The sequence below is a fragment of the Canis lupus genome, chromosome 32 (genome assembly GCF_011100685.1).
Source record: "Canis lupus familiaris isolate Mischka breed German Shepherd chromosome 32, alternate assembly UU_Cfam_GSD_1.0, whole genome shotgun sequence".
Lineage (NCBI taxonomy): Eukaryota > Metazoa > Chordata > Mammalia > Carnivora > Canidae > Canis > Canis lupus.
The window spans coordinates 27,225,076-27,513,433 of NC_049253.1; the positions used below are offsets into that span (position 1 = coordinate 27,225,076).

Here is a 288,358-nt window from a genome sequence, read left to right on the forward strand (position 1 = left end):
ACATTCTAGAAATCATTTTTACTGTGTTCCAAAAACTATATAAATGTTAGTATCCTTTGATGCAATAATCTCACTCCAGGGAATATTCCTAAGGATTATCTAAAAGAAAGAATATCTATACTCATAGCAGAATTATTTATTCCAGACCAAAAAAAAATCCTAAATATTTAGCAATATGAAATGATTTTTTAAAAAGATTTTATTTATTTGAGAGAGAATGAGCAAGAGCACAACAGGGAGAGGGGCACAGGGAGAAGCAGGTGCCACACCAAGCAGGGAGCCCTATATTGGGGCTCGATCCCAGGACCCCAGGATCATGACCTGAGCCAAAGGCAGATGCTTAACCAACTGAGCCACCCAGAAACTCAGCACTACAAAATGATTAAATTTTGGCCTATTAACTTGATAGAAGAGTATTGGGCAATATTTAAAATATGTATGAGAATTCTTAGCAACATATGATAAATATTAAGTGAAAACAGCTGTCAAAAAACTGCATAGCTGTAGAAAATAAAAAGATACGTGGAAAAAGAAAAAAATAATCAGAAATAGAAATTTGCTAATTCTATACCTAGCTTTTATTCATAGTTTGTTGTAGCTTATTTGGGGAGAAAACTAGTAAAGATTGCTTGGGTTTATTTTGGATTCAGTAATTTCAAGTTAAATATAAGCTCTTCTAACTAAACTTGCATTGCATTATTTATTTCCAAAACAGTATATTTCCATTATGTATGTACTTCAAAATTATATTGAATAAAATATTTGGTCAGTGCACATGGGTGTTGACAGAATGGTTTACTGAGCTAATGGACAATATTAGGATACAAGAACAAGGCTGAGGTCTAGTGCAGGTCAAAGATAGCAAAAAAAGACAATAAAGACAGAACTGTTCTAATCAGAAATCATCTCAAAGTACTTAGGAGAAATTGAAACTGATATCAAACTTTTCTCCATATCCTCTATAATTTTACCTCAATAATTTTATCCTATATAATAACTTTTATATTTTTTTCTGTGTGATTATATGTGCAAATTGCTGTATGAATTCATTAGAATGCAAGCTCAAACAGCCTGCATAGATCCTTTGGTGGTTTTCATAAAGTCCTAAGTTAATGATTTGTCTAAATATTATACATAAATATCCAAACCAAATATTAGAGCAAGGGTCAAATACTCAAAGCCTGGTTTATAGATTTATGTTTGGGTGGCCAAAGCACTGGCCAAAGTTTGAACTGGAATGTCTTATGGTAGAGCAACCAGTTTGGACCAATTCACATATTTTTGTTATCTTCCTGGTTCCAGGGACACTTGAGCTAACACATTTGACACTTATTTTAGAGTTTTAGGACTCAGAACTAGTGGGAAAATGACTGTGATCTAAGAGGTCTGGGGGCACCTGGGTGGCTCCATCAGTTGAGCCTGCAACTCTTGATTTCGGCTCAGGTCATGAGTCGTGGGTCATTAGATCCAGCTCTGCATGGAGCCTGCTTAGGATTCTCTCCCTCTCCTTCTGCCCCTCCCTACCCTCTCTAAATTAACTGATTGATTGATTGATTGATTGATTGATTAAAAAGCCTTGTGAATAGGTCCATCAGAGGAATCATTCAGGGCCACCTAATTCATTGATAGCTCAATTTTTCCCGTGGCTGTGGCTGCTGAGTATGATTTCCTCAAAACAAAGTGGTTGCTAAGGTTGAGGAGGTGGGCTAGCCTTGCCCCTGCTTTTCTTTGCTTAGCCCAAAGGGCTGAGATATTTTGCAGTTGTCTTGGGATCAAACCATTAGTGCAAGGTTGGAATTGGTCAGCCTTTGCTAAGCTGAGAAAGCAGTTGTGAGGCCCTCACCCTCTTTCTCTGCCTCCAACTGAGAGAGGCAGCTCTGCAATCCTTAATTGACTATTAGGCAGTAATATTCAAATATGATGGTGCTGTCATTATTGATAGTATATGGAGAGTCCTCTGCCCCTGCTTAAAAGAAAAATATAGTAATTTGGCACATATTGCAATAAGGCATACATTTCATTTAATATCTTTCACCTGAGAATCTCAGAGGTTTATAGAATTACTAGTTAATTTTCTATTCTTAGACTCTGCAGACCAGATATAAACATTATAAATGGAAATTCAAGATGTGACAGAAAAGGGTAGAATAATAAAAAGAAATAAAATACATTATCCTTTAAGGAAAAAGAAATAAAACACATTGTCCTTTCATAGGCTTTAAATCTGCTCAATAGTAGGAAACATTGCATTTAATAGATAAAGGCATCAGGGGGAAAGGTTTATGACAAAGGTTTTCTTCCTCTAACAGTTTTTTCACTAGATCAAATAATAATTATGTCTGTGTACTAAGAGTGGCTGTTACTCAGGCATCTTTAACTTTTTGGTGACATCTACTGTCCAAAATGGGAAATGCTATGAAATCATTCTACACCCAAAGAGTATCTAGAATTTATTTCATTTTATTTTTGTATTTACAATGCTACAACTTCTTTGACACTTCCATATAAGTAGACCTCATTAAAAGATTTAAGGGATATTTAAATAATTTCCATATGCACTGCATCAGGGAACCATAAAAATAATGGTCTGTGCTGGCAAATCCTAATTTTTGGTATATAGTTTAAAGATGCCAATTCAATTTAAAGACTTTACTAAACCACTGTTCAAATGCTAGAAAAAATATTAAAATGGATACTTAAATGCATTTTCTTATATTTAAAGAAAACTACTTCTGAGCACTGATTACAATGTTCTTAATAATATTACTATAGTAATATTTACAGAGGAATTCCAATTTTAAAAGAAATCAAAGTTTCTAATTGTTTTTCAACTTGACTTTCTACTTATTCTAGTTATAAAAAATAAGCTGAGTTATTTGTTATGCAGGAGGAAATAAGCATCATTTATACTCCTTATTAAGCTCCATCTGTTTCACAGTTGATGGTTTGCAAAGACCTAAACACTTAATTTAATAACTCATGATTATAACTAGAAAATCTTTTCAGAGGCATTTGGTAATGCAACAAGGTAACAATTTTTTTTATTGAGTATCTATTATATATAGGCATTTTGCTAGATGCTTTCACCAGTGTCACAGGTGATAAAATGGTATAAGCTCCCCAAGAAAAACCTAAAAATAGGAGAGCCTCAGGTTCTATAGCATAACCTATATCCTCCTCACTCCAGTAAGGGAGGCGATATTTCCATCATTGACCATGGTTTTCCCATTCATAGAAAAAAAATACCCTGCTTTTTTTTTTTTTTTAACTTCTATTGTAATCTAGTGGACAGATAACCATTTCAAGTTTACTACATGGTAAAACCAGATACGGTCGAAGTAAACCCAGAGTCTCCTGTAACATTACATAAACAAGTTTAAACTATTAAGTAATTCCTTCTCCACTATAATTTGCATTCCAGTCCTCAGTATCTTTTTTAGATTTGTGACCCCAAGACCCAGTGATCTGCTTGGAAAAGTATGAAAACCATGTCAATTAATTAATTAGCCATTATTTTTATAATTACAATAATTTAATAATTATGTATATAATAATTAGTTTATAAATATTTATTGGCAATGTTGGCTCTTCCTGTGCATAATAAAATGCATGCGATTTGCAAGGGTTTACAGCCTAGAAAAGGTAGGCATCAACAGTTCCAATCAAAATAGAATGCCCTAAGAGATGAATGCAATATACAGTAGTAAAATTCGGACTCAGAAAAGAGGCAAGAGTACTTCTGGCTGAGGGAATCAACATGGCAAGACTAATGAGTTTGATCGAATAGGAGGAGTGTGTGTATCTTCAAAGTGGTGATGTGGGTAGTTTTAGGGAAGGAGGAATATGAGAACCCAGTTAGTTATTATGGAGGTGGAAAGGCCCGGACACATGCCTGACATCAAGCAGTCCAGAGTGTCTGCTTATTGGGAACAAGTAGGAAACAAACAGAGGCTGAGACATCTCACAAAGGGCCCTTGACTTGCAAACTAGAGTTTGGACATTTTTAGCAAGGCAGTTCCCTACTCCAGATACTTAGATCATAGAAGGGGAGTATCTTCAAATCTGAGTTTCAAGTCAACGTCCTTTTAACTAACTTCATCTCAAAAGTATTGCTCTGGGTGGGGTTTTTCTTAGCTTTGTTCAATCCATAATTTTGATTTCTTCCTGGCCTTAGACTAAGGTTTCTGACAGGCTATTATCTCCAGATCTTTCATATCTGATCAGTTTGCCCTTTTGATTTTAAAAACTCCTTGTTTCTCCAACTTCCTCTAAAAATTACAAATTACAAACAACCAGCATTTTGCACTGGAAGATTGTTTTTCATGCTTCACTAGCCATTTTTAAATGGCTAAATACTTGTGATTTCCCTCTCCAAATATATTTTATTGTGTTCAGCCCTTGAATTTGCCTTAGTACTTTTGGTAAGTGAAGGAGTGTTCTGGAAACATATTCATCTCTCCTGATGACAGAAGGTAGGACAGTAACAGGAAAGAGAAAGGTAAATACAGGACAGAGCTTCACCCAACTTACTTGCTCTCACCCACCTTCCAAAAGACCCTCTGTTCAGTTTCTGTTAAAGTTCAAAATAATCCTTTCTGCAACCTGTCAATAAAATACATAAACAGCATATTTGAGATGCCTAATATATAAGTTCAAAAATATTCAGAGCTAATTACATTCCACCGACGGCTGAAAATCATAAATATATGCACATTATTTGAAATTCTGCCTAGAATTTAATTTTCACCCTAATTCTAGAAATAACTAAATATTTTTCTACTAGATCAAGTTGAGGGTCTTCAGTTCTATCCTAAGCAAGTACAATTTTGAGTTCCAGTCTATGGGTTTATAATTCTTTTTAATCATTTATCATTATTCTTCTACAACCTTAGCATATTGGTAAAATGAAATCACCATATATTCTTCTCCACTCATAGCTTCAGCCTAACTTCACACAACCTGTAGAAGAAAAATAGGACAAGTGCAACTGAGAGGAAAAAAATTATAACGGTATTTCACATTTCTATGCTAATTTTTTAAATATCTACATGAAACAGCTTAATTTCAGCTCTGTATGAATGATAGGTGGATGGAATGGCTAGAAATTAGCCACAGTTCTCTCCATAATCCCATTATAAACCCCTTCCCTCTCTTTCTCTCCATCCTTCTCTCATTCACAAGTGTGTGCTCTCTCTCTCCCTACGCTAAACTTGGTTTTCCTCAGAAGTGTGACTCTCCCTTAGACGTTGTCAGGACTGCCACCTACTGACAGAGCAGGTTACGTCTAAAAGAAATGACTTAAGAAGAACGATCATGTTATTTGTTGTCCAACTAAGGACATTTTTGAGAGTGGAAATAATTTTTTTACATCGTTCTCAGAAGTGTATAATATTTTTTCTAAGATTAAAAGTCAAATATCTGTATAACTAAGAAATTGTAAAACTTTATATTTGCTTTCTTCACATTAAAAGAAAACAAGCAAAATAAATATTCTTAGTACATATTCACATTTTTAAGTGGATTTCTTAGTGGTATCTGTCTCTAATACAATATTTTTTGAAATTTTCTGAAAAGTATATTTTAATATACTTTTCATATATTTTAATATTTTAATACAATTAAAGTATATTTTAATATACTTTTCATATATTTTAATATTTTAATACAATATTTTAATATTTTAATACAATTTTATTATTTTTATATTTTAAAATTACCAATGTTTTGCTGAAATCTTTTTAAATATTTTATGGTTAATAAAGCTGAAATTGTTGATATATTCACTCACCTCTTCTTTGTAGGCTATAATTAAGAAAATGTTTTCTGTGCACATGCTGAGCTACTTAAGAATTTTCAGAATAAATTCTGCTAAATGGCAACATTGTCATATGGTCTTATATTGTTCCCAGTAGATTTCTCCTCAAGATAATAATAAATGCAACAGTAGCTAATAATGGCAAAGCTATAAGTCTCATGTGGAACACTGTTAAACCAAACTTGCAATTTGTGAAGTAGATAGCTCTGATAACATTTTAGACTGAATGTCTCACAAACTAATGGTATTATCAGATTAAGGCAGTGGAAGTTTAGAGTCCATCCAGATAGGACCTTTCTTAGTGTTTTTAAGAAAAATATGAAGTGTTTCCAGAGAGAGGACCTAAAAGATGGAATCAGTGTTCCAGGTAATAAAACCAAGAAAATTGAGCTTCCTGAAGCATGGTTCCACAATCACAAGTCCTCATTTTTTATTTTAAGGGACACAAAAACTGTCCCTAATATTGCTTTAATTTAAAATGTCTGAAGACATCCTATCCTATAATCAACCTGAGTGTCCTACAACAGTATTGCATTATAATGGTATTCACTGTTTGTTCAAAATAAGTTGGAAATTTTTAATTGAAATATTTAATAGAGATTTTAAAAAACTTCAACTTTTAAAACTTTTCGAGAATTATACTAAATGTTACAGAGCTTACAAACAGGAAGACACTGAAATGTATCTCTGCAAATGCAAAGGACAGATCAAATACAATAAATGATGGGAATTCCACTGGCAAAAAAATTAATTCTGAAATTTTATGATTGCATCTCAATGTATCTTAGCTGGTGAAGAAAATGTATAATGAAACTAAATTGGGAGAAATATTTAAAGTATTTGCTGAAGAAAGATACCCTGAAAGGGAGGCAAAGAGTATTTACCTGTGAATAGATTTAGGTAGAAATATTTACACATTTCAAGATTAATAAAATTAGAATTCAGAGGACCCTTCATGGAACAGGATTTGTTCTTAAACTCACCAATTTCACAATTCTGTGTATTACACTATCCAGGTCTGCCATGCAGTAGCCATGTGACTTTGAATGTTACCTCTAAAATCCATGCTTCCCCTTCTGTAGAATAGGCATAGTAATAGTACTTACTTTACAGGTCTTTGTGAGGCATGAATAACATTATGGACATAAGTACACTTATTGCAGCACCCAGCATAAAATATGTGCTCAATAAATGCCAGCCACTGTTGTCTTGTTACTATCATCATCGCCATTGGCATCGTTTCCTTTCCTTAACTCCAAAGAAGAAGAAGGGATGGATCAAGTTCTAGACTTACAGTTAAACAGCATATATGTCTTAATGCCACAAAGAATAAATGTAGGTAAGAACCACTTACTGATCAGATTATAATTTAAAGCTATGTAAAGCAGAGATAAGTTTTGATTCTCCTATTCAAATTAAACTCTTAACTATGTCAAACTCTTTTTGAAATACCAGATGTGTATCCTCTTACTATAGAGGATAAAGAGATGACTGGTCTTCTCTACATTTAAGACAAGATTTAGCCTCAATAGATACTATTTCTGCCATCTAACTACTTCAGAAACAGTAGCTAAAGATGAATTGCTCTAGAACTCAATGCAGAAATTTTGGAAGACATCTTTCTGAATGTGTTTGACTTACAATCAACAACTGTATGTAGCAAAAATATCCACTTCTTTATATGTATGTGTATTTTGCTAACTTTATCCTAGAAGGTCCATCAGGAAGCTATATTGTTTAAAATCAACTATTCCAGAGTGAAATTAGAGATTTCCACAGTCAAATGGGCAATTGAAGATATCTGCTCTAGGAACCATTCTTTATAGTGCAAAAAGAGATCTTTGTTGTTGTGGGTAAAACAAAGTTAGACACTAATTTTGTACCCATTTTTGCAGTTGTCACCAGCAAGCTTAGATCTGAAAGTGAGGCCTATCATTAATAATTAGAAAAAAAAAAAGATGAGTTGTGAAGAGGATGTGGAGAAAAGGGAACCCTACCTAGTACACTGTTGGAAATGTTCATTGGTGCAGTCATTATGGAAACTCCTCAAAAAACTAAAAACATTACTACCATATGCACTTTCATTCCTTTTAAAAAAGATTTTATTTATCTATTTATTTGACAGAGAGGGAGAGACAGCATATATGCATGCAAGAGCATGGGAAGAGCAGAGGGAGAGAGGCAGAGAATCTCAAGCAGACTCTGAGATGAGCATGGACCCCAGTGCTGGGCTCGATCTCACAACCCTGAGATCTCGACCTGAGCCAAAACCAAGAGTCATATACTTAATCAACTGAGACACCCAGACACCCCACACTCCCACTTCTGGGTACATATTGAAGCCAGGATCTTGAAAAGATATCTAAATCCACATGTTCATTCACAATAGCCAAGATATGTAAACAACTTAAGTGTCCATTAACAAATGAGTGGATAAAGAAAATGTGGTATATACATACAATGGAATATTATTCAACTTTCAAAAAGAAAGTAATCCTGCCATTTGCAACCACTTGGGATAGACCTGGACATTATGCCAAGTGAAATAAGCCAAAAACAGAAAGATAAATATTGCATGATCTCATTTACGTGCAGAATCTAAAATAGTCACACTCATAGAAGTAGAGAATAGGAAGATAGTTGCCAGTGTCTGGGGGCAAGGAGAAATTAGAAGACATTGGCCAAAAGATACAAAATTTCAGTTATGCAGGATAATTAAGTTCTGGAGACTTACTATGCAGCGTAATACCTACAGTTAATAATACTTATTGTATATTTAATTTTTTCTAAGAGAGTAGATCTATAATAAGTGTCCTTACCACCATCATCACCATCACCACCACCACTACAATAAATTAATAATAATAATAATAATAATAATAATAATAATAATGGAGGTGAGAGGAAATCTTTTTTTTTTTTTAAAGTAGGCTCCATGCCTAAAGTGGAGCCCAACACAGGGCTTGAACTCATGACCCTGAGCCACCCCAAAGAAGTAAATTTTTTGAGATGATGGATATGTCTATGGTTTTTATGGTTGTGAATGGTTTCATGGGTATATATTTATCTCCAGACTCATTGAGTTTCATACATTAAATATATATGGCTTTTTATATGTCAGGCAAAAATCTGGATGATCTAGGGATATGTGTTATTAGTCCATGACAATAAAGAAATAGCTTCTGCAGAAAGGAATAATTTGATAAGTGAGTCAGGGAGTATAATTATATTAAAGTAAATTGAAAATGGAATCATATTTTTTACTCTGTTTGCATTTAGGCATTTAATTCTTTTTCTAGCAGGTGACTAACAACTGGAATTATTTTTCTTAAAAGACAAACACAAATAATATCATCATTTGTTAATAAAGACTCCACAGCTATCCTTAATCTAAAAAATAAATATATCCATACATTCTTCCATAAAAAAATAAGATAATAAGTGTACATATTGTCATTGTTGTTTGATTTTACCTTTAATTTTATGTATTTGAATATATAGTACAAATATAAATACAGTACAATTTTGAATGGTCCAAAATTCTAAAGAAATAAAAATGTACATATGAAAAGTTGTCCTTACTCCTCTTTCAGCTACTTACCAACCTCCTACTCTTGCCAAATGAGTTTTTTTTTTAATTCTTCAAGATATCTTTAAAGAATGTACAATCATGTACATATACTATTTTCTTTCTTTCTCTCTCTTTTTTCTTTTTGGCAGAAAAGGAGCAAGTCATACACATGATTTTATCCTTTGCTATTTTCTTTTAACTACATATATATATATATATGACATAGTTCCATATCACTACATACAGATCTTCTACATTCTTATTATAGCTACTTATTATTATATTCTTTGATATAAAAAACAACTACCTTATTTAACTCAACTTGTACTAATAAGATTAGGATTGTTTTCAATCTTCCACCATTTCGAACATTACTATAATGAACAGACTTTTAAGTATATTTTTTCACAATATAAATATTTGAAATTTTCAAGGATTTTCCAAAAATTTTATGTAAGTATTATAAATTTATATTCCCACCAGCATGCTATTTTTTTTGCATGTGCCAATATGATTGGTAAAGAACAATGTCATAGTGATACTACTGTCTTATTGTGAGTAAAATTGGGCATCTTTTATGATTAAGATTCATTTATATTTTCTGTTGTCTTTTTATATAACTGGCCCTTTTTCTTATTGGATTGACGATCCTTTCCTTACTGATTTTTTAAATTTCTTTTTATATTAAGAAAACTAGACCTCTGAATGTAATGGATCACAAATATTTCTTCTAGTTGGTCATTTCTCTTCAGGGTGTTTACTGAAAGACATTTTATTATTGTTGTTGTTTTATGCACTTAAATTTGTCAATCTTTTATTTTATATATTCTAAGTTTTGTATCATACTTGGATAGACTATTGATTATAGCCCTGCTATTGAGTCTTCACTGATTATGGGATACTTTCCAACTATTTTTGAGTCTGGGATTTTACTTGTCAACTCGTTTTATTGAAGAAGAAATTTGTGTTAACTTTCTTCTTACTATTGCCTTCTTGAGATTTTTTTTACAGGAGAAGGGGAAAATACTGACAGTATGTTTCATTTTTCAATTTTAAAGGACTGAAAGTCCTTTTTTTAATCTTATTTTACTCAATGTATTTCTATAAGTCAAGTCAAATTCTTTGTACAATGTCATTATAAACACATAAACACAATTATTTTGATACACAATTAGTGAAGTTTCTTGTTGTTGTTTACCACGATTTCCTTTGACTGAAATACATGTTATTTTTCTAATTGTCTTGTTTTAAGATACTGTCTTTATAAGATTAAATTGTAGGACAACAATTTGTAAACTTATGCACAAACTTTTGTATACAATTAATTTCAGTAGTTTCAGAGAGCTCTTCAGAACTCTTAATGCCTATTATAACCTATTTTGAGAATCAGAGATAAGCTGAATGTGAGAGTCTCCAACTCAAAATACACAACCATTTATGATAAAAGAGAAAAACGTTCCTTTGTTGTTACCACTAAAATGTAGAAATTAACTTGCCAAACAAGATGGGACTTACTATAACAATCCATTACAAATATTATAAATATGTTTACTTATTTTAAAATGATCATGGAATATATGATTCAATGTAAAATCTCACCCGTTCTAAACACGAATGTGAATGAACTTAGTAAGTATATACTCAACACAGTTTTATACAAATAATTGATTTTTCTCTGAAATCTTTGGTTAAGTAGCAAATCTATTGGCAACTAAATTCCTTTATGGAAAAAGTCTAGTCAGATTGTTGAGAATATAAATTAGTTAATGTTGTAGAAAATAAAATTTAGATACAAAATGTAACAGAATGTTGAAAGGGAACTTCATCTGCTTCAATTTTAGGTCAGGGCCAAAAGCAAAACAGAACCATTAATGTTACTTACTCTCCATTTTGAGGTAGCTTGCTAAATCCTCTATGCAGAACTTGCAAAGTAAGCAGTCAAGAAATATTTTTGCATTTGTTGGCTTATTACTTAAGTTAGGGATATGTAAGAAGTTAAAGAAATCTAATAAAAGAAAGAGAATTTCTTTAGGTTATCTAAAAACAATGGCATTTTACCTATACTTCCCCCGCCACACACACATACTCCTTGGATGGGGAAGAAATAATTCTCCCCCACCCCAAGGCTACTGAATGGAATGACTTAGCCACTGCTAGAGAATCAAATGTTTGCCTATTAAAGTGTGGAAAGCATAAATATTTGGTGTTTGTCTCCCACCTGAGAAATTCCAAAGTGAAAGTCTGGACCTGGGTCTACAGAGTGAAAAGACTGATTGTTCTGTTAGCGGTAGGTCAGAAAAACATGATTCTTTCCTATGCTTAATTGTAGGTCTTGGAGGAAATTGCCACAGGGAATGACCTATGGTAAGTACATGTATTTCTCACTTCAATCCATCCAGTAAGAGGTACCAGGAGAAAGCAATGAACTTGGTTTCCAAATATCATTGCTTAATAAAAGGAAAATTGTCTTATTCCAGGGCTTAGCAGGGAAAACACAAGATGATCCTGGAACAATTTTTGATACCAGAAAGTAAGGAAGTGATTAAAAATAAGTAATAAAAGATCAAGACATACTGAGGGCAGCCCCCGTGACTCAGCGGTTTGGCGCTGCCTTCAGCCCAGGGTGTGATCTCAGAGTCCCAGGATCGAGTCCCATGTCAGGCACCCTACATGGAGCCTGCTTCTCCCTCTGCTTGTGTCTCTGCCTCTCTCTCTCTCTCTGTGTCTCTCATGAATAAATAAATAAAATCTTTTAAAAAAATAAAAATATATAAAAAATAAAATTAATGGATAAAATTTAAGTAGAAATAGGATTTTGCATAATAACAAGTTATCTCTCCCTAAATATTTAGTAATTACAAAGGGAAAAACAGCAACTTCACAGTGGACAAACCCCGCAGATGGCAAGTGATTAAGGTTAACATCACCAATAATAAGAAATATCAACACTATTTATCCCTGATATGATGCATTAATAAGACACATCACCTTTGAGATATTCTTCTCAATAATTCATATTCTCAATATGACCGAGAAAAAAATCTGACAAATCAAATGGAGAAAAACACTACAAAATAATTCACCTGTATTCTCCAATAGTGTCAACTTTGTAAAAAGAAACAACAAAAATAAAAAAAAGGGAAGATTGAGAAATTATCTTAGACCAGAACAGACTGAAGACACGTGGCAGCTATATGCAATGTGGAATCCTGGATTGGATTCTGGAACAAAGAAGTAGAGTGGTGGACAATTAAAAAAAAAAAACTGGTAGAACTCAAATAAATTCTATAGTTTCATTAATATCATCATACTGAGCTTAATTTCCTAGGTTTGATTTTTTTTTTCTTGTCATGTAAAATATTGGCATAATGGTAAGCTGGGTAAAAAGTACATGGGAACTCTTTGTAGTATTTTTGCAAATCTTCTAAGAGTCTAAAATTATCTCAAAATTTAAGGCTAAAAATGTATTCATTGAATTCTAACTATATGCTAAATTATAGGATTAAGTTCTAGGATTATTAAAACCCTATCACACTGGTTTATAAATGCCTTATATAATTGAAATTGTACTTAAGACAGTACCTTAAAGGTAGGATAATTTCTTTTTTAAGATTTATTTATTTATTTGAGAGAGCGAGAGAAAGAGTAAGAGCAGGGGGAGGGGCAGGGGGGACAGAGAATCTCAAGCAGACTCACCACTGAGCACAGAGCCCAGTGTCGGGACTCAATCTCATGATCCTGAGAATCAAGAGTCAGACACTCAACCAACTGAGCCACCTAGGCATTCCAGGTAATACAATTTCTAAGCGTAATCCACTTGTCACTATGCAGTTAGGGTAAAAGGAAGACATATGATTCCTTTAGGGTCCAGTTCTATAGCAGTCATATAGATAGCATAATAGCCTGCCTCCCCTAGTATTTTGTGGCAGAAGGCTCAGGCCTCTGTGAGAAGCCCAGAATTTGACTAACAGCCAACTTAGCACAGAACCAGTAACAACAATAATGCAGGGATGTCTGAGCTAGGTAAGTATAAATACAAACCATAGGTCTCTATGTGCTGTGCATATGGATAGAGAAGTGTCCACACAATCCGAGATACAGAGTCCTGAGAGGACCAATAAGCCAACAAAGGCCTGGAGGTCATGGCTCAAATACTCCAGGATTTCAACACTGCAGGTAAACGATGGGAACCATTGACCTCAGAGTAGGTGTCAGCATCAGTCAGGGGCTAGATAAGACACCACACTTTGCAGAAAATCAGTAAGAATTCATGTAACAATATGCCTGCAACCTCCAACCTCTCCATCTCTTTTATCCTTATAAGGTCACTTAAGTTTCCTTAAAACCCAGAAATTATCTGGAATTAGAGCAGGGAAAAGAAAAGGAAATTTTAAATACTGAAAACTAACACCAAAAAGCCTAAAACAAGCCAAAGAGATTATTTGTACTGGAAGAGATTGAAAGACCATTACTTTATATTCTAAAGGGTGATATTTTATAAAAAAGAAGTCACATTTTTTTTTGCCCATGTGAGAAGCAATTACTAAATTAGTGAACTTACCATATCTGTTTATTTTTATGTATTAGTAGAACAAAAGCTCTATGGAAACTGGAACTGCATCTTTCTTTTTTAATCATTTTGTCATATATTATTTTTTATATTGTATCATATATGCCTAGCATGATAATAGGCATTTGATAAATATCTGTCATATGAATGAATGAATGAATGAATGAATGAAATCATTGCTCTGGAGCTCAAAATGTGGAAAGGCAAGTAGACATGTAAATAGACATGTAAAATAACCTTAATAGAAGATACAATACTAATCAACTATCTCTGCCTGTGATGAGGGAAAAAGACTTCTGAGTGTAAGGATATATGGATCTTGAAGAATTCACAGGAGTTTGATAATGATCTTCTGAACTTCAAAGAAACTTAGAAACTTTCTTGAGGTTAAAACCATTGATTTTGTACTTAATATTTTCTCTGCACCCCAGCACAATAACAGGCATTCAGTAAATGTATTGATTTGGCTTGAGTTTCAGTTTACAATCCATTAGGTAAAAGAAATTGCCATTGCCTGAAACATATTTCCAATTGACAACGTTAGATGGAATGCTTTTTTTTCAGCTGAATTGATCACTACAGGGTCTTGTGTAGTTTATGAGGATTATTTATGAAATTACCTACCATGAGATCAAATCAAATAATGATCATGAATAAGCTAAAAATATGTTGACTCTCACCAGAATCTGACCATGCTGGTACCCTGATCACATACATATGTAGCCTCCAGAGCACTTATAAATTTCTGTTATTTATAACCCACCCAATCTATGGTATTTGTACTAGTGCAGTCCAAACTGACTAAGACAGTTGGATTATTTGCCTTTTATTATTGAATTGTAAAGTTCTTTATATATTCTGGATACCAGACCCTTATCAGATATACAATTTGCTAATATTTTCTCCGATAATGTGGGAGAATTTCACCTTCTTGACTGTATCCTTTGAAACATAAAAATGTTCAATTTTGATGACATCTGTTTATCTTTTATTTTTTGGTTACTTGTGCTTTTGATGTTATATCTAAGAAACCATTGCCTAACTCAAGGTCACAAAGATTTATTCCTACATTTACTTCAAAGAATTTTGTAGTTTTAGCTCTATGATGCAATTTTGAGTTTTGTTTTTTTTGTTTTGTTTTGTTTTGTTTTGTTTTGTATATAGTGTGAGGTAGGAGCCCAACATAATCCTTTTGCATGTGGCTATCCATTTGTCCCATTTGTTGAAAAGACTATTCTTCCCCTATCAAGATGTCTCGGCATTCTGGTTGAAAAGTAATTTACCATAAATGCAAGAATTTATTTTGTACTCTTAATTCTATTCCATTGATCTAGAGTTGAATTTATAATAATACTTCTGCTAGTATCTGACCTCACTATACTTATTTTCTTACCAAACTAATGTAAAATTAAAATCAGTCCTCAAAATCAGCAGAGATTGCTTCTTTCCCTGTTTTAAGCACTAGAGCCCAGGGATATTATTGAGCCAGTTCAAAGAGGCTCATTGTGGCCTTTTCTCTTTTCTTCACTTCTCTTTGGACATATAGCCATCTAAAGCCAAAATTGCTTTATCCAGTGGTCAAACTAGTTATAGTTGCTTTCTTTGTTTTCTTGACTTCTTTCTACTCTTCTCCTTCCCTTCCCTCTCATCTTCTCCTCTCACCTCCTCCACTTCTCTCTCCTCCTCCTTTTCCCTCTCCTCCTCCTTTTCCTTCTTTTTCTACCTTTGTTCATGTGACTTCTTCATGTGACTTCATCAACTCAATTAGATGAAAGCCAACAATATTTTAAAAATTGGTTATTTGATATTGTGGGCTAACTCAATTTATAATGTATAAAGAAATAGAATTATTTTCATAGAAATAGTACACTTTAATACTTTCAATTCCAATCTAAATCTAACAAATAAGAGATAGGTGTTTGTGAAACTCTGATCAGAACAAATACAGGTTAATTTTATCAATGTGACTGCATAAATGCCCAGGCTGTTGAAGTACCAATGTTTTTATTTTAGGTTTAAGATTATTGTTGTTGTTGTTGTTGTTAAAAAAAAGTTCTTTACTAAAAAAAAAAAAAAAATAGCTCTTTACTTAGTCTCCTTTATGATACGTGGATTCCAAACTGTTCAAGGTTACTTAGTCTCCTTTATGATACGTGGATTCCAAACTGTTCAAGGTGACAGACTTGAAAACCCATAGTCCCTGCTTATAGTTACCTAGTAAATATCAGCTTTTGCAAATCTGTCTGTATTCATTTCTTTTGGTATCACTAAATATATACCAATAGTTTAAAGAGAAGGGGGAAAAAGCAAGAATGGCTGTGAAAGATTTAAATTTTAAATTGAACATAATCAGAAGACAGCTGAAAAGGCTTGAATACTTACTATTATTGTGATTATTGTTATAATGACAATCAGCGAAGAATACTTAATGTCCCATTATCATTTTTTAAAGACTTCAGATTCTAATGGATTCCAAAGCTCCTTAAAAAATTATGACTTTATTCATTAGCACAACAAATATTTAATGAGTACCTCCTATATAGCCCTTATGGGGTTGAGTATATGGGAATTATAAAGATAAATGAGGTCCAGTACCTCTTATGAAATAGCAGATAGTCTGGTAGAAAAGAAAAATTCACACTTAAAAAATATAATAAAAGTGATCTAGATTATTTAAAAGCCACAATAAGAATTTAAGGCAATTGAGACACAGTAGAATTGAGATTGAAGTGAGAAACTATAGGAAACAATTCATGGAAGAAGATAATATAATATGAAAACTTAATCTAGAATTCATTCCACCTCCCTCTAAAATATCACACCTGTAAGTCAAAGGAGCTCTTCTCCCTTATTCCAACATTTCTCCTTTCTTCTCTATTTTACTCTCCCTCTGTCTCTTCCATCCTTTTTTTCTTTCACTTCTTTCATGTTTCTTATTTGCCAGGAACCAATTTGGAGCAGAGGAGAGCAACAGGATACAGGCATTGGATTCAGCTGACTGAATATTTATAGTAAAAGTGATATCTCCATGTTGGTATGAGTATCATCAGCCATTATTACTTCAGCATCACAGTACTTCATTGAAGACTGATGATTTTTAAAGTATCAATTATCCAAACTGAAAAAAACCTCATAAGTTGAATTTTTATAGCTCTCTTAAATCTTTCATCCTAATGGAACTTTTGAAACATGAACTATTAAAAGGTTGGCAGAAACATATGAATTAAACCTCAAATTACACAGGATATTTTTAATTTGCAGAAAACATGGTAATTGCTAAATTATAATATTGACCTATAACTTTAGACATTGAATAAGCCTAAAATGGAACTAGATTAATTAATTCATACTTTAAGGATAAGGAAAGCAAATATATAGTTATAAAATTTTAAAAATACTTAGGTAGTATGTCTAAACAAATAAAAAGGAAATTATTTATATACATAATGTTGACAACTGGACAACATACTTAATATCTTTAAATTTTTCAATCTAGAAAAAGGTAAGGGATCCCTGGGTGGCGCAGCGGTTTAGCGCCTGCCTTTGGCCCAGGGCGCGATCCTGGAGACCCCGGATCGAATCCCACGTCGGGCTCCCTGCATGGAGTCTGCTTCTCCCTCTGCCTGTGTCTCTGCCTCTCTCTCTCTCTCTCTCTCTCTCTCTGTGACTATCATGAATAAATAAATAAAATCTTTTAAAAAAAAAAGAAAAAGGTAAAAACCTGCCTCTTATCTACAAGAAACTTATTGATAATATTCATTCCAAATATTCTATATGTTCTTCTTTATAAAATTGAGGTATGGAGAAATTAAAAAACAGTAAATTATTTATTCTGTCATATGTTATTAGAGTACAACATTTGGAATTGGCCACACTAAGGAAGAGGAATAAGATACTGTGTCATGCTTGCCATTAAATCCTAAAGGATTCTTTTAAGCTACAGGGACTAGTTCCATATACATTAATTGTAGCAACTTACTTAGGGATGTGTGTGTGTGTGTGTGTGCATGTGTGTACAGGCTAATTATAAGTAAAAAGAAAGATAAATATCTGTATTGAAAGTAATGTATTTAATATGGTAAGTTGATTGTCTAAAGGTTCACTTATCCAAAGAATCATTTTTTTAAAGATTTTATTTGTTAAAAAAATAGATTTTATTTGTTATTCATGAGAGACACAGAGAGAAAGAATAAAAAATAGATTTTATTTGTTATTCATGAGAGACACAAAGAGAAAGTAGGCTTCTCACAGGGAGCCCAATGCGGGACTTGATCCCAGGACCCCGGAATCACGCCCTGAGCCGAAGGCAGATGCCCAACTGCTGAGCCACCCAGGCGTCCCCCAAAGAATCATTTTATATTGCTTTTATACAACAGCCAAATATTTTTAAATTTCAACTAGAAATATTTTATTTGTCAAAATTTCTTGCCCAAATCTATGAAGAACATCCTTTTTGTTTGTTTGTTTGTTTGTTTAACAGCTTATTCTTTACAATGAACATGGCACCTTCACAAATTATGTTTGCAGTGTTTTGAAGAAAAATTCAAGTATTATAACTATGTTATTAAACTCCAAAATCCCTTGTAAATCAGATGGGAGCCGTGGATTAACAATGCATTGTAGACTGCCTTGGCATTTATTTCCTTGAAATGGGTACTTCAAGGAACCAATAGAGACTCCTGTACTCTTGCTTCCTGTCTCTTACCTCTCCTGGTACCTTGCTTTATCACTTAATTGTGTTGTATCATATGCATTCTTCCCCTCTAACTACAAAAACACAAAGTCTCTCCCATCCTAAAAATTCCTATTTTCTCAAATTTATTCAACATTCTTCTGTATATCTCTACCAAGTGTTTCAGAAAGTATAGTGTATTTTCCTTTTTTATGATACCCATTGAAACAGAGACTTTTAGCTGCCCATTCTGTATCTACATTGTTGTTCTACCTAACTGGATCCTGATCAATATGCCTACCTAAAATACTTTATTTCCTAAGATTTCCTGGCAGCTGGTGTTATCCAGTGGATTCTCGGCAGAAATTAGGTGAACTTCAAAAGAAAAAATCTTAATGGAATGTTAATATTTAGAATATTGACATCATCCTTCTTGTCTTTAGTCCTTTCTCTTTCCTCCTGTCTAGAATATATGAGGGGTGTCTGGAGTTCTGGCCACCACTTGCAACAATGAAAAAAACCTCAGGAATCCATGGCTATGTGGTAGAGTAGAAATATAAAACAGCCTATGAAACAGGTAATTGGAGTTTCATACTATCTCTGGGATATGCTTCCTGACTTCTTTCAGGAAAAAAAGAAATGTATATTTAACTTTTTGTTTTGTTGTTTTATCATTTTGTTTTGTTTTCAGTTACCAGTTCTTTTTTTAAATTATAGCTTCTTTTATTTATTCATGCAGCATTAAATGCATATATTTTAACATTCATATATGTAGTAAACTATAACAGTTTAGATGAAAATATTTAAACCAGTACTTTACAAATAATATTTTAACATATAGTACAGTCTCTATACTATATTGATCTTAGTTTTTATTAAATACATACATTTATATAGATGTAAGAATATAAGTTAAATACTCATATGAGGGCTCAGTTTTTCTGATTTTTATGAACCAGCTTAGGAATCATTTTTTGTATAAACAAAAATTATTCACTAATTATTTTTAAGGTCTCAAAATCAAATAAAAATGATGGAAATTAATCCCAATTTAGCATTAAAGGAGAATACAATCACCCTTGATACTTAAAATTCATCTTAAAATTCATATTTAAAATACCATATTTAAAATTCTTATTTTTTATTTTATTTAAATTCAATAGATTAATATACAATGTATTATTGGTTTCAGAGGTAGAGGTCAGTGATTCATCAGTCTTATATTATACCCAGTGCCCTCCTTAATGTCCATCACCCAGTTACCTCATCCTTTACTCTCTCCCCTCCAGCAATCCTCAGATATAAATTGTTTTTAGAGCCAAACTTAGTCTTAATTGACACCCTTGTGTAACTCTAAACCTCTGAATATTTTTCTCATCTCTTTTGCCTAACACAACTCCTCTCATAAAGGTAGCTAGATAATTCAAGTTGCCAAATCTAATATTTAAATGCTAAATTGAGTAGCCTCATGTCATTTGTCTTCCACTTTTACAACATGTACCAAAATCTTCTTATAATTTCTTTTTCTTTATTATTCACTGTCGGATTTTCCCCTACTTCTCAGATCAGTCTCTCTTTTTCATTGATTTCTCTCTTCTAGCTCCCTATCTAGCTCAGTCATTTCTTGCTATCTCATACAATGCCCAAACTTGCTCTTACTAATATGACAGTGCTAGCAAAATGTGTATCTCAAAACTTAACATATCCCTTGAGCTCTACACTCCGGTTTCAGAACACGTGCCATACCACAAGAATATCTGGTAAACAATTTAAATGGATGTAACCCTTACTATCACTCCTTCAGAATCAATCACCTTTCAGACTCTGCTCTGCTCCACAGTCCAGGCAGAAACACCAGAAATAGTACCACAAGATCCTCCCCAAGAAGTGAGAAGATAAAAATATTGTGCATATGAGGAAAAGTTCTTCCCATTTCAAGTAAGAAAATTCCAGATCTATTCAGTTTAAGGAAATAAGGGAACATATTGGCTCATATATTTCTAGAATAAACTAGCTGCCAGCATGTTTCAATACAGTTGTATAATCATAATCTTCAAGAACATATTTTCCCTTTTCTCTCTTGATCATTTAGTTTTTGTTTTCAATTTTGCTGGCTTATTTCTCAATCATATTCATGCCGGTGGTAGCAAATATAGGCAACAAAATCTAAAAGCTTATATTATATAAAGCTTAAGAACCTTGAATGGGAAGGAAATCTCTTCTCTAATAATTCAAGCAAAAGCCAAAGAATGATTCTCATTGGTTTGGGTTAGACTACATGTCCCTAAAAGGACATTAAAATTCTCACTACCTGTCTTAGATCCTAGTAAGTGCAAACTCTGATCTGCGCCTCACATCTCAGTTCTCCTCTCTCAACTCCTCAGATCCCACCACGTTAGAGTACCTTCTTCAAAGTTTTTATAGTCACCTTCTGGTGACTAAAATCAGCCAGAATCCACAATGTTATCCAAGCAAGTCACCCAGAGCCTAGACTAACACCTGCATGGGTCAGATTTCTTAGAAGTGCTCTTTGATTCTGTATATCATTCATTGAGGTCAACCAGATGCCTGAAGAGCTCCAAGAATCATACCTATTGGGTTGTCCTAAGGCCCTGAAGTGAGGTTCTAGTGCCAGGCCTTGGTTCCAAGAGGGTAGTATCACCCTTACCGAAGAGCACAGGATTTCTTTCATGGTGTCACATAAGATTTTGCCCATAAGAATGGTGCAGACACACTGATTTGGGGTGACTCTTACATACATCACAGACAAAATCTTTGGACTATGACTTGTAAGACTCTTTTACATTGTTTTCTGTGTTTTCCATACATTTTTTCACTCATTGCTTTAGTTTCCATAGTTTTTAAGTAGCCTATCTTTCAGTTCACTAATCCTCTGCACAGTGAAATCTGCTAAAACCCCAAATATTAAGTTCTTAATTTTAATTATTATAATGTTCTGTTTGAGAATTTGTTTCTTCTTTATAGATTCTAGTTCTTTGATGAAGTCTTCATCGTGCCATCTATTTTCCTAAAAATACTTATTTAAAATCTGATAACTCCAATACATGGATATCTTTAGATATATTAAATATATTTCTCTTGCTTGTTTTTTCTCTTCTTTGCATTACCTAGGATTCCCAGTATGATGTTAAAAAGGAGTCATAAGAGAGGACATCCTTGACTCTTTCCTAATTTTAGTGGAAAAGCTTCTAGCTTTCACCATTAAGGATGATGCAAGCTGTAGCGTTCTGTAGATGATTTTTATTAAGCTGAAGATGTTCCTTTTATTCATAATTTAATGAGAGTTTTTATCATGAATGAGTGTTAGATTTTTGTCAGATGCCTTTCTGCATCTATTGAAATAACCATGTGATTTTTATCCTCTAGCTTGTTGATGTGATGGATTATAGTTATTGCTATTTGGATGCTATAATAGCTTTGCATACCTGGGATAAATGCTGCTTGGCCATGTTGCATAATTCCTTTTGTATATTCTTGGATTCAATTTGCTAAAATTTTGTTGAAAACTTTGTATCTATGTTCATGAGAAATATTAGTCTATAGAGGTTTTCTTTTTCTAGTAATGTTTTTGTCTGGTTTTGATATTTAGGGAAATTCTGGCCTGAAAGAATGCATTAGAAAGTATTCTCTCTGCTTCTATATCCTGGAAGAGATTGTAGAGAACTGGCACAAATTCTTTCTTAAATGTTTATTAGTCCACTAGTGTACCCATCTGGGCCTTGTGTTTTCTGTTTTAGAAGAATGTTAAATATTGAGTTGATTTTTTAATGGACATAGAACGATTCAGATTTACTATTTCTTTTTGAGTTTTGGCATATTGTGTCTCTCAAGGAATTGGTCCATTTCATCTAGGTTATCCAATTTGTGGGCACTGAGTTATTCATAGTATTCCTTTTAAAATTCTTGTAATATCCATGGAACCTATAGCGATATCCCCCCCTTTCATTTCTGATATTAGCAGTTTGTGGCTCCCTGATTTTTGAAACATACTATCCACTTTGAACACTAATCTCAGGGATGTCCTTCTATCTCAAACCAAGCTAATGCTTACTTGGAACTTCCTTATCTCGCTGCACTCTAAAATTTAGAGTGGAGGTCCTCTTGGAGGTCCTCTTGGAGGTCCTCTTACCACTTATCTTTGATCTACATTTATCCTCAATATAACATCTTTTAGTCTTAATTTTTAAATATCATGTATTTGCAGATGACTCCAACATGCATACCTCTGGCCCTGAACCTTTAAATAAATTCCAGATTTTTATATCTGACTTTACTAGACTCTACTGCTTGATTGTCTAATGAGTTTCTCAAACTCAATATTTTCTAAAGGGATTTCTTTATTTAAGTGGAAGCAGTAGCCCATCCCCTCTTCTCATAAAACGGTTTTTCTCCTTGTGGTGTATGGCAATTCTATTTCCTACTCTTTATAGTTTCTTAGGCCAAAACACTGCAGTAATTCTTCATACTTCTCTTCTTCCCACCCCATATTAGCAAATTCTGTTGGCAGTATCTTCTAAATAAACCCAGTTCTCAGACACTCATCAAGCATCTCTACCACTTTTGTGTAGTCACAAGTATTGATCATTAGAACTACTGCAAGAGGTACCTAATGAAGCTCCCTTCCACTATTCTTTCTCTCCTGTATTCTATTTTCAACTTAACAGCTAGAGTGATCATCCCAAACATAAGCCAGATCACGTTGCTAGTCTGCTTATATCATAAAAAGCCATTATAGTTTATTCAGAGAAACATCCAAGACCTACACAATAGTGTCCTATTTGCACAACACCCTGCCCAAACCACTAACCCATTGCCCCTCTAGCCTGGTCCCCCATTGTCCACCTTCTTTTTATTTTTTGTCAAGTCAAAATTCAAACTTCTGACCACTGTCTGTCCACATGTCCTCTGAGTTCATCTCCTAATGTTCTCTTTGCTGGATTCCCTTATTTGGCTTGCCATATTGGTCTTCTTGTTCTTTCTCAAACAGTAAAGGAAAGCTACACAATACTCATTAAGTATTCCTTCCTTTTTTTCTTCCCACTTCACATATCTCTCTCTTCCCCTTCTCTCACCCTTTACTCATGGATGCTACTATGTCCCAAATGATGCATTTATATATAAACAAAATTGAGAAATGGAAGTATTTCATTTTGAAAAAAAATCTCTCCAAATATGGAATTTAAAAAAATCATAATTCTTTGGTATGAGATAGTTAACAGAATGGCCAGCTTCCCACCCTACCTGGACTGCTCTTTCACTCCTTAGCTGCAAGTCTTATTCTAATCCCTTCAAGATGCCACTCAAATACTGCTTGATCAACAAGGCCTTTTTTGATCATCCTGTGCAAAATAACAACCCCGTTGTCACTCTTTATATTTCTCTATAGCAATTTATACCCTCTGAATGTGTGTTTGTTTATTTCCTGTCCCTTGTTTATCCCCTACCATAGGTCTGAGGGGTCAGGGAAAGCTTTCCTGAGAATGTGATTGCTTTACTTGAGACATGAGTAGGAATAGGCAGCAAATAATGGGAAGAAGCAAAAGGCAAAAGGGCCAAAAAGTATAAGGCCCTGGATCTAGAAAAGTCAGAGGCAGGAAATGTCTGTGTTGTACAAGAAGCATGTCAGTCATAGGAGGATTTTGCATTTTATCTCAAGTATAATGAAAGATTTAAGAAGTAGGGATGATATGATTAGAATTTTAGTTTGAGAAGATACTTTTAGCTGGTTGGAAGAGGAGATGGACTCAAGGGAGGCTCAGCAGGTGTAGGAAAGCCAGTGAGTGGCTCTCACAATGTTGGTGTAAGCATGCCATGTGACAGCTCGTGAGATTTGTCTTCTAGAGTATTAACTGTGAATATCTTACAGCCTCTGGGGCAAAATTTCTCCTTCTACTAATTTTGAGATAGTCATTTTTTCCCTTGGTTTGATAGTAGCCATATAAAATATCTTAAGTACAGAATTAATGCTTCAGTGAATATATATGCTTTTTATTCCTCTGTAAGTATACAAACACTAAAACTGGTAAAATAATTTTTTTTCAATCAACTGAGATTTTGGATATGGGGTGCAGGAAGGAAACTTGTCCCAGAATCCTCTTAAGAACATGACCTGCTATTGTGAAGGAAGATCAGTACAAACAGAAAGGGAAAATATAGGATAGATTTCAAATTGCATGCATTTTGCTATGAATATGTTCATGTCTGCAATCCCACAAAGGGAATAGTTTTGTCTTACAGGATAATGATGTCCATGAGATGGAGCTGTAATGGGATATATCTGTGATGAAATAAATATTTGTAAATGTTTCCATTCATTTTTTCTACAAATGAAAGTGACAAAATAATGTCACTTGATAATTCATGTCCTTGATAATTCCATCTCTAGTGCTTTAACTGGCAGCTACCATAATATGCACAGATTCTATCTGCTGTTTTCAACTTCATATATGCCTCTTTCAGCTATCCAAATTTGATCTTAGTCTGTCATGTTTTAAAACCATAAAATGGCCTACAGAACATCTACGAGGGACTACTTGATAATAATTGAACCAGTAACTACTCATCTAGTAAATGATTCCATATGATTAGGACCTTAGCATGTGATCCTAAGTTAAGGTTGTTTTGATTTAGTAGGAGTCTAGTTGAATTTTTGCCTTATCCCTTGTCTATGTTTACATGTTAAAATTATTGCTACACACAAAAGGCCCATTATACATAACAGCTAAGGCATGAAAAATTCTGAGAAATAAAGTGTTTTGCTTTACTGAGTCTATGTGTGTTTGGAATTTCTTTGGCAGGTATAGATAGTCTTTGATTCCATGCTTAAGAATGAAACTTAAACTTCATATAGTCATGGAAAAGTTAACTATGGGCTTAAACTCAGTGTATGTATTACCAATCTGTCAAAAGTCAGAATACAACATAATTGAATTAACTGTCAAAACTACACTGACCAGAATGTAGTCTTTTTGAAAATATAAAATAGATGATACATTTTAAAATTATGCTATATGTTATCCCAAAGGAGATGAAAAGGGTTCCTACTCCCTCAACTGCCCATCCAGATCTATTTATCCAACAGTTACCTGCTTTGTTATAGTGGCTTTCAGGTAAAATTTCCTTGAAGAAGGCATTCTACAGATTTAAATAATCCAGAGTTATTTGGAAGATTAAATGAGACAATACTAAGTAAATGTTAACTCTCTCTCTTCCTTCCTTTTTTCTTCTCACACTATGTCCCTCTCTGTTCCCTTTCTCTCATCCTTTACTCACGGATACTACCATGTCCCAAATAACAAATTTCATATAAACAAAGTAGAGAAATAGAAATATTTGAAATTGAAAAACTCCCTAAACAAGTCAGAAATCCTGTGATATGAGAGTTTACAGACTATAGTCTCCATAAATTAAATACAGAAAAGATTTCTAATCACTTGATCTTTCTAATTGTTTGTCTTATAAAAATCAGTGATTACTATAGCAGGCTTCCATGTCAAAATAGCACAGTAGAATAGTGAATATGTAATCTTGACCTTGAACTTTCTTTTAATCATGAAAAATATTTATTGACAAGGGATACCAGTGATGATAAATTACTCAAGACAGGCAGGATATAAATTGTGAATATGTGTCAGTTCTTTTGATCTCTCAGCATTCATTTTCCTCAATATTATTCTCGTTACATTATGATTTGTGGTGTCCACCAACTATTATGGAAGATGAGAGAACCCAGACCTTCTCTATCTTCTTATATGGGTCAGGGATAGACACATAATCTAAGCTAAACCACTAAACACTAATCCTGGCACTTAGACTTTGGGTGTGTGATATAAGAACATGTCATGGAAAAAAAAAAAAAAAAAGAACATGTCATGATGGTTGAATTTCAGGGCAACTCAGCAACTATGATGTGGAGCCAGCAAGGTTGGTGATGATGCCTGGACCTGATCCATCCTGTAGTGTAACCATGGCAATTCTTGCTGATTCATCTTCATCTTCCTTGGATCCTGTTCATTCATGCTGTCTTGTCCCTCAGATTCCAAGTGAATCTGCAGGGTCCCATGTCATTCTAATAAACCTTCCTTCTTTTTCACACTTTTTTACCCCCAGTAGGATAACCATACTTGGTTTCCGTTGTTTGGCACTAAGACCTTTGACACAGAAATTGGGACTAAGAGTAGGGTTAACTTTAAGACACTCTAGGGGCAGCCAAGGTGGCTCAGCGGTTTAGCACCACCTTCAGCCCAGGGCGTGATCCTGGGGTCCCGGGATCCAGTCCCACGTCAGGCTCCCTGCATGGAGCCTGCTTCTCCCTCTGCCTGTGTCTCTGCCTCTTTCTCTCTCCTTTCTGTGTATTCTCATGAATAAATAAATAAAATCTTAAAAAAGAAAAAAGACACGCTAAAATATGGTCTTAGCTAAACCAAAGGGGTTGAGTGGAAGCCAATGTGACACCTTTAGTCAGTGGCTATATAAGATTGTTGTTTTTGTCATATGGTAGTGAAAGTAATAATCATTTTTGTCCTTCTATACTCTGAGAACAAGATCCTGTACATATTCAGACGTTAGCATTAAAAGACTTTGGAGGAAAAAAAAATTAGGATATTAGAATGTGATGGGATGCCTGGATGGCACAGTGGTTTAGCATCTGCCTTCAGCTCAGAGTGTGATCCTGGAGTCCCGGGATTGAGTGCCACATCGGGCTCCCCACAGGAAGCCTACTTCTCCCTCTGCCTATATCCCTGCCTTTTTCTCTGTGTCTCTCATGAATAAATAAATAAAAAATCTTTAAAACTAATGTGTTAACTACTTTCTATAGCTTCAATACATTCCTACATAAAAGAGATAAGATGTTTTGATAACTGGCATCTGAAAGCAGAGAGAAGAAAATAAGACCTTGCTTAGAGAAATATGACCTCTGATATATATTCAGTTGCCTGAAAGTCTAGTATGTGAAACCTGGAAATACTGGAAAAGCAGTTGTCTATTGCAAGTCAGAGTGCCAGCAGCAGGAAGCAGGGAACAATCTAGGATGCAAGTGTGGTTCAGGAGAATGCTTTTGCTTCCTGTCCCTTGTGCAGGCCTCTGCTATTCAAATTGCCCAAAAATGACAGAGAGGGAGAGAGAGAGAGAAAGACAGAAAGAAAAAAAGAAAGAAAGAAAGAAAAAAGAAAGAAAGAAAGAAGAAAGAAAGAGAGAGAGAGAAAGAAAGAAAGAAAGAAAGAAAGAAAGAAAGAAAGAAAGAAAGAAAGAAAGAAAGAAAGAAGAAAGAAGAAAGAATCACCTTGGGGGCTTATTTTACCAGAGATCAGTTGCTGGGCCCAGCCTCCAGAGTTTCTGAATAAGTCCAAGAAATGAGCAAAGCAAGAAAATGGAGGCTTATTACCCAATAAACTCTGAAGGTAGAACTGGACTTCAAGATTACAACTTATCTTTGGCTGCTGGCCTGTGAAACAAGCAACCTAGAAGAATCCAAACTTTTAAATATTTTTTTAATTTTTTTTATTTATTTATGATAAATAATAAGTCACAGAGAGAGAGAGGCAGAGACACAGGCAGAGGGAGAAGCAGGCTCCATGCACCGGGAGCCCAACGTGGGATTTGATCCCAGGTCTCCAGGATCGCACCCTGGGCCAAAGGTAGGTGCCAAACCGCTGCGCCACCCAGGGATCCCGAATCCAAACTTTAATAGAGCTTTATTGCCAAATAAATTCCAAGCCTGTGGTTTCCTAGGCCTTAAATATAATCCCTAAACTCCTTAACTCACAGCAATGGGAACTGAGCCTCTAAGCAGCATAGGGAGAGGGACGATTTACTCAACAGTAAATTACCAGTTTATTACCTTCTCAGGAACTTCCTGGGTATTATCAGAAATGGTCCCCCATGCATGGACAGCAGGGAGAGAACAAAGGAAGAGGAATTCCACAACAGGTGAGTTTTAAACGAAGAGAACTCACATACACAAGACTTGTTTTGGCCAGGAGCAAGACAAGTGGATCCCTGTAGCCACCCATCAAATCTTAATAGTTTATATAGAGGCTTTAGTTAGGTTCACTCACATACACTATGCGGGTGTTCTCAACACCACAATCTCTATCATCAGATCAAGGCCATGTCCTTAAAGCAGCCTTAGGGGTGGGACAAGCAAGCAGAACTCACATTTCAAGGATGGGGGTGGGTAATAACCTCTGATCATGTTTATTGCTTACCACAGTAAAGGAAAAGATTTCCTTGATGGAATATCAGTGGCATTTCCGAATAACAAGGTCAAAGGCAAGGCAATTTTGAGGTATTGGTTCTTGTTTACTGTACCTGAAAATAGTTCAGTGTGAGCACCATATGTGGACTGAGTCAAGTTTGTTATTAATAGTTTAGGATTAGCAGATCTAGCAAGGGGAAAGTTTTGAGACAAGCCTTGAAGAGTGAAAAGTCACCACAGTTGAGTGATCTATTGAGACACCCTGGGGAAAGGAAGCTGAGAAAAGTCTTTTGCCACTTCATCTTCTAGTCAAGACTCTCTTGGAATAATGCAGATAGTCAGTCAAATATAAGTCAGATGAATGTAGATGGTAAGCTGTGTAATATGTAGGGTTTTGAGTCCTACCAAAGTTCCTAGAATTTTGATCAGTAACTAGAACAGCGTGGGTTATATTTTTTGAGATGAGATGTATGCATTCCATGTCAACTTGAGCACGCTTAAAGCCATGTGTCAAGAGTATGTATGTAAGTATATATGTAGCCTATGGAGTAGACTAAGGTGGGCATTTGTACCTTTTCCAGAATCTATTCCCCTTTTGCCAATAGTGCCTGAGTTCTGTCTGGGATCCATGTAGTTATAAGGAAGTTGATTCCTCTCCTGGAATCCAGTGGAGGATATGACAATAACTAAGTGATTAATGCATTTTCTTTCCCTTTCGGTGTCAGATGGATCATGAATATTGGTTTAGATGTGTGACCTAAACCTCTCTCATCAGAACCTCTCATCATCAGATCTTGGAACACTTGTGGAGGATGCTCCAACAAAGGCATTCTCTCTCTGGGTCTGGATGGTGTGATGATAGGATATCATAGGATATCAGCTCTGACAACAGCTTCGGCCATTTTGCTGGCCTGAGAGAAGCCAGTGTAAAGACAACTCTGAGAAAAGGACAGGCAGAGGGAAACTCAGAGGAATATTAAGCAAGCCTTTGACTCCTAGATTTTCCCCCAAATTCTCTGTGCTTTAGATCCTCTTCTTGACATTACCAAAGACAAAGCAACAACATCCAAATCAGATTTTTTTGCTTTGCTTTCTCTTCCTTGCCTTCCTTTGGTTCCCTCCTCTAGCATGAGAAGGACTTTGTACTTCTTCCTGTCTGATGGGAGCTGCTCTGACATCAAAACCTACCTTCAATATACTGAATCTCTTATAGCAAAATGTTATGATATGCGTCATATGTAGGTGTCTTGATATGTGAAAGGAAAGTATTAGAAATCAAAAAAAAATTCTTTCTCTGCAAATTCTTGCATTCAAGGCATTTTACCAGGTACTCAAAAATACCTAATTTGACATTCAAAACTGAGTAATGATTTCTTTACATTAGGTGCAGTTTACTCTCACCCTGAAACAACTGAAGCCTAAATCAATGGAGGGATACTCAGTACAATATAACTTATGGGGAATAAAACTAGATTTTTTCATATCGAAACTATCCCTATTATGGACAGAAACCAAAGTCACACTAACATGATCAGGAAATTTAAATCTTCCCCTTCCCAGTTGTGACAAGCAAAAATGTCTCCAGACATTGTCGAAACTGCCCTATAGAGAATCAGAACCACTATTCTCAGGTCTCAGGTTAAATGCCACATCCTCAGGGAATCCTCTCTTGGTACCCTGACCTTCACTCATATATTTGTGTTATTCTGTCATAGCATCATCCCAATTTGTAACAAAAATTATTTGAGTTAATTATTTGTTTACTCTCAGTTATTACCTCTAGACCATAAATTCCCTGACAGCAGAGACTGAGTTTTCCTTTCTTTTTCAAATTGCTGTTTCCTAAGTAACCCTCTCTATAACAATAATTATGTGTTATATTTATTAGCAAACATAAGCTTACTAAATGAATCAATTAAGAGGTGGCTAATAAAAAAACACAAAGGCATTATATGTCTGGTAGTTTCAAACCTGACCTCTCTCCCTTTTTCTATTTTGAGAACAATGTGTAATTATTAAGAGACAGAGAGGAAAGGGGAAAGGAAAGGAAATAAGGAAAGGAAGAAGAAAGGGAGAAATAGACAAAAACAAAAGCATTAGTGAAGGTCATGGGCTCATAGAACTCAGTGTTGCTAGAATAAATAATGTTATTGAAAAGATAGACTGCTATGATCTATATGCATAGTAGTCCTATATGCAGAAATGAATATGGTTGCATATTGAGACAAATATTTACTTCAAGAGTCTGACTTTCCTAAGGTTAGAAATTTGTTGAATCACATGCAAAACTTTCTCCAGTTTCTCCTGCCTTCTTGTTCCTGGTATTTGAAGCTATTTTCTGTGAAGTTTTGATCCCCATCAATAGTTACCTTAGCATTTCCTACTGTTCTGTAACTTTGACACCGTCACACTGTTCCAGACAGTATGTATCGTTGCCTGGCATTGCATGTAGATCAGCTCTGGACAGTTCTCAGAATATCAAGAGATGCTACAGAACCTGGCCACAAAGACACAATAGCTTCTGTCAGCCATGCTACAGTTTCTAGTCAATAAGGGAAATTGAACTTTTTTTTTTTAATTTTTACTTATTTATGATAGTCACACAGAGAGGGGGGGGCAGAGACATAGGCAGAGGGAGAAGCAGGCTCCATGCACCGGGAGCCCGATGTGGGATTCGATCCCGGGTCTCCAGGATCCCGCCCTGGGCCAAAGGCAGGCGCTCAACCGCTGCGCCACCCAGGGATCCCAAAATTGAACTTTTTAAAATAACATTTAGAAAATGACAAATGTGGCGGCATCACATTTCCTGATTTCAAAATTACAAAGCTACAATAATCAAAACAGTACAGTACTGGCATAAAAACAGGCACATAGATCAATGCAACAGAATTGAGAACCCAGAAAGAAATCCACACATATATGGTCAACTAATCTTTCACAAGGGCACCAAAGCACACAACGGAGAGAGGACAGTCTCTTCAATAAATGGTTTTGGGAAAACTAGATATCCACACGCAAATAAATGAAATTGGACCCATATACTGCACACAAAAATTAACTCAAAATAGAGTATGGACTTAAACATAGAGCCTACATCATTAAATTCCTAAAAGAAAACATAGGGGGAAACTCCTTGACATTGGTCTTGGCAATGGATTTTTTTGTATATGACAACAAAAATATGGGCAACAAAAGTGAAAGTAAGCAAGTGGGACTACATCAAATTAAAAAGCTTCTGTACAGCAAAAGAACCAATCAACAAAGTGGAAAGGCAATCTACAGAATGGAAGAAAATATTTGCAAATCATATGTCTAATAAGGGGTTAACATCCATCCAAAATATATAAGGAACTCACACAACTCAAGAACAAAAACCAAATAACCTAATTTTAAAAACAGGCAAAGGACCTGAATAGATATTTATTCAAAGAGGGTATACAAATGGTTAATTGGCATATGAAGAGGTACTCAACACCACTGAACAACAGGGAAATACAAATCAAAACACAATAAGATAACACCTTACACCTGTTAGGATGGCTCAAAAAGACAAGTCATAACAAGTGATGGAGCGGGTGTGGAGGAAAGGGAACACTTATACACCGATGGCAGGAAATGTAAATTGGGACAGCCAAAATGAAAATGGAACTGAAATGCCTCAAAAATTTTAAAATAGAAGTACCATATGATCCAGCAATCCCACAAATTTTACAGTGGGTGAATACACAAAGGAAATGAAATCAATCAGTATCTAAAGAGATACTGATACCTACAACCCCATGTTCATTGACACATTCACAATGCAACAACATGGGTGAACCCAGAATACATTATGCTAAGTGAAATAAGCCAGATACAAAAGGTAAAGACTGTATTATCTCACTTATGTGTGAAATCTAAAGAAGTTGAATTCTTAGTAAAATGGTGGTTATAGGGCATGAGGAACAAGAGAGACATTGGTTAAAGGGTGCAAATTTTCAGTTATAAGATGATTAAGTTCTGGGGTCTAATGTATAGCATGGTGATGATAACTAATAAAACTATATTGTATGCTTGAAATTTATTAAGAAAGTAGATCTTAAGTGTTCTCACCATGAAATAAAAAGTAACTGCATAAGGTGATGAATGAGTTAATTAGTTTGATTGTGGTAATCATTTCACAATGTATATATATATCAAGTCATATGGCACACTTTAAATATATACAATTTTTATTTTGGCAATTATACTTCAGTAAAGCTCGGGGGACAAAAGAAAAAAATGACAAAAGTATGCAGAAAGCAGAGAACTTTGGGTATGCATACAATACAAGAAAAGCAGAATAAAACTATCTCAAAAAAAAATTCAGAGATAACCTCTTCTTTGTCTGCATGACTATACTTTTAAGATATTTTTTTATAAATGTCTAAATGTTACTTGAAAAAAAAATTTACTTGCTTTCAGACTACTTCTTATATTTCTATCAAATTCAAATCTTTGTTGTTATTTAAATATAGAATGATGACTGATGACTAAATCTCAAATAGATCAGAGCCAATAAGGAATGTAAATATTGTACATGGTACCTTTAAAAAGTCCACAGAAAAATTAAGACATTTTTAATAATGTGATTCTCAAACACAGTGGTATTGAATTGAACATCAAAAAGGAGTCAGAATCAAACAAGAAACTCCAAAGAACTGAGCATCTTTCAATTCTGCTAACTTACTTTTAAATTTAATGATGGGTTTGCACATCTATACTCCCACATCCAGTAGTCCCTTTCTCACACTGCTCCGTTGCCAGCTGCATAATCCCCATAAATAATTCTTTTAAAATGGATTATTTTCTTTCACCTACTGAAGGCACGGTTCATTGTTGGTAAAATCTGTTGTAATGGAAAACCTGGATCTTCCAAGATACTTTTCCTGATTCACAAACTGGAGATTTTTGAGTTTAAGTAATGGACACTTTTTTTGATTGTTATTAACTTGAGGATAACTCAACTTCATCTCCATTAGAAAACATCAGTTTCATAAAAGAATCACAGTTCATATCGATGAATAATTCTTCCTTGAAATTACTCAAAATAATTTGGCATTAGGACATTATTATTAATTTTTAAGATTGAAATAGTTTGTTACCCTTCTTTTACAGTTCTATATTTTTATTTATTTATTTTTAAAAAACCCTGTTGCTGTTGTTTTTAAATCCACTCTTTTCATCATATTTGAGACTTCTGCAACCAAAGGCTTATTTGGTTATGTTTCTTTTCTCTTCTCTGTATTTGAAAATGAATACGTACTTTTGGACATGAAATTTCATGGACAAGTAATTATTCGCCTCCTATTTTATTGTTGTTGTTAGGTTTAATCATAATTAAGAGTACTGGCTCCATTTTCCATAAGCCATTCACTCTAAGTAGTTAATTACGAAAGTAAACTCATAACACAATAGCATTAAATTCTATTGATAAGAAACCTGAACTCATCAAAGATTAGGTACATACAACAGGATCTTTGTATAGCAATGTTTTTATCTGTTCATTCTTTTGTGAATATATGTACTTTAGCCATCTTCGGTTAAATTTTGTTCTCAGCCATTAGATGTCTGAATTTTCTTTTCGGCCACTAGAGGTCTACCATAACTATCTTGAGAACAAGCTGGCCTTTGTCAGTTATTCTGTTTGTTTTGGGACCTGCCTGAATGCATTTTATCATTTAGCCATCTTTTAATTCACTGATTCATTAAATTTCTTGGCATGTATTTATGACTGCTCTGTGCAGTCATGGTGCTACTTTCAAAGGAGGAGGGAGTTGTGAGTTTCTTTTATCTGCCTCTTTCCCTATCTTCCCTTGTATGCAAGGCTCTCTACCTCCTGCCTCCCTGGTGCCTTTGTTCTATCAGACACTTTTTATCTTCTCTGCCTTTAACCTTTGCCTGTCTCCCATGTTCTCATCCGTTAGCATTTCAATTTGGAATGAACCTCCCATTCTCAAATCTTTTTTCACTCTGGTTTCCCTCTGTCTACTTCTCTAGGTTTCACCGCCCATTCACGGATGAGTTCTCATGGGTCACCTGCCTTCCTATATCACCTCCAATTCTCTTGCTGTGGTTGGGCCTATCAAAGCTGCCCCAACAAACCAATGACATCCTTGATGCTTCCTTTTTCTCTCCACATAGAGACTCCTGAGGTCCTATCGCTGTAATAGTTCCAGCCTTTATCATTTCTGATCTAAACTACCCCCACAACCTCTAACTGGCCTCAAGGCATTAGTTGTGTTCCTTCCAAATTCTCCACCATCCTGCCAGAGTAATCTCACTAAAGCACATCAAATAGTGTCACCACCCTGCCAAGACCCTTCTACCGGTCACAGAACCTTCAGGAGAAGCCCAAATCCCTGAGTACAAAAGTGGCCTGTCTCAGTCTACTCTTCCCTCTTCCCTGTTGGTGCCTCCTTTGGTTACTACAGATTTTTGAACTCATCTTTTCTTCTCTGTTGAATTTCATCCTTTAGGAAACTTTCTTCAAGAGCTCATGGTAATAAACACTTGGTCTTTGTATATCTTGAAGTGGTTTTAATTCATCTTCATTTTCAGTGGTAACTTCTCTGAGAACACAATTCTGGCTGCTTATTTTTCCACAGTCCTTTAAAGGTAAGATTCTAATGTTTTCTTGCATATATTGTTGCTAATGAGAACTCTGTTGCTATCCAGTTGTTGTTCCTCGGTAAATAACTTCTTTTTCTTTACTACTTGTTTTTTCAGTTTTCAATTTTTACTTATCACTTGGCAGTTTCACTCTCATGCACCTGTGTGATTTGCTGATGAGAACACAGTACAGTTTTCACAGCTGAGGGCTTCAATTACTTTATTCTGGAAACATCTGAGCTTTTATATTTCCCCCATTCTTTCTATTTTTTTCCTCCTTTCAGTCTATCTAAACATATGTAGAAGTTGATCCTTTATCCTCCCATCTCTTACTTTCTCGTGCTGCATTTTTATCTCTTCATCATTAGCTCCATTGTATTCTGAGCAAGCATCTCAAATCTGTCTTCCAACTCACTTTTTTCCTCTGCTATTTCTATATTATTGCTTAAACTCAGCTCTTCAAGAAGTCTTCTTGAAGCCTAAACATGAATTGTTTTCTTTCTCTGAGTACCATGGCTCCATGTACAGGTCAAGACATAGTATACTTTACTCTGTATTTTAATTATCTGCGATTTTTATCTCTCCCATTTCAAACTCTATTTTTTTTTTCAGGCAGGACTATGTCTTATCTTTATATGCCCTAAACTTGATATTGTGCCTGAAGCATAAAAGGTATTTTAAAGATATTTTTAATTTAAATTCAATTTACCAACATATAGTATAATACCCAGTGTTCATCCTATTAAGTGCCTCCTTAGTGCCCATCACCCAGTTACCCCATCCCCCACCCACCTCCCTTTCCACAATCCTTTGTTGGTTTCCCAGAGTTAGGATTCTCTCATAGTTTGTCTCCCTGTCTAAGTTTTTCCCCACTCAGTTTCCCTCCTCTCCTGCATAAGGGACATTTTGTAAACATTGATTGAACATTTCCTGCATTTAGCTTCAATATACATATGTGTCTGGGGCTACTAATATTCTATTTTCACTCTCCATCTACTTAAACGTCTTCCCCACCAGATTCTGTAAGGGCAGGGCTATATTTATTTTGTTCACTATTGTATACCCAGCATATAACAAACACCCAATATGTGTACTTTCTTCATGATGTGCCTCTCATTACCTTGAAGAAAACCCAAAGGAGCAGTCTATGATTTGAAAACATTTGCAACACGACTAGAGTTGAGGGGCTATTGAAGGATCTCTATTTTAAAAGCATAGCCTTCTCTTAACGTTTCCCTGATAGCTAATGAGTTAGGTCCAGTTTTATATTTTGAACAATTCTTTCTATTCCAAGCATGTTGACTGGCTTTTCATTACTGTGTGTTTGCTGAAGGGAAAATTAACAATTTCAAATATCTGAGACATATTATTTTTAACCAAAAAAACCCACCTTTTTTTCAACAAAGGAATAATATAAATATCATCAAGAGACAATGCTTCTTTCCCATTCCTAATGTTTTCTTCTATATGTATTAGAGTAACTCTACAACCTCTCCCCATTCTTTCACCATTCCTCAGCTGCTCCACCTCCCATTCACCACGGAGAAGGAAAACAGGTCATTTGGGAATTTGGTAGGAGAAACTTCATGGATAGCTGGCTCCTACATCTTTTCTTATCTTAGAGAGTGGGGATTCTTCTATGCTTCTCTGGGAATTCATTCTGCTTCTGTTGGGGGAGATTGGCTATGGTCCTAGTACTGCTTTGTGTCAACATGTCTAATTTGGAGATGCAGTAGTAGACCAGTGACTTGCTTACAGACATGAACATATTCTTTCAGTAGTCCTTTTAGCAATATGGCAATATTTTGTCCTTTGCTGAAACTTAGTTTATCAACTTGTTTAGACCTAGACCAGACAGGGGACCTATTTATTGGTGCCTCAAAGATACCAGCACATTTCAGCACAAGGTAGTTGTGCCCGATATTATAAGCAAAAGCACTCTTTCTCTCACTGCCAGAAAATAGCAATGTATTCATTCGTTCAATTACTTAACAAATATCTATTGGACATCTATAATGTGCTAGGCCCTGAGAATAAATCAGTGAACATAACAGCCAAAATCCCTATTGTCATGGGGCACCTGGGTGGCTCAGTGTTTTAGTGTCTGCCTTTGGCTCGGGTGGTGATCCCAAGGTCCTGTGATCGAGTCCCACATCAGGCTCCCCAATGAATAATTAAAACCTTAAAAAAAATCCCTATTGACCTTGCAGATGCCCCCTTGCTGTCCAGCCATGGTCAACTCCACCGTGTTCTTTGACATCGCAGTGGACGGCGAGCCCTTGGGCCGCGTCTCCTTCCAGCCGTTTGCAGACAAAGTTCCAAAGACAGCAGAGAACTTTCGTGCTCTGAGTACTGGGGAGAAAGGATTTGGTTACAAAGATTCCTTCTTTCACAGGATTATTCTGGGATTTATGTGCCAGGGTGGGGACTTCAGGCGCCACAATAGCACTGGAGGCAAGTCCATCTACGGGGAGAAGTTTGATGATAACTTCATCCTAAAGCACCCGGGCCTGGCATCTTGTCCATGGCCAACGCTGGACCCAACACAAACAGCTCCCGGTTTTTCATCTGCACCGCCAAGACTGAGTGGTTGGATGCCAAGCATGTGGTCTTTGGCAAGGTCAAGGAGGGCATGAACGTCGTGGAAGCCATGGAGCGCTTCGGGTCCAGGAACGGCAAGACGAGCAAGAAGATCACCATTGCCTGACTGTGGACAGATCTGATGAATCTAACTCGTTTTTTATCTGAACTTCCAGACTATTCCTTTAGCTCAGGAGAGCACCCCTCCACCCCCACCTGCTTGAAATAGCCCAGAGTCTCCGCACTCTCGCTGCGGTTCTGCGGGCTCCGTGGTTCCTTCCCCCAGGTCTAGCTGGATTGTAGAGTTCAGTTTATGATGATGAAATAAAACCGAAACAAGAATTAATAATAATAATTAAAAAATAGTAATAAATAATCCCTATTGTCATGAAGTTTACATCCTAGTGGAGGAGGTAGGGAGAAATAAAAATAATAAGTAAATGCTACTGGGGAAAAAAAAGATTAAAGGGACTGGGAGTGTCTAGTGGGAGTGTGGGTAAGATAGGGAAATAAAGAGCAGCCTCTTTGAGAACATAACATCTGAAACATTCTCACAAAGAGTCAAAAAAAAGTGAGAGTAACTCATGGAGATATGTGGGGGAAGAGGAAATAGCTCAAGGCAGAAAGAGTGAGGAGGCCGGTGGAGCTGGAGAAGAATTGGAGGGAAGGACAGGGAGTTCATGGGATAAGTGTCAAAGAGGTGATGGAGAAAGGGCATCAGGTCATATAGAGCAGTAGAGGCTGGAGTAAGGGAGCTTTCATACAGAGCAACGTGGGCTGCCATTTCTGGATTTCAGCAGAGGAGTGACCTTATCTGACTTACATCTCAGAGGACTGCTCTTGTGGCTGTGTTGATAATGAATCCGGTGTGCGTGTTGCAGAGGGAGCAGTACAGAAGCAGGGAAACTAGTTAGGACATTATGGCAACAGTCTAAGTGAGAGGCAACTGTCCTTTGTAAAGGGGAAAGAAGTGGTAACAAGATGTCAGAGTCTGGATATATTTTTCAGGTTGAGCCTAGCAGAATTCCTGATGCGTTGGCAATTGGTCATGACAGCCTGTGCTATTAACTGGTTTCCAGGGTAACTGCCTTTTAGGAAATACTGAATAAGCCTAATAAAGTCCATCAGTGACCTCTGTCTCTGTGGGGACTATATTTCAATAATTCGAAATGGAGCTTTGGCAGTTCAAGTTACTCCCAATGTTAGCAGGAAGTGAAGTCTGGTCCAGAAGGACTCATCTCAACTTATAGCTTTGTAGAGAAATTAAATTAAAATCCTTGCTCTCCAGTTTCAATAAATGCTTTTTAGATTATGTCATGTGTATATATAAAACATATAGTTTTAATAAGAAAATGTATCGATAAGTCAATATCCAGCCTCATATCCAGAGTAACTGCTAAAAGAAGAGCTCCCACACTTGGAATCCACTAAAAGGAGACAATGCCTCTGACATTTTATGAAACTCTGCTTAATTTTGATTTTTATATGTTGTTCAATAGTACCAGGAAAATGCATCATTCCCCTCTTTTTTTTTAATAGCCTTTGACATAAAAAGCAAAACGAGGATCCAGACACTAAATGAGAACATATTAGTGGCATGTGAGTGGCTCAGATGGTTAAGCATCTGCCTTTGGCTCAAGTCATGATCACGGGGTTCTGGGATCGAGTCCCATGTCAAGCTCCAGGCTCAGTGGGGAATCTGCTTCTCTTTTCTCTTCCTCTCTCCCTGCTCATATACTCTCTCCTCTCTCTCTGTATCCCTCTGTCTCAAATGAATAAATAAAATCTTAAAAAGTAAAATAAAGATAAATAAATAAGAACATATTTAAAAATCATTTTTTTAAAAAATTATAGGCTGTTTAAGTCAAACATGACTTGGTAAATTGAACCACAAACAACATCCCAACAAGACTATGAAATAAAACTTCCGTGGACCTTTCTTGAAAGACTATCAACTTACTCATACTCTGCTATCTAAGGTAAAGTCGTAAAAAAGTCAATTTACCAAGGTAAGTAATAAAATATTTGACTGGGCTTCTATATTTTTCTTAATTATTACTCAGATGTAACAAGGTAACAAAGCAAAAAGCAGCATTGTCTTCACAGCAATATCATGGACTTTTGTTGAAAACAAAATGAAAATGCCGATTTTACCCATTTGTATAAACTTATCATAGAACATGAAAAATAAGCTAAAGTCACAATGTGTACAAATACTGTGATCTCTCCTCCCATGGACACTGCCACCTGTGCCAACTCAACATGTCATTTCCTTTTATCTGCTACCAATCTGTGTTTGAAGAAATATACAAGCATCAAGGCATAAAGAACCTTTACTCTTTCCTCCAGAGGCAAAGATAACAGTGGATGTCAGCATCTTCCTAGTCAAACAGGAAGAATGTCAAGGACCCACTTTTACAACAATCTGGGGATTTTTTCATTCAGAGATTCTATTGTTTTTTCCACTGCCATCTGTAACAAAACAGGGAAATGAGGTTTTAAAAAATCAATGTTAAATGTAAACAAGTCATTTGTGCTCCACTTGGCTCCATAGTGTTTTATGTTTACTTTGTAGATGTAACCTTTCCAGGCATTGGCCAATTTCAGTGTGATAAATAAAATTATCTTTAAAATTGGAGTATGACGTCACCACAAACATGGTATGATGGAAACAAAGATAGAGTCAGTGTCCAACTGTCCAAAATGACAGGAAAATGGATAATTGAATGGTCACATTAGGTAAGAATTACTGTACACAAATTACTAATTTTCCAAGAAATAGAGTAAAAATAGAATATATTTAAACTATCATAGTACAAGTGAATCCAGTTGCTTCACAAAAATAACTATGCCATGCTAATAATCACAAATATTAGGTTAGGCTGTTAGATTCTGGGTTGAATCACTGTTTTCTATTTAACCTGAAAGTTGTTAATTCCAACAAATTCTCGCCATATGATTACATTGTTATTATTTGTCTTTCTCATAAGAGATATACAAATGTACATTTTTACAATCCCTTTAATTTGAACTTTTAAAATATTTTTCTTCAGAGAAAGGGGGAGGAAGGACAGACAACCTCTATAATGATAAGCCTCATACAGGAATAATAGAGAAAAAGGCAATTCTTTTCATATTACTTGTAATTACTAATCATATAATTACTAATCAAATAAAAATAATGGTTTAAAATATTTACAAATTCTGGTTGAAGTTGCAAAAAATAGTTTAAGTTGTATATCCTTGTCCTACATTTGTCTTTGTATTGTAACAAGAATAAGCTTTCTCATCAGAAAGATTGAATTTGGAGCATAATAAATCTAAATACAAAATATACTGGAAATATTTTATCCTACTTGTGGATATTGATATCAAATCCAAAGCTCAATCTTTCCTTTCTTTGGTGCATATTAAAGTTTTAAGCTCTGTATTCAATATGGTATGGTGTTTTAATAAGAACCAAAAGCTCCCTGCTCATCTGGGATTTTACCAGTCTCCTAAACAGCAAGAACATCCTCAGTTTTTTCTCATTCTTGAAGGGTCTATAGCTGTTTTGGGGACAACAAAACCCAGCTAGCTCTAGCAGGAAGAAAAGACTGAGAAGTTTCTGGCACCTGAAACATCCCTGCCCAGTAGGCACCACAGGCATGAACATGGGGAAGCTTCAGTGTGTGTCTGAAGTAGACAGCATATCTCCTCAGTTTCAGATTCCTTCTGACCCTCTTTCCCAGCAACCACCGTCTTCTGACTGCTGTGCTGCTACAGCTAAACCTATGTCTTTCAGGGGCTCACCTTCCTATATACTGAGTTACCTTGCCTGAAAGTGTCTGGTAGGTAGGTCCCCCGTCACCCACATCACCAGGTCTACCTGTAGCTGGTAACTGATTCCTAGGAAGATACATAAGCACAGTTCCTTTGCCTCTAGACAATATCTAAAATGTACTCCCCATGGGATCAGATTGTGTCTGGAGCTACACCTGAAGTCATGCTACTGCTTGGCTTCTTTCCCTCTTTCCTTTCACTTGCTTCTCCAGGGAGCGCTCCTTTATAAATCACTTGCACCTGTTCTTTAACTAACATTGTACCTCAGAGACAGCTTGATCTACAACAGATGCAAAGCTCAGTGTCCAAGAATCACAACCACAGTATCTCAGTTTAGGCAAATAGGTGTCCAAGATAGAAAGCAGATGCAGAAATAGGAGATTTGGGCCAGGTGCCATTCGGAATGCAGATCTGGAACTGAAAGGCAGCATCAGAGAATTCTAATGGTCACTATCAAAAAGGATTGCTATTCAAGGGCAGAACTCAATTCTGGGGAAAGATGGGACTTTGGCAAGTTATAAGAATAGAGATATGGGAAGAGGAACCAATATAGAGGTCTAGTTACAAAAAGTGTGGCAAACTTTTAAATTCTTTCATGCCATTTTTGTACTTTCACCTGGAATATCTGCTCCCAATCTCCCCATATCACTTTCTGTTTAATCTAAAAGCACAGTTCCAGTGTCTCCCCCTATATTAAGCTTTCCCAGTGCCCTCAACACAGGCATAATCACTCTTTCCTTTCTGCCACCTCTATAATGGATACATAACTCTATTATTGTAATTATCACCCAATCTTATTTTTAACATTTCACCTTTTCTCTCTTTATAGACTGTGACAAGGCAGGGTATGTCTTTTTTATAATTTTATCCCTAAAATCTGTTATGATGTTAAAAGCACCTATCATGAGTTGACAGGAACAGATCCTGGAACAGTACAGAATCCCAATTACCTGACAAGGGTAAAGATCAAAAGAAGATTAGAGCTGCTCAAATAGATCCCCATCAAAGCTAAGCTGGCAAATAGGATCAAGACTAGTAGTTGAGGAACTAAGAAGCACACCAATAAGATGGAAGAAGGTGGTAACTCTCATGGAGCAAAGAACCAGACAGGGTTGGAAAAGCATTTATTTCTAGGTTCTTTTCATAGCCCCCAATTGAGGAAATATATAAATATCTGGTTTTGTTCTTCTACACAAGAAAGATCAGATATATATGTGTAAATATGTATATGAATTTTACATATGATACTGTACATAATTTTATGATACTATATACTATTAGGATCCAACCAAGTAAATAGTTATCTTTTTTCCTTTGCTTTCTGCAACTTGGTGTTACTATGTTTGTTTGATGGTTAAAGAAATAAAGTTTAAATCCTATTGGCTACCCAGTTCCACTGAAGAATTTATTAAAGAAATAAATTATAATTACCAATTTAAATAATGATTACAAATTATTTGTACATTCTCTTTGGGACATTTTTTCCCCATAACTTTAGGAAATATATTGTTGTTTGTATTAAGAATCCTATATGTGTTTTGGTATCTTGATTCATAAGATTATAACCAGTTTATCAACATACTAAGAAAGTAGGCCCCATTGAATTGCACTTAGTCTACATCCTGGTTCAACAAGTGTGAAAACAAAAATGATTATAGTTGCCTCAGACTTTTGTCTTACAAACTCACTACATTTAGAAAGGATGGTATGATAAGACCTTAACTGTTAATTTTGTGGTATAATTGTCCATTCAAAAGATAGACCATGAGACAGACTTAGTTTCTTCTCACTGTCATGATTTCCATTCTTAGCATTGTAACTTCTCAATGTTAAAAGGTATAGTACAAACAAGTAATATATAATACATAGACTCTCAGCCCCATGACTCCAAAATGACTATCTTGGAGTACTTGAAGTTTGAAATGCATTCTGAAAGAACAACTGTATCCAATCTGTGCTTTAACCATTTGCCCATATTTCTCCCAGCCAAAAGGGAGAATCTTATTTCATCCTGAATAGATTCCACCTTTTCTTTCATATTTGGAAAGTGCTAATGAATTGGAATATTCCAATGGTGTTACCTTTGGCTTACCTCTAACAGTCAAACTATGTCCAAATTTGTTGGTCCTTCTCTTCTCAAGGTCCTGGTATTTGGTCTTCTTCTCCTCTATCATAATGGACGTGCTACTACAGTGTTTCATTGTCTTTCTTGGAGTTATTTCCATAGCTTTCTTAGCATATTTCTTGTTGACAATGTACTCTTGATACAGCCACCAAACTTAACTTCCTAAAATACGAGTTTTATCATGTTATATTCACTGAAAAACTTCCAGTGCTTCTCCATTGCTTTTTTGTCAGAATAAGTATGGTGCCACCTTTCTTAGTAGTTCAAATTATTGCTTTCCCTGAATGCTGCCCTCATAGGAGACCACTTGCCCAGTCTCTAAGACAGCAAACATTTCTAACCCTCTTCAGCTTTATTTACTCCCACAACTCTCTACCAATCATATTCCTATTCATCCCTCAGTGCCCTTTTCAAATGCCATCTTCTGCATTAAATATTTCCCTTTGAGTTTTCTAATCAGAATTCATTACACATTTCATGGGCATCCTAAATCATAATAATCTCAAATGTCAGGACAGTATCTTATTCAATCCTGTCTTGATTATCCAATACTTTAGACAATCTGGCTATTAAACATTTTGGTTAATATTTCTTTGAGTTAAAGAGTGTTCTAAGTCTTCATCTTGGTAAATTATAAGATCCAACTGAGAGTTTCCAGTCTCATCTTCTTTAAATATAGACTTCAGACTACTATTAGAATGACTTATCTAAGAGTTACATTACTTTATCATTCCAGTTATTCAAATGTTTTAACAACCCTCTGTCATTCATTCAAGTCATCCAACAAATAATCCTGGAAGGATCTAGTATATGATAGGGCACTGGGAATAAAGGAGTAAACCAAATGGACATCATCCCTGTCTTCATAGAGATTACAGTCTAGTGCAAGGTCCAATTAAAACATACACACTTATACACACAAAGTACAAATTAGCCTAAGTACTTGGAAGCAAGTACAAGAGTTAAAAGAGAGAACAAAAAAGAAAAGATCTAAACTTGCCATATTTATTTTTTTAATATTCAGTGTCTGTAAAATCACCAGTTACTGCCAAAACTATTACAAGCATATTGAATGAAACAGAATTTATCCTGTTTGGCTGTTACACAGCAACAAACAAATGTGGGTAAAACTGTCAAGTGGCCTATTTGTCTTACTCAATTTCTCTTTTTAGTCCATCAGAGGTAAAAAAAAATTTAGCACTGCTCTTATGGGTGTAAGATTTTCTATGCTTCGTGTAAATTTCTAATTTTAAATATATGTGGAAAGTGAAAAAAAGGTAAAACAGATAAATGACAAGAGAAGATCAAGAATAATAAAAATGAGTCAGGAAAAATATAAGCAAACTATAAAGAAAAGAATAAAATTAGAGTAGACATACAGGAAAGTTTCTTCTGCTTATCGCCACACATATTAAAATCCTTACTCAGGAGTTAGAATTCTTTCATGTTCCCCTGCCAATGCTGAAGAAATAAATCGAATTTCATGTTACAAAATTTTTATAACAGAGGTGATTTTTATCATTTGGGTTTTTTAGTTTGTTGGTTGCTTTTTGTTTTGTTTTGTTTTGTTTTGTTTTTTGGAGGGGTTTTTTTGTTTTGCTTTTTGGTTTCTTGGTTTTTTTGGTTATAGATACCATAACCATGTCTTCAAGTTTGTTTTTCTTTAAAGATCAGATAAAGGCAGCCCAGGTGGCTTAGCGGTTTAGTGCCGCCTTCGCCCAGGGCTTGATCCTGGGGCCCTGGATGGAGTCCCACGTCGGGCTCTCTGCATGGAGCCTGCTTCTCTCTCTGCTTATGTCTCTGCCTCTCTCTCTGTGTCTCTCATGAATAAATAATAAAATCTTTTTTAAAAAATTAAAGATCAGATAAATATTTAAGTGTTCTACCAAAATTTTCTGTGAACCATATAGTCACTAATGAAAATATTCAAGTCCACTGTGTAGTGTGAAAAAAAGTCATAGACTACATACATAAACAAATGGGTGTATCTGTGTTCCAATAAAACTTTATTTGCAAAATTAGTCATCTAACCTGTGGTTGTAATTGACCACTCCTATCTTAGAGTAAAATGTGCTGCTGAATACACACACACACATACACACACACTTCTATGCAAAAGGCTACATGTATATTTGGGTTACATATAATGTAACTTTTATATGAATAAGGGTATATATTACTGTAGGGTTTAGTCTGTTAAATTATGCATAAAATATGATACATATTTTAATTATATTGTATTCTTCATCTTTCCCTTTTTCTGAGACATTATCTGATTTTTTTTTTTAAATTTTTTTTTATTTATTTATGATAGGCACACAGTGAGAGAGAGAGAGGCAGAGACACAGGCAGAGGGAGAAGCAGGCTCCATGCACCGGAGCCCGATGTGGGATTCGATCCCAGGTCTCCAGGATCGCGCCCTGGGCCAAAGGCAGGCGCCAAACCGCTGCGCCACCCAGGGATCCCCATTATCTGATTCATAGAGATACACTAATCTTTGTTTATGATCCCCAAATTTTCATAGTCTATGATTTTTAAATTATTTTTTGCAATAATATGGCCTCAATACAAAGAGTAAGTTTGATATATTTGTGTGCGCATGTATATTATTCAAACTAATCACTTCCTCCCACTATAACTCTATAACTTCAACTGTTAATATTATTTTGTAGAAACACTTCCAGCCACTTAATCCTTTAAATTTATTGTTCTCTTCATTGGGAATTATGCCCAAAAGATAGACCAAGAGCAATCTTTTTCCTGGGGTAGAAATGTACTGCGGAGTGGTTATTGATGTCACCTTTCTGAGAAACAATGCAGACATTTCCAGGAGAGTTACTTTAATAGGAATTGTGTTTAATGCCTTCTTTTTAAAAATATTTTATTTATTTATTCATGAGAGACACGGAGAGAGAGGCAGAGACATAGAGGCAGAAGCAGGCTCCCACAGGGAGCCCAACACAGGACTCCATCCCTGAACCCGGACCTGGGGTCACGCCCTGAGCAGAAGGCAGATGCTCAACTGCTGAGCCACCCAGGCATCCCTATGCCTTTTTTCCAGATAGAAAATTTTAAGAGAAAATATGCATCTAATAGTCTGAAAAAGGGTAACGTCTGACCCATTGTCTTAGGCTTTATCAGTTTTCCCAATTAGTCACAACTCAGTAGATGATCACCTCACATTCTTTATCCTCAGCTCAGTATGTAGTGTCCATGGGTTAGTTACCCTTCCGCTGGTTTACTGGGCAAGACTAGAAGCTAAACAAAGAAACCTTAATGGTAAGAAAGATGACTGGATATTTATAGAATGAAAGCCAAAATTGTGCTCTGCAGAAAAAAAGAAAGGGAGTTCTGTTTTCCCATTTTCAGAAACAGGCACAAAGCCAAATTAATTTCTTCTAAAATTGAAGTTTGTGTTACATGGTCATTAAGTCTGAACTCGCAGAAATGAAGTTGACAGCTAAATTATAGGCAAAAGTCACTGTTAAGTACTGATCTCATAGCCTTTACTGACCAGTCTATGTAGGAGGCTATTTCTGTGTTTGATGTGTTAATCTGATCCTGCCGGTTCTACCCAGGTGGAACTCCAGATGAAGACTGAGAAATCAATGGAGGAATTGTACACACACAGGAAAGTAGGAAAGCAGGGTGGGGCTCAGGGCCCCTGGAAAGACAGCAGGTTTGAATTGGGCCTTTGATATTACATCAATTAAGCCTGACTAGCATGACAGCCAACAACATTCTTGTCTTGAATTTGTAGATTGAGCTATGTCTCCTCTAACCACAAAATGAAGGAGCACAGGCAGCCTTTTCTTCGGTCATGGCAAATAACTGATTGGTCAAGTTGAATTTTCTCTCTCTCTCTCTCCCTCATTATATATATAATGAATAGCATAGCCTGGTAATCTCTAAATTTAGCAATCATACTAAGCATATTACTATTATTTCAGTTTTTAAATCTCCTTTCTGCTTGCCTTCTTAGCAAGAATACCAGACTTAGCAATGTCAGCTAAATTTGAATTTTAGATAAATAATGAATATACTCCCTGCAATAGTTGGGACATAGTTGGACTAAGAAATTATTCATTTTTTGTTTGAAATTTAAATTTAACTGGGCATCTTGCATTTTATCTGGCTGCTCTAATTCTTAGTAAAGCATGGAAGATAGAAAGGGGTGAAATTTCATATTGCGATAGATATTATTGGATGGAATAGTTGGCACTAAAATCTTCCATGCTATGGTCAATTATAGATTGAATGAAATCAGTTTATTGTCTCTTACACAGACATGCATAAATGATTCAGAATTATTGGGAAGTCCAGTATGAAATAGTAAAATATTTTAAAGTAAATGATACAATCTAAGGAAAGGAATCTAACAGACTCTAATCAATCGACCAGGAACTCAAAAATATTTACTCAAAGAATTATGCGACAAATTTTCCATTATCATACAGTTGGCATGGCTGTTAATTAATTCCAATTAAGGCTAATAGAGTACTGACTTTATTCCCTTGAAGTAAATGGATAATTGTCATTGAAAGCCCTTTGAGGATTGGACCACAGCATAGAAAGTAAGAAATAATAACAAGTGATTGGACAAAGATCAGAAGAAAAAATTCGTCTTGAAATTAACACAAGATAATAATAATAATAGCTAACATTTTATTGAATGCATTATTGAATGCAATAGTGAATTTGCATTTTATTGAATGCATTATCGAAGCATTGAATATTGCTATTCAATGAATAGCAATAGCATTATTGAATGCTAACTATTGCTCACATATTTTGCCAAGCATTTTATATACATCATCTCTTTTTGTCTTTTAATCCTCACAGTATTCCTATGAGAAAGGTACTCCTACTGTTTCTGTTTCATAGATAAGGGAAATTGGGGCTTAAGACTAATTACAATTCACACAGAGGCAGGAGAGTCCTTAATCCACATTTCACTGATAGCATAAAATTCCATGCTACTAGCCATTAAGTAATATCAAAACCCTTACAAACAAAAGACCAATCTGATGTATATTTGAAAATAGAATAAGTTAGAATAAAATAATAAATAACACAAGGTTGAAAGATTCAGAAATCAAGCATTAAAAAAAAAATAAAAAGATAAATTCAGAATCTGTCAGTCTGTTTTCTGAACTATTAGAAATTACCCTGACCATAAGGTATCTTGTGCTACGGAAGGGAAGGATGCTTCCATGCATTTCATAAAGCTCCAAAAGTGAATCAGATACTCCCTCCTAGTGAAGACCATTGGTTTGAACAGATGCATCCTATAATAGATACAAGTGATTCATTAGCCCACCATATGTTGGGAATATTAATTGAGACATAGGGTTGAATGTGATAGGGATGGCACTGTTGTCATTAATTACCATTATGAAAATTGGCTTCCAATTTGGGTGGCTACCAAATACTCATTGGGCATGGATATAGCACATGTTAGGAAAACATCCTTTTGCAAAAATAGAACACTTTATTAAAGTTGCTAATGGCTTAGTCAGCCATACATATAAGGAGGAAATAATAAAAGTTTAATTATACTAAAGGATCAAGACAGCAAAGAAATAAATATCTAAATTTAACAGCATACCTTTCATAAAGTGTTCAATTGCTTTTAAATTAAAATTTTAGTGCCTTGTATGATTTTTAGCTCCCAAGATTTAGGAAGTCACAAAATAACACCCTTCCTTTCCATTCCCGGGTTTAAAACCAACTGAGAGAAAGATACAGAGATCATAGAGATAGATACTAAAAATATAGTATATCATTGCTCCAGGGATAAGGTCACTGAAAAAATTGTACCTGATGGACCTGCATCTGTCCACTATGAGATGAAAGAGAAGATTCTTGGAAGGCAAGAAGTAGCTTTTCTTGAGACTGATATATTCATTACATATTAATAATAGGATGTTTGAGATAAATCAGGTAGAGGTTTGTGTATTCTTACTTAAATTTCTGAGTCCCAGTCTTCCCTAAGTAAGTTGACTATTAAATGCCAGACTTATAATTCCAAACTAACTTAGGTGATGGAGGAGGATGGATGGTTGGAGGTGAAGGTAATTGTAAAACATACTTCTAAATATGTTTTATAAAAAATAAATATAAATATAAAACATAATTTTAAAACAACTGTTCTACCTCCATTGTATAGTAGTTCATGAATCTGCTTTCTGCTATTTTATAGTAGATTAATAATTAATAAGACTTTTTAAAGAATCCAAGTGGCATTGATTAAATCTTGAAAATACTTTCCAAATGAAAAAAATCAGCTTATTCATTATTATTGTTTTGTGTTCCAATTATCTATTACTGTATAAAACCCCCAAAAATTAGCAACTTAAAATGACTTATTTTGTTCCTAAATAAGCAATTTGGGCAAGTCTCGGTGGTGTCATCTTGACTCTACTCTACTCAGCTTCAACCAGAATGGCTCCAAGGCTGGGATCAAAAGTCATCTAAAAATTTGGTCACTCTTATGTTTGTCAGTCAGTGCAGGCTGTTGACTGAAACCTTAGCTGGAACTGTCTACTAGAACATCTTTTTTTTTTCTTTTTTTTCAAATTTTTATTTAAATTCTACTTAGCTAACATATAGTACAATATTGGTTTCAGGAGTAGAATTCAGTGATTCGTACCAGAGCATCTACAAATGGCCTTTCCATGTGGCCTGAGCTTCCTCCCAACATGGTGGCTAGATTCTTTGGGCAAGTATCCTGAGAGAAAGACAGAGCCAGGGAGAAGCTGTATCACTTTTTATGACTGAGCCTCTGAAGCCTCACTTCTACCACATTGCATCCATTGGGGCAGTTACAAAGATCCACTCAAGCCAAGTCCCAGGGAGAAGAGAAGTAGACACACTGAGTCTCTTGTGCCACATTCTCTTCACCTGGGTAGTCACAGAGGGCTGTCAAGTTTCAAAGGGAAGGGAAACAGACCACTTCTTGATGGGATAATGGCAAACTGCTAGAACATCTGGTCCTGGGCATATTGCTTTGGCAATTTTTGGAAAAGTTTGCCACATTTAGCAAACTTCTTTTCAAAAATCATGAAGTATGAAAAGTAAGATTTGATTTCATTTAGTTACAGAGAAAAGAAAATCTAAAGGCTTTTTCAAGGGGAAACAAAGAAATATGAATGGTTACCCTTCTGCAAACCACAGATTTCCTGAGGTTTTGTGTCAGTGGGGATTTTATTCTAGCAGTCAAAGGTATAGTTTGACCCTAGAACTTTATGAGCGCATCTCAGAGCAGTAGCTGAGGATATAAGTAAAATGCTCATCTGCTTGAGGCTTATTTTAGAAATAAGTCACAGATGAATCACTAAATAGCTTATGGTTATGTTTTTATTGATTTATGACTCACCATGTGCTCCTATCTTTCAGGCAAAAATAATGTCTTTCCATGTAGGTGATTTGCTCTATTAGACCTCATGGGGGAAAAAGAGTTCTTTGCTTTATGTTTTACTCTGACAAGGTAATGGCTCTTGTCCTGCTCTTGAGAAGTGACTAAGATGCTCAGTAGGGGAAACGCATGAACTTTTCAAGCTATATAAATTCCATTTATAAAATTACATCTATTCAAGCATTATTATCTGAAAGAGTTAATGCTCCTTTTGAGCAGACAAAATTTATTCCTAAGACCTAGGCCTCACAATATACACAGGCTTCCTCCCACAAAAAAAGGAGATCATAGATCCAGTCTGGGAAATTGTGCTACAGGTCAGGGAAAATGGGTCAGATGACCTCTACAGTGCTTAAGTAGTTTTTGTCCACTGTCAAAAGCACAGGATAACCTCCTCTGTTTCATGGATTTGTACTTTTATTCACACCATTTTCTCCCACCTGAGAGAGCTCTACTTCCAGCTCAACCATCATCACCTCCAGGAACCCACCAAAAGCCTCTCTGTGCTTCTCCAACATTCTAATTACTACAAGTCTATCAACATCAACCCAATGTCAGATGTAATTACTCATTTTTAATTCAATATCATATTTTATACATTATATCTCTCTTTTGTATTTTTTGGCACTTTATTCAATATGTTGAGCTCTTTTTTTTTGGTTGGAAGAATATTTTAAAAGGTTAGATTCACAGTTACGATGCTTTATAATCTGCTGACAAAAGAACTTTTCATTCATAATACTTTCACATGTGATTTTGGCAATGGTTGTAGGTTTTTTTTTATGTCAACAGCATTGTCACAGGGGAATCATAAAATTGTAATACAAAAGAAAATTTGGTAGTTGTCTTGAATTATTCTCTATTTCCTCACCCATTGAAGACATTGTAATTCTTGTTCCTTTGGTATCCAAAATAAGATCTGTCAGATAGAACTGGGATTTCCAATATTAGCTAGCCTCATGTTAGAATCCTCATGGGCACTTTTTAAAAATGCTGCCCCCTAGATCTTATCCCATACCAATTAAATCAGAATCTCTGGGGAAGAATTCAGGTATCAGGGTATTAAGATTTTTTAAAAAGTTTTCTTGCATCATGCAGTGGTCGGCCAAGATGGGGAACCACCAACATGGAGGATATCCAATGATGTTTTTCTCGATGAAGTTTGTCTATTGAGTACTGACTTCCCATTATAGGTCCTTGAAGTATCTGCATTCTACAAAAATGTAAGTACTTTTCTTCTTCCTCAGCTAGCATAAGTAGGAATTTCATATACAAATGCACTTAAAGCCACACAAATGCATTTAAACCCTATACAAATTTTCTACAAAAATTATTTATAAAGTAAAAAAAAAAAATTAGGTAATAATATAACCCAAAACAGAAGAAACTAAAGATATTCCAGATGTTATCATGGCCAACATGATTTGGCTAATTATAAGACAGAATAATCCAGGCCATAGTTTTTGGATGGTGTTCAGGGGAAATGTTTAAGCCAAATTCCATGTTTGGTATATTTTTCTATAACTCAATATACCATAACCACAACTTAATGTATTGGTGATAACAAACACACTAAGATAAATTGGTAGTTAAAATTAGTTTTGTGGTGCTCCTGCTATACCTATGCGTGTAACACACACACACACACACACACACACACACACACTTTCCTGGAAATCAGACCTGCCCAGATCTGCTCACGTAAAGCTATACAAGAGAGTTTATTACTAAAGCATATGTGTGATATTCTCAACCATATGCTGGCAAGATTTAGAAATACTGGCTTTGGAAATGTACTTCTCCTAGCAAAATATATATATATACATCAGTCGCAAAATAAGTGAATGATAATATATCACATTACAATAATATAATGTCATCAGTAATTTAATACTTCCCCCGCCATCGTCGGGTCTGCCCTGGGCTGATTGGTGGTGAGTGATCCCTGCGGCGTCCGACACAGGGGCCGAGGGAGACCAGCAGGCGGAGGGAGAACATGGTAAGAAGTGGTGCTCACTTTCTCCATTCCCCCAGCGTGATTCAACCAGGCTACAAAGGACAGCCCGAAAACCATTGTTTGCAGCGACTGAGTTTATGTGGGACACTCGGCCAGACCCCTGAACCACAGAGCTCAAGCCAAGATCATTGCTTTACTTTGTATTTACTACTGTGTGAGTCAATTGGTTCCACTTCAGGTCTCTGCTTAAATTCCTGGCATAAATGGAAGTGTGTTTGGTTTAAAAAAAAAAATTTTTTTTTAGGTGCTCCTTTTCAGACTTTCGCATTTATTATACGGAATAGAAGCATTATTAAATATTACTTTAACACAACTATGCCCAAATATTGTTCTTTCAAGCTTCCATGTCAGTTTGATGAAGAAGTATCTGATATTTTAAAGTGGTTTGTTGTTTGTAACAATGATCATTTACCCTTTTACAACTACTTATTTTTATGACTCCATTATATGAAACGAAAAATGTATTAAGTAAATTGTATGTTGATTCTGATAAAGTGTAGCAGTTCTCATCTGTAACCATAGATTCTACTAGCAAATGTGTCTTAATAAATGAGCTATATTTTGGTAATTGAGCTTATAAGTAAATGCATATGTGAGCTTATGTATTACCACTTATTAACAAAATAAAATTTATAGAAGTATTTCAGATTAATTTTCTCAGGGAGGTGGAAAATAAAAGTGTTTTAAGAGAAAAAAAAACTTGAAAGCCCACTGATGTAAGAGACTGGAATTAAATGTCTATCGAATTTTTCCTTTCCTTCCATTTTCATTATGCAAACTTTACTTCTGATAAGTAACTTTTGTTACTTCATCGTTCATCTAAGCTATTCCAGTAATCCCTTAAATGCTCACCTTGTCTCCAGTATAACCATCAGAATTCCTGTTCCCCATTGCCAATTGAGGAATCTTTCTAAAACCTTGATGTGATCATGTCAGTCTACTGATTAAAAACCTTCAGTGTTTCCCCATTGCTTATACATCAGGTCTGAACTCAGGAGGTTATACAAGACCCTTCAAGTCTCCTTTTCTAGACTGCCCCCACCCCCCACCTCGACATCCATCCAGTAACTGCTTCCCGCCTCCCCCCACCCCCCTATCGGCTGGCCTTCGTTCCCTAGGACTCCTCTACCACATTACCATGATTGACACAGGCTGTTCCTCTACCTGGAATGTTCTTATCCCTTCTCCTTCCTTCGAAAGAAATGCAAATTCATTCTTCAAAACCCTAATTAACTGCCACTTCCTCTGTGAGGCTTTCCTTGCTCTCCTCTCAAATTCTTTATTTGTATGAGTCTGTTTCTTTTGCTAGACATGAGCTCCTTAGGAGCTGAGACTAGACTATAAATAAGTCAATTTAGCATAGCAACCACAGCAAATTACACAATGCTTAATATACAATAGGTACTTAGTATCCGTTAAAGCATGCCACATCACAATTCTTGAGAGTCTCTACTACCAAACCCCTGGCTATTTAAAAATCAATTTTCAGTATAAAGTAGGTCTAAATTTCTGTAATGGTACTCAACGCAATTACAAGTCTAATATCACTGGATACTACCTCGGGTTCCCAAGAAACTAGACTCAGTATCCAAGTGAGAAGTAACTGCTTACTACTTTTCAAATACACATGGTTATTACAATGAAAAATCTGTATGGTAAGTAGATCCTGCTAGGAGAATCAAATTACCAGATTGAGACTCTAAATATTCATTTGGTATCTCAATGAAGTTCTATAGTTGTCTAAACCTATGTGTTCCCAGAAAACCAAACATCCTCCTTAGGAAGATATCTTTTTTTTTTTTTCCAGATAAATCTCAGGGGGGTTGAGAAAAGCCAATGATGCATATAACAGCTCAAAAATCATGTTTAAGCTACTTGAGATTCCCTCAAGTCTATTATATTGCAAGCAAAATGTTTGTCAGTTGCACATTTTGTAATCAGTAGACCTCAGAACCTTGGATTTGGGGGGTGGGTAGTGGGGCTAGCAGAAGCTATTCTTTGCTTGGTCATATTCTCCTTGAGGTATATTTTCTTAGATTGTCAATTTTTAGAGATTCTAGTTCATAATTAATGAACCCCTAATGAAATAGGCTAATTGGGAAAGATAACAATAATAGCATGTTAATGGTTTACAGCTACATCAACTAATTCAATCAGGATTTCTGTCCTTTCAGGAGGCAGGAATGGGAGTGGCAGAGAAGCTGAAATAGGCATTCCTCGGGATCCATTAGGACTAGGGTTTGACATCAAAATGTCTCCAGTTTGGCTTGACTCTTAAGAGCTATTAGATTTAGATGTTTTTTTCCTGGGATCTGGGCAGCTTTGTAGTTCAGCATGGGAGACTACTGTATAAGGCTCCTGAAAGCATCATTGGCAAGTTTAGAAAATGAAGATGGTGTTTACCATATCTGTCTCAAGATGGAGGAGTAGATATAATAAAAGGAATGCTTCAGAAAGCCCCATGGGATAATTGGTGAAGGAACCCGGTCCTCCTCCCAAAAAAGAGCATGCTGAAATAATACGATTTTAGAGGTAGGGTGGGGCAAAAGAGCTTCAGGGTTTCATTTTGGTTCCCGCCTCCCAGGGGACTTCTCTGCGCTTTGCTGGAGCAAACTGGGAGCACCACCAGAGGCATCCCTGCCCTGCAGGGCCACATGGCTACGTAGAAGGAAATGGTGCTGAGCCTTCATTGCCTTTACTCTCTTATCTGAAAAGAGCAGAACATTCTGCATAGATATGTTGAGAGGGTTAAGTGAATTACTATGCATAAAATATGTACAACAGAGTCTGGCACAAGTAAGAGTTCAATTAATTACAGTGACTTAAAACATTTTCAAGAATACTATTTCAAACTAGTGCCAAATTAATCTCTAGCCAGGAATGCCCACACGCCCCTATGTTCACCTAGCATTGTCTATGGGATTTTGCCATTGCCACTTCTATTATATTTTACATCTTTTAGACCTGAAGAACAGGGTAACTATAAATAAATTGCATAGACCGCAAATCTAGAAATAAAATTAAATGCATAACTTTTCTTGGAGAAAGTCAGCTAATTATGGTTAGAAACATGACAAAAGGATTTCTTCTTGAGAATACATTCCTCCCCCTCAACTTTTTTTTTTTTTTTTTCTGGAAAACACAGTCCTAAAGGACTTATTGAATTCTGAGGTACCTATTTGAAAATCTCAACTTATTCTTTTAATTCTTCCAGCAGAACCTTTATTATACACATGCCCCTTTATGACAGCAACCTGAGCCTAGCTCCGTAGGGTGGGCAGTAGGCATCTCTCACTTTAGGGATCTATGTCTTTGGTTTCTCAGTAACTCAGAAGACACACAACACAAATGTATTCTCCATTTAGAGCATTATAACAGCAAAGCCATGGTGACTATAGAGTTATCCAGTGATGTAAATGGAAAAATACAAGAAGGCTCTTTGGAAAGTAAGATAAACCAGTCTTAGCAGTAACTTTGCAAAAGTTGAAAATACATCTACAAAACAAGATTATCTGTTTCTTGCTTTACAAAATGTAGTATATTTTTCTTTCCATTATTTAGAAGGATCATCAAAATCAAGATGAAGTAGATATTTGGGATCTAGTTGGATATTTTATTTAAAAATAAGAATAAAACCACTATGGCCTGCTAGGCATTGAGTTATATGCTGAACAGCTTAGGGAACAAAATAGATGTGAACCCTAATTTCATGGAAATTAATTTAAGCCTGCATTTCAGATTTAGTGTGCATAACAACTATCTAGAAAGTTTATTTAAAATGTAAGTTCTCAAAAAAAATAAAAAATAAAATAAAATGTAAGTTCTCAGGACTTGGATTCTGATTTGGGTAATCTGGGGGAAGCTCAGAAATCCATATTTTTCACAGATGATGCTGATGTAAATTATCCATAACCACATGCTGAAAACATTGGAATAGTTAATAATCCAGGCAAACCTTGTAAGAGTTTATTATTAACATTTTCCATAGCAGTGATTTATAATGAAGAGACACAGAAGGTAAATACAAGCCTTCCATATCACGTTGCAGGAATAGACAAAGTATATCTGTAAATGGAGGAAAGGATTCTCCTTCCCAGAGACTTTGCATCAGATGCAAGCTGTGTGGTTATATGGGCTCTTCCAGGCACTCGATCTTCCAGCTGTGACCAAGTCTCTCAGGACTCCACAGTATGTGTTCAGCCTCTTTCCCAAGCCCCTCTGCTTCTCATCCAGCTGTGCAGAGAACAAGCCAACTGAGTCAACACGAGCTATATTTACCCCAAGCAAAAGACTGTCACTAGCAGCAGGGGATTCTGACATCTGGTAGCACCAGATGATTAAGAAGGGCATTTGGCAAATCAAAGTAGGTGAAGCTTAGGAAAGACAGCTGCTTTGTGAGATCAGGATTAAACCAAGCTGGTTAGAAGGAGAAGTGTCTCAAATAATAGCAGACTTGCCTGACAGTTTGCAAAACTGCTCCTTCATTCCCCAACAGGTTCATCCTTAACAGATAACTGCACAAAGCAACTTGTATGACTGGATACTATTTTATATAAAATGAGTATCATGTAAAATGGAATATCCCTTCATAGATTATTTTTCTCTGCCTGAATATTAGGAAAAAACATTTCTTAGCAATACTGAGGAATTCTGAATAGCTTGCATCAGTAAGTTTTCTCGTGAGAATTTTGATTTATTTGTCCTATTGGGGCAGCTACAGAAACAGATACTATGCGCGACAGTGTTGTGATTTTTTTTAGTAAGGCAAGGAAAGTAGCTTCTCAATTTTTTTATAAAGACAGGCTGCTCAAGCACATCTTTCTAAATGACCCTTGCAGGAAACATAGAAATCCCTATATAATTCTCCACCTTGGGTTAATATCTTGATGTCTCTGAGATGCTGATGGTTCCTTCTATATCTGGGAGCTCAAGCAGCACAAAATAGGGATAAGGTCTAGAGTGAAAGATTAGGAAAAAAGAAAGCCTGTGTCAAGAAGACAGACAATTTGCATCACAGAAGTCATTAAGCAGGTTTCTGAAACCCAGCTGGTAGAGTGGAGATTAAAGGAGTGGGAAAGAAAAAAAAGAAAAGAAAAGAAAAAGAAAAAGGAAAAAAAAAGAAAAAAAAAAAAACGGAGTGGGAAATTCAACCCCTGGCGATGGGCAAAGAGGGAAAGGGTAGGAGAGGGAGAAGGGGTGGATAGGGGTTCAGTGTTTCCTGGCATGACCTTAGGCTCTTTGCCATTAGGATTTGCCTATACATCATTCTTGCATTTATTCATTTCATTCTGCTAGCAGATATTTCACTGAAATGCCCACAATGTGCTCTGTCCGGTGCTTGGTACTGGGTATATCAAAGTGAGCAAAACAATGAACTCCCACACCTGCCCTGCTTTGCATACATTCCTCAAGATGAACAGACTGTGCTGGATGATTCACAACTTAGGAGCGTGAGGAAAGTATGACTGTTGCTACAGTCCTTGAAATCTTCTGACTTGTTCACGTAGCTTACCTTTTGTCCTTGTGCTAATTAGCAAGCATCCACTTTTGTCAGTTGCACTAAAATACAGCCAAAAAAAAAAAAAAAGGCAGATTAGAGCCATTAAATAATTATGAAACAATTTAATACAGCTTCAAGTGCTTTAACTAAGGATGTTTAATACCCTCAAAGATAGTTGCAATCTGAGTTTTCCCATTATCCAAATCATCTCCTGACTGTTAGCTGGTAGTGAAGAATATGAAACCTTCTAATGCCATAATGTGGCAATAATGTCGAATTAATACATTATAAAACATTCTGAAGTGTCAGTACTAAATAATTTTTAAATGTATGCTATCCAAGAGTGCTTATTAATTTTAAAGTTTGTCTCATCAGTGATGCTTCTTAACCAATGTAAAGAGTTCAGATATTCTTTCTTCGGTCTTGTTTACTTACTTTCATTACTGCCTTCTAGACTCTCTGTAAGAAATATTCTCAAGGCTATGTCAATAAAAGGGATGGAGAGAGATCCAGAAAGGCATCTATATTTGATCTCCGTGCACATTGTCTAGCTTCCCTACTATCCCGATTCTCAGATATTAATAATAACAATTACTATTTGCTAAGTGACAAAAACTTGTCAGGCATTGTGCTAGATCTTGCACTAGCATTTACTCAAGTAATATATGTTATATACAGCAGTATGTCAAGTAGGCTTAGAGAGGTGGGGTCTACATAGCTAGTGAGCAAAAGTGAGAGATCCAAGTCAGGGGACTAGATTCCTAGATTTATTGCCTCCACTTCACCCCCATCCCACCCTACCAACACCTTATTAAAGTTTCCTACTATTTCTCAAGGACATAAGTAGCTTTTCTAAGTGTCCCAAAACTATAAGGAAAAAAAGATCATGTATTCTCTGTCTACCATGCATAGAAATACACATGGATGTGAGTGATCAGTTTGTTAATTATAGTATTCAAATCTTTATATGTGATAGGATTAAAATATGGCATGTTGGCATATTGAATATTTTAAACTGAAGGAATTGGAGAAAAGAGCAGAAACAAGCAGGAACCTCACCCTAAACTTCTCTCCCAAATCTCCCACCCTTCTGCTCTGAAATAGGTCATTAAGCCTTCATATGAGAGATGCCCCCTCTATATTTGGAGGAAAACAATGTCCTTATCTCCAGAAACAAAGGAACCCTGAAAAGTATCCAAACAGGCTTTGCTAAGTTCCACCAATTGATCATACTTGCTCACCTTCCTTAACCTATCATATCCTCTATTACCACCCACTTTCCATCAAACCTCGCATAAAAATACCCAGATCTGTTTCTTTAGGCCTTAGTTTCCTTATGAAGGCTCCTTTGTCACATAAAATTTACATTAAATATATGTGTATACTTTTCTTGTTACTGTTTGTCAGTTTCATTTTCAGACTCAGCCAGGAACCAAAAGAGAGTAGAGAAAAACTTCTTCCTCCCCAAATATGTTTCCTTAATCTTTGGCTAATTGGTCTGTCAAATTCCCTCAGAAGATAAAAATGCTTGTTAAGTTCATTTGATTTAAAAATATAAAACTTTTCAGCGCAGAATTTTTTTCTTCCTGTTGCTTTATGAGTTATTGCTTCTCCTCTACCTGTTCTTTTTCTCTTTTTAAATTGACTATGATTTGCATATTAAGCTCCTGGATCTGGCTGCCTTATCTCCTTATCTTTTAAGTCATGACTCCCATTTATGATGTTTTTATTCCATACTGTGTGATTGTACATCAATTTGATTTTACAGATTATTAAACTAACTCAGCAAGATCCGCTCTCTTTTCATTTCATTTGTTCTTGTTTTTTTAATTACATAGTCATTCAAACAACAGCTATGGAGCATCTATAGTGTCCTCGGCACTGGTCTAGGCTCTTGGAGCCTATGAATGATTAAAACAGATAACTATCCCTACCTATACAAAACTTAAAATTTAGTGTGGAAATACAGATATTAACAATAAACATAATAATTAATTACATAACATCTTAGAAAATAATAAATACTATAGAAGAGAAGAAAAAAATGAAGTAGGGTAAGGAACATTAAAAATTCAGGAAGGGGGGATCCCTGGGTGGCTCAGCAGTTTAGCGCCGCCTTTGGCCCAGGGCCTGATCCTGGAGTCCCAGGATCAAGTCCCACATCGAGTTCCCTGCATGGAGCCTGCTTCTCCCTCTGCCTGCGTCTCTGCTTCTCTCTCTGTGTCTCTCATAAATAAATAAATAAAATCTTTAATAAATAAATAAATAATAAAAATAAAAATTCAGGAAGGTAGGAACAAGATGTCTGTATTAATAGATGGAGTAGGCCTCAGTGAGAAAATGAGATTTGGGTGATGACATGAAGGAGGTAGAGAGTAGGATATACTGCTAACTGCGGAGAGGCAGAAAGAACAAGTGAACTGACCTTGACCTTAAAGTGGAAGAATATCTGCTTTGGGTACCAGTATGGCTGGAGCACAGTGAGTGATGGGCAGTGTAATAGGAAATAAGGTCAGAAATAATGGGGAAGAGTGGAATAGATCATATAAGACCTTACAGTTCCCTCAAATAGTTTCTATTCTCAGTGAAATGGAGAGATATTGAGGATTTTGAGCAGAGGAGTCATATAACATGACAAGTCTTTTAAATGGGCTCACTCTGTCTACTCTGCTGAAAAGAAACTCCGGGAGTCAAGTATTAAAGAGGGAGACTCACAGGAAGGGTATTCCAGAAATTTAAGTGAAAAATGATGATAGCTGGGACCAGAGAATTGATATTGGTGAGAGGGAGACATGAATATATTCTGTAGAACTCACACAAATCCCTGGCAGACAAACAATGGAATATACCAGAGAAAGAGAGGAATCAAGCATGACTCCAAGGTTTTGGGCCTGAACAATTAGAAAAATGAAGTTATCATTAACTGAGATGTAGAAGTCTGCAGGTATTTGGAGGAAGAACAAGAATTCAATTTTGTATATGCTAACTTTAAAGTATCTATTAAATATCTACATGGAGACATCAGGTTGGCAGTTGAATATTAATGTTACTTTTCTATTGCTGTTGTATCAAATTATCATAAACTCAGTCATTTTAAACACTTATTATATTACAATTCTGTGGTTGAGAAGTTCAACATGGGTCTTATTGGTCTAACATCAAGGTATTGGCAGGGGTGCATTTCTTACCATAGGCTCATGGCAAGAATCAGTTTCTTGCTAATCTGTTCTTGGCAGAATTCAGTTCCTTGCAGTTGCAGGACTGAGATCCCTGTTTGCCGCTGGTTGTCATTGGAGGGTCAATCCCAGTTTCTAGAGGCCATTCACATTCCTTAGTAGTTCTCCCTTCCTCCATCTTCAAAGTCAGCAAGGGTAAGTTGAGTTCTTCTCACTCTTCAAATCATTTCTCCCTCTTCTTTCTCCCCATGTCTCTGACTCACTTTCTTTGCCTTCCTCTTCAACTTTTAAGGACTCATGTGGTTATATTGGGCCCACCTAGAAAATTCAGGACACTCTCCTCATCTTAAGGTCCTTAACCTTAATCATATTCACAAACTCCCTGTTGCTATGTAAGCCAAGATATTCACAGGTTTGCAGATTAAAGCATGAACATCTTTAGGCAACCAATATTCTGCCTATAGAATATTTCTGCTTACTTACATATCTACAGATAAATAAACCTGAAATTCTTTTTTTTAATTTTTATATTTTTTTATTGAAGTTCAATTTGCCAACATATAACACCCAGTGCTCATCCTGTCAAGTGCTCCCCTCAGTGCCCATCACCCAGTCACCCCATCCCCCCGCCCACCTCCCCTTCCCTACCCCTTATTCATTTCCCAGTTAGGAGTCTCTCATGTTTTGTCACCCTCTCTGATTTTTCCCACTCATTTTCTCTCCTTTCCCCTATCCCTTTCACTATTTCTTATATTCCCCTGTATGAGTGAAACCATATAATGATTGACCTTCTCTGATTGAGTTACTTCACTCAGCATGATACCCTCCAGTTCCATCCATGTCAAAGCAAATGGTGGGTATTCGTCATTTCTAATGGCTGAGTAATATTCCATTGTATACATGGACAAGATCTTCTTTATCCATTCATCTTTCGTTGGACACTGAAGCTCCTTCCACAGTTTGGCTATTGTGGAAGGCAAGGGAAACAAAAGCAAAAACGAACTATTGGGACTTGATCAAGATAAAAAAGCTTTGGCACAGCAAAAGAAACAGTCAACAAAACTAAAAGACAACCTTGGGAGAATGAGAGAAGATATTTGCAAATGACATATCAGATAAAGAGCTAGTATCCAAGATCTATGAAGAACTTCTTAAACTCAACAACAAAGAAACAAACAATCCAATCATGAAACTGACAAGACATGAACAGAAATTTCACCAAAGAAGACATACACGTGGCCAAAAGCACATGAGAAAATGTTCTGCATCACTTGCCATCAGGGAAATACAAATCAAAACCACAATGTGATACTACCTCACACCAGTGAGAATGGTAAAAATTAACAAGACAGGAAACAACAAATGTTGGAGAGGATGTAGAGAAAGGAGAACCCTCTTGCACTTTTGGTGGGAATGTGAACTGGTGCAGCCACTCTGGAAAACTCTGTGGAGGTTCCTCAAAGAATTAAAAATGGAGCTATCCTACAACCCAGCATTTGCACTACTGGGGACTTACCCCAAAGATACAGATGCTGTGAAAGGCCAAGACACCTGCCCCCCAATGTTTATAGTAGCAATGTTCACAATAAATCTAGAATTCAAGAGAGAGGTTTAAGCTGAGGATATAAATTTGGATTAGAAGGCATGCAGATGAGTCAGAGTGGAGTTAATTTAGATAAACAAGACAAAGGTTTGAACTCTGAATGAAGAGAGGAATCCATCAAAAGAGGCTAAAAAGAAAGAAGAAGGAGGAAAGAAAAAAAGGAAGGAAGGAAGAAAGAAAGAGTTAATGAGGTAAAAGGATAAACAAGAGAGTGTGGTTTTCTGGAAGTGAAGTGAATACATTATGTTTTTTTGATTTTGGGAAGTTCTTTTGGTCTTCTCTCCGTCACCTTATCTCCTTTAGAATTTTCATTCCTTTAGCATAGTGTGCTTCTGTTACTACTATTTTGTTTTAGTTGCAGCTCTCTCTTTTTATGGTTTAGTGTTCCTGAGCTCCTTAAAAACTCCCTGCTGTTTCTTTGCCTCCTTGTTTCAGGGCACATGGTTACCTCAGAAACTGTGTGGGCCAATCCAGAAATGGATTTCAAATAATTCAGTTAAAACAGAAAATTCTTTTCCAGTGGGAAGCCAAACAGGCAAACTGAAGTCTCTCTTGAGATAGGAAATTGATCTTCATGATAACTTGGCTGTGAAAGAATAGTAGAATGAGTTCTCATATAACCCAATGAAATGGCATCAGTTTAACTCAATGATACGAATGCCTCCCTAAAGCTGCCAGCATTTCTGAGATTATCAGACCTTCCCCAGGGACAATTATATTAGAATAATAATTCTGTTCTGGGTTGGGAAGTGAATTAAGTCACCCATTTGCTAGGTATCTGTTCTGGAAAATTAGTCACCCTTGCCTCAATTCTGCTGGAAAGGCAAACCTCCTCCAAAGTTCATGGACTCCCAATATCTCCCTCATGTCATAAACAATTTAGCAGGGATTTGAAAAGGATAAGAGATCATAGATAAGAAGGCAGGTTGCCATTCAGTCTACAGTTTAAAATAACACCTTTTCTGCTCTCATTAAAAAGCTTCATGCTCCCACATAAAAATCTTATTATGCCTGAAAAAAAAATGTAGGGATTTTTTTTACTATGGTCCTCAGACCAGTCTCAGAATTCAAACCACATAGGAGTGAATTGAGGACACAGGCTTTCAGGGACATCTAGTTCTGGTCAAATACCTGGGATACCTGAGAATGGACTTCCCAGTCCCCGAGGTCCAGAAGGAGCTCTCAGCTATGCCCCAGGTTTTTCTCTGTACTTGAACCTGGCTAACAGGCAGACACTTTAGAGTCGCTGGAAACAATGAATTGGGACTGAAAATGGCAAAGTAGTCTTCTCAGAGGAAGAAGAAAGATTATTCCTTCTTCCCTGCTGAAATTGGCTGAGACTCCTGTAATACAAATAACAAAAGGAAAACAAACAGAAATTTATTAACATGTGTATCTCATGTATACATGGGAGATACCCCGGAAGAATGAGTAACTAGCCAAGGTGGCTTAGAACTCCAACTAAATACCATCTCCAACTAAAGACGATAGAAAAAAGGTATTGGGTAAGGCAGCAATAGAGAGGTTACCAGGAAAAGCAACTGGTACATAAGAGTAAAGTTTGTCATGCAAATTTAAGTTGGTGTCTATTATAAGATTTTTATGTGATTTAGTCATCCTTCTCTTCCTGGTACAGAGAAGGAGACACTGTCACAAATGGAGATTCACTTTGTGAATGTAAATTTCCTTATAAAATACTAACTTCTACTCTGTTTTCAGAGCTTTTGACGTGAATGCTGTTCCTCAAAATAATCCTCATGGTAAAGAGACACATATTCTGGGGTAGCATAGTCTGCTGCCTGGCATGTCTTCACCATGCATCAGCAAGCTATGTCCCAAATGAAGACCCTGAGAAAGCCTGCAAAGCTGCTTTCCACTGAGAAGGAAGTTATTCTTTCTGTATTCTTTCCATTAAAACAAACAAAAAACTACTTTATTTCCTCTAATTGTATGTGTTAGATTCTTTCTGTCAAATCCAATCTCACTGAGATTTCCAGAAAACTGGGAAGATCCTGATTTTGTGAGGTTTGAAGCTAATACAATGAGGGGAGGAATTGGGTTCTTTAAGAAACAGAATACAGGGGTGCCTGGGTGGCTCAGTCAGTTAAGCATGTGACTCTTGATTTCAGCTCAGGTCATGATCTCAGAGTTGGGATTGAGCCCCATGTTGGACTCTGTACTTAGCATGGAGTCTGCTTGCCCCTCACACCCTGTTCCTCTCCCTGTTCTCTCAAATAAATAAATAGAATCTTAAAAAAGAAAAAGAAAAAGAATACAAATTTATAAATACAAAATCAAGGTAAAAGTTAATATTTATTTAGAGTTAAAATATATAGGGGCACCTGGGTGGCTCAGTGGTTGAGCATCTGCCTTCGGCTCAGATCATGATCCCAGGGTCCTGGGATTGAGTCCCACATCAGGCTCCCCACAGGGAGCCTGCTTCTCCCTCTGCCTGTGTGTCTGCCTCTCCATGTCTCTCATGAATATATAAATAATTTTTTTAAAAAATAATAAAAATATATAACATAAATTACTAGGAGCATGAAGATTCAGACTCTTCTAAAATCTCTTTAAGGCAGAATGCCTGGGTGGCTCAGTTGGTTAAGGATCTGCCTTCAGCTCAGGTCATGATCCCAGGGTCCTGGGATTGAGCCCCACATCCTTGCTCAACAAGGAGCTGCTTCTTCCTCTCCCTGATTCTATAATTCCAAGCACCAGCAGCACTCAAAAGTTTAAATTCCACCTTAAATTCTCCTTTAAAATTTGTGATTGCTTCTGTCCCAATCTACCTCATCATGCTTTGTATGGAGAAGCCATTTTCTACCTTGGGGTTACCATTGCTAGAAAGGTAATCCTATAGAACTGATTTAAGTTATTTTAAGTTATTTGTTCTTGATTTTTGGCATTATTAATATTATTTATTAATACTCAGTTGACAGAACATATGGAATTAAACATCTCATAGCATTATAATTTTCAATATTTTGTGTGTGCATGTGGGGTTACTCACTTACTACCCATATAAGCAACTTAAGGGCAGTTTGTCTTATTTATCTCTTAATTTCCAGAACCAAAAAAAGTACCTGGAATATATGTTAAATAGGGTTTTTTTGAATAATCAATAAAAGAACTGATCATTCAATATGTATTTCTTGTTGCCTTACATAATTATAAAATCCCAGAGAACAGGGATCCCTGGGTGGCACAGCGGTTTGGCGCCTGCCTTTGGCCCAGGGCGCGATCCTGGAGACCCGGGATCGAATCCCACATCGGGCTCCCGGTGCATGGAGCCTGCTTCTCCCTCTGCCTGTGTCTCTGCGCCTCTCTCTCTCTCTCTGTGACTATCATAAATAAATAAAAATTAAAAAAAAAAAAAAAAAAAAAAACAGGCCCACTGTAAAAAAAAAAAAAAAAAAAAAATCCCAGAGAACTGAAATGATAGAACAGACACACAATTCAGAATTGTCTGCTGAAATTCCAGTTAACAGAAATGAGTAGTAAAACATTGCAGATTTTTTTCAGCATAAAGTGAAAAGTTAAAATAACTTCTTCCTAAAGTTTCCCTGTTATTAAAATTAGCATCTTCATATGATTTTTACTTGATGCTTTTGATTTTTCAGCAAACAGAAAATAAATTGGTATCCTTTTCAACCTCTTCATTTTAGTTTCTTGTACCAGTGATTTCTTTGACTAGAAGGTACAGCCATCATACTTGGATCATTATACTGTCATTTTGCTTTTCATATATTAACATCTTATATATGCTTCCACAATATAGCAAAATATTACCGAAGTCTGGTATTCTCCTGCTGATCAGCACTGCCTAACTCTCCCATCCCAGCAGGCACCCCTCCAAACCACCTCTTGTCCTGGGGGTGGGGGAAAGCCCCACCCACCAGCATGCCTACAATAATGACCACCCAGACACAACAGGAACCACATGCAGCCCACATGAGGGACACACCTGGACGAGCTGGTTCTGGGGACCAGGTGGGATAGCACTTCTAGGCCCCACAGGATACTCTCTACAAAAGGCCACTCCTCAACATCAGGAGGCATAGCTGATCCACTTACCATATAGAAACAAACACAGAAAGTTGGGCAAAATAAGAAGACAGAGGAATATGTCCCAAATGAAAGAACAAGACAAGACCTCAGAAAAAGAACTAAACAGAATAGAGATAAGCAATTTACTTGATAAAGGGCTCAAAGCATGGTCATAAAAATGATCACTGAACTTGAAAGAAAAATGGATAAACACTGTGAAAACTTCAACAAAGAGATAGGAAATATAAAAAAGAACCAATTAGAGCTGAAGAATATAATAGCTGAAATGAAAAATACACTAGAAGAAATTAACAGCAGATTAGGGGATTCAGAAAAATGGGTCAGTGATCTGGAAGACAGTGCTGTGGAGACATCTGGGTGTCCCAGTCAGTTGAATGTCTGACTCTTGATTTTGGCTCAGGTCATGATCTCAGGATTGTGAGATTGAGCCCTGTGTAGGGTTCTGCACTGGGCATGGAATCTGCTTAAGATTCTCTCTCTCACACACACCCTGCCCCTCTCCCTCTGCCCTTCCCCTGTGCTCCCTCTCTCTCTCTTAACGTCTCTTTCTCTCTCTCTCTCTCTCTCTCAAAAAAAAAAAAAAAAAAAAAGGCAAGGTAATGTAAATCATCCAAGTTGAACAATAAAAAGAAAAAAAGATTTTTAAAAAAATGAAGATAGCTTAAGGAACATCTGGAATAACATTAAGTGTATTAACATTCTCATGATAGTGGTCCCAGAAGGAGGAGAGAGAGAAAAAAAGAGCAGAAAACCTATTTGAAGGAATAATGACTATAAATCGTCCTGACCTGGCAAATGAAGAAGACATCCTGGTGCAGGAATCATAGAGAGCCTCAAATATGATGAACCCAAACTCATCCACATCAAAACACATAATTAAAATGTCAAAAATTAAAAATATAGAGAGAATCTTAAAAGCAACAGGAGGAAAGTAACTAGTTATGTACAAGGAAACAGCCAAAATCTTATCAGCTTATTTTATGGCAGAAATTTTGCAGGCCAGAAGAGAATGGAATGATATATTCAAGGTGCTGAAAAGAAAAAATGTACAACCAAGAATACCCTACCTGGCTACGTAGGTATTCAGAATTACGTAATTCAGAATTAAAAGAGAAATAAAGAGTTTCCCACACAAACAAAAGTTAAAAGAGCTCATCGCCACGGAACCAGGCTTACAAGAAATGTTAAAAGCACTTCTTTAAACAGAAAAGAAAAGGTCATAACTAGTAAGAAAAGAAAATTAGTAAGATGTGGGAAAATCATGAAAGAAAAATTCTCACTGGTAGATACAAACCTACAGTAAAACTTACAAAATTAATATGAAGTTTAAAAGACAAGAGCAGTAAAGATAATTATATCACAATAATTAGTTAAGAAATACACAAAAAATGTAAAATATGGCATTAAATACATACAAATGGAGGGAATGTAAAAGTGTAGTGCTTTTCGAATGTGTTCAACATTAAGCAACCATCAACTTTAATAAACTGCTATATACGTGAACCTCATGGTACCCACAAACCAAAATTTTATGATAGATCACAAAAAATAAAGAGAAAGTAATCTACGTATCACACAAAAGAAAGTCATCTCATTACAGAGTAAGTGAGCAAGAGAAGAAGAAAGGAACAGAGAGAAACTACAAAAACAACCAAAAATGTTTAAGGAACAGAGAGAAAGGAACAGAGAGAAACTACAAAAACAACCAAAATGCCAATAGTACATCCCTATCAGTAATTACTTTAAATATACAGGGACTAACTGCCCCAAACAAAAAACATAGGATGGCTGAATGGATAAAAAATTAAATTAAATAAAAGGACCTATCTATATGTTGCCTATTAGAGATTCAATTCAGATCAAAAGACAGACACTGCAAGTGAAGGGATGAAAAAAGACATTCCATGCAATGAAAATGAAAAGAAAGCTAGGGTAGCAATGCATGCATATATCATACAAAATAGACCTTAAAAGAAACACTATAACAATAGACAAAGATGTATCATATCACAAATAATGAATAAAGATCAATCCAACCTTTGGATTAGGAGAATCTAAATACATAAAGCAAATATTAATAGATATAGAGGGAGATATTGACAGTAATACAATAATAGTAAGGAACTTTAACACCCCACTTGAATCAATGGATAGCTCATCCAGACAGAAAATGTTTTGTCTTGTTCTGTATCTCTGTCCTGTTTTTCTTGTTCATTTGTTTTGTTTTTTAGATTCCATAAATAAGTGAAATCATATGGTATTTGTCTTTTTCTGTCTAACTTATTTCACTTAGCATAATACCCTTGAGGCCCCTTCTTGTTGTTCCAAACGGCAAGATTTCATTCTTTTTTGTAGCTAAGTAATATTCCATTCTATATATACCACATCTTCTTTATCTATTCATCCATTGGTGGACACTTAGGTTGCTTCCATATCTTGGCTACTACGAATAATGCTGCAGTGAACTTAGTGTTGTATATATCTATTCAATATCCTGTTATCATTTTCTTTGGATATATACTCAGAAGTGGGATTTCTGGATCATGTGGAAATTGCTGGATCATGCTTTTTTTTTGTCCTTTAATGTTCTAGTTCATTTTAGTTTGATTGTAGTTCAATTTAACACACCCTCCCCCGCAAAAAAATCTGCAAACCAAAGGAAATACATCAGTGGATTTAAGCTGACCACAGCTACCAGTTTGTGATATCCAGTTTAACAACTGCAGTATTCTTATTCTTAGAGGAAATTTAAAATTCATTTTGTTTTACTTTCCTGAAAGAAATTTTTAAAAATAATCCTATTCTTTGGGAGTTCAGGGTCCTATGAATAACAATGGAATTATCTCAGGATATGAGAGTATAGAGATTGAAATTTGAAGGATTTAAAGGGAAAAATGGGCACAAACCCAGAAAGGAATAGTTTCCCTAGACTGAGAGATATGGGGGAGGCAGATTTCCTATTATCTCTATAGTCATGTTATTTCCAGGAGATGACTGAGTTGGCTGCATGGATAGATGGATGTCCATGACATGAACACCAAAAAAGTAGAGCAACCAAAATTCAGATGGACTGTATAAAACTTAACCACAACCATCTCAGTGGTTACCATTACAGGCTTCAAACTAGAGGCCTGTTCCTAATTTTCATTGATTATAAAAGTGGCAGGGACTTACAGTTATTTTCTCTTTCCCCCTTACTTTCATGGTGGTAGATTTTGAGTGAGGCGTATGGCCACTCAACCAGTAACTACATTCCCAAGTTCCCCTGCAACTAGATGTGGCCATTTGACCACTTTCTATTGAAGTAGAAATATGTATAACCTTAAAGTCATGCCCACAAATGATGACCTGACCTCTTCTCTTTCTTTCTCTTAGCTGGTATCTGAGCATTAAACTATCTTGGATAAAGAATTGAAAACCTTGGGTTGACAAAAGCTAATCAACAATATAGAAGGCAATCCCACTAACCTCTGGCCACCTACCCAGAATTTTATGTGAAAAAGAAATGTTTTTAACTTGTATAAGACACTAAATTTATTGCTGCCTTTGTTACTTATACATTAATGAATTCAAGAGCCCTGGAATTTTTTTAAGAATCCCAAAGGTTACCTTAACCCTTATACAATTAAAAAAAAAAGAAAAAAAGGAGGGCAGCCCAGGTGGCTCAGCGGTTTAGTGCCACCTTCAGCCCAGAGCCTGATCCTGGAGACCCTGGATTGAGTCCCATGTCAGGCTCCCTGCATGGAGCCTGCTTCTCCTTCTGCCTGTGTTCTGCCTCTCTTTCTCTCTGTGTCTCTCATGAATAAATAAATAAAATCTTAAAAAAAAAAAAAAAAGGAAAGAATGAAAAAGAAAGTCAATACATAGGAAACTCCAGGTCAGTATCAGATTTATTTTTTTTTTTGTAGAAAAATATATTTACATACCCAAATGTTATAGAATAATTCATACTGACTACCTGGTTTTGCCACTGAAAGAAGAAATAAAACTAGTCTTGAAGCATTTTCTTCTCTATCCACCTGGGCTAAGATCTGAGTACTTTGAGATGTTGCCTATGAGGATATTGGAATTTTTCCATAATGGATCTATTCCTACACTCAAATAAAGTATCATATATTTATTTATAGTATCTTGTTTTGATGACTAGTACTGACTATGATTTGTGCTTTGATTACTTTGGACAGGGGCCTGAAATTTTTCTTACAACAAACCTTTAAAAGAAAATAATTTACTGTCTCTCAACAGTAAATTTAGGCACATGAATTTTTTTTATCCATCCACTTCATCATACTTGAAGGTTTTTATTCTTCTTTTCAAAATAATACTCAAAAAATATTTTATTTAATAGATTGAGGAAGTAAGAAAATAGGTAGAAACTCTATTTACCTAGGAAAAGAGGTAAAAGAACTTGTTAAGGTATGAGATCATCTATATTTATGACAGCTTCAGCTTATTACTAGATGTATTATTTGTGATAACAAGCCTCAAAGGTACAATTAACCCAAACATAATATTAGAATGAACATCAACAATCCCTTTAAAATATTATATAACCCTTAACAGAGCCAAAAATATTGCAGGGAGTTTTGTTGTTGTTGCTCTAAGGGCTAGCGAACATTACCTTTTATGGAAAAATAAAATACAAGGTCTATTTCCTTCTTTGAGAGATCTCTTAGCCTGCATAGAGATATATTAAAAAATCAGGCAGTTCCTATATTTTAACAAATATATTAATGAATGCTCAAAGTTATCTGCTGAAAATGATTAAATGTTATAAGTAATCTATATTAAAACATTTTCATCAATTGACAGTGTGTCCTGAATTCCTTGGACTTCTTCCATCCCTGTGGTCTGGAACAGTCTTACATAACAGGCATCTTCCCCAGGAAGCCCTCTTTCACATCTATGGAATAAGTGAATGAGTGAAGGGAGGAATAAATTTCCACTACGTCGAAATATAGGCTATCTACATATAACAACTTACCTTGGTTGAACTATTTTGTTTACCTACGTTCTTAATAAAGTTTCCTTGAAAATGTAGAGGCCACTTGTAGAATTGCCAGGGTAAGTGTAGCTATTTCTACAACTTGGTTCATAAAGATATGTAAGTGGGCATAACTGCGCATTTCCTAAATTGGAAAATACCACGGAAAGCTGAAATATGTACTGAGAGAGAAAAGCATGGAATATATTGTGTATATAATACATAACTGGGCATTTCCTGAACTGGAAAATACCTGGAAAGCTGGAATATATCATGGGACATACCCCTGGAGGGATAGAGTTTGGGGCAATACACACCAACACAGTTCAATAGTGATGCAAGTCACAAATGCAAATTACATATGTCATTTTAAATTGTCTAGTAGCCACACTAAAATAAAGGAAAAAGAAATAAGTGAAATTAATTGTAATGATATATTTTACGTAGCTGAATTGTTACACTCCACTATATAATCAATAATGAACTTCTTGAAATATTTTATAGTTCCACAAATTACATCTTCGAAATCTAGAGTGTATTTTACGCTTAAACCACAATTCAATTGGGGCTAGGCATACATGAAATGCTGCAGAGACTCATGAAGCCAGTGGCTATCATATAGAGCAGCATAGGTAGACTTTTGGCACTTTTCCTTTTACTCTGAATGATCTGTTTTTCAGACAGTGAATGAGAAACATAATCCTCATTTTTGCATCTTTCTTTTATTAAAAGTATTGTTAATATCTAAAATACTAGACACCAAGTACTCCAAAGTAGAATAGAAATTATTTGGAAGTTTTGCATATGTTAATGCAGCATGACTTTTTTTTTTTTTTTTTTTTTTTGCAGCATGACTCTTAAAATCAAAACCCAAAGGAAGTAAAACTCCATTAAACTAACAAAGTGCAGATTTACAAATTGCTGTGGTTTATATTTGCAGAATTGCCTCACACTTAATCTCATGTTTCTTTCTTTTTTTTTTTTAATCCCATGTTTCTTAATTTCATTAACTGAAGATATGTTCTGTTTTTTGTTTGTTTTGTTTTGTTTTTAAGATTTTATTCATTTATTCATGAGAGACAGAGAGAGAGGCAGAGACACAGGCAGAGGGAGAAGCAGGCTCCATGCAGGGAGCCCGACATGGGACTGGATCCCGGGTGTTCAGGATCAGGCCCTGGGCTGAAGGCGGTGCTAAACCGCTGAGCCACCTGGGCTGCCCTATGTTCTGGTCTTTACTTGAATCTGTGACTCTGAGCTTTCTGCAGAATTATACAGGAGAATGAACATGCTTTTGAAGCTAAATAGACTTATACTTGACTAATGCCTCCACCTCATCTTTTGTAAGATGGAAGTAGTAACACCTAGGTGAGAGTATCTTCCTATTAACCATTTCATCTTAATATATTATTTCAATCAATAATTTAGGTAAATTGTTTCTTTTCCACAATCTACTGCAGTCTGTTCTTGCTGCCTTTCATTTGCTCACCATGAATTAACTGCTATCATCCATTACCAATCCTAAGTCCCCTTCTTATGCATTTGTATCCTTCCAGACAGTTCTCAGTGCTATATGAAGGGTTCCTCTGGTTACCTGCAGACTCGGTCCTACACTGTGCAACCACTACGCCCCTCACCACACAGGGTTATTTCCTCCAGCTCTCCAGGATAATGGACAGGACAAAATTCATATTAAGGGGCAATTATCCAATTTCTACCTTAGCTATACCTTTCCTTATTTTTCTTATTCCTGCTGCTTATTCTGTCATTATTTCGCTTCCCATAAGCACCTATCTCACTGTGGAGCATGGAATGAAAAGTAGTGGACATGAATCAGTCTGTTTTAGATAGTAACAGGATCATTTTAAAATAGTATAAAGAATGCTTTAACTGTCAAAAAAAGTAATTGCATTAGAGCAGTGGTCCAGAAAAGTGCCACATGGGTGGGGACGGAAGGCGGAAGGCAGAGAAATAACTTATAAGAAGAGGCTGAGCAGGGAGCCTAGCCATGTCTTCCATCCAGCAGAGGAGTCCTATTACCACAGGCCTCTGAAGGGAATCAGCAGAAGAAAGTCTGAGTGTCACAAAGGACACAATGCTCACCTCCTCAATCATCCCAATTAAGGTTTCAGACATTCTGCACGACAAAAATTTGTGTTCAGTGTGTGTGTGTGTTTTAAAGTTGGGGTGAGGGGGTCACCTGGGTGGCTCAGTGGTTGAGCATCTGCCTTCAGCTCAGGTGGTGATCCCGGGGTCCTGGGATCGAGTTCCACATCAGGCTCCCTATGGGGAGCCTGCTTCTCCCTCTGCCTATGTCTCTGCCTCTCTCTCTGTGTCTCTCATGAATAAATAAAGAAAAATTTTAAAAATAAACAAATAAAATTTGGATAGGGAGAGAATTTGTCAGTTTTATATAGCATTCTATGAGCAAATGGTAAATGTGCCGCTTTAAATTAAACATAATATAAATCTGAGGTTAAAAAGTACTGTAAATTTCCAATATTTCTAGGATTTCACAATAGGTAAGCCTATCATATTCCAGGGGGGAAAAATACATTGGCCATTAACATTGTTAATAAATAAGGGACTAAGAAAAGTTCAGTTTAAGCCTGTGATGTATTTAAAGAAGTGTTTACTGAATACAGGAAGATTAAACAGGGCCTACCGTGGAAAAGCCTAGAGTCAATCTAGGGGGACCAAATCTCACTCATATAGAACAATCTACAGGCAATAACATGAAGTTTTAAAAAGAAAGCAAAAATTGAGTAGAACTTAGACAAAATTTTCCTAGCCTGCATGAAGCTTAGCTTGAGAAAACCAATTACTAGCTACTTTACATAGCATCTCAGAGCCCACTTTCTATGTTGCACAAAGTGGGAGATTACGCTTTCTCTCTTCTCAGTTCCTATCAACTGGGACCTTCTGAAATTCCAATTCTATTTACCAAAATGGTATTCTATGTCTTACATAAAAAAGAATACACAGGAGAACAGCAAAAACAAAAAAAAATTAAAAAGAAATATTTGATACGGTATAAAATTCCAGAATGGGGACCAGAGACCTTAGTTTATTAGAGAATAGAAATATTAAGCATCAGAATCTTCAAATTTCTTTTTGAAGCCAGAGGAAACACCAAAAGAAAATGTGTAATAGGTTCCATTGTATAACAAGAGGCAGTTTCTCCTTAACATGGAAAACCTCAAAAAAACATTTTGTATAACATACTTTTATTACAAAGACACCATTCTCAGTGAACTCAACATCAGCACTATAGAAAATGCAATTACTTCTCACTATTGTCATGTTTATATGAAATCTCTATATAAGTTCAGAGGAACTATTCATAACTATCCATCTGACTTTTGGGTTATTAGTCCAGAAATAGAGATTATGGTTTGGGTTTTTGCAAACAACAGAATAAGGAAAATAACTTGACTATTAGTACTTATTATATGAAGAAACAACTCTTGTCACATTTTCATTTCTCAAGTTTCTTTTCTTCTAAAAAGCTTCTTGAGTTAACTTGACTTAAAAAATAATCAAAGAACCCCCTCTACTTTTTTAGTTCGAATTGGTAGTAGCTCCTAATGGTTTCAGTTTTTCTGGAATATATGGCATGGATAACAGATTGGTTATATTATAGTTCCCTCATGCTCTATAAATAGCCATGGAGGACATAAGAGAGGGAAGCTATTTATACGTTGAGAATAGAGGACCTCTTGGTTGCCATGACTGTCCTCTCTCAGGATATGTCAACCCTTATGCTAAAAAAGCATTTGGTTTCAGTTTAGTCTGTACAAAAATGTTGTCCTCTGACAAAAGAATCTGAATCAAGATAGGTCTGAGAAGGAAAGTAACTACAATACTGGAGTATTTGATACTGCCAGGGCTTATGATATGAACTTGTCTTTTTATTTTTTGGCTTCATGCCTATTCTAATTTTATTATCAATATGAGAATATAAGGATGAGACAAAAACCCAAACTCAGTGTTCGTGAGTCTTTTCAGTTGAACAGATTTTCTATTCCTATTCTGAACACAGAGAGAGAATGAGCGAGCACCAAAAGAATATCTAAGAGTTGGGAGAAGGCCAGATCAGGTGTAATTGAATGGCTGATGAGGAGTTTGGGTTGTAGGCCAAAAATACAAAATGAAAAGTGCTTCTCATGCTTCTAAAAGGTCTGACAATCCAAAATGCATTGACATCCTAAATTATGTCTTCTTCTGGATCATTCAAAATTTCACCAACTACAGTTTACTCTTCTCTGCCCAGTTAACTTATCTCTGGATGTCCTATTTTCCAGTATTGATATGAAAGAGAACACACTATGTCTTTAGATGTTTTGTTTCAATATTATGCAGTAAAGAGATGAAAAAATGCAATCACTTCTGTTTTGTTTTGTTTTTCCAGCAATCCTATTTAACAACCCTCCTAGACTATTTTTCTACCTCATTGAAGCCCCCAGTTCATAGATTCTACTGCTTTTCCCTATTACACCCATCACGAGCTTACTCCCCTCTTAGCTGTAGCTAAGATTTCATGGTGTATCATTAAAATAATTTATTGCTAGAATCTTAACTATGTCTCCTATTTCTCTCAGCAACATAGTATCTTGGCAAAATCCAAGTCCTAATTACATTCAACTAATACACTTAGTCTCAGCCTGCAACCAAACTATCTCTCTTGTGGAAAAACATGCACTCTTACTAACTTTGAAGGCATTGTGTGGTCACATTACTCAAAGGGGCTTACAACACTGCTCAGAAATGCGGTTTATTGTATGAATCTTCAAAATGGCTATTTTATGCATTGCTATCTTCAATCCTCCTCTATCTGTCTCCTCTAGCCTTCTCTCAGTTGGCAACCTTGCCTCATAATTAGCCAAAAATTAGAATGATCAGGCAACATCCCATGAATCTTTACAACATGAAATAACTAGTCTACTCATATCTGGACCCTCTTATAAATATTCATGAAGCGTCACTTGGGCTATCCAAGGCCAGCTTCTGCACTTGCACTCCAGAGCTCTCTCCTTGTGCTTTCAAGAACTCTGTTACTGCAATTATTTCCTCTTTATCCCGCCTTGGTTTCTGTTTCTCTAATGAATTATTGCCATTTATCTAAAACATGTTCAGTATTTCCTTTCTTCAATAAAATAAATCCTTTCTTGAACCTCTCAGACTCCAGCGTCCATCCCATTTCTCAACTCCCATTCATAGGGACAGCTTCTTCCTTAAAGAGTAGTCCATAATCACTCCCTCCTACCTCTTCACCTCACATTCTTTCTTGAGCTTTTCTGTCTTATCAGTTCACTATACTTGGTCCAATTAAAGTTACTAATGACCTCCATATTGTCACATCCAGTGGGTTACTTGTTGTTCTTACCAGATATTCTCATCAGCATTTGGTACATTGACCATTCTCTTATGTTCCTGGTTTTCCTTCCACCTCACAGCTCACTCCTTCTAAGTCTCTTTTTTTTTTTTTAATTATGCTCTGATAAACTTCAGATGTTAACATTACGTATCCGTCTGTATCTGGATTCCCCTCTTCTCTATCTAAATATTCTCCCTTGGTGTGTTCCCTCAAACCCAGTGCTTTAGATCTCATCTATTTGTGACAATTCCCAAAATTAGTTCTCTAGCTTTAGTCTCTCTCTGGAACTACAGATTTATATCCAATTCCTACTCAGTATCTCCATGAGATTTTCTAATAAACATCTCAAGACTGATATAGCCAAAACAGAACAATCCAATTTTTTTTCACATATTCACTTCACTCCCAATTTTTCCCAGTAAATGATATAATCATCTACCCAGTTGCTTAGGTCAAAAATTCAGGCATTATCCTTCATAATCTACATTTAATCCATCAAGTCATATTGATCTTGATGGATTAAATCAAGATCTATCCCAAGATCTATCCCAAGCCATCCATTTCTTTCCATATTCATTGTTATCACCCTACATCCTCCTAATCGGTCCCTCGCTTTTTCGTTTACTGCTCTACAATCTCCTCTACAATCCTCCTGTAGTAGTCAGAAGGCATTTGAAATGTTTTAAATCATGCCACTTCCTTCCTTTAAAATCTCTAGTGGCTTCCCATCATTCTAAATAAATTCCAAACTCTTCTGCCATCTTCTAAGTAACCTACCCCTGCCTGCTCCTGTGACCTCTCGGACTCTGCTCTCTCTACTAAGTGCATCTACCAACACTAGCCTTTCTTGAACTCCTTTGAGTGCATTTCTAGCCATAAGACAATTGCATTCATTCCCTCTATCTGGAAAGCTTTTTCTCTGATCTTTTCATATTTAATTTTTTTCTTTTTCTTTCAGGTAATATAACTACTTTTGAGCCATTCTGACCACTACTTACTCAAAAGTAGCCACCCAGTCATCCTTTTTTAATTTCTTGCATTGTGCTTTTTCATATTTTAATTTTCTTCTCTTTCTTTCTCTTTTTTCTTACTCATTTTTTTGTTAATTTAATACATGTATCTGCTTTTCTATTAGCTGCCTTCCTACTACCACCAATAGAATCTCAATCTCATAAATGGAAGAAACTTACCTTTCTTTCTCAGCTCTATCCTAAGCATCAAGAACAGTGTCCATTTGGCACAAAATAGATGCTCCATAAATATTGTTAATGTATGAATGATTGCATGTTCCAGGTGCATACATGTTTGGATTAAAATTTGTCAAATAATTTAGATATAAACATTTCAATATAAATATCAGAAAAAATATTTTTTCTGATTTCATAAATGTATAACATCAAAAATTAATAACTGGTCAGTTTTACTGTTGAAAAGGATGAGAAGAGCAGGCTTAAGTTTGTAAGTCATCCTTATAATACTCTAAGGGACAGTTTCTAGGACCAGCATATGATCCAGGATTTGAATACATCTGGGAAATGTAAATCCATTACAGCCTAAAGAAGTCAAATTTACCATCTCTCTAGTAGCTATGGTTAAGAGAAACTAACTTGGGTAATGTCTACCTCTGGCACACTTGGAGTAAAATGGCCCAGACTTATCCTCCCATCAGAATCAACATTAAAGAACAGCCAAGATATATAAAACAATGTTTTATATAGACATTGAACATTAAAAAGGGCAGGATAATGGTTCCTGAGAGACAGAAAATACAGTTGCTTTAGCTGATAGCCTAGAGGGAATTTTTAGCCTGTGGAGTAGGGAAAGGATGTTTAAGTAAAGCTCCATGGTCTCCCTTGAGTTGAAGAGATGGATTCAAGTGTCAGAGGAGATCACAATGGCTAGCGTTTACAGAGCAGAGTACAGGACAGGAGATTTCTGCCCAGACAGAGGAAGAGAAATAGAAAGATAGAAAGATGGAGATATATATAGATGATAGAAAGGCAGATGATAGATAGGTAGATAGGGAAAGAGAGCTCTAGATATCTGTTAAGAGCTCGGCTCAAGTTGTAAGATAAGTAATAATCAACACATATGTGTGAAGAAAGCTGGGGAAATTATCATAAGAAAGGAGCAGAGGGACAATCCTAAGGTTCACTCAGGGCTGCAAACAACTTGTGCTTGTACTGTGAAATCAGATAGAGTGGAGTCATCACCAAAAGAGAGATCATGGTAGCATCAGGTAATACAAAGAGCTGATTTATATCAAGGGCTTACTGTGTGTTGCCTACTTGTTTTAGTTTTAATTTTCAGACTAGGCCTATGGGCTACCTGTTATCATTGCCTCATTTTATAGATGAAGAAAATGAATCACAAAGATGTTAAATAGATTGCCCAAGGTCACAGAACTAACAACCAGTGGAGCTAGGATTCAAAATCATGTACATCTAGGATCAGAGCCTAGGCCTCAAGACAATAGACTATACTATCTCTTGCTAGAAGAAGCCATAGTCATAGAAATTTGGATGACAAATAGGCAGAATGATGGACCAAGTTGAGTAAAAGGGTTCTTGGGGGAAAGTTCTAGCAGCATATCTCCCTCTCCTGCAGCATATTTTAAAGCAACTATATTTACAAACCGTTACCTGATCAAGTAATACAAATCAACTGGCCCCCTGAGCCTACTTTTCCTAGGGTATCATGTAGCATTCAAGACAAAGTAGCTCTTCCTTTTCAGTAGGGCTTATTCATAAACCAGTGACACTTCATGATAATAATGATAGTAGCTCCTATTTTACTGAGAACTTATTATGTGCCAAAAAAATGTGATTTACTTGTACAAAATAGACTAAAATCCTATGCTATTTCTCAGGATTTTGTGTATGTATGTTTGGTGTATTTTTATGTGTGTATGTGTGTTTATGTGTGTCTCCAATTGACATGGCTGAATTTTCAGAATTAATTAAAATAGTTCTTCCTTATGGCCAGTGGAAAATTACTGCCAGCACAAATTACACACTAAAATCAATACATGCAAAATCATAATTTTTAACATTACATCATAGGCTTATAAATTTACCAAGGATAATGCAATTATACTCTTCTACAAGAAGCATGGCTTCTGAACTAAAATTGGGATATTTATAACAGCATTCTACTGGATAGTAGAAATGTAGAAAGAAAAAGAAAAGGAAGGAAGAATATTTTATATATTAGGCACAATATATTTTAATGATATATGATAATTTTATATTTTCATTTATATGTATATTACAAATGCTATATATATTTATATAAAGCATTTTTATATTAATAAATTTACAGAATTTTTAAGATTTTATTTATTCATGAGAGACACAGAGAGAGAGGCAGAGACATAGGCAGAGGGAGAAGCAGGGTCCTCACAGGGAGCCTGATGTGAGACTCGATCCCAGGACCCGGGGATCATGCCCTGAGCCAAAGGCAGATGCTCAACCACTGAGCCACCCAATAAATTGACAGAAATTAATTTTGTGATAGATTAAGTCCACAAATATTTGAAATAAAATAATATATTCAGAAGTCAAAGTGCCACCATCCTCACAGAAGTTAACACAATGCTATAAGCTCCAGCCTTCCTACCTCAAATAATTTTTTTCCAAGTCCTCTGTTCTCCATCAAGTCATTGCTTGTCAAATGCACAGCCATTTTTTTTTTCTATCCTGCTAGAGGCTGCCAGTGACTGGTGTAAATGTCTTTAGTGTCTGTATGGCAGCCATTGTTTCATATTGTTGCTCAAAAAGCCAAGAGAATGCTTCTTTTACATTACCCTTTTTACTTGGCCCCAAGAGAGTGTTGCCTTGCTCTCTCTTTGTCTCAGAGACTTAAAGGAAATAATTGTCTAGTTTCCTTTCTCCCATCAAGCTTCACTGAGAGGACTCAGGTAGTACAAATCCCTGGGTTTGTGTTGGAGGATCAAGAGATGTGTTCAACATAAAGGGCAAGAACAGAGGACCATATAAGCTGCACACACTCAGAATGATCCCACTATTTCCATACTGGTCCATGGCTTTGAATCTCTGTTAAGAATTTGACATCTTCTTTAGTTTAAGTTTCTTTCTAGAAGTCTTCTCACGCTCATGGAACCAACTTCTGGAATGTCTATCCCCATCCCTCACCAGACATTGCCTACATGTGCCTAAATTCTAAGATGAATTTACATCATATGGAAACAAAGATATGCCACTTATCTACATTTAATCACAAAACATTTTTCTACAGCTATTATGTTTTTGTTTTTTTAAAGATTTTATTTATTTTATTCATTCATTCATTCATTCATGAGAGACACAGAGAGAGAGAGAGAGAGGCAGAGACACAAGCAGAGGGAGAAGGAGGCTCCATGCAGGGATCCCTGATGCCGGACTTGATCCCGGGACTCCAGGATCATGCCCTGAGCCAACGGCAGGTGCTAAACCACTGAGCCACCCAGGGATTCCCAGCTATTATGTTTTTAACTAGTTCAAAGAATCATGGAATCTATAAACAGAAAAGAAAAATATATGTGCTAGATATTGTCCTCTCCAACTGAGGCCAAGGAAGATTAAATGTCTATATGGTTTTATGGCTTTTCTGTAATACACTGGTATAGCTAACAGGTAAAGACAAATATATTTTCTAAATCAAGACTTAACTGATGCTCATTACAAAAAGTCTTTCCTGGGGGCTGTCCATGTTTTTTTCTGACAGCCTATAACATATGATGTTGAAAACCACAGCAATTCTTTCAAATGAGACCTTCATTTAGTCATCACTGATTAAGTCAAAGGACTCATTTTACCATGATTTCTGTGTTATTTTCTTTTTCTCAATTGCTGGTCTTTCTTATTTCTCCTCAAGACCCCGCTCTGCGGGGATCCCTGGGTGGCGCAGCGGTTTGGCGCCTGCCTTTGGCCCAGGGCGTGATCCTGGAGACCAGGGATCGAATCCCACCAGGCTCCCGGTGCATGGAGCCTGCTTCTCCCTCTGCCTGTGTCTCTGCCTCATTCTCTCTCTCTCTCTCTCTGTGACTATCACAAATAAATAAAAATTAAAAAAAAAAAAAAAAAAAAAGACCCCGCTCTGGAAAAAAAAAAAAAAAAAGACCCTGGTCTGACTTCTTGTTTGTTTGCTAAATCATCTACCTTCATGGTTTCTATTGCTACTTATCTTCAGATGGTGGTCAAATCCACATTTTTAACTTTCTCCTCTACTACATCCTTCACTTCCACAAATCTTCACTTTTCTGCCCTATCATCATTCATTCTGAACCAAATCAAGCTTGTCTTCCAGCCTTGACAACGAAACCGCTGAACTTCCCTGACTGGGTCAGTAACACTGTCAGTAACTCAGGCTACTACCCTAAGCGTCTGAGTGAATATTCTAGTTCAGTTTATTTTTTTCCTTCTCCAATGAGTAGTCAAATCTTATAGAGTCTTCCTTAGGATTTGTTTCTGTATTCGTCCTCTCTTCTCTGTTCACATGTCCTCATAATTTCACAGCAAACTTTCTTCTCCCATCTCCAAAACAAATGTTTTAATGCCCTCCCCCACCTTCTCATACACCTGATACTCTACTGACAAATCATTCTATCTGAAATCTGCTTTCTCTATACCATTACTGAGGAAAGGAAGAAAGGAGACTAGTTTTATTGAGCAGCTAACCATAATGTGGGCACTTTAGATAAATTGTAATTGTTCCTTATTATCTAGCACACTCCTCATTGAATCTTTATGCTTTGAGCATATTCAGTGTATAAGAAACTTCGTGGAAAACAAAGATCATCAAGAAAGAGGTCCTTCCTTCAGGAGCTTACAGTCTAGGAGGGAAGAACATATGAAGTTAATTAATTAAAGGAATAATCTCTTTTGTTTCCTGTTGAATCTCCAAAATCCAAAATAGTTCTGTATTGCTAGGGCTAGCATAACAGATTGCCACTAATAAGGTAGCTTAAAATGACCAAAATTTATTCTCTTTCAGTTCTGGAGGCTAGAAGTCCAAAATCAAGATGTCAGCAGGATAGGTTACTTCTGGAGCTCTAAGAAAAAAATATGTTGGATGCATCTTTCCTAGCTGCTGGCATTGCTGAGCTTGTAGCTGCAACACTCCAATCTCTGTATCTCCATCTCTCTATGTTCCCAAATTTCACTTTCCTTACAAAGACACCAGTCATTAAATTTAGAGCTCTATCCTAATCCAGTATGACTATATTTCTGCATTTGCACAAATCCCATTCCCAAGTAAGGTGACATTCACAGGTTACAGGTGGAACATGAATTTGGACAAGGCACTATTCAGCCAACCTATTACAGTATCTAACACAGAATAGATATTCAAATTTTTTTGAATAAAGAAATAATATGGAATAGAAAGTACTAAAAGAGTAGTAGGAATTTTTTAAAAATCTCATTGCTATAAAATTTGACTAGTTTTTAAAGCTCTCTATAATTTTTAACTCATAAATTCAATCTTATCTCTTACCAGCTCTAACACAAAACTTATTTGTGATTTTTTTAATTTCCTCCATGACCTTCATGTTCCCATTCCCAATCCCCTAACTGCATACATGCCGGACTTATTCTTGCTCACTCAAGAAGTTCATATGTTTATGCTGCTTCTTTAGCTTAGATACTGACTTCTTCCTCTCTAGCGACTTACCACCTGTTAAATTTTGAATGCTAAGGTCTGAATGTGTCCCTCCAAAGTTTATATGTTGAACCTAATGCTCAAAGGTGAGATATTAGGAGGTAGATCCTTAGGAGATGATTAGGTCATGAAGGTGACGTCTTGTGAATAGGTTTAGTGCCTTATTAAGAGGCTCCAGAAAGATCCCTAGCCCCTTCCACCACAAGAGGGTATGGTGAAAGGTGCCAATTTTAAGCCATGAAGACCTTCACCTGACTCTGCTGGCACCTTAATCTTTGACTTCTCTTCCCCAGAACTAGGAGAAATACATTTCTGTTGTTTATGAGCCACTCAATCTGTGGTATTAAGACATCTTTATAAGACCTGTTAAAATGTCATAACTTTCAAGAAGCCTTTACTGATTATTCATGCCCCTACCTCCTTTCTGTAAACCTCTAAAAAGCAGTGGCATTTTGCTGTACATCACTTGGAGTTCCAGCACTTAATGATGTTTAATAAACTACTCCTAAACTCAGTGGTTTACAACATCAGCAAGTTGCTATTTGTCATGGTTCTGTGGGTTAACCGGGCAGTTCCTTGGCTTGTCTCATTTGGGCTCACTCATGTGGTAAATCAGCTTGAGTGTCAGCTGGGTAGAAAGGTTCAAGAAGACCTACCTACATGTCTGACAGGTGGTGCTGGTGTTGGTTAGGAACCTCTGTTCCTCCAGTCAGCTAACCTGCCTTGCTTCTGCAACAGTCAGTCCTAGGGTAGATCTCCAAATATGTTATGGTGGAAGTTGCAATGCTTCTCAAGACATAAACTCCATAACTCAATATAATGTCACTTCCACTATCTTCTTTTGGTCAAAACAAGTCACAAGCCCAGCCAAGACTCAAGGGTCAGGGAAACTGTCTCCATCTTTTGATGGGATAAGCAACAAAGTCGTATTGCAGAAAAGAATAGAAGAGTATGTGGCTATGTTTGAAACCAATATGCAACACTTGGGACATAATGACATACTGTCTTTTTTTGGTCTCCAATCACATATGTTTTAATCTAATTGGTTTCCAAGTTATGATACGTTTCATGAAATCAAAATTTAAGCTATGTGTAGTTTTCTTAAAACTTCTTAAATGCTTAATACAAATGAGCAAATATTATGCTTTCAATTAATATTTAGGATATTAATTGTATAGCATTTTGCTAGACACCATTCTAAGTATGTACAGCCATTTAATTCAAGGTATATTAAGTACAGTTGACCCTTGATCAACATGGATTGGAACTACACAGCTTCACTTATGCATGAATTATTTTTCAGAAGTACAGTATAGTACTGCAAATCTATTTTTCTCTTCCTTGCATTTTCTTAATAACATTCTATTTTCTCTATATTACTTTATTATAAGAATTCAGTATATAATACATATACAATAAATAAAATATATTTAATGACTATTTATGTTATTGTGACACTTCCAGTCAACCATAGGCTATTTGTAGTTAAATTTTTGGAGAACCAAAAGCTATACACACACTTTCAACTCTATGGGAGGTCAGTGCCCCAATCCGTGTGCTGCTCAAAGGTCAACTGAAATTTAATTCTCACAATAACTGCATGAGATAGGTCTATTATCCCTGTTTTACAAAGAAGGAAATGGAGGTAAAATAAGGTTAAGTGCCTTTCTCAGTGCCCACAACCATTAAGCTAGTAGTCAAATCCAGGCATTCTGGTTCTTGAGTTCATGCTCTTAATCAGTATGTTTTATTTTTATTGATATATTAATGATAAAAACTATCATCATTATTTTACATTAGTATATTTCATTCAGAACTACCTAGACAATATTTCAGCTGAATAGACAGAAAGTCAGAGGATGTACTTTCAGGAAGAATGGGTTTCTATCTAAAATAATGATGCTTTTTTTAAGGAAACATATACAAATAAGTCTAATAATGACTGAAATCATACATCTAGTTAAGGCTCCTTTTTCATTCTTTTACCCTGTTCCTCTAAAGTCTCTGATCATGATGTGAATACCTGGCCTTTTTCGGTGTACTTACAAGATAAACTTCCAGTTAGTCATATCTTCAATGAACAATTCTTATCCAAGCTTTAACAATAACCTCCCCTGTTCACATTTACAGGAAATTAGCACATGTCACAAATAAGACTCATACCCATGTTGGTCAGTTAACATGCCACCATTTTATCATCTTCTTTTTTTAAAAAAAGATTCTATTTATTCATGAGAGACACAGAGACAAAGGCAGAGGAAGAAGCAGACTCCATGCAGGCAGCCTAATGTGGGACTCAATCCCAGCACTCCGGGATCATGCCCTGAGCCAAAGGCAGACACTCAACCTCTGAGCCACCCAGGTGTCCCTTATAATCTTCTTCTTAACTTACTTGTCTTTAATCAAAAACAAGATTCGGGATGAGACACTGGAGCAGATGTGGTACATGCATCATTGCTTCTGGGAAAACTCCCAAAGTGCATGCATTTGTAGTAGGACTGAAACTGTGCCCCATTGGGTTAATAAGGTTGAAACTAAAACAAAGTTAAAAGCATGTTTTTCAGAGAACCATTTCCTCCAAACGAGCTATTGTGTCTTTTCAGACTCCACTAATAAATCCACTAGCTCTATCTGTAGAAGCCTAGACTCAAGGTCAACTGGTATGATCCCAGCCTATAAACTAGCAGGCCTCTGCATTCCTTCGACCCCATCCTTATACCAGCTCTTGGAACATGCTTACATCCCTTTTTCCTTGTCCTAAGACAACCTCCTGATGTCAGGGACTGAATTTTGCCTTGTTCTGATGTTAAGTCTCCATCCCAAAGTGAACACGGGATGATATGTTACATATTTGTTTGCTCAATGTGCATGTTCCATCTGTCCTTATGAATAGTCACGTTTTCCTGCCCTTTTTGCCAATATGTATGTAATTTCAACCCCTATGATTATTAAAAAACAAAAACAAACAAACAAAAAAAACCCTCATTCTCTCCCACTCTGGGGAGGCAAATTTGAGGCTTGTCCTCTCATCTCCTTGTTTTGCTACCTCTCCAATAAACTCCTTAAAAAAAAAAAAAAAGAAAAAGAAAAGAAAAAAAAAGATTTTATTCATTCATGAGAGACACAGAGAGAGGCAGAGACATAGGCAGAGGGAGAAGCAGGCTCCTCACAGGGAGCCTGATGTGGGACTGGATCCCTGGACCTGAGGATCATGCCTTGAGCCACAGGCAGACGCTCAACCACTGAGCCACCCAGGGGTTCCTCCAATAAGTTATTTTCTTGCTGCAAACCTGTCTGTGATCGGCTTTGCTGTGCATCAGGCAGACAGACTTGGGTTCAGTTATCAGACAATTTTTAACATCTTCAAATGCTAGGTATGTTGTTTATTAACAACTTAATCAACTTAAGTTATTTATTAACAACTTAAACAACTTAAGGTAGACCTGTTGCTATGGATGCCAGAGTTTGAATGAATCCAGAAAATATAACACTTCTGAATCTTCTTCCTTCTTTTGTAGGTATTCAACATAACATGCTTTCCTCAAGAAAAAATAGTGATCTATTCAGTATTTTTCTAATAGATATCCTATTTTTTTCTATTGTTTCCAGATAATTGTGAGGTCCATGGGGCAGTTTTCCTTACGATTTTCTACCCATAAGCACGGGTTCATGTAGTAATAAAACCTAGGTAATTTAAGATGTTTGATGCATGACATAAGGTCCTGGGAATGTAGACATGGTCTATTTGATGGTGTTTTAAACCATGGAATAACCCAGCAGGCAAAATCCCTTGACAAAATAACAGCAGGATGAGAGGAAGCTTTAGAATTCATGGTAAAATGTGGGTAAACCTCTCTTTCTCTAAGTCAGGCATGGACTAGGATGTTGTCTAACTCTCTTGGTATGGTATAGGTTATGTTTTCAATAAAGCCAAAGGATGTTGAATTTTGATCCCCCAAAAGGTGTTGAAGTCCTAACCCCCACACCTGTGAACGTGACCTTATTTGCAGATGATCAAGTTAAGATGAGGTTGTTAGGGTGGACCCTAATCCAATAAGACTTATAAAAAGGGGAAATTTGGGCACAAAGACAGATGTGCTGAGAGAGAACGTGACATGGAGAAAGAGGGGGAAGATGGTCATCTATACCAAGTAGCCCCAAAGAGTGCCAGCAAACACCCAGACATTGGGAGAGAAGAATGGGACAGATTCTCCTTGGCAACCCTCTGAATGAACCAAGTTTGTTGATACCTTAATTGAAAACTTCTAACTCCCAGAACAATAAATTTGTGTTGTTTAAACCACTTAGTTTGTTGTACTTTATTATGGCAACCCCAGGAAACTAACACAATAGACTCATGCACTCAGTTACTTCTGGCCCTAAGTGGATCTAGCTACCGGAGATAAGTTCTGGCACCAATAACAGGACATGGACTATTTAGAAAACAGAGACTATTTACCACAGGAAGAAACATGATTTTCTTAACCTTATATTCATGCAAGTCATGTCTCTACCCCCAATTCCAAGAGGGAGAACAATTTTCCATGATTATCAGTTAATGAACACATAACTTCATTTAATACCTGTCGTATATCCTATATTCACTCTGAATATGTAAAAAAAGAGAATGAAATATTGTCTTTAACGAGTTTATAATTAGTTGTGGGTAGGCAAAACACCAACCAAATTAAAAATCAATAAAAGACAATGTCTAATAGATTTCTAAATTAAACAATGCAATATTCATGTAAATTCAATGTTAGTATAAAAATTTTACAGGGAAACTATCTTTTTAAATTATGTATTTAGTATGTGCAAGCATAATATATGACACTTCAAAAGAGAAATAAACTTTTAAAATCAGCTTTATTTTGAGGGTGTTATATACTCAATCTTTCCACTCTCAACAGGAAGCATCCTGACTATGATTGTGCTTTGGTGTTCACATAGTCTAAATATTTACATGCAGGACTTAGAGAGGTGTCCAGAGTCTGGACTTAACCTAGCTAATAAGAAGGCTTAATTAGAAACAATTAAAACTATGTGGAATATGACTTATATGTAGCTTTTTTTCTTTCCAGTTAATTTATTATATATTAATTACTATACCATATATATTAAAGCACAAATAATATATTCACTATAAGTTCTTTAAAGGCAGAGGATGTGTCCTGTTCCCATTCAGGATTGAGAGCTCTCAAAAACATTGGTTGAATAAACAAACAAAAGAATAAATGGGCTTCTGATACTAACTCCTCACTAAGAAATATATTTACACTCCTAACCACTTGTTCTGGTGCAATACATCTTTCCTTCTTCTTGTGTTGATTAATTTCTATTGATCCTTTGGTGTATGGCCCACACTGCTCTTGTCTCACACCATTCAGAGTTGGGTTATTGATTCCCTGCATCAGGACTCTCATAACTATTTGCAGAACATTCTAAGTCTTTGCTGATGTGCCTGTTCAAAGTTACTTTATGCGTAGAACCATTATTAAATATATTGTGAAGGAGGATCCGTTACTTTCCAGTTGCTCTACATCAAAGTTTGTTTGCTTTTTGTTGTTGTTGTTGTTATGGTATTGAGGTTTTTTGTTTGTTTCTTTGTTTGTTTTGTAAATTAATTCCCATCAGAGGGTCAAGAAATTAATCCAGTGGGTTGAGACCAGCTATTTTGGAAAGGAAAGTGAAGAGGGCAGAAAGAATGGAAAGGAAGGGAAGAAAAAAGTATGGCTACAGTATGGGTAATTTTACCTTATAGAACTTGTACTTCTTAGGGCTGCAGTAAAAAAAAAAAAAAAAAAAAAAAATTTTTTGAAAGCCATTGTCTATTACCAATCTCAACCAATAACTTTTGACCATGGAATAACTTCTTTTAATATTTGCATGATCCCATGACTTCAGCTTCTTTGGTTCATTGAACTTCATCTTCTCCTGAATTCTGCTCACTTTGTAGAAATGGCACTTTCTAGAAGTCTATCTATTTTGTCAAGAATGACTTTCAGAATATGGTTACTTTTAGAACAATTTCCTGAGTTGCACAGGACACCTACTTCAAGAAGCTCAGGTGATTTCTGTATAATTTTTAACACATGAGCAACACTAGCCCTGAACAGGTAACAGAGTAAATATATTGTGTTGGACTGTCTCTTCCCTTGGGCACAAGCCTAGCCAGCCAGTACTTGCTGTCAGTTGGGCTCAAAAGTCTGAGTACTTGAAGCATTCTATGAATTAAGGAGTCTCTACAGCTCAGAAAATGAATTCAGTATTTTGTGCCAAAACTCTAGAAATTAAATTTAAATCTTCTTAAACTTAGGATGTCCCTTCTAGAAAAAAACCCAAGAGTCTTCTGAACTCCCAACAGGATAGAGGTCCCAAATCAGTTACATGTGATCAGTTTAGGTACTGAGATGCCCTAAAGATGTGACTCTTAAAATTCCCAATGAAAAGTTCAGGACTGTGGCCTGTTGATTGCTGAAATGTCAAGGACTTTGGCTTGCATATGGTGTATCTGATTCTGCAAAGGACAAAGACATTTATTTTTGTTTGATGGGGGCGGGGGAACACCTTAGATCCTGACATTAGAGACAATCTTCCCCATTAACCTAGCTCTGTGGAACAATGTTGCTTCTTAAATATTTTGAAAATAAAAGTAATACTCTTAATCTGTTTTATTGATAAAAATATTTTATTAAATTAAATAAAAAGATTTAAATAAAAGATCAATGTGCCCTCTCTGTGTGATGAAAAGCTCAGCATCCTTCTAGCTTCATGTCTATTCAGAACTCACTGCTCCTTATTGCTCTTTTCCATTCATCAATTCAAAATAAATGCTCAAAGCACCTATGTGTGCACAATGCTGGGGACTCTTATTTGACCACAAGGGTCTTCCTCTCTAGTATGGAATACAGATATTAAATTAGTAAACTACTATATATTTTCTATACATATATAATTATATTTTTATATATGCATATATATATAATATACAACTAGATATTAAGAAAGAGAAGGACAAATCGTGGTTTGTTGAAAAAAAAATAGTAACAGGGAAAGAGCTTAATGTGAATTAAGTCATGATAGCTTATATTTAACCCAAGACTTAAATGATAAGAAGAAGCCATCTATACAAAGGCATAGGGGAGCCTTGCAGTCAGAGTGGGAAGGGGTTTCAGGCAAGGAAGGGTTTGGCTGGATAAGGGAGCTGAAGAAGACACTGTACAAATGGTTGGGACAGAAAGAGCAGCAGGAGGGTGTGGGGAGGATACTGGAGGGATAAGTAAAAGGTGGTAAGAAAGTTGGATTTTATTCTAGATGAAATGGGAAATCATTAAAAGATTTTTTACAAGAAAAGAACCTGATAAGATTGAAATTTAAAAGACCACTCTTCAATACAGTGTGGATGGAGAAGGGGTTGGATATACGGAGCAATGACAAAGAAGGCGCACAGAGAGACCAGTTAGGGGCAATTTCAATATTCAGATGAAAGATAATATGACTAGACCAGGGCTGCTGTTGAGGAAATAGGCAGATGATTTTGAAAGTAGACTGATTAGACTCTGTGATGGATTATTTTTAGAAGAAGAAAATGATGGAGAGATCAAGAATGATTCCAAAGATTCTGATTTCAATATGTTGGTGGATTATCATTGTGTTCACTCAGCCAGGAAAACCTAGGGGAATAACAAGCTTTGGGGAGATCAAGAGTTTTCTTTGGAACTGACTAACTTCAGATGCCCAGGTAACTTCAAATAGACCTGAAAAGTAGGCATTTGGACAACAGAGAAGAAATTCTAGAAGGACCTCTGCTGTGATCATTTTGATGTTTCTGCTTCTGCCCCCAAATAGAAGGATGTGATCAGCTAAAGGAAACTCCATATTTTATTTAATCAAATCACATACACTCTCTTGCATTTGACTTGGCAACTCCAAGGTGAATTGCTGCCAACTCAAATTTTTATCTAGATAATGAGCTGTATTTATTGCTTCCACATCTGCTTCCTGTTTTGTTATAAGCAAGAAAGTTACCACAAGGTAAAACAATAGATAATATCCAAACTGGGAAGCAGCTGGTATTGGTTATCCCAATAGTGAGAAGAACTTTGAGATGGGAAAATGACATTTAAAAACAAAAGAGAGGAGGAGGGGCGAGATGGCGGAAGAGTAGGGTCCCCAAGTCACCTGTCCCCACCAAATTACCTAGATGACCTTCAAATCATGCTGAAAATCTACAAATTCGGCCTGAGATTTAAAGAGAGAACAGCTGGAATGCTACAGTGAGAAGAGTTCGCGCTTCTATCAAGGTAGGAAGACGGGGAAAAAGAAATAAAGAAACAAAAGGCCTCCGAGGGGGAGGGGCCCCGCGAGGAGCCGGGCTGAGGCCGGGGCGAGTGTCCCCAGGACAGGAGAGCCCCGACCCGGAGAAGCAGGAGCTGCACCGACCTTCCCGGGGGAAAGGGGCTCGCAGGGAGTTGGAGCAGGACCCAGGAGGGCGGGGATGCCCTCGGGCTCCCGGGGACAGTAACAGACACCTGCGCCCCGGGGGAGTGCGCCGAGCTCCCTAAGGGCTGCAGCGCACGGCGGGACCCGGAGCAGCTCGGGGGGCTCGGGGGCGGCTCCGCGGAGGGGGCTGCGGGGCGGGAGCAGCTCGGGGGGCTCGGGGGTGGCTCCGCGGAGGGGGCTGCGGGGCGGGAGCAGCTCGGGGGGCTCGGGGGCGGCTCCGCGGAGGGGGCTGCGGGGCGGGAGCAGCTCGGGGGGCTCGGGGGCGGCTCTGCGGAGGGGGCTGCGGGGCTGGAGCGCGAATCCAACACGGCAGGACCCAGAACACTGAGTGCCGGGACACAGCCGAGGATCCGGCCTCCCCCCGGACAGGCAGAGGCCGGGAGGGCCCAGGACAGCGAGGACGCTCCTGACCCAGCTGAGCAGATCAGCGACCTGCCCGGAGCCTCCAGGCCCTGCAGACGGAGAGCTCCGGAGCTACTGCGGGACCTGACTCCAGGGCTCCAGAGCTGGCCCCGCCACTGCGGTTGTTCCTCCTGCGGCCTCACGGGGTAAACAACCCCCACTGAGCCCTGCACCAGGCAGGGGCAGAGCAGCTCCCCCAAGTGCTAACACCTGAAAATCAGCACAACAGGCCCCTCCCCCAGAAGACCAGCGAGACGGACAGGTTCCAGGGGAAGGCAAGGGACTTAAAGTACACAGAATCAGAAGATACTCCCCCGTGGGGTTTTTTTGTTGTTGTTGTTGTTGTTGTTGTTGTTGTTTTGTTGTTGTTGTTGTTGTTTTGCTATTTGATTTGCTTCCCCACCCCCTTTTTTTCCTTTCTTTCTTTTTCTTTCCTTTTTCTTCTCTTTTTTTTCTTCCTTTTTTTCTTTTTTCTTTTTCTCTTTTCTTTCCTTCTTTCTCTCCTCTCTTTTTCTCCTTTTCCCAATACAACTTGCTTTTGGCCACTCTGCACTGAGCAAAATGACTAGAAGGAAAACCTCACCTCAAAAGAAAGATAGATTAAGGGATATAAAAACAGCCTGAGGAAGAAAAACCTACGTTTAATTGGGGTTCCCAGGGGCACCAAAAGGAACAGAGGGCCAGAATATGTATTTGAACAAATCATAGCTGAAAACTTTCCTAATCTGGGAAGGGAAACAGGCATGCAGATCCAGGAAATAGAGACATCCCCCCCTAAAATCAATAAAAACCGTTCAACACCTCGACATTTAATAGTGAAGCTTGCAAATTCCAAAGATAAAGAGAAGATCCTTAAAGCAGCAAGAGACAAGAAATCCCTGACTTTTATGGGGAGGAGTATTAGGGTAACAGCAGACCTCTCCACAGAGACCTGGCAGGCCAGAAAGGGCTGGCAGGATATATTCAGGGTCCTAAATGAGAAGAACATGCAACCTAAGAATACTTTATCCAGCAAGGCTCTCATTCAAAATGGAAGGAGAGATAAAGAGCTGCCAAGACAGGCAGGAACTGAAAGAATATGTGACCTCCAAACCAGCTCTGCAAGAAATTTTAAGGGGGACTCTTAAAATTCCCCTTTAAGAAGAAGTTCAGTGGAACAATCCACAAAAACAAGGACTGAATAGATATCATAATGACACTAAACTCATATCTCTCAATAGTAACTCTGAACGTGAACGGGCTTAATGACCCCATCAAAAGGCGCAGGGTATCAGACTGGATAAAAAAACCGGACCCATCTATTTGCTGTCTACAAGAGACTCATTTTAGACAGAAGGACACCTACAGCCTGAAAATAAAAGGTTGGAGAACCATTTACCATTCGAATGGTCCGAAAAGAAAGCAGGGGTAGCCATCCTTATATCAGATAAACTAAAATTTATCCTGAAGACTGTAGTGAGAGATGAAGAGGGACACTATATCATACTTAAAGGTTCTATCCAACAAGAGGACTTAACAATCCTCAATATATATGCCCCGAATGTGGGAGCTGCCAAATATATAAATCAATTAATAACCAAAGTGAAGACATACTTAGATAATAATACACTTATACTTGGTGACTTCAATCTAGCTCTTTCTATACTCGATAGGTCTTCTAAGCACAACATCTCCAAAGAAACAAGAGCTTTAAATGATACACTGGACCAGATGGATTTCACAGATATCTACAGAACTTTATATCAAAACTCAACTGAATACACATTCTTCTCAAGTGCACATGGAACTTTCTCCAGAATAGACCACATACTGGGTTACAAATCGGGTGTGAACAGATTACCAAAAGATTGGGATCGTCCCCTGCATATTCTCAGACCATAATGCCTTGAAATTAGAACTAAATCACAACAAGAAGTTTGGAAGGACCTCAAACACGTGGAGGTTAAGGACCATCCTGCTAAAAGATGAAAGGGTCAACCAGGAAATTAAGGAAGAATTAAAAAGATTCATGGAAACTACTGAGAATGAAGATACAACCGTTCAAAATCTTTGGGATGCAGCAAAAGCAGTCCTGAGGGGGAAATACATCGCAATACAAGCATCCATTCAAAAACTGGAAAGAACTCAAATACAAAAGCTAACCTTACACATAAAGAAGCTAGAGAAAAAACAGCAGATGGACCCTACGTCCAGCAGAAGAAGAGAGTTAATTAAAATTCGAGCAGAACTCAACGAAATCGAGACCAGAAGAACTGTGGAACAGATCAACAGAACCAGGAGTTGGTTCTTTGAAAGAATTAATAAGATAGATAAACCATTAGCCAACCTTATTAAAAAAGAAGAGAGAGAAGAATCAAATTAATAAAATCATGAATGAGAAAGGAGAGATCACTACCAACACCAAGGAAATACAAACGATTTTAAAAACATATTATGAGCAGCTATACGCCAATAAATTAGGCAATCTAGAAGAAATGGATGCATTCCTGGAAAGCCACAAACTACCAAAACTGAAACAGGAAGAAATAGAAAACCTGAACAGGCCAATAATCAGGGAGGGAATTGAAGCAGTCATCAAAAACCTCCCAAGACACAAAAGTCCAGGGCCAGATGGCTTCCCAGGGGAATTCTATGAAACATTTAAAGAAGAAACCATACCTATTCTACTAAAGCTGTTTGGAAAGATAGAAAGAGATGGAGTACTTCCAAATTCGTTCTATGAGGCCAGCATCACCTTAATTCCAAAACCAGACAAAGACCCCACCAAAAAGGAGAATTATAGACCAATATCCCTGATGAACATGGATGCAAAAATTCTCAACAAGATACTAGCCAATAGGATCCAACAATACATTAAGAAAATTATTCACCATGACCAAGTAGGATTTATCCCCAGGACATGAGGCTGGTTCAACACTCGTAAAACAATCAATGTGATCCATCATATCAGCAAGAGAAAAACCAAGAACCATATGATCCTCTCATTAGATGCAGAGAAAGCATTTGACAAAATACAGCATCCATTCCTGATCAAAACTCTTCAGAGTGTAGGGATAGAGGGAACATTCCTCGACATGTTAAAAGCCATCTACGAAAAGCCCACAGCAAATATAATTCTCAATGGGGAAGCACTGGGAGCCTTTCCCCTAAGATCAGGAACAAGACAGGGATGTCCACTCTCACCACTGCTATTCAACATAGTACTGAAGTCCTAGCCTCAGCAATCAGACAACAAAAAGACATTAGAGGCATTCAAATTGGCAAAGAAGAAGTCAAACTCTCCCTCTTCGCCGATGACATGATACTCTACATAGAAAACCCAAAAGTCAAAAAAATAAATAAATAAAAATGAAAACCCAAAAGTCTCCACCCCAAGATTGCTAGAACTCATACAGTAATTTGGTAGCCGTGGCAGGATACAAAATCAATGCCCAGAAGTCAGTGGCATTTCTATACACTAACAATGAGACTGAAGAAAGAAATTAAAGAGTCAATCCCATTTACAATTGCACCTAAAAGCATAAGATACCTAGGAATAAACCAAACCAAAGAGGTAAAGGATCTATACCCTAAAAACTATAGAACACTTCTGAAAGAAATTGAGGAAGACACAAAGAGATGGAAAAATATTCCATGCTCATGGATTGGCAGAATTAATATTGTGAAAATGTCAATGTTACCCAGGGCAATTTACACGTTTAATGCAATCCCTATCAAAATACCATGGACTTTCTTCAGAGAGTTAGAACAAATTATTTTAAGATTTGTGTGGAATCAGAAAAGACCCCAAATAGCCAGGGGAATTTTAAAAAAGAAAACCATATCTGGGGGCATCACAATGCCAGATTTCAGGTTGTACTACAAAGCTGTGGTCATCAAGACAGTGTGGTACTGGCACAAAAACAGACACATAGATCAATGGAACAGAATACAGAACCCAGAAGTGGACCCTGAACTTTATGGTCAACTAATATTCGATAAAGGAGGAAAGACTATCCACTGGAAGAAAGACAGTCTCTTCAATAAATGGTGCTGGGAAAATTGGACATCCACATGCAGAAGAATGAAACTAGACCACTCTCTTTCACCATACACAAAGATAAACTCAAAATGGATGAAAGATCTAAATGTGAGACAAGATTCCCTCAAAATCCTAGAGCAGAACACAGGCAACACCCTTTTTGAACTCAGCCACAGTAACTTCTTGCAAGATACATCCACGAAGGCAAAAGAAACAAAAGCAAAAATGAACTATTGGGACTTCCTCAATATAAGAAGCTTCTGCACAGCAAAGGATACAGTCAACAAAACTAAAAGACAACCTACAGAATGGGAGAAGATATTTGCAAATGACGTATCAGATAAAGGGCTAGTTTCCAAGATCTATAAAGAACTTATTAAACTCAACAGCAAAGAAACAAACAAACCAATCATGAAATGGGCAAAAGACATGAAGAGAAATCTCACAGAGGAAGACATAGACATGGCCAACATGCACATGAGAAAATGCTCTGCATCACTTGCCATCAGGGAAATACAAATCAAAACCACGATGAGATACCACCTCACACCAGTGAGAATGGGGAAAATTAACAAGGCAGGAAACCACAAATGTTGGAGAGGATGTGGAGAAAAGGGAACCCTCTTACACTGTTGGTGGGAATGTGAACTGGTGCAGCCACTCTGGAAAACTGTGTGGAGGTTCCTCAAAGAGTTAAAAATAGACCTGCCCTACGACCCAGCAATTGCACCTGTTGGGGATTTACCCCAAAGATACAGATGCAATGAAACGCCGGGACACCTGCACCCCCAATGCAGCAATGTCCACAATAGCCAAACTGTGGAAGGAGCCTCGGTGTCCATCGAAAGATGAATAGATAAAGAAGATGTGGTTTATGTATACAATGGAATATTACTGAGCCATTAGAAACGACAAATACCCACCATTTGTTTCAACGTGGATGGAACTGGAGGGTATTATGCTGAGTGAAGTAAGTCAATCGGAGAAGGACAAACATTATATGGTCTCATTCATTTGGGGAATATAAATAATAGTGAAAGGGACTAGAAGGGAAGGGAGAAGAAATGGGTGGGAAATATCAGAAAGGGAGACAGAACATAAAGACTCCTAACTCTGGGAAACGAACTAGGGGTGGTGGAAGGGGAGGAGGGCGGGGGGTGGGGGTGAATGGGTGACAGGCACTGAGGGGGGTACTTGACGGGATGAGCACTGGGTGTTATTCTGTATGTTGGTAAATTGAACACCAATAAAAAATAAACTTATTAAAAAAAAAAACAAAAGAGAGAGAAAGAGGACTAAGACGCAAGGTAAGGGTCCATCTCCCTGATTTTCAAGAGGTATCAGTCAGTCAGCATTAAGAAGAAAGCTGGAGTTCTGAGCTGTGTGATTGATAAGAGGTCAAGGCAATCAGGAACAGTGCCACCTGGTGCACTTAGGACTCCCCAATGAGCCAGACTCACCTGTCTTATGTTAACATCTAAGAACATTTGTTCTGGTCTCCCCAATGCACAATGCATCTCTTTTTCAGTGGGGCAATAAAGCATTTGGACAAAGAATCCAAGGAGAGGCATCTTGATGATTTCAAACTTGGATTTGTTAGAGTTGAGTAGAAACATTCAATATGCTCTACTTAAGTCCTGCCATGACCCTATATATGTCATCCCCATTTTATGCATAAATACATTGAGGCTCAGGTTGAGAGATGTGTCAGAAATAACACATCTAGTGAAGATCAGAGGTAGAATTTAATCCAGCTTGATCTAATTTTCATGCGACAGTGTTACTAATGAGAATGTGCCTCAAATAAATGAGCTGAGTAGAAAAGTTGAAGAATTCTATAATCAATGACTTAACTGTGGCTTATCATTTAGTAGCACTTATGCAACTTTGTTTTAATATTAATAATTCCTACTTTCCATTCACTAACAATAAACCACAAGTATTTTTTTAATTCACAATGGTTAAATACATGAAAAAAATTATGTCCAATGTTCAAAATACAACGGATTACAACGGTCAAAGGAATATATAAATAGATGTACTTTAAATTAGGTGATAGCAATGTCATCTGTAGCAAAGAATAAAATGTATACACTACTTATTTTTTTTAGGACTGTAGGAAATTTAACACTTTATTTCCCCAGTAAATAAAAACTTCATGAAGACAGAACTGAAGAAATTTCCAGATTATGCCTCTAGGTGTATCTGGATGGCTCAGCCGGTTAAGCACCTGCCTTCAGCTCAGGTCATAATCCTGGGCTCTTAGGATGGAGCCCCGCACCAGGCTCCCTGCTCAGTGGGGAATCTGCTTCTCCTCCCTCTGCCACTTGCCCAGCTTTTGCTCTCTCTGTCAAATAAGTAATTTTTTTTTAAAATTATACCTCTAGGAAGTTCATATTTCAGTCTAGTTGTTCCATTTACCATTTTTTATTTTTTGAAAGATTTTATTTATTCATGAGAGACACAGAGAGAGAGGCAAAGACATAGGCAGGGGGAGAAGCAGGCTCTCTGTTGGGAGCCTGATGCAGGACTCGATCCCAGGATCCCAGAATCACAACCTGAGCCAAAGGCATATGCTCAACCACTGAGCCATCCAGGTCCCCCATTTACCATTTTTTAAACTCCTAATATACTCTGACAAACTTGCTTTTACTCAAGCTATTTCTTCTCCCTAGAAGGCCCATGGTCTACTTTTTTTTTATATCCAGGTACCAAAATCTCACCCATCCACAGAGACCATTCAAATGCAACTTCTCCCATGAACATTCGTACTAATAATAGGAATAGAAGAACATTTCCATTATTTTTTTTTTTTGCTTTCCCATAACACCTTGTATCATATTTGTCTTGACTGTTCTAATTTCAAAGGCCCTTGAGAGCAGAAGTGGTATGTTATGCATCTTTGTGTCCTGTCCCTTTTGCATAAATTTTAGGCATGCTTTACCATAGAGGGAGTTCAAAGAATTCAGCATATGAAATCATCTCATAAAAGCTTGAAACATTCTAAACTTTAGAATAGACAGCAGGATTTTTCCAGAAATACTCTCGGATTCTCATTGGAACTGGTATCATTGCTCTCCTATAGAAGTTATATAGCCAAAAAATTATCCCAAAATAAGTTTAATTTGCTCTATAATTATTTCTTAGATAAGTAACTTTCAGAACAAGGCTCATCAAGGACTCAGAGAATCTCTTTTAGGATTATAGAAAGACCTATAAAGAAATAACCAGAATACAAAAGGCATCCAGTTTCCACTGTTTGTTTTCAGAACTATTTCCCTTTCCCTGCTCTTCTTATTCCCTTTTAAAGAAAAAAACCAAAGGCAAAATAAATTGGCAGATTATTCATTAAAATCGATTATTAATTAAAATTTCATTAAAATCATTAAAAAAAAAATAATGGCCAAAGCAACAACTCCAACTTGATAAACAAAATCGCCACTGAGAATCTGACAAAATTCTTCACGTGAATTATAAATAATTAAATAACATGGGCCACATTCTGAGTGGCAAATGAGATTTAATTCAAGATTTATTCATGACAGAGGGTCATAGGTAAAGATCTTTGAAAGCCAACATCCTTGGTCAGAAAGAAACCAGGAGCAGAGTCCTGCCCCTTAGAGACTTGCGCGTCTAGTGGTAACAGCACACCCAGAATTGTGAACACCTCGGAACTTCACGACATGGCCAGTGGAGAGGAAAACTAAATTGAGAATGGTAATGGAAAGAACTAGAAGCATTTGGGATAACAGTCACAACTAAGATGCAATGAGCACTTACTAAGTAGCAGACACTGTTTTTTGTTTTTCACCATTCCATTTAATTCCTACGATTTCACAGGGGAGAGCCTATTTTCATTCCTCTTCTGTAAGAGGAGTGAAGTTTGGAGAAGTTATGTATCTCTCATAAGTTCAGCATATAGCAAGTGGTGGCACCTAAACTAACCCAAGGCAGGTCCAGGGCACAAGGAAACACAATCAAAATCAGTATGTTTAGTCAGGATCCATTATGATGGAAAAAATCCAAGTCAGTTTCTCCACAGGAGCGATCCTCACATCGCAACAGGGTGAGGATGGTATCAGGCTCTCAAACGGTCTGTCTGGCACAGAACCCTGTTTCCTGAGAATGCAAATACTCAGTGGGTTTCCAAGGAGCAAGCTATGCAGTCCAAGGTTCCTAGGCAGGTTCAACTTCTAACAAGGAACTGGAAGGTGGAGCAAAAAGTTTTTGTGCCCCATGCCTCATCCCTTTGGCCCAGCTACCATTTTAGCCATAGCTGAGATGACCAATCCTGGTGCCAGCCTCCAGCATCCCGCCTCCTGTGCTCACTACATCTTTGTCTTTCCACTTGCTGCCTTGGGGCTTTCTCTGAAGCCACAGGAGCTTACTCAGCCTTCCCAGGTTCGCTCAGAAGTACAGAGTTACTGTCTCCAGGGATAGTCCTCAGCTAGGTTGTGACAGAGGCAGCCCCAGCTTCCTATTGTAATGAGCTGCCATCCTGAAATGAATTCCTTAGGTTCTTCAGAGGCCCCAGAGAGTTTGACCCCAGCTGCTCATAGCAGTAACAAGCTCAATGGTACATCCTCTAAAGCTCGTGCTTTCTAACACAATGCTTGTCCACTTCCTTATGCCTCATTCCTGCCTCCTAGGATCACTTCTGGGCAGTAACGGCACAAAAGTGCTTAACTGGATCAGATTTGGGGGAAACCAAAACAAGACAGGGGCACCTGGGTGGCTCAGTGGTTGAGCATCTGCCTTTGGCTCAGGTCCCAGGGTCCTGGGATTGAGTCCCCCATCAGGCTCCTCGCAGGGAGCCTGCTTCTCCCTCTGCCTTTATCTCTGCCACTCTCTGTATCTCTCATGAATAAATAAATAAAATCTTTTAAAAAGAAAATAACCTAAGAAGGCCAACTGGACAACCAAGAGAGAACATATGCCTTGAACTCGAGGCTAATGCAACCAGCAATGGGGAAATGGTTGAAATGTGGTAAGTGGTGCCATTTGCATTCCAAACTACTACCACCTCTCTTGAACTCTTAACAGTTGCTGTCTAAATTATTTCTTTGTGTTTACTTTTCCCCTCCAATGATGTATTTTTCTTACAGCAGCCTGAGTGACCCTTTAAAATGTAACATGAATTGGGGATCCCTGGGTGGCTCAGCAGTTTAGCGCCTGCCTTTGGCCCAGGGTGCGATCCTGGAGCCCAGGGATCGAGTCCCACATCGGGCTCCCGGCATGGAGCTTGCCTCTCCCTCTGCCTGTGTCTCTGCCCCTCTCTCTCTCTGTCTATCATAAATAAATAAAATCTTGAAAAATAAAATAAAATGTAACGTGAATTTATCATTCCCTCCAAAGCCTTCCAATCCCATTTGGAATAAAATCCCAATCTTTATTTACCATGGCCTGCAGGCATGTATGATCTGGGTCACAGTTGTTTCCAAGTTCACCTTCTGTTTTGCTCTCAAATTTTGCAAGCTTGGAGAGATTTTCCCCGTTGTCTTTTGCAAGTTAACAATTCTTCTACCCCTGTCATATTCATCCCTCTCTATCCTTCCACTCTACCTAGATTTATCACTACCTGACTTTATATTATATGCAGCTAATTCTTGCTATTTATGGCAGGTATGCCCTATAAAGTCACCATGAATGTTGAATTAGGGAATACTGAACCACTGCTCCTAAAGGAAATACAGAGTCATGTTGCTCCAAGCCTCCACCTAATCAGCATATAACCATGTTTTATGTGTGTTTCTGTTTAAAGACACCTTACTTAATATATATTGTTGGCTCATTAACATTGAACTCTCAGCCAATGGCCATATAACTTACATCTGAACAAAGCTTATTGGATACGCATGTTTTCTCTATACAATATATCATAGCTCTCTTTAGCTTAGGAAAGCTAGACAGTACTTCAGCACTACCATTGGGGGCCATTAGAAACAACAAAATCAACCATAGAATTGTCACTCTATGCAAAAATGCAAAGAACACAGCACGAGATAGACCACAAAAAGACATTTGTTTACAGTATGAGAAGAAACCAAGAAGAGCGTGACCTTGTTTGACTTCAGCTGGGCATGTGTACATATGGTGACTCAAAATTTTGCCACTCTGCACATGTCTGTGAACAACAGCAAAGGGGCCATAAATATTGATTTGGGGAGTTACAAATATATTTTAGCAAGCGGGTAAATTCACAAATGTAGAACTTCAAATAATGAGGATGGACTGTATTTGTTCATGTCATATTATTTCATCGATCTCTTCTATTTAATATGTAAGTTCTAAAACAGAGAAGACTTTTTGGGGTTTTTTTTTTTCTTCACTTTGTCTTCAGCATCTAAACCAGCATTGTCCACCAGCATCTAAATGTAATGTGAGCCCAAACGTGAACTACATATGTAATTATATATTTCAGTAGCTGTATTAAAAAAAGAAACATATAGGGGTACCTGGGTCAGCTCAGTATTAAGCATCTGCCCTTGGCTCAGGTCATGATCTTGGGGTCCTAGGATTGAGCCCCCCGTTGGACTCCCTGCCCAGCAGGGAGTCTGCTTCTCCCTCTCTCCCTCTCTGTCTGCCCCTTCACTCCACCTGTGCTCTGTCTCTCTCTCTCAAATAAGTAAATAAAATCTAAAAAAAAGAAACATATACAATTAATTTTATAATGTATTAATTTATTAATAATATACCTAAAATATTACTGTTAACATCTAATCAATATAAGAATATTAATGTGATGTTTCACATTATTTTGCTTATTTGTTCCCAATCTTTGGAATCCAACATATATTTAATATTATATATATTTTTATTTTATTTTATATATATTTATTTTACATTATTTTATATTCATAATATTTATATTTTAAATATTTATATTTTATATATTTTATTTATATTAATATTTTATATTATACTTAGAGCATACGTCAAGTTTAACTAGCCATATTTCAAGAGCTCGATAGCTACATGTTGCCAGTAGCTACTATATTAGACAGCTCAGGTCTAGAACAATGACTGGCACATAGTAAGTTCCCAATAAATAAGGTTGAATTAATTCATTAATTCATTGCTTTCTATATCCCAAACACTGTACCAATAAGTTTACATACTTTAATCACTTAATTCATACAACCGCCCTTTTGTTAAGATGTTTGACTATGATAGAGATCGCATGGTTCCAAAAGCATTTCAGTTTTGGCTAAATATAGCATACGTTTTACCTTTTTAAGACCCAGGTAATGTCAATTAATATAGTTATTACATGCCTGAGTGATTAAGCACATTGTTCCCCAAGAGCCTGTCTATCAGCTATCCTTATAACTTGCCAGAGACTCCCTGGGAAGGCTGATGGCACTGCCGGTGAGGCTTTGGAGCATGAAGCATCACTCATCTTGCTATTGTTACTGACAATCTGAGAAGTTTGGCACTATTACGGAGAGCAGCATCAAAAAGGCATTGTTATCCTGTGAAACCACATGGCTCCCCTCATTTTCCTATTATGTGAAAGAAATTTTGCTATTTTTTCTTATATGTGAGGCAAACATTATTGCATTTTTACACCAACTTACACTGCAAAAAATACTGCATGACATCTATTGAATAGCAATGTAATAATCCATTCATAATATTTACCTTCTTATGACCCCGTAAAGAACTTAGGGTGGCTTAATCAATTAGTAAGAACAACTCATGACTGATTCATGCAAACAATTTATTTTTTCTGCCTAAATTCTGCTCATATAAAAATCTGCAAGATTAATCAGAGGTAATTTGCTAATGAACCAAAAATGGAGACAAGAGAAGGATAATCAGTCAGAGCAGTTGTAGAATAATAAAGCTTATTTTGATTCTGTGAAAGCTGAAGAGCCCTCAGTGTCACAGTGCAAATTGCAAATTATGTTTTCGGTATTCTTAAAGCCAGACTCTGATTACAGCCAATGTCGCCTATGTTATCCCCTCGGCTTGCAGTGCTTTGCCCACACACTTACAGAGAAGTAATCTGGACATGTCAACACATGATGAGGGCATCAGAAGCCAGACTTCTGCAATGCAGGCCACTATAGATCAGTAAATGTGCTCCCTACATCACATATGCCTACAGTGACAGGGCTTTTAAAGAAGAGATAATGAGCATTTTTTTTCTAATCCACCTATTGTCTCTGACCTTTTTTTATTCTTTAGACTCTGAACGTGGAATTCTCAAGAAATAAACCACACAGGTGCATCATATATCATCCCAGAGTAACTATAGCTGAACCACATATTTCATGAGGCTTTAAAATACTCTAGCATGATGAGAGAAAATGCCCCCATCTTCCCCAAAAGGGTTGTAACATTGAGGAAAATTCATAAGAAACAAATGGCTGGGGTGGCTTCTCTCTCAATGCAGATGTGAGGTGCACATCTAGAAGTGGTGGTGCTGAGGAAAAGAATTTATCCAATGTCAATTGCATTTTGATTCTTTTGATTCTGAGAAGTTCTCAGTATCAAACTAAAGAATAAGCCCTATGGAAGTTGTCTTAAAATTTTGGATTTGTATTGGGTAGCAAAATAGATGGTATAATATGACCTGCAGTTCAACTGACACTTTTGTCAGAAGACAGAAAGTAGAACAGAGTCCCAATAAGAGGAAGAAGTTTGTTCCTCCAAAGGTCAGATAGTGAAGATGAAAAGGAAGGAGGGACTAGCAGAGTCAAGAAGGGAAATGAAAATAAGTAGCTCTGGAGGATCAGTCTTTAAATCTGCAGCAACTTTGGCTGCAGAGTGACTAGCTATAATTGGCTATTTGACAGACTGCCCAATCTATATTCCCTAATACAAAATGATGTTGGTGATAGTCCTCACTTGGTCGTTTGTATTCTGATATTTCTCACCTCAAAAGGCCTTCTATAATATTTTTCCTTGGCTCTATCTGTCAGTTATTATGGTCACTGAGATGGTTAATTTTATGTCAACCGATTGGGCAAAGGTATGCCCAATAGCTGATAAAACGTTATTTCTGGCTGTGTTTATGAGGCTGTCATCAGAACATATCAACATTTGAATCCATACAGAGTCAAGATTGCCCTCACCAATGTCTGTGGGCAGCATTTAATCCATTGAGGTCCTAAATAGAATAAAAAGCCAGGGTATTCATCCACTTCTGCCCCTGGACTCCTGTGCTCCTGGTTCTCTTGCTTCCAGTATAAGAACAGGGCTTACTTCTATCACCAGTCCCCTTTATCCCCCATCCCCAACCCCAGTTCTCAGGCCTTTGGACTTGGACTGAATCACACCACTGGCTTTCCTACTTGTCCAGCTTGCAGACAGAAGAATATGGAAGTTGGTCTCTGTAACCACATGAGTCAATTCTTATAATAAATCTCTTATACCTATTTATCTATATATATCCTAGTGGTTCTGCTGCTCTGGAGAACTCTGACTAATACAGTCATCATGCACATAGTTAAGATTTGAGAAGTTATACTGTGAATATAAAACATAGAACCTTCACAGAAGGAATTCCATTCATTTATTCACTCACTCCTTTACTGAACACATATTTATTTAAATGCTTACTATGTGCCAGGCACTATTCTAGGGTAAGCCATACAGTAATTTATGAATCTAACAAAGCTCTTGACATCTTGGAACTGCAAGGGCAATCGGTCAAGGAGATGAGGTCAGAAGGTTGGCAGAAGCAGATCTCATAGGCTCTTGTAAAAAGTTAGAGGGTTACCTTAAATGCAGTGGAACGTCATTGGAGGGCATCAAACCACGAGTAAGCTGATATGATTCAAAATTATTAAACTTTCCAGAGGAAGACAACGCAAAAGGAAGACAAAATCAATAGTCAGCTCTGTTTCAGGTTGACCTAGGCTTTGGAAGGAGAGGAAATTAAAATGGGGAGCAGGCAGGTGTATGGAATAAGAGTAGAAAGGATTCAAGGATTATCTGAAACAGGTCAAGTGAAAGAACAGTACTAGAGAACAGACATGTGTATGCAAGAACTTGTAGCCCTCGGGAAAGATGATGGATTAGCAACACGATAGGGCCTGCTGAGCCCTGTCAAGCCTACAGACCGTTACTCTTGCTACTTTATGTGGGGAAAAATGACACCTCCAGAAGAGACTTAGAAAAATATCTTTAGTAATTATGATTGATAGCTTGGGTTCCGACTGGAATGTCTAAGTGAAAAGTATTGATTTTCTTGTTCCCCCTCTGCAGCAGTCATGGTGATGTTTTCTTGAATCTACTTTCAAGAGAGCCTGCTGCGAGTTTCTCCCCTGCTTCCATGCCTTCGGGGTCCGCTGCAGAGATCTCCTCTACCCAGGTCACTGTCAATGCCATGCACACTGGGAGCACTTGGGCTTGGAAGTTTCTACCCCGTGTGCAAGTCCTCTCACAGCAACCTCCACTGGGCTGGCAGAGACACGCTTGGACTGGCACCTGCTTCTGAACCTCTTTCTGCCCAGTCCTCTCCTGTCACAGCATTTGGACTTGTCTTGCCATCCAAAACAATCACTCCTGCCCTCTCTCCTCTTACCTCTGACAAATCTTTGTATTCCTACCTCTATCTTGGCATCTGCTTCCCAAAGGAGTTGAACTGGCACAGAAACTGATGAGGTTCTTCTAAAAGCAGGAAATAAAAAAGTGGAAAAGAAAGAAAATCATGTTTCCCTGAGCAGAAATGTGGCCTCGTGGTGAAAAGCCCACATGCCCTGTCTTCAACACCAGTATTCCATCCTCCTTGTCATAATTACACACACTAACAGGACAGAAGCACAAAACCAGAGGTACAATGACATCCAATAGCTTTTAGATAACAGAAGTTTGATGCATTTAGGGCCATGTGAGAAGGCAGGAGCTCTTATGGAAGGAAGAAGGAATCCATAGTGAGAAAACGACACAACATGAAGACAATGGTGAAAAGGAACTAAATTAAAATGAGAAACTAATTTTTTTAAATCGCCAAATACAACAGGAAATTTAAAATCTGCACCGGTGGCAATCAGAAAATAATGACACGTGTGGCTAATTGAATGAATGAGGCTAAAAACCAACTTAATAGAGAAAATAAGATGATAAGAGGGAAAACTAGAGATATGAAGAGCCAATCTACAAAGTCTGGGCGTCACTGAAGAACAAATTTGAACAAATGGAAATGTTAACAATAATAAATAGAAATTTTGCTGAATCAAACAAAATTGTGAGAAGGTACTATGAAAAGTATCACTGTAGTTCATGAAAAAGTAATTTTAAAATAGATATATTGTGGCATTTATAATTACAAGGATAAAGAAAAAAAGTTAACCATCTAACCAAGGTGGAAAAATGTGTACCTACCAAGACACAAAAATCAGGCTGACCTCAGCCTACTTATTTGAAACATTGAGTATGATGAAGAAATACTCATACTCTTTCTGTCATTCTGCATTGTCTTTCTCAGTTGCTTTCTTCCGTCTCTAGCTTGCTGGTCATATTCAAGTGAGTGTAACGCTCCAATTTCCCATTCTCAGACCACTAACCAAAACCTTTTGGAGCCCCCTAATCTGCAGCACTCCCTGGGGTTCTTACCATAATTGCCCCACTAGGAGACCCCTCCACATCCCCAGGGCATCATATGACCTGCAGCCCCCTGAGCAGTTCTGTTTTCACCAAAGGTCACTCTCAGCCCACTACTTCTGTCACCCAAATATACCAGAAGTAAAACATCAACAGAAAAATCATCTCCCATTTCCTACACAAGAAAAATAAGAGTAATATATTTAGTAGACTCAAATTTAAAAGAATGACCAAAGTAGAAAATGAGGTAACTTAAAAAAAATACATGTAGTAGCTAGCCAACTGTCACATAAAATATAATTACTCTTACTAGTTATTAAATAAACAAATAAACCTATATCAAGTGGAAATCATGTTTCTTTCTGTAATTTTTAATGATGGAAAGGAATATGTTATGTATTCTCAAAACTCTTCTTGGAAATGGATTTTGCACCAAATTTTTAAAATAATTTTATTTAATTCATCAACATTTCACTTAATAATTCTACTTCTAGCAATCACATCCAATGAAATAATGTGAAATACTAGCCAATATTTAGGCATAAAGATGTTCTTATTATTTGTAATAAAAAAATTTAGCAATCTCAACGTCCAAAATAAAGAAAACTTTAAGTAAATAATCACTTATAGTTACAATGGAGTAGTGTATAGCCTTTAAAATAATATTCATGAGAAATTTATATAACAAGGAGATGCTTTAGTATATGTGCTGCCGAAGCGAGCACACAGGAGATGCTTTAATATTATAATCGGATGTTAAAAGAGACAGCAGGACATAAAGCAGGACATAAAGCTACTTAGCTACCTATCATAGGTAGGTCTGTATATGAATATATATGTGCATTTTACCAAGATCATTGGTCTTAACTATAGAAAAAATCCACCAGAATATTATCTAAGTGTAGGGATACAATAGTCTTTCTTGTTTCCGAACTTTTATGCTTTTCTGTACTTTCAAACTATTTTAAAAGAAGAATGTGCTCATTCCATAATCAAAAATCTTAAATTTCCATTGCTTTCTTTCATAAGGTTCTTACACATTTCTAAAAGGATAATACTGAGAAAGTGCTTATCAACTGGGAGTTCCCAACTGCTACCCGTGAGTTAGATTTGAACCACAGATCTGTTTTTGTTTGGTCCATTATGTATTTTTGCACATTATTTTGTTGCCAGCATTGAAATGTAGGGAAATTTTATGTAAAAATCCAGACATCTGGCCTACTAGGAAAGTCAGAATATCTCATAATTCTGAACCCGCATTCCCATAAAGCAGCAAGAGTTGGAGGTAAGCAGCAGCTGGTTTTTTTAGGTGAGGCATGAGCTTGCCTCACCCAGCCTGCTTCTCCCATTCACATCACTTGCCCTGATCCTGATAAGCATTTGCCCTTGCTCGGAGTACTTTAGAAATGTAAAACTTTATTAATACCACATTACTCTACATAGTGAATGCCACCGCCTCACCAGAGACCACTGGGCTCCGCTGTCTGGCAGCCTGGAGCGGAACACATTAGTGCCCGCAAGGGCTCTGTGGTGGAACAGGTGCGCTTTCCCCATCTCAACACCTCCAAGCTGCTCTGCCGTCTGTCTCTCCTCTACTTAATCTGCGTTGGTTACACACCATCAGCAAGGCCCATTCTAATCTGTGCCTAAATCACTACCATCATGTCAGACTTCTGTCTTCTCTCTATGTTCTTCATTCTCTATTTCTTAAGCTTCTGATTTCTCCTGAAGTGGTTTTCAATTTTAACATCAACAGACTTTTATATACTTATATTTTTATATTTATATGTATTTATGTAAACAGGCTTTTCTAGACATCCCAGCCCATTAAAGTATTTTTTCTTTCATACAAGACTGTCCAATTACAGTTTATTTATTCCCTTATTCCATAAATAGTAATGTGATAGTGTTAGGAAACAGTCAGGATCAGACATATAAGCCCCACTGTCCCTACCTCTGGTGCAGTTGTATGTTAGAGAGAGAAAGGCAGATGGCTAAGAAGTGAACAAATAAGATCACTTCAGAGAGTGATACATGCTATAAAAACAAAATAAATTGTGATATGCTAACAACTAACGGGCTATTTTATATTGACTAGATAAGGAAGGTCTCTGAGATAGTTACTTTTGAACTGAAGACAAGAGTAAGTCAGAGGTATCTGGGTGGTGCAGTTGGATAAGTGACCGACTCTTGGTTTCTGCTCAGGTTGAGATCTCATGGTTGTGGGACTGAGCCCCACATCAGAGAGCATGAGCAATGAGGAGTCTGCTTGAGATTCTCTCTCCCTCTCCCTCTCCCCCTCTAGCTTGTGTGCATGTTCTTGTACACTCTCTCTGAAATAAATAAATCTTAAAAAAAAAAAAATAGGAAGAAGAAGAAGCAGTAAGTCAGAAGAACTGGGAGGAGGGTATTGCAGGATATGAGAAGATCCATTCTGCCAGCAATAAATTGGGAAGACACCTGGCAAGGCAGAGTAACACAAAGGCAAGTTGGCAAGGCCAGTACAGTTGAAGAAGGTGGAGCCTTGCAGGCACTGCTAGAGAATCTAGATTTTCTTCTAAACATAATGGTAAGCTGCTGGAGGGTTTGCAGGGAGGCCACCGAGGAAGGATGCTATGGCAATGGTTCCAGTGGGAGACAATGGTGGCTTGGACCAAAGTACTAGTAATGGGATTCATAAAGATTTTCTCAAATAGTGTCACTTTCCTGGGTCCTCTGTTGCTGTTTAGTAACTACAGGAGAGATTTATTTCCTTAGTTACAGAAAGTACAGAATTAGTCTGGAAGTCAGGAAGTTATAGAAGACTGGATTTTGAATAGCTCATGTTTCACTCTACTTGAGGAGAATAAATTACTGCATTTCTTTGACTCGAATATGTCATTTATTGAAGATGCACCATTATGTTGTGTACCACTAACAAAAAATGTTCCCAAGTAAACTAGGTTTCTTACCATATAGAAATTTTGTTTTGCAATTTTTTGAAAGGGTCCTTTCAGCAATATTTAGACATAAATGTTTTCAAGGTGTTTTTACTTTTCTGTATATGCAATAAATTTTCATTGAAATACTAAAGCGTATTGTATTATTTTTGAAAAGATGTTAAACAGCAATTAAAAGCATTATGTGTGATCCCAATAATGTATATAACTCAAATGAAGCGGCCATGAGAATATATAAAGCTATTTCCAGATTCTTATATGTAAGGTAATGACAATGTTGTCCTAACTGCTCCCAGGCTAACAATCAACCATAATTGGAAGACGCCATCACATTAAGACACACCCTGATTTTAGAGACACTAAAATGTGCATCTTATAGCTAATGATGTAAAACAGAATAGGAAATTTGCTTAGTAAGCAAAAGTATAAATAGGGCTAGAGTTGAACCTCTTGATTTATTGCTGGTCAACTCTGTAATTTATCTTTCCATTAATCAAAAAACTTGCCTCTACCACAAATTTCACATATGCACACACACACACAGAAACGTATATGTATGCCCATAAACACATAAATTCGTATCATAACTTAAAGGGTTCTAAAAATGTGGTTTTGATTAAGAAATCAGTTTTCCTTCTACTTCACTTAATTCGATATCTAGTTGAGCCCCTAACTCAATATTTCACTCTGCCATTTCTCTTTGTATATGTCCTTCTGAAAGTTGTGCAGCCTTACCAGCTAAGTTCTCCAGTCTGTTACCAAATTCAGCAGAGAGGACAGATGGCTCCAGTGCAGAATCTTGATGTGTCCCATCTTTTGGATCACTCTCAAGTCTTCATCCTTGTGGGGAGAGGAGAGATTCTTGGTGTTATTGGTATAACAAAGTATCTTTACTGGGCCAGAACTGACACCACTTTGCTCAGATCTCCACTAACTTCTCTTGGAAAACAAACCTCCTTAATTTATTTTTTATTTATGTATTTGTTTGTTTTTGATGGGGGAGATAGAGAAAGAGAGAGAATCCCAAGCAGGCCTAGCATGGAGCCCAACATGGGACTCCATCTCACAACCCTGAGATCATGACCTGAGCTGAAACCAAGAGTCAGACATTTAACCAATTCAGCCTACTCAGACTCCCCAACTTCTTTAATTTCTAAAGAATTCAAAATTTGTGTGGGATTCAGGAGGCCTATGCAATAAAAATTCAACCCCCTCCACTACTAAAGAATAGATATAGAACAGTATGCTTGGTCTATGAACTCAGGGTGAAAGAGACCAGTGCAAGAGAAATGCAGGAATTACTAAAAAAGAAATCACTGGAAGTACAATGAAAGCTTAATTTATATTCCTTCCTTTAGCCCCAAACTTTTTACTTAGCATGTCTTCAAACTATAACATTTTTCTCTCTCTCTCTTCTTCTAAACTATAGATTCCATAAAGCAAATGTCACTTCCATCTTATCCATTATTGATCTTCCAACACACAGGAAAATGTTTAAAAATTAGTATGTGCTCAAAAGGTATTTCTTGAGTAAATGAATAAATGAATGAAGACATTATCCTTTTGGGGGATCTGAGAGACACAAAAGAGAGAATAGCACCTTTGTCTTATATCTTGGCAGGTGGAGTCCTATTAGTTCACAATATAGTAGAAGCTGGAAGATATTAGCTAATTCTGTTCAAATCCAGACTGCTCTCGTCATTCCTGGAATCTCAGTTAATCTGACACCAGACTTCCAGAAGGACATGTACAAATAGACAATAGTTAGCAGTTAATGCTAAGACATTGGAAGAATTCTCAAGCAGCTAAATGTAGTTAGTGAAATGTGTGTATCATTAGAGGTATTTCAGTTGAAGCTAATTAATCTCTTGTTAATGGTAACAGGGAAAGCATTCAAGTATCCAATGAGATTGAGATGGAAATTGGATTAAATAATTTCAGATTTCCCTTCCAATCTTATGAATTTATGCTTCTGTAAAACTAGATATACAGATAACATCTCTGAGTATACCTGGGCTATGTTATTAAAAAGTACAAATGGAACCCTGGTGCGTTTTTGTTTTGATGTTCATCACATTTGTTTTTAAACCATTAGCATTTAGTATAAATAATACCATTTTTTTAGTACTTTTCTACTCCTACAGTTATAAAAGTTTGATTATTAGCCTCTAGTAATACAATTTTAATGGAGTTCTCTTGCACTGTGCTGTTTTATTGCTAAACATGTTATGAGGTACTTAACAAAGCACAAAGTACTCCAGGTTTATTTTAGAGAGGACACACTGAGGTCAGGAAGTAATCCATTTAATAAATGAAGCTACCCTGTAGTTTAATGACTTACAAGCACGGCTTCGCAAGTACTAAGTGGGGCTGGAATTAGAATCTGTGTCTGCAGATCTACTATACATCATAAGAATTCTTTGCCTGGAAAACAATAGAGCTTGGTTACTGACTTCCTAATTTCAAGGGCTCACCAAAAGATAAAGTCTCAGGAAAGAATGATAAGAAATTTTAATTTACCAATTTTAAGAGGGCATATTTGGAGGATCTTGAAAGTAAACCTGTCACTTGGCAAAAAAATAAAATCAAGATGTTCTGAGAAATGATGAGATTTCCTCTAACACAAACCAGAATAACAGAATAAAAATTATGAATGTCCTAATTATCTTGAAATGGAGTAAATTGTGCATTGTAGGAATATAATGAATCTAGGATACATTCTTAGTCTACATTCACATTTTAACTCATGGATGAAGTACAGCTTACGTAACCATGTGGTGCTTGCTGGAAGGTAAACTATAGAAATAAGTATTATGTTACTAGGAAGTTTTAACATGTAAGACTAGCTATGTTGGGAGAAAATTGTGTCCTCTATGCTTCATGATTCTTCTGACTGATCTAAGAATTAAATTGGCATGAGACAGATTAACAAGAGAAAACCGAATTTAATTATGGACATGTGAAGAATCCACATAATCAGAAGAGATTCCAAAGACAGGTATCTATGCTTTCCTAAACCAAGAAGAAGAGGGTTGAGGCCTAGGACTTCAAAAGCAACTCACAGGAAGATGAAAAAGAGTAAATGTTTGGTAAACAAATGTTTACTAGACCATTCAGAAACAATAGGACATAGAGGACTTTGATCGAACAGGCCTTGTAGATTCCTCCTTGTCTACCATACCTAGTTCATATTATACAATAATTATCTATGGTGATAGCTCCCTTCCTGAAGCAAGTTCTCTATCTAAATTCTTTTAGTCAGTCAGTAAGAAGACAAAAAGGAAAACCTCCTGAACCTTCTGTTTCTTAAAAATAATCCACCTAAAATAATTCATATGCCAAAGAGACACATTTTGGGGTAGCACATTTTGCTCCATTACATTATAAATACAAATCAGGTGCCTAGGTGGCTCACTTAGTTAAGCGTCTGCCTTTGGCTCAACTCATGATCCCAGGGTTCTGGGATGGAGCCCCAAGTCTGGCTCCCTGCTTGGTGGGAAGCCTGCTTCTCCCTCTGCCTCCTCCTGCTTGTGCTCTTGCTCTCTCTCTTTCAAATAAATAAATAAAATCTTTTTTAAAAAAAGAAAACGCAAATCATCAGTGAGTTTTCTCTACATGTTTCAGTACAGGGACTCAAATCTGCTTCACTACAATGCACTTGCAATTGAACATATAAACAATCGTGTGGTGCAAAAAGTGCACAGTGCCTTATGGATGGGGGATAGAAATAAAACATGTAAAAAGCCATCCACAAAGTTTACACTTACAACACCGTTGATTCATGAATCATATCCTAGGGATCTTTTCGTTTCAAACAAAAGTACCACTGGTTATTTACTGATTCTGATATTTTTAAGTGCTTTCAGGAGAGAATCATTTCCCTACTAGAGACACCCCTCTCAATACTGCTTTTAATAGCCACCATGAAATAATTGTGATGTCACTCCTACCCAAATCAGCTAAGCCACTGTAATCAATTATTTGATTAGTACATTTGAAACAAAATTAAATCTTAGTAATTCAAGGTGATTTATCCCACAGAAACCATGCTGAACATAAGTGAAGCACTCTTATTATCCGACAGCAGTGCAGGCTGCAGTAGTCATCACAGCTTTCTAGTAATAAATACATAGCCAGGCCCAGGTGACTGGGACACAAAAGGTTATTTTGTTGTCGTCATTTCCTAAGTGAGTTCCTTAGCTACTTGTGATTCTCATAGGGCCACACAGTAAATCTGGAACGATAACTGATAAGACTGCTGAGTCATATTTGTGTTTATTTCAAAAGCAATTATAGTGATTTATAATTAGGAAGAAAATATGTAATAAAGAGACTCAGTGCTCTATCCCCCACAACCATAAATTTTAATTGCTTTTTATTATTTTGATTCAAAATGCAATGAAAGAATCTATGTATTTTCTCAAAGTTCAGTACACACATCAAACTCTAAAGTAACATGTTAAAATAGTCTCTGAGGCAGATCTCTGTTCTGAAAACACAATTCAATAATGTGATTAGGTCAAGTTAATTAGCTAACCACAAGCTTAGAGGCAAGACCTTTAATTTTCAATAATAGACATTCTTTTTGTGTGAATACTAAGCTACTAGATCTGTTTACATTTTTGTTTGGAATAAAAATGATTTTTTTAAATCAAAATTTATTTTTGTGTGAGCCATTTATACTTGATGCAGCAGAGAAATATGTTTCGTTTGTTTAGAGAACATTATTGAATGATGGCTATTTCTCAGAAATTGTTCTACTTAACAGTTTTAAGGATAAAAATATAGGCATCCTTAAGGTACTCAAAAGTCTAAATTTAAGAGAAATGAGAAATTCTAGAATCAAGACATCTATGTTGTCCTATAGGAGCACAAAACTATAAATGAAACAGAAGAGAATGTGTTGAAGATAGGCTGAAAATGGAATTAATCACACTCAAGTCTCCATTCGAAGCCCTCTACTTGAGGTGCTTCTCTGTGTATCCTATTCCAGAGATTCTCAGTGTTATCGGTGTCATAGTCAACTCAGGTTGCCATAACAAAATACCATAAACTGTGTGGTTTAAACAACAGAAATATATTTCTCACAGTTCCCAAGGCTGGTGAAGTCCAAGGGCAAGGTGCTAGCAATGTTGGTTTCATTCTGAGGGTTCTTTTCTTGGCTTATAGGCAGCTGCCTTCTTGCTGTGTGCTCAAGTGGAAAGAGGAAGTTCTGTTATCTTTTCCTCCTCTTATAAAGACACTAATCCCATTATGGGGCCTCTAGGCTCATGACCTTATCTAAACTAATTACTTCCCCAAGATTCTACCTCCTAATACTATCATATTGGGGATTAGGGTTTCATCATATGAATTTGGTTGAGATACATTCAGTCCAAAATATTTGGTCTAACACATGGACATTAGAAGTTAGAAAGAGGGTAGCAAAAATACTTCATTAAAATTAAAAGCTGAAAATATTTTCTCAGTTTAGTCTGGGAAATAAAGAGGATATCTGGAAGGTGAAGCAAAAAAAAAAATTGCACTATCAGTAAACTTACAACAGTATGTGGACATTTTTGGAACATTTACCTACATACTTCAGAGGAATAAACCTGATTTTGAGAAAAGGTGTTTTTAGTCATTCAATTGTAAAAATACTTACTGTTCTGAGTCCTATGGAAAATATAGTCAAGTACATAACATGGTTTTTCAGTGCAGAGACCTTATTATCTCCTTTGCTTCTAATCATAGCACATAACACAATGTAAAATATGTATTGCTCCATTCCAAATTCTTGACTCAACACTTCTGGTTCAAGATGCCTGGCTTTATCTTTCTTACTTCAAAAAATCCCATTGAAATAACATAAAAACAAAATCCTCAGCAATCCTGTCAAGCCAGGAAATGTCATCAGCACACCAAAACAGAAAAGTGTTTCGGATGAGAGTAAACTGATGGAAAAGTGCAACAGAGCTGAATCATGGAGTAATACTAAGTTCAGAGGGAATGGGGCCTAGAAAAAGTGAGCTATGCCTTGTTGGCTATACCAGTCTCCTGTGTAAGAAACTAACTCTGAGCATCCGCCTTCCACGGATGAAGCCCTTCAAAAACGGGATCCAGAGCATACAGAAGCAGGACAGAGCTCTAGGTGACCTATTACAGCCATAAAGGACACAAAACTCTGCATACAGAAGATACAGAAGTGGAGGCCCTGAGTGGCTCAGTCAGTTAAGCATCTGATTCTTGGTTTCTGCTCAAATCTTTATCTGAGTGTGGTGAGATTGGAGCCCTGCATTGGGCTCTGCACTGAGCTTGAGATTCTCTCTCTCCCTCTCTCTCTGCCCCTTCCCCAGCTCACTTATATACTCACACTTTCTCTCTCTCTCTCTCAAATAAATAAATAACATTTTTTTAAAAAGATATACAATAAACATTCCCTAAAAGAATCCCAACCTAGCCACATTTTTGCTACTTGCACACCCATATACACAGGAGTGAGTTTGCATCATCTGAATCTATATTCACTGCCAAGACAACATAAACTTTCATTTGAACGCTGAAATATTCTCCTGCTGTCAACAGCAATCTAAAATAACAACTATAGATACAATAGACAATGAATTTTAAGCAACCATTTGAGGAAAATCAACAACACAAAGAAAAGCCAATAAAATCTATAAACAAAAGAAACAAATGCCCCAAGCAACCAAGGAGCATTTGAAAATAAGCACAACTAGTAACTTCTAAAAGATTCAAAAAGATAACTCATCCATTAAGAATGAGGCTACGAGGAGAAAGAAATTACTAAAACAATCAATAAGCAGGATGAATAGAAGATGAAACGCAGCTGAAAAATCAATTCTACGCATGGCCTCAGAATGCCATGCAAATAAGGAAAGAAATAAAAGCTAAATGATCAAAAGTATGAAAGAAGAGTAGGGGAAAAGGCATGGAGTGTAGATCTACGAATTCCAGCATCCACCAACCAAGTGCTTCTGTGCAGAAGCACAGAAAGTACAGAGAGAAGAGGAAATAGGGAGAAATTTTAAAAACATGTTAAAATACCCTATTCTTCAAAAAATACTCGTTTATAGTTTGAGTGGCCCCAACAAATCTGGTTAAAAAGTCAGGCTGATCGCAAAATGTGGATAAAAAAAAGTAAAGGGTAGGCCAATTAGGTAGATAAAATCAGAGGGTTTGCCTTCTCAGAAAGCAGGACATAACAAGCCAGACTGAATAGACACTCTAGGTCTAGGTCAGGGAAAGGTCTAGGTCAGGGAAAGACAGTGCTATGCAACCTAGCAGAAAGCCCAGAAACGGGGAGATGCCTTTAGGAAAAGTTAGTATACATCTAAAGTAGTAACAGTCAAAGGAGCCAAAATGGACTTATCAGTTCTGGGAGTACTGATTAGCAATATGGGAATAGGATCCCTGTCTTACTTCTTTCAAAGATGAAATCATTCCCATGAAAATTAAAGACTCATGTGAAAATCAAAACTTAAAACTTGTAAAAATAATTTGGAAAATATGTGTTAGTGAGGATATTTAAGAAATGGAAGATCCATTCACTCATAATTTGAGTGGAACTGGCTTTACCACTTTGGAGAACAATCTGGCTATATCTATTTATAGTCATTAATAACTATGGAAGTTGAAAGTGTGCAGAGTCTAAAACCCAGAAATAGGTATTTACTTTAGAAAAAAACAATACATATTCTCAAAAGATATCATAGGATGATTGAAGCAGCAAAAAATAAAAAAATAAAAATGAAATGAAATGAAACTTGAAAATAAAACATCAATTAATAGGAAAATAGGGCAGCCCCGGTGGCGCAGCGGTTTAGCATCGCCTGCAGCCCAGGGCGTGATCCTGATGACGCTGGATCGAGTCCCATGTTGGGCTCTCTGCGTGGAGCCTGCTTCTCCCTCTGCCTGTGTCTTTGCCTCTCTCTCTCTCTCTCTCTCTCTGTGTCTCTATGAATAAATAAATAATCTTTAAAAAAATAATAATAATAGGAAAATAAATAGGGGATCCCTGGGTGGCTCAGCGGTTTAGCGCTGCCTTCAGCCCAGGGAGTGATCCTGGAGTCCCAGGATCAGGTCCCACATCGGGCTCCCTGCATGGAGCCTCCTTTGCCCTCTGCCTGTGTCTCTGCCCCCTCTCTCTCTGTGTCTCTTGTGAATAAATAAATAAAATCTTTTAAAAAAAAAATAGGAAAATAAATAAACTGTGGTGTATTCATAAATTTTGGTATAATCAATGAAATGCTATATAATAAGTATAAAAATAAATCAGAGCTACTTGTATCAAGATTAACAAATCTCAAACAAAAGCAAGCTACAAAGTTGTATGTATGGCATGCTTTGAGTGTAAAAAGACACAAAACATATTTACCTGTATGAGTGTGTATATTCAAAATATTTGAAATTGCATGGAAATAATGCATGTCATAATATGGAAATGGCAGTAGTAAAGAAGGTAAAGGGTGAGGCACACAGAAGGCTTCAATTCTGCAACTTTTTTGTTCATATGGGTAGAAAATATAATAAAATAACATTTGATAAAACTGGTGTTCAGTCATCCAAGTTTATTTTTAATATTTGTCCATATTTTCATATGTTTAACATGATTCATAAGTCAAATATTTTACGATTAATTCAACAAATAATAAATGTATTTTTAAAACAAATGGTGAAAAAAATAAAAATAAATAAATTAAATAAATAAATAATAAATAAAAATAAATAAAAAACAAATGGTGAGGGACACCTGAGTGGCTCAGTGGTTGAGTGTCTGTCTCTGGCCCAGGGCATGATCCCTGGGTCCAGGATCAAGTCCCACATCAGGCTCCTCGTGGGGAGCCTACTTCTCGCTCTGCCTATTTCTCTGCCTCTCTCTCTCTCTCTCTCTGTCTCTTATGAATAAATAAATAAAATCTTTTAAAAATAAATAAATAAATAAATAAATAAATAAATAAATAAATACAAATGGTGAACAGATGAATCAATGAAACTTGTAAATAAATCTAAATAATGGTAGGTGTGATATATTATAAAACTATTAATAATCTGAACAGTTTGAGTGGTTTTTTCCAAAGTCACACAGCTAATAAATGGCAGAGCCAAGATTTAAACTGAACCTTTTATTGAGCACCTCACTCCTCTGCTTATAATACCAGAATAGAATATAAGAGCTGATTTAGAATATTGAGTTGGCTAGGATTTCCTAAATAAAACATAATATCCTCAAGTCATAAAAGCAAATGGTACCACCAACACAATTAAAAAACAAATAAGCACTGGGAGAAAATATTTGCAGCGTGTATCTTTTACATTGATCCTTTAAAAAGGATTAATATTCAGAATACAAAGGGTTTCAACTCTGAAAGAAAAAGATGGCATAATAAGAACAATGAAGCTTATGAAGGAGTAATTCATGGAAAAAAACATAGAGAAGGCCTAAAACAATATGAGAAAATGCTCCAAAATAAAACACCATTAGATTAAAAGGATTTAAACTGCTCATCACAAGCACTGCTGGCCAGAGTGTGGAGAAATACTCCCCTATATCAATTGTGGGACCCGAAAACTGGGTATCAATTTAGCAGTCTTTCAAACTAAAACTGTACGTATCTTGCGTAGTTCAAGAACAGTTTTCCCACATAAATGCAAAGCTATATATACATTACTGTTTGAAATAAAGAAAAATTGAAGTAAGTCTCCAAAATACCCATTGAAAAAATAAAAATAAGAAAAATAAAAATAAGAAAAAAATAAAAAATAAGAAACAAAATACCCATCGATAGGGAAATGGTGAGACAAATTAGATAGTGCAAATACATTATATATGTATTAAATTACCTATAAAACTACATATTATATATAAAAATAATAAGCCATGTACATGTGTACTGAAATGGAAAGGTTGTCAAGAAAAATCAAGTAGTGAAAACAGCACATCAAAGAACAATTTATTTAGGTTAATTCTATTAACTTAAAAAAAACAAAATTCAATTATAAAAGTGATATAATTGTATATAGTATAGTCATGACATAGTGACATATATACATCTGCTACTTTTTTAATATACATCTTATAATATTTTACACACACATGTAAAACTATGAAAGTTCTTTAGAGAAACATACTAAACTACAGCCACCAAAGGTGCCTGATTGAGAGGAGTGAAAGGGCAAATAGTAAAAGGATCTTGAACATTTTACTCTCTGTGCTTCTATTTTTTTTTAAATACAAATGTATGATTTTGCTGGGGCACCTGGGTGGCTCTGTCGTTGAGTGCCTGCTTTCGCTCAGGGCGTGATCCCAGGGTCCAGGGTCCTGAGATGGAGTCTCACATGGGGCTCCCTGCAGGGACCCTACTTCTCCCTCTGCCTATGTCTCTGCCTCTCTCTGCGTGTCTCATGAATAAATAAATAAAATCTTTAAAATAAACTAGATTAATAAATGTATGACTTTGAAATACTTTCTAAATAAAAATTATGAAATGTTCAAAATATAAATGTCATGTGTTGTTTATATGTAATAAACAAATGCCTGGATTATGGACTGAACTGTGTCCTCCTAAATTTATGTTTCAAAGTCCCAACCCTCAGTACCTCAGGAAATGTAACCTTATTTGGTGATAAGGTCTATAAGGAGTGATCAAGTTAAAATGAGTTCATTAGGGTGGGGTTCTAATCCAATGGGACTGGTGGTTTTATCACTAGACAAAGAGACAGGAAGGAGGAGCATGCACAGAGGAAAGACCATCTAAGGTCACAGTAAGAAGGCAGCCACCAACAAGCCCAGGAGAGAAGCCTTAGAAGAAACCAGCTCTGCTGACACCTTGACCTTGGACCTCTAGCCTCCAGAGCTGTGATAAAATTAATTTCTATTGTTTAAATCATCCAGTCTGTGGTATTTTGTTATGGCAGCCCTAGCAAAGTATCAAGCTAATATACGCACTTAGGATTTCATTCGGCTTTGCCTGTGCAGACATGAGTTTAGCAGATTAGCGGAAGAACAGTATGTGGAAGAATTATAATGAAGCAGTGAGGTTCAGTTTGATTTGGCCCTGGGACCTCACTTTTTACTTTTCTTTCCTTGGATATAGTTACCTGGGCAAATAAATGTCTTCCATGGCAATATCCATAAGCACTAAACTTTCCTTGCAGTATGCCAAGTGCAGTACATAAATTATCTCACATATTCATCATGATAACCTCTTGTAGTTGTATTCCCAGTTTATAGACACGAACATGAAGTGTAGAGAGATTAGGTGAAATTGGAATTCAAATCCAGCAGTCTGGCTCCAGGGTGTGCTTTTTTAACTATCGTCCTCTGTGGTTACCAGATTCCAAATCACATTTTTTTCCCCATCTCTTCTGTATTATGTCTGCTGTTTTGGGAGCAGGGAGATATATTCCAGATTAAATCAGTGTGTTATCAAATCACTTAAACCCTGTCATTTAATAGGTTCTAACAAAATTCAGAATGAACTGGCCATGCACGATTGTTACTAATTTGCTCACTGTACTTGTAATAAATATTCCTTTGAATAGGACTACATGTTATTGAGTTAAGACACCCTGTCAATTGTTATTTTGGTATTCTTTTCTTTTATTGACTACTCCACAGCCATACTTCATTCAGAGTGACAGTAAGTACTACCTTACTTGCCTCTTTTGTTACAGAGCATCAATATTGATCCTTTTCCTAACTCAACACTCTTAATGTGATGGAATACTTCTAGTCTTGACTAAAGTATAAATGGTGATAAGATAGCAAATCCTAAAAAGTCACAGATTTTGGAAAAGCTAAAAAATGTATTAGATTTAAAAGATATTATTTTGAGGATTATTTCTTTCCCTCCATTGGACTATGAGCAGTCTCTTTCTCTCCATTGTTACCTTGTTCTACTTCAATTGAAGAAAGAAGAGTTGTGTTCTGAACCATTTGCTCCTGAGCCATCTTTCTGCCAACCAGCTTCTCATGCATTTCATATGCTCTGTTTACCTCTTTTAGGTCTTTGGGGCCATAGATCATTCACTGATTGGCCTACTTTGAATTCTGAGGTATCATTTGGATTTTCTGGCTGGACATCAGTAAAGAGGTAATATGAGATGTGCCTCTTTTTTTAGTTACTGACACACCTCTTTGTTCTCCACATCACCATCAGAATTTTATGGTATATCAGAATTTACTAATTTGAATATAGAAAAGGAAAAAATTTTTAACAATACATGTGAATTTATTTTTTCTTTAGTAGACCAAAGATAGGCATCAAAGAAAGTTGGCCTTCTGCATTTGGTCATTAGAATACCTAGTCACGCTCCACTATCCTCAAGTTCACAACATTAGAAAGAATGTCAGATAACATGCAAGTCTCCCATCCATGGTCATGAAATTCAGTCCCTATCCCAAGGTTGGTTTTGTTTTAAAATATGCTCCTATCATCAGATGATTCATGGGGGAAAAATAGGTGTCCCCCAACAATACATTTCCCAACACTGTGATTATTTAGTCCGGACTAACCTCTGGGCTGAGAAGAGGAGGTTCTCAGACAGGCCAGAGGGCTTTGGTGCACTTGAGTGTAATGTGAGGAATCAGGGTTCTCCCTGGACTTGTAGGAGCATCAGTTTAATGAGACACAGCTCTTTCAAAGACAAGCATTCATTCCTATAGAGAGTGAAGTCTAGGTCAGTATTTAGAAAGAAAAGCAGTTTCCTAAATACAACATGATCTGCACAGGCTGCTCACACAATAAAAGTCAGGCCATGATTTATACTACTTAAAAGAATGATACCAGTCCTGTCCACCCCTCTTCTCAGCTTTTGGGTTGTTTAGAAAATAGCACAACTGCAAAACCATTAAGCCACTGGTGCCTAGGAAAAGCAGCACTGATATTTCCCACTGTTCTATACCTTAGGCCTGTTCACGTTTTCATACTATTCTTTGTAATGGAATGAAGACTTAATATTTATTAGTCTCCTGAGAGCACCCAGGTTGACAAGAGGAGGGTGGGCCTTTCTTCTAAATAGAGAGATAAAGATAACTTTATCCTGTCTTTCTGGTATATAAAGATATGTGCTTTGGTTTGTTTTAAATGACTGATTTTATTTCTATTTGGATATATTGATAGAATTGTTTAATGAATTTTTAATCTTGAATTATTTCATTTTTTACCAATTCCTCAGTTATATGAATAATATAGAATTAAGACAAATTTTCAAAAGCTCACTTATATACACAAATACCTCTCTTTGGAGTACAAGTGAAATTATGAGTTTTGCTCAAGTAATTTCTTTCCTTACGTTACTGTTGAGCATGTTGATATCATCAAAGAAAATAGAATGATGAACTAGTAAGTGAATCGCATCACTTTTTACAGAAAGAGATGTTTGTGGTTTCCTATTTGAATAATCTCTGTTGTCTGCTCTTCCCTCTGAATTTGTCTACATTTTTAGCTTCATTATTAAACAGGGAACTTCCTGTTTTTTTAATTGCTATATATCAATTTATAATGTATATTTTTGGAGATGATTAGGAATGTGTGTTTCACAACAGCTTATTTGCATATTTAAGAAGAACTGAGTTTTTAAGCCTACCACTAATATTTTTAAAGAAGATAATTCAGGATGAAGGCAAACTCTCCAGAACTTGAAGATTCTCCTGATTGAACCAAATGACCTAAGAGCAGATAGGAATGTAAGTAAGCTCCATAAGGGAGGGAATCACTCTTTCGCTTACTGATGCACTCCCAAGTGTCTAGTGTAGGCCTGAATTGGTTAGCAATAAATTCTTGTTAAATGATTTAATTAATGGTCAATATTTTAAATTTATATGTAGAGATTGAAACTGAAATGATTTGCCATTTAGCTGTAAGAATCACAAATTACATCATCTAGGTCTCTGTTATTCTTTATTCTTCTTACACACAATTAGGACAAATATCACAATGCCAGAGATATTCCTTGGGTAGAAGGAACAATTATAAAATCAAAAAAATTGGGGACACTGTGGATTTGAAGGGTTGATCTGAGGGCTTTAAAATTCTTCATAGCTTGGATTTTTGATGTTTTTAATCCAACATTCACTAAAAACTTATTGAATAGTCACTGTGTGCCAACCAAGTTTTAGACACTGAAAATATAGCAATGAATAACACAAATGAAGATTCTTCTTCCACTCTATTGGGATAGAGGGGAGGAATACAGATAAGTCAAAATAAGGAAGAATAGAAAGATTGGTTAATTGGCTGATTTCAAATGGAGAAAAGTGCCAGAAAGTGAGTTTTGAGTGGAATAGGCTCATTTGCTAAAGAATGACAGGTAGAGAGCATGCATGTATTAGAAAGGGAAGTTGAGAGAGCTTCTTGAGGAGGGAAAGGTAAGAGCGGAGATCTATCTGAATGATAAGATGAACTCAGGGGTGCAAAGATATGGAAAATGCTTTGCAGGCAGAGAAAGAGAGAGAGTAATTTCAAAGTCTCCCAGACAGAAATAATCTTGGCAGGTTCAGAGACCAGATCTTATGCCAACACCACCAGAAGATAGCAAGCCAGGAGAAATGAGTAGTAGGGGATGAGATCAGAAAGGAAGGGCACACAGCCATGGAACTATTGTATTCCCAGTTCATTGGAAAGCCACTGAACATTTGAAAGCAGGAAAGCAACACTGTGTGACATTTTGAAGAAGATCATATTAGTTGTTTTGTTTTGTTTTGTTTTTCCTATTGGTGCTGTATCTTTAGCTCTAGAGGCACAAAGAAACAAGGTCCAGGCCCAGAAGAAAAGAAGTACTGAGAAAGGACACTTAGAGTTCTCTACTAGTTTATAATTCTTAAGGATCACCAAGAGTGCTTGTTTAAGATACAGATTCCTAGAACTTCTTCCTAAGAAATACTGATTCAGGGGATTTGAGTGGAACCAGGAGCTTGCTGTATAAAAATTACCTGAGATGATTCAGATTCAAGTGGCCTACAGATCACTTTGATTCACTAATCATTTTGAGTAAAAAAGAAAAGAGTTAATGATTCTTTAGGGTGACCAACCCAGCTCATCATTAGAGAAAAATAGCAGGAATCAGGTGAAGGTACAGAAAACAACTGGACCCTTGACTACAATTGCATCTCTGATGAAAATTTTCTGATGCTCCTTTAAAAGAAAGAGACAGAATGTATGAACATAAAGGATATATGATCAGTGCTTGGGTGCAGCTTGACCCAAAGCTTTAGCAGGGCATCACATTAAAGCACCACATTTAGTCAATGACTCAGTTTCCTAACCTGCCCCCATGCCTTCCATACTTCAATCCTTGTCCTGATTCTCTTCACAGCTGCAATTATAGTCTTCATTGCCCATTAAGCTCTTGCTTCTCTTCCTTGAATCATCGCAAGTCCTGTTTCTCATGGTTGCAAGTCTTTGATTCTGGTATTTGCATCTTTCTTTCAGCAACATATGAAAAAAGCTACAGTGGATAATGAGTATCCCAATTCCCCCTGGTTCATCCTCAGATAATACTTAAGCTGACTTCTCTGATCTTTCTATAAATGAGGGGAGATCCAAAAATTTGCACATACAGTAACAGACTACTTGCCTCTAAAACTGTACCCATTTCATTCCACAACTGTGGTTGCAAGAAATTCAACCTGGCTTTCTGCTCTCCTCCTAAAAATAGAGGGCTGAACATATTCACTGCAGAATTCCACACTCTCTCATGAGATATGATCTAAAAGAATATTGCCTGAGCATATGGCATCAAGAGAAGTTGGCAAGTTTCCTGGATACCCATGGCAGATAGCCAGGCCAAACTGTGGCATATTATCCTTACCTGTGGGGCAGACAAGGCAAGAGCATATCTTAATAGCAGTCTGGTCAAGGATCCAAGCACCCCCCACCAAATTTAAAAAAGGAGCTGGTACAAACAGAAAATTTGTTGCCCACAGCCAAAAAAGCATAGGACCTGAGAAGTGGGGTAGGATGGGGCTCAGAGAAGCTACCATCCCTACTGTATCTACTGGGGGCCTCTACATATCTGAGTTGACAGCGCAGCCTTGCCTGAAGAGAAGGAACTGTCCTTGCCCATCGCTTCACTTCTTCATCCTTAAACTTGATACTTTCATCAGAGAAAGGAAGTTAGAATAGCCAGTGCTGATGGTCTGGAATTGCCATACTTGAAGAATAAACCCAGGGTACTGATTCAATGGTAGCACTGAGAATGATTCATAGACCCATTTTTTTATACATACTTTCCAACCTGGCTGCTTCACTTTCTAGGTATAAATAGAATAGTTTTCTTTATATTCCCAGGCCATCCAACCTCTTTGTCCTGAGGGTACAAAGAGATGGGATAGAACTAGGTGAGCCATAACTATTTTTTTTTTTAGCCATAACTATTAAAATCATTTAAATTATTGTTACTGTAATAGTCATACATGTTTTTAATAGGAATTTGAGTAAAATTATCTGCATGTTTACTCCAGTTTCACCATTTGAAAGCTAATTCTCTTTTTATTTGTTTGTTTGTTTGTTTGTTTAAGACTTTATTTATTCATGAGAGACACAGAGAGAGAGCTAGAGAAACAGGCAGAGGGAGAGGGAGAAGCAGGCTCCTGTCAGGGACCCTGATGTGGGACTCAATCCCAGGACACCGGGATGACTTCCTGAGTCAAAGACAGATGCTCAACCACTGAGCCACCCAGGTGCCCCTTAATTCTCTCTTTAAAAACAAGTGTCTATGCCTCTTGCAGAATTTTAGTGACCAAAATTACACAATTTTCTGTCCTACTCCACTTGCAGGCAGGCAAGTAGGCCTGAGGGTGGCCCACCTGTAAGAATGTTCTACACAGTGCCTCACACAGAGAAGGTACTTAAGTAAATAGTGATTGAATAGATTTGAAGGAAGAATTTTTTTCCTTTATAATCCTAAGGAGAGAGGAATATTTTTCCTTCCAAACAGGGATTTAGTGGTGATATCCAAGAATGTACTGTTTGAAATATCCATTGTCCCAGTGTCTTTTATCTTCATGGTTACTGGTGCCTCATCTCCCAATTGGTCATACTGACTCTGATTTCTCCCCTCAGGTCTATCTTCCAGATTGCCAACAGGATGCTATTTCTAAAATGTAAATTTAATCATATAATTATCCTTCCTAAAATAGTTTCATCCTCATCAGGAATAAAAGTCAGATCTGTCGATGCACAGGCTCTTGAGGATCCTTCACTCACACTTTTTACAAGCCACACCAAACTATGGGAATTTGAAAGTTCAGTGCTTCCTACTTCTGCACATGCTATTCGTCTTACCTGAGATATTTCTTCTCCTTTTGTACCTGGGAGACACCTCGTCTCCCTTTCAAGGTTGGTTAGGCATTAGCTATCCCTGGAAGATGTCTATGAATTTGTCTGCCTGGAAAAATTTAATCACTGAAAGCATAGGTCTTGGCTCACTCCTGATGTACTACATTGTGCACAGTAGTTCAGAAGCCAGCTGGAAAACCAAACTGCTTGCAATAGAATTCCTAGTTACCACTCACTGTGTAAGCTGGACGACCCTGGGCAAGTTACCTAACTGCTTTGTGTCCCAGTTTCTTCACTTAGGAAACAAGGATAATACAATACCTATTGCAGAAAATAGTTGGGAAGGTTAAATGAGCCAATACATGGAAAGTGTCTGATACCTAATATGTTCAATAAATGATGTCTATTATAATTACTAAGCATACTTTATATTGAGACATAATAGGCATGAAGTATACAATTCTTAAGTGTACAACTTGATAAATTTTCTCACAGTTAAACACACCTGCATATCCACTCAGATAAAAAGTAAGAAACAGAACTTCACCAGCACTCTAAAAACCTCCTTTGAAAAATAAAATAAAATAAAAAAATAAAAACCTCCTTTGTGGGAGCATCTGGGTCGCTCAGTGGTTGAGGGTCTGCCTTTGGCTCAGGGTGTGATTCCAGGATCCTCGGATCGAGTCCCACATCAGGCTCCCCAGAGGGAGCCTGCTTCTCCCTCTGCCTATGTCTCTGCCTCTCTGTGCGTGTCTCGTATGAATAAATAAATAAAATCTTTAAAATATTAAAAATAAAAACCTCCTTTGTGGCCCCTCGGTCATTACCCATCCCTTCAAGGTCACCACAATTCTGACTTCAACCAGCATGGGTTCATTTTGTTTCATTTTCCCCATACAAACAGTATGATATAATATGTAATTCTGTGTCTGGCTTCATTCACTCAACATTGTGTACTTGTATGATCTTGATACATACCAGGTCCATTCATTTTCATGACTGTAGACCAATGTGTGATATTCTGTTATCTGAATACACCATCAACCTTATCATTTATTCAATAGAGTTGTGTGTGTGTGTGTGCAGTAACAAAGCAAAACACATAACATGAGATCTACCATCTTAACAGATTTTTAAGTATATATTATTGTTGACTTAAGCACACTATTGTATAGCAGATCTCTAGAACTTTTTATCTCGTACAACTTAAATCTGTACACATTGGACAGCAATTTCCCCTTCCCTCAAACCTCAGTCCCTGGCAACCACCATTTACTTTTTGTTTCTATGAGCTTGACTACTTCAGATATCTCCTATAAATGGAATCATGCAGTATTGTCTTTCTGTGACCGATTTCTTTTAGCCTAATGTCCTCAAGATTCATCCATGTTGTCACATATGACAGGATTTCCTTCTTTTTTTAAGAATAGCAATATTCCCCTATGTGTATATACCACATTTTCTTTATCCATTCATCTATTGATGGACTCTTAGGTTGCTTTCACATCTAGCCTATTATGTGTAAATAGTGCTGCAATAAACATGGCAGTGCAATAAGCATTGGAGAAATACCCAGAAGTGGGACTTCTGGAGCACACGGATTGTGTTCTATTTCTTAATTTTTGTGAGGAAACTTCCTACTGTTTTTCACAGTGGCCATTTTCTATTCTCAACAACAATGCACAAGAGTTTTAATTTCTCTAAATCTTTGCCAACACTAACAACTTTTTGTTTGTTTTTAATAATGGTCATCCTAACAAGCATGAGGTGATATCTCATTGTAGTTTTGATTTGCATTTCCTAATGATTAGTGACACTAAGCACCTCTTCATATACTTGCTGTCTATTTGTAAGTCTTCTATGGAAAGACATCTATTTGGGTTCTTTTGTTCAGTTTTTAATTGGGTTATTTGTTTGTTTTCCTTATATATTGTATCAACCCCTTATCATTAGGTAGGTAATTTGCAACTATTTTCTTTTATTCTGTATGTCACCTTCTCATTTTTGGTTGTTTCTTTTTTTTCTGTGCAAAACTTTTTAGTTCATTTTTACTTTTGTTGCTTATACTTTTGGAGTCATATCCAGGAAATCATTGCCAAATCCAGTTTTATGAACTTTTTCTCCTATATTTTCTTCTGGTAAGTTTACAATTTCTTACTTTTACAGGTCTTACATTTAAGTCTTTAATTCATTTTGAGTTGCTTTTGGATATGGCCCAATTTCATTCTTTTCTATGTGGACATCCAGTTTTCCAAGCACCATTTGTTGAAGAGAACATCCTTTGCCCCTGATGAGTTCTTCATTCTACTAATGTTAGTTGACAGTTGGCTCATATCTAGCTGTTGTTTCTGGTTTTGTTTTTTTTTGTTGTTTGTTTGTTTGTTTTTTGGCTGTTTGGGTTTTTTGTTTGTTTGTTTTTTGTTTTTTTGATAGTGGTGATTATAAAGAGTATTAATATTAACATACTTGTACAAGTTTTTTGGTAAACATATATATATATATATATATTTCTCTTGTCTAGAATTGCAGGGTCATTGGGTATTGTATGATCAGCTTTAGCAACTGCCAATTTTCCAAACTATGTCTTCACTAACACTTGGTATTTCAGTTTTTTGCTTTAGTTTTCTTGTGTAGGTATCTTACTGTTATTTGAATATGCATTTCCATGGTAGTCACCATAGAAATGGTGATTACATTTATCAATGTTACCTTTTTTGTGAAATGCCTATTCATGTGTTTTGCCCATTTATAATCATGTTTTCTGGAGTATTTTTCTTATTGATATAAATACTGTGAATATAATTCTTTGCCAGAAAAAAATAATTCTTTGCCAGATATATGTATTATAAATATATTCTCCCGCTCTGTGGTTTGCTCCTTTTCTGGTATCTTTTAGTGAACAGATGTTCTTAATTTTAGTGAAATCCAATATATCAATCTTTTCCTTTTTGGCTAATGCTTTTGTCATCTGGTTTATAAAATTCTTTTCTACCCAAGTTAATGAAAATATTCTCCTATGTTGTTTTCTAGAAGTCACTGCTTTAATTTTCACATTTAAAACTACAATCTATCTGGAATTGATGAATTGATTTTTCTTTTTAGTATGTTGTGACATGGTCAATTAGATAACCACTAACCCAGCACTACTTTTAAAAAAAAAATCCTTCTCCTCATTATCATCAGCATTATTACCATTACCATTTCTTTATAAACTTGTCTTCTTCACTGAACAAGGAGCGTCTTTGAATAAGATCATGTTTTGTTTGCCATTTTTTTCTCTATACCTAACACAGCTGCCAGTTAAGAGTTTACGTTCAATAAATGTTAACTTAATAATTATGTCATGTCAATCTATAATGTGGGTAGAGTTACTGTGAGAAACCACATGATTATTTACAGAGTTCAGACATTCTGTTTTAGAATGGAGAGGAACTAACTGAATGTGAAGGATAGTGAATCTTATTGCAGATCTACAGAAAGCTGCTGAAATACTGGTAGTAGGTTAATGTTCTTTTGATTTTTCCCTACATTCTGGTGAATTTTATTGGATTCCCAGAAATATCATCAAATGGATTTTAAAAACACTTTAAAAATAGGATAAAGAATCCTAAGAGTATCAATTAACTGAGAGCAAGTCATGACACTAAATTCAATTGCTCTTTTGTAGCCTACTTAGCTTTGGTAAGTAGGAAAATGTAGTTTATATATTTTAGAAATGCATTTGGTAAGCTCTCTCATGATACCCCAATGAATAGGAGCTGTGACTTCCAGACAGCAAGTTTCTCTGAGGACAGAAACCATGACTTTTTAACTATGTGCTATGCTTGGTACCTAACACACCATAATAAATCACTGTTAATGAATGACTTATAATAGAGTTAGAGGGATTCCTATACAGCAGAATGTCTCTGCTGAGCATGGACTTGTACTCAGAATCTGGCTGTTTGACAACCTGATTGTCTAGTCTATTCATATAATTTGATAATGCACAGGGCTCTTCTTTGGGGTTGAGATAGAATAGAGAAGTTTGAAGGCCTGAGAAGAAAGATGAGGAGAACAGGGCTGGGTATGACAAGGGATGACTTATATCTACCTCTTTCTGAATTGAGCTCAGGATTTTAGTCCTGCTGATGAGAGGGATTAAGGACAGACAGTTTAGAAGATGTGTATATAAAGGCCACTTGAGGTCATGGGCACAAATGTTACCACTCTAGGTCTAGGTTAACATTTCTCCCCAACTTTGCCATGGACCACTGAGGAGCAGGCAGCCTGAGGGCTCAGAGGAACAACCTTGGGACTTTCTCACAGAAAACATAGGCAGTAGAGATTGTGGTAATGTGTTTCATGAAGAACATGAGCCACTTTCTCCTGGATACAATATACCCTGACATTCCAAAAATAAATAGGGGTGACTTTGACAGGGACCTGAAGACATCCTTCAGTATCAAAGATAGAGCCTAAGTCATTGTAATTTGAAAATTAAGACTTCATTTTCACACGCTGGTGAGATCTGTGGGAATTCTAGAACACATAAGCAATAAATGCTCATGTATAAAACTGTAATTTATTGAAATTCTAATAAATCCCAAAATCTTTGTATACAATATTTTATTTAAAGTTTTAATAATCCAACTAAGTTTCATTAGCAATAAGTGTAGTTCATTTTGTCAATTTTTCCACAAAAACCTTGAAAATATATGTGTTAACTATACCTCAGTCAAAACAAAATAAAACAAAAACCTTGAAAACATTTGTAAAGTTGTTGATTTTTCAATCTCATTTGAATTTTCATTAGAATTATTTTTGCATTTGTAATTGAAAGAAAATATCATTATGATACTCAATCCCCTTATAATTAGAGTAAGGTGTGTGTCTCCAAATATTCCAAAGGCATATTATCTATCTGTTTATTAAAAAAAATAGTTTACTTCACATAATCCCTGCAGTTCTTGATAAGGGTATTTCTAACTTAGCTTGTATATTTTGCTAATACCATTAATGAAATTTTCTTTCATTATATTTCCAAAATGAGAATTGCTGAACATCACAGTTATTGTTAAATGTTTTTCATATGTGCCTTTTTACTGAACTTTTTAATATTGCAATACTTTTTTGAGTCTAGCCACATACATTTTCTAGGTATATCTTCACATATGCAAACAATTCTGTTCCCTTCACTTTTCCAAGATGTATGTCCAATTCATTTCTAGTTCAATCTTATTACAATAACCAGAACTTACAGAACATTGTTAGATGATAATGTGATTGTGGGCAGAATTATCTATTTTTAAGCCCTTCCATGTGGCAAAATGGAAATAATTTAAACAGTTCCTAACTCACTTATAACTTAAATTGAAAACCAGAAGACAAATAACCCTAAGGAAAGAATGGAAGGTAGGAAGGAAACAAGCATTTTCATGAATCTACATATGGGAAACTGAGAAGGAAGGTACAGGGGGGAAGTATGGTCTGGTAATGTTCGTATGAAATGAGTATGAAACCAGATCCTGAGAGACAGAAGCAAAAAATGAATGGGAACATTAGATATAGTGCTGTGAATGAGATACAAAGGCAAGGCGGCAGGTGCTGAGAAAGGAGAGAGATTATATAAAACAAATTTTGTCTTCCTCATGATTTCACTTGAGATCAAGATTGAAACACAAAAGGCATATTGTTTGGTGCTAATTTTAAATGTTAGCCAGAGTGATGAGTTCACATATTTGATCTCTCTATTCCTACTTTGAAGTAAGAGCAAAATTTTGTTGTCACCATCTTAGACATGATCGGTACAATTCATTCTGGGAATGGGATGGAGAGCTTTTCTGAGGAATTTGTCACAAGAATAAAGATGATGCTTAGAGTCCAAGTGACAAATAATTGAGGGAGATGGAATGAGGTTTTCCCACAAGGACAGCTTGAATTTTTAAAATAGAATCAATGTATTGGCAGAATTTACTGGGAGAGGTGAGTCAATTAGAATTGAATGCACAATCACACTGAGATATACTTTCATAATAGATGTCAAGTTTGCAGATAGATAGATTTCTTTTTTTTTTTAATTTTTATTTATGATAGTCACACAGAGAGAGAGAGAGAGGCAGAGACACAGGCAGAGGGAGAAGCAGGCTCCATGCAGGGAGCCCGACGTGGGATTCGATCCTGGGTCTCCAGGATCGCGCCCTGGGCCAAAGGCAGGCGCCAAACCGCTGAGCCACTCAGGGATCCCAGATAGATAGATTTCTTGAAGATGTTACCCACAATTGACAAGCATCTGCTGATGATAGAGACCTATTCTTTACATAAAAATGTTCTTTTCTAGTCATATGTTTTCATTTCAGAGAATTAAATTTTAGGGAACGGGTATGGAGCGTCAAGAGCAATGAGTGGAAAGAGTACGTCTTTGGAAGCAAAATGTCAGCTAGAATCATGGTCTACCCCTTATTATACTTAATAGTTTGGGTAAGTAACTTGAAATTCTACAAACCTCAGAAATAAAACTTTTGGGAAGGGAAGGAAAGGAAAGGGAAGAAGGGAAGGGAAGGGAAGGGAAGGGAAGGGAAGGGAAGGGAAGGGAAGGGAAGGGAAGGGAAGGGAAGGGAAGGGAAGGGAAGGGAAGGGAAGGGAAGGGAAGTGAAGGGAAGGGAAGGGAAGGGAGGGGAAGGGAAGGGAAGGGAGGGAAGGGAAGGGAAGGGAAGGGAAGGGAAGGGAAGGGAAGGGAAGGGAAGGGAAGGGAAGGGAAGGGAAGGGAAGGGAAGGGAAGGGAAGGGAAGGGAAGGGAGAAAGGAAGGAAGGATGGATTGTAGTAGCATGCAGGGCACCTCTGCTTTCCACATCCTAAATTCCCATGCATGTCAGGTGTTCCTGGAATTCAGAAACGGGAGGAGATGCATTGAAATGTACATACTCAAGGAACACTGTTCTGGAGAGAGCTGGGGTCTGGGCAAGCAGAATACAGAGTTGCAGTCCTGGGTCCCCATCATGTGGGCATACAGCATTCAATGTTTACCACTCAAGGAACATAAGGACAGTCAGATGAGATTTACAGGGAACCTTGAAGCTTGTCGGATTTGGGGGGCCCATGAGGGAAAACAATCCAAGACAATAAATACAATGCTAAGAATGAAAGCAAAGATTTTTTTAAGTATTTGGGAAACAAAACAAGTGTATGAAAGCAAACAAATACAAGTATCATAAAATCTTGATATAACAATTTTTTAAAAATTATTTGTTAATACCTCAGCAAGACATTTCACATAAATTATGGGTGCATACTCTTTGGTCACTTCTGCATATGATAATTATTTTACAATATTTTCTATAGAGAAAATGAAAAGGGAGACAATTCAGGCTTTCATCAAGGATAGTCAATTGAATTTTTTTAATAAGTGATAGTGGGAAAGCATAAATCCTGTGGCCTCACACACAGTTGTGCCTCCTGTTTGTGCCTGTACCTTACAAACACAGGAATTCTAAGTTCTAGTCTGCATTATTTTCATAATAAAACAAAATATATATAAGTCATATTTATCATTGTATATGCTGCATTACTGAGTGTATTTCTGAACTGGAAAATTTCTATGTCGAGTTGTCAATGAGAATTAAATCCTCCGCTTACAATTTTACCCCTTCAGTCACCAGAAGAATCTTCCATAGGCTTTTTCCCAAGTCTTTTTTTCCTCCACTCCCCATACAATTCTAGTGCCGGGTACTGCGTGATACCACCTCAGCCCTGAGTGATTTTGAGCTGGTACAGCAGATGATAGGAATATTTCTAGAAGCCGTTTCTACCCAAGATTAACCAGCATATAATTTAACTATTCATGGAAGTGACTGTAAACCACATAAATAAATTACACGAAATACAAACCAAATGTACCCTCATCTCAACTTTCCCTTGGTCAGATTCACAAAGTTCCTATAGCCACTCCAAAGCTACTTTATCAGAGGGAAAGTTTGGTGGAGTGGAAATCAAGTGGCAAGCAACAGTGGACTTAAGTGCTATTAAAACATTTTACTTCTGCAAATGTTACAAAATCGATGACCATGCAAATCTATCCCTGTATCCTCTTCCAAGGGCTCAGAAGAAGCTCTGCAAATGAGAAACCCTAAAGTTCAAGCTTCATGAACACTGTATGATAAATCCAATGCCTCAAGCAACACCAAGGGATACAGGATATCAAAGCAGGAACCAGTGGCCTTCCCTGGGGATCTAGATCCCATCTAGGGGCAGAAAAGGGAGAAGTGACACTGACTTACCCTAGGAAAGAGGAAAATTTGAAGTGAAAGAGGCTAAGAAAACAAGAAGGGACAACTTAAAGTCTCATTTCCCGACCAGACTGGGAAGCTCATGGGCAAGGAGAGTTCCATCACAGAAAATGAAATTACATTTCTGCATTTCTAAGCAGTGACTTTAAATATAAACCCTAGGATGTAAGAGAAGAAAATGACTGAAATAGAGAAAAGCCAAAGAATTTAACCCTCTGTCCTAAAAGGATTGTGAGTTAATATGAAATGCTAAAATAAGCAACACATAATAGCTTGGATAGCTTTAAATAACTTTCTGTGGTAACCTCTAAGTCCCCATGGTTTTGTATAATTCTGACAGAGACATGGACCCAGAATGGGTTTATCTTGTCTTGGTTTCAGTGTGATGCTAACTGGTAGGTTGATCCTGGTTGAAAATACCACTTAGTGACTGGCAAGGACTGTTATTTCTAAATTTACCCTTCTTTCACCCGGAAGGGTGATGGACACAGCTGGAACAAATTACACCACCAAAAAATAATGTAAAAGAATAAATTCAGTCAGTCCCTATTATGGGCCTACTTGTATTCCTCCAAAATTTATAGTTTGAAGTCGTAACCACCAGTATATCAGAAGGTCACTGTATTTGGAGATGGAGCTTTTAAACAGGTAATTAGGTTAAAATGAGGACATAGGAGTAGGTCCTAATTCAATATGGCTGGTGTTCTTATAAAAAGAGGAGATTGACAGGAAACCATAGAGGGAAGATCATGTGAGGACACAGTGATAAGTCAGCTGTCTGTGAGCCAAGGAGAGAGGCCTCAGAAAAAACTAACCCTGGGATGCCTGGGTGGCTCAGTGGTTGAGCCTCCAGCTGGATCAGGCTTAGGCTCAGGTCATGATCCCAAGGTCCTGGGATCGAGTCCCATATCAGGCACCCTGCAGGGAGCCTGCTTCTCCTCTGCCTATGTCTCTGCCTCTCTCTCCGTGTCTCTCATGAATAAATAAATACAATTTTAAAAAAAGAAAAAGAAAAAATTAACCCTACCTGTAAGAAAATAAATTTTTGTTGCTTAAGCCACCCAGTATGGCAGCACCAGCAAACTAACACAACACCCCACTGGGGTCTGGATAGACTAGAGGGCACCCTTTATGCTTATAGATGACCATGATATTCACGAAAATTTTTAAAAATAGTTTCACACCTCTACCTACCATCTCTACCAAATATTTTTCGCATATCTACCAATCCCTCTGGGCACTGGTGAGCCATTTTAAGGGAAGAAAATGTCCTAAAAACTGATGTTGCAATAGGACCTATATTGGGTGTCTGCTGCTATTAGGTATCTTAAACACACACTGTGGATCCCAGGGACTAGTGACTATTTCTATGAAAGTATCATCCTTTTTCCTTTCTGGGAATTTAATATCTTTATCTTTGAAGTAAATTTCTGAACCTATATTTGGTGTGGGTTTTCTTCAATTTGTTAAAAAAATGTATGGTATTGTGTGTTTTATATAAAATATCAACACTTCATTTTATAGGCAAAAAGAGTTGTCAGCATTTGAGAATGGGCACATATTTTAAACATCCTAAATCCCATATTTTGCAAGCTTTTGCATAACACAACATCTCCTTATCTAGTAGAGAGTTATAACTTAAACACAGTTAGTAGGACCGTGGTGCTACATGGCAACAATGAAGATTGTCACTGGAAAAAAGAAACTACACGGCCAGGCTGTCTGTCAGAGCCTGCTGTATTTCCCTTGCATGAGCTTGTCCTGCTCCACAAAGCACAGAGGAATGCCCTCCCAAAGGATCCCACATCCTCATCCCCAGGACCTGTGAATATGTTATTGAACATGGTAAAAGGAACTTTGCAGAGGTGATTAAGAATCTTGAGAGAGGGAAATTAGCCTGGATTATCAGGTAGTATGATGTGATCACAAGTGAAAGAGGGAGGCAGGAGACTAAGAGATATGACCAGGAAAACAGAGGTCAGAGAGAGAGACAGAGATTTGAAAATACTACATCATGAACTTTGAAAATGGAGGGAGAAGCTACAAGCCCAAGAACACAGTTGGAAATGGCAGAGATGGATTTTCACATAAAGCCCTTGAAAGGAACACAGCCCTGCAGACTTATTTTAGACTTCTGACCTCCTGAACTGTAAACTAATAAATTTATCCTGTTTTCAGCTATAAATTTGTGGCAATTTGTTACAGCAGTAATAGAAAACTAATACTCGTATGCCGCAAGATCCCCCTGCAAGCCTAACCCCTTTCCTGGTCCTGAAAATGACATATAAAGGCCAGGAAAAGTACGAAGACTCTCAGTTCCACTCTCTGCTGGAACATGAATTAAATCGTGCCCCCACTGTGACTCATTAAAAGGCTCACTGGAGAGAAACCCTGTGATTTTATAGTCTTTAGATCCACAGCACTGCCCATCCACTCCTTCTTCCTCCCCTAAGCCACATGGCCCTCTTGTAAACACTGAGCTATCTTGACCTTCATTGGTCCTACCTTGACCAAGGCCCCCAGCTTCCAGAACCACGACCACCATAAGTTGTGTAAACCTAGCCACAAAGCACACTGCAAAGGAGGGCCCCGTAACGGCGTAAAGTAGGCTCTGAATGAAGATGCACCAAGAAGCTAAACCCTTTTAGGAAAGAATCAGCATCACAAGCCACAAAGTTGAATTTCTCACGGTTTGGTCTGGAGGAAGGACATAATTAATAGCTAACATTTCTTTGAGTGCTCAATTTGAGCAAGGAACTTTACCCGCATCACCTTATTTAAATTTCATGGCAATGTCAATGAGGGGTATTTTCTTAGCCTCATTTTACAAATGAGGAAACTGAGGATTCAGGAACATAATTACTTTGCCTAACATTACACAGCTGGGACTTGAGCCAGCTCAATCTAACCCAGAACATTGGCAGAGACTTCTATCCAGCAGTGCGGTGAGGTCTTGGGCAGTTTTGTTTCAATTCTACACAAGTTAACACCGTCAGCAGTTATCACTTCCTAGGGTAAGGAAGCTTTAAAAAGCTAAATGAAGAGAAGTTGAGAGTTTTAGGGCTCCAGCTAATGGGGAAAGAGTCCAGGACAGCAAAGAACAAAGGCAAAAGAGGAAGCAGCAGGGACACCATCTACAATAGGACCTGGAGCAAGGTGAGGCTGCAGCCCTATGCTTACCTGGGAACCCAGGTAAACTCAGTTCTTCCAATGTGACCCAGGGGGAGGGGGATTGAGTGGGCAGGAAACTTGGTAAGATTTCAAGTACATGAAAGAAAGAAGTTCCCCTTAAACTTTCAGTGCTGTTTTCATTGACATGGAGCTCAAGAGGGGCTGAAGATTTTAGTGCTTGGCCAGTTCGTGCTGGCCAAAGGAAAGGGCTAGAAGAGGACTGGGTGGATAAGGAGGTATATTGTGTAGTGGTGAGGAGGGCGGGCAATGGAGCCCCTCTGCCTGGCTTCAAACTCTACTATGCTGCTTACTCACTGTGAGACTTTGAGCAAGGTACTCAATCTCTCTGGCCTCAGCTTCCTGACTGCAAAATATAGGGGTATTATAGAATCTACCTGACAAATATTTGGAAGGATTAAATGAGAAAATACATATAAAATGTTTACAACTGTATACAACACGTGATAAGCTTGCACCAAATGTTAGCTGTTATTATTACCCGCCCCTTAAAATGTTTCCTCTTACTTACCCACCCCTCCTTATGTCCATGTGGAGTATCTCTCACCAGCAAACTCCGCCTCCTAGGTGCAGCATATAGGATCAGGTTAGTAGTTCTCTCACTCCCTACCCTCATTAGATTCTGACTCAGCGAGGCCAGGCCCAGTTTCCATCTTTTCAACACCTGTGTTCACACCGGCCACCCACACATCACATTTATTTAGGTAGCATGCTCCTCCAGCTCCTCATTAACAAGGCTAGCTCCAGACAACAGAAGTGATATGAATTCCCAAATTTAAAACCTTTGAGCTAAGGATTTGACTGGCGAAGTGCAAACTCTTGACCTCATCACATTTTTTTATTATAGCATGTGCTAGGACATCTCAACAAGCCTTAGGGAACAATGGATTTATCTATCACTTTAGGAATCCTCTAGGAGGAGGAGGGTTGTTGGTGTGCAGGAGAATTTCCTCTGTCCTTCAAGCCTTTAAAAAAAAAAATCTGAAAAACAATATAAATCATTTGAAGTGCATTTGCTAAGATGATTCTATGACATAAGATCCTTGCACCCTGCCCAATAACACTGGATAAATTAAAAAAAAAAAAAAAAAAAAAAGAAGAAGAAAAGCCGTCCTGGATAGCTTATCTGCTTATGAAAATCCTCTGCCAGAAGACACGCATGCAAACATATCCTTGAAATTTTGCAGAGGATGTCAGAAGGTTCAACAGCACCCCTGAATCTGGCTTTGGACTCCAAGTTGATTTCTAATTGTTAATTTAAAATTGTTTTCCTTTTTATTATCATTCTCTACTTTTTCCTTCATTTTTCTCCCACTCCAATTCAGTTATACTTACCCCAACTTTGTAATCAAACCACATACAAACACATATGTGTATATTCCACAACCTTACTTCTAAACCAGTATCCAAAAATTCTTAGCAGATAATTGTAGACTCAGCACCGGACTGCAAAACAGTGTCAAAACAGAGAATGAGAAATACCTCATGCCGTTAAAAAACTTACAGACAATCCTATTTATCAGTAGGAAATGTCCCTCTGTAAGAAAAAAAGGGTTTGAGAAGAGAGTCATGCAGGTTCAGGATCCTATCCATCCTGGCTAATAAAATGAAACGTGATTTAATGTAGAGAAGCAGTGAAAGGAATCTTAGAAGGGTGCAAACTTCATGTTGGCAAAATCGCTAGTCTGGCCTAACTTTGCCTTTGGTTTATGTTAAATTAAAATTTACTTCAACTAGCATCAATATATTTAAAACTATTGGGGTTTTCCTCAGAGCTGAATCAATAAGAAGGTCTAATGGCTTCAGAACAAATTGAACAAAATTTCATTTAAAGTCTGACATTTAAAGCAGAGCATTGCAAGTAGCTGACTTGCCCTCAAGGAAGACTTAAATGTAGAAGTGCTGTAACTTAAACTGTTCTTCTGACAGTGAAAAAGGCTGAGGTTTATTAAAATGATGATGACAATAGGGATATCTGCCATTCATTGAACATCAACAAGATGCTGGACTCTGTGGTGGGTCTTTCGCATGCTGAAAGGGGGGAACTATTTCTTTATTTTACATATGAGAAAGGAGATTGAGTAATTTGTATAAAATCACACAGATGATATATGGAAGGGTGCACATAAATATGCAATATTTACATGAAAGTTAAGCTTCTGATTTATTCACATGAATATTCTATAATATTCTATAATGTACGTTGTATAAAGACCACCTACTCTGTTGTTTCTTTCTCCTGCAACTTCTATTTTAATCTTTAGATTTTAAATCTCTATGTAGTATTTCCCCAAAATTCCTAGAAAAAAATAGTAGACATCTGTTGTTTTTGCCTGCCCAGAATTCACATGCCCTTTGAGCGTTAGTACCTTCATCCATTCTCAGTCCATGGGAATGGATTACAGTGGGCCTGACCCCATACTTAGCCAATAAAGCACTGCATCATCCTGACTACAGTGTAACTGGTTCCAATCTTGGACTGGTCATATGACCAAATAGAGTGAATGAAAATTATCTCCCAAAATTTTGTTGGAACTCTTGAGAACTTTCCTTTCTACTACATTGGTAGAATGATAGAGCAAAAGCTTAGAGACAAAGAAACAACTTGCCTGAATTTGTAACTAGCAGAGGAATGATGTATCACATGATGAAGAAAGGCCAATTGCTGGATCTATCTGTATCTGAAGCCATTTGGCCTACTCCATTTAATAATCTAATGAGTATCTTCCTTTCCATTTATCTCAGTTTTTTAATTCAATCAAAAAGGCTTCTCGTACAGAGCATAATATGAGTCTATAACTTTCTATGAGACACTAGTCAAGGTTTTGGAAGCAACAAGACAATGAGAATCACTGAGAAGATTCTGTGGTGGTCAGAATAATGACCTCCCCCAAAGATGTGCACATTTTAATCCCTAAAACCTGAGAATATGTTATTTTACGTGAAAGAAAGATTTTTGCAGATGTGATTAAGGATAAAGACCTTCAGATTAGAAGGCCCAATCTAATCACATAAGTCCTTAAAAGTAGAAAAGGGAGGCAAAGAGGTCATGAAATGGAATGGAAGAAGAATGAGGAAAGATTCTAAGCATGAAGAAGAGTCACATCTGTTATTAGCTTGGAACATGGATGTAATAGGCTTTGATCTGAAAAATGTGGTGCCATCTAGAAGCTAGAAATGATCCACAGCAGGAAGCAAGAAAAGATGAAACTCATCCTTACCACTACAAGGAACTGTGTTCTGCCGACAGTCTGAATAGAAAACGTGTTCTCCCTGAGAGCCTCCGAAAAGAAATTTAACCTGCTGGCACCTTGATAAATATCCATTCCAGACTCCTGACCTATGAGCTATAAGGTAATAAATTTGTGTTGTCTTAAGTCACTACATTTGTGGTAATTTGTTACAGCAGCAATAGAACTAATACAGATTCTGATCACTCTATTTGCCTTGGAGAATCTGGGAATCAGACCATACCACCAAAAGTTCTATTAGCAGGATCCCCTGGACATTAGGAGAGGAAACTGTGGGCCTCATCTTCAGGGTAATTATATTAGCACACCCACAGGATAGGAGGAGAGAAATACAGCATAAGAGAAGGCAGAGATACCAGGCTGATAAAACATGTGCCTCATTTTGTGTCACTGAGCCATCATTGACATGGAGCACATTTGCTGTGCTACCCTTGGGCTCTGGTAATCATGTTCAAAATTCCTAATTCAGCATTAGTAAGGAAAAAGCAACAAGGTTGAGCCTTGGAGACCTAGAAAGCAGTAATCCATGATGGAGAAACTTCTCTCCATCATTGTTAGTACACATGGCGGAGGTTCTGACAGCAAGGGAGAGTGGTGACAGGAAGGGAAAGCAATAGGAATGCTGAATGAGAACCACAGGAGCAGTAACACTGACAGGCTCTAGAATGATCTGGGCTTCTGTAGCAGCAAAGTTATAGCAGCCACTAGGGAAGAACATGAAATCCTCAGAATCCTTAAGTGGGGGTGGAAAGAAAGGAGAGAGTCAGAGTTCCACTGAGAATTCTGAGGAGCAGTGAAATCAAGGAATAATAACTGAAATTATTATATTTATATAATATAATAATAATTATATAAATTTATATTATATTATATTATATTATATTAGTCCTCAGTGTCCTCCAAACCCCCCAGCCCAGCTGTATATGGGTTTACACACACACTAGTTTATATTTACAGAATCTTCTCAGAATCTCATAATCTAAATGAGCTCATGCCCTTTTTGTTTTTCAATGATACCCTTGCCTTCAGGATGACGTCTTGGAGGACCTCTCAAGGTCCATCATTCAAGGCTCTGTTAATAATGGTTTTATGCTACAAGGTCAAGACAGGCAGCTTTCCAGCTTATGACACATTTGTGCTGAGTTGACACAATGAGAAGGCCTAGCTACTTCTGACAGAATGTTTCTCTGCTCTTCGTTTACCTGGCTTCAGATGTCTTCTGTAGAGAATTTTTCAGGGTGTTATTTAGTTATAAATCTCTGAAGAAAGTACTGGCAAAAAAAAAAAAGTTTTTAAAGTGGAGATCTTAAGCAATATTTTCTTCATTCAAGAAAAATAGCTTTTATTGCTAAAGCATCCGAGTCAGCTTCCTCTCTTAGGTAAATCACGATTTTATTTTGTCCCCTTTTTGTAATGTGCTAGGATTGTACTCCTAAAATGAATGGTTATGTTATATGAAAACTTATGCTGTATTTGAAAAATCCTAAGAATTTTGAATAATTCATTTAATTTTTTAAAAATATTAGGCCCTACTTAAAGACACTTCTAGCTATTTGGACTTTGATGTTAATGGGCCAAGAACAAAACGACAGAGAAATTAACAATGGTAATAGCAACAAGAATTCGTTAGGCCAGTGCTTGCTATATGCTGATGAATCGTAAGGAACTCATAATGAATAAATACCATATTTTAAAAGGTCATAACCTAGAGATTTTATGCATGTATTCTTTTGTTTATTTACTCATGTATAGATATGTCTTTGTCCATTAATGACTCAGTTGAGCTGATCCCAGATAATCTATAAAATGAGGGCTAGTGACCTCTTGATACGCAATTTGAAAGAAAGCATTCCAGTTCATATTTCTTACAGTAGTTTGAGCTTGGGAAATTTTAAAGAAGGCAACTGGAAAGTGGTTGTTTTTTTTTTTTTTTTTTTTTGTATAAAGCTATATTTAGTTTTATTTGTTTATCTTCCTTGCTGCTTAATTTACCAATCTACATCTACTAAACAGCAAACAATGGCATGTCCTTTCTAACCTCTAGGATTTTCTGTGTCGGGAAGGACAGTTAATTGCACGCATACAAATTACTCCATGGTAAAGAGCAATGCACTGCTTTTCCTGAATCATTAAGATTAATTTTTCTTTGCAATTCTCAGAAATAGCAATCTGTAAGATTAATAATATACAGTAACACAATGTGCATTTTTCTTTCCTTTATTGTTCTTAATAAGTAAGGGCAAGGATTTGAAGTAATATTAACTAAGTGTTGCTCATTAAACTCACACACTCAATACAGTTGAAAAAGAAAATAATTTTGTGGCTAAATCCTGTTTTCCTATAATCCACTTTGATTCCTGGATTTATAAGAAATCCATATTATCAGGATACTGGATTTTTAAAATATTTTTAGGAATTGTGTTCTTCTTACTAGTCAATCTTTAAAAAAAAAAAAAAAAAAAAAACCTAGCAAAACAAAAAACAGGAGATTCCATAAAATCCTCTCATGTTAGCTTTGCTTAAGTAATGATAGACAAAATGTCTAAGATACCTCAAAGAATTTAAGAGATGTAAAGAATCTTGACATCATCTGCTCTATACTCCCTTCCCCACACCCTTCAGCCCTGTTCTGTGGGCAAGAAAGATGCCTGCTTTGCTCTCCACTGGACCCCATTTCAGAAAAGAAAGTTGAGGCCCAGAGAGTGGTGACCATTATCACTTCACTATCGGGTAAGCAAGCAGGACTCCTAACTTCCTGTCCAGTTTTCATTTCCTGCACCCAGAGTCCCTGGAGGATGTGAAGGGTCAAAACAAAAATTCAAATAATGATGTAGATCTAATGTTAGGGCTAGAAGGAATGTAGTCATCTAGTCCAACTCCCATATTTTCTAGATGAAAAATATGAGACCCAGATAGATTTTTGAATTGTCTGGGGTCATATGCATTGTCAGAGGAAAAGCAGAACCCAGTGGTGTTGCTCCCTCACCCCCACTGTCATCAGAAGTCAACAGGCTGTCTGTAATAGGACGTGGGGAAGTAAGGCCAACTACCAGGAGCTCGATGGCTCTTTTATCTCTTTGTTTCTCACAGATGAGTTCTATGTAAATAACTTTCTCCAAATGTAGTGTGTATAACTATTTCAAAATGAAGATCCTCAAGACATTCCTAAATTCCTTGAGTAAATAATAGCCAAATAATTAATTGGCCTTTTAGAGAAAACACACTAACCTAACTCTCACTTCTCCCTTCTTGTGGTACATAAGGAACAGAGCCATATTCTGCCATAATTTGTGGTTGAATGTCATAATTACATTCTAGATACTCCTACTGAAAATAGAGGTTATCAGGTGCCATTGGCACATAGCTCTAATATGTCATTTTTTAGCTAAAAAAGAAAATATGTCCTAGGGGAGAAGCAAGCAGTGCTTAATGGATCAAGAGAAATGAACCATTGCTTTTAGTTGTACTTTTTATTTAACCTATTTGGAATGGACTGAATGTTTCCCCTAAAATTCAAATACTGAAATCACACCCCCAATATAATGGTATTAAGAGATGGTACCCTTGGAAGACAATTGGGTCACGCGGGCATCTTGCAAATGGGATTAACGCCCTTATACAAGGGACCCCTAAGAATTTTCTTGCCTTCTCCACCGTGTCAGGATACAGCAGGAAGATAGCTGTCTGGGAACCAGGAAACAAGCCCTCATCAGACATTGAATCACCTGGCATCTTGATCTTGGATTTCCCAGCCTCCAGAACTGTAAGAAACAAATGTTTGTTGTTTAAGGCACCTAGTCTCTGGTATTTATTGTAGCAACCCAAACTAAGGTACATGAACTCTACATTTTCAATAGAAAGAACTGTGAAATCTGTATTAGTAGACTCTCAGATGTGAGGGCATTTGGAGACGTTGGTGAGAAAAGCATTGAGTGGGTGTGATGGTGATGGCTTTCCAACTGTGTGCTGAAAACAAATCTTGTCACAGCCAAACCCTTAAAACTCCCTCTCACATTCACTTGATACTCCAGGATAAAGATGTGTTTGCCACAGCATCTCTGAAAAATTTAACTCTTTCTTAATTCATTTATAACCTGGGATCTGATTTCTTTGAAGTAAAAACAAATTAACACAAACTGCCATTATATAAGTTTCACTTGTGTTAAGTACTGTGCTATGTGCCTTAAATACATTATGCCCAGTGTCATACAAGATGGATCTCATGAGCTCCCTTTACAGATGATGAGTCTGAGAAGCTCAGAAATTGCCTAACAGGTCAGTTAAATAAGTAAGTCAAGAACAGGTAACTTAACAGGTAAGTTAAGGACAGAGATTGCTTCCCCTTGCCTTTCAACAGAGCCAGGTGATCTCCACAGATTCCTCTTCTATTCTGATCCTACTCCACTTTGCAACCCCATCTATCTTACTATACTACATCTAAATGAGGTTTGGAAATAATGCCCAACCTCAAAGAGGCTGTACTGCCCCTGCTCTGACAGTGGAGATGGTTTGCTCACTTCCCATTGTTAGAGCCTCAATAATAAAGAAGAATTGGAGAAGGTCAAGATGAGACTTGTTTTTAGTTTTGCTTTTTACTTAACCTATAGTCTACATTTTCAATAAGAAAAATAGTGAAATCCACATTACTAGACTCTCAAACTCAATAGGGCATTTGGGGACCCTGGTGAGATAAGCATTTGAGTGGGTTTAAGGAGATGTTTGAGCAAAGGAAAATTTGGAGATTGAATCTTGACACTTCTTAATCAGAATAATATTCAAATCCAAAAAGTGGAGCAAAAATAAGTACTAACTATGGGATAGAGTGGGAGAAGGAAACAATAAGATTAAAAAGATTTTAGAAATACTAAGTAAGATAGAAGGAATGTAGGAGGTGATGAGGGTGATAGTGTGGTTGGCAGGGGTGGAGTTTTGGCATAATTTTAAGTGTATACCTAATAAGATTTAAACATGAGCTGTCAGAGGAATAGTTTCTAGGTTAAAACAAGGTATAGACAGAGACTTAAAAGATCAGAGATTTGTCACTGTTTCTTAACTTCTATAAAATATTACGTAATTATGTTGACTCTTTCAGCAATAAAAAGTGACCTATCCTTCATATTAACATGGAAGTTAAATCTTGTCCATGATTGTTCGACAATCTTGTAACATTGAAATATCACCCAAAAGGAATTAGGCTTTATGTTTTGGGTAAGACTATTGATTGAGTTGGCGTGTATATGAAATTTGTGTAAAAATAGTCTTCCGAATCCAGTATGTTTTTCCTATTATAGTGACAAATTAAACACTCATCTTAACCTTAGTCAGAGTGGCACATTTATACTCAAAGGCTGTAGTGGGTCATGATGGGAAAAAAAAAAAAAGAAGATGAGGAGTCTATAAATTGTAATCTGTAAGTAAAAAATGCAGTATTTCTGTTTTCTAGGACTCAGCTATGAAGCAACATTTAAGAGAAAATATCATTACTATTCACCCTATCTTTTACAGACATCATTATTATTGTAATTGTATGTTAAAAACTATGCATTTTTGGCAACAACTGCTCTGGCCATTTGCTATAGAACAATACATAGGTAGGTAAGTAGATGATCAATATCTAGATAGAGAATATCGATAGATGTGGGCAAACATATGCATGTGTCTTTAAGTATCTCAGTGTGATGCATGTATACTCTATCATTTTTTTCAAATTTTGGCTAACTGAAATATTTCTAGACTTCAGAATTTTTAAATACCTATTCCCAGGCTCATATATGACTATTTGTGATCTTTGGGGCAGGTGGTATTAAAACATCTTATAAGTACAAAATTAATCTGCGTTGCTACAATCGGAGAAAAAATAACCCCCAAAAGCCCCACGAAAACTATTACCTTTGCCCCCTGTCTCCCCAACAGACCATTCCCACCTTGAGGTAACTTTTTTTGTCTTCTCACCCATTCGTGTGGTTATTAGCTCAGGTTTGGGAGCAGCTCATTTTTCTAGATGCATCTGATAGTTTTTAATGCTGGTTTTTGTTTTGTTTTGTTTTGTTTTGTTTTGTTTTGTTTTGCCAGTGGGTGACAGAAATGTGTGCCAAGGTTTTTTGCCCACATAAAGTTCTAAAATTAAACATCAAGAGTTATCTTTCCACTTCAGGAAGTCCTGTGAAAGCTTAGATTGTTTTGTCATCAGGTCAGTAGAATATCTGAGGAAATAGGTTCATCGGTTTTCTGTCTTCATCCAATGACAATATAGAAGATGAGAAGACTTACCCTTCCAGTTAGAATCTGGGGAGGCTTCAAAAAGAGAAACATGTTAAACACTTTAATCTCACTCATCTTGACCTCTGTGGTTAGTAATACACTCAATGAGTCCAGAATAAGACATGTCTTTCTTACCATTACCAAGCAAGGTTTGCTGTTCTCATTGTTATATTTGCGGTTTATACATATTTTTTATATTTTAGATACAAGATGAAACATAAGGTACCACTTTATCCACTTTATGCTACATAGATTTTCCTTTCCTTTTTTTTTTTTTTTCTTTTTTAAGATTTTACTTGTTTGAGGGGAGAAAGAGAGAAAGCCCGTGCACATGGCCAAGAGCATGGGGGGCGGGCGGGGAGGGGCAGAGGTAGAGGGAGAAACAGAGTTCTCACTGGGCAGGAAAGCCCAATTCCCAGGACCCTGAGATCATGACCTGAGCTGAAAGCAGAGCTTAACTGACTGAGCCATTTTGATGTCCCAGCTTTCTTTTTCTTATCATTGATTATTTTGTTGTTAGGCAATACACTTTAAAATCACTAAAAGCACAATAGAAAATCAGTAAACATTTTATTCTTACCCCTTTGCATAATTTTCTCTGTTTTTCCACAATGCCATATTGGGGCTTTTTGCCCATTTGGAGGCTCTCCTTTAATGAGCCCTGAAACATCTATTTGCAGTAAGCTGCAGTAAGATGCAGGTAAGTATTGTCCAAAGAACTTCAGTCTCTACATGAAATATCTATAAGAAAGCCTAGAGAAGAGATGCCTGGGTGGCTCAGTGGTTTAGCTTCTGCCTTCAGCTCAGATCATGGTCCTGGGGTCCTGGGATCAGGTCTCGCATTGGGCTCCCCCCAAGGAGCCTGCTTCTCCCTCTGCCTGTGTGTCTGCCTCTCTCTATGTGTCTCTCATGAATAAATAAATAAAATCTTATAAAAAAAAAAGAAAGCCAAAGAAGATCATAAACAATAAGTCAGATACTTGGAGAAGAACACACTGCACATAACCAACAGTTACTGAGTACAGCTAAGGAAGAAAGACAACTATGATTCCTGCCCTCCCAAGATCACAGCTATTACTCTTGACTTATGAGCAGGTCAACAACAAGGTGGCAGTTAGTATAAGTGAGGATTGAGGATGAGTTGGGGAAGAATCAGTGAGAAGAGGTCATACTTAAGAAAGTGATGTGGATAAAATTTTTTCCCAACCCGGGTGATAACTTGTTGTGCATTAATTATCATGAAACTCAACAGTTAGCAAACATTTTTTGTGGAGGGCACACTAGTAAATATTTTAGGCTTTGCCATCCAATAGTCTTTGTCACAACTATTCAACTCAGCAATGTTCCAATTAAACTTCAGGAACAGGCATCAGCTAGACTTGGCCTAAGGGCCATAGTTTGTTGACCCCTGATATAAATTATCACAGTTTCAAACTTGGATATGTGTTTAGAGAGTGATATAATTAATAGAGAAGGAAATAGAAGGAAATTTGGGTTTCATGAAAAAAAAAGACTTTGGCATTAATAAATATTTGATTTAATATGACAAATATTTCCCGAACACTTACTGTGTAATATTAGGCATAAGGTATAAGGAAATGGATAAAATATGAGCTCTGCTCTCAAGGAACTCACCGTCTATCATACAATGGATAATCATGACATGGAATCACAGCTTTAGGGAAGTATTGTGTCCTGAAATAAGCAAGCCATATATGTGGGCTCAATAAAGTGCCTCATTCAAATCACAGTTCACAAAACACACTCATGGTTCAGTGAGCTGGGTTGAGAAGGACAAGCTGGAAAAGTTGCTAGTGCACAATGACAAAGGAAATAAGTTCTTTGGTTTTAAATACTGAGAAAGTGTTGTAGTCTGAAAAGTATGCCCCCTCCCAAAGATATCCACACCCTAATCCCTAGAACCTATGGATATAGGTTCCTTGCATGGCAATGGAACTTTCTGATGTGATTAAATTAATCACCTTATGATGGTGAGATAATCCTGGTAGGCCCAATAAAATAACAAGGGTCCTTCTAAGAGGGACCTGGGTAGGTCATAACTAGAATAAGCTGCTGTGATGACAGAAACAGAAGTTGGGGTGATTTGGCAGCCAAACTAGGAATGCTAGCAACCTCCAGAAGCTGAAAAAGACAAGGAACAGATTCTCTCCCAGGGCCCCTGAAGGAACTAGCTTTGCCAGTGCCTTGATTTTAGCACTCTAAGTCTCATTTTAGAGTTCTAAGCTCCTAAACTATAAGATTAAATTTGTGTTGTTTTAAGTTAAATTTGTGAGAATTTCTTAACATAAAAACTATAGAAACTAATTAATACAAGAAGTAAAACCAACCTAAGTTATACTGTGATCAAATTTTATTTTTTCCCCCAAACTCCAGAAGAGAAAATTTATATTCCTAGCCCCTGGAATAGTGCCAGAAGCAGAGTATATGCTCAATTCAAAAACAGAGAAACAATAAATGTCATAGTAGTACCATGATACTTCAGAAAGATAGGAGAGTTTTAAAACTAGAGGAATGTTCCTACAGCGAGAAAAAAAAAAAAAAACTTAAATGCTGTTGGGAACTATAAAAATAGCGATGTCTTAGCCACATGTTTACACCTGATAGGTGAAGATGCAGAAGAATTATTATATAAATTTAAAGGTAAATTAATTATTGAGTCAAATTCTCCAATACGCAGTCCTTTTCTCATATATTCTTTTGTTAGTTACAAGTGAGGGGGTCTAAACTTCAGTTTTTTTAATAAATAACTATGTTTTTCTTTGTCTACACTTCTGATCACTCCTGCTATTCCTCTTGTAACTGAACAGGGAAAAAATTCAGGAATCATTTAGGGGTTGATGTGAGAAGAAGTCTGAACCTGATGATTCCTACAAGCCTTCAAGTTCATGTCCACATCCCTCAGCATTACTATGGCAAAGAAGGGGGCCTATCTCCCCTCTCCTAAAAACAAAAGCCTTTGGGGGCACCTGGTGGCTCACTTGGTTAAGTGTCTGCCTTTGGATCAGGTCATGATCTCAGGGTCCTTGGATGGAGCCCCTTGGTGTGGGGAGGCTCCCTGCTCAGTGGAGAGTTTGCTTCTCCCTCTCCCTCTGCATCTCCCCTACTCCCACCACCTGGCTTGTGCTCTCTGTCACTTTCTCTCATAGATCATAAAATCTTTTTTTTTTTAAAGCCCCATCAGACTGATCTTGTATGGCCACTTTGCTTCTTTAAACTTTTCCTAATTTGAGAGGTAGTGGATATAAGATAAAGAATGAAGAAAAGAAAATGAACTCAAATATCAAATTCAATAGTTGCCTTTTTCTCAAACCCCACCAGCCACAAAGCATTGTTAGTGAGAGTCAATGGCTGCTGTAACAAACTCCCAAATCTTGGTGACTTAGCATAGTTAACTGAATTTTGTGTTAACATATAAAAAAAATCCAAAATAAATGTTCCTAATCAGTGGTCAGTCTTCTGTGTGGTTAATCAGAGACCCAGGACTTCCCAGGGCCTTGTAGTCTTCCATGAGATCAATAGAAGAGAGAAAAGCATGCAGAACATTTTCGTAAGTCTGGAAGCAGTAGATAGCACTTCCACCATAAGCCAGGAGTCAGAGTTCTTTCATATGGCTACATGCTTCTAACTGCAAGGAATTCTGGGGTACACAGGACAGCTATGTAACTGGGAGGTGGACAAAACAGATTTGATAAAGATAGAGGCTCTATATAGGCTGGCCTCTGGCTACTGCCCCCAACTCATTTCCTATTTTTCTTTCCTTCGTTTAGTGTGTTCCAACCATTTTGGCCTTCTTGCTGATCTTCAAATATACCCAGCCAAAGTCCTGCCTCAGAGCCTTTGTATCTGAAAAGCCATCTAACTATTCACTAGATATGCACACAGTGTGCTCCCTAACTTCACTCTGCTCAAAACCACGTCTCAAGAGGATTTCCCTGACCACCTCCACCCATCTAAACTCGCACCCTGTCACTCCAGTCTCTTACTGGGTTTTTCCCCTCGAGGACATGCATCATTATCATCACTATCTGACATTATAACATATATTTGTTTATTCAATTTTTATCTGTTTCCTCCATGAGCGTGTAAGCTCCTAAAAAGTCAGAGACTTTGTCTGTTTTGTTCATTGCTGTATTTGGAGCATCTAGAACATTGTCCAATGCATAATAAAACACCAAGTATGCATTTTATTGAATGAACTGTTTCTTAAAAAGGACTTCAAATACGTAAACACTGCAGGGGCTCTATCTTCTACTGGCCCTTTTTGAGCACAGGCCAGGATACCCTGTCTCTTAAATATCTCTCATACATTCCACTTTCTCATCCCACTACCTGCTCTCCATCTTGAATTTAAGACTCATTTCAAGGATCTTCTCTTTTCGCAAAACGCCAGCTGTCCCGTGTTCCATAGTGCCTCCTGTGTAGCTCATGCCTGTATGGAAATCAACTGTTTATGCATCTGTCTCCCCCGCAGGACTGTGAATTTCTCCTGGCCTGGGCTGTGTATTATTCAACTGTGTGTCCTCATTGCTTAGTATAGTGTCTGGCATATGGTAGAATCAGCGAATATCTGCTTGTCAAGACTGTCCAATGATTTGGAAGACTTCTTGCTTCAGGAAAACTTACCTAGAGAAAAAGAGAATATCCACTCAAACTTCTCTAAGCAGTTTTAGTAAGAATTTGCCAAAACATTATTCCTCCCAACTCCTTCAGAACTGTAAGAACACAAACGAAATTATTCCTTGAATCGTGTATAATTAGTGCAATGGTTATTAGAGCTGGATTATTTATTTTCTGTATTTTGGCTATTGTTGACAATGCGGCTATAAACATCAGGGTTCATGTACCCCACATCCTATTTATGTCATTTTATAGAATTTAGAACATAATCTTATTTTAAATGATTATAGAGATTTTAGTATTTATTAGTTTTTTACTTTGAACCATTTTGTTGTTCAATTCATGATCAGAGAAATCAGGCCTAATAGTAGCATCATTGCTATAAGGAAAAAAGATCCATTTCATACTAATATACTATCTGATATAATTTCTCGAACTGTCTTATATAGAGAGATACAGAGAGATTCCTTATAGTAAATGAATAATTAGGGAGATAAGCCATCCTGGAAATTACATAAAGAAACAATAAACCATTCAGTGATTAGAAAATCAAATATTTTTCTAAAATAGAGAAGTCCTTTTTACATTTGTCTTTTTTTTTTTTTTAAGATTTTGTTTATTCATGAGAGACACAGAGAGAGAGAGAGAGAGGCAGAGACACAGGCAGGAGAGATGCAGGCTCCATGCATGAAGCCGGATGTGGGACTCGATCAGGGCTCCAGGGTCACGTCCTGGGCTGAAGGCAGGTGCTAAACCGCTGAGCCACCCAGGGATCCCCTGCATTTGTCTTTCATGTGTATAAAAAGATTCCAAAATTTCTGGTAACATTTAGAAGGATGTAATCTTATCAGACATATTTTCAATCTATAAAAAATAAAACTATATATCTAGGCTTTATGGAACATACATATATATGTATATATTTTCTGTGATATATACATATATTCATATCTACACACATACAGTATATATAACACTGTATATATATATATATATATATATATATATATATATATATATATATAAAATAACTCTGGATATGTGTATAAAATCTCTTCATATTTACCATGGTCAATAACCATGTCTCCTAGGAAAGGGAATCATGACTTTTAGTTCTGTTCCACCATATTATTTGCACTTACAGACTGATTAGGTATTGGTTCTACATTCATCCATGCCAAAAAAGCAGGTTAAAGACATAGCAACCGAACTGGATGTGAATCTATAAAATGGATTCTATTTAGATCCTCACCAAAAAATTAGTAATGTCTAAGCTACTACATCATGATGAATACCAGCCATAGAAAATTAAGGCAACTGGGTATTACAATGTTAACCTCATTAATCAATGAATATGAGTCTATAAATCCATAAGAGCCAAGTATAGCCTAAATTTCTCTGGGATCTTGAACAGGTATCAACCCATTTGCATTGTCACTAATGAGTATTGTAGTGACTTCAGGTTTCAGGAAATAAAGTGAGATACCTGTTACAATTCTACCTTTAATTAAGGTATGAGGAAAGACAGGATATGAAGATCCATTTTTCCTTCGAGTTTCCAGGTTCTACTGCCATTCTAGAAGAGCTGTTAGGTACATCAGATTTTCCATTCTGCACAAATCCAGAAGGCATCATTTATATAGAATACAAGATATATTCCTTGAGTTGTGCAATTTCATTACTAGATCAACTTAACATCCACAAACAATGTGATTATAACTCGAATTTATTCATTCGTTAATTCAGTCCTTGTTAACGACTGATGTAGTGGTGATGCTAAATGCCAAGTGACTTTATTCTTGCAAGGGCTTCATATCCAATATAGAAAACAAAATCAGGGACTATATCTTATTTTGAATTTATTTGTTTTATTTTTCTTTTGTGATGCAATACTGCACATTTCCAGCAGGAATCCTTGTGGTTCTATATTGAAAAATAATATTCCATCCAATATATTGTAGGTTAGAGCTGTCAAAAAGAAAGAGCAAGAGACCAGCTGGCTGACTGATTGGCTATTTTAGGCAGGATCTCCTGGGGCTCTAGTACCTGTATGAGGCTAATACAGGCCAGGAGTTTAGCTTTGCAGTTTGCTAAAATCAATTCTCTCTGTTCACCCCAAGTGTGATCAAACTCTGGAGAAATTATTTAGACTAAAAAAACTCAACAAGACATGGATAGGCAAGCCAAAGTATGAATTTATTTGTGTAGGTTGATATATATGGCAGGATATGTATCAATGATCAGGATGATGCACTAAGGAAACTGAGTTAGAGATGAAAAGGTTGTGAGCTCAACCTAGGATAACAGAAGTTAAGAAATTTTAAAAAGTATTCTATTGGGCTAAACTAGCTATTAGAATGATATTTTAAATAGCTTTTTAAAGATATAATTCACATAGTATACAATTCACCCTTTTAAATTGTACAATATTTTTGGTATATTCACAGTGTTATGCAATCATCACTCCTATCTAATTTTAGAACATTTTCATCACCCCAAAAAGAAAACCCATACCCATTAGCAGTCACTCTCCATTTTCTCCTTTCTCCTGCTGTACATCCCTAGGAAACCACTAATCTACTCTCCAACTCTTGTAGATTTGTGTATTCTGGATAGATTGGCTATCAGTGGGATCTTTTAATACAGATTTTTGTGGCTGACTTCTTTCATTTTGCATGTTTTCAGAGCTTATCCATGCTGTAGCCTGTATTAATCCTTTTTTATTTCCAAATAATATTCTATTTTATGGATATAGGTACTATAGTTGATGGGTATTTGGGTTGTTTCTCCTTTTAAGCTGATATGAATAATGCTATTATGAACATCTTAATACAAGTCTTTGTGTGAACATGTACTTTAATTTCTCTTGGATATATACTGAGGATGTAATTGCCAGGTCATATGGTAACTCTATGTTTAACCTTTTGGGGACATGCCAAACTACTTTCCAACAGAGCTGCACCATTTTTAATTCCCTTTCACAACTATGAACATTCTGATCTCTCCACATACTTGCCAGGATTTGTTATATTCTGTTGTATGACAGTAGACCTCTTAATGGATATGAGGTAGTATCTCATTGTGGTTTTAATTTGCATTTCCCTTATGGCTAATGATACTGAATGTCTTTTCTCTTTTTAAAAGATTTTGTTTATTTATTTATCAGAGAGACACACAAAGAAAGACAGAGACATAGGCAGAGGGAGAAACAGGCTCCCTTTGGGGAGCCCAATGTGGGACTTGATCCCCAGGACCCTGGGATGGCATCCTGAGTGGAAGCCAGATGCTCAACCACTGAGCCACCCAGGCATCCCTTGAACGTCTTTTCATGTGCCTATTGACCATTTGTATTTCTTTGGAGAAATGTCTATTCAGATCTTTTGCCTGTTTTTTTGAATGGAACACATATAAGATTTTTATTGACAAGTAATATTACATGGTATGAATATACCACACTATATAGATCCATTCATCAGCTGATGAGTACTATTAAATAATTATGTTTTTATAGAGAATGTTGGTGATCTCAGCAGATGGAGAAGGGGGAAAAAATTGGACTAGGGAAACTAACTCAATTTATGAGCCTGACTCAGAAAAAAAAGTAATAGTGTTTGAAAGAATGGGCAAATTTTATTACATAGAGCTAACATCTTTAAGATAGGAAAAGGGTAGAGTAGAGTTCAAAGTGAATGAGGCAGGGAAGTCAGTCTCCAGATAGTGGTTATATTTGAAGTCACATGCTAGTTGCATTCTCTTTTCAGGAGGTTCATCCAATTTATAGCTGAACTCCACCAAATTACCAGAAAAGGTTGCACCTAGGTACCATTAGCCCACTGCCATTGGAGAAAAAGGGGCTGGCAAGAGCTAAGAAGGGTTAGGGTCTCAGACAAACATGTTGGAGTACCAGCAAATGAAGCTTTACTGAGGTAGCAAGCAGAATTAGGACCATATGAGCCAAGAGAATACAGTGGAGAACAGGGAGGAAGATGGATCATCATCGCAGATATGGTGGCTTGTGGCCCATCTCAGTCGTTCCATGTCAAATATGGAAATTCAATGAGATGATTTCCATAGGCCACCAGCTGCATGCTGTAAGTCTACTGCCTGCCTTGGTCAGAGCTGGGTTTGGGACTCAAAAGCTTGAGGACAGGTAGGGAAAATCCTGAGGTAACATGGAGCAAGAGAAAGGCAAGGACATCCAAAGCTCTCCAGCAAAATATATATCCGATACTAGCTTATCTGTCCGTCTATCTAACATCTGGGTTTTTTTGGTTTTTGTTTTGTTTTGTTTTTTTTCATTAGAAGAAAGTTCTAACTCCTCCTTTGGACCCTTTCTTCCAGCATTAGAACAGATTTGTGAGCCTTTGATCTAATACCAAATGAAACGGTTCTTTTGTGATTAGGGGTCATATTGTATGAAAAAAAAAAATTCCTTTAAATACCAGAATCATCCCCAGCCTGCTAAAAAGACCCCATTATGAGAGCCCCCACCCCCACCCCCGGGGAATAGCAGGGAGCAATTGACCTGGGAGCCAAATGCAATGCAAAATGGTGAAATGTCATGCCAGATGCATACTCTATGCATTGTTATTTCTGTATTTCTCCCACTACCTCTCCCCAATACTATGCATTTATATTGACATTAGCTAAATGTGTGTATGAACTTTTGGCACTCTAGGGCTTTCATTGCATCAGTTATACTCTAATCTCTTTTCCTGATGCTACACTCCAGTTAGATTAAGAGAATTGACTCTGGAGACCCATTGATATTTTGGCCAATGAAATTTTTATTTTTATTTTTTTAAGATTTTGTTTATGAGAGAGAGAGAGAGAAAACACAAACAGGGAGGAGAAGAAGAAGCAGGCTCCCCATAAGCAGGGAGCCTGATGCGGGGCTCCATCCCAGGACCCTGGGATCATGACCTGAGCAGAAAGTAGATACTTAACCAACTGAGTCACCCAGGAGCCCCTGGTCAAAGAAATTTTTAACAGAGACTTAGGATATTGGCAAATATTTTATTAAGCACTTAACTAATATTGTTTTTTTGTATCTACTGTGTGTTAGGCACTGTGCCAGGTGCTAAACATAAACCAGAGAAAAAATTCCTATCCACAAAGAAATTACAGTCTAAGGGTGATAGTAAAGAGGCAAATGAGTAAATAAGCAATGAAATACCCAGTGATGAACAGATAGGTGCTTTATGAACACAAAGTAGAAATACTTAACTCAATCCCACAGACTCAAATAGCCTTTGCAGAGGAAATGGCTTTACCTGAGACTTGAAAGTTAAACAGGTATGAGCCAAATGAAGTGATGAGGGGGTAGATATGGAGTGGTAAATCATGCCAGAGGGAACAACTTACAAGAAAGCACTCAATACATTTAAGGTATATGAAGCACTCAATAGAATGTATCAAGCAGTCAATCAGATTCTCTTTCCTGGAAAGTTTGAATGCAATCTGCACAGAAAAAAAAGAAAGGTTTAGGTAGTAGTGTAAGGAGAGAAGCAGAAAAAAAAGTATCTAGAAGATTGTTCAGAAAAGAAGAAGCAACAGCTGATGGCTGCTTCTAAAGGAACAGTGTGATCAAGTTACCAGAGAATTTCTCACTGGACCATAAGTATCACAGTCCATCATGGGTCTGCTACTGTATCCTGAGAAATACATTAAGTTTTTCCATGCAGCTATTATAAGAGCCTATAAGAACTCTTCAGTTGTGGGAGACAAGTCCAATTTGAAAATGATTAACCAGTGTAAAATTCAGTGGCAGACCATAAATTCAAGGATGACTGAATGTAATGGTTTAAAATCGTATCACCAGAAAAAGAACTGTTTCACTTTCACTCCATCTCCCAGCCCTGCTTTTCTTTCCTTCGTCTTCCTGCTTCCTTTACACAGCCTGTCTGCAAATGGTCCCTATTAGCAGCTCCAGTTTTACACTTTACTAGCCAGGGGACCCCATCTTCCCCAAGAGTTCCAGCCACGGTTTGGGTCTTGCACCCATCCATGAACCAATCACTGAGGCCAGGGACAGGTGGTTCTCCTCTTGCTCTATCCTACATTATATTTTTCCCCCTGAGTCAGGGTCAGCTCCACCTAATCACATGGACTGAGGTATGTGGGCCTTCAATGGAAAACTGAGATGCAGTGGTTGGCAAGGGGAGAATGGAAGCTGAGAGGATGGAAGCAGCAGGTGTCTTCCCTAGACAGTTCCCAGGACACCCTTATTTCCCTTTAAACAAGTGTTCAGCAGCTTAGGGGAACTGAGCATGATTTCTGCTCCTTGTAGCCTAAAAGTACCTAGCAAAAATCATCATTTGAAAAATGGTCCTGTATGAAATATAGGTTCACATGTATGACATGAAGTTTTTAAGTAGAAAGTGATGGTTATCTGCAAGTATAAATGGCTAAAATGCCCAAAGGTAAAAACCAAATGCTTCCACATTGCATACTCATGACAACAGTGTAGACACAACCCCAGTTTTCAGAACCTAAAGCCATGTAGGACTCCTTTGTCTTAGAGTTTAGCTAGAAACCTTTTGTTATGAAATGATTACTGTCTTCTCTCACTGTAATTAGAGTAATTGATTTAAAAATGCCTAGCACAACAGCTGGAGCAGAATCAGTTCTTTAAAAAATTGTTTGCCTGGGATGCCTGGGTGGCTCAGCGGTTGAGTACCTGCCTTCGGCCCAGGACGTGATCCTGGGGTCGCAGGATCGGGTCCTGCATCCGGCTCCCTGCATGGAACCTGCTTCTCCCTCTGCCTGTGTGTGTCTCTGCCTCTCTCTCTCTCTCCTTCTCTCTCTCATGAGTAAATAAATAAAGTCTTTAAAAAAATAAAAATAAAAAATGGTTTGTCTTGAATTCCACAAATGTGAACAATCAATAGGCTAAGTTTGATAATAGAAAATGGCATAACGCAGGGGCGCCTGGCTGGCTCAGTCAGAGGAAAGTGTAATACTACCTCGATCTCAGGGTAGTGAGTTTGAGCTCCACACTGAGGGCAGAGATTGCTAAAAATAAATAAACAAACATTAAAAAAAAAAGAAAATAGTATAATTCAAGGGCTTGGTCCTCATGGAACACTGAGTTCATTAAGGAGACAGACAAAAATACAAATTAAGTACAGTATTTTAATAACTACAACAAAGATTGATACTTGATTCAGGCATATCCCAGAGGAGGAAGTAATTAAATATGAGAATGGGTGGTTTTGGCAAGTGTTCCTGGAGGAGGTGAAAGCTAAATCGAATTTTGAAAGGCAACTAGGAATTTGGTAAGTGGCTATGAAGAAAGGGCATTTCAGGGGGGGGGCGGGTACAAATAAAAGCAAAGTCCTCGTGTTGTAGAACAATATACTAACATGTTCTAAAAACTATCACAGGAATAGAAAATGTGAGTTAGGGAGCAGCAAGAGATGATGCCAGTGATTTGAGTTTCTCTTATCTGATCAATTGAATAAGACTAGTTTAAGAATATTCCAGACAGAGATAATCTAAACATTAAATAGGAAATTGATTATACAATGGAAAAGTAAGTATACAAAAAATGACGCTGCAGAAGGCTATTTTGTATCAGAAGAGAAGGGACAGGAAGAGGTGGTTGGGCAGGAAGGGAGGGAGGGATGCAGGAAGAGAGGAAAGAGGGAGGGGAGGAGGAAAATAAGTAGGAACCTGACCTATATGGCTTGCTATGGTCTTCCAGAAAACCAAATGCACTCAGGTAACATCAAAACGGGCCAAATGTGAATCTTCGGTGTTTCTATACTGATTCTCTGTGAAAGATGCAGCTAAGATCCCAGAAGAAGCTGACCTTCCTTCTCCCTTACTGACAGAACCTCAGTTTTGATTGGGGCACCAGGATGTCTAGCCTAAAAAAAAAAATCTAGGCAAGCCCATTCCTCCTTGCTAGGTGCTCATTTTCAGAGGCTCCCTGGGTGATGTGGTGGTGACTGAATTCTGACCAAATACTTGGGACTAGGAGAGTGGGTTCTGGAAAATAATTTTTCTTGCATGAAAAAAAATTAGAGGTTTCTTTTTCCACAGGAATTCTTTTCTTCCTGTTGGAGAGGAGCACAGAAATCTTTTCCCTCTATCCTCCTAGCTTCTCCAGCTGAGGCCCTACAAATTAGACAGACAAAGATAAATTAAGGAGGGAAAAGGAAACAGAGTTGATTTACACATGCACCCTGCCTAGATGCAGTGGAAACTCAGTGGTGCATAACTCAAACCAGTGGGCTGATCTTAACAAAGAATGTTTGTAGAAAGGTGACAAGACAAAGGAAAAAGGGGTACAGGCTTTTAGGGACAGCAAACTGTGGGAAAGTAAATATATGAGGGGAACCTAATGAATGAAAGACAAGGGCTATTTTAGTAAGATCTGTTTACAGACCCATCTTGGGATGGGCTCTGTCTTCTTCATGGCCATAAAACTTCCCCAGGAAAGGGGGTTTATGGCCATCCTCATTTCTCAAAAGTTTGTTTTTTTGTCAGATAAGGAAAGCTCCAAGAAGGCTTTGTTCTGCATCTGTTGGTTCCCATTTGCCTCCAGCTCAAAATAATGCTTATTGCCAAAGCGGCATATTTTGCGGTGGCACATTTGGATCCCCTATATTGCTTTGAATGTAGTTTGTAATGATAGAATTTTTGTAGTGATGGCAGCAGCCTTCTTGTAGCCACGCAGTGATAAGTCTGTTTAGAGGCCAGTACTGGGCTGAATGTGGGGATATAAAGGACATAGTAGTTATGGTCCCTGAGACCAAAAAGCCTATAACCCCGAGTGTCAAGACATGCCCACGTGCATTACCAGGGAACAATTACAAAGCAACTTACAGTATTCCTCAGTGCCAACTAGCGTAGGAGTGATGGCAGCCCTCCAGGATCTACTGTTGGTAACTCCTCCTGCCAATGCTTCTTGCCAATCCAGCTAAGCTGAAGAAGTTTTTAGGAAAGATGTGACATTTAGAGAAGATTCCAGTCTCAAATTCTTATCTTTTTCAAATACATTGCGGCCCCTGGTTAAGCACTACTAACAGCTTTCACTCAGATAGAAAATATACTATCAGACAAGCAGGGGCTAGACATCGGGACTCCGTCTTGGGAAAGGTACTTTTAGCTGTCAGACATCATGAAGGTGACTTCATGATGATTTGGATTCCTGGTTTGTAAACTGGAGATGATGATCCATTCAACAGATATCTCCTGAGCACTTACCAAGTGTTGGAAACTATTTTAGGTGATAAGGATATAGAAACAAACTAGAGACAAAGTCCCTGCCCTCATAGGTAATAGATATCAATAAACTCTATCAAGATGCAGTAGCAAGCCCCGTGGAAAAACATAAAGCTGGCAGGGTGAGAAGGAAAAAAGAAAGGCAGATAAGCGGGGTGGGAGCTGAATTTTTACATAGAACGGTCTAGAACACACCTCTTTGATGAGAGGCTTTCATTTCCTTCTCTGTGTGTGTTTGCACGCGTGCGTCTGTGTAGGGGGAGGGAGGCACACGCATGCTCAGGCCTGCTTTTCTGGGGGCTTAGGGGTGGAAGTCAAATGACTGAAAATATGTAAGAAGTGCTTGGTAAATAATCAGGCGATATAAAGCATAAGATGTTATTATGGTTGTTCTTATTGCAGGGAAGTCTGAACTCCTTAGTTTGACATTTAAGATCGTGAGCATCGTAACCTTCCAACCTACCTTTCCAGTTTTATATCCACTCTCCTGTATAAACCTAACTCCCCAATTTATCTAATTCACTTAATGATGAATCACGTACCATCTCCTGTTGCTTCTCCAATCATTTCTTCTGTTGAAATCCTTTATTATTCCATTTTTCATAAATTCTGTGTGCCAATGAAATGATAAACTTCTCTACAGCAGAATGTTTCTATAAATGCCCTGAGCATAAAAGGTGTTCAATAATTTTTATTGATTTCGTTTGACATGCTGGTTGAATGTTTCTCATCACTTTGAAAACCATCACTCGGTTTGGAATTTGATGTTATATTCTTTTTGCATGAGTTTTGACTTGCATTATTTATCCTGGAACAGTGTACTCTTTGAGAAGCAGAATTTTGAAACATTCTGATAGCTAAAGGCGGCCTTTAATGGTGGTTAGGACTTCCCCTAAGGTTTATCTTAGTGTCATTCAGACCAATAGGCAGCCTCTAATCCCTTATGTCCCTTTCACGACCATATTCTTACAGATCTTCATGGCCTTTTGATGTTCTTGGGGTATTTCTTGCCGCTGCACATTTGTTATAGTCTCTTGCATGACTTTCAAGTGAATTTTTCCATTGAAAGAACGTCCTAGCAGTCAGAAATCAAGCAGAAGAGAGGGATGAGTAACGTATAGTATAAGTACTATAGGATAGGTACTAAGTGAGGTTTAGGGAGGCATAATAATGATCCTCCAAAAATATCTCTACATCCTAATCCCTGGGACCTATGAATATGTTACCAGACATGACAAAAGGGTCTTTGTAGATGTGTAAATTAAGGATCTTGAGATGGGAGAGATTATTCTGAATTATCTGGGTTGACCCAAAGTAATCACAATGATGTTTATTAAAGGGCTGCAGGGGGGACACCTGGGTGGCTCAGTGGCTGAGCGTCTGCCTTGGACTCTGGGTGTAACCGGGGTCCCTGGACCGATTCCCCCATTGGGCTCCCCACAGGGAGCCTGCTTCTCTATCTACCTATGTCTCTGCCTCTCTTTCTGCTTCTCTCATGAATAAGTAAAATCTTTAAAGGGGTGCAGGAATATCAGAATAAAAGGAGATAAGACAATAGAAATCTGCTCTGAGTGATGTAGTCACAAGCCAAGGAATGGAGCCTGTCACTAGAAGCTAGGTAGGAACAATAAGGAAGGAAAAGATTATCCCCTCAGAGCCTCCAAAATGAATGCATAGCCCTGCTGATCCTTTGATTTTAGCCCTATAAGACCCATTTTCAGGCTTTAGACCTCCAGAACTGTAAGATAATACATTCGTGTTGTATTAAGCCACTACATTTGTAGTAATTTGTTACAGTGGCAGCAGGAACTAATACAGTAGTTTAGTAAAAACAACCCCCAAAATAGAAACCTGTCACAGTCTAGCCCCTACTGCCTGCGTATTAATTGTTAGTCTCAAGAAAAATCACTCCACCTCAGTTCTTCTTTCCTGTAACATGAAATTATTGCTGCCTTACAGTGTTGTTATGAAGACAGAGAAAATCATTTATGTGAGCGCTTTGTAAAGTGTTTCATTCTACACAAACTTTGGGCGTAAAACTTTGCCCGAGCTTTTCTTAATGAAGGTGAGAACTAGAAGAAAGACATCTGACGTTGGTGCACCAATGCCTTAAATGAAAAAAAAAAAAAAAAAAACCCAACAAAACAAAAAAAATATAACCACCATAAAAAGGTAACTGCCCTTGTTGTTTTGAAAGGGGCTGACCACAGGGAGGGCCACCCAGCACATGTGTGATAACCTTCTCTCCATCAGCCAAATTGAACATGATGAATTGATTACTGCATTTTGACCCAGAGCTAAGACACAGCCTTAGGGTCCTTCTTAACCCAACTTCAGAAAGTTGCCTCAATCAACTAGAGCTGGCATGAAATAATTTACTTCAAAACCCTGGCCTACTAGTTTAGAAAGTCTGGTCCTTTGGCCAGCAGCATGGACAAAAACCATGAGCCCTTTAGGAATGCAGATCCCCAGGCCCACACCAGACCTACTGAATCAGAACCAATCATTTCAACAAGATCCTTGGGTGAGTCCTTGTGCACTGGTCGAGAGGACATATTCTGGAGTGGTCTGCCTCCCGCTGGTGCAGCTCACTCCGGTGCGACCTCAAGCAACGTGTCTGAATCATGGAAACCTGTTTTCTTGCCAGTACAGTGGAGAATAATACCCACCTCACCGAGTTGTGGGAATTAGAGAAGGCACACAGAAAGCATTTTTTTTGCACAGTGCCTGCCAACAATACTCACTCAATAATGGTTCTTTGCATGGTGCCGTTTGCACCATCCGCAGCCGCTGACCGTACTGCATATCACTTAGCATTGCTGGAGCCACTCAGCAGGGACCCTTTCAAAGCCATCCACGCCCACGGATGGGGGCGGGGGAGTGGGGAAAGACCAGAAGACTGTCCGCAACGCCAGCTCCAAATACGCAGGATACTGTACGTTTTGCAACACACACGAAACGTCGGCGGCGGTGGCGGGGGGGGTTCCCTGGGGGGGGTCCCTGCTTTCCGATCTTCACCGCGCGTGGCTTCATCAGACCCCGCCAGCCGGAGTCTAGACACAGACATGGAGGCCGGTGCCCTGCGGCACGGAGCAGGGGCCAGAATTCCTGCCGAGCCGCCCTCGGCCCCCCGCCCCCGGCCTCCACCTCCGGCTCCTTCCTAACTTTCCGGTCGCCTCGCAGCGGAGCCCTACGCCTCCCTCCCGCCCGGGCCCGGGGGCGCCGCCAGCCCCGCGGCGAACCCTTCCCCCGGGACCTGGCCGGCTGCGCCGGGGCGCGGCGGGGGCGGAGCTCGGCGTCCCGCCGCCTTCGCCTTCGCCTTCGCCTTCGCCTTCGCCGCCGCCGCCCGCGAAGCCGCAGCCCCCTCCGCCGCGCGGCCGGGTGGGCGCCCCGGGCCTGAAGGAGGCGCGGCCGGGCGCGTGCACTGGCGCCCCCCGCTGGCTCGGCGCCCGGCGGCGGGGGCGGCCCCGCGGTCCAGCCCGCCTCCTGCGCGCCGCCTGCGCTCTTTGCATAGTAATTCCAGCTCCTGCGAGCGCCCGGCTCGCTCCCGGCGCGGGTCTCAACGGGACCGCCGCCCCGGAGCCCGCCGGGGCCACCCGCGAGGCGCCGAGAGCCGTGCTTGGGACATGCGACGGGGAAACCCCGCCGCAGCGCAGGCAGGGGCCCCGCGGCGCCGGGGAGAGGAGCCGGGCAGAGCCGGGCAGAGCAGGTAGGCGAGCGGCGGCCGCGGAGGGGGGACCGCCCCCCGCGCCCCGCCCCCCGCGCCCCTGCCCCGCGTCCCGCCCCGCGTCCCGCCCGCGCCGCCGCAGCTCTGCGGGGTGCCCGGGACCGCCGCCGAGGGATTGGGCCCCACCTTGTGCCCGGTGACCCCTTCCTTGCCTGTTGCTCTCGTCCCCATCCCATCCTGCGCCCCAGGAGGGGCCAGTCTTTCTCGCAGGTGATGAATTTCTCTGCAAGGTCATTGCTCCCTTAGACTCTGGCTTCGAAGGTAAAGGGAAGAAGATGCCTGCTGTCCCCGCTCTCGGGTGGGGGGGAATCAGTCGGGTCTGCACACTGTGCAATCCAGATAGGTGTGTGTGCGCGCGTGTGGCAATACTGTACTTGCATTTTCCTCGTTTTCCCGTGCTTATTCTCTTTAGAGTCGAAACACTATGGTTGTGTGTGTATATGCATTAATACACGCACACATGTACATATATATATATATATTTTTTTTTTTTTCTTGAAATAGGTGGAGAGAGAAGGAGGGCCGGCAGAGGTTGATAAAGGGAAAGCATTGTAGAGACCTGTTCAGTATCTAGAGGTGAACTTTGGAACCACATTAAATCAAGGTAGAGACTAAGGGCTATAAATGGTCCTTGGGAGATGGATTTTAGAAAACATCTGAAGAACAGTGCCGGCCAATACACACAACAGATTTTCATCCTATCCAGGCAGATCTAAAGGGTATACGCAAAATTTCAGACGCAACAATGGACAATGAAAGGGGGGGCGGTGCAGGGGAAGGGAGGTACTTGGACACTGGGAAGTGGATTTTGGGGGGTGGGAAGGCGGCAAACCACTGTCGGATTTAAAGGGCCTCCAGAAAAAGCACTGGGAGAGATCTCTGCTTAGGGGGTAGGCAGTTCAAGGTTAAGATGATGTGAATGCCCAGAAAGCAGCAGAGGCCCTGGGGGAAAAGGCAAGGAGGCAAGGGAAGCTCAGAGTCACCAAGGAGCAACTGCCTTTCATTAAGGTATCTCCTTCCTGTTAAAGCAATACCTGGGTATGACCCACCTGAATATTTTTCACGACCCGTTTGTTAAAGAACCATGTTTTCATTTTATTTTTGCGAGGAATCTGGGTCATGATGGGACTGAAAGAAACTGAAGTGTTTACAACACCAGCAAGATTTGGAGAGAGAGTTGATTAAGGCTTAGCTTCATGAAATATTTACACATCTCTTGCGTGGGCTTTTGTTTGCTCTTGTTGGCACTGCTGCATATTTTACTTCGATAATGCTTTGAGTGTACTTCTCTCGAATGTGCTTATTTTCTAGTTATAAACTATTCTTTTTTTTCCATTGTGTTCACCATTGGCCTGCCCTAAGTCTGGGTATAAAGACACGAGTCACAGCATAAAGAAGAAAATCTGCTCTGTCTCGCTATCTGTGAACGACAGAAGTTTGTATTAGAGAATGTTTTTAAAATAGAATCACAAAGGGCACTTTCCAAGTTTTTATGTGTTGGTGAGGGGCAGGGGAGGAAATTGGTTGTTGATTCATAAACAGAAAAAAAAAAAGTAGTAATAGCCCCTGCGAGTCTAGATGTTATATCACTGGGATTTATTTTGGAAACAGAGCAGAGGAACTCATGGAGATCCGTGCAGAGTATGTTGTGTGGTAGTGATGCTTCACCTCGTCACTAACTGGACTTTTATGGAAATGATGAGGACAAAATCAAAAGCGCTGAGCTTGGTATGGGAGGTCGAGTCCTGAAGCATGACCTGAATCAGATCAGTCTCAGTTGGAGGTCGGGGTGGGGTCCAACAAGGTGTTTTGAAATTTGAGTGAAATTTTTTTAATCGCCTCAGTACACTCGCCTTAATTATTTGACCCTGCGAAATTTTCTTGATTGTGCCTCAAATATATGTAAAGGAATATATTAGGTACAGCTCTCCTTCACTAGAAGAATTTCCAGTCAGAAACTCTACAGCTTATGGGGAAGCATTAAGATAACAGTCACGGAATCCAAAATCCTAAAAGACTGGCCTCAGAGATTCAAGACACACAATTCCAGCCCTAGCTCACACCTGAGTTTCTTCAGTGGTAACAGTTTCTGCCCTCGATGTACTCATTCATTGATTCATTCATGCATTCAACATTTGTCTACCCAGAACTCACCATGGCCCTAGACTGTGGAATAGAAGAGTGAGTGAGACACAGCCTCTGCCGGCCAAACTTGGGAGGCAGGAAGTACCAGCTGGTTAAGTGCTCTGACAGGGCCTGCACAGGGAGCTGGGAATCCAGGTTGTGGAGGTAGAGAGGACAAGGAGGTGCCCAGAGACCTGGAGGACCAGAGGAACTGGTCTGGTAAAGAGAAGAGAGAGGAGCCGTCCTGGTACAAGGACCAAAGAATGAAGAGGCCCAGGAATAACAAGTAGCTCTAGGTGGGTGAAACACTGTGAGTAGACAAAGATGGAAAGAGGAGGTTGAAAGGAAGCGAATCGAGCCTCAAACTGAAATCCCATAGAGCCGCTAACTCCTCTGGTCCGGAAACTGGTTCCCTGGGTAAATTAGGGATGTCATTTATATGGAGGCACTATGTTGTTCGTGTCACCCAACTTTATAATCTTCAAATGTCTAGAAACTCTACTTATGAACCTGTAATAACCTGATTAAAAGGGAGACATGCCCTTGAGAAAGTCACAATTCTCTGTGCCTCAATTTCTTCATCCACGAAATGTCTACTACCTACTTTGCGTATGGTGAAAATAAAAGGGAATGAGAAAATGGAGTTTTATAGAAATGCAGAGAATCTTATATGTATGATAACAGTGCTCAGGGCAAAAAGACAGAAAAGACTGTCAATGCAAGGATTTAACTGTCCCAGATGACTCCAAGAGGCGCAAGTATGATGGTCTGAAAAACAGAATGAGAAAAAAAAAAAAAAAGTAACTCAGAAACACGTGCTAAAGAGAACCAAAAGGTCTCATACAATTTTTACATTATGTTTTAAGTGAGGGAAATATATACAGTAGTCTCATAGTAATCAGTAAATGCCCCTCTAGAATGGTCACAACCCATTGTGAAGTCAGTTTACTGGGTCCGATGGCATTTTTATTTTTATTTTTTTAAAAAATAAAATAGAGTAAAACAGAATAAAAGGATAAGTAAGTATAGCTCATGGAACTTTTTAATCAAATATATATTCGTAGGTATATATACACATAGGACTATGATGTAGAATGTATATCTTACTATGCATCATGTTCCAAAAAGTCCAGAAGCTACTGTTTTAAGTGACAAAGAAGAGATGCTTCCAGTTTGCAAGATCCCAAGAGGCAGTTGGGGAGATCTGATACATAAGCATTTACACAGTATTCTGAATAGCCAAGCTGCCCTGAGAACGGCAAGACATCATGACTTGCCATTGATTCACAGCAGTATAGTCATGTGAGGAGACCTTGCAGACTGCATTAATCTGGAAAGGCTTCAAGGAGGAGGTGGAAGGTGAGCTAGTCTAAGAAAGATGAATGGATCTGGATGGGCAGTGAGGAAGGGACAATGTTATAGAGGGAGGAAGCAAAGAATGAGGTGGGTAATGTGAGATTTTTTTAAAGAATCATTTAGGAAAGAAAAGAATGAACATTGAGTCGGGGGAGAGAATTGTAGCAGAATTTCTGTTTAGACTAAAATCCCATTCGCAAGTTGCTATTTATTTTATACCTAAGATTTCTTTTCCTAATACTACTGGTTTCTTAAACTCTAGACAAAATAGCCATAACATCATAAATCTGTCATTTCCTGCCTTTACGAAAGTCTCTTTTGCAACAATTTACTGGCTAGGCCTTGTTTCGATCGAATTTAATAAACAATTGAAATCACATGATACACCACATTGTAGTATGAGCATTTGATTTCTCAGAACACAAGGACAATCACTGGCACAGAGGGACAGGGGTGATCAAGTGACTGTCACAAGTCCAGCAAACCTTTCTCTTCTCTAAGTCTCTTTCCTGTGTGCCTCTTGGGTAGAAAGTCCCATGCTTTCTGGAAACCCACAGCTTCATGAAGATGAAACAGACCACTTGGTGCTCACAACCCCAAAAGGAAGGCCAGAACCTGCCAGATTTTATTCTTCAGTTGCTCTATGACTTGTTCATCATTTTGGTTAAATATTTAAATAGGTTTGTATTCATTTTGAGACATTAACCTCTGTGTGTTTTGCTGCATCCTGATGGCTATCTTGAGGAGATAAAATCCGATGAGAAAGCCTTCACTCGTATTTTTTAAAATGTTTGGTGAGCTTCTTTCAGCTCTTGCTCTTTCCCACGGAATGAAACAGTGATCTGTTCTGTTTTATTTGAATAAAATTATACCTTTAACCAGAAGAACAGCATCAGTTGAAATACTCAGGTGCCTTGAGATGATTTGGAGTTCGGTCAAATATGGAGATCCACTTTTTTTAGAAAGATGTCTTTGATTCTTTTCATCTCCTTCTTGCCACATCAGAATGTTCAGATTAGTGATCACCTCTGTACCTGTGTTTTTTTTTGTTTTTTTTTTTTTGCCTGAGACTCAAGTCTGGAATAGTAAAAACATTTAGAGGCTGCATTTGAATTGAAAAGACATTATTGAATTTCATAGGGGGGTGGATGTAAATGCACTTACAATTTAGATTACTTACTGTCTTGAATGCCAGTAAGAAAAATGTTCACAGCTTTTTATCTGGGCTTATTGGAGTTGGCAACACAATAACAGATTTCTAATTTTTCATGTCTGTAATTAGCTTGTCGGTTATATTTTAAAGCTAGCAGCATAATTGGGGGGCTGAATTATTATTACTAGGCAGTAATAACTTACCCTTAACTGGAAGGTTAAATATGACCCATTGAATCTGAATCTGCATCTGGAGGCAGGGCTTAGAAACCTATTATTTTGTGATGGTCCTAAAGTGATTTCAGTAGTCAGGTTTGAACACCACTGCTTGGTCCTGCATTTAATACATACCAGGAAATAAAAAGATTCCAGGTGAGTCCCAAACGAGTGAGTAGCTTGTCCTAATCATTGTTGGAGCTGGGGCTAAAATCTAGATCTCTGCTTTCTAATTCTTTACTGATTCTCTGCTAGGGGGAGAAGGAATAGGGTCTGAAGAGAGGATTTGAATGGCTCCAGAGTGGTGGGGGGAAGGGAATTTAATTATTCCTGCAGCCCTTCCTCCCAAATTGAGTGTCAATGCAGTGAGCCTTTCTAAGTGACAGTGCAGTGATCTCTGTCCCAGGGGACTGATGTGGCAGAAAAATTGTGGGCACCAGCTGTGTGATCTGAGGCACGGCGCTTTCTTGGCCTTACACACCAGATTCAATTTAAAAATGTTAATTCTTGTGTCTTAAACCCAATGGATACCCAAGCCAGCCCTGGGAAGATTGCTTTAGTCAATAGTCACAGCTTGTGATACTTGCCGAAGAACCAAGCAAACCCTGAAAAAACTCAAGGCTAGAGAGTAAAAAGTCCCAAAGTCACAGGCACCTCCAGGGACCTTGGAGCTCTGGCTAATTCAGTAACAGCTGGACAGAGAGCTCCAGAGCTCCTTAAAAAAAATCATATTTGCATCTACTAATTTTCTGGAGAAAAGGAGTTGCAGAGGATCCTTTTTTAAGCCTGAATTGCAAATGGTCCAGCAAAGTAGGAGATCTGGTTTAGGGGGGATAATCAAGATGTTTTATGGGAATAGACTCTTGGTGGTTTTTTTAGGATCTTGATTCCTAAATAACCTAAAATTAAAACAACCATATTATGTCTATGGGAGACTCTTCTCTTTCTCTATAATGTACAACTTTGGGTAAATTAAACGCTTGAGGGAGTTAAGCATTTGTGTTCCCTATATTCTCAGTCATCAGAGCATCTTTTTTGCTTCAATTCCTGTTGACAGTTTATCTAAAATGTGATAGTCTGTGCCTATGCATCTGCCTTAATAAGTACAATATGGCAGATATCATCAGGATTCAGAATTTTGCATCAGCTCCAGATTTTTATTCTGAATTATGGCTGTGTAGGACAGGGCCGCTGAATACAAGCTAGAAATTTTTAATTGTTTTTCTTCTATTTTACTCTGATATGAATTTGCTTTCTCCTGATACACTTTTTAAAATCTGTTGTTCAAAAATGCAAAAGATATTTGATTCATCGTGGATTCCACTTCATTGGACTTTGGCATTGCCTTTGCCATTACATCATTTTGGAAGGCTCCGTCCTTCATCCTAAATTAGCTTCTCAAGCCCCTCAAAACAATGATTTAAAGATCAGTTATTTCAGAAAACCCTCCATGATTCTTATGCCCTGTCCCTAACTATTTTCTTCTACATAGCATGAATTTTTAATTTATACTTAGTTACTTTGTTTCCTAAGCATGGCTTTCTTTGAATCCTACAAATTATTTCTCCTTAAAAAATTCAGGTAAAAATGAAGCAACTAGAATTTTAATGCTAATAAGAATTTTAATCAGCTCGAAGGTTAATAAATGGATGTACATTTCCCCTTGCATCCTCGAATGAGTAAAAATTGCTTATGACAAATGGGTGTGGAGATTTGGTCTTGTTTTCATGTTGAACATGTTCTGAAAGCTGTCCGAGAACAGAAATCTGTCTATGTCAGGGTCAGGGGCTGAGCTCTCATTAAGTGAATGGAAATGCCTATGCAATCTCCTTTCATGTGGGGATGATTTCACGTCTATACATATAGATTCTCAGAGCAGAAGAATCCTTGGCGGCAAGCATCTGAGAGACCTGGTGCTCTTCACTTGACCTGTCCCGACCTCAGGTTCGAAGATGTATGCACCAGATTAAAAATTAAAAACTGGCAGTTTCTGGGTCCAGCAGGAAGATCATGTTTTATTTGGCTTGCAGGTATTTCTTTTTTAAGTAAGCCAGTATTTAAAAATCAAGAGATCTATTATTCAAAATGAAACACTGATGGTTATTCTCTGGGTAGGAGCTAAATAACAGTATGTGCTATCTCTTTATTTCACGCTAGCCCCCACTACGCCCTACTGTCTCTCTGACACTGAGGCTTCATGTACGTCGCTTGTACTCAACAACTGTATTTAATAGGAATCGAGTCTGGGAAGTTTGGACTAGGTGTTTTCTAAGTATCATCGAGTCCTCATGAACTTGACATGACTCCACAAAGTAGAGAGATCATCCTGTGAAGGTAGCGAACTCCCAGTAAACCCTAATGAGAGTCTAAAAAGTTTCCATCATGAAAATACGTAGATTCTGTGAAAAGTTATTGAGTACAAACTGAGTTGACTTTGTCTCTTAGTAAGAGAATAGTGAATTGTTTGCTTGCTTGCTTGTTTTTCACTATTCCACATTTGGCAACAAGCAGACAAAATCAACCATCTAAACAGCAATGTATTTACTCTTTAACTTAACCAATAACTACAGTTTTATATCAGATGGCTTTAGGTATTTCCAAATGCCCCATATCTTTATTTTTTTTATTTTTTATTTTTTTAAAGATTTTATTTATTTATTCATGAAAGACAGAGAGAGAGAGAGAGAGAGAGAGGCAGAGACACAGGCAGAGGGAGAAGCAGGCTCCATGCAGGGAGCCTGATGTGGGACTTGATCCCGGGACCCCAGGATGACGCCCTGGGCCGAAGGCAGGCGCTAAACCGCTGAGCCACCCAGGGATCCCCCGCCCCATATCTTTATGTTATGTACAAGTCTTTAGATATGTACCAAATTCACATAGCCTCCCGGAAGCCCAACGCCTATCTCAGTCTTTCGAGTCATGGTGCACTGTGTTGAGAACAAACTGTCAGGAGTGTGAACTCCTATCCCAGATTGTGGCTCTGCCTGTACAGCCGAGAAATGCTCATCTGACCATGGCAGTGGCCGTGCTGTCCACCCATCGCTCAGATCCCGGCCCAGTCTGGCCACTGGCTCCTGGGGGACTGGTCCATTCCTGTGGCCAGCAGTGAGCTGACGGGCGGAGTTGATCTGTTCATTTTGGAAATAAAGACAGATGCCCTTTGGAGATACTAAGAGGAAACACTCGGGCAGATCTCAAAAGGAGAGAAAGCTCTTCACTACTAGCTCTCTGAAATCTCCTTCTTCCTCAACTACTGCTGCTCCTTTCCTACCTCGGGCACACTTCGGTGCATACCACCCCCACGTCGTGCCTCCTACCTCGCTTCTAAAAACATCCTCACTTCAAATTATTAATCCCAGAGCGCCGGCACTTTGGCAGCTTCGCTCCAAGGAGACAGTGCTGGGAATAGCAGCAGTAGAAGCCAACAGAGGACACAGCCTACCTCGACTCTATGCTTGCCTCGGGCACAGTGCGTGGCCTTGTAGGCTGATGTCCAAGTCTGTAAGTATTAGGCCTCATATCACCTCACATCTATTGATACTATATAAAATACCACAGGTGTTACAATCCTTTAGGGTTAAAGATCATTTTTCTTAGCGATTTTTAAATAACGTAAATTTAGTCACACCGGAACGTCCATGCTCTTAGGAAGAACTCTCCTCCTATTTCCCCTGGTGGTTATGTCAATGTTTAAAATTGTAATGATGAGTTTTAAAAGATCATCCCTCTGGGGTTTGTGGCTTTTGAGGAGTGAGTCTAACTCTCGGGGAGGGATGATAAAAGTTAATAATGTGAACTTGATGGATTGGGGATGTTTCAGTTACTTCTGCTTTGCAAATGAAATAAAAGCATTCCTCAAACTGGAAATAGGAATTAATTTAGGAGATGAAGTATAGGAGCATCTGGGTGGCTCAGTCAGTTAAGCAGCTGCCTTGGGCTCAGGTCATGATCCTAGGGTCTTGGGATGCAGCTCTGCATCAGGCTCCCTGCTCAGCGGGGAGTCTGCTTCTCCCTCTCCCTCTGCCCCTCTGGCACCCCTCCCTGGCTCACCACTTGTGAGTGTGTGCTTTCTCTCTCTCTCAAATAAATAAGTAAAATCTTTTTTTTTTTTTTGAAGAAAGGTGATAAAGTGTAGGGGCTGGCCGAAGCTCTGATTTAAGGAAGATGGTTGCTTGGATCACTTAATACATTTGTATCAAGTACTTGATGTATATGTTAGGCCCTGCACTATGTGCTCGGCCTTTAAAAATGAATAAAACATACTCTGAACTGTCAAATAATTCCCAGACTTCTGGCCTACAGAAACATTTTAATAAATATGGCTCAGCAGAGTTAGAGTGGGCTCTTTTCCTGGTGAGGATCCTTGGGAATTCCCTTGGCAGCCTAACAACCAGGATTCTTTTTCTGTCCCAAACAGACACCCCTGAACCTCTCTCTTTCTTCCTTTAGGCCCTGGCAGTTCACTAACTTTCCATTCCCCCTCTCAGCTCCACCACCTGCTCACCACACCTGGGTTCCTTTCTTCCCAGCCAGGCCAATGTGAAAACGAGAGGGAAGCCTTTCCCACACTCTACTTCCTTAATGTCAGCAAAAATAAAAATGTCGACATGTGTATTTTCAACTTCATTCTGCTAAAAACAACTAAGAAACAGAGGGTAGCAGATGTGACCAATATGGGGCAGGTGTCAGATTAAGAAATCATCTAAGTTTCTACTGGCAGCTAGTTTATATGCTATAGGAAATCTCCATGAGTATACCAGAACCTCAATATAACTTCATTCCTTCCCTTTTCCTTCTATTCAAGAAAACATCTACAAATGCAAGTGAGATAAATGAGAGTAACATTATTACAGAAATTATTTTATCATTGAGATTAGTGTAAATGACATTAGAGAAAACTGCTCTAAATTAGTCTTTTAATAAATCACTTGCTTTCAGTGGTACTTTACCATAAACGATTTGTAATACACTAGTGTATTTGAAGACAAGTTAAAGGCCACTGTTCTGGATTATTGCCTAGACTCTCAAGGATCGCCTCCTTAATCCATCACTTTGGAAGATGATCTGGAATCAGACCATTATTGGGTAATGTGCCCCTTTTGAGGTACTGGAAACACTTGGGTGTTTTCATAGTTGCTCCATGAAAAACCCCATGTCCTTTGCTATGCTTTTTTCCCCTCTTCCCTAGTCGTCTTCTCCAGGGTGAAGACCCTGGAAGTTCAAGTGGTAATTTTATGTCTCTGGAATGCCTGGTGAGTGATTCCATCTCGTGTATTCACCCCTGCTGAGAAGAGACCTTTCTTGCCTTCCCCTAGAAGGTAATGACACAGGGGAAATAAGAGAAGAGGACAGTACCTAGACTTTAGAACCAATGATGATAAGTAGACGAGAATGAAAGCCCAGCCAAACACATAAGGAAAAAGAAATAAAGCAGGGTAAAGGGGGAGCAAGAGCCTAAGGGAACCACTCAGGGCACTTTTGCCATCTTGGTCCTAGGACATAAGAGAATCCTAATTCATTTCTCTTCATCCACCTACTTCCCACTATAAGGAAACAGGAGATGGAGAGACTACAGATCTGTATAGAACTGCATTCTTTAGGCTTTTCTGTTAGTGACACGCGAAACCCAATTCTCATTTAGACCAATCTATGAGGTTTGTACTATTACTTCCCCCATTTTAGAGATGAGGAAACAGATTAAAAACTTAAACTAGCCCATGGTCCCTCAGATAATAACTGAGCTGTGTGCACATTCAGTCATCCAACTAACTTCAAAGGTCACAGGCTTTGCAACTGCGCCACACTGCAGTGTGTCAACATTATTAATTATTATTACCACTGGGTCAAAATAAAAAGAATAGGTTGTATTTTATAGACTGATTTCTCCTATGTCAGGTTTCATTTTGTGTTGCTGAAAAGCCAAATTGAAAGCCTCTAAATCAGAGATAAGTCGGGTTTTAAGCAGAGTGAGTTCAAGGACAAACACTTTAGGTTAAAACTTTACAAATCATCATATAGGTGGTTTAAATTGGAAAACAAAAATTTTTATCAAAATATCCAGGTGACACATATGTTCAGCAAACAGTGCTTCTTTGCTTCTCAAAAGAAGAATCAAGTACACATCAGATAGTCACGTGCATACACACGTGCGCATACACACATCTAACAAGAAAAGCAAAGCATGTGCCTGTGTTTAGCCCTACCTATGGACTTTGGACTCAGACACTATTTATAGAACTAGTGTTTCCGTGATTGATGTTTTAATCACAGATACTCATTTACTTATGAAAGTTGAGCAATTCCTCATTATAGCTTGCACTAAGTGTTCCAGTTGCAAATTAAAGGCTGAGAAAAAGGCAGTTTATGTACAGAAGGCTCATTTGAGACAAGGTCCTTCTTAGAACTATATTTCTAATAATTAATGAGAGTTGGTGGGAGGATGAATATATGTTATCTCTGTCATTTTGAAGATGAAAATCCACTAATTGTTTTTAAAGCCATGACTTCTGCCTTGATTTATTTTTAGTTCCTTAATAGGCAGTTGATTTTTTTCTAGTTAAAAAAAAAAAACCAGGCAGAAGTCACCTACAGGCATTGCTCTTATTACTGGATTCTTGTCATCAGTCTGGAATGTCTTTACCACTTTGTGTGGTTTCAAAATATGAATGCTTTGTTCCAGGGGGATGGCATGGTAAAGGGCACTAATTTCAAAACGCAAGAGATTTTGACCAGTGTCCTGTAAGATGATCTTAGATGATATACAGATTTACTTTTTATTTTAATAGTTATGAATTTGTTTTAATGTAAGTATATTAAGAATAAATTTAGAAGTATATTTTAAAAATATGCTATATTTTTAAAATATGTCTTATATAAATATACTATGTGCTATTTTAAAAATATATTACTAGCACATGAAACGTGGTTTTACCACTTCTTAAGACTAGGCAAATATTTTCAACCAGTGGACCAGTTAAAGTCAATTGAATACAAATATTTTTTTAAAGATTTTATTTATTCATGAGAGACAGAGAGAGAGAGAGAGAGAGAGAGAGGCAGAGACACAGGCAGAGGGAGAAGCAGGCCCTATGTAGGGAGCCTGATGTGGGACTCGATCCTGGGTCTCCAGGATCAGGCCCTGGCCTGAAGGCGGCGCTAAACCACTGAGCCACCAGGGCTGCCCTTGAATACAAAATTTAAGTAAAAAATAGCTTCAATAAAAAGCACCATAGGCAAAAACCTTGAAAGTGGCACACAAATGTCACAATCTGTGAAAGTGGTACTTGAAGTCATGTCATTGCCCAAGGCACATCAGGTTCTTCCTAGAAATGAACAGTTTGGTCCAGAAATTGTTAAGAAAAATTTGAGTTTTTATGTCCAAAAAAAGAAATGATCTTTCTTTTTTTTTTTTTTTTTTCTTCTATCTTGGGCCTGTTTTCTGAATTTGAGGTCTCCTTTGCCTTTTCTGGAACTTGGAGGTGCCCTTGTTATCCTCCCACTCCATCACCGTCAAGAATTTATGCATTCATTTATTTTCATGCACATTCATGGAACAAACAGCCTGTGGAGAATTTCTGTAGTTGGTGTTGTAGACATGCTAGAGAGCTCAAGGTCTGTACTCTTTGACTTCTGTGTGAAATGAGTCTACATGTCTGTGATTCCCATTAAAGTTAAAGTTGTTGAAGCCCTGGACTTCTGCCATAATCTTTTCTTTGTACTTCCTAAACGACTAAGAGATCTTCATTGGAAAGACCCTTCATTGATAAAACACATTGTCAAGGCTCATATTACAAGTTTAAAAACATGTGCAGTGCAAATCCTGAATGAGATTATGCATGAGAAAAGAAAGGGGTTTGTACATCTCATACATAAAAAGGTCTAATTCTTGGGCTATTTTGAATACAAAGGTGACAATTAGTACTGTCATGATTTTTGAGTACAAAATAATGTGTCTTCGGTCTATTAGAAATTTTTACAAGTTGGAGTGAAATGCAAAAGTTTAGCATTTATCAGTTTTTTTAAAAAAATAAGCTACTATTGAGAGAGGAGTTGAGTTTCAGTGGCATTATTTTTCTATGTAGTTTACCCCCAAACAAGTGGTTATGGCAGAAGTATTACTATGACTTTTTCTGAGGAATTTGTCCTTGAGAAACATTGTGAAAATGTTGTAAAGCACCTGGATGTGGTGAATATAAATTGTCACAACTATCTATGTAATATCAATAAAGCTGTTTTATGCTTCCCAGCAATTCATAAGATTTTTCTATACTGGTGAAAAGGATATAGCTGTGGTTTCCTGCTGGAGTTTCTACATAATAGTGAGAAAAGCATCAGAGGATGCAGTTGGTTGTGGTTGTTTGCTCATGCACTGCTGCTCTTTTCTTTTTTGTAAAAAACAGGAAGCTGAAATTTGCTCTTTACTTAGATCAATCGATGTTTAATACGGTCTTGTCTATGTGCTAATATGTAAGGATGTAAGGATGATGAGATGCTTCTCTACCTTTACAGACCATAAAATCTTAATATTAAGAAATATTAAAGAGATTAAAGTACCCGTGATGGTACATATGTACTCTCAATGTACATACATTGTGATAAAAATTGGTTACTTGGAATTGTTTTCAATTTTTTTTAAAGATTTTATTTATTCATGAGAGACACAGAGAGAGAGGCAGAGACATAGGCAAAGGGAGAAAGAAGCAGACTCCCCACAGGGAGCCCAGTGCAGAACTGGATCCCAGGACCACAGGATCACGCCTGAGCTGAAGACAGATCCTCAACCACTGAGCCACCCAGGCATCCCTGTTTTCAAATTTTTAGTGTTTATGTTTTATCGTGAGTAAAACAAGTTAGTTTTGAAGAAACAGTTAGTTAGCCAGGTGGCTTTTAACTCTAGTAACTGCAACTCAAATTAGTTTGTTAGTTTTCCTCTGTTCTCTGCTCATGCACAAGACTCCCAGTTCCCCAGCCCAGTAGTTTTGAGGAGAATTGAGCAAAGAGCATATTCACAGTCTCTTTCTTAAAAACAAAGTAAAATCAAATGACATGTTTAGGCTAAATAAATCAGTACTATTGCATTTGATACTACCATATTTTTTTCTTAAAAAGAAAGCCATACACAAAAAGAATATTTGTAACCAGGATGTCAGGATGCCTCATGAATAAATAAATAAAATCTTTAAAAAAAATAAATATATTTGTAACCAAGTACCTATTCGAAATAGAAACAACTTAATGGAAGCCATATCAGTAGGAAAGCAGGACCAGTATAGTGGATGTGGAATCATGGATTTATTATGAATTTTAGATCTTACACAATCATGGGAGCTTATAAAAAAAAGTCTGTGGGGGGCACCCGGATGGCTTAGTTGGTTAAGCATCTGCCTTGGCTCAGGTCATGATCCTAGTGGGATAGAGCCCCACTTTGGGCTTTTGCTCAGCGGGGAGCCTGCTTCTCCCTCTCCTTCTGCTACTTCCCCTGCTTGTGCTCTCTTGCTCTCTCTGTCAAATAAATAAATTCTTTAAAAAAAAGTTTTTTTAATCTGTGGGAAGCATCTGGTATTGGTTCTGAAGTTATCATAGGTTAGCAGTGCTGGGAGTGGTAAAAAAAAAAAAAAAAAGCTGGATATGAAGTGGAGCCCAGCAAGGACAAACTGGAACCTACAAAGCGCTGGGACTGGGACACATAAAGACAAAACAGAATCAGTGTTGGACTCCTATCTCTTCCAACCTCAGTGGCCTGGGGGAACCATAGAAGGAGCCGGCCCTTTTCACTGCAAGGCTGTTCATGGACCCCCGGGGCAAAGGCTAAGAAGGAGCATGTGGTGGAACGCTAGGACCTGCAGCCTGGCTGTTGCCTGATGTCACCAAGGTGAGCTGGAAGATGAGGGTGCAGCCGCCTGTTGCACCACACCGTCCTTCCAAGCATAATAATGCTGCTGCCCTACTTCCGCCTCCAAATCACACATAATTTTCCCTTGTAGCCAACTATCTTAAAGAACTATTTAGGGAAGAGAATCCTGGGAATGGATTTCCATCCCAGCTAAGTGGACACTGAGTACAAAACCACCCCAGAAACTAGCCAGTAGAAAGAGAAATGTTGGGACGCTGAGGTGGCTCAGTGGTTAAGTGTCTGCCTTCGGTTCAAGGCATGATCCCAAATCCTGGGATCGAATCCCACATTGGGCTCCCTGCGGGCAGCCTACTTCTTCCTCTGCCTGTGTCTCTGCCTTCTCTCTGTGTCTCTCATGAATAGATAAATAAAATATTTTTCAACAACAACAAAAAAAGAGAATTGTCTAAGGTTAGAAAGTCCCTTGTTTTCAAGTTCTGCAAGAATCCTTTCCACAAAAGGACTCAGAGTCCGGTCTGCTTGTAGATTATATTTAAGACATTTTCTTCTAAAAACTTATACAAATTTTCTTCTGGATACAACTCTAAGTTGTTAGTTTACTCCCATTCAAAAACTAAAGTTTCAGAAAGAGTTATCTATAAAAAGTTCCAAGATTCATGTCATTTAAGCAACTGAGCTCCTCTCCTCAAAATATGTATCATTTTACAATGTTAAAGTTAATGAAATTAGCTCTGCTCGTGGCTGGATGATTCAAGGATGAACATCTTTTCTGCCACAATAGACTCCAAACTCCATTTTTAGATTTCCATCGGTGCTACAGAAGGTTAATGTAATATAATGTTACAGAAAAACAGAAGCTGCCTTCCCAGTGCTTATTTTTTTGTTTTGTTTTGAAACTCTTGGCTGTAAGGATGTATGCAGTGGTGCCATATGAAGAGGTGAGCTTACCAATGATGGAACTGTTCAATCAGATGCTGTAGTCAGGCACTACCAAGATTAGCCTATGGCACTACCAAGACACATCCATTTTTGAGATTCTTTGAGTCTCTATCAGTGACTCTCGACCTCTTTTTTTGCTCCAACTCGCTAGATAAATGATATTTACAGACAGGATTCCCCCTCTAATTCTAACTTTTTCTCTCTCACAAAAAAAAAAAAAAAAAAAAAACAATCAACCCAATTTTTAAAAAATGAGCAGAGGATCTGAATAGGCATTTTTCCAAAGAAGGCATACAGATGACTAACAGTTACTCAACATCACTGATCATCAAGGAAATACAAATTCAAAACCACAACGAGATCACCTCACACCTGTTAGAATGGCTATTCTCAAGAAAGACAAGAAATAACAAACATTGGAGAGGATATAGAGAAAAGGAAACCCTTCATGCAGCATTGGTGTGAATGCAAACTGGTGCAGCCTCTGTGGGAAACAGTATGGAGGTTCCTCAAAAAATTAAATTAAAAATAGAAGTATCATATGATCCAACAATTCTACTTCTGGGTATTTATCTGAAGGAAATGAAAACACTTAACTAGAAAAGGTATCTGTGCTGCTGTCTTCACTACAGCATTATTTGCAGTAGTCAAGCAACTTAAGTGTCATTGATGGATGGGATAAAGAAAATGTGATTACACACACACACACAAACACACACAGAGGGATATTATTCAGCCATTAAAAAAGAAATCTTGTCATTTGCAACAACATGGATAGACCTTGAGGGCGTTATGTTAAGTGAAATAAGTCTGACAAAGACAAATGCCACAAGATCTCACTTATATGTGGAATCTAATAAAACAAAACAAAAGAATAACAACAGCAAAAATGAGCCCATAGGTACAGAGAACAGACTGTAGTTGCCATAGGTGGGGGGAGGAGGAAAATGAGTGAAAGGGGCCAAAAGGCACAAACTTCCAGTTATGAAATAAATTGGTCCTAGGGATATACTGTACAGTGTGGTGATTTGCTAAGAGAGTAGACCTTACAAGTTCTTTTTTTCACAAGACAAAAAATTATAACATTATGGCGATGGATATTAACTAGACACTGTTGTGATCATTCAGCAATACATACAGATATCAAATCATGTTGTACATCTGAAATGATTATAATGGCACATTATAGCCCATTTTTTGAAAAATACAAGCAAGTAATATAATTTGTAAAATAAATGATCATAATCTCTTAAGAACTAGTAAAAAAAAATCTTGTTTTTTCTAATTTACCCCTTAATAAAGCACGAAAACAGAAATCTATCATTTAGATAAGTATTCACAAAAACAAATGAAAATATCTAATATCCCTGAAAAGGGAGAAAAGTGCTTAGTTTTATAAAAATTTCTGGGTTATAAAACAAGTGATAAAATTGAGCAAATGAGATTATGTTTTGGGTACATTAATCATGTCATTATGTGTTGCTCTAATCTGATCATATAGAAGCATTTATTTAAGTAGCATGTGTTATTTCCTACTATTGCCAATCTATACACTTGGGGTGGTATTGCAGCACATCCTACGTACAAAGGTGGCTAAAACTTGTTCTTTATCCACGAAGGAATCCGTAATCTAATGAGAGGGACAATACAAAGTCCAAGTAAAGGGAGGAGAAGTATTGAGTGTGGCCTCAATGTGGAAGTGGAAATATCATGGTTCCAAAAAGATGAAGTCTTAAAATTCTGTCTCACATTACAGAACCAGAAAGGCAAAAACAAAAACAGAACAAAACAACAACAACAAAGCCTTGGCAATACCGCGCACTGGCAAGGATGTGAAGTGACTAGAACTCTCACTCATACAGTATTTTGTCAGTTTCTTATAAAAGTAAACATTCACTTAACCATGCGACCTGGCAATTTCACTCCTACTCACCTAAGTGATGTGAAAACCTATCATAACTCAAAAAAACCTATGGTAACTTCTTGGTGATTATTCATAATCACCAAAATCAGAAGATCACCCAAATGTCCCTCAGTTAGGGAATGAATAGGCAAACGGTGGCAGATTTGTGCAATGGAATACTACTCAACAATAAAAAGAACAGACTATTGATACTGACAACAACACGGATGAATTGCTAATATGTTATGCTAATCAAGGAAGCTGGACTGAAACAATTATGTACTTTTATATTTATATGACATTCTGTAGAAGGCAAAACTGTAAGAGTGGAGAACACATGAGTGGTTAAGAGAGGAGGAGCGTTGACTACAAAGGAATAGTCAAGGGGCGTTTCTCAAGGGGGTGATGGGACTGTTCTGTATCTTGATCCTAGTGGTGGTCATACAACCATGCATTTGTAAAACTTATAGAACTGTAAACCAAGAGGAGTAAATATAAGTGCACGTGATTATTTTTAATTCTTACAAATCGAATTCAGCCTAGAATCGTGGCCCAGAGTTTAGCATCCTCCTTATTCTGGAGTCAGAAAAACAGACCATATGGAGAAGATGCTAATCCTATTTCCTGCTTATTGACACAGAAAAATGTGCAGACTGAACAGATCTGTGCTCTGATGTCCAGAGATCTTGGGTTAGTTTCGGTCTCAAATCTCTCTTTAAATGGAGGACGGCAAGTATCATGGGACCCTGGATATCAGCTGACAGTTCTGTTGCCTAAAATAATGTTATGTTAACCATCTGGTGAGGGTGTGCGACAGGAGTGTGAGTTTTCTGTGTCCCCTACTGACCGGGCATGAATGCAGTGTGCTGCTCTCTCCCCCAATCTCATATTCACAGACTCTTGAAAGAAATTATTTATCCCAATATCATTTATTGAAGTTTTATTCTATTCAGAGTGCTATGAGGGCTAAATATCAAGCTACTTAGAGTCTCTATTAAAAATGGAGTTTATAACCTAGGTTGACAGATAAGACTCAGTAACTTGATTCAATCAGATTATGATAAATCCTGCATTGGGTTTTCTCACTGTACTAGGGCTGTTGGGGGGAGAAGTCATCACTTCCTGCCACAGGTTACCAGGAAGGACTTAGTTTGCAAAAAGTGTGGCATTTGTCCTGAACTTACAGAACCTGGTATGGGGCACCTGGATGGCTCTGTAGTTTAAGCGTCTTTTTGGCTCAGGTCATGATTTCAGGGTCCTGGGGTCAAGCTCTACATCCGGCCCTCTGTTCACAGGGGAATCTGCTTTTCCCTCTGTCTCTCTCTCATGTTCCCCCCTGCTTGTGTTCTCTTTCTGTCCAATAAATAAATAAAAATCTTTTCTAAAGAAATATATAGAACCCAGTAGATTCTAAGATCCCTGAGAAATGGATCCTTTGTCTTATTCACCAGTTACCCCCATGCCTAGCAGCATCCCTAGTACACTGTTGATCCCTCAGTGTTTTCAGAATTCATGAAAGAAAGAAGAGGCAGCATTTTCAAAGGCCAAGAACCCGTTCCAAGACCATAGCCTGAGCAGAGGGATGCAGGCAAGACCCTGAGAGGAGTTCCACTGGGCAGGGTGTAGGGGGTTGTGGGAAGCTGTGTTCCAGAACCGTGCTGAAATCAGACCGGAGCCCTCTGTGGTGCCAGGTTAAGCAATTGGAACATTTTTCAGCAGAGGAAGGCACTGAAGGATTTTGAGCTGAGCAGGAGGTGATCAGATCTCTGTTTTTAAATGGGGTCATTTGTCAGTGATTATGAGACAGTGACTATTAGTGATTGTATAAGCTGTATCGGAGCCAAGGAGAGAGACTGTGCCTGAGGCACTGGTACCAGCTCAAGCAGGACTTGGAGAAGGCAGTTGTTGCAATATCCACCTGGAAAACAGGAGTCAGAAGCCCTGGGACCACGTCCTGACTCCGCTTCTAAACTGTGGGGCAAATCACAGAAGTTTCTGGATATTTTCAAAAGCTCTATAATGTGAGAAGTATGTTCTTTGAGCCCCAGTTATTGGAAAGAAAGTTGTAAATATTTCTAGCAGAGATGTAATAGGAATTGGGACTGCATAAACATCAGGGGTGAGGGAGTCAGAGCTGTCAAAATGACTCCAGGATTCTAAGCCAGACCTGACTGGGAGAACGTTGGTGCCATTAACAGAAATAGAGATGTCAGGAGGAAAATTTCATTTTGGCAGAGTGATCTCAAATCCTGGGTGGGACCTTGTTTGGGAACCTGGCACAACATGCATGTCAGATATCAGGCCTGCAGGTATTAAAATGGAGGAGGATGGGAAGCATGGTGGAGACGGTAATGCCAGGAATTACAGCTATTAGATCAGCACCATTAGATATCCCAAGTGTGAAAAAGATTCCCAAGGGCAGGAAAAGAAAGGAGAGTGTCAGGAAAAGGGGATCAGTGGTGGAAACAAAGCCAGAGTTCAAGGGGGATGAGAAATAAAATTGAGCTTCCTCATCTTAAAATGGAGAAAATAATACCCTCTGTGCTGGTGGTGCATTGTGGAGAGTAAAAAAGGGGCATTACTTCGTCTAATATCTTATCAATAGTAGGCTTAAAAATTGGAGCTATTATTAGTACTCTTATGGAAATTCATTCTCATTTTCAATATCCTTTAGGAATTTTTAAAAATGTAACCCAAACCTTGTGGGTTTTGTATGTGTGGGATGTTGCCTTTCTAAAAGATAAATCATAGGCTAAATTTGCTGCATAATAACATCTCTTGACCTTTAAAGGGTAAAACGTAGCTCCATCCCAGTTTTAGAAGAGCTCCATACCGTTCTGACAAGAGCATATTGTTTCTCAGGAACTCTCATTAGGGTGCCCTGCATGGAAAAACAAAATTCTCTGATCCAGGCCAATGTTGAATAATAGCAAGTTACACAGGGTAAGAAGAACTTGTTCACCTGCTTCTTTCTTTCCTAATGAGGAATGTATCTTTTGTATGGAATTAATGCTAAATTTCAGTCATGAACGTGGCACTGAAAACCTTGTTGGCCCAGAAAATCTTTAAGGAAGGGGGAAAAAGTATTGGTTTGATAGACACACTTTTACATTATCTTAGGAATAAGAGACCAAGACAGCATAGAACAGTTATCAACTCTGTTTGTGTTATTTTTAATTTTTTTTTTATTTAAGAGGCTGAGCTTCTGTGCTTTGATTCATGTAAGAACCAGTTTGCTTTATAAAAAAAAAAAGAGAGGAAAAAAAAACCCTTCCAGAATCACACCATGTGTCTCACCTCAAATCAGCTCCCTTGAAAATGTATGCAGTTAGGGACACACAAGTGAGAAAGCCGGAAAGGCCAGGCACCATGGCTGTTACTCTGGGGAAACCTATCCAAGGCAACGAGCAGGATTCTGTCTTAAGGACCAGTATGGCTCTGCAATTCGATGGCATGTCATTCCACATGTTCAAATCATTAATCAAAAGTGTGTGAATTCCCAAGGAAATTGATAAAACTTTTTCCCCCCATCAGTTGGCATGTTTGCTGGTCCAACACTGCAACCAGAGCAGATTTTCTTCTATATTTGCAGTAATTACTAAGAAGGAAAAGTAGCAGGAATCAACCTATCAAATCTTCCTTAACTTCAGGCTTTATTATGATTTTCCTAATATTCCAAAACACTTCTAAACACACATTTCTTTTTCCTCTTTGATTCTACATTCTAATTAATGGAATCATTCATTTTTCACTCATTTAGAACTTTGAATAGAACTTTGAAACAATTTCTCAAATAAAATTAAATTTCCTAACCTGGTATTGAAGTCTGTACATCATAGACTTGGGCCTAGAGCTATGTTTCCCGAAGAGTATCTCAATCCAAACCTCACTTACACCCCTTCTCAGCTTTCCTCCTCCATGTGCCCATAAGCTCCAGGCATAAGTGATCGTGGCCCACCACGATGGACCACAGTAAGCCTATGATTTCCTGTCTCTGAATCTTTGCTTGGGCTCCTCCCCTCTACCCTGAATGCTCGTTTTTGTTTTGTTTTTTTTTAATATATTTATTTATTAGGGACATATTGGGGGGGGGCAGATACACAGGCAGAGGAAGAAGCAGCTTCATGCGGGGAGCCCAATGTGGGACTCGGCCCCAGGACTCCAGGATCACACCCTGGGCGGAAGGCAGGCGCTAAACCACTGAGCCACCCAGGGATCCCAAATGCTCGGTTTTTAAGACCTAACTCAAATCTTTACCCTGGGCTAGGAAACCGTACACGGTCCAATTTGGTTGGACTTTACTGTAGTAACCACAGTAACATAATTTCTAATGACATATAAACCGCAAATTTCAATGGCTTAAGGAAATAAAAGTATATGTATATATCTTAAAAAGCCTTTACCAACACCTCCAAAAATCCTTTTATGTTCACTCTGGTGTTAATTGAATCCAGCATCCCCACAGCACTTTATATTTAATACAAGTTATTTTTAAGGGGTGTCCCTAAAAATATTCAAATTTGAAACATATCGAGCAGCTTTTATACACTTTTATATATATTTGCATAGCCCCCACAAAAATTAGCACAATGCCCTGTACATGAGAATTCTCAATAAATGTTTATTGAATTCAGTTCAATTGTCCATTGGGTTCAGTATTGAATTCTTTAAGAATTTGAGGCTGAAGTAAGAGATTTCTTAAATAATTTGCTTTAAATGTATTTGTATGCTACCACCTTCCAAATCCTTGTAAAGTTAACAGTTGGATTTTTTTACTGTCTTTACTGTATCTAAGGTATTTATTAGATGTAATATAATGAGAGAAAGCACATAGTTTTCCTGTCACTTCTTGGTGACTTTTCTTCTTTGAGATTTTTATTTTCAAATCATCCTGAAAGTTAAGAAGCTTCTGGAACCAATGACAAAAAAATACAAGAAAGACAGGAAATTAATGTATAAGAGAAGATGTACATAGGAGATGGAAATAAATTGAAATTGGAGTCACACTTTAAAAACACAAAAAAAAGACAAAAGAACTATAGTATTTTTAAAGTAAGCTTTCTGAATATGAGGTCGATTCTCAGATGAAAACAAAGCATATCTGATGTGATAAAAACAGAATATAGGAAAGCATCTCTGAAAGGTGAATTTGGCTGAAAAGGAAATAGCAAAGCTGTTCTGAAGCAAGCTGCAGACAGAGAATAAGAAATGAAGTTGAGTACATGATTTGGGGGATTATTATTATACAGTGGTTATAATGAGCATCACCTGAGGCGCCTGGGTGGCTTAGTCTGTTGAGCATCTGACTCCTGATTTCAGTGTCCTGGGATCAAGCCCCGAGGCTCAGCAAGGAGTCTGCTTCAGGATTCTCTCTCTCCCTCTGCCCAAGCCCCGCTCCCCCCTTGACTGCGCTCTCTTTCTGTCTCTAAAATAAATAAATAAATCTTTAAAAATAATAATGATAATAATGAGCATAACGCACCTGACACTATCATCTGTACAACTCCAACAAGATTAGCAAAGACCATAGTTTGGTTGCAGCAGGTTGGGTTTGCAAAGTGAACATTTTTATATTTTGCAAATTAGAGTTCTGCCTAACTTCTCCTTCCTCTTACTGCTCTTGTGAAAAGCTTCAGAGAATACAACTCCTCAAGCATCGTGTTCTCTCAATTTTTATGTCTATGTGCACAAGGAAAACATACCCCTTATATCTGAGAAAAGATTAGTGGGGTTGAGCAACCTCTAGGAAAAGGAAAATGTAAAAAAGGGGAAAAAATATGTTCTGCAAAAGAAAAAGGGAGAGAGGGAGGATGAGCAACTGATGAAATCAAGTTAGAAAATGAGTAAATGAAAAACTAGTCTACTGCTTCTTTTTCCACTGAAGATAGACTAAGCAGTGGGGACAGCAGAGTTGCAGGCATAGGCAAGGAGTGGACATGCTGACAAGCTGCTTGTCTGTAACGACACCCGCCCGAACACCCAGTCCTGCATTGCTCCTCTTGGGTACACCGACGCACTTAAGCTGCCTCTTTCCCATCAGTGTCAATTTCGGTTTGCACACAGGACAATCGAGTGATTTGCTTTAGGAACATCTATGGAGAAAGGAGTAGTAAGATCTGAGAAAAATAAAAAGGGAATTGTATGAGAGTAGAGAATTGAGAGTTTTTGCCATGCAGCCCGAGGTTTCCAACCCATTTTTTTTTTTAAAGTTAAAATTTCAAGTTACGGGCCGTGATCCTTTGGTTATTCCATGGCTCTGGAGTGGTTTGGATGAAAAGGGTAAAGCAGGGACAGTAGACTTGCAAGGTAGACCTGGTAGTAAATTTGTATTGGTAAGAAAACCCAAGTAATTCTGCTGCCACTCTCACCAACACTGCTGCTGCCTGCCAGAAGACACTGAGCACAAGCTTTCTTCTGAGAGCATACGACAAGCCTAGGAAGTAGATGCTGTTTTCTGTGTTGCAAGTGTTCCAAGCCTTAGTCACTGGGGAATTAAGGAGTTTCCCCAAGGCCACACAGCTGGTAAGTGGCAAGCTAAGTGCGAATCCAAACCATCTGATCCTAGAAGCACACTCTTAACCACCCTGTCAATACAGCCTCTCACACAGAGAATGTTTCCAGAAGGCAAGGGACATAGGACTTCAGAACTGCTGACCATCCTCTAATGAATTGTTTTATTCCATCAACTCCCTCTGCTCTTGGCTGTTTCCTTTGCCTTGGGCAGCCTCCTTTCATCAACCCTCCTTCTCATGGATTACTCTACATCCTTCAGATCTCAGATCATTTTGCTCAGTAAAGCTTTCCAGAACTCTCCTCAAGGTAGGCTGGGTCCCTTCCCTCACAGACTTATGAGGGGTACTCTGTGAGTACATCTATTGCAACTGACCATAGATAGCATCCTGTTACCTTCTTGCCTCATCTTGAAGCCTTGGATATTTGCACTGTCACTTGGATATGTGCACTTCACGTTCAGTAACTCACAGTGCACAGGTGATTTGACCTTCTCGGTATTTCTAGATCCATCCCTTCCTCTCTATTCCTGTGATCACTGCCCTCATCCTCCCAGTACCTCCATGCAGTAGCCTTCCCACACGTCCCTCTCCCTCTGGTCCTTATGTACCTGCCCCATCAAGCCCTTAGTGGCTGCCTGTGACCTGGGTAAAGACATACCCGCCCAGCATAGCCTCACGTGGTTGCTGCCCTTGGCCCCATCTCTTGCCAGATGGCTGCTTTATGCCATCAGCCTTGCATCTGGAGCTCTAGCAATGTTCACTTACTTATTGGTCCAACCCCACCTCACCCTCTGCCACTCCTCCCGACAGGCTGTCTCTTGCTTCTGTACATCTGCTCACGCATTGCTGTTCATGTGCACCTGAAATGCCTTGTCCTTCCTGCTTGGCAGACGCCTGCTGGACTTGCAAGGCAGCTTTGCTGTCGTTTACACTCCGAGGCCCTGGGTGGCTCCTTCGTCAGATGCACTAACGCTGTGCTCTCATAACACCCTTCCCCCACCCCCTTCAAGGGGCTCACTACCTTGTTTCCAATCAGTTCTTTATATTTCTGCCTCCCCCACTAGATGAGAACTTCCTGAAAGGGAAAACTGGTATAGTTGGCATTATATCCTCAGGGTCTGGGACACTGCAACTACTCAATAACTGTTTGATGAGTGAATTAGTGAGTTAGTATATGTGTTTAAGTATCACATGTATAAATACATCTAAATAACATTATTTCCACCTTTCAGGCCCGAGCCTTACTATTTCTCCCTCCTCACTCTTCATTAAGCTTGCAGCTGCTCTCAAAGTCCATCTTGCGTGTCCTGTGACGGGATTATTTGCACTGTTTTTCCTTCTCAGTATTGGCGCAGATCTCCCCAGGCTCCCCTGAAAGTGTTCCCTGACTGCACAAGGTGGAAGGAGTCATTCTCTTCTTACGTTACTGTTGAGATCTCTGGCACTGAAATTGCCTTTTCCCCCAGCAGATGCCCACCCCTGAGGGCAGGGGATTGGGTCTTGCTCATCTTTGTGGCTCTCAGGTGCCTACCACACCAGCAGGCCCAGCAGTCGCCTATGTTAAACAATTTGATAGAATCAAAATACATAACGTGTTTCATGGTACTTTGGGCTCTCTGTTTAGTTGCATAACAGTTGAGTGAATAAGAAAAATAATTATGGTGAAGGCCCTGCTTTTAATCTCACCGGATAGCCCTCAGTTAGGCAAGATCTTCTGCAATCAAAATACTAAATCTCTTGGCAACCTTTGTTAATTTTAATAACAGGTGGTCTTCTGAGACCAGAATAGATGTGGCTGATGTTCTTATCGCTTTTAGAAAAAAATGACTTGCATTACCGCCTGAGGGGAATATAATTGTATGTATGGCAAATAATAGATTAATGAATTCTTAAAAGTAAACGATTCCAGCTTTTCATATCTTTATTAGGCAAATTTCCACTTATTTGTGAGGTCTTTAACATAAATGCTGAGACTGAATTATAATTCCTGTAATAATGAACAGGCAAAAAAGCCCACTAAGCCATTTCAGGCCATGAAGAGGTCATTTGTAGTGAATAAAGTGCCGACACTTCTGATAAGTGAGTCTAAACCTAACATCCTACACATTTTGGATGAATCCTTCCCTAAAGAGCTCCTGTACCCCTATGGGTTTACCCAATAAAGACTGTACACCACTGAAGCAAGTGAGAGATCTCACAGCTGCCCTATCGTCAGGCATAATGTAAGGTTTCCTGACTTCCAGTTATTTTATTGTTCATGAAGGATAGTTCTACTTAGACACTCATATGCTATTTATTTACTGCTAGTCAAAACTTCTAGAAAAAAAATGCAAAGCAAAACATATTTTGAGATAGCAAGGACACAATTCTCATCAATACTAGTGAAGAAAATTAACTTCAGCAATACAAACAGTTCTTCTGTCAGGTTAAAGTAATTTCATCATCAATGCATTGCACATTGTTGGCCTAATGTGAGATCTTATTTTTCCCATTTACTTATATCCTCTCTCCTTGATGATTTGTAATATTCCATTGGAAGGAAATAAAATCCTACTTCTTTTTTTTTTTTTTTTTTCCTACTTCTTTTAAGGCATGTTAACATTCACTAGATGTTAGCAGCACACCTCTTTTTTTTCTTGCCAGTACCCTGCAGGATCCTGGGGCCGCCAGGTGGGCAGCCTTTCACCTCTCTTGGAGCTTATCACCCAAAAAAAAAAAAACCCACAAAACACAAAAACCTAACGATGACAGCATTGCAGTGCATTGTAACAGAGATACTCACAGATGCAATGGGAAAACCGAAGAAACGCATCCAAGGCTCGCGGGTGAGAAAGCACAAGGAAGGCTTGCCAGAGAGATGCTAAGCTGAGTTGAGGTCAGCAAAGGAGAAAGAGAGAAAGAGTAGGGCAGGTGTGTTAGTCTCCCAAGGCCACCATTGTGAAATACCACAAACAATGTGGCCTAAAACAACAGGAATTTGTTCTCTCACTGCTTTGTAAGCTAGACGGCTGAGATCAAGATGTCAGCAAGGTTGGCTTTTCCTAATGGCTCTGAGGGAGAAACTGCTCCACGTCCCTCTCTTTCCTTCTGATGGTTTTTAAAAATCCTCAGCGTTCCTTGATTTGTAGATCTATCACTCCAGCCTCTGCTTGCGTATTCATAGGACCTTATCCCCTATGTGTCTGTGTCCACATTTCCTCTTTCTTGTGACAGCAGTCACCGACCCTAACCAAGGAGGACTTCCTCTTCACTGGCTGATACAGACAAAGACTCTATTTATAGGTCAGATCACATTCACAGGTTCCAGGTGGACCTAAGCTTTAGGAGACAGTATTCAACCCAGTAGAGAAGGTAGTCAAGAAAAAGGAAGCCATATGGATGAAAGTGGGGAGACTTTGACATGTTTGGGCAACCATAGATTCTTCTTAATGGCTGGATTGAAACACTCTGGATCCTACCAAGTTATGAATCTTAAGAGGTATTAGGAGCCTCATCACAAAGAACCTATATGCTAAACTCAGGTATTTGAACATCCTCATGGAATATATGGCTATCATTGAATGACTTTAATACTGGAAGCTCCATAATCATATTTGCATTTTAGGAAAATCTCTGGCAGCAGTGTGGAAAACTGAAGAAGGTAGAGATTGGAGGCAGAGAGATTATATAGGAAGTCCTTGAAACAATTCTGGCAAGAAATGATAAGTGCCTGCATTATACCAGCAGTAAGGAAACTAGAGAAGAGATGGTAGATAGAGGAGATATTTAAAAAGAAGGATCTATAATACTTGGTGATGAGTGAGATGTGAGAAAGGAGAAGAGAAAGGCAAGAATGGTTTTGAAGTTCCTGGCTCAAGTGAGAAGATGGAGGTAACATTGGCTGAGATAATTAAGAAGGAATATGCTTAGAGAGGAGAGTGGATGAGTTTTTGGACATACCTAATTTGAGGTATCAATAACACTTCTAAGTGGAGAGCTGCTTTTGTGGAAATTTGGTGAGGTCTCTAGTTCTGGCTGGAGATGAATTTAAGATTGATGAATATATAAGTAGCTGTGTCCCCCAGGCTGACTGTATAAAGTGAGAAGAACAGAAGATCTAGGAAATGCCAACATTAGGAAATGAACTGAGGAATAAAAGAACCAAAGAGCAGCATGAAGAAGGACTCCTGAGGAAAAGCAAGTGAGCATATCACAGATAAGAGAGCTTCTACAAGAACAGAGTGCTCAGAATGTCAAATGCTGTGTGCAGAGAAGTCAAGATAAGAAGAGAAGGTGTTTGTTTATTTGTTCTGCCATCGAGAATGAATCATGATGATGGTAGATTGAGGAGGAACTGTCCAGGAAGGGGAATATAGGGGCTGTAGACTATCTTTTCAAGAAGTTGAACTGTGAGAGAAGCAGAGCTATATAGGAATTGTATAGGAATCAATAACTGCCTGCAGTTAGGGAAGAGTGTTTCAGTGATGATAGATACTCAAGCATGTTGTGATCCAGCTCAAGTGGGAAAACATGGATCTACAGAGTGGGCTTGGAGCAGGGGTAGTAGCAGCAAAGGATAGCTCTTCCAAATAAAGTTGTCTACTGAGGACATGTTCTTAAAGGAATTGAGTGATCTCTCACACAGATGCCACTGTGAACTTTTTGTTGATATGAATAAAAATCTTCTTTCATTCATGCCCATGTAATGGGCATTTTTTGCTGCCACTCCTCCCAAATCCCCTTCTATTTATAACAACACTCCCATTTCCTCTTGGAGAATTGATTCTTCTCCTTTTCATACAGCCTTAGCAGAACTGACATCTAAGGTGCCCTGCTCTCTCCTATGTAAGGATGAATCAGGCCTCTCTCCCAGGACTTTTGAATCTGGAGCCTTTAACTGACACAGGTGTTTGGGGGGAATTAGAGTTCATTTATCCCTGATGAGGGATATACCCTGGTTTCTAGCCTCTTCTGAACCTGCTTTTGTAGCCTTTCCTTCAGTTCTATGACTTCCTCATAGTCTTGGATAGACTATAGTATCTTAAGAGTCTGGAGCCACACAGCTTGGATTCACATCCAGGTTTGGCCACATCCTAACTGCGTGATCTAGAACAAGTTACTTAATTTCTCTGTGTCTTAGTATCCACATCTGTAAAGTGGAGTAGTGGCTATGTATAGTGGTTTTCTAGGAATTAACGAGCCCAGTGCTTAGAACAGGGGATAAGCAGAGTAAATGAGACAGGTGTTTGTTATTACTATTACAACAAAGTTCTCTTCTCTAGAGTTAGCCAGGATCATTTGCTGCTATGTGCCACTAAAGAATCCTAATGGATACCTCCTTTATTCCAAATGAGTATATATATAAAGGATATTTTATTATACCAAACTTGAAAATGTATATCTAATAAATAATTCCATAGAGATTGGCCATTTATCAGTTTGAAGAGAGAAGGAAAATTTGAATATATTATAGTTGTGACAAATAGATGAAAGTTCTCATTTAAGAATCAAATAAAGAAGATTAACAAGAGACACTAAAGGCATGCTTGTACGGAATTTTGGAGAACTAAAATATAGGAGAGTTTTGAGAAATTATTTTGAAATGTGATTGCTCCACAATGGCTGTTGAGAGAGATGAGGTGACCTATGATGGGTCCCTTCTAAGTTCTCTTAAGACAGTAGAAAATTCAGTAACCTGGGAATCAGGTTTAGAGGCCTGTGTCACTTCTGTCCCGAAGCTAATCAAGCCTCAATTTTCTCACTCTGAAAATACTCACTGCTGTCTCATGCTGAGTTTCAGGGTAGTTTGTTACATAGCAATATTGCAGCAACAGGTAACTGATGAGATGGATTATAAAGCTATGGGATTAGGTATGATCATCCAGGGAGGAAAGAGGGTAGTGAAAAAGTCCAAGGAATAAATGTGCCAAACTCGGGCATTCGGAGTGAAGACAAAAAGCTACCCAAGATAGACAACACAGAAAGACAGAAAAAAAAAAACAAATAGGCTGTGGGTTATGGAAATCATGAAAGGCATGTATTTCAAAGAAGAAAGGAGGCATATGTTGAATATGGCTAAGAAGTCAACTAAGATAAAAGCAGAATGTCTTTTGGATCCATTCACATCAAGATTACCAATGATCACAGTGTGCAATGCTGGGAGGAATCCAGTATGAAGATTGGGTGACTCAAATAATGGGTAACTGGTGACAAAATGATATACTCAAGGGCAGACAGTGGATAAAAGGAATTTGGAATGACCAAGATGTCTATGTTAGGTGGCCCGGGAGTCGGTGGACTGAGCAGACATGGCAATTTTTTTGCAGACAAGAGATTGTTGACCAACTCTACAAGGTTTCATGATAAGGGGGCAAAGCTAAACTATAGATCTGATTGTGAGAGTGATATTAGGTAGGCAGCCACATAGAGTGACATCCGGGTCAGCATAAGGAAAGCATAAAAGGTTCTGAGGCAGGAAAGAGTCCAGTACTGCTTTTTCTGTGAGTCCTGTTCTCTCCCCTGGCCTTTTCAGTTTGTAGACTGTAGACTTAACCCATGGTGATGGGTGTTCTGCTCTTGCATGTCTCACCTGCCTTCCCTTAGGATCATCCTAAGAGACGATCCCTCACCCAGACATAGGCCCCATAAGCACAGAATCTGCCGCTTCTCCTAGGGGGTTAGCTCACAGACACACACACACACACACACACACACACACACACACAAAGGGAACACTGGCCACCTTAGTCACCATCTGGGCTGGGATCTAAAATTCCTGACCCATTCTGAGAACCCAGCTTTGGCCTGAAAAGCCACTGTAAAGGAGAAGGGACTCTTCTGAGACTGCAAAACCACACTAAGTTTAATGGTTCTAGGAGAAAAATTTTTCTTTCTTTGAGCTGAAGTCCCCTCTCCAGATATGTGAGAAGCTTATGTATCAGAATGAATTGTTGAACAACAAAAAGACATTAAAAATGTAACAATGAAAAAATTTTATATTTTGGTTCATCTAAACAAGAATACTTGACACATATCCTTATGAGCTATCATTTCATAAACATATTCTCCCACCCCTCACCATGGGAGGTTCTCTTTATTTGAGAGAGAGAATGCACATGTGCGTAGGTACACAGTGGGGGTGGGATGAAGAAGGGGCAGAGAGAGAGGGAGAGAGAGAATTCTAAGCAAGCTCCACACTCATTATGGAGCCCAACACAGGGCTCGATCCCATGACCCCAAGACTGACCTGAGCCAAAGTCAAGAGTTAGATGCTTAACCAACTAAGCCACCCAAACACTTCCACCATGGGAATATTAGTTATGGGTTCCATCTAGAGCTGCAGGAGCCCATCTTCTCTGCTGGATTTTCAGCAAGTGGAGCTCTATCCAAACAACATACCCACTCCACAAATGAGGGTAGGAAAAATGATACCTTCATTTTTGAACTCCCATCATGAGAGCAATAGGGAAGAGGCTGGAAAACACTGCACTATGTCAATATGCTTGACAATAATAATCTATACCTTGTTTCTTCATGTCTTTACACTTGGCAGTGCATTTCACATTATCTTTTAATGCATTTATGTTTCTTTACTTTTATCCTGAAAGGCTTTAGGATGGGTGAAGGGAGGATATATTTCTCGTGTTAACAGATTACTGTGATTTCTATAGAGGAACGTGAGAGAGATATCTAGCTTTTTTTAAATTTATTTATTTATTTATTTATTTATTTATTTATTTATTTATTTATGATAGTCACACAGAGAGAGAGAGAGAGGCAGAAACATAGGCAGAGGGAGAAGCAGGCTCCATGCACCAGGAGCCCGACGTGGGATTCGATCCCGGGTCTCCAGGATCACGCCCTGGGCCAAAGGCAGGTGCCAAACCGCTGTGCCACCCAGGGATCCCGATATCTAGCTTTTTAAAAGAAATTAACTGCCATTTGTATTAGTACCCCAAATAAGTGAAATATTTAGCTGTAAATCTAACAAAATATGTACCAGATGTATATGTGGAAAACTAACAACTTGGTGAACAAAATCAAAGAACCAAATAAATGGAAAGATGTTCCGTACTCATGGATAGGGAGACTCAACATTGTCAAGATACAGTTCTCAATTTGATCGATAGATTCAATGCTATCCCAGTCAAAATCCCAGCAAGTTATTTTATGTATATTGATAAACTGATTCCAGAGTTTATATGGAGAGGCAGGAGAACAAAATTGGAGGACTAACTCTACTCAAATTCAAGACTTACTATAAAGCTACAGTAAGATAGTCTGATATCGGTGAAAAAAAAATAGACAAATAGACCAATGAAATATTGTTATGTTGTCAGAGTCTAGCAATAGGCTCACATAAATGTAGTCAGCTGATCTTTGACAAAAGAACAAAGGCAATACAATGGAGCAAAAATAATCCTTTCAACAAATGGTGCTGGAACAACTGGATGTCCATGTGCAAAAATTTAAAAAAAGAAGAAAAAAAGGGAAAATGAACCCATACACAGACCCTACACCCTTTACAAAAATTAACTCAAAATAAGTCATAGACCTAAATGCTAAATGCAAAACTACAATATTCCTAGAAGAAAACCTAGATGATCTTGGGTATAACAATGACATTTTAGATACAATACCAAAGGCATCATCCATGAAAGAATTGATAAGCTGAAACTCATTAAAATAAAAAACTTCTGCTATGCAAAAGATAATGTCAAAGAAACTAGAAGACAAGACACAGACTGACATTTGTTAAGAGACATTATTGCAAACATTTGCAAAGATACATCTGATAAAATAGTTATTCAAAATATACCAAGAACTCTTAAAACTCAACAATAAGAAAACAAACAACCAGAAAAATGGGCCAAAGAGCTTAATGGACAAAGAAGACCTACAGATAGGTCCAGCTTATGAGAAGATGCTTCACATTGTATGCCATCAGGAAAATGCAAGTTTAAACAAAAATGAGATTCCACCATACACTAATTAGAATGGCTAAAATCCAAAACAATGACAACACTAAATACTGACAAGAATATGGAGGGATGGGAACTTATTCATTGCTGCTGGGAATGCAAAGTGATACAGCCGCTTTGAAAGACCATTTGGCAGATTTTTACCATACAATCCAGCAGTTGCACTGTTCAGTATTTACCCAAAGGAGCTGAAAATATATATTCACACAAAAACCTGCACATGGATGTTTATAGAAGTTTTATTCATAATTACCAAAACTTGGAAGAAGCCAAGATGTCTTTCAATAGGTAAATGAATAAACTATAGTACATCCGACAATAGAGTATTATTTGGAGCTAAGAAGAAATGAAATCCCATGAAAAGTCAGAGGAATTTTAAATACATATTACTAAGTGAAAGAAGCCAGTTTGAAAAGGCTACATATTACAGGATGCTGGTTATCTGACATTTTGGGAAAAATAAAATAATGGAAGGCAGTAAAAAGATCGATTATTCTCCAGGAGTTGGTAGGCAGGGGAGAGGTGAAGAAAGGGATGAATAGGTATAGCATGGAAGATTTTTAGGGCAGTAAAGATACCCTGTATGTGCCACGATGATGGATATATGTCATTATATATTTGTCCAAACCCATAAAATGTACAATACCAAGAATGAACCCTAATGTTAACTATTCTCATTGAGTAATTATGATGTGTCAATTTAGGTTCATCAGTTGTAACAAATGTACCACTCTGGTGGGGAATGTTGATAGTGGGGGAGGCAGTGCATATGTAGGGCAGGCATATATGGGAAATCTCTATACCTTCCCCTCAAATTGCTGATGGTTGTAAATAATCATATTTTTTAACTCAGTTTATAAGCTCTGCCTTATAAAGATCCCTCTTTGTTTAGTTAATTAAATAATTTCTCCTTATCCTTCTATCTCACTTCTGTCCCTTTCTTCATGGGTCCCTATGGCCCATCTTTCCATTTTTGGAAAATGGATATCATATCAAATATATTTACTTCTATTGTAAGATATGTTTAAAAAGGAACTAACTGCTGATGGCATCTTTTTTATCTAGTCTCTTTCCAAACATAAATAATAGGGAGAAGGAAAATCCAAATTCTAGGTAATAATACAAGTGGCTGGTGCATTAGTAATTTTTTTTAAGATTTTGTTTTTGTTTTTTTAAATATTTTATTATTTATTCATGAGGGACACACACACAGAGAGAGAGAGAGAGAGGCAGAGACATAGGCAGAACGAGAAGCAGGCTCCCTGCAAGGAGCCTGATGTGGGACTCAATTCCAGGACCCCGGGAATATGACCTGAGCCAAAGGCAGATGCTTAACCACTGAGCCACCCAGGCATCCCTAGTGCAATAGTAATTAATGAAGGAGATCTACAATTATGAAAGATTGCATTAAAATATGAATCAGATTACCATTAGCAAAAACTATAATAATGGAATTAAAATAAATATTTCAAAAGAGATCTAAAGATCAGAGTATAGACAATGCATAGAATAAATAAGAGTCAAAGTTGTATAACATATAACTATACATGATCATACCTGGTTCATAATTAGGTGACCAGTAAATATCTGTGAAAGAATGATTGGTGTGTTCAAAAAATACTCTATGTATTTTCAAGTATCAAAAAATACTCTATGTTATTTTCTGTGTGGCCCAGGAAGATGATAGTTCTAGGCATCAAGACAGGTCACACTGTTTATCCCTGTTCTACTAATTTAAGCAAGAATTTCCTGGAATTCAATTCTCCTGAGGCAGGTAAGACTCACAGAACTTTCCCTTGAAATTGTCTGCCTGGCCTAGGTTAATTGTAGACATTATTCATTATGGAACTGAGCTCTACATAGAACTGGCCCACTGTTAAGATCAGTTAGATAGATTGGGGTTGTTTTTCTTGTTTATTGGCGAAATGTATCTGCAAATATTAACCAGTCTGATTAGGATCCCAGATTGCATTACAGTGATGGTGTTACAGTTCGTCATTACTGGTGACGTGGACAAGGAGGCAAACAAAGGTCTATTTAATTAAGCAAGATATAAATAACAAGCAATGAAGGGGTTGCATAGTCATTTCTTCTGCTTGCAGAGCTGATACCAAAAGGAGTGAGGCGGAAGGAGGGCTGCCTTCTGCTCCGCCTCCAAAAATGGATGCAATTCTTATCATGTTGGCTGAGGCAGAAAACTGCTAGAGCAAATCATATCCAACTGTCAGGGAACCTGTTCTGAAGAAGGAAGAGGAAAGTTATCCTTTAGCCTTTTATCTCTGTTTTGAGTCCTTTTTTCTACTGATTCCAAGATACTTAAATACAACCAAAGGTCAAAGAATGTGCTAATTCCCTCTAGCGTTAAGCAGCTGCTGGCTTTAGGCAGGATGTTATTATTTTGTCATTAATTATAATATCTTGAACAGTAAAATGTAGACATCATTGGTAAAAATGTAAAATTAGATATTCAGCTTCTGTTCTATTACTTAAATCGGAGGACCAACCCTATCTTGTATTCAAGCTCTCTTCTTAGACAATGGCTCTTAGATTAGTTGCCTTCTACCCCCCTATAGCTCCATGTGTGGGCATGCACACACACACATGCACGGGCGTGTACACACACACATACACACACACACACAATTGGGAAATGTAGAAGTCACCAGGACATAGTGCTTACCCAAGAGGCTATAGCTCCTATAGCCACATCCGTAGCTCCCATGCCTGTCCATGACCTTCTCAAGATTTAAATCTCAATTTGTGGTAACTTTCAGACTGATGCTATAATTGGGATTATCCATTAACTTGAGTGTAGGACTTGGGAACAAACTTACTAAATTTGCAGATGAAGTAAACTGAGTAAAACTGCCATATAATGGATTTACCAAATCTTTTTTAAATTAAGAAAAATAAATGACCTACCCCCCAAAATTGTGATTCCCTCCCTCTTTCTTGTTTTCATCATTTCAAAAGCTCTATGTGTTAGATTCTGTGCTAGGCACCAGAGGCCCAAATGAAACACATGGCTATCTCTTATATGGAGCTCTGAGTTAAGCTCCCTGCTTTTCTGTCTGTGGCTCACTATGGATATCAGTTTGGTAGGTTTTAGTCAGCATTGTTAAATGGAATGAAATTGAATAGAAAATATCAGAACGTAAGTACTGTTTTTAGTAACATTTTATTTTAGTAGACTAATCATTTGGATATTAATGTGTGTACTGGGTTGTGATATAATTTTTTATATATTGGATTGTGTCCAAAAAGTTTGAAATCCACTGGTATAGCTGATATATTTACAGAAAAAAACAAAAAAGTTTGTGATATCCTAAGTATTCCATTGAAGCAAAATTCCCGTTAACTACAATCATTTTTAAATAATTAGAAACATGCCATCAGAAAAGTACCAAACAAAATCAGGAGAAATGGAAGTTTAAGTACCCCAGAAACAATTGAGAATGTGAAAAGAACATTTCATTTTTGTAATTCTTAAAATTTTAATGCTATCATTATCATGACCATAATGGTATGGCTGACCATAAAAACTGAAAAAATAAAATTCCTTATGGGGCTAGTAGAGATGTATGTGGTGTGGTACAGCATGACCCATCTCAACACCCAACACCAGCAATTGCTATTTTGTGACTCTACTGCCTTCCCCTTTCCATCCACTTCCTGCAGTCTTCTATTTAAAAACTATTTCCACAGCCTTCCCAACAATATCTAGGTCCAGACTCCAGGTCCTTGTTTTCTCCATGATCCTCCCTAGCCAGTAAGAGTTCAAGTCCTAGTAATTCTTCCTTCAGAAGATATGCTGCATCCATGTTTTTCTCTTTCCACTTCTGTTCTCACTGTTGGCCCAGACCATTGTTTTAACCACTTGTCCGTTGTCTTTACTCGTACCCCCTAAAATATCCCGTATTTCCCCTGTACTGCCAACTGGTCTTCATGCTGCCATTCTTAATCTGTGTGTTTCATTTCTTAGCCTTCATGCTGCCATTCTTATCCTGTGTGTTTCATTTCTTATCGTTCTTATTCATTTCCATAAGCTGAGAGAATTTGAACTCTGAAGTTGGTGGTATTGCTTACTAGCTATTGACCTTGGGTAAGTTAATTAAATTTCCTGAGCTTCATCAACTATAAAATGTGCATTAAATGAGTACTACCTCATAAGATTATTGTAAGTTTTAAATGAGATAATGCTTATGAAGTCTTTAGGACATGAGAAAACCTGGAGCATAGTAAGTGCTCAATAAAATATGTTTCCACATCATAACACAACACTAATCTATGTGATGGAGTATACACTCTTCAAGACAATATTTCAACTTGCCTTACTCTGATATATTGTATAAATATACAATATTGTATAAGTATACAATACATATTAATAAACTCTTATTCACAGACTGACCACAATACCTAACCCTGAGCATTGCACCTCTGAAATGTTTCTCCCTCCATTGCCAATGCACACATCTTTCTCAGCTGCACCTACCTCCACCTTCTGCATCATACTTCATGTTTTGTTCCATTCATTTGGCCATTAGTAATATATGTGACTAGTTATTATTTCTCCTATGTGTATCATTGTGCATGAGATTTGTAGGGGGATTGCCATGGTAAGCAAACATTTAAAATGCCAAATATGATGAGAAACATACAGGAAAAACAAAGTGTTTACAAGAATAGGAATAAACCGTTTGTATTTCTTTTTTTTTTTTTAAGATTTTATTTATTCATTCATGAGAGACAGAGAGAGAGAGAGAGGCAGAGACACAGGCAGAGGGAGAAGCAGGCTCCAGGCAGGGAGCCCGATGTGGGACTCGATCCCAGGTCTCCAGGACCAGGCCCTGGGCCGAAGGCAGGCACTAAACCATGGAGCCACCTGGGCTGCCCAACCATTTGTATTTCTTTCTTTCTTTCTTTCTTTCTTTCTTTCTTTCTTTCTTTCTTTCTTTCTTTCATTTATTTATTTATTTATTTATTTATGATAGTCACACAGAGAGAGAGAGAGAGAGAGAGAGAGAGAGACAAAGACACAGGCAGAGGGAGAAGCAGGCTCCATGCACCGGGAGCCCGACGTGGGATTCGATCCCGGGTCTCCAGGATCGCGCCCTGGGCCAAAGGCAGGCGCCAAACCGCTGCGCCACCCAGGGATCCCCATTTGTATTTCTAAAGTCAGTGAGTTACCACATTTGTCTGGTAATTTTGGTAAGTTATTTGATTTTAGTTAACTCACCCTTGTTTCCTTAGTATAAAAGCAAATCACAGGGAGGCTTATCTAGTTACCAGATTTTATATAGATCTCAGAAGTCATCAGTGTTAATACACCTTCTTCATCCCTGGGAAGCAGGCTATACTATCACCACCAGATAAAGAGAAGCCCTTTTATCCCTTTTCTCCCACTCCTTTGTCCTTTTTATGGTGAATAAATTTACCACCTACCCTTCTTCACTTCCTTTATACTTTTTAATGTCACTATCTGTTCTATTTTGGTAATTTTAAAATGATAATTAATCAGCCAATCTTGTGAAATACTTTCTCCTCAAATGAGAAATAAAGATACTCAGGATGACTAAGAGAATGAACAAATGCTCAAGATTTCCATGCTATTGATTAAATTTGTCTGACAGTTCTAAAATACTATTTCAGGTGAAAGGGATGTTTATTCCCTTGGTTCCTTAAATATTTGTTTAAAGCTTAGTGCAGTGGAACCCTACTGCTACAGAAAAATATTCCTTTATTTTCAGAAACATTTTTGAGCCCCAGTTTTGTATGAGGTCGCATAGCAAGAGATTGGATTCTTCTGTAGCACCTAATAATTTCCTTGAGAATAAATGGGAATCCCTTGCACAATCTATTGTTTTTTCAAATACTTCAGTATGCTTGAAGAACTGCATTTAGCCCTGTGTAGGAGAATATAGTTCTAAATAATGCATATCTTAATCTTAATCCAACCAAAAGGTCATCCAGGCATAATCACCTCTTGTATCCCTCCTGCTCTAGTTAACAATTTCTGTAATAAATTTCACAGCTGAGGGTTTAGGCCTTAGAAACGATTTGTTGTAATAAGAGTGAATACTACCTACAATAGCCTTTTGGAGGTGGGAGGAGAAGATCAAGCAAATGAGGTTGTGTTGGGGTGGGGTAGACATTTTAACATAGACCTAGTTCCAGAAAGGCGCCCTGAAAAAGTTTAGTGGTATACAGTATTGAGGTGATTTGCTCTTTAATAACTGTTTCACATATACAGCATGCTTGCCTGCTGAAAAAATTCATTATTGCTCAGTTGAATTGTTAACCAAATTTGTAGAGGAAATCCAGTAAGATCAATCCAGTAAGATCATTGCAGTAGGGAACATGAGAGCAGGAACCACCCACAGTGGTCATCCTTGAAAAACATAATTTATGCCAAAGTATTAAATATGGTTTGAAAAGTCAGAAGAATTTTTTTCCTCAGGGAACCATTTCTTACTTGGAAATGTTCAGAGATCCCTCTGGGTGACAGTAAATCCCACCATCCCACCTTTCATGAACCTTGATAGCCATGTATAGCAAGATGGCTATACCTGACCTCAAAATCATATGTGCTGCTCCTTCTTCTCCTTCCAACTGGTATTTTAAGGATTGCCTTATGATCATTCAAGAACTTTTATAAAATTTCACTTTTTAAAAAATTTTCAGGGACACCTGGGTGGCTCAGCGGTTGAGTGTCTGCCTTCGGCTCAGGGCGTGATCCTGGGATCCGGGATCAAGTCCCACATCGGGCTCTCCGCGTGGAGCCTGCTTCTCCCTCTGCCTATGTCTCTGCCTCTCTCTCTCTCTCTCTCTCTCTCTCTCTGTGTTTCATGAATAAATAAAATCTTTAAAAAATTTTTTTCATAGCTGATTGCTCAAGAGAGGTATAAATATTCAACATCAGGCCCTCTGGGAGAAAAATATCCAGATTTGCAGAGTTGGCCAACTGCTGTGGTATAAATATTCCCGCCATGGCCAATTTCAGGCTACCTATATGATGTTCCTGATGACAAAGTAGGGAAGAGATGAATACAACTAGTTGTGTGAGCCAGCTCCAGCACACTTTGGCTATAAGCCTACAATATCCATCATTCACTGCTCATGCATCTTAGTAATGGCTCCAGAATTTTTACATAAAAGGGAATTGCAGGACCAACATAACAGGAAATGGAGGCTGCATATTAAGTGAACTATCGTTATTGGATTATATGTTTATTAGGAGTGAGTTGGAGATAGAGAATGGCTGAAGCTCCCCTTGCATGCCATTCATCCACTGTGGCCACAGCTACCTATTAGGAATGTAGTCCAGCTTTCTTTCCTATTTTAAGTCATCTTGGCAGCCTCCCTCGACATTCTCCTAATCACTCTGATTTGAAATCTTGGAATCATCCTTGATTTTTTTTTCCCCAGCCTTGCTTCTTACGTGCCACCAGTCATTAGACACTCCAGTGCCACCTCAGCCATAGTTTTCATATACCTTTTTTCTTTAATACTTTATTGTAGCAATGTCAATGGATTCCTCCTGACCTCTTATGTAGCAATAGCCTCATAATTGATCTCCCTACCTGTGGACTCTTCCCTGCTAGTCGATACAAATTAAAACGTGCTCCCTTTATAAACTTCCTAATTGCTTCACTGGCCTGTTGGAAATCACGTAGTAGTTTCCTACTGCCTACTGAAAAACCCAAATTTGTTAACAATGCCATCAAGGCTTTCTGGTCTCAGCCAGTCTAACATCGCAACTTTTAGTTCTGAGTAGCCACTGTTATGTAACTACGTACCAGTATCAGTTGTTTTATGAATAGCATCCAAACTGATAAGTCAGGCTCATCCAGGTGTGTACTAGCTGATAAATATTTTCAGTGATACCCCTGCTTATGAGTACAGTGTTTAAACTTCCAGGACAACCCACCCTTCCCTGAATGAGTGGTATATTCTCCCATATCTGCAACTTTCTCCTTGTGAGTTTTCCTTCCTCCTGTGAAGCTCAAATATTCCCATTCAAGGTCAAAGCATGTAGCACTTATAGACATTAAGAGCAGAAAAAGAAGATAATACTTCTTAAAGCCAGAAGTAGAAAAGAAATAACTGTGGCATCTAAATGCCTTAAACCAGATGCCAGAGACTGACTGGGGCCTGATAGAAAAGAATGTCAAGGACCGGGATCCCTGGGTGGCGCAGCGGTTTGGCGCCTGCCTTTGGCCCAGGGCGCGATCCTGGAGACCCGGGATCGAATCCCACATCAGGCTCCCGGTGCATGGAGCCTGCTTCTCCCTCTGCCTATGTCTCTGCCTCTCTCTCTCTCTCTCTCTCTGTGTGACTATCATAAATAAATAAAAATTTAAAAAAAAAAAAAAAGAATGTCAAGGACCAATGAGAAGCAGTGATAAGCAACTCCCAGCAAAGGCTTGTTAATGCTCTTGAATCAGAGCCATCACGTGCCTCTAGGTCAGGGTGATTGTTGACCTTCTAACACTCACTGGGTGAGTGAGTACTCTAAAGCAGCAACATGTAGGACTACCTCAATCGAGCAAGCTTAACTCCAGATTTCTTCCCACATACCTAGTGGAGTCTGATTATGTGCTTGGGACTCACTTGGTTTAAGCAGAGAGCTGGTGTAGTATCTGAAAACTGAGAAAGAGAGCATTGAGATAAAACAAGATCTAGAAGTGCAGCTTCAAGGAGGAACAATCTTCCCACTTTTTGCACTGTGAATATTCTTAGCAAGGGGAAGCTCAGAGATTTAATAGGATTATAAAATGGGAAACCATTTTGGCCAGGAATCTTGTTTCTCCATTCTTACTCTTTACATTTTTTGCTACATTTTACACTTGAAATAAGGCTATGTTTACAAGGTTTTAAAAATACACCTAATTAAAGAATAAAGTTTTAAGAGCACCCATAATCCCACCATAATTGACCCCATATATTTTAGTATATTTCCTTCTAATATTTTTTCTACATATGTATTTTCTACATATTATATTAGATGTATACTTCTTGCAGCCTAGAGCATCATACTTTGTTGATGCAAGTGATCAACAATTAGAGAAAATGTGGAATTATAAAAATAATACATATATTCTTAAGATTTTTATTCCAACTTACAACATTTGAATTTGCATTATTCACTAGCCTTTGGACACAGGGCAGATGTTTTCTTTGAGAATGGAACCACTGGTTGGAGTTTTGTATCCTCTTTCATAATTAAATACATGCTGGCTCCTCAATATTTCTCTGTTCAGTTTTGTTACAGTGAAGCAAAATATTCTTTTTTTATTTTATTTTTTATTTTTTGAAGCAAAATATTCTTAATTAAGAATAAGAATATTAAGTGTTTATACTTATTTTCCTCTCTTACAGCTGTCTCAGTCCTAATTCAATAACTACATTTTTTTAAGAACCTACCTTTGTCAGGTTTTTATCCAAGTATTCAACTTAGTTTCAAAGAAACAAAAACACTTTTGCACTCTAGTTTCATCTTTTTATATATAATATATTCAAATTATATGGTGACAACAAAAACAACTGGTATGAACAGTTCAAGAAGAGCCACTAACTCTTGGTTTTCATACAGCATGAGTAATAGGAACAGAACGAGGCAGGTTCACTAGCTGCCAAGGTTCCATGAGTCATGGGCTCCATCCATAAATCTTACACTGGTTGTAGAAAGCTCATCAACTAGGTGGAGGTTATTTAGAGAGCTTCTATGTACTACCCTACAATGAAACCCACTGGTCATAAACCCTTACCAGTTATTTTGTTAGCTTTTCTTAGGCTCAATTCCTGGTAGACTTATTGGTTCAAAGAGTATAGGTATTTGCAATGTTCTCCATCAATTTGTGCACCTAAACATGTCCGAAAATGTCATTCTCACCCCACGCTTGCAAATATTGAACATTATTTTTAATCTTTGCCAATTAAGCAAATACGGTGTTTTGTGTTGATATACCTGAAGATGTTATGATATAATATGGTAGGTAGTTCTTGACTCTGTAGACTTGTCAACTTCACCTTCTTAAAAATTTTCCTATCTTGGGATGCCTGGGTGGCTCAGCCATTGCACATCTGCCTTCAGCCCAGGGCATGATCCTAGAATACTGGGATCAAGTCCCACATAGGTCTCCTGCATGGAGGAGCCTGCTTCTCTCTCTGCCTGTGTCTCTGCCTCTCTCTGTGTGTCTCTCATGAATAAATAAACAAAATCTTAAAAAAAATTTCCTGTCTTATAATTTTGGCTACAGAGTATATAAGATGGTTATAAAAGCATCTTATTAATTTATTTTAATAAAAAGCAGCATATTAATTTATTTTATTGCTTTATAATGTACTATAAAGTATTGGCAAATAAATTATATTAGACTTATACCAACTTAAAAAAAAAGTGGGAGGGGGAGAAGAGGAGGGAAAAAGGGAAAGAAGGAAGGTTGTTCCAACGAGAGTATAGTAAATAAGCATCAGCTGAAATGTTACTGGAAATCAAACAACATTTTAACATTTAAATTTGTACCAAATCATAGTAATCTGGGATTCTAGTGTTAGCATATGTTTCTAGCCACTATGACCTTAGTGAATTCATCACAAAGTTTTAAAATGTTTTAAATGTTCCAAAAAAGATCTGAAGAACAAATATAAGTATTCCCTAGGTTGGAAACAATTATGTTTAATGCTTAGTATTTTTCTATGAATTTATTTATACAATGCTCTCCTTGATATTTTAAGCAAAAAGAGACATTGTAATCAGTTACTTACAATCTCCCAAATAAGACATACCCCATCTAGAGATGAAATAAGAAGATGCCCATCTCCATACACAGTAGATGTCTTTGGAGGAATAGAATTTGTTGTCTAAATTAGCCAACAGGAAAAAAGAACAGAAGATATGTATATATATACATATTGTGTGTGTGCGTCCCTTTTTGTTAAGACCACATCTTAAATATGGTAAAGTATGTACTTTAAAAGTATGTAAAGTATGTACATACTTGTAAAGTATGTAACGGTGGCAATAGAACTCAGTATTTTTAACTACACTCCTGCCCCAAAACATCAAGAATATATGGTTACCTTGGCTGTATATGTATGTCTTCCAGTTAAAATCTATCTTCAAATGCTAGTAGAAACTAAATGAAAATCGTAGAAACTATGGCATACGATGAAGTTAGGCTAAAATGCAAAAGGCAATATTCAACTCATTCAACACATGTTTGAGAGCTTATTATGGGCCATTCATTTCACAAAGCACTTGGGGTATATAAATAAGCAACAGTAGATAAAAGTGCTATCCTCTTAGAGCTTGCGTTCTAGCAGGGGAAGACAGTCAATATATGATACAATAAGTGGGTAAATGTTTCAGTGTTTTAAAAAGTGATTAGTGCTATGGAGGAAAAAAAAAAAGCAGTAAGTAAACATAGTAGAACTTTCAAAGTGAGAGAGAGTGGAAGTCAGAAGACTTGTGATTGGGGCACCTGAGTGGCTCCAGTGTTGAGCGTCTGCCTTCGGCTCAGGTCATTATCCCGGGATCCTGGGATGGGAGTCCCACATCAGGCTCCCAAGGGGAGCCTGCTTCTCCTCTATGTCTCTCCCTCTCTCTCTGTGTCTCTCATAAATAAATAAATAAAATCTTTTTTAAAAAAAGAAGAAGAAGAAGACTTGAGATTTCAACAGTAGCCTCAGCTAGGAGGACTTTCGTGAGAGAGTGACACGTGTGGAAAGACGTAAGGAAGCCCTGTGTGATCCCTCCAGCTTAGTTCTCTAACCTCCCCTCCTACACAGCTCCAGCTGTCAGGTTACACTCTTCACGCTTCCCCACAGCTTCTATCTTTGCATGGGCTGTGCCTTCTACCTAGAGAACCAAGAATGAGGCCGTGAGGTTGGTAAAACAATAAGCTGCTACAGGAGATGAGAGACTGGACAGTTGCTTTTGGTTGATGTTGGCAGGGAAGGTCTCAGGGGGGAATTATCTTTCAAAAATGCTTTTCAGATGTACTCACTTGCTATCTTTTCTTTCATCTGCATATATCATGAGTTCATTTTGACCTCTTGTTCCCATTCTCTTGGAGGCAGTAGAATTTGGGAATCCGACTCACTTGGTTTTAAATTCTGACTCTTCCATTTCTTAAACATACAACTTGGGTGAGCTGGATTTTTCTGAGCCTCAGTTTCCTCCTCTGTAAAAATGAAGATAAACCTCTTTGAAGTTTGTCGTAAGCAGAGTAACATATGAGGTCTGGCAAGCAATAATGAGAGGGGACACCAGTCTTGAAAGGGAAATGAATCAGATAATGAACTGTGCTAAGGAGACTGTATCTTATTTATAGGTAATGGGGAACCATTAAATTGTTTTGCACTGATAAGTGTCATATCTGTTTGTTTTAGAAAGATAACATTAGCATCAAGTGGAGGGTAAGTTTTTGGAACTGATGAATCAAGAGCAGGTAAAGTAGCATGTTACTGCATTATGCTGAGATACAATCCATTCAGGAAAACCTGGTAGCGTTTAAAGAGGTGGACTTGATAAGTGGCAATTAAAGTGTGTATTCTAAATTTTTTATCTTTCTATCTAGTCAGATCTCATTATATAGACAAAATATTTTTAAAATATATATAGAGAGAGAGACAAAATAAGTAAATTAATCATTTTCATCGATCTTTTTACCCAATTTCATAGAATTTGGCTTTAGGCCATTCTTGGATTTATTGTTTGAAGGATATGTATAATTTGAGAACCAGCTGCTAGAGCTACTAGCAATAGGAAAGAGGGGGAAAAAGAAATCAACTGATAAACAGGAGTCAGAGAGTCTGGGAAAAGAAACTTAAGTAAACTTTTTTTTTTCAGTGGCCGGACAGGCATCACTTTAAAAAAGCATTTTTCAGCTGTTTACTTTGAAAAATAATTACATTGCCTAGCTTGGAGCTTGTAGATAACCAGGATAGATAAGGAAATTATTGTTTCCTTTAACCAGTTTCATGGCCAGGCTAACCTGCTTGCATAGCAAAGAGCAGATGGAAAGAGCGGGGAAGGACAGACCAGTATAAATCCATCATCACTGATAGAAAAGCTTTAGCACATGTGAATGTTCAGTGTTGCCTAGTTGAGGAGGACCAACTTTTAATTTTTTTAATTATTTTTGAATAGGCAATACATGTATATAGTTTAAAATTCAAAAAGTACAAAAGGCTATAAAGTGAAAAGTCTTCCATGCATCCTGTCCCCCAGGTACCCAGTTTCCCTCCTCTGACAGCAATTTCTTATTTACCCTTACAGAGATATTTGATGTGTATACAAGTAAAAGATATTCTTTTTCCCCTTTTATACAAATGCATATTAAACATACTGCTCTGTATCTTAAGGTTTTTTTTTAGTAATTACTAAGTTTTTGTTGTTTAATTGTTGTTTTACCTAATATATCTTGGAGATTGTTTTGTATCAGTACCCAAAGAGTTTTTCCTTATTAAATATAGGTGCTTAGTATACCATTATATGGAAGCACCATAATTTTTATAACTGACCCTCTCCCTATTAATGGACTTTTAGACTGCTTCTAATCTTTTATTTCATGCAATGAATAACCTTGTACATATATCAATAAGTAAATTTATTTATTTTACTCCTAAGGTTAGCGCCTAATGTGGAATCGCTGAGTCAATGTGTATGTGACCTTGTCTTTTTGACAAGTATTAGCAAATTGTTCTCTCTAGAAGTTGTGCTAATTTGCATTCTCACTGGTGGACTACAAAGAACACTATCTTTAACGGGAGAGCAGAAAGCTGTATCATTAATTCCTACCTAGCTGGAGTAAGTTCAGAGTCTCTTACATCAACTCACAGGTCTTTATTCTAAGGATGTTCCTTATTATCAAAGGTGAATACACTCACATTCTAAATCAGTGGTTCTCACCTGCCAACAGTTTTGCCTCCCAGTAGCCATTTGGCAATGTCTAGAGACATGTTTGATTGTCACAAATGGGAGGGTGGTGGTGCTGCTGGCATCTTGTGGGTAGAGGCCAGAAATGCTGTGAAACACTTACAGCGCACTAGACAGTCTACCCCTATTTCCCTCCTCACAAAGGTACCTGGTCCAAAATGTCAGTGGTGCAGACATGAGAAACTCTGAGCTAGATAAACATCTGCCTCCTCTCCATCACATTAAATACATCTTTTTAACCTTAGGATTCTTCACTCTCTCTCTAATCTAAGATATATGCCAAATAAAATAAAATGAAGTGCTTCCATGGTACCTTTTTTAATTTTTTTTTGTTTCTGTTACAACATTTATATTGTATTGAAATTAATGATGTGTAGGAACTTTAGGCTCCTCAAAACTGTGAATATATCTTATTTATATTTGTATCCTGAATATCTGGCACAAAGAAGGCACTTGGCTTATTAAGAGAATGACTGGATTTAACAGTACTTCCTGTTTGTCCCCCTGTGATTTAAGGGATTATTTTCTTATTAATCAAAGACTGTTCTTTATTACCATCACTTGCTTCACCTTTCTTTTAATTTCACCCACCCATTTTTCTGTAGACTACAGAGGCAATTTTTTCTAGCCTACGAAAACACTGTACCAGGAAATGTCAATTGAATCAAAAGTAGTGGCCTTTCCCCTGATTTGAACTACTGTCGAGTTTATTACCACAGTGTTAGTCACTTAATTATATCCCATCTTGTTCATTTATAACTTCCGACTGAATTTGTCTTATCTCCTCAGTGGATTGAGATGTCCTTAAGGGCAAAACTCAAAACTTGTACGGACCTCAGGGTGCCGAACACAACCTTTCATAGACTGGAAAGCAGGAGAGTGACAGGTTGTTTGATGATTCTTCTTCCTCTTCCTCCTCTTCCTCCTCTTCTTCCCTCTTCCTCTTCTTCCTATTCTTTTTAATCACATCTCACAGACCAAACCCAAAGAAGATTCTGACCTCAGCAAAGAAACTGCTCATTCTCAAGAGCAGAGCACTCTCACTCCACAACTCAGGTCCTTGCAAACACCAAAAAGGCAGCACCCACCGCAGAAGGTCCACCAGACTTGAAGCCCCGAGGAATCTGCCTGCTTCACACGTTGCCCTCTCCCTGGTTTCTCTGTCTACAGGAGCACAGGAACCCCAGCTGACCAGCCCCGTGCCCAGCTTTTTTCACATCTATTTCCTTCACCGCAAGTAGGGCCACCAGGCATGTTCCCATCGTTCAACATGATTAAAGACCCGAGTGTGGGAGGAGAGACTCCTGGCCGTGGTCTGACCTGAGCTAAAAGCAGAAATCACTAATAAGCTTTCGGCCCGCAGCTGGATAACGAGGCCCCCGCCCAGGCTCCCACTCCGCGCACCCGAGCTGCCTTTGCCAGGGGGGAGCAGGGGGACCGAGGCCCGGTCCGGTGAGATGGCCACGGGGTGTGTGTGTTGCGGGGGGGTGCAGCAGCCAAGGAAAAAGGCAAGGTCAGGGAGGAACGAAGCAAGGAGGACAATACTTGTTTGTAAGGCTGTGTGGTGCTAAATATATCCTGGGAAAATTGGGATGCAGGGCAGCTTTGATCATATCTCACGCAGGATTTTAAAATGCAAATGCAGAGCTGCTTAGTTTATTGCTAATAGCGTGTTGTTTAACCGTTAGCCCCGAGATCCTATGGCATTCTCTTTGCAATTAAAATAGGTTCGCAATTGAAGTCCTTCAAAGCTGGAGCTGCAAAAGAAGAGGGAAACAGATTTGAATATCTATCAGGCAGACCAAGTAAATGAGAAGAGCCAGCTTGATTAGAGAAGGGAGACAATAACAACACAAATATTCTAATCATTTTTCCAATGGGAAAAAAAAAAACTTATTTAGGCATTTTTAAACAGCAGCTTTGATACTTAGCTCTGACTTATCTCCACAGGTAGGAAAATGGAGCTATTGAGCTAATTTTTTAATAACTCGGGTTATTAAAACCTGAGTCTTGATTTTGTTGAGAAAGAACCCAAAAGTTCATGTCTCACACATGATCTAAAAATAATAGACCTCGTTATTGTGTTTATTTTTGAATTAGCTAAAAGTGCCCTCTTCAAATGATAGTCTTTAGACAGGGGTTTGGGAGAATATAAAAAGTAAACATTTCCACTGGACCATTTAAAACAGACTCTATAAAATATATTGCACAGTTCCTGCCTTCTTAGGTAAATGATGCCAAGATAATAACTTTTAAAAATAATAAAAATTCGTGATTATGCATCTGTTATCTTCCCAAAACTATGCTTAGTATTTATTTCCTTTAAATGCCACAACAGCAAGGTGAGGCAGGTAAACTAATTTCATCAAATTTTTCCTTAAATAAAAGGATATTAATGGATAGTCAGGGGAAGGTTTCCAGGGATGAACCCTTTAAAATTATCTGCAAATGTGTGTGTGTGCACATCTTTTTTTCTAGAGGGGTCCTATTTTCATCAGCTTCTCAGAAAAGCCTGTGGCCCTTAAAATGTCCAAGTTGGATTAATCATTACAAAGAGCAGGAATTTTTGTGTTGTCCAGTTTACTTCTATTTGTTTGAATTAGTAGGAGGGTTTTGAAGCAGGAGAGCAAGGTTCTTGTCTCACAGAATAGAAGAATGAACCTCTCCGACAAAGCAAAGTGAGTACGCAGTAGAGTTTTATTAAGTGAGAATACAGAAAAAGCTCTCAGGAGTGAGAGTGATGTAGTTTTGAATGTAGGTGAGGTCCAGAGCCTAAGGCCAAGAAGGAATTCTTGAGATATCTTTGGTGCAAAATGGTGGTTTTATTAAAACCTGGGGACAGGACCCGGGGGCAGGAAGAGCTGCTGCCCCAGGGTTATAAGGGGTGGCTGATGATATACTTGGGAGTTGGGGAAGGTAAGGAAAAAAGGAGGTTTTCAAAGAACTTTCTTTTTTTTTTTTTTAAGATTTTATTTATTTATTCATGAGAGACAGAGAGAGAGAGGCAGGCAGAGACATAGGCAGAGGGAGAAGCAGGTTCCATGCAGGGAGCCTGATGTGGGACTCGATCCGGGGACCATGGGATCACACGCTGAGCCGAAGGCAGATGCCCAACCGCTGAACCACCCAGGTGTCAAAGAACTTTCTTTTGCTAAATAGGACATACAAGATACTGGAGGCCTTGCCAATGTCAAGTTAAGGTTGTTTTTCCCTCTAGCAAAGCATATTAACATGAAGACAGTGGGAGCTTCCTGGAGGAACATTATACTCTGCTGCCTCAAGTATTTGTCAATTGGCTGCAGATTATAAGGACCTTTAATTTTATCTACATTTCCTTCTGGAAGTTAGGTCATTCTTATCAATAACCTTTTTTTCTTGTAAATCACTAAGACATTTGTAGACTGAGGGAGACTCTTGTCGTGCAGGATTGTGATCTCTGTCAAGTGGCCATTTGTTTTTCCTCCCCTTAGCTTTAGGGCAGCCAGGGATGCCTGAGGAATGTCACACACATCCCACCTGGAAGGGGGGATTACAGGGCGTCGGTTTGTACTTGTCTTCAGCTTGTCTTCTGCTCCCTCATCAGTTTCAAGGCTATGTCTTCTGAATTTTCTGTTGCTCCCTTTATTGTCTGATGATGCTTCCTTCCTGGCTCCTAGAGCTTGCCTCCATGAAAAGTGCCCTATTCCCTGCTGTGTGAAACTGGTTAACAACACAGACTTTGGAGGCAGAGGGTCTGGATTTAAATCTGGTCTCCAACATTTATCGCTTGTGTTGTCCTGCCTCAGTTTCCAGATCTGTGAAGTGGAAGAGCTAGGTTCTGTCTCACAGAGTGGAAGAAGGAATCTCCCGGACACACAGGAGAGCAAGCACAGTGATAGAGTTTTATTAACTGAGGATACAGAGAGAGGTCTCAGGAGTGAAGAGTCTGGTCAGGGTTGCCAACCTGGGCTTCCACTGACAGTCTTTAATTTAGAACTGACTAGGGAGCTTGTGGCCTTATCACTCTTGTGATGTTTTGGCTTGAGTAAGGACTGGTGGTGATAACATCTTTAAGGGCTTCTTTCTTAGGTCTGGTTATTCTTTGTTGGTCACAGGTGACTGTCATAAAAAAGATACCACCACCACCACTCCCATCCCCCCTATCCCCCCCCCCCCCCCCCCCACACACACACACACATCTAGGGCAAGGTGATCAGGTTTGTTCCCTTCTCTCTGGTTTCCTTATACCTCAGCATTTTGGGGATTTCTGTGAGTCTGATCACAAAGTCCCCTACCTATCTCTCCCTCCGTAGCCCTGCCTATCCCTTACTCACTTGCAAAGTGGAACTCGGAGTAGGTCCATCCTCGGAGAGTTATTCTGAGGATGAAACACCTTCTTCTAGAGAACAGTGTCAGGAACACAAATAAGAGAGCAAATAAGGAAGCACCTGCCAGGCTCTGTGATTCTGTTGTGAATTTAGAAGCCTCCTGTTCAGGTTTTGTGTTTGACAAAACAGCGGGGATATACGTGGGGTCTTCATGCTTCTTAAAGCCCTTTTTTTCCTTCTTAGTCTTCATCTGGCCCTGCTTACAGTGGAATTCAATGAGATAATAATAAGCTATGCGTTTGTTTTCCTAGAGGAGGGTTAAACAAAAGAGCCAAACAAGGAGAGGGGGGATGTAACTTGTTTCTCCTGTGCCTTTATTAAAGTAACCAGTAGGGCTGAGGGTCTGCCTGGCACTGTGAGAGGCACTCAGCAAAGCGACCTTCTTGTCTCTTCAGCCGTTCTGATTTGCTTTAGACGCGGTTCCAAGGGAAGAACCAGTTTTTCAGCTAGATCTTTGAAGTGCATTTGAGGCAGCTGTTAGTGTGAAGGTATGAATTTTTAAAGAAAAAACTAGCTGCTTTTCCTAGCTTGTGGGTGTTTCTTGGGATTGAATCACGTCTCCTTCAAACTGCGCACCAGCAGGATCTGCTAGGCTCAGAATGCAAATATGTAGGCAAAGGTTCTCAATAAAAGGGAGCAAAAAAAAAAAAAAAAATCGGGTTGAATAGGATGCCAGATGACATTTTTTTTCTTTATCCTTTTCTTAAGGATTAATAGTCCCTTACCTCTTAACCTCACTTGTTCTTCAAAGGTCTTTGCATATCCACATGAAGGCCAAAAGCTGCTGTCAGGTATCTGGGGATAGAGGGATCACCAAGATCCCTGTAACACTTGCCTAAAAATGTCGCTAAAGAGATGCGATGACATCCTGAAGCCCTTGTTCTAGCAATGCGGCAGTTCTGAAGTGGGCAAGGGTAACTGCCGCCCACAGGATTATCACCGTGACCTGCAGCATATCAGCATCCTGCTGGTCTGAGACTGCCAACCCTCCCTCTGGCTCTCTGTCTAATGCTCTTTCCACCAGAGCAATTTTGGAGCAAATCACAAAGGACTGAGTTTCCCTGCTGTTTGTCTTATTAAGCGTGGGTGTCTGTTATGAAAATAGGCAGCGTGGCATAGTAGTGGAACCCACTATTTTCAGGATGAATGGTGGCAGTGGCAGCCTTCAACAGAGTGGGTATTTCATAAAGTGACCAGTTAGGAATGTCATTGTAGTCTGTGTTAATGCCATCCAGGCTGCCCCTGAGTTGCAAGCCACTTGCAAAAACAGAAGTCTCTCTCTCCTCTGGAGATTATATATACATATATATTTTTTTCCTTTCTTTCCATTTTCTTTCCAGAGTTACAGATAATACGGCAGCAGTACAGGAGCTCAGGCATTTGCATCGGTAAAATTCAGTTCAATAGAAATTACAGGTATTCAGCTTTGAGTAAGTTACTTAACCTCTGGATCTCAGTTTCCCTCCCTGTATAAGGTGAGTAGTGCCTTGCAGGCTTACTGCATTGTTGCAATGAGGCCTTAAATCCTTGCTCATGATTTTAAGGGCAGAAGGACCAAAGGGACATGCTATTAATAGTTTAGTACCCATCAAACTTAAAGACAAACTCAGAGGGTCCATTAGCTCCTGTGTGATGTGTGGCCAATTCGGAAGGAATTCATTTTGCTGCAAAGTGTCTCATAAGAAAATCCATATTCACCAGTGCAGATGACAAAGATGACAAGGACTCCCACTTGAATAAACTGTAGTCAGCCTCCTCTGAGCCCTCTTCTTGACTAGGCCCATCTTGGGCTTCCATGCTTGTCCTTATAGCATCCAGTTTTAGCAAGAATCCTGCTAAGCCAGTTTAGAGAGAATCCTTCTAGGGATCTCTAGAGATTCTCTTTAGAGAGAATCTATTGAAGATATCTGATATCCTCAATAACAGATCAAATTTCTCATCCTCCTACCATCTCTGAGCTGGTCACCTGGTCTGCATTCAGCAAGAATCTCCCTACCTTTAATGTCTTTTAGTAATTTTGCATCCGCTGCCACCCTCCTTATCTGCTTCTTAGTTATAAATCCTACTTAGCTTTGCCATTGTATTTGGAGTTGAACTTGATCTGTCTCTCCTTATGCAATGATCTTGACACCTAGCCCAGTAGTCCTGAATAAAGTCCTCCTTACCATCTTCACAAGTGTCAGAATAATTTTTTCTTTAACACAGATCAAAGCCTAAATATCGTGGTTTTCCAAAGAAGCTGATGCTCAATAGGTGTTTAATATGTGCCAAGATGCTGTTTGCTCTAAATGCCAAAATCTATTCCTCACAACATCCCAGTGAGTCAGTACTATTATTATTATCCTTAATTTACAGATTAAAGGGGTTCCTCCAGAGGTTAATTTACTTGCCCAAACACTCAGAGCTGGAGCTAGCTAGTGGAACGAATACTCTAATCCAGGAGTTCTGGCCCCAGGGTTCATATTCTTAAACACAATACCAAACTGCCCCCCAAGGACTAAAACTTAGGTTGGGAAGTCGACTCTGTCAGTGTTCTTAGAACAAAGTTCTCAAATTTAGCTGCCCTCACAAGTCCAGGGTAAGTACTATCAACTAGGAAAGCAAGGCCTGTGGGGAATACACCACCTGGAAGGTCCATGCTCCTCAAGGTGACCAGTCCTCATTGTCACCACCTAGTGGTTGCTGTCTAGAAATGCATACCTTCTGAGTTTTTAAAGACTAGCGAAAAGAGAAATCTGACTTTTTTAAAAAAGATTTTATTTATTCATGAGAGACACAGAGAGAGAGGCAGAGACATAGGCAGAGGGAGAAGCAGATTCCCTGCAAGGAGCCCGATGTGGGACTCCATCCCAGGACCCCGGGATCATAACCTGAGCCAAAAGCAGACACTCAACCACTGAGCCACCCAGGTGCCTCAAGAAATCTTTTATGTCTTTTATGAAAGATCTCTTCAATGGGGGGGGGGGGGGGGGGGGAGGGAAGGGAAGGAGAGAGGGGAAAAGAGACCGGAGGTGGGAAGAAAGGGAAGAAAAGGGGAAACCATGCAGTATATACACCCTGCCTCCTGCCCTTGTACCATGTGCATTTGCGTTCTCTCGCTCTCTCACACACACACATACACACCTGCAGCAGAGATTCATTCAGCCGCAGGCTACCTGTTTGTAATTTCATTTTTAGAGGTTATTAAATCTTACCTTAATGGACTCAGCTTGGTTTAAAAGATATGTACTCCTCACTCTAAGCCACCAAGTAATTACACTTTTAAAATGTCCTATTTGTCTAACCTATTAGAGACTATAGATTTCTGCTTTTGGTTGGAAAGGGGAGATGGTTTTTTTCTGGGTGCATGAAGATGCTGTGACAATTACTTTAGCAGACATGTTTGAGAGAAGTGTTGATGTCTTATCTCCCCATGAATCAAGAGATTTCGAATTACAGGTATTAGCCGAGCAATCTGGTATTTCTTTTTGATTCTTAAGTTGATGAATAGTTTTATACCTCTATTAATAAATAAACAAAACACCCTTTCACAGTTAAGCTAGTATCAGCAGCTAGCTATCTGTAAAAAATGGAAGTTAATGTAGTGAATTCTGAGAGTTTTTCTGAAATCCATCATGTTTTTCTGAGTCTTCGAACTTCAGTTGCTGAACCTTGAGCTGTTTATATTTCAGTTATCTTTGGCAAACCAGGTTTCTTTGCTCCCGCTATATAACATAGGCGATGTTCTGTCCTTCTGGCTTTATGAAACCTTCCAGCTTTTGTAGCAGATGTCCACTGGACTTGTTTTTAATTGTCTAACATGGAATTACAGATAAAGTTTCATAAATAAGATACAACCATTTTCTTTCAAAAATAGCACTCTTTTTTTAAATTACGTTTTGATTAATACATCATGGGTTGAAATTTCCTATTATTTTGAAGTTTGGCAGGGCTTTAATAATGGCCATTTTGGAGGGAAATGGGATCAATTAACACCTTTTTATGCACAAGACTTGGCACTGTCTCCTGTGGAGTGAACAGAAAAGAATCAATAAGCTTGTCTTCTTCCCTCCTGGAACTTGAAGTACCTTTGGAGAAATACAACATTTATACAAGTACAACGGTACAAAAACAGTGCATAAGAAGGACCCAGATAACTATAGCTGTATGATTTTAAAAGGAGACTTTATGACTTGAAAGCATCAGAGGCCTTCAGAAAGAAAATGAGATTTAAGTGGAGCCTTGAAGAACAGGTAGGCTTTCTAAGGAGGATAGCAGAGAGTGGGAGGAAAGGCACAATAAAGGCAGGTGAGAAGAGGAGAGAAGGTAAGAGGGGGTTGGGGCCCAGCCACTGCAACAGAAATCTCCAATAAGGAAGACATGGAAAGGATTTGAGTGAGCAGAGAGTAGTCAAGACAGACCAAGGATGGGAAAATATTCAACCCATCAATATGAGTGATGAAGTTACTTGTAAGAGCTGGTTTGGAGGAGAAAATAAGCTGAATATACATTAAAATTCAGATATACTTTTCAGAATCTAGTCTTTTCCCACCTTTCAGTCTCTCCATGTCTCATTTTCTGTCTTCAACTCATCACACTCCCTCCATTAAGACGTAACATGTCTCATTCTAAGTATCTTTAGAAAAAAAAAGATAAATAAATAAATATCTTTAGAATTTATGTAATCACATACAACCATGTCTGCACACACACCCACAGGGCGTGATTTAGGTCAGTGTGTGTTTTCGTGTAGTGTTTGAGGTCATTGTTTTACAAAAAATGAAAATGTATATATTCTTTTCCTTACCTTGCTTTTCTCTCTCAGCCATACCTTGGGGAAATCCCTCCCAAGTGAACACTTACAGCCCAATTAGCTGGTTCTTTTAATGGTTGCATAACACTCCACAGTACAGATATATTTTGTTATCTGTTCCCGTATTCCTCCTATTCATGGAGATCAGTTGGCTTCGTTTTTTTGCTCCTACAAATAGTACCTCAATAAGCATACTGGTATCTCTATCTAGATATGCTGGTATTTTATTTCTGTTGATAGAGTTGGGGTCGCCGGGTCAAGGACATGTGTGTTTTTCCTTTTAAAAACTAAACTGCTGGGCAGCCTGGGTGGCTCAGCAGTTTAGCGCTGCCTACAGCCCAGGGTGTGATCCCAGAGACCTGGGATTGAGGCCCACGTCGGGCTCCCTGCATGGAGCCTGCTTCTCCCTCTGCCTGTGTCTCTGCCGCGTGCTCTCTCTCTCTCTCTCTCTCTCTCTCTGTGTCTCTCATGAATAAATAAATAAAATCTAAAAACAAAACAAAACAAAACAAAACACTAAACTGCTTCCTAAAGAAAACTGTAAGAGTACACAGTTTGCACCTACAATTAATGAAAAAACTGCCTTTCAGTAGGTCTCCCCAGGTCATAATGCTTTTTTTTTCTTTTTTAAGATTTTGCAAGTGCTATTGACGTAAAATCTCAGTTACTTTACTTGCACTTCTTTGACTAAAAATGAATTTGATCTTCTTTCCACGAGCTTGTTGGGTTTCCTATAAGTTGCATTTTTGTGTTCTGTGTCCATTTTTCCAATGAACTTTGTCTCCCTATAAATTTATTTTTTTGGGAGAGAAAGAGAGAGAGAGAGAGCCCATGCAACAAGCAGGGGCGGGGGAAGGGACAGAGGGAGACTGAGAGAATCTTAAGCAGGCTCCACACTAGGTGTGAGCCCACATGGGGTTCAGTCTCATGACCTGGAGATCATGACCTGAGTTAAAATCAAGACACAGATGCTTAACTAACTGAGCCACCCAGGTGCCTCAACTCCTATAAACTTTTAAGATCTTCTGCCATAGGGGCAGCCCAGGTGGCTCAGCAGTTTAGCGCTGCCTTCAACCCAGAGCCTGATCCTGGAGATCCAGGATCGAGTCCCACATCAGGCTCCCTACATGGAGCCTGCTTCTCCCTCTGCCTGTGTCTCTGCCTCTCTCTCTCTGATAGATAAATAAATAAAATCTTAAAAAAAAAAAAAAAGATCTGCTATAGTATAGATACTTTTACCTGTTCCCTACAGTTTTAAACATTTGTTTTTCAAATCTGTTGTATTTTTATAGTATCTTTGGCTATACAAAACTTTTGGGTTTTATTTGATCACTTATATTTAGTTTTTCTTATAGTTTCTGTATTTTCTCCCTTGCCAAAAGAAGCCTATTCTTTCTGCCCCTGGATTATATTTATGTTTCCTAGGTTTTCTTACAGGATTTTTATTTATTTATTTATTTTATATTTTAACCTTTAATCCATCTAAATCCATCTAGGATTTATTTTTGGAGTTGGTGTAAGATAAAGATCTAATTTTCTTCCAGATGTATTAACAGTTTGCCAGCCCCATATATTAAGTAATCCATCATTTTGCCCCTAAATTGAAATGCCTCCCTTGTCATATATTAAACCTTCATTTATATCTGGATCTATTTTTAGATATTCTATTTCACATATTTGTTTAGGCCTATTTCAACTTACTGATTTGATTATAGTAGCTTTATAGGATTTTCTGATATCTGGTAAATCAGACTACACAAATGACTTTTGGGTACTTATCATCTGCTCAGGTAAAATACATTTAAAACGTATTTACTAGACAGCAGTGGGATGCAAGCAGAGGCTACTATACCAAAATAATACTTGTATAATTAAACTATTTTCTTCAAAATCTTTCTTCCCAAGATCTATTTTTATAGCAACAGATGTAGGAGAAAAAGGTTTAATGTGCTTATAAGGTTTTTTTTTAAGATTTTATTTATTTATCCATTTATTTATTTGAGAGACAGAGAGCAAAAGAGAGCCCAAGGGGGAAGGGCCCCAGGAGAGAGAGAAGCAGGCTCCTCACTGAGCAGGGAGCCCAATGTGGGGCTGGATCTCGGGATCGTGGGGTCACGACCTGAGCTGAAGGCAGATGCTTAATTAACTGAGCCACCCAGGCGCCCTGCTCATAAGATCTACAAATGACAGTGACAGTTTGGTGTATTTTCAGTCCTTAAATGCTGTAGTGTATTAATGATACCGTCTCCTTTATTCGCAGATTGACCCTTCAGAAAGGTCATCATCCCTGACTGAGTCTTCACACTGAGCTAAGACTGCTTCCCTGAGGGAGCACTGCACCAGAGAGCTCCGAGATTTTTCTGAAGAAAAATTCCATGGGGACTGTACCTGACCCTTTGAGATCGGCTAAAACTTCCTTGATCACAGCTTCTGGAAAAGAGGAGGATCTAGAAGTGCAGCCTGCCTCACCTCGGGCTCCACCAGCCCTCCTGTGTAAGAACACCAATGGCCTCTCTGGGCCTCCTGAAGAGCCAGTCCTCAGCCCCAGGGCAGCTGCTGAGGCCCTGATGCAGGCCTGTGAGCATGAGACCACCCAGCCGGACATGTCTTCTCCTGGTATCTTCAATGAGGTGGAAAAAGTGTCTTCCGCGTGCAACTCTCCTGGCCATACCCAGCTGCCAGGAAGCTGCGAGCCCACAGCGCCAGCCCCGTGTTCTACAGCAGGAAAGGATCTAGACGAAGCATTGACCATGCCAGCCAGTCAGCATGCCTACCAGGCCATCCCAGGTGCCCAGCTCAAGGCCAGCCCCTCATCAGGACCTGAAGATACACTGCTGAAAACACTGAGAACTTCCTCAGAAGGAGAGCAAGCTGAAACGTCAAGCTGTCCGGCGGGCAGCACCCGGGGCAACAGCGAAGCTCAAGTGCCCTGTGATTCTCCTTCTCCAGAAACAATCCAGGAAACGGTACAAACTGCAAATATGGCAGCCAGGGCGTTCATTCACACCTCCTCTCCCGTAGGCGGACCTGAAGGGGAAAGGCCAGGAGCTATGTGTGACCCCCGGACAAGGTCCTGTGAACCTCCAGCAAGAGAAGATGGATGCTCTGGGAACAAACAGCCCCCTGCCACCACCTCGGACAGCCAGAGTGTGACTCCCGTGACAACTCAACTATCCCACCTCACTAGTCAAGGCTCCACGTTTCCTCCGGACCTGGGAAAGGTGCCACTGCCAGCGCAGCACCAGGTGTTACGGTTCAAAGAAGCGAGTACAATGACCAACCAAGCTGCAGGTGAGGTCAGGGAAGTTCCCAGCAGGGCTCAGCAAGACGCCGAGGTGCAGGCGGTGGCAAGTGTCGAGAGCAGGTCCGTGTCCACCAGCCCCAGCATCCTCACAGCATTCTTAAAGGAAATGCCCGTTCCTGAGCGTTTGGAACCACAGGAGCAGCTTCGTGTCGTCTGCCATGGGGGTGGCAGTGGGAGCCGCACCGTGGAGGTGTCTGACGACCTCCTGGGCCCCCAGGAGCCAGGTCAGTGTCCAGGCATCACACCGGAGGCGCACGGCCAGGCGCCTACTGCCGTTTCCACGGCTTTCCAAGGAGAAGGTAACTCGGTGAGGCTACCGGGGGAGGTCCTTACCGTGTCACCGACCGCGGCGGCAGCGGGCGATGCTCAGAGTACGTGTAAGGAAGCGGGGAGGTCAGCAGGAATGACCCCAAGCAGGGAGGCGCCCACCTCCAAACGGCTCTCGAGTGTGAAGTCTGGCTCCCCAAAAGCCAGCGCCAGCGACCAGATTTCTGTCAGCGCAGGAAGTCACACGGCGACAGGCCACCGACTGGGGGGCTCTGAATCCGAGCCGGCCGAGCTGGCGGTGAACAGCGCGGATGGCCACAGAACAGACGCACACCGCCAGCTCCGGGCGTCCGGCGGCCCTGCCAGGGCCGAGAGCTGGGGCGCCGCGGGGGACGGGCAGCGCGCCTCTCCTCAGGCAGGAAAGCGGCCGGCGCGTCGGGGCACCGAGAGCCTGGACGGCGGGGCCCGGGCGGACGCCGAGACGCTGCTGCTCACCCCGAAGTCTCGGGAAGGTGGAGGCCCCGCGCCCGCCGCCGGTGCTACGCCGTCCCCCGTGAGGCGCAGCCAGGAGGCGGCGTCGGAAGAAAGCCGAGCGCCCAAGGCGGCCGCCAGCCTGAGCCTGCCGTGTGACGCCGCCGTGGGCGACTCCAGTCCGGGTTCCGGCAAGAGGACCCCTTCTCGCTTGGCCAAAGCCAGCCCGCGCCGCGCCAGCCGCGTCAGCGAGTTCCTCAGGGAGCAAAAGCTCAACGTGACGGCGGCCGCCGCGCAGGTGGGGCTCACCCCGGGAGAGAAGAAGAAGCAGCTCGGCCCCGACTCCAAGCTGCAGCTGAAGCAGTCCAAGCGCGTCAGGGACGTGGTGTGGGATGAGCAGGGCATGACCTGGGAAGTGTACGGGGCCTCCCTGGACCCGGAGTCCCTGGGAATCGCCATCCAGAACCACCTGCAGAGACAGATCAGGGAACACGAGAAATTAATCAAGGCGCAAAGCAGCCAGGCCCGGAGATCCATTTCCTCAGATACTTCTTCAAATAAGAAGCTCAAAGGCAGGCAGCACAGCGTGTTGCAGTCGGTGCTGCAGACCTTCCGCCGCCCCAACTGCTGCGTCCGCCCGGCCCCCTCCTCCGTGCTGGACTGAGGCGAGCGCGTCCGGCCTTGTCGGCGGCCGCGGCACTCCCGGGGGTCTCGGGGGCCCAGGCTTACCTGGGTTTCTCTTTCGCTTTCTTTTCCCGAGAGACCAGGAAGAGGAAGCGAGTATTAACGACCGGAAGTTGCGCTTAAGGACTGTTGGGTCCTTCGATTGGGGGCTCCGTAAATAGAAATAGTTCAAGTCGACAGAAAGAACGGGAGAAAAGGAGGAAGCTTCAATGAAGGTTAACGACCGTAATTAAGAGGAGATCATATTCACTGGGTTTATTATTATTATTATTATTATTAATTATTATTATGTTGCTTCTGGAACTAGCATTATTGTTCCACGTAGGTCGTTCCGTATGACTGCCTCAATTTATCACCCTGTGGTATTGCCAATCAAATCCCCGCTTAATATTAAAAATAGCAAAACCACTACTAGCGAAAACACTGTTAGGTCGTTCTAGTCGTATTGCAATGAGAATGCTATGACCACACAAAATTTAAACAGATGATAAGAACTATAGTTAAAATGTGAAAACAGATTTGACTCACTCTTAGGGCAGGTGACATTAAGTAAAAGCATTTAAATGCATAAAATACCAAACATGAATTAATATTTGTAAACATCAGCAGGCCATTGTTTCTGTAAACCTTGTTACACCGTTATCAAATATTAAGAAAGTTCTGTTAGGAAAGTTAACCAAGCTATTGAATATGAATAATGCCCACATAAAACATGAATTTATGTAGACGGATTTCCCTGCACTAGAAGGGAGGAACAACACTATGCTTCTGACTAAATTCGTATTTCTTTACTCTGGAGAAAGTGCAGAAGTGGAAACAGTGATCTCCCTACAGTGCAACTGAATTCTTAGAAGGAGTCATCGAATTATTAATAATACTAAAGTTTGTGTTGTACAGGTGTTCTCCAAAAACATTCAACTGAGAGTGTTAAGATTTTGGTAAGGAATTATAAATAGCCAGTCTACCAAACACCCTCTTTGCTGTGTTGAAGAAAAAGAAGTAACAAAAGCAATATATTTAATTTTGATTCCTGTAAATGAGATAGTTTATATTTTTCTTTTGACTTGCTTGTCCAGTAGCTTCCGATAGAAAATGTAGTCAGCACCAAATAGAGCAGAAGCTTCCTCAGTTTTTGTATGTACACTAATATCATCTAATTGCTTAAGTTTCTAATCTGTAGTAAAAAGGTAGCCTGTGCAGACTTACTGACTTTAAGAGAAATACCATCATATCTCATACTTCAAACCCAATAAAAGAGGCCTTTACTAAAACATGGTTTGAGCTTCGGGTGGGCTATAGTTTTTGAGAACATAGACACCTGTTTGAGCTCAGCACTCACCTGTCTCCGGAAAAGGAGTGTGTCCTTCGTACCCGTGAGTGTATTGCAGGGCACTGAGCTGGGATGATGAGCATTGGTTTGAGATTTGGGGGGAGTCTGGAAGATGGAAATGAGATAGGACACTAGAAAAGCGTCCCCTCGCTAGATTCATTGTAGGGAGATCACTGTTTCCACTTTGCATTTAGAAAATCAGATTGTTAAACATGGTGGGTGGGGTGCTCGCTGTTTGCCTTCTCTGAGATTGTTCTCCTTGATGAGCCAGAAAAGGGTGTCTGGCTATTATTCTCTCTCTCTCTCTCTCTCTCTCTCTCTCTCTGGAGACTCATAAATGTCATTTGTGCATTAAGTTGACAATTTCCGTTTTGGCTTTTTTTTTTTTTTTTGTTGAATTCTCTTTTGCAGATTCTGAACATATAGGGGGAAATCATACCTAAACTTTAATACCAGATGCTAAACAAGGCACAGCCTAAATTAGTATATAGCCACTGGTTTCTTTCAAAGCAATTGGACTATATATGAAGACCTCATAAATAGACTCCAGTCATAGTACTCTCAGAGCCTGAGAATGGTAAAATTGCAGTTGTTATACTTGGAATTTGTAATGAATTTTGTAATGAGGTGCGTTTTTCTGTTTCTTACCAATTGGCCTCTATTAAGAATACTACCTGAAGGGATCCCTGGGTGGCGCAGCGGTTTGGCGCCTGCCTTTGGCCCAGGGCACGATCCTGGAGACCCGGGATCGAATCCCACGTCGGGCTCCCGGTGCATGGAGCCTGCTTCTCCCTCTGCCTGTGTCTCTGCCTCATTCTCTCTCTCTCTCTGTGACTATCACAAATAAATAAAAAAAAAAAAAATTAAAAAAAAAGAATACTACCTGAAGTAGAAATTGCCATGAAATTAGCAATCAAATTACTATTAATGGTTAGAAATTTTGTCTAAAATTCTCTTTTGGCCTTGAATACCCATTCGTAGGAGTGTTCATGTAGCTTTTGTTGGAGATGTCTTTGCCAGGATGTAATCTCACTCCTACCCTTGCCTCACTGCCTGACTCCCTCACACATTGGCACACACGCTGTGTATACACAGAGAACACCCTGTGTACACAGTAGCAGCTGGCAACAGTATCCGCTCCAGATGGGTGGGCCCCAGGTAATCCTCTGCTGTGAAGTTACTGGAATAGGCTGTTACTACATTAAAAGAGGGGAAGAAAGAATAATTTAGCATCTGGTAATAATATTTATCTTCATGAGTCTGGAGTAACCACGTGAATGATAAAGAGCTAAAGTTAAATTACAAATTTGTAGCTATAAATTTGTAAGTTATAAAATTCATAAATTATAAGTAGTTCAAGTTAAAAATGAAGCAGAGGCCTAAGAGAGTTGCCTGTCATTTGTTGCACATTAAATAAACAAATTAAGAAAATTACATTGAATTACTTAAAACTAAATTTAGTGCTGTGGTTGTGCCCTTCAATGTAAGACTTCATGTTTGATGAAGGAACTTTAACTCATTTTCTTTGGTACTGGAACTGGCCTTTCCTTCTTAATCTTTAATTGTTTTGTACTTCATCTTTACTCCTACCACACTCCAGAAATTGTCAGAAAATAGTACAAAACCTTTCTTGTTTGGTTGTTTATTGAATCTTAAAGAAGGGACAGCTTTTCAGAACAGGTATGAAATAGATCTTCAAACAGATAAAGAAAGAGCCCATTAAAGACCAGCCATGCATTTGCTTTATGATACCCTAAGTACTCCCACCATAAAACCTTGATTTGAAATTTTCCTTCCTCCCCCACCATTTCTTTTTTTAAGATTTTATTTATTTACTCATGGGAGACAGAGAGGCAGAGACATAGGCAGAGGGAGAAGCAGGCTCCCTGTGGGGAGCCCGATGTGGGACTCAATCCCAGGACCCCGGGATCATGACCTGAGCCAAAGGCAGAGATGCTCAACCACTGAGCCACTCAGGCGTCCCTCCTTCCCTTCAATCTGTGACACAGCATTGACATTCAATACATGATTCATGACTCCTGAGGTTCATTCAACACATAAAAGTGGGCGGCAGACTCTTTGAACTTGTTTGGCAATTCCTTAGCTACCCTGCATGACAGATACCAGGTTGAAAGTTGGTTTTGTCCTTAATTTCTTTTAGATGTTTTGTTCCTTTTAAATGCTGTTTAGTCATTGAAATATATGGAGGAAATATTTTATTGAGTAAATACACATAAAATGTTTCTTAACCCAGTAGTGTGAGAGAGATGAATTAGAACACAGTGTCGGAAGATAATGAGACATTTAAAATGTTCAGATGCTATACAGCTTACTAAGTGAATACTAGAATTTAAATATTGATTTTTCTATTTTAATGACCACAAGAAAAATGTCATTGCTTCAGCTGTCATATGTTTATCTTCAGTGCTTTCCTAATTATCTCTTTCTAGATTTTTGGCTTTGATGCCACAGACCAACTGCTTTACATACAGTAAAATTCTTATTTACATTTGTGTTTTGGACCAAAGGCATAAGTCAAAGGCATTAGATCAAAGAAACCTTTTTGTTTGCATCCAAAATGAAGTATTTATAAAATATATTGGTATGTTTTCCTACCTTGACAAGTTCAGCTATATTGAATATAGTTTGATTTTTGATGATTCCTTAATCTTTAGAATTGTCTGATAATTGTTATTTTGGATACCAGTATTCTTCATGCTATAGCTTACATATCAAATTTTAAATAGACTGAAGTAAATAAGCATGTATAACATATACCCTAGAGGTTGAATTTTAGAACCAAATCCTCAATAGGAGCTTGCCATTTTAAAGTAGAAAACAGAAGAAGAAAATGACTTTTGGTTGCATCCCAGAGTATTGTGGTTTTATTGTTCCTAGCTTATTCTAATATTATTCCTCTCATTTCTGGGAGTTCCTATCATTCTGGGAGTACTTATATATACCACATGAAGAATATAATATAATGTGACTTTAAAATTTGTTTACAGAGGATATATATGAGTATGCTGTTAATGTAAATTGTTTGGCCTTTGCTGTATCTGCTGTTACTGTTTTGCTGCCAAAATGTGAGAAAATATCTTCTATTCTTCCTACATATTGTGCAAGTGTTAAAAAAATTTGTTCATTTCTAGTACCATATAATTCACTACATCCCCTGTCTACTTTTAAGAATCATTATAAAGAAAAACAATACCTTAGGGTAAGGTTTGCATATATGTATATGTGTTTTTACTGAAAACTGGGCCCTTGTAGCCTTGTGTAGGCCTCTACCTGTCTGATTTACTCGTTGTCTACAATGCTGCCATGGAGATGACGCTGTTTACTCTCTCCTGCTTTGTCCTAAATGGTATTTGAGAAATGAGGCCTGTGAATTTCCCTTTGTGATAATAACGTGGTGAACTCAGCAGTATCTTGGATAAATGAGCTGACCATCTTGTCCCCGCCCCTGTTTTGTCTACACAGTGAATCAGAAGGCTTATCCATGTCTGCTTCAGTGTTTGCTATTTTATATTGATATCTGAGCATTTTGTTTTCTGTTAGCGATGTTCTTTGATGCCGTGTGTGGCCCTTTTGGTTGAATCTCTCCAAATGTGGGTCAGCTGCTGCCACCTGGCAAGTAACAGGTGATATGCTAAATCTCCTGTCCATTCTTGTAACAATATCCTTCTTCATGAAATTCTGCAACTGGCTGAGTAATTATAAGTGTCATCTGTGCAGACACATGGGCTTAAGGAGGTCTACAAAATTTTAGACATTTTTGCAAAAGGGGAAAAATAGTCTTGTAAATACTGAAACATTTCCATGAACTTTATCCTACTCTTAGGGGAAAAATAATCTCCTTGGCTACAGAAATCAGATAAACTTGATTTGCAATGACCAAGGACAATAATGAAGATGGATTGAGGTGGAAAAATTCTGTCTCACAAGTAATCAGTGACATCTGTCAGAGGTCATTACAGCTACTTTTAACTGTGAACACTCACCAGCTAAACTACTCACTTGCCACAACCAAATAACCTCTCTCAAAGTAGATCCAATACATCTGTATATATATATATGTAGATAGAAACGAGAAAAAATCCTGAAAAATTACTGTTGACTATTAGTTAAATCAAGGTGATGATAATTATAAAGAACATTTAAATAACCGTGGGCCTTGGTGAAATGACCGTGGAGGCCAGAATGGTGCAACAAGATGTTATTCACAAGTTTGGTTTTTTGTTTTTTTTTTTTTAAGACCCAGATATCTCAGATACTCATCATGAGAATAAAGACTGTTGAAAATGAAATTAAAGCCAAGCAATAATGTGCCCAAAAGAGGCAGTTATACCAGCAAGTGCATCTGTATGGGTAAACCATTATATAATATGGTTTGCTCCATGAAGACTGTAACCCACAGGATAAAATAAGCAAAGGCAAATTTTTCTAGATAGAAAAACTTGTTTAGGCGTTCTATAAAGAGGTATAGCATTGGTGAGTGTTGTTAGGGATATGGTTGACATCTCTGTCTTAATTATAGCCAAGACAAAAAAAAAGGAGTCAAAAAGTCTTGCTAGCTTAGAATTCAAGATGGCTACAACCAGAAACTTTGTTGAAATGGAGGGGTTACAGTAATTACTCTTCCCGGACACTTGCATGTGGAAAAGCAATTCAGTTAACTCTGCCTAGAGGATTACCAGCCTTAGCTATGAAAAATGGGTTCCAAATATAAAATAACTAAAACATGAGTACTCATTTCAAAAGGGGCCTCAAATCATGCCTTACAGAAAATTATATTCCAGATGGGTGTTTCTAAACACTGATCCTTCATCGAGTCCTTTTTCAGTTCAAGTTCAGAATCGGCTGCAAAACGGTAGGAATAAGTCACATACTTTACACTTCAAAAAAGATACTGATAATCAACCAGCATGGTGATAATTATGATGAGAAATACCCTAGTGATTTGTGTTTAGGAGTAATAATTGGGAGAGAAATGCTAGCTTCTTTCCTAATGTCTTATGATGTGGAGATGTCACCCATTTATTTGCAGGGCAAAAATTATAGCTTGCTTTTTGACATTGCGGCTAGCATTACTCTTTGTTTAGAAAATTAAATTGTCTATTCTTTAACAAAACTTTTAAGCAGATAAACAACTTTTTCTGATTCATATCATTGCTTTAATATGTGAAGACTATGTATAGAGCAATCTGTTAAATAGGTAGAAGGGGCTAACCCATGTTTATCAGACTCTCTTAATGATTTGAGATTTTTTAGCATTTATTTTAGGCCACACCTTTGAGTAAATTTTTTTTCATGTTTTCCATCACATCTTAAAACAATGTCAGTAAATCAGAAGATTGCAGGATTAGAGTCACGCTCCTCAATCCCTAGAGGAGAGACTAATTTTTGTTTAAGGACATCTGGAGATAGCTTTTCCTGAGGCTGAGAAAGGTTAACAGGGCCTGAAGCTCAAGAAAGAAATATAAAATAATAATTACTAAATTTCTAGATGTATTTATCTCTGCTGTACTAATGTGTGAACAATATGTTGTGCATAATACTGTAGCTGGTTGTGGTATGTCAATACATTTTGTAAGTGTGTACAGTCTGTGAGTGGTTAGTTTTCTATTTTTATGTGTAGAAAAAAAATAACATGCTGTGTCCCATTTCAAAACCAAGTTCCGTCATCAGGTAGGCACATGTACAAAATGAATAAAGCTAACAGAAGTGTGCATATGTATTCAGTAACACAATTTGTCCTTTTAATTTTTGAAAGTCAGAAAGGGCTGGGTTTTTTTGTTTTTGTTTTTGTTTTTTTTAGTCATCTATGAGAGTAGATAACTAATTATCACAAAGGCTGGATACATTGGCAGTACATTGGCATCTTACTAAATATGCCAGGTTAATTAACCATGCCATTAGTCACAGGTAAGGTCAGTTCTTTGACCACCAGGATGATTTACATTCCTCACACATCCTCTCCATGTTAAGTGTGTGACTAGGATGTACATACTATGGGTGTGATTGTGTACATACCTTGTATGAATTATCTAAATCCTCAGAGTTGTAGGAAAGCAGGAAGAAGAAACAGGTGTTCAAAAGCCTCAAAAGGGCTAATCAATGAGTATTTTCATTTTCTACACATAAAAATGTATACATGGCATAACTGTAAATAGCTTACTCACGTATATATATACACACTCACAAATGCATTTTATTCATGTTAATATTTAAATAAGTCACAAATTAAAACAACTAACTGAAAACTGCATCTTTCCATGACTGTTCTGTTTCACATACATTGATATTGAATCAAATGCTCCCCATTAAATGATGTTATTCTCCTTGGTAGCAGATTTGGTGCTTAGGAAAGCCCAGCCTCACTATGAAAATCTAGTTAGTGTCTTACTCAGGCATAGACTGGTACCTGAGCAGCTTCAAAGGTTTCATGCTGTTGTTTAAGCACCTAATTTTATATCTGGTAATGACAAACACTGGGGAAAATCAATTATGTTTTGTAGGCTTCACTTGTACATTTATTAGTGTATTTATTTGCACGGGCTGATAAAAGCTCTACTTTTTTTAAGAGATGTATCTCTAGATTTCAAAATAGTGTATAATCAAAGTGGAAAATGATTGTAGGCATTCTCTTGAGATGGGCAAAACAGTGTTTAGCAACACCAAAGAAGTCAAAGAGTAAATTAAAAAAAAAAATTAACAACTGATTTTGGTAGGATAATGGGATATGAGTATTCGGGAGCTCCTTAAAATGGGCCCATGTAATTACTATTATTGATAACAAGGTAATGCTGTGTGGATAACTAGATAACAAGATGAAAGACATTAGCCAGCAAATGTTGACACTGGACAACATTTATCAATTTAACCCAATTCCAATCATTGAACTGATGTTGCTTGAGGTTCTCTCATGTTTTATTAGTGATCAGAAAGGCTGATCTGGTTCCTAAAATCTACTATAATTTGACCCTGGCTCCCTGACACTACAAAGTATATTGGCTAAGTATCAGGTTGAAGATATAAATGGAAATGCGAGAGTGTCCATTAATAGAGAATTTGGTGTGGCAAAGTGCAAATATAACCACTTGTCAGTAAAAAGTTAATAATATTTAATACATATTTATGTTTTAGAGAATGAATGTGCCATCTTTATGTCTTAGATAAAAATAAAAGGTTAACCAATCATAAGAACACTACAATTATAACTATAGCTGGCTGTGTTTATTTAATAAAAACATAATTGTTTCTAAGAGCAGGATACCTGGAATTATGATGTTTGTCAATATTTACTTAAGTTGCTTAAAAGATAAGTTCACGTAATTACTTTGGAAGATGTTTATTAATTTAAATGCCAGCCAGAAAAACTATAGCTGTCAATGTGAAAATCATTTATTTATGTGTGTAAATGCTCAGCTGAGAAAGACCAAAAGTGTAATGTTAAATCTCTGAAGAAACAGTAATATTCAAAATGATTCTATTTATGAATGTACCAATATTAGAATCTAAATGTCTTTTCATGATGTCTATATATGAAAGTCATAAAATGGTTTATTCAAGAAAGCCGCATCCTCCAGAAATTGACCTACCAATTTTTTCATTTTCTAGAAAAAAGATGGAATGTTACAATTTATATTAGATCAAGATTTTGGAATTATATACAGTTCCACTCTCATTTTTGGACTTTATTTTTTAATGAAGGAAGGAAGGAAATTCAATGGATGACTTATTTTACCCTCAAAAAATTTTAAGTATGATTTTTTGCATTTCGTTTTCCATAATAAACCTTATATAGATTAAAATTTACTGACTTTGGGGTTTTTTATTGTTGTTGCCACTGCTGTTGAAAATATTCTTTTAGCTTTAGATGTTTAGAATAATTGATTTTCAACGTGACACACTTCTGCTAAAAATCTGCGGTGGAACTGAAAGTATTTAACAATGAAAGGCTTTTTTTTTCTTTAATTAAAATAGAATCAACAAACACATGCAAGTCATCAGAATCTGATTTTTTCCTGCTGTTGACATAGCACACATGTGAGTGTGTGTGTATAGATACTTTTGTAGGTGAAAGTGATGAGAGCTCGACATTGATGGAAATACAAGAGTGGGTGGGGGTACAGAGCACATCTGCACTTTTGGCAGCATGGAACACCTATATCCAAGCTGATATTATTTCACATCTAGGCTTAGCGGCCTCTTGCCCAGAGCCACCCAGGTATGTGCTGTGTAGGTGCAGCCCGTCTGCTTATTCCTGGGTAATTAGGTTAGGGTCCTGAAGTCCAAGTTCCTAGAAGAAGATAGCCCAGCCATGTCCTCCAATCTAGCTTAATCATTATAAAACTAAGTAATCTCTCTGTGCCTCCTTGGATCTGTCTTCATCAAGGAACTGTAGAGAGGAAGAGGTGTAGGATTTATGAACTCCAACTCTCAGAAAATGCTTTAGTGAATTTTCTATGAACTTTAAACAATGATTGTTTCAAAACCTCCAACTACTCTGTGCGTATAAATACGCACTATTTGGGCCTAAAATAGAGCTGCCATTATCTAACTCTCATATACATAGACATTCATTCTTGGCAAAATTAAACCTCTTGCATTTCCAAAGATGTAAATAGCGCTGTGGGAAAGTTAGACCACACAAAGGTCCTCCGGGGGGCCCCAGAGTTTGTCTTATGCCTGTAGTTGTTTCTGTCCTACCGACCGGGTGTTTTGTCTCATTAGATGCCATTTCCAGCCAAATGTTCTCACCCATCCACATCTTTAATGCTGAGTAGTGAACACAAGAGCAGCCTTCTTAGCATAATCTGGCTTCGTTGGACTGATTGTGAACTTAAGATACCTCTTGTTTCCTGGGAAGAATCTGCTTTGTAAACCACATAGGATCACATTCAGTTTACTACATTCTTAATGATTACCAACATTGTTTAATTTTCCTCAATGCCATCCTGCACTGTTAGTCAGCTAATGTACAGGGTTCTAAAATCTTTAGACCTTAAAACTATTTTAATGTTCCACAGCCAGTTTTTCTAAATATATCATAGAGGACTAACATAGTTGAAATTCAAATTGTCAGGATGGAAGCTGAAAGTGCCTGAAAGATTTCTGGTGGGAGTACTGGCATCTCGGGGATGATTATTTCCCTACATCTTTTTTGTAGAGCCACTTGACACCTCTCAATCAAACCAAACAGGAACCTTGGCCTGCCATTAAAAAAAAAAAAAAAAAAAAATCTAAGCAGAATGTCATTGTCAAAGATATTACAGGTGTTTAGAAGCAAGATAAGATTTCTTAAAGGGCTGGAAAGTATTTGCCTGTTATCTACGTTCTTTTTGCCCGAAGTCAATACAAAGAATAATAGCTATGTGCCAAACATTCTGCTGGGCATTTCCACATATGTTTTCACTCTTGGGAGGCATTGTATATAAATGCACACTGTTTTACAGTCAAATTTTTTTCAGAGTAGATACTTGAGACATATAAATTGGATATTCAAAGGGATATAGTGGTAAATACCCAGGCTTAGAACCAGGGAAACCTGGTTTCAAATTTCAGCTTTAAACCTAAATTCCTTGGCCAAATCATTTAGTCTTTTTTGAGGCTCAGTGCACCCATCTGTAAATTGAGGATAGCAGTACATACTTTGCGAAATTGTATGGATCAAATAACATAGGCAAAACAAATGTGAGTTCCTTCTCCTTTCTTCTTTGCTTGAACTTTATCACTCAATTGTAAAAAGGCTGGCATTTTGCCATTTTCTTCTATTTACTAAGTTTTTAAAATAGATCTAGATAACTACTAAGAATGTTTTTAAATATTACATGAAATACCTACATTGTGACTTTAAATGTATTTCCCTTTTGTTTAAAGCATGAGGATAATACATTCAAGCATATAGCATTGTCAGATATTTAAGAATTAGGAAAAGATTTCTGATTCACTTTAACTTTGCATATCAAATATGATTTTTAAAATATAAAGTTAAATGTTAATAAAAATATTACCATTCCAAAAAGGAGGGAAAAGGGAAACAATTGGCAAATTTACACTAAAATTTAAAATTTAGGGGTGCCTGCGTGGCTCAGCTGGTTAATCCTCTGCCTTCCGCTCAGGTCCTGATCCCAAGGTCCTGGGATGGAGCCCTATATCAGGCTCCCCTATGGAGTGGGAAGCCTGGGGCAGGGGGCCTGCTTCTCCCTCACCCTCTGCCTGCAGTTCATCTTCCTTGTGCTCACTCTCTCTATCTGCCAAATAAATAAATAAAACCTTAAAAAAAAAAAACTTAGATAACTAAGATTCCTTATGCAAATTTAAAAAGAAGTCATATGCCTCATGAAATATTGGAATCTAGAAAGATAGGAAGAACATCTCCAAATCAGTTACAAAAAGATGAACAGTACAACAGAGAGATCTGCCAAACTCTATAAGCAAGCATCATAAACATGAAAATATGCTCAATTGCGCTAACAAATCTCCATCACCCACAGCTGAAAGCTGTTGGAGGAACCTTAAAAATTCACAGGGGCTGAATTAGGAGCTTTATGTCCAAGCGCTGGAAGATAGTCCTTCACCTTGCACTAAGTTGGAGATCCCTGGTGAGATGTGTATATGAGTGAGGAAGGGAAGGAAGGAGCGTGTGTGCACGTGAACCTGCACACAAACCTGTGAGCGGCCCCCATGCACATTTAAAGGATGAGGAGAGACCAGAGGGAGAAGGTTTCTCTAAAGAATCTTAGGGACAGCTCATGAGCTCAGGTTAGATGTAAACACTTCCCAGGGTGTGCAACACTAAGGAAATTATGACTTTCCCAAAACCGCTGTTTCTCTTGTTCTTTCTCTCTCTCTCTCCCTCTCCCTGGTCTTCAACCAGATTTGGCAAAATTAGAATCCCTAAGGGGTGGAAAGAAACAGGAATCCCAATCACAACCCCCTTCTTCATGTGGCTCTGTGGGGCTGATTAAGAGAGAACTTTAAATTATAAGCAAAATAAGGATTATTACATGGTACTGGGCATTTTAAATTTCAATTGAGACTACATTTACAATTTTGAGCGACCTGCATCTGCTGAATCTAGGGGCTCTCCCAAAACTGAAATAATGTCTCTAATAATGATGCTGCCACCTGACATGAAGCTTTGTGTGAACAGAAAATCCTGGAAATTCGTGTGAGGTATGCTGCCTTTTTGGCCTCTGAAAGTATCTGCATTGCAGCTTTTGCTAGTTTGCAGATCCCCAAATCTCATACGTTTTGGATCTTGTGGAGAGTGTGGCAGGAAGGTCCCAGGTGATTCCACTTTGATTTATTCAGGCCACTGTGGTAGGCAACACCCTAGGATGGTCCTCAACATTCTCAGCCCCTGATGTACATACACTTTCCCCCCAGTTATTCAATCAGTCCCTTCTGTGAGGTGATATTATGAATGTAATTCAGGTCCCAAATCACCTGACCCTAAGGTAGATAATCTGCATGTAACAGACAGAAGCACATGAGCCCTTTAAACGGAGAGTTTTCTCCAGCTGGCCCTGGAAATCAGACACACTCCAACAGGCTGGTAAGAAAACAAGCATTCTGTGTTGCAAACTGCAAATGGGTGCTACATGGCAAGCAACTGCAGACACTCTGGGAACTGAGACTTCTCCAGCTGATGACCAGAAGAAAAATAGCTACTTGACTCAACAACTACAAAGAAATAAATTCTGCCAACAACCAGTGAGCTTGGATAGAGAAGCCCCACACTCAGGTGAGATCCGCAGCCCCTAACCAACACCTTGATTTGTCAGGCAAGACCCACGTCTGGATTCTGGAGAATCCAGAAATGCCGCACCAGTACTTCCGAACACAGAAATTGTGAGATAACAAATATGTACTGCTGAAATTCACTGAGTTCTGGGAATTTGTTACACAACAGGAGAAAACTAACACAGGACTTAGGGATTCAAAAATTGCCAAAGATCAATTTTGCAGTCAAGATTTATTTCTACGCTACCCAAACCAGGACACACGAACTCTTTCATCTTGAAGAATCCATTTTCCTGAAACGTCAGATGGTAGTTTTAATGGGTAAGTGCTTAAGTCATTTTAATGTTGAAGCAAACATAAATGTACATAGATGTGCTGGATATCTTCCATTTGGTCTTGTCTCTCTGCCTTCACCCTTACCATCTTGCTCTGTGCACTTACAGCCTGACTTGTACAGATAGGCTCCACAGGCCCCCCGACCTATGGTGCTACCCATCGCTTTCAGACTGTCAGAGGTGCAGGCTAGAGATGAGTGGTCCAGAGGAGTAAGTTTGGCGCATTTATTTCCTGGATACCCCTGGATTTTCCTGGATACCCTGTTTTGTGTTGTCTGTGTCATGTTCAGCAAAGCCAGAAACCCCTACCAGGCAGACCTTTCCATGAGGCTGGGTTCTGGTTACTCCTCCTTTTCCTGGACTCCTCAGGCTTAGGAGTGCTATGAGTGAGCCCAACCTGTCGCTAGACCCGTGATACTGCACTACAACTTTGTAATTATAAAACCCACCAACACCTTTATTTATACACAATCTCTTTATAAAATTCTTCTCAATTACCCAGTTTGAAAATGGCAAGTGTTTCCTACCAGAATCCGATTGACAAAGAGGTCAAAGGACACATTCACCATTTTTAAATGATAAAACATGAGATTTCAGATAAATTTCTCTCTTTTGGCTGGCTGCTTCCAGCTATGCCCCTTTGGCTTCTAGTATTAGTGGTTTGTTATTCTCATCTACCTTTACAGATAGTACTAATTTGAAAAACATTTCTTGGTGTAAATAATGTAGGATCATATGCATATAAGATTTTCTTTACTAGAAGATACAGTGTCATTTTCAGTAAAGGAGACGCATTCTGCTATAAAAGAGGCTATAATAAGTTGTTACAAGATGTCTTCAGGTACTAGTGCTTATCTCAAGGCTTTTAGGATAAACATTTAAAGACATTATATACCTCAATTTCCCCATTCACAAAGTGGGATAATTGGAATTATTTGCCTGTTACAATTAAACTTGTATATGAATGATTATACCTCAGTATTCTAGACTGTTACTACTAATAATAATAGCTAAAGTATATTGTTTCCTATATACTAGTCATTACCCTAAGTTTCTTATATACATCATCTGTTGCTCTTTACAATAACCCTATGATGTTAGCATTATTATTATTTACCTTCCTATTTTACAAATGAAAGCTGAAATGCAGAGAGGTTAATTACATATAGCTAGCGAGTTGTGGCAGCATGATAGAAACCCACTCAAGCCTGGTGTCATCATCTATTTACCTAACTAGTTCACTATGGCTACTGTACATGATATGCTAATGACAGGATGTCAGATGCGACTTCAATAATATGTAATGGTTTTCTCATTATGACCTAATTCATTCTTCCATTAGCCCTTAGGAAGTTTTATTAACTCTGCTACTAGAATATTTCTTGCTGCATCACTAATAAAGTAACAGATCTTCCCAAATCAAGGGTAGAGTATTAAAAAAAGGAAACAATTACTTCTAGAAGAAAATGAGGGTTACTCAAAAATATTTCCTCTAAATAGTATAATAGGAGGAAGGAAGAAAAAACAAATTATGGTATCAAAATATCCATTTTTTAAAGATTTTTATTTATTTATTTGAGAGAAAGAGAGAGTGAGCATGAGCTGGGGAAGAGGGGGAAGAAGTAGGCTCCCTGTTGAGCAGGGAGCCTGACATTCCAGGACGGCAGGATCATGACCTGAGCCAAAGGCAGTCACTTAACCCTACTAAGCCACCCAGGCACCCCAAAATAACCATATTCTATTCAAATCTCATATTCACAATAACAACAATTAGTTGTATGCCAAAGCTGCAAAAAAATAAGAATACTTACTGAAACTATAAAATTACTTACCCTTTTCGGGGACAAGAAAAAAAGATCTCAGTGTATTAAGGCATTATTTTATGTGTCACCTAAAGTACTATTGCACAAATTGACTAAAAGCTATTTCTTATTTGGGAGGAACTATTTGTTTTACTGGCTAATATTCTTTATTGTTGAGTTCTGCAGAATGCTCAGCAGTGCTTCATCACTTTCCACTATTTTAATAATAATATACTTATTTTACTGTTTGTTACAAAGATAGTACTTTGCAAATTAACTCATTGGATCTGTCATCATCTACAACATGTTATTAAACCATTTCACAGAGGAAAAATGTGAGGTTCATATAAAGAAGAAATGTTTACCCATAAACAGAATTATATGTCCCAGACAATTAATATTGCTTACTTTGTTATGAGCCTGTGATTTACTAGAAATTGATATTTTCAAGTTCAAAACTTATAATAATATGCTATATTATATATACTAATCTGGAAGTGAGAATTATCACTTTATTATGGAGTCCTGTGTTTCCTTATTGATCTTTGCTCTAGTTTTTCTATTCATTATTTAAAGTGGACTATTGAAGTTTCTAAATGTTACTATGGAATTGTCTATCAATTTTATCATCTTTCTTCATTTTTTGGACTGCTTTATTACATATACACTTATAATAGTTTATCTTCTTAATGAATTTTTAAATTTCTCAATATATAATGTCTTTATCACTTTAATTTTTTAAAGTATAGGTCACACAGAATTAGTTTCAGGTGCACAACATAGTAATTCTACAAGTCTATATGTTATGCTATGTTCACAAGTATAGCTATATTCCCTATGCTGAACTTCTCATCCCCATGACTTACACATTCCATAACTGGAAGCCTATATCTCCCACTATCCTTTACCCATTTTGCCCATACCACTTTCTAACCTCTGGCAACCACTAGTTTGTTCTCTGTGTTTATGGGTCTGCTTCTATTTTTTTTTAATTTGGTGTGTTTTTAGATTCCACATGTAAGTGAAATCATAGAGTATTTGCCTTTCTCTGGTTTATTTCACTTAGCATAATACCCTGTAGGTCCATTCCTGTTGTCACAAGTGACAAGATTTCACTCTTTTTTAGGGCTGAGTAATATTCTCTTGTAAATACACCACATCTTCTTTATCCTTTTACCTTGGACACTTAGGTTGCTTCCACATGTTGGCTATTGTAAATAATGCTGCAATAAACATAAAGGTGCAAGTATCCCTTTGTTTTCATTTTCTTCAGATAAATACTCATAAGTGGAATTGCTGGATCATATGGTATTTCTAGTTTTAATTTTGGGAAGAACCTTCATACTGGCTGCACCAATGACATTGCCAGCAATGGTGTACAATGGTTCCCTTTCCTTAACATTCTAGCCAACACCTATTATTTTTTTTTTTTTTTTTATAAAAGTCAGTCTGATCAATATGAGGTGATGTCTCATTGTGATTTTGATTTGTATTTCCAGGATGATTAGTGAAATTTATGTGCCTAGGCCATCTGTATATGTTTTTGGGGAAAATGTCTATTAAAACCTTTGTTTTCATTATTTTGGTTTTTTTATTGGGTTTCAGGGATTTTTAAAAAAATTTTTTCAATTTTTTATGAGGTTTGAATTTTTTATTTTAAATTGTATAAGTTCTTTATATATTTTGGATATTAACCCCTTATTGGATATATGATTTGCAAATATATCTTCTCCCATTCAATAGATTGTCTTTTCATTTTGTTGATGGTTTCTATTACTGTACAGAAGATTTTTTACTTAGTAAACTCCATACAATCCCATTTATTTATTTTAGCTTTTGCTGCCCTTGCCTGAGGAGATTGAGCCAAAATATATATTGTTAAAGCTATATTATCAGAATTACTGCCTATTTTCTTCTAGAATTTTTATGGTTTCAGATCTTACATTCAAGTCCTTATCTATTTTGAATTTATTTTTGTGTATGGTGTCAGATAGTGATCCAGTTTTGTTATTTTACATGTAACTGTCCAGTTTTCCCACCACAATTTATTGAATATACTATCTTTTCCCCCATTATATATTCTAGCTTACTTTGTCATAGATTATTTAACCATTTATACATGGGTTTATTTCTGGGTTCTCTATTCTATTCCATTCACCCAAGTGTCTGCTTTCCTACAAGTACTATACTGGTTTGATTACTATAGCTTTGTAGTATTGTCTGAACTCAGGAAGCCTGATTTGTTTTTGTTTTGTTTTTTCTCTAGATTACTTTGGCTATTTAAGGATTTTTGTGGTTCCATAGAAATTTTAGGATTTTTTTCTTTTATTTTTTTAATATTGATTTTTAAAAAAATAAAGATTGATTGACTTAAGAGTGCCCACAAGCAGAGGGCAGGGCAGAGGGAGAGAGAAGCATTGGGTAGTATGGACATGTTAACAATATTAATTCTTCCCATCTATGAGCATGGTGTATCTTTCCATTTATTTGACTCATTTCATTTCTTTCATCAATATCTTACAGTTTTCAGAGTATAGGTCTTTCACCTCCTTGGTTAAATTTATTCCTAGGTATTTTATTCTTTTTGATGCAGTTGTAAATGGGATTTTTTTCTTGATTTCTCTTTATTTCTCTTCTGATAACTTATAATTAGTGTATAGAAATGCAATTAATTTCTATTTATTAATTTTGCATCTTATAACTTTACTGAATTCATTTATTAGATTTAACACTTTCTTAGTGGAATCTTTTGATTTTCTAAATATAGTATCATGTCATCTGCAAATAGCAAGAGTTTTACTTCTTTCATTTCAATTTGGATGCATTTTATTTTTCTTGCCCAGTTTCTGTGGATAGGACTTCCAATACTGTGTTGAATAAAAGTGGCAGGAGTGGGATCCCTGTCTTTATCCTTTGTTTGGCTAATGTGATGTATCACACTGATTGATATGCAGATGTTGAAATATCCTTGTACCCTTGGAATAAATCATACTTGATCATGGTGAATGATCCTTTTAATTTGTTTTGAATAGAGTTCACTAATATTTTGTTGAGGATTTCTCAACAACTCAGCAACTATGTTCATCAGGAATATTAGCCTATAGTGTTCCTTTTTTTTGTGGTACCTTCATCTGGTTTTGTAGTACCTTCATCTGGTTTTGGTATCATCTTGTTTGGGAACCTCTGTGCTTCCTGGATGTGGATGTCTATTTTCTTTTCCAGATTAGGAAAGTTTTCAGTCTATTATTTGTTCAAATAAGTTTTCTGCTTCTTTCTCCCTCTATTCTCCTTCTGGGACCTCTATAACGAGAATGTCAGTACACTTAATGGTGTTCTAAAGGTTCCTTAAACTATCCTCACTTTATTATTTTTCTCATTGCTGTTCTAATTGGGTGATTTTTACTATTCTGTCATCAAGATTATGGGTTTATTCCTTTGTTCAACTAATCTGCTGTTGATTTCCTCTAGTATATTTTTCATTTATTGTGGTCTTTTTCTGGAGTTTTATCTTGTTTTCTGCTTGGAACATATTTCTTTGTCTCCTCATTGTTTTTGTCTTTCTGCATTTGTTTCTATGAGTTAGCCAGAACAGCTACCTCTACCAGTCTTGAAGGAGTGGACTTCTATAGGCTCATCCCCTGCATAGCATGCATGTGCCTGGCAGCTTTGGCAAGGCAACTGGAACTGGAGTGAGCACAGGTCAGGGGGTCCCCAGACAGGCTGCACTGGGGCTCTCTGTTGTTTGTTGTGCAGGAGCTATTGACCCAGGCTTTTGTTCTTTCTTAGGAGTAACTGCTCCATATGGATGTATAGATTCAGTGTGTCTGTGAGAGGAGCACAGAGTCTTCCTACACCACCATCTTGAATTCACTTCCCTGAAAGTTATTTCTTATCTCTTGTGGAAATGAGATTGCTTTCCACCTTCAAAAGTACTTTAATAATTAATAAACTTTTATGAACTTAATAAATGTAACTCCTAAAATATATGACTAAGCCTTGAGCATATTTCAAGATCATTAATAAAATTATTTGGAAGTTATAAATTTTTAATTGTAGCTTCCTTCATGAAAGAATCAAAGCTTGGTTTAACTTTTTCCCCCTTTAAGGTAAAATGCTCATCTAATGATACTAATCTTTATAACATTGGCCAAATGTACAGACTGAGATATTTAAAGTCATTATGAATTTATATGTGATGTAATCATTTAATTTTGAGAAGATTTTAGATTTATCTTCCGAGGAGTTATATTGTAATAAAACAGGAACCATCAACATGTTTGTGGGTTAAAGAAGGAAAGGAAGTGCAGACACAATCTATTAATACTTCCTCTCTGAGAAAATAATAGAAATCTAGAAAAATAGCACAGACACAGATGACTTCACAGATAAATTCTCAATGTTGTAAAAGCAGAAACAGATTATATCTACTTCTGAGAACTTTACAAGGCATACCAAGTCTGCCTGTAATTGGGAGAATTTTTCTACACTAAGTTAAATGTCAAACAGAATCTTAATCTAAGAATCCAAAATAGATTTAAGCAAAATAACATCAAAAGAACCATGCCTTGGGATGCCTGGGTGGCTCAGCAGTTAAGCGTCTCCTATGGCTCAGGGCATGATACTGGAGTCCCTGGGATCAAGTCCTATATCAGGCTCCCTGCATGGAGCCTGTTTTTCCCTCTGCCTGTATCTCTGCCTCTCTCTCTCTCTGTATCTCATAAATAAATAAATAAAATTTTTACAAAAAAAAGAAGAGAGAGAGAGAACCATGCCTTCATTCAGTAGACATAAATTAAGCATCTATTCCAAGCACATATGTGACATGCAGGTGTTAGAAACATGAATGACATATGGATCTTACCTTTCAGAGGTTCCCAGATATGTAAACCACAAAACACAACAGTATCAAAAACAACACCACCAACAACCAACACACATAAAAAAGCAATTATCAGTTACTATAGGAGCTCAGAAAATGAACTGCTAACCCCTGCTGATAGTGTTCAGTCAAGAAGATAAAAAAAATAAAAAGAAACAGCAAAACACAGTGCACAGAATGTTAGAGTGAATATTTGCACTACTGTGTATTTAGAGTATCATGTACTAAAATGTCATAGATTGTCACCAGATGTATAGGGTCACCATATTGGTAAATTTTAATGTACTTTTTTCTGTCACACATTGATTGGTGAGATGTAATAGTTTTAAATGATAGTAGCATAGGAAATCATTGTGTGAACACTGAAAAGAAAAACAGTATTTTATATATTGTATGAAATATGCATATATATAAAATATGAGGAAATTATATATGATGAGATACGATATAAAGAGATAGATGAACCTGCACTATGCAAAGCTCCTAGATCATGTTTGGAGCCAGTAGTCAAGGAAGACACATCTGGCCCAAAAGAATATCTAAGAGTCTCTTTTATTTCCCTATGGTTTTCTTTCACTTTTACCTATTGTGCTTGAGATCTCTGGAACATAAGCATGACAAAGAAAGCCTGATATCAATGCAGGATTACAAAAAAATGACCTACCAATGTTCAACATTTATTAATACAGAAAGAATAAATCACATGGTGTTCTTGAGTGGAGAAGCCCTGTGGGTCAGCACAAAATTGGTGTGAAACAGGAATGTTTACTTCCATTGTGCTCACCTTTAGGGTTCCCTAATATAATATTACCCCAAGGTGCTCAGTATGTCTCCTAGGAATTACAGGACTTCTTCATTCATGCCTTCTGTCCACATATAGCCATCAGAAATTTGGTATGTGAAGATTTAAGGCAAGAGCAATTTAATGACTGTGCTCATGTAGTAAAAGACACTAGTGCATGTTAGTGGCCTTTGCAGATGACAGGCTCCTGTCTGTGTCTTGCCTGTTGATGACCCTCAAGATGAGTTTTCAAGAAGCAATAGGAATAAATAAAAAATTATACCATTAATTGAAAGCTCTCTAACATGTCCTTTCAAGTCTTGAGAGAAATCACAGTTGTTTTCTAACCTTGAACTAAATGGTCAAGTGTTGTGCAAGTCTATCTTCTGATGCTTATCTCATGAGTTTCATACGTTTGAGTCACTGAGAAAGACAAGGTTATGGTGGCCTGGGTTTTCTTTCTTAGTCTTTATTTCCACTCTTGGGATATTGGAGAGGCTTCAAAATGAAAATTCTCTCAGTTTAATTTAAAAGGACAAAGGAGGAGAAAACCTCCTCTTTTCACTATTTGACTAATCTATAGATTTCAGAGAGTTTTTGCCCTTATAACATTAATAGGATTAATATCAAAGGTCTTTGAGCCCACATGCTACCTACAGTATAAATTGGCTCCTCTAAAATGTTGGAGTTTTGGGGATCCCTGGGTGGGTGCAGTGATTTAGCGCTTGCCTTTGGCCCAGGGTGTGATCTTGGGGTCACGGGATCAAGTCCTACCTTGTGTCTCTGTCTTCTCTCTGTGTGTCTCTCATGAATAAATAAATAAATTCTTTAAAAAAAATGTTGGAATTTTTAGCTATCAATACCACTTCTGTCTTGATACCCTCTACACTTGGGCACACAACTCCTATATTCCTCCAGGAGGGAGAGAGAGAGGAGGAAAGAGAAAGAGAGAGGAAGAGGAAGAAACTGCATTCTTTTTATGACTTTGCGTTAAAAATCACAAGCATCCCTTCTGAGATATTCCACTAGTTAAGGTGGTGATAAGCCTTGCCCAACTTCAGGGGACAGGGACATAAACCCCATGGGGGGGGGCTGTCAATCACTTTGTAAGAAAAGCATATGAGATTGGGTATAATCTATAATCTGTCACACCCTCCCTCCAAGGCAAGGAGGACCCACTCCATAGAAATATCATGGCCTTTCTCTTCTACTCAAGAGTAGGAAAAATAGCCCTATTCATCTTCTTACAGGAATGGACAAAATGTTTCCTCTAAAAAAAATTAAAATTGTATATTTATATCCATTTAGAGGTATATAAACTTGTTTTTGCTAAATGAATCCATCAATGGGCATCTTTAAACCATGTTAATGTTAGGAGTTGTCAGAGTTAGGGTATAGATGTGGACTCAGGTTTCTAATTAAATTATTGTGGTATTGTGATTTATAATAAGAGATACATACAATTTAGCTTTGAACAACATGGGTTCAAACTATTTGGATCCATTTATACATGAATTTTTTTCAATAAATATAGGACAGTACTGTAAATGTATTTTCTCTTATGAATCTTTAAATAACATTTTTTTCCTCTAGCCTATTTCTCTACTTCATATAACATGCAAAATATGCTAATTGACTTATCAATAAACCTTCTGGTCAACAGTAGGCTATCGGTAGTTAATTTTCTAGAGAGTCAAAAGTTATATGCAGATTTTTGACTGCAGGATACTGGCATCCCTAACCCCCAGGGTTATGCAAGACTCAACTGTCTTTGGTCTTCATCCTATTTCTGAGACAGAGCTCCTAAAACCCTCAAAATTTCCTAAGTGATGAGAGCTATAAGAGTTTCTTTTATGTTAGTGAGGAATTTTGGACCCAACTAGTTAAGGCAGGGTCTGGTTACCAAAGGAACCAACCAACCGTGTGAGTAGAAGTTTGAAATTTTCAGTCCCACCCCCTGACCTCTCCAGAAGGAGGAGGGTCTGGAATTTGGATCAGTTGTCCAAGGCCAATGATTTAATCAATCATGCTTAAATAATGGTGCCTTCATAAAAACCCAAAACGACAGTTCAGAGAGCTTTCAGGTTGGTGAACACATGAAGTTCTAAGGAGATTCATACACTCGGAAAGAGAATGAAATCTCTCCCTTCTTTCCCCATACTTTTCCCTATATTTCTCTAACATCTATTTGTTCTTGAATTATATCTTTTTATGATAAACTGATGAAGTAGTAAGAAAATGTTTCTCTGAGTTCTGTGAGCCATTCCAGCAAATTAATCAAACCCAAGGAGAGGGTATTTGGAACCTTTAATCTATAGTCAGTTGGTCAGAAGCATGGGTGACAACCTGGTCTTGTGATTTGTACCTGGAGGCAGAGTGGGAGAGGGAGCAATCTTGTAGACTGAACCCTTTAACCTGTGGGATCTGATGCTATCTGCAGATAGTGTCAGAATTGAGTTGAATTCCAGAACACTGAGCTGGAATCCTGTTGCCTGGTGGTATGGGGAACGCTCCCCACATATACACATTGGAATTGGGTGTAGAACCCTTGAGATATATTACAACTTGGAACCAAAGAGTTACTTTACTCTTGCAATATCAGTTAACTCGTAACTTTATATCCATCCTGAAAGCATGGCAAGAAATGAATAACATTTAAATGTACTCAATTAAAAATGCAATAGTTAAGACTCTATGATAAACTTGAAAGTTTACTCGGAGGTGAGTCTCTTGAATTAATTTCCCTTTGGAATCAGAAAAAGGGTTCGAATAATTTGGCTAAAGTACACACTGAATCCTAAATTCAAATAAGAGAAAGAAACAGCAATTAATTGAAATATTTTATGCTGCATGATGATCTAAAACCTAGTTGCAGGTAAGAGTAGCTTAACATTCCGTTTCTTATTTTTAAATACAAAGTTAATAGAGTTGTAGACTGGACTTAAGTAAATTATTGTAGAGCAGGAAAAGTAACATTCCTTCTCTACTTTTCTGAGTTCTTAGCTGAGACCTCCTTGATAATAGATCAACAAGAAAGAAAAAGTTATTAACATGTATATCTCATACATATGTGGGAGAAACCCAGGAGAAAATGAGTAACTCTGTGTGGTGACTTAAAATTCAGGCTTGCATGTCATCTTAATAAGAAAAGGAAAAGGGGGAAGTAGACTTTTTAGGGGAGAGTGTAAATGATTTTTAGATGATATGAATAGTCTCTTAGAAGAATGAATAGGAAATCTGATAGTTTGTGTTGCAGCTGGTTTGGAAGTGGTATGGACTTCTAGTCTCCTCTCATGTGATGAGGCTCCTGGGAAGAGATAATTGGGTCCCTTTTGGAGGATCTGTCTTTAGGCAAATAAAGAGAATTCAGAGAGAGCCTTTCCCTGTATCTGCTGTTTTTCAAGCAAATAATCAACTAGAAATAATAAATATACTAAAAGTGACATATTTTGAAATAACATTCTGCTACTCTTCATTATCAAGAATCACGAGCAAAAATAGTTCTTAAAATAAGTGCCTTCTAGGCATTTGAAGTCTCAACTTCAAATGAAGTAGGGTTTTATTTTTTCCCTCAGACATTTAAAAAAATCTGTTAAATACTTAAAAACCTCCACCTTCAAAAAAAAAAATTCCACTTTCAGACATCTCTATATTTTTCTCCATTGCAAGAAAATTTTAGTTAAGCAACCATACCTTCAGTCAGCCTTTGTCTAAAACGTATTGAAGTCTGAGTGAAGACATTCCAAATAGAGAGCTGATCAAGCTTGAAGCAGGGAAGCAAAAAGAATATCTATATGGATGGACTCTCAGTTCCATGCCCTGCTCAAGACAATATTGCTAGATTCCCACCAAGATTCTCTCTGGAATTTGAGACCCCAATAAAAATTTTTTTCCCTCTCTACAGATTGGGGAAGACTCTTGCGTGAGAGGAAACTATCCTCCACAGTGTCCTCAGACTCCAGAGTTAGCTCAGACTTGGTAGCGAAAGCCAAGGAGTGAATCCAAGAACTGCCTGAGAAAAAATAAGCTGTGACTGCCCTCTGCTGGAAGGGTCTGGATGACCAGCCTCTCTGAGACCCTCAGTACCCCCCAGATGCCAGGTCCCCTCCACTTTCCCTTGGCCACCTAAACCCATAAATATTTTCTCTGAGCTAGTTGCTATAGTCTCTATTCTCCCTGTTCCAACTTGCCACCATGCTGGTTCTCTCTTCTCCCAAGAGCTGAACTGTGGCTCCTTAAGCAGTGCTAGGTAAGTAAACCTTGGGTTTCTGCTTTCCCTAATTACTAATCATGGTGACGTTCTGCTACAAGCCTGTCCCTTCTCTCCGTCCCCCAGATCCATCCAAAACAACAAAATACTTCATCTTTAGAGCTGAGTGAAAAGGGCCACCAGCATATCTGGCTACTGTACAATTCACTAATTGCTCTATACATTTGCTGAGTTACTTTCTTATAATACAGAGCTATGGGCTATGGATATTTAAAAGGGTTAGAAGAAATAGTACGACACTGAAAAAAACAACAACACTGAGTTAAAAAGAGAGCTGAGTTCTAATACTAGTTTTATCATTGTCCTGTTGATCCATGTTGGAATGGAAACTATATCATGATTCCCAATTTAAGATCCTTAGAGATTCTAGAATGTAATAAAAAGATATATGAACTACAGGGCCCTATGCATGAATGACAATGCATATGCTAACTAAAACATTGTAATTCTAAAGATTTTAATTATATAGTTTTTAGTAAAATATATAATTAAAATAACTTTTTCCTAGATTAACACAAGTGGTTATTTTTGTTTTAATTTGTGAATTATTATTTAAATAACTCAAAATATTGGAACCTCACCTCTCTGTGAGTTTAAATGACTTTGTTATCATTGAAGCCAAAAATTATTTGATACATCATCTTCATCTGTATAATTTTCAGCTACTTCCTTAATCATCTCTCCCATAGTTACTTTTGAGAATCCCTGGGGAGTTCCACAAATGCCCACACACCAGTGAAATCCTATTCTTGTCCTCCTGTCAACTACATGGTGTCTGCTGTCTGCAAATCTGTCTGCAATTGCAAAAACCACCACCCTGGTTGCAGACACCTTCTAGGGATGTCTGCCAAGCTCAAGATGATGTCTTCTTGAATTGCTGACAGGCTCATATACCCTATAGATTTTACTGCACTTCGGCTAAGCCAGATTCAGTACAGGAGGAAGAAGAATGGCTTCTCTCTATAAGGCTCAGGTGGAGCCATGGACCCTAGCCAAACAAAGAGCTAGAGGAGAGTCCACATGCTTACAGTAGTCTCTGAGGCCCGACCTCACTGCCTCTTCATTCTCTGGAATGGAGAAAGGGGGGAAAAATCATTCTCTCTAGACTTTGTTCACCACACAAATTAGTTAATTCCCTGGCACATCAGATCTCTTGGTGAACAGATTTGTTCAGTGAAACCAATAGAAGAAGAAGTAATAATAAAAGAAAATCTTGGTGGTGGCAAAACTTGAGAATTATGAGCTGGGTAATGCTTAAGCCCTCTTTCAGGACCTTCTTGATGGTACAGTCCTGCCATCAACTTGTCCTTACCAGGAAGTAGGAGTTTGCTTGATCTGGCTTTCCTGAATTACTTCTTTCCTATCACCATTCCTACCACTACCACCTCCCACCATCCAAAATTTGTTATCAATTCTTCCCTCTTTGTCCTATCAAGCATTACATATCTATCAAGCACAGTCTTTATTATCTACTGTTTTTGTTTTTCCTACTCTCCAATGTCACCGAAGAGCAATTTGAGAGCTTGGTATTGTTGATAAGCTTCTTTAGTCTTATAAAAAAAGATAATATCCACTGAGTGCTTATACTAGGTGTTGAGAGATACCCTCTTATTTTGGGTCATACTGTGATAAACACATCCCTATCCTCATTAGAGGATAAAGAAAATGGAGTCATTGGTTCATAGCTGATAAAATGGCAGAGCAAGGATTCAACACCAAATCCAACTTCAAACCTACTCTCTGGAATCTCTCTCCCAGAAAAAGCTAAGAACAAAGAAGGAAACAAGAAGAGGCTTCAGCAACCAAAATATATTTCACATAATCTATGCATTAAAATGTGTTAACTCATCTCCAAAGAACCCCCCCCCAGCTCTTAATCAGATTATAAATATTGAAGCTAATCCTAGATTATCTGTTTTTTAAATCTATGTTGGATAGGAAACAGCATGCAGAAAGAACTGAGAGGAATAAAAGATGCAATTATTAGATTCAGAGAAAAAAGAGACAAGAAAACTATAAAAATTAGTTTTGCAAACTGAAAAATTCCCAGGAGGATGGGACTATTTAGAGACAAATAGCTCTAGATCCTCATAACAAATTAGTACAGTAGTTGACGTTCATAAATTCTGGGGGCATCTGAGGGCAACTTTTGTAACTTATAATAACTGTTCAATCTTCCAAAAAGACAAGAATCCTTTGCTATATGTTCTCATTTATACTATTTTTCTTTCTTTCTTTCTTTCTTTCTTTCTTTCTTTCTTTTTTTTTTTTTTTTTTTGTACTTAAAAATAACTTCTGGGGTGTCTGGCTGGCTCAGTCAATACAGCATGCAACTCTTGATTTCAGGATGATGAGTTCAAGCCCCACATTGGACATGGAGCCTACTTAAAAAAAAGAAGAAAGTAAGTAAAAAAGAAAAGACCTTTTTGTGTTAAGTATTCTGGTATCACTGTTTACCCAACATGAAAATTGAACTTATAAGAACATTCAAGATTCTACTACTGAAGTCTATACACAATATAAATCCATTTTTTAAAACATAAGAAGGAGCCAAACAATGGTTTGTTTAGGATTACATGATCACACAATTTAATACAATGCATTATGAAAACAATTTTTTAGATGCAAGGGAGTAATAGCCCTAAAATATAAGATAGGACTTTCCTCTAGGAGGAGATAGGCAGATGGAATAAGTAAATATCCCAATGTTAACATGAACAAAGGATTTGAACAGACACAAAACCAAAGAAGCCAATAGGAACATGAAAGGATGCTCAGTATCATTCCTCATTAGAGAAGTGCATATCAAAATCATCATGAGATACCATTTTTCACCCACTAGGATGAGTATACCAAAAAAACCAAACAATAAGAAGTGTGTCCAGAGGTGTGCAGAAACTGGAATCCTCTTACATTGCTGGTAAGAATGTAAAATGAAGTAGCCACTTTGGAAAACAGCTTAGCAGTTTCCTAAAAAAGTTACACTTGCCATTTAATTTAGCAAATCCACTCTCAAGAGAAATAACATATATGCACGCAAAGAAGGTGTGCACAAATATTCATAACAACATGATGCACAATAATGAAAAACTGGAAATAGCTCAAATGTCCATCAGATGGTGAGTAGGTAAAATGTGGTAAATCCATAGAATGGAAAACTATTCAGCAATAAAAAGGAATGAGGCTCTGATATATGCCACAATGTGCATGAAACTAAAAAATGCTCTCTGACAGAAACCAGACACAACATCAATATGTATGACTCTATTTATGTGAAATGTCCTAGAAAGGCAAACATATAGAGAAAGTAAACTAGTAGTCTGCTAAGGGTTGGAGGTAAGGAAAAAAGGAGTGGCTAAATGGGCACAAAGTTTTTTCTTAGGGCAATGGAAATGTTCTAAATTTAGATTCTGGAAGATTGTACAACACTGTAAACATACTAATATTCATTTAAGTATCCACTTAAAATGGATGAATTCTATGATATGTAAATTGTATCTCAATAAAACTCTTTAAAAGCCCATAACAGATTTCAACTTTTTCCTCTTTAACATTCTAACAGACTACCCACATTATTCAACGTCCTCATGAAACTTTTCGTAATTGAAGCAACACATGACTATGCTGTTCATGTCCTTGTAGTTTGCATAACTGACAGGTGGAAAAGAGAGGCTTAATTACCCACAAATTACTCTCATTATCATTCCTTCCAATTTAAACAACCATAGAGTGGTTATGAGTAATGTCACTAAAAATGTGCCCGTTTGCAATTTCACTAACAACAGGAAATAGTGATGTCTGGTGACCTTTGAATCATTGTCCGTGATAACATGGGTACACCTAGCTTGCAGCCCTGCCTCTGCATTGGATCATGCAGGAATATGTCATACTTTTTTTTTGTTTTGTTTTTTTAAAAGATTTTATTTATTCATGAGAGACACAGAGAGAGCAAGAGTCAGAGACACAGGCAGAGGGAGAAGCAGGCTCCATGCAGGGAGCCTGACATGGGACTCGATCCCAGGTCTCCATGATCATGCCCTGGGCCGAAGGCAGGTGCTAAACCACTGAGCCACGCAGGGATCCCCTATGTCATATGTTCTAAAGCCAAAGAAGCAAAGTTGACAGTCACCCTTTTTTAAAAAAATAAACCTTCCTTGATTCACCTTTACAATTATATGAACTGAGGATCCATCTCCAGGGCAAGATGGAAAAGTAGGTAAAAGGAAGCTGAAATGCATCAAATCCAATAAGAAAAAGAAGGAAGTGAACCTAGAGGCATATTTTCTATTTCTCTGAGAAAGTACTCTTTTGGTTCTTCACATAGAACTTGGCAAAGTTAAGAGTTCCTATCATTTATATTTTCCCAAAGACGTAGGTGAATGTTTGTGTCATAGTTGTTTTCAATGAAGACATACTTTTTAAATTTATGTCTAGTGTATTACTGCTCTATGGAGCTTATAGTTTTTTTTTTTAATATGGCTGTTTTGAAAGTCTTTTAAAAGACCGATGATGAACTTAATAGCTTTGTTTATCCTTTTGGGTAGATCGGGTTCTTTCTACCCTGCAAAATGAAAAAGTTATTTGGGGAAACACAGCATAGAACGGCATATTTTTCTCAGATCTGTGGTATGTTGTAATGAAGCCAGAGCTGTCAGACGAAGGCAGAAAAGTCGTTGAGAGTGCATTAACAATGAAATGTGCACAGCCTAATTTTCTATTACTGGTGATGCAAAAGGAAAGTACAGCAGTACAGCAAGGGAATAACACAAATTGTTTTCCTCCTTATTTATCGCTTTATGTTCAGCCAGACAGAGCTAACAGGGAAAAAAAACAGCAATGGAGAATTCCCCACTTGCTAGTACAGGGATTTAGATTTAATAAAAGTTATTGATCATCTTAGAAGAAGTAACCTGGGCTGTTTGGTTTTCATTGGTCAGGGATTTCTTTTCTGGAATATTTTCATCTTCCATCTTCTCCTGATCAAGTTCAATCCTGGACCAGAAAGGGGACACTACTGGGGAAAATCTGAATAAAATCTATAGTTTAGTAAATAGGATTGTATTGATATTTATGTACTAGTTTTTGTGAGGTTTTTTTTTTTTAAGAAAAGAGTAGAATTTAATCTTTTTTATAGGACACTGTAAGATAGGAGATTCCACATAGAAATAAGAAACCACTGAGAAGAGGAGCTTCATACAGTTTGTACAGTTTGGAACTGGTCAAGTATAATTTCGTTGTAAAAAGTGCTACAATAACAAAACACATTTTAAAAGAGTTCTTAGTAGAGAAACAGTAAGACAAACTTCTTCCAGAGTACAGAACAACTTTCTGTCTCAGCTGTACAATCTAAAAGCTAAAGGTCCCAGGAGTGCCATCCTGAACTTGGAATGTATAGCCTTCAGAGATAGTTTTGGGCACAACATTCTGATCTTCCTCTTCTTCTACAGAGAAATACTTCTCAATCAAGTTTAATGAACCGTTGTACATAGACTCATTTTCATGGTTTTGTAGAGCTTCAATTTTGTCCAAACCTCCACATTCTTCAGTCATTATACTAAGTTTCTCTGTTTCACCTAGTTTCTCAGCAGCCTGAAAGATGTTTGAAATGGCATCCAGAATAACCAGAATGATTTTGGTATCTTTTGCAGTGAAGAGGTTCATCAATGGCTCTATTATGCCACAATAAACGAAGGTATACAATCTATTCAACTGTTCCACACTTGTATAGATGGTCACAGCCCATAAAGCTTCCTTTTGTGTCTTAAAGTCTGCCTTAGAGAGAACACTAATGAGGAATGGGACTAATTCACGATTCACAACTTGCTGTATCTGGTTATGGCGACCAAATGTGATGTTTGAATTTGTCCATGTAGCTTCCTTCTGAATATTAGGTTTGGGGTTCATTAGCAGGCTGGGAAAGACAGCAAGTGCTCCTGCATCTATTACAACCTGAGTCTGTTCTTCTGTCCCAGTGACAATATTTCCTATGGCTCTTAGCGCAGGAGTCACAATGGGTAATTCAGTAGCTCCTAGAAGCTTTACAAGTTGGGGCACAAATCCTGTTTACACAACTATTTCAATTCATTCATTTGGACCATCAGTAAGGTAGGAAATTGCCGAGCAGGTATCTGCTAATACTTCTGGATCATCATGATACAGGAGATGAACTAAGGTAGGAAGAATCTGCTCAACAGCATCTAACTGGGGTGCAGGATTTTTGTTGCGACAAAGGTTTGAGAGTGTCCAAGTAAGGTTAGGTAAGTAACCACACTCTAAAGATGACATATCAGGAACTGCAAGGAGAGCCAACAGTGGGTCAACTGCACCATACTTGATAACCAAGTCTTGAAAAACTGAACCATCACCTGGAATGTTTCCTAGAGCCCATACAGCCTGTTCACTGATATGGCCATGGCAAGATGCCAACAGAGAAATGAATGCTGGGATAGCACCTCCATCTACCATAGCCTTGGTCTGTTCTGATGTTCTGGAAGCAATGTTAGTGAGGGCCCAAGCAGATTGAAACTCAGTAAGACTACAATCAGTTCTGCCCAAGAAGGACACAAAGTTTGGATTCAAACCAGCCCGGATTATGTTGTCTGTCTTTCCTTAGAAAGTAGTTTCCTAGCAGTTTGAGTAGCCTGGAGCTGGCTTTCCAAATTGTTGCTATTTACGCCTTTGACAATGTCATCAACAGACCAATTTATAGCGCCCTGGTCGTTGAGGTTTTTCCTGCAGTGGAGAGGTAGCGTCATCAGGAAATGAGCTTACATTTCTTCTTTTCAGCATCTGGTCATCCTTCTTAGCTTTCCTCAGCTCCACATTAACTTCTATTCGGCGCCGCCTCATTTCTGTACTGTCTTTCCCCTTGTTCTTGAATCCGTTAAGGCGGACAGCTGGTGAACTAGCATCCCCGTTGGTGGACCTGGTTATGCGCAAAGGGAGAAAGCTGCACGGCCGGCTCAGGCTTCCACGCGAGGCGGTGCGGGCGCGGAGGCTGCGGGTCAGCTGCCCCCTAAACGTCCACCACGGATCAGCCCAAAGACCGTGTCAGTGTACTAGTTTTGATCATTGTGCCAAGGCTACATACGATGTTAACATCGGGGAAAATGGGTAAAGGGTCCCAGGAGCTCTCTGTACTATCTTTGCAACTCTTCTGTAAATTCAAATATATTTCATAATAAAACCTCACTAAAGGAAAAAAGAAAAACTTGAGAGTTTTTCAAAACAAACAAAATTCTACTCCTCACGTAGGACCCGAATCTGGTATCTTCCCCATATCTGCTTTGGTTCCCACCCAGCCCGCCCTCGGTAGTGAGAGACAAAACTGGACACTATGTACTCTCGTGGTCTTTTGTTTCCTTATAGCACTTAGCACGTTCTAACTTTTTTTTTTAATTTTTTTTATTTATTTATGATAGTCACATCAGAGAGAGAGAGAGAGAGAGGCAGAGACACAGGCAGAGGGAGAAGCAGGCTCCACGCACCGGGAGCCCGACGCGGGATTCGATCCCGGGGCTCCAGGATCGCGCCCTGGGCCAAAGGCAGGCGCCAAACCGCTGCGCCACCCAGGGATCCCCGTTCTAACTTTTATCACTGATGAACATGTTTAATGTCCCTGATTAGGAAGGCAGAATGGGTTAAAGCAACAACAAAACAAAAAAACAAAAACAATAAAAGAGAAATTTAAATCCTAGTTCTACCAAACTTGGGCAAAGGCCTTAATCTCCCTGAGCCTGATTCTTATCATCAGAAAAGCAAGAAAAATTAATTACGGATCAGATGTCATACATGCCTGAAGATCTTTAAGCAAAGCCTATCACATAGCAGATGCTCAGAATATCTTTATGTTATTGTTCCATTACTATGATTACTAGACTAAGTTTCTTGGTATCAGGAACTTTCTTGTTCAAGTTCACAGCAACTTGAAATGGAGATGATCAGAAATGGGCTAGTGAATTGAAACAGTTTCAGAATGTTTCTACAGATAAGTTTGTTATTCTGATTTTATTCAGTATTATGCTTTTAAATTGTTATTGTCTTCTTTACAGTGTTTTCAATTCTCAAAAGTACACATTTATGTTCTACTATATCTAGCCCAACACACTGAAGTTTCAAACTACAGTAAGTAGGAGAAAAGCAGTTTTTTTTTTTTTCCTACAAAGTTACTGAGTAAACCTTAATATTTACCTTTTGTCTTGTCTTTGAAGCACCTTACCTCCCACTGCCCACTCACTAGCTTATGTCACATTCTTGGGCCTTTCAGGACATCTTTGAGGGGACCCTACTCAAAATCTGCCGTGCTCCCTCTGGTTTGTTAAGACCTTCATCCCAGATCATACAGCAACCTATGTATTCTAACCCTACTCATGTCTATGTGCTTTGGGACTTAACAAAAAAAACAAACAAACAAAAAAAAAAAGGATAGTGTTGGAATAAAATAGGATGAGATTTTCTCTTTTTAACAAACAAAAGTGTTTGTTAACATTCATTGTTTCTCGTTCATCCATTCATTCATAAAAGTGATTGATTGTTTAGCACCTACCAGCCATTAAGCTAAATGCTGAAAATACCAATTTGAAAAAAAAAAAAAAAAACCACAGTCCCTACCCTAGAGGATCTCATAACCTCTAGGAAGACAAACGTGTAAATGGCTCATTATAATGCATTGTGAAATGTGCAATAATAGAGATATTACAGAACATTATGGGATCATAAAAGAGCATTTCAATCTGGGGAGAACAGGAGCATCATGACTCTAAAGCAGTGTTCTCAGCCTCAGCTGCCACAGAAATCACCTGGGAAACTAAAAAATACTCACTCCTGGGAGCCATCACATAAATTCTATCGTAATTGGTCTGGGGTATTGCCTAGGCATGAGGACTTTTTCAAGCTCTACAGTTTTAAAGATAAGCAGAAATTAACCAGGCTGAAAACAAAGAAGGTGAGGAGGGGCATGGAGAGAAGATATGTCAGGCAGAGAACTTAGGCCAAAGGCACCGAGGCAAGAAAGACGCCTAAGATACACGTTTCCGGTTTGTGAGAGTGCAGCGTTGCAAGCATGCTTTCAGTGTTCTGGGTGCAGTGGTGGGAAACGAGGCCAGAGAGGAGAGCAAGGAGGCCCTGTGCTGCTGTCAGGATAGCAGATGTGGGGCACAGATAGAACATGGTCAGATTTACAACATAGATAGCTTTCTCGGCTATCAGAGTAGAGGGGGAGTTTTAAATAGACAGGACTAGAGGCATGGAGATGAATCAGAAGATCCAAATGAGACATGATTAGGCCACAATCTGGAAACATTAGGAAGAGATTCCTAAAAACTGTTAAGGAAGTCATATTAGCTGTCCTTGTATACTGTTTGGATGTAGCAAAGAGAGGTTGAAGGAGAAATCTGGGGAACGGGTGGATGGAGAGTAATACCTACTGAGACAGAGAAGGTAGTAATGGCAGTGGAGTTAGAAGGAAATATGATATGCTTAGTTTGGAATACAATGCATTTGAGATGCCTGTGGAGTGTTTAGGTGGAGACAGTCTACCAACACACCTGGTCCAGTTCTAAGGATGGATGAGAATATTGACTTAGACACATTCAAGGTTGCTTTGGCTTTGGCTTGCTCTCAAAGCAGCAAATAAGCAATGCAAAAATGAGGATGAAAATGGCTGATATAGTTCCTCATTGTCTCCTTTTTACCTCAAGGAGATGCAACACAAATGCAGAGTCTTAACCATGTAAATGGACACTTTGTCCACCAGGACAAAAGAATTCTAGATCTCTGGGCTTAGTGACATTTTTACTCCCAGCTGTGTCAGTACCCAGCAACTTATGGTAACATTTGAAGCTATAATTCTCAATTCACAACCACATGGCGAGGACTGATGTCTAGGTTCTGAGCCTTGATCCTTGCTCTGCTAGCACTGGTGAAAATGCTTTATCTCCCAAAGTCCATTTGGTCACATACAACACTTAGGATTTTTTTGTTGGATCTCAATAGCCAACAATATTTGGAGGTAGGTGGATAAGGGTGAAGTCTCCCCACTACTTCAACACCAGGTCACAAAGAAAGCAAGTCTCAGACCAAATTCTTCTGTAAATACAGGCATTAATATTAGGCTATCAATTCTTATAATGGCTCTAAAACTTAGCAGAAAAAAACAATCTTACTATTAATCCCTCACTGTTTTGAGGTATTCGTGATCTCAGCTAGGTGGTTTTTTTCTTCAAGGCTTCCAGGAATCATGTTTTCCAGGGTTCTGGAGAAAGATGGATTGAACATCTAAGATGGCTCTTCATATGGCTGGTTTTGATGCTGGCTTTGGTTGGGAGCTCAGCCAGGGCCAGAACACCTGTGCGTATCCTTTTTATGTAGTGTGGGCTTCCCACAGCATGGAATCTAAAAGCAGGGCAACTGAGGTCTATACTCATAACTGGTATGCAGCCATTTCTGCCATACTCTTACCACTGATGCTGCCACAGGGCCTATCCATATTCAAAGGGGTGAAGAAACCAGCTCCTATAACTTGATGGGGCGAGCGACGAGGTCATATTACAGATTATTTGGTCTTCCATGGAGGATACAACCTCTCACTAATTAGCAAACCAGCACCACAGAGTCATGCAACCTGTTCTTTAAAAATGATGAAGTCTCCACTCTTTTCCTTTTTTGTTGCTCCAAAAATACTTTTCACACAAAGCTTCACTTGAGACAAGTGTAATAACATTCCAGAGATAGGGTTTGGCTAATTATTATTATTTTTTTAATATATGGTGTCAAAGAATCTGGACTGAGGTCCATGGGCCGCTTTAGAAATTAAACTGAGAATACCATCCCAAAGATCACAGTTTACAGAGCTCATTAAACTTAGATGAAAGTTTTGTGAATATCTCTAAAATATTCAGCACGTATATACTTTCACAGAACCTATGAGGTAGCATTTTAAAGTAATATAGCACTATCATCATAAGGCACTAGGAATTTGCCATATGCATTCGCATATGGGTTTCTGAGAGTAAGTTTATTCCCCACCTAGCACAAATCCCCCAGGAGACCAATGGAAACGAAAGTCTAAGACCCTCTTTGCAGAGACCTCAGGTTTGGATGTTTGAATTTAAAAGCCATTCGATACAAATTTTTAAACCATCTTTTCCTATTAAAAAAAATATGAGAATGGATAAAATCACCAAGGAAAAGTGAATACAACGAGAAAAGCTGTGATTCTTGGCCAATTCCTGGGATTCATCAAATGTTAGGGGTCCCCAGAGGAAGACGAGTCAACAAAGGAGTCAAAGAAAGATTATGGGTATAAGTAGAAACAGTTTAGGCAATTCCCAGAAAAAGTGTCATCAACAATTTCCAGTGCAGTGAAGTAGTCTAGGCAAATCAGAATTAAAATGTTTTCACTGGCATTGGCAACTAGAAGTCACAAGTGAGCTTAGCAACTGCCCTTTCGATCAATCATGGTCAGAAGACAGCTCGTAGTAAGGGCTGGGTATAAATGTAAGCAAGTGAATACTGACTCTTTGAGGATGTCTCTGCCCAAGAGAAGTGGGCAATGCTCAGAAGGACATGCAGTTGGAGGGCAATTTTTAGATAGGGTGAGATCTAGGAGTGTTTCTAGAATGAGTAAAGGAGAGAAATATTGCAGATGCTGCAAAAAGAAAATTCATTCCTAATTAAGATTTCACAGGAGAAAAAAATAAGATAAAATTCAGAGTTACTACATTACCTAAACCCCAGAGAAAGGAAAGCAGGAGGGATGGAGATGCACTAAGAGCAGCAAAACATACAACTAAGTTGTAAATTATGTTTTGTTCTTACTAGATTTTTCTCCTTTCAAAGAGATGGCACTTTTTGCTCTTTTTCCCCCCTTTTAAACATAATGTATTTTGTTTCTGAAATAAGCATCTCATAATTTAAAATCTGATATATCCTTGTTAAGGAAGCAACGCAATAATGGTAAATCATAATGGAATACAAAAGTGTAGTCTCATGACAAATTTGCACCAAAGAGTAATGAATGGTGTATTTTTCTAATACTTAAAAGTAGAAATTTTATAATAATTTTAAAAATAATTAATATAAAAGAATGGCGTGTATTAGAGTATGGGCTAAATGGTGATAACAAAGAGGTCCTAAAGTGGAGCAGCTCATACCTGACAGCATATTAACTCTCTTTCTTTTGGGGGGACGGGAGTATAGTTAACATATAACATTATAGTAGTTTTAGATACACAACATAATGATTCAATATTTGTATTTGTAAAGTGATCACCACAACAAGTCTGGTTTATATCCATCACCACACAGAGATACGTTTTTTTTTTTTTTTTCTTGTGAAGGGAACTTTTAAGATCTACTCTCTTAGCAACTTTCAAATATGCTCTACAGTCTTATTAACTACACCATGTTGTAGGTTACATCCCGGTAACTTATTTATTTTACAACTAAAAATTTGTACCTTTTGATCCCTTTGACCATTCTGCCTCACCCTACCCCTGCCTCCAGCAAGACCAATCTGTTCTCTGTATCTATGAGTTCAATTTTCTTTGGTGGGTTGCAGGATGAGGGGATGATTCCACATACAAGTGAGAGCACATGGTATTTGTCTTTCTCTGTCTGATTTATTTCATTTAGCATAACGCCCTCAAGGACTATCCATATTGTACAAATGGAAAAGATTCCTTCTTTTTTACGGCTGTATATTATATATATGTACCAATTTTTCTTTACTCATTCATTCATCAATGGACACTTTGGTTGCTTCTATATCTTGGCTACTGTAAATAATGTAGGAGTGAACGTGGGAATACCTATATCTTTTCAAAGTAGTGATTTTGTTTTCTTCAGATGAATATCCAGAAGTGGAATGGTCGATTGTATGGTGGTCTTATTTTTAATTTTGGGGGGGAATCTCTGTACTGTTTTCAGTAGTGGCTTCACCAATTAACATCCTTCCAGTGGTGTGCAGAGGTTCCCTATGCAACATTCCTGCCAACATTTGTTATTTCTTATTTTTTTTAAATAAAGCCATTCTAACAGGTATGAGATTACCTCACTGTGGTTTTGATTTGCATTTCCCTGATGATCAGTACTGTCAAGCACATTTTTATGTACCTATTAGCCACCTGTATGTCTTCTTTGGGAAAATGTTTATTCAGATCCTCAGCCCATTTGTTAATTGGATTGTTTGGTTTCTTTGCTATTGAATTGTATGAGTTCTTTACCTACATATTTTGGATATATGGCCCCTTCTCAGATATATGATTTACAAGTATTTTCTTTCATTCAGTAGGTTGTCTTTTTAAAAAAAAATTGCTATACTTATTGGTCAAGCTGAAGATTAAATTCTAGGCAAGGCAGGAGGGAAAAAATCCAAAATGCAAGTCATTCTTTTTTATTTTTTAATTTCAGTATAGTTAACATACAGTATTATGTTAGTTTCAGGTGTACAATATAGTGATTTAACAATTCTATACATTACTCAGTGCTTATCATGATTAAGTGTGTTTTTAATTCCTTTCACCTATTTCACGTATCCCCCATTCACCTCCTCTGGTAACCATCAGTTTGGTCTCTATAGTTAAGAGTCTGTTTTTTGGTTTGTCTCTTTTTTTCTTTGCTTGCTTGTTTCTTAAATTCCACATCTGAGTAAAATTATATGGTATTTGTCTTTCTTTGAGTGACATATTTCATTTAGCATTATACCCTCTAGATCCATCTGTGTCATTGCAAATAGCAAGATTTCATTCTTTTTTATGGCTAATATTCCATTGTATGTATATATACCACTTCTTTATCCATTCATATATTTTTTTTAGATTTTATTTATTTACTCATGAGAGATGCACAGAGAGAGGCAGAGACATGGGCAGAGGAAGAAACAGGCCCCCCATGGGGAGCCTGATATGGGACTCAATCCCAAGACCCCAGGATCATGACCTGAGCCTACTGGCAGATGCTCAACCACTGAGCCACCCAGGTGCCCCATCCATTCATCTTCTGATGAACACTTGGGCTGCTTCTGTGTCTTGGCTATTATAAACATAGGAGTGCCTATATCTTTTTGAAGTACTGTTGTGTTTTCTTCAGATAAATACCCAGAAGTGGAACCGCTGGATCATAGGGTAGTTCTATTTTTAATTTTTTGAGGAACCTCCATACTGTTCTCCACGGGGGCTACACCAGTTTGCATGCCTGCCAACAGTGCACAAGTTTCATTTATCTCCACATCCTTGCCTACACCTGTCGTTTCTTGTATTGTTGGTTTTAGTCTGACAGGTATAAGGTGATATCTCATTGTGGTTTTGATTTTGATTTCTCTGATGGTGAGTGATGTTGCACATCTTTTCATATGTCTGTTGGCCATTTGTATGTCTTTTTTTAGAGAAATGACTGTTCATGTCTTCTGCTCATTTTTAATTGGATTATTTGTGGGTTTTTTGTGTTGAGTTGTGTAAGTTCTTTATATATTTTGGATACTAACCCTTTATCAGATATATCATTTATAAATATCTTCTCCCACTCACTAGGTTGTCTGTTAGAATTATTGGTTGTTTCCTTTGCTGTGCAGAAGCTTTTTATTTTGATGTAGTTGCAATAGTTTATTTTTGCTTTTGTTTTCTTTGCCTCAGGACACATATCTAGAGAAATGTTGCTATGGCCAATGTCAGAGAAATTATTGCCTGTGTTCTCTTCTAGGATTTATACAGTTTCAGATCTCATATTTAGATCTTTAATCCATTTTGAGTTTATCTTTGTGAATGGTATAAGAAAGTAGTCCAGTTTCATTCTTTTGCATATGGCTGTTCAGTTTTCCCAACACCATTTGTTAGAGAAACTATCTTTTCCCACTGCATCTTCCTGCCTCCTTTGTTGTTGAAAATTAATTGACCATATAATTGTGGGTTTATTTCTGGGCTCTCTATTTTGTTCTATTGATCTGTGTGTCTGCTTTTGTGCCAGTACCATACTGTTCTGATTACTACAGTTTTGTAGTATATCTTGAAATCCAAGATTGTGATACATCTAGTTTTGTTCTTTTTCAAGATTGTTTTGGCTATTCAGGGTCTCTGATGGTTCCATACAAATTTTAGTATTATTTGCTCTAGTTCTGTAAAAAATGCTGTTGGTACTTTTTCATTTCAATGAAAGAAATTGAAGACAACAAACACATAGTAAGATACTCTATGCTCATGCATTGGAAGAACAGATATTGTTAAAATATCCATACCATTCAAAGCAATTTATAGATTATTGCAATAATAATCTCTCTCTCTCTCTCCCTCTCTCTCTCTCTCTCTCTATCTATCTATCTATCTCTGTGTCTCTATGAATAAATAAATAAAAATCTTTTTAAAAAAAGATTTTGGACCATTGTGTTTTCATTTTCATTTGTCTCTATGTATTTTTAAAATTTCTTCTTTGATTTCTTGATTGACTAATTAATTGTTTAGTAGTATGTCATTTAGTCTCCATATATTTGTTTTCTTTCCAGAATATTTCCTATGATTAATTTATATATTCAACACATTGTGGCCAGAAAAGATGCATGATATGATTTTAATTTTTTTTAATTTGTTGAAGCTTGTTTTGTCACTTCATATGTGATCTATTCTGGAGAATGCCCCATGTGCACTTAAAAGGAATGTGTGTTCTTCTTTTCTAGGTTGAAATATTCTATATATATCTGGTAGATGCATCTGGTCCATTATGCCATACAAATCCATTCTACAAGGAAATTCTGTTTGGATAATCTATCTGTTGAACTAAGTGGGATATTAAAGTTTCCTATTATTATTGGTTTTTTAAAGATTTTATTTATTTATTCATGGGAGACACAGAGAGAGGCAGAGACACAGGTAGAGGGAGAAGCAGGCTCTATGCAGGGAACCTGATGTGGGACTCGATCCTAGGTCTCCAGGATCACACCATGGGCTGCAGGCGGCGCTAAACCGCTGCATCACTGGGGCTGCCCCCCTATTATTATTGTATCACTATCAATTATTTCCTTTATGTTTGTTATTAGCTGCTTTACATATTTGGGTACTCCAATGTTGGGTGCATAAATATTTACAATTGTTTGATATTTACAATATCTTCTTGTTGGATTGTTCCCCTATGATTATATAGCATCTCTCTTTATCTCTTGGGACAGTCTTTGTTTTAAAGTCTATTTTGTCTGACCTAAGTTTGGCTACCCTAGCTTTCTTTTCACTTCCATTTGCATAATAAATGCCTTTCAATCCCTTCACTTTCAATCTTCATGTTCTTTAAGTCTGAAATGGGTCTCTTCTAGGCAACATATAGATGGGTCTCACTTTTTTATCCATTCTGTCACCCTATGTCTTCTAATTAAAGCCTTTAGTCAGCTTATATTCAAAGTAATTATTGATAGGTATGTATTCATTGCCATTTTGTTACTTGTTTCATGGTTGGTTTTATAGCTCTTCTCTGTCCCTTTTTTCTCTTATTCCTTTCTTTCATGGTTTGTTGGCTTTCTTTAGTGATATACTTGGATTCCTTTTTCTTTTTTTTTTTTGCACATCTACTAACTGGTTGATTTGTGGTTACCATTCAGTTTATATACAACATCTTTTTTTAAGATTGATTGATTGATTGATTGATTTAAGGGAGAGAGAGAGAGGGAGAGAGAACATGGAAGGAGAGGGAGAAGCAGGGAGCCTGACCTGGGGCTCGATCAGGACTCTGGGATTGTGACCTGAGCTGAAGGCAGATGCTTAACTGACTGAGCCACTCAGGTGCCCCTATTATATAATAGCTTACGCACACAACAGTCTATACTAAGTTGATGATCACAAAATTTGAATCCACTCTTTACTCTTCTCTCCCCCATGTTTTGCGTATACTGTGTCATTCTTATTTTTATTGATTGGTTGATTGATTGATTTATTCATTCATTCATGAGAGACACACAGAAAGGAAGACATATAGGCAGAGGGAGAAGCAGGCTCCATGCAAGGAGCCTGATGCGGGACTTGCTCCCAGGGCTCTGGGATCATGACCTGAGCCAAAGGCAGATACTTAACCACTAAGCCACCCAGGTGCCCCAGTGTCATACTTTATATCTTTTTTTTTTTTCTTTTTTTGTGACTCCTTTGACTGAATTTTATAGATATACTTACTTTTACTGCTTTTGTACTTCCTACTTTTCTTACTCTTACTTATGGTCTTTCCTTTCTACCAGAGTCCCCTTTAACATTTCTTGTGGGGTTGGTTTAGGGACTGAATTCCTTTAACTTGTGTTTGTCTGGTAAACTCTTTATTTCTCTTTCTTTTCTGAATGATAGCCTTGCTGGATAGAACAGTCTTAGTTACAGAATTTTTTCTTTTGGCAATATAACTATATTGCCACTCTCTTCTGGCCTGCAATGTTTCTGCTGAAAAATCAGCTGATAGCTCTATGGGGTCTCCCTTGTACATAACTTTTTTCCTTTTCTCTTGCTGCTTTTAAAATTCTCTTTTTAAGATGACTTTTTGCCATTTTAGTTGCTATATGTCTTGGTGCCAACCTCTGGGTTGATTCTGCTGGGACACTCTGTGCCTCCAGTATCTGTATTTCTGTTTCCTTCCCCAGGTTTGAGAATTTTTCAGCTATTATCTTTTCAAATAAATTATCTGTCCCATTTTTTCTCTCTTCATCTTCTGGGATCCCTATAATGTGAATGTTATTGTACTTGATGATGTCACTGAGTTCCCTAAGTCTATTTTCATTTTTTATCTTTTTTCTCTCTCCTGTTCAACTTTATTACTCTGTTTTCCAGATCATTGATTCACTCTTCTGCTTCCTCTAGTCTACTATTTTTTCCATCTAGTGTATTTTTAATTCCATTTATTATGTTAAGCCCTGATTCATTGTTTTTTGTTTTCTATCACTTTGTTAAGGGTCTCATTGATGTCTTCTACTCTTTTCTCAAGTCCAATGAGTGCCATTATGACCATTACTATAAATTCTCTATTTTGCATATTACTTATTCCATTCTGTTTAGCTCTCTTGCTTTGGTTTTATCCTGTTCTTTCATTTGGAACATATTCCTCTGTCACCTCATTTTGTTTAAATTTCTGGGTCTGTTTCTCTGTGTCAGGAAAGTCAACTACATGTTCTGCTCTTGAAAGTAGTGGCCTTATAAAGAAGAGTTCCTGTAGCATTCTATGTAATATACCCTGTTCACCAGAGCCTGGTGCTTTAGTGGTGCCTCCTATATGCATTGTGTGCAATCTACTGTTATGGCTAAGCTGTTTTTTCCTTTAGTCCAGTCATCTGCAATGGCTCTCTTTCTTTATGGGGGCAGGGATTAGTTCCTCTGTTGTTAGTTGGCCAGTCTGGGACCATCTGAGCTTGATTTGAGTCAAACCAGGCATTTGTCATGGATGTGGTAACATGGAACTACAGGGCATTCTCCCTATGCTGTCATTGGTGAGTGGGGCCTTCAGGCAAACCATATTCAGCCCCTAGCCTACTCCTGAGCCTGTAGTCAAATTGGTTATGTGTGGTTATATTCCTCTCTACAAAGCAGGAGTTACTTTGGAGTGGTACTAGCCCCTGTTGGGGCTCTACTCTCAGGCTTGGCACCACTTTGAATGGGCTCTGGCTAAGGGCATTTTAGAGGGGACAGGTCCACAGGATAACACAGGGCTCGCCATGTGGCATTAGCAAGGTCTGCTGGGTGAGAGTATCTGGAGACACTTTAGAAGACTCCCATCACAGGATTCGAGGGGCAAGTCAATAGGAATGTGTAGGAGTGGGGCATGCAGTGCCAGCACAGTCTATGATGATCCACTGTGAGAAGGGAGCAGCAGGTATATGGGAAAACTTCTGTCCAAGCCACCAGTTTAGAGGGAATAGACCTGAAGAAGTGTGTAGGAGTGGGACACACTGTTAGCAAGCTAGTGGTGTTAGCAAGTGTTGGTGTTTTAGGTATTCATGTATATAGGATGGGAGTGGGGGAGAGAAATGGTGTATGCCAGTTCTTTTGTTCCTAGAGAATTCTCCCAAAAATTCGTGCCCTTTCAGCAAATGCTTGAGATTACTAAATAATTTTTTAATATTTTTATTGAAGTTCGATTGAAGCCAACATATAGTATAACACCCAGTGCTCCTCCTGTCAAATGCCCCCCGCCCAGTGCCTGTCAGTCACCGCACTCCCTTGCCCACCTCCCCTTCCACTACTCCTTGTTCATTTCCCAGAGTTAGGAGTCTCTCATGTTCTGTCACCCTCTCTGATATTTCCCACTCATTTTCTCTCCTTTCCCCTATTGTCCCTTTCACTATTTCTTATATTCCCTGTATGAGTGAAACCATATAATGATTGTCCTTCCCTGACTGACTTACTTCACTCAGCATGATACCCTCCAGTTCCATCCACACTGAAGCAAATCGTGGGTATTCGACATTTCTAATGGCTAATATTCCATTGTATAAATAGACCACATCTTCTTTATCCATTCCTCTTTCGATGGACATCGAGGCTCCTTCCACAGTTTGGTTATTGTGGACATTGCTGCTATAAACATTGGGGTGCAGGTGTCTCGGTCTTTCACTGCATCTGTATCTTTGGGGTAAATCCCCAGTAGTGCAATTGCTGGGTCGTAGGGTAGCTCTATTTTTAACTCTTTGAGGAACCTCCACACAGTTTTCGAGAGTGGCTGTACCAGTTCACATTCCCACCAACAGTGCAAGAGGGTTCCCCTTTCTCTACATCCTCTCCAACATTTGTTGTTTCCTGTCTTGTTAATTTTCACCATTCTTACTGGTGTGAGGTGGGATCTCATTGTGGTTTAGATTTGTATTTCCCGGATGGCAAGTGATGCAGAGCATTTTTTCATGTGCTTATTAGCCATGTGTATGTCTTCTTTGGTAAAATTTCTGTTCATGTCTTTTGCCCATTTCATGAGTGGATTGTTTGTTTCTTTGTTGTTGAGTTTAATAAGTTCTTTATATATCTTGGATTGAGATATATAAATGCCCTTTATCTGATAGGTCATTTGCAAATATCTTCTCTCATTCTCCCAAGGTTGTCTTTTAGTTTTGTTGACTGTTTCTTTTGCTGTGCAGAAGCTTTTTATCTTGATTAAGTCACAATAGTTCATTTTTGCTTTTGTTTCCCTGCCTTCATAGATGTATCTTGCAAGAAGTTTCTGTGGCCGAGTTCAAAAATGATGTTGCCTGTATTCTCCTCTAGGATTTTGATAGATTCTTGTCTCATATTTAGATCTTTCATCCGAGATTACTAAATAAATCTCCTTCCTCATATACCCCAGGCATTTTTCAAACTGCTGTTTCTATACTGTATCTCTGCAGAGATGGTTTTTATGCTGTCTCTTTAAGGATGGGATCTTCAGCTCACCTTAACCCACAGATACAATTAGATAACTTACATCAGACAGTCAATCAGAGTAAATAACCCATAAAATGACCCAAAGACTGACAGCAGAACAGACTCTCCACAGCTAAATGTAGAGAAGAGGCCACATCAAAGCAGTTTGGAAGGCTGGAGAATGTTCAGGAGGCAAATAGACCTATGAGACTGTCTGCAGGAGGGAGGGATGCTGTAGGCATGGAGAGAAGAGAGAAATAGACATTTACCTCAGGTATATTGATCCTGTGTCCTGCAAATTTACTGAATTCATTCATTTGAACATTTTTTGAATGGAGTTGTTAGAATATTCTATATATAATATCATGTCATCTGCAAATAATGACTATTTTATTTCTTCCTTTGTGATTTAGATGCCTTTTCTTTCTTTCTTTTTTCCTAATTGCTCTGCCTAAGACTTCCAATACCAAGTTGAATAAAAATGGCAAGAGTAGGGCATCCTTGTCTTGCCAAAAGTCAGAGGGAAACTAGATGTGGATTATATAGCAATGTTGGATACCAGGCATGGCAGTATCTCACTTCTGGGAGAACAAGTGGAAAATAGGCATTCATTCTTTAGGTAGACTCACAGGTTTGTACCTTGAAGTGTCACCATCAGCTCCATAAGAAATAGAGCCCAGATGTCTTTTCCCCATGTACCAGGCCCTTCACAAGCCCCCAGAATCCTTGCAGAACTTCAGGATAAACTGGAACTGAGGACTTAAAGGCAGGCTTAATTTGTAATTTAGCTTAGAAAAGTAAAAGGAGAAAAACGTGGGGGGAAAATATCTTCCCTTCTATCTCGTGTCCATCTTGAATACTAGCCAACATTTTATAGTTAAAGGAAGTTCAGGGGAGATCGATCTAGAAATTTTTTTCTTTTAAAGAAATAAGGTTTCTAGGGGTACCTGGGTGACTCAGTCAATTAAGTGTCTGACTCTTGATCTCAGCTTAGGTCTTGATCTCAGGGTTGTGAGTCTACAAAAAAAAAGAAGGAGGAGGAGGAGGAGAAGAAGAAAGAAAGAAAAGAAGAAGAAGAAGAAGAATACGAAGACTACTCATAATACCGAATAAAAGCAGCACCTACCCTAATAAGACCCCTTCCTGCTGCACCTACTCCTACCTCATCCCCCTCCGCCTCACCTCCCAGCACTCCCTAACCCTCCCTCCCTCCTCCTCCCTCCCGCCTCCCGTCCCTCCCTCCACCTCCATCCCTCCATCCCTCCTCCCTACCTCCTACCCTCCCTCCATCAACTCCCTCCCTCCCCCCTCCCCCTCTTTCTCCTTTTCTGTTCTTCATATTTATTTCTCTCTTCCTCCTTGCCTTCCTTCCTTCCTTCTTCCTTCCTTCTTCCTGACTTCTACCTCCTCCCTCCTCCCTCCCTCCCTCCCTCCCTCCCTCCCTCCCTCCTCCCCCTCCCTCCCTCCCTCCCTCCCTCCCTCCCTCCCTCCCTCCCTCCCTCCCCTCCCGAAAGAAGAAGAAAGAAAGAAAGAAGAAAGGTATGTCAGTCTCCACTATTTGAGATAGGGACTGAGTAGAGGGCATATGGAAACTGGTGAATTTGGGAAAGGTTGTTGAAGTGACCAAGTAGAGTTTGATCCAGGAAATGCTAAAAGCCTAGTTGAGAATGGAAAATATTATTTTTTGGTGGTATTAGTCACACAAATAGTGTGATTGTCTCCAGCAGTACTCAGCCATTCTGCTAGAAGAGTGGAAAAATGAATAGAATTTCTCCAAAGCTAAGGTTTTGCTGAGAAGGCACAGCAAGAGAAGAGTGCACAAATCAAATAAAAGTGTAGATGAAAGCTTGTTTCTAATGATCAACTATTAGTTGCAAACTGGCTTGGGAAAGCACATGGCTAAGAAGGGCTGATAGCCTGGTGGGAAGAAAACCAAAAATTAAGTCTGGACTTTTGTTGATGTTTTTTGTTGTTTGTTTTGTCTTATTTTATTTTGTTTAAGTGGAGGAGCAGTGTTTCAGTTACTGTCATTACAGTCCAATATGGTAGAGAAAACTGTCTCTCAAGGGTCTTTTCCAAAAGTGACCCATGGACCTAGAATGCTTCTATCTTGTACCTTGCCAACTTGGGGATCTTTATATCCAATCTATAGGAAAACAAGAGACCATACAAAATCCACACCCACCTTTAATTGTCTCAGATGGGAGGTAACACATTATATCCATTCATATTTCTGTTGACAAGGACTCAGTTTCAATGTAAATGCAAGGGAAGGTAACTTTCTTACTCCCAAAAAAGAGAAAATTGTGTAGCAAACATATATTAACTCAGTCACAGTAGTAAGAATGAGGACATAAAGATTTCTAAGGTGAAGCATGTTCACTCAATGAAAAAGTACCCTGGAATATTTTGGGATTATTAAGAGAATAATATTTGAATAACTAAGAGCTAAATGGTTGGATGGATAGCTGTAAGAGATGCTGTATTGTGCTACTCAGATTCCTCTAGCTGCAGAGAGATAACCATCAGCTGTAGACTTTCTTTGGAATGTTTTTGGCTAGAGAGAGTCAGCCCTCCCAAGGCTGTGTTGTTCTCTTGGGGAATCTCACATCTGGTGACAGTTAATGGTTATATAGAAGCCCAGCTCCCTTGCCACAAGTTGGAACAACCCTAAAGCCCACTCTGTTATCAGAGTTCCCTGTGGGGTTGGGGAGGTCTTTATTGAGACTATATCAGAACCCAGCTTCTCCCTCTACCCAGTGGTCACACCAAAAACAATCCCCATAAACCTCTATGTTAATCTGCATCTCCAAATCTGCTTCCTGAGAAACCTAGCTTGTCAGGTCATTGACAGAAAAGGGATCTTGATGGTCCTAGCTAGATGCCTAAGCTTCACAAAGGTAGAATTGCCAATGTCTGGAAGCAATGGACAGCCAGAAAAGTGCCAGCCCCACTCATGACCCTTTGGAACATGAGATTTGGAAAAACAAGTTGCTGCATAGAAAGTAGTATCCTCCATCAAGAATCAAATCCTAGTCAAGGCAATGAATAGTTAGGTAAGCTAGGTGCATTTTTTAAAAATGTATAGACCTTATCTCAGAAGATAACTGGCTAAAACATAGTTAATTTTGTTCAACTACATTGCATCTGTTTCCTACAGATTCCAGTGTAATAATTGCAATGCCACCACTCCCACCCTCATCCCTCCACAAAGCTTTGACATTTGGGACATTTGGGACTATGAGAATATCTACTCTGATAGACTTTGATACATTCATCTCGTAAACTACTCTTGTATAAAAGACCCATCAATTTTTCTTAATAAAAAAGGGGCTTCATTTTAATTACAGGATTGTATTTAAGATAGTAAATGTTTAGTTGTAGGAGAGATTTTGGAGATAAGTGTTTTATTTTCTCTTGATGATATGCTTGTCCCAGTTTCATCTGTTGCTTACTTTTTTAGTAAATGTACAATATATTGAAATTGCAGTTTCCAAGGAATACTGTTAAGCTAATTATGAAAACAGTCTGCATAATATTGGAGGGTTGCCTCTCTGTGTGTCTTTCATTTAAATTACAAAATTGGTGCCCCATTTAATGCTTTTGCTTGGCCCAGACCACCAGAACCTTTGTGAGAGAAATTAGATAAGCAGCAAGCATGGTTTTCCATCATTTTGAAAATGAAAAAGGTGACCAACAACTAAGTAACTTGTCCAAGGACAATAATGACAGGAACTGTTACAGTGCTCAGAATCTCAGATTTAAAATTATCTTAGCTAACATTTGCAGTGTCTGCTTGGCAAATTTTTCAATTTCCTGCCACCAAGTGGAAAGCAGAAACAACTGACCTTACTTCTTTCGAAAGAAAAGATCTACTTACTAAATATGCTATCTAAAATTCATGTAATTTTTTAAAAAATTGGTAAAATGGACATCATCAGTGAGCTATATGCACAGTAGCATATGAGCATATGAATCCCTATAAACTGCACTCTTGCTAAGCCTGGAGTTATTGTTTTTTAGTTTGGAACAAACTGACATTACGTATAAAATAAAATATACTGAAGATGTAATACCAAGTAGATAGTATTTCTATAAAAACTGTTGCAATTGACTGGATGTGACCCTCCAAATTCATATGTTGAAATCCTAATCACAATGTGATGGTACTTGGAAGTGGGGCCTTTGGGAGATGAGTACATCATGAGGACTGAGACCTGATGAATGAGATTTGGCACCTTATAAAAGAGACTTTAGAGTGTTCCTTCGTCCCTTCTGCCATGTAAGGACACAATGAGAGGACAGCTGTATATAAATCAGGAAGCAGTTCCTTGCTGGATTTGAATCTGCCAGCACCTTAATCTTGAATTTAGAGCCTCCAGATTTATGAGAAACTATAAGAAAATGTTGTTGCTACGGCATTTTTGTTATAGTAACCTGAACAGACTAAGACATTGATCAACCTGAGTATCATGATAAAGAAGCATTCAGTCAAATCTGAATTGAGAGACATCATGCAAAGCAATTAGCCTGGACTTTTAAAAATGTCATTGTCAGGAAGCAGGAAGAAAGGGGCTAGGAAGATGCTTTAGATGAAAAGATACTGGGGAAATATGACAGGTAAATGCAATGCATAATTCTTGATTAGATCTTCAGTTTGAAAAAGATACTGATAAAGAACATGGTTGGGACAAGTAGTGAAGTATGAATATGGGCCATATGCTACATAGTAGCATTGCATTAATGATAAATTATTTGAGTGTGGTTTTGAATAGTGATTATATAAAATTTCCTTTTTCTTATAAGACACAGACCAAAGTGTTTAAGGGTGAAGTATCATCATGTCTACACCAAACTCTCAAATGGTACAGTAAATTTTGTCTGTTTGCTTGTCTACACACACATGGAAAGAGAAAGAAAAAAAGCAAATTTGGCATACTTTTAACAAAGGCAAGTCCAGCTGAAGAGTATATGAGTGCTCATTGTACTGTTCTTGAAAGTTTGAAGTTTAAAAAACATTCTTGAAAAAGTGCTAATTTGGTAAGTCAAAATGATGCCATTGAAATTTGTATTTTTATTACTAGGGAGGATAACTATTTTTTCATATTTTTTGACAATTTAGATTTGTTTCTCTGCCATCTATCTGCCCATTTCAGACCTTAATTAATTCACTTAAAAATATTTATTGACAACCTACCACAAACCTAGAGCCGTTCTAAGCACTGAGGCTGTTGCAGTGAACAAAACACTGCTTCTTCCCTTGGGGGGGGCTTGCAGTCTAGTAGAGGCAGACAGCACATTAAAAAAAGATAATATTCATCTGATTTTCAGTGGCTGTGTTTTCAGTGCCTATTTGTGTCAGGCACCAGGGATATAGTGGTAAATAAAAGAGTATGCCTGTCCTGCTGGGGCTTACATTCTAGTGGGATATCTTTTAAAAAGAAAAGAGTCAAATCCCAATTCTGTGAATATATATCTAGAATTCAAAGCTAGATTCCAAGAGGATCCACACACATCCACATCTATTGCAGCATTATTCACAACAGGAAGCAATTCAGATGTCAATTCATGGATGAATGAATAAAGCAAATGTATATATGTGCGTTTGTATATACATACAATGGGATATTATGCAGCTTTAAAAAAGGAAGGAAGTCCTATCACATGTGACAACACAAATGCACCTCAAAGATATTACTGCTAAGCATAATTATCCAATCACAAATAATAATACTGTATCATTTCACTCATACAAAGTATCTAAAGTAGTCAAAATCATAAAAACAGTAAGTAGAAATGTGGTAGCCATGGGCTGGGGGAGGGGAAGTTAATGTTTAATGCAGATATTTTTAGTTTTGCAAGACAAAGGAGTTCTAAAGAATCTTTTTTCTTGCTGTGTCTATTGTACAATAATATGAATATATTTAGCACTACTGAACTGTACACTTAATGATTAGGATGGTAACAAAAAAAAGAAGAAAAGAAAAGAAACAAAAGAAAAAAAAACACATAAGAATATCAGATGGGAATAAGTGTTACAGAGGAAAATAAAACAAATAGGAGCTAGGAAGCACCCATTGGCAGGTGGTTGGAAGTATGTGGTCCAGAGGATGGGGTGCTAAAGAAAGGACTGGTAGATTTACGGTGGTCAGGGAAGTCCTCACCGATGAAGTGACATTTGAGTAACATTTAATCCACATGGATAAATGAGGGAAGAGTGTTCCAAATGGAGGGAACAGCAAATACAAGGCCCTGAGGTTTATAGGTCATGTCTAGTATGTTCCAGAAAGAACAAGGAAGTTAGCATGTCTGAAACAAAGTGAGTCCTAGGGTGAGAGATCAGTGATGAGGTAGAAAAGGCTTAGGAGAAGAGAAGGTCATGGATGAGGTAAAACCTGGAAGCATTGGCTTTATTCAAGTGACATGGGCAAAGGCAGAAACAAGCAGAACAGTCTTTAAGCTATTAAAATAATCCAGGAAAGAAATAGTGGAAGGGATGGCTAAGAAATATATCCTTTGTTTTAGGATATATTTTGAAAGAAGGACCACAGAATAGCCTGACAGATTGGATGAAAAGAGAGAAAGGAGAAGGGTCAAGGATGATGTTGAAGTAGATGAAGTGGCTATGAACCAGTATGTGGGAAAGAGAACCAAATTCCATGCTTAAACTTGTCAATTTTGAGAGGACTATTAGGATCCATGGGTAGATGCTGAGGAGGCAGTTCCAGATGTGAGTCATAGCTTCGCCATGTAGGGGATACTATTATCCACCCTCACACACAGTCATTCCTTTCTGGTTTCCAGTGACCTATGCTCCAGTCAGTATCTAAACTTTGGTATGATTTGCTCAGATCTATCCTAAAAAATTCACTACATCTCAAATATTGTCATCCTCTCTTGAAAAGTAAAAACCCATCCATATAAAACATAACTAGAATCCCAACTCTTAGTCACAACTACAATCCCAGCTAAATACTGATAAAATGTAAGATGTCAGATCAGTCAGAAATGTTTTGGGTGAGCTACCACCACTAGAAAGAGCAGGTGCAGACCCTCGGGTGCCCCCAGGAAATCATTTGCACAAGACGCATCAAAGGAAATAGGAAATTTATACTAATACCAAATCTTGAGATATATACAGTAGAGTTCAAAAATCGAGTTTCTTCTAAGATAGTTTAGATCTGGTCCTCCTTCCAGTCCTCTTTCAGAGTTTCTCTATAGAAATGGAATGAAGAAAGAGAGGTCATAAGTGAATGACTAAATCCCCTCTTATGGCCAGAAAATTTAGCCAAAAAAATATGACAGCTTCATGCAGGTTCTATTTCCTTATAAATAAAATCTCCTGTATATTCTAAAGAATGTATACTTTAGAAAGATTTATATACATCGTGTTACATACTTTTGGTTGTTTCCACTGCTTAATTCTGTGTAAATATAAATACTATTAAAAAAATCTAGTTTCCTCTCCAGCTTTTTTTTTATCACTTCTTCATAAAGCACATCAAACTCCTGGCATTGTCTCTTCCCTAAAGTGACCGTGGCAGGAAGAAAACAGATTCAGCCATTTCAAAGTCCTTTATTTTAAGAGTCTAGCTAAGTATAAAATAATGCTGTTAGCAATACCTGTCCTGCCACATTTAAGTAAGTTTATCTTATTTTATTATTATTTTAAAGAAGATTTTATTTATTTATTCATGAGAGACACAGGCAGAGAGGTAGGGAGAAGCAGGTTCCCTGTGGGGAGTCCAGTGTGGGACTCGATCCCAGGACCCTGGTATTAGACCTGAGCCAAAGGCAGAAGCTCAGGCACTGAGCCACCCAGATGCCTCAGAACTATATTTTATTATAGGAAATTACTAGGTAAGTCAAAATAGGCTAATTTCTGTGACAGCCCCAAAATCGCAGGAGCTTAACACAAGAAAGATGTGCTTCCTGCCTACACACTCAGTCCCAATGCAGACATTCCCAGTTACCTTGCTTTCCTGGGTGGCTCTACTCCAAGTGATGACCCGGCAATCCAGACTTCTTTCATGTGTTTGTTTTGCCATCTCACAGTCCTTCTTTCCAGACACATGGACAGGGAGAAATAGGGTAGAAGATGTCATAAGGGCAGCCCGGGTGGCTCAGCGGTTTAGTGCCGCCTTCAGCCCAGGGCCTGATCCTGGAGACCCCGGATCGAGTCCCATGTCAGGCTCCCTGCATGGAGCCTGCTTCTCCCTCTGCCTGTGTCTCTGACTCTCTTTCTCTCTGACTCTCGTGAATAAATAAATAAAATCTTAAAAAAAAAGTCCCAAGATGGTCATAGCCAGGTCTAGAAGAGGCAGAAATCACCTCCACTTACTTTGTTGCAGCCAGAACTCAGTCACATGCTCACAAGCAGTTAGGAAGAAGGGTGTAGCTACAGTCTCCCATGTACACATAAGGAGAACAAAATGATTTGGTGAACATATCGTGTTGACTAGGCAATAATCTCCTATTGGGGTTGTTAACATATTTTCATTTAATTTCTCACTTAAGCCCAAAGCACCTGCTTAACAATCCTGTCCTTATTCTTAAGAATCATGAAGATATGCAATCTAATATAAAATCTCTAACTTTATCTTTTTGAAATTACACAGAAAATAAAACATTTAGTCTCCTATTGGGAACTTCCTTCTGTTTTAGCACCTTTACCTTTAGCCTTAAGACCCCATCTCCTCACAAAATGCCTAGAACTGGGGCACCTGAGTGGCTCAGTCGGGTAAGCATCAGCCTTCTGCTCAGATCATGATCCCAGGGTCCTGGGATGGAGCTCCACATCGGGCTCCCTGCCTGGCAGGGAGTCTGCTTCTCCCTCTCCCTCTGCCCCTGCCCACTCTTGTGCGCGCTCTCTCTCTCTGAAGCAAATAAATAAGATCTTCAAAAAAAAAAATCTGGAACCTAAAATGCTAGTACCTCAAAGGAATTTCAGTGAGAACATTTGGTGAGAGTGTTTCCTGCAACTAATGTGATACAAGGCCAAATGAACCAAGTGGTTAACACAAAGCCAGAGACCCATGGGCATCATGGGAAACCCTTCAAATCATTTTTTTTTCAAATCCATTTATACTGAAATATTTCACAAATGAATCAAAATTTATAGAGAATAACATAATGAACTTCTGTCTATCCTAATATGATCAGCTTTAACTTAGATGATATGATGAATACAAAACAGTATCTCTGTGGTTTTAATTGGTATTTCTCTGATGACAGGTGCAGTTGAGCATCTTTTCAACATGCTTATTTGCTGTTTGGGTTCCTGGTGCTGTGATCTGCCAACTTGATATCCTTTCTCCATATTTCTATTGGGCAATATATATATTTTTTATATTCACTGACAGTCATACAGAAGTGACACTAAAAGCTTCATGGAAAGCAGGTGGCCTTTTTCTTATTATTTCCAGCAATTCCACTCTGGCCCCACACTAAATACCACACTCAGCAAAAGCAAATCCTGGATTCCATCAGGGCCACCCTTTTGAAAGGCAGCCTGGCAAATACAAGTGTGCACTGCTTCCAGAGGGTGCAATATCAATATCAAAGTATTTTTTCCAATTGCATACAGAACTCTTCCTAGGAAAAATCTGATGAATATCATTTTCTACATGTCATTGTATGTCCAGGGAAATTTTAATGCACCAATACTATTTCAGTATCTATTATAAGCCGGCCTATAGTTAGAACCTTAATCCCAATTTGGGTTACTATAATCAAAGTTTGTGTTAGGAAGCACAAAAAATAGAAACAAGAAAATATGTGAACCAAGAAGGGGTGCCACAGGCTGACAATTCCTGGTGATCCTGCTGAGCTGCCTGGTAAGTTTGTTAAAAGGGGGACTACTGTTTGAAAAAGTGTTAGCAAAACCTAAATAAAAGGAGGGCCTTACTCCAATTTGCTCAAAGCAAATATGTGTATTAACATTTTATTATAAGCAAACATGCATCAAGAACTTATATTTTATTAATGCTATTGGAAGCTATAAAAACCCAGATTTCTGCATCTAAAACGCAGGAAAGGTAGATAGTAGCACAGAAAGCTTGGTCAAGCAGCTGTCTTGTCAATTCTCCTTTTATTCTTTTTTCATATGTAGTCGCTCAGTTTGTATTTGCTTTTCAGCAGAAGCAAAAAATACTGTAACATATTTACCTTAGGCCAACAAACTTGTCTGATGAGATAGACATCTACTTGGCAGATCATCGAAGGTCACACCAGCTTAGCCATATTGCAAGAATCCTGTTTTTACGAAGACAAACTTCACTCTTGATAGAAGATTTAAGAAGATGCATAGCAGGCTCAGAAGAAAAACATTTTTCTAAGGATACCACTCTGACTTCGTTTCCTAAAGCAATATAACAAAACACACCCTCTTACCTCAATCCATTTACTTTGGATGATGTCTTTGGAAAAGAGGAAGGAATATGGATGAAGCTCGTGCTCTTACTGCTCATTTGTGTGTGGCACTGTTTCTTGATAAGGGAGGATGAAGAAGCTGTTTCTCTGAGAGGAGTTTGAAGTTAAAAAGCTCTACTGAGATGTGAAGGTGTGGTGGGGGGAAAACTTTTCCTCAACCTTCTTAGAGTCTCTGGCTGGGTCTGTAAATCAAACTGTCAAAGACAGATAAACAGGAAAAAAGCATACAAATTTATTTAATGTAAGTTTTATGTGTGCAGGAGCCTTCATAAGGAAATGAAGACACAAAGAAACAGATCTGTTTTATTATGCTAGGTTTGATGAAAAGCAAATAGTCATAGAGGAATATGGTAGAATAAGGAATATGAAGTAAATGTCTTAAACTGGGAGAAACTTAGCAAAGCCTCTTCAGATTTCTCTTGGCATCCCTTTGTCTTCAGACATAAGGAAGCTCCTTTCCTCCAAGTATAGGGAGAGCACCTCTCACCTGAGGGTTTTATGATCTGATTCAGGTCAGAGTGACCTTCCTGTTTCTGCAATATTCTCAAATTCCTTCAGCTTAAAATGTTTCATATGCAAGGTGCCGTACTTTGAGGTAGTGTGTACTGAGTTCCATCAAAGGGAACTCTATCATTTGAACCAACATGCAAGCCACCAAGTTGCTGATACACCTCCGAGTCTCCTATAGATCTTCCTAGGATTGGGTTTCTTTCTTCAAGGTACTACATCCTCAGCATCCTCTGTCCACCCAGGGAAGACTGGTTGGACTCAATTAGGTGGAGCCACAGTCATCTTGGGCCCCATCAGGGCTTGTATGAACACCATCACGATGGTGTGATTGTCCCCTCCCTACCCATTACTTTATTCGGTGCTTGACCAGCTCAAGATCTACAACAACAATCAACCAAAAATGAAGTTTCGTTGGAAGAAAACGGAATGTGGAATCAAAGGTAATTTCATATCACGTCTTTTTTTTTTTTTTAGGTTGTTACATTTTTTTCACTTTTATCTCACATGGGTATGTACTTTACGTCTTTAGTTTGCTAAGGCTGCTGTAAAAGTACCACACACTGGGTGGCTTAAACAACAGAAGTGTATTGCTCACAGTCCTGAAGTCCTGGAAGTTTGAGTTCAGTGGGTTGGCTAAGGTTTGTTTCTTCTGAAGCCTCTCTCATGGCTTGTAGAGGGCCATCTTTTGTCTCTCTCTTCACATGGTCCCTCTGTGCATGGCTGTGTCTGAGTCCCCTCTTGTTATATGGACACCAGCTATATTGGATTAGGGTCCCTCTAAATGACCTTATTGTAACTTAAATACCTCTTTAAATACCCTATTTCCAAATTCAGTCACAGTCTGAGGTACTGGGGATTAAGATTTCAACATTTGAATTTTGGAGGGGATACAATTAAGCCCATAACAATTTCCAAGTGATCTCTAAAATATTCTCATATATTTTACAACAATGAGTTTAGAAGTCCTATTTATCATTATAACATTATGGAGAGCTTTCTTCACAATTCTACTCCTTCCTCTCTCTTTTCTGACTTTTTGCCTCCTCTTCAGATTCATTTTTCATCCCACCAACTAAAGTTGCATTGGTACTGTCACCCCAAGAGACTATAACACCACCCTCCCATCATGCTAAGAGGAAGCCACATCTCCTTATTCACTGAAATGCTGACTATCAGTTCTTCACCACCAACTTCCTTAAATGCACGAACATTAGTCAAAATGCCATAAAACTCTGTTCTTTGGCCTAAAAACACTGGCTTATCAAAATTTTTAGTAAACTAAGTTTATTTATTTATTTATTCCTTTATTTCTTTACAAGTTACCTGATTATTTTCATTTTATTTTTTATTTTTCTTCCAGGTCCTATAAGTAAATGAAGGGATAGCTATTAATCCAAAAATTCAGAAATGCACCCATTTATCTGGAAATTGTCAATTTCCCTGAGAATAGAGCATTAAGTATTCCTTGACTATTCCACTTCTTCACTCTCTCAGCCCTTCTCACCAAGAGAAAATAACTGTAACTGAATACAATGGTCTGAATGCTTATGTCTTCCAAAATTCAAATGTTGAAATGCTAATCTTCAAGGTAATGGTACTCCCTCCCAAAGGTGGAGTCTTGGGGAGGTTACTAGGAGATTGGAATTAATGCCCTTGAAGAATGGGCCCCACAGAGCTCCCTAGCCCTTTCCACCATGTGAGGTGACAGGGGAAAGAAGGCCATTTATGAACCAGGAAGAAGACTCTCACCAGACATAGAACCTGACCATCGAGGCACCCTGATAACAGACTTCCAACCTCTAGATCCATGAAAAAGAGGTTTCTGTTGTTTATAAGCCACACAGTCTTTTTTATAATAGCAGCCTGACTGGGCTAACACATCAAGTAATCTGACAACCGGACTGCACCTAATCTAACTGAGATAACCTAACTGGATTTTGATTTTAAATGGGCCATCAAAGAAGGGCAACCACAAGCGGGTCTTGGAAAGTGCTAGCACACTTAATCTTTATTATGCCTTGGTAACTGACAATCTACCTGATAGAATGACTCTGGTTTAAACTTAATGTAACAGGGGCGCCTGGATGTCTCAGGTGGCTAGGCATGTCTTTGGTTCAGGTCATGATCTCCAAGGTCCTGGAATCAAGCCCCACATTGGGCTTCCTGCTTAGCAAGGAGTCTTCTCTCTCTCCTCCTCTGCCCCCCACTCTGTTCATCCTCTCTCTCCTAAATAAAATCGAATAAATAAATAAATGAATAAACTTAACATAACAGTCAAGAGGTTTGGAAGATGTCCACAAAATTTTTATTTCTTCAAGCTAATACTATGCTCTGTTTTACTTCTCTTTATAAAACATAATTCTCGCAGTTTTCAGTCTGTTTCTTGTTCTCTAGGTTGAAGACTTAGCAGATGCTTTGCTTTAGAACCCCATCAAAGTGCTTACCTCAGGGAATTATCCCTCAAATAGTTATATTCAAAGCTATTTATCATGCGCACACATATTCTCTCTCGCTCTCTCTCAAATAAATAAATAAATCTTTAAAAAATAAAAAAGGGAAACGTTAAAAAAATGCTACCTTAATAGAATTTGATTAAAGTCAGGATAGAGACAGGGCTGCTCATTTATGGCAGGCTTAGTAATATTAATAAAATTAATTTTTTAAGGAATCCATAAATATATATAGGCAGCAAAGTACCAGTATTGAAGGTATATAGTGGTATACCTGAAAAGATAAGAAAAGCTATTAAAGAATTATTGAGAATAAAAAAGGAGTTCAGTAACAGAGCTAAAATACAAATATATAAAGAATAAAAATAAAAAGCTTGATTTTGTACAAGTTAGAAAATACAAAGAAATTATTCACAACTACACAAGAAAAATCTATTAATAAATTGAATAAGAAACATGTAATACTCACATGATTTAAAATTATCAAAAGTCCATGGTCTTAGATGTCAAAACTTAATAATTTGAATATTTCAATTTCACTAAGTTAATTTATGAATGGATACAATCTCTATAA

At 38.0% G+C, this 288,358-nt stretch overlaps 1 protein-coding gene, 3 long non-coding RNA genes and 2 pseudogenes across 9 annotated transcripts in view; 3 read left to right on the plus strand and 3 right to left on the minus strand.

Annotated features, from left to right (window-relative positions):
- Window positions 1-37,708: 37,708 nt before the first annotated feature.
- On the plus strand, window positions 37,709-38,200 carry LOC100682732 (annotated as a pseudogene).
- An 18,837-nt stretch (window positions 38,201-57,037) lies between these two features.
- Window positions 57,038-167,585, minus strand: LOC111093657. 2 transcript variants are annotated; one of them, XR_005382862.1, is made up of 10 exons: window positions 167,082-167,585; window positions 164,880-165,412; window positions 163,939-164,037; window positions 147,770-147,968; window positions 145,410-145,478; window positions 141,468-142,402; window positions 112,956-113,060; window positions 62,127-62,432; window positions 58,951-58,997; window positions 57,038-57,671 (listed from the first exon to the last, which is right to left on the minus strand). It is a non-coding gene; the product is annotated as an uncharacterized LOC111093657 (long non-coding RNA). The 2 variants fall into 2 exon arrangements; XR_005382863.1 differs by lacking the exon at window positions 164,880-165,412 and having other exon boundaries at window positions 167,082-167,584.
- Window positions 167,586-167,903: 318 nt separating this feature from the next.
- GPRIN3 (GPRIN family member 3) lies at window positions 167,904-238,060 on the plus strand. Of its 5 annotated transcripts, none has more exons than XM_038582149.1 (2): window positions 167,904-168,046; window positions 226,444-238,060. In XM_038582149.1, exon 2 carries the CDS (start codon window positions 226,559-226,561, stop codon window positions 228,887-228,889), a length of 2,331 nt encoding a protein of 776 aa, XP_038438077.1. In that variant the 5' UTR covers window positions 167,904-168,046; window positions 226,444-226,558; the 3' UTR covers window positions 228,890-238,060. The 5 variants fall into 5 exon arrangements, 4 of the variants coding, with proteins under 4 accessions (XP_038438077.1, XP_038438075.1, XP_038438076.1 ...); XR_005382864.1 differs by lacking the exons at window positions 167,904-168,046; window positions 226,444-238,060 and adding exons at window positions 168,140-168,325; window positions 168,569-171,917; XM_038582147.1 differs by lacking the exon at window positions 167,904-168,046 and adding an exon at window positions 168,140-168,325.
- On the minus strand, window positions 222,363-230,593 carry LOC119867184. Its single transcript, XR_005382865.1, has 3 exons — window positions 228,955-230,593; window positions 226,572-228,694; window positions 222,363-224,006 (listed from the first exon to the last, which is right to left on the minus strand). It is a non-coding gene; the product is annotated as an uncharacterized LOC119867184 (long non-coding RNA).
- A 21,335-nt stretch (window positions 238,061-259,395) lies between the features above and the next one.
- On the minus strand, window positions 259,396-275,088 carry LOC119877810 (annotated as a pseudogene).
- A 3,999-nt stretch (window positions 275,089-279,087) lies between these two features.
- LOC119877801 overlaps window positions 279,088-288,358 on the plus strand; it is a 12,703-nt gene continuing 3,432 nt past the window's right edge. Inside the window, exons 1-2 of the long non-coding RNA XR_005382866.1 lie at window positions 279,088-279,433; window positions 283,628-284,229. This is a non-coding gene — a long non-coding RNA (uncharacterized LOC119877801). The remainder of the gene's footprint in view (window positions 279,434-283,627; window positions 284,230-288,358) is intronic.

Bases quoted from the DNA above. Each gene is read 5' to 3' on its own strand.
- GPRIN3 (XM_038582149.1), top strand. From the start codon at position 226,559: ATGGGGACTGTACCTGACCCTTTGAGATCGGCTAAAACTTCCTTGATC.